The 253,942-nt window shown below is 48.3% G+C and overlaps 1 protein-coding gene across 2 annotated transcripts; it reads left to right on the top strand.

The window, feature by feature from the left end:
- The first annotated feature begins 3,462 nt into the window (after positions 1 to 3,462).
- On the top strand, positions 3,463 to 147,542 carry LOC146797279 (SRSF protein kinase 3-like). Of its 2 annotated transcripts, none has more exons than XM_085624248.1 (12): positions 3,463 to 4,069; positions 30,878 to 30,937; positions 31,072 to 31,180; positions 42,096 to 42,183; positions 67,229 to 67,315; positions 68,163 to 68,270; positions 72,743 to 72,905; positions 123,248 to 123,345; positions 129,829 to 129,936; positions 133,565 to 133,634; positions 133,755 to 133,847; positions 142,883 to 147,542. In XM_085624248.1, exons 2-12 carry the CDS (start codon positions 30,889 to 30,891, stop codon positions 143,065 to 143,067), a joined length of 1,158 nt encoding a protein of 385 aa, XP_085480374.1. In that variant the 5' UTR covers positions 3,463 to 4,069; positions 30,878 to 30,888; the 3' UTR covers positions 143,068 to 147,542. The 2 variants fall into 2 exon arrangements, with proteins under 2 accessions (XP_085480374.1, XP_085480375.1); XM_085624249.1 differs by having other exon boundaries at positions 30,881 to 30,937.
- Positions 147,543 to 253,942: the final 106,400 nt, after the last annotated feature.

A 253,942-nucleotide genomic window follows, 5' to 3' on the forward strand; every position in this document is an offset into this window, starting at 1 on the left:
TAAACCCCGATCCCGAGAAGGTGAAGGACATCAAAGAAGCAGCCGCTCCCACAAATATTACTGAAGTTCGAAGCTTCCTAGGAATGGTTAACTACTGTGGAAGATTCATCCAAGACTTGGCCAATTTGACAGTCCCCCTGCGAGAACTGACAAAAGAGTCCACTCCGTGGACGTGGGGCAGCGAGCAAGCCCGGGCTTTTGAAAAAATCAAGGAGGCGCTCTCCGAAGCAACGACACTCACATTCTTTGACCCTGCTAAGCTCACTTTGATTGCCGTGGATGCTGGTCCGGTAGGACTGGATGCTGTTCTCCTCCAACGGAAGACGCCTCAAGCTGAATGGGCTCCGGTGGCATTCGCAAGCCGGTCACTTACAGAGACGGAGCAACGGTACTCCCAGGTAGAGAAGGAGGCCATTGCAATTCACTGGGGTTGTCACCATTTTCATCGTGTATGGAAAACCGTTCGTGGTAACAACCGACCACAAGCCTTTGGTCTCACTATTCTCGGGGACCTCTACAAAACCACCACCAAGAATTGAGAAGTCGATACTTCAATTGCAAAATTACAATTGCAAGATAGAATACCAACCCGGGGCACAGAACCCGGCTGATTACCTCTCCCGCCATCCTCGGAAAGCTACTCCCCAAGAGATGGAAGAAGCCGCTGACACAGAAGAGTATGTGAGATGTGTCACTGCTCGATCATGTCCCATACCCATCTCCATGGCCAGCCTCCAACAAGCCACCAGCCAGGATGAGTGTCTGCAGAGGGCCAAGCAAGCCGTCCAGAACAACAACTGGAACAGAGCCAAGGAAGAATGGAGGAGCCTGACACCCATGGCACGACGGATAATGGACAGCTTATACCATGTAAGGGATGAGCTGACCGAGGACAACACGGGGTGCCTGCTGAGGGGACATAGACTTGTCATCCCGACGTCACTAACTCAGCGAATGGTAGACTTAGCCCATGTAGGCCATCAAGGCATGGTAAAGTCCAAATCGAGACTTCGTACAAAGGTCTGGTTCCCACTCATGGATGACCTCGTAGAAGCCACTGTTCGTGCTTGCCACCCATGTCAAGTTACTGGGGAAGCACCTCGGCCAAGAGTTCCATGGTCCCAAATAAGTGTGGACTTTGGCAGCCTGCCGGATGGGCGCCACACTCTAGTGGCAATTGACGATCACTCAAAATATCCTGAGGTTGAGATACTGTCGGCACTCAGCGCCAGTGAAGTAATCCCCAAGCTAAAAAAAATCATGGCCACACATGGACTAGTGAGAGAGATCAGGACGGACAATGGGTCCCCTTTCCAGAGCCAGGAGTTCGCCACGTACCTGCAAACTTTGGGCATACGTCACCGGAGAATCACGCCCCGCTGGCCGCAGGCGAACGGGGAAGCAGAAAGGTTCATGAGGACCCTTAATAAAGTAATCCGCATAGCTCACGACAAGAACCAGTCAGTAGAGCTGGCCATTTTCACTTTCCTTCGGAGTTACCGCCAGACGCCTCACTCCACCACTGGAGCCGCTCCGGCACACTTGCTGATGGGAAGAGTGGTCACGGACACGATACCACCCGGAGTGGCGACCTGAGGCCCCGGATGACAGTGCAATTGATACTCAACGCCAGAGGGCCCATGCGCATGCCGATACCCGACGGAGAGCGGTGGTACCGGACATTGCCCCAGGTGATGTTGTGCTCATAAAGAATAGAACACTCGGAAGCAAGTTCCGGCTGAGGTTTGAAAAAGAGCCCTGGACAGTGGAAGCCGTCAAAGGAACTTGTGTCACTGCCACTCGGAGGGGAGAGAGAATCACCCGGAACGTGTCATACTTCAAAAGGATCCCTTCCGCTGCAGCCCCAGCCTCCTTCAAAGTGGAGCCCTTCCCCCCGCTCAGTGCAGCCCTTCCCCACTGCAGTTCCCTTTTAGTGCAACCGCCATTACGCCTTCTCAGTGCAGCTCACAGGTAGCCTTCCAGTGCAGCCCCATCGCCTTTCCAGTGCAATTCTCAGTTCCCCTTCTCGTTGCAGCCGTTCCTCACTGCAGCCCCCAGCCCCTTCCAGTGCACCCCCTGATCTCCTTCTTTGTGCAGATCGTCCCTACTACAGCCCTCTTCCAGTGAAACTCTCGGATACCATTCTCTGTGCAGCTCAAAGAGAAGCTTCCGGTGCAACTCCCAGACCCCCCCCCCCCCCTCAGTGCAGCCCTTCCTCACTGCAGTCCCATTCTAGTGCAACCCCCTTTTCTCCTACTCAGTGCAGCTCACAGAGAGGCTTCCAGTTCAACCCCCAGATCTCCTTTTCAGTGCAGCTCTCCCCACTGCACCCCCTTCCAGTGAAACTCCCAGGGTCCCCTCTCAGTGCATCTCACATGGAGCCTTCCAGTGCAGCCCAGCCCCCTTTCCAGTGCAACCCCCAGATCCCCTTCTCATTGCAGCCGTTCCCCGATGCAGCCCCAGCCCCTTCCAGTGCACCCCAAGATCCCCTTCTTTGTGCAGCTCTTCCCCACTGCAGCCCTCTTCCAGTGAAACCCTCGGATACGGTTCTCTGTGCAGCTCACAGAGAGGCTTCCAGTGCAGCCTCCTTCCAGTGCAGCCCCCAGATTCCCTTCTCATTGCAGCCGTTCCCCACTGCAGCCCACAGCCCCTTCCAGTGCACCCCCAGATCCCCTTTGCAGTGCAGCTCTTCCCACTGCACCCCCTTCCAGTGAAACTCCCAGGGCCCCCCTCTCAGTGCATCTCATGTGGAGCCTTCCAGTGCAGCCCAACCCCCTTTCCAGTGCAGCCCCCAGATCCCATTCTCAGTGCGGCCCTTCTCCACTGCAGCACCCCTAACACCCACTGCAGCCCCCGTCCAGTGCAACGCCCAAAGCCCCCTCTCAGTACAGCTCACATGGAGCCTTCGGGCGCTACACCCTCCCCACCCCCCCTTTTCAGTCCCCTTCCAATGCAACCCCCAGAGCCCCCTCTCAGTGCAGCTCACAGGGGGGCTTCAAGTGCAGCCCCCAAATCCCCTTTTTACGGTAGGCCCAATCACCTTCCAGTGCAACCCCCAGAGCCCCCTCTCAGTGCAGCTCACTGGGAGGTTTTGGATGCAGCGCCAACTGCAGCCCCCCTCCAGTGCAACCCCCAAAGCCCCCTCTCAGTACATCTCACAGGGAGCCTTCGTGTGCATGCCCAGCCACCCTCCCCCCACCCACAGTAGTCCCCTTCAAGTGCAACCCCCAGAGCCCCCTCTCAGTACAGCTGAAAGGGCCTCTCTCTGTGCAGCCCTCTTCCAGTGCAACTCCTGCCCCCCCCCCCCCACACACACACACACCCCCCAGTACAGCAGAAAGAGCCCCTCCCGGTGAAGCTCCCAGGGCCCTCTCCATTGCAGCTTTAAGGCCCCTCCCACCTCCTCCCCAGGGCCCACCCTACTCCCCCAGACATCACCAGATGCCACCTCCCTTTCCACGGACACATTCCTGCTGAGGGCACTCCACTCCTCGCCCCCCACACCCACCCCCTATCCCCCATGGCAGCTGAGCGAGGTCACGTCTGCCAGGTTCACTTCCAGAGGCGTGTCTGCCGTGCAGCAGTGCCAGCCCGGCTCACCCCCAGAGGCGTGTGTGCCCTGCGGCAGTGCCAGCCCGGCCCGACTCACCTCCTGAGGCGTGTGTGCCCTACAACAGTGCCAGCCCGGCCCGGCTCACCCCAGAGGCGTGTATGCCCTGCAGCAGTGCCAGCCCGGTCCGGCTCACCCCCAGAGGCTTGTGTGCCCTGTGGCAGTGTCGGCCCGCTCACCCCTAGAGGCGTGTGTGCCCTGCAGCAGTGCCAGCCCGGCTCACCCCCGCTGGCTTGTGTGCCCTGCAGGAGTGCCAGCCCGGCCCGGATCACCTCCTGAGGCGTGTGTGCCCTGCGGCAGTGCCAGCCCGGCACGGCTCCCCCCCCTGTGGCGTGTGTGCCCTGCAGCAGTCCCAGCCCTGCCCGGCTCACCCCCTGAGGCGTGTGTGCCCTGCGGCAGTGCCCACCCGGTCCTGGTCTCCGTGCGGCAGAGAGAGCCCTGGCCTGGAGGTGTTGGGAGGTGAGAGCCGTATTATTAGAATGATTAATATGGTTATTACTAGTATGATTACCATCACTACCACTGTTGTTATTGTGATTATTAATGATAATTGTCATTCGTGGCACTTATGTACTATTATTACTGTAAAATATGACTATTGTTTTTAATAATCAGTAGTTTTATTATTTGTTGCCATGTGTCTGATCTGCACGTGTACAAATATGTTCCTCTCTTTCTGTGGCACATGACGTGGAAGTGTGCCTGGAGTATTGCAGCATTTATGTAGCGCTTGACAAGGCCCCTGTGTGTGTGTCTAAGTTTGTGACTGCGTGTGTGTGTGTTGGTGCCTATGTGTGCGGTTATGTATGTCTCTGAGCGATTGACCCTGTACATGTGTGTGTGCATGTAAGTGTGTGTGTCTGACCGGCTGTGTGTCTATGCGTCTCTCCGTATGTCTTAGTGGGTTTGAATGTTTCTGTCGGTGTTTCTATGTCTCAGTGTGTTGAACTGTGTGTGTCTCAGTGTTTTGTGTATTTGAGTGTGCGTCTGTATATCGCTGTGCGTTTGTGTCTGTGAGTACATATGTGTATGTGAGTTTGGCTGGATGTGTGTCTGTATGTGTATATATATATATATGTATGTGATTGTGTCCCTTTGTGTACGTATATAGATCATGTTTGTAAATGTAAATGTCAAGGTACTTATAGAGCGCACTGTCACCAGACAGACACCTTGCGGTGTCGCCTTTGCGGTTTCCTGGCGCTGATACTCATACCGCTGTGGAACCCCTCCTGGCTTTCCCTGTGAAGTGTCCACTCCTGGGCACCCCCAGGGTGAAGCCAGGCATCCTTAGCGCTGTTGGGGCCGGTGTGGAGGCTAAGCAAGCTATTGCCCAGAGTTGCAGCGTGGGGCCCCTGATTAGAATAGGCACCGAGGCGAGAATAGACAGGTCCGAGGAAATTGAGCCCGAGCCCGCCAAGGCGGGAATCAAACCCTGGTCCCTGGCCAGAACTCTGCTTCAGGGTCTGCCGCTCTAACCATTGAGTCACACTCCTCCTGTTTGCATAGCTGTGTGTATCAGTACATGTGTGTGTTTGTCTGGATGTGTGTATGCGTATGTATGTTTGTGGGTCTGTATATAGGTGTATGTATGTGTCTGTGTGTATGTATATAGGTGTGTGTGTCTGTATATAGGTGCATGCATGTATGTGTGTGTCCGTGTGTGTCCGTGTGTGTATGTATGTCTGTGTGTCTGCGTGTGTGCGTTTGTTAATCTTTTTTAATTCACTTCTCAGAGTGTTTTTTATGTCGCGATACCGGGTCCGAGAACTTCACGGAGGACAAGTCCTCGGCCATTAATGGGCTGGTGACTGGGTTCATAGAAGGACAATGCCATCTGTGTGAGCTGCTATATTCAGGCAGGGTGGGTTAATCCTGTGGGGGTCCACGTGTTCGCCACCCCCCCCCCCCCCCTCGCCCTACACTCCTCTTCTGCCCCCACTCTCCAGGACGCAGCCCCCAGGCCGCCAGACTTGTGTAAATGCAGAAAGTCTGTCCAAGTCAGGAGTGCGTCGCGCACGTGGCAGTCATTTACTGACACTGCCAGCAAGATAGTTCAGTGGGTTAGTGTGCCTGCGTACACGGTCTGGATCGCCAGAGGAAGCTTTCATCCTCCCCAGGTTGATACATTCCGAACTGCTGCGCTCGCTGTGTAATATTAACCCTGTCGTGACCAGAGATCATCAGAGACAATCCACCCGTGAAACAGCTCAGTAGGTTGAGGGACTGCTGCAGCCTGTGAGGACGTCATTGGCAATAATATAATTTTAATAACGTCACGTCTATGCCAATGCTGATTAAATATATAGCATTTCAATTCTTGGTGTAGAAACTAAGCGCTGTGATCGATCGGCGCTTGCATAACAGGTGCATTTATTAAGCAGTCAAATATTATTAACGTTGTACATTTCAAAAATGAGAGAGGTTGAACTAGTTCGGACCGGTTTGAACCCACAAACAAGCCCCGCCCACACATGCACATTCTACAATGAGCGTGTAACTCACTGAGCCCTCCTTCCTGCCTCAGTGAGCTTGATAACGCTTTGTGAGGGAGCACGACAATGCAGCCAGACGGCTGATAAAGGTAAGTAGGTCACACATGAGCATAGTGCCAGCTGAATGACCTCTAGGCGCTAGGGACGGCTTCGTAAGTGAATATGGAGCCCGTTGCAGATATCAGACCCAGAGCAGGGCTCTGCAGGACATCTAGTTTCCAGTCCGTGTGCACCAAGCACCTTTGCGGTACAAGATGTGGGGGAGTTCAGACGGTACCCATTCAGATCCTGGCCTCTCTGCTCCTTACGTGCTCCCTTGTGGGGTCCCTCAGGGTTTGTCGCTTAGCCCATCCCTGTTTAACATTTATGTGTCAGAGCCGGCTCTTTAATCCAACACTTCGGTTTCAATTTAACATCATATACCGAGGATACATTGTGATTGCGGCTCCTAAAAATCAAGCACCCCCGCAACGCAGTTTCAAAACTGCATGAGGGAAACCAGCAGCTGGGTGGGCAGGCACTGTCTCAAATTGAATGCGGACAAAACCGAAGAGGTGATCTTTGGTGATCTCCAACCTAGAGGGGACTGACTGTGGTGGCCGGTTGAGATCAGAGTTACCAAAACCTGCAGAAAAGGCAAAGAACCGCGGGGGCCTGATTGATAATAAACTCACCTTCTCCCAGCAAACCAATGCCACGGTCTGGACACCTTTTATCTGAGAAACTGAAGAAGGTTCTTCCCGACACCCCCCCCCCCTAATTCCAGGAGGACGTACACCCCCCCTGATTCCACGAGGACGGTACACCCCCCCTGATACCAGGAGGATGGGAGATCCCCCTGATTCCAGGAGGACGGTACACACACCCCCCCCCCCCCTGATTCCAGGAGGACGATACATCCCCTCTGATTCCAGGAGGACGGTTGTAACTACATTTGTACTATCTAAGTTAGACTACTGTAACAGCCTCTATTTTGAGATGCAGAAGCAACATCTGAAACAAGCATTGGCTTAGCCAATAGGTCTCGCCTTTGGGACCTTATAAGTGTTTAGCCATGCAACAGTTGCATAACTAAATACTTATAAGGTCCCAAAAGCGAGACCTATTGGCTATGCCAAGCGGCCGTGCAGCCGCGAAAATGAAAGTAATCACGGTAAAAGCGGCGCCCGCGCACATGCACTGTAGCACTAGGCTGGCCTGGAAGCACTTTTTGGAGCCCTCTCAATAAGTCTCGCCGGACCAGCGCATGCGCTGGGTCAGGCAAGACCTAAAAACTTCAGATGGTGCAAAACGCAGCCGCCAGGCTCTTATTGAACCTACCAAAGTATGAATCCGTTTCTAGAGACATCCGGAAACTTCACTGGCTTCCAGTGGCACAACGCATCATGTTCAAGGCACTCTGACTAGCCTATAATGCCTTGAATATCACAGGATCGGTATCTCTGAAAAGTATCTTCTCCTGGTACCACCCTGGCAGACAGCCAAGGTCCACCAATGCCAGGATGATGATGGTTCCAAGGATTCGAACCTCGAGCTGGGGAGGTCGAAGCATAGGCCATGGCACGGCTAAACTATGGAGTATGCTACCTATGGACATTACAGCTGCCAATTCTCTTACCTCATTCAGCAAAGACCTGAAAACTCGGTTATTCTTAAATTAATTCTTCTTCCCTTTCATTCCCCAGGGCTTACGGTCAGGTTTAGCACCAAGACACCTCCGGGTATTCATGCGCTTTAAAAGTTATATTAACACAACATAACATAGCGTCAGGACAGCCACATGTGTTCCAGGGATCGGCGGCTGTTCTAGAGCTGGAAACCTGTGCGGGCACTCTGACTCTTCTGAACTGTTTTGCACAATGTCAAATTGACAGCAGACTGGCACGCTGTCCAGCTCACAGGTGGCAGAAAATGGGCACGCTGTCCAGCTGACAGAGGTGCTAGCGAACTGGCACTCTGTCCAGCTCATAGAGGTGGCAACTGACTGACCCTCTGTCCAGCTCACAGGTGGCAGAAAACTGACACTCTGTCCAGCTCACAGGTGGCGGCAGACTGGCACGCTGTACAGCCCATGGCCCAAGGTTGTCAGTGTACTAGGAAGTGACAGCCATATTCGGGCCCACTTGTGAAATGTTTTAAATGCATCGCCTCATTTTGCGGCTGGATTCAGCACCTGTGAGTAAGAAGAGAGAGTGAACAGGGGGTGAGACATATTTGGATGCTGGTGAGAAAATACTCAGTCTTTTATTAGTGTGATTTCTCAAGAGGTTCCCAGAAAGGGGATTTTGGTTTTAAGAACTGCAGCTATTCTAGTTCTCAGAAAGTAGTGGCCCGAATCCAAGTAGTGGCCCGAATCCAGTTCTCAGAAAGTAGTAGCCCGAAATGGGATCAGGGGCACCCTTCTCATGAGTCCAGGTGGGCACCCGTCCACGATAGTCCAGCGCACCACCCTTCACAAGAGTCCAGGGGGTCATCCTTCTCAAGTGTTCATGAGCACCCTTCACAAGAGTCCGGGTGGGGCACCCTTCCCAAGATTCCATGGGACACCGATCTTCAGGAGTCCAGGGGGCACCCTCCACAAGAGTCCAGGAGGGCACCCTTCTCAAGAGTACAGGGGGGCACCCTTCTCAAGAGTCCAGGAGGGCACCCTTCTCAAGAGTCCGGATGACACCCTTCTCAAGAGTCTGGGGGTCACCCTTCTCAAGAGACTAGGGGGGACACCCTTCTCAAGAGTCCAGGGGGGCTCCCTTCTCAAGAGTCTAGGAGGGTACCCTTCTCAAGAGTGCAGGAGCACCTCTCACAAGAGTCCAGGAAGAGCCCTTCTCAAGAGTCCAGGCTGCACCCTTCTCAAGAGTCCAGGCTGCACCCTTCTCAAGAGTCCAGGCTGCACCCTTCTCAAGAGTGCAAGAGCACCCTTCACAAGAGTCCATGGGGCAGCCCTTCTCAAGAGTCCAGGGGGGCACCCTTCTCAAGAGTCCAGGGGGCACCCTTCTTGTTGGACAGGCCACACGAAGGGCTTGCTCCCTCCCCGCACGACAGGGCCCGAGCTCCGGCCCACCAGGCATAACCCACGAAAAGCACCTGTACCCCGTCTCCCGACGGATCTTCTGCCCTCGGACCTCTACTCATCACGGGGCCCAGCCCCACCGGCTCCCCCGGCCGGTTCAAGCCGCCATCTTGGGCCCTGCACCACGAGGCCGCGTGGCCTCGCCCCGACCCTAACCCCGGGCCTGAGCGGCCCCGACATCCCGGCACCACCATCCACCCGGGAGGTGAGCGGACCACTTGGCAGGTCAATGGGAGGACGAAGTGTCAAGAGCTCTTCCCCCGCCAGGTGCCGATCGCCTCCAGCTCCCCCAGGCGCTGGCTCCACCCCCTGCTGGGTGTCTGGACACCTTCATCCCGGGCCCTCCGACCTCCAAGTGCGAGGGTCCGGACATCAAAGAGCGCCTGCCCTATAACTGGGGCAACTCCGGAGCAGGAAGGCAGTTGTATCCTGGAGTCGAGAGACACCGAGAGAACTCAGCCTTGACGGACTACTGGCGCTGCCGTAGCCCGCTCTTGTGAACCATCGTCCTGCCTGCTGGCGCTGCCGCGGCCTTCTACATCATCCATCCTCGTCGGGACCTGCTGGCGCTGCCGCGGCCCGTTGTAACGACCATCCTCACCGGGACCTGCTGGCGCTGCCGCGGACCGTACATCGACCATCTTTCCGGGACCTGCTGGCGCTGCCGCGGCCCGTTGTAACGACCATCCTCACCGGGACCTGCTGGCGCTGCCGCGGACCGTACATCGACCATCTTTCCGGGACCTGCTGGCGCTGCCGCGGCCCGTACCAACTAAGCTCGAGGATTGTGAGCTAATCATCATCTCATCCAAACTACCTGACTGGTAGACAGACTGTCCCGCTACCCCTTACCCTGCTTTGAGAGACTTGAATCAAGGGGACCCCTGAGTCCAGACCTCCTTGTACCATTCAACCGTACCTTAAGAAGTGCTTATAAAGAACACTGAACCTTATCCGTGTGTGGTATCTGTCTGTGGGGGGGAAGTTACTTGTCTGTACGATCGCTGGAGACGGCTCTCCCCGGAGACCTCTCCTCCTGACCCCGGCCGACCCTCCCGGTCCGTCTACCCTTTCTAACATTGGTGGCCAGCGGCGCGATCCGAATCAACGCGTAATCGTACAGAGAGTAGCTCACCCCACGACAACAACACGATGTCAGCCAAAGATAGCAACTCCACCGAGAAATTCCAAATGGATAAATTAGAAGAATACAACCACCGCGAACTGAGACAATTCTGCATAGAACTTGGCATTGCTACCACCGGCCTGAGTACCAAAGATGATCTAAAGCACGCCCTAGAGTCGTGGACAGAAACTGGGGTCGCCGGACCCTCCGACCAAAGCAGCATCACACCAGAGGGGAACGCCACGGCTCCCGAGGAGCGGGGAACGGGCCTCTCGCAGGAGGAGATCCGAGAAAGAGAAAGAACCAGATTGCACAAGTTGGAAATGGCACGACTCAAGATGGATGGGGAACTCAAGTTAGCTGAACAGAAACTCAACCTCGAGCACATGCGGCTCCGAGATGAACGAGAAGAGAAGCAGAGACAGAGAGAGCTGGAGGAGAAAAAAATAACGCTCGAGCACGAGCGCAAACTGGCGGAAATAGAACTTCGGAAACAGAATAAAGAACTGGGGGTGCCTGAGCGACCACACACCCCGGGGCCAATCGAGAAAAAAGTCCACATCCCCAAGGATGTTGTCCGCGAGTATGTCCGAGAAGACGACATACAACAGTGGTTTAAAGCCTACGAGATCGCCATGACCTCCCACCGGATCGACCGGAGTGATTGGGGAGCCGGACTCTGGGGGAGGTTTATCAACGAGGGGCGCGATGCCCTACTGCAGCTCCCAGATCACCAAATGTCGTCCTACGACCACATGAAGGCTGCCCTCCTCACCCGCTACGGCCTCACACCCGAGATGTACCGCCAGAGGTTCAGAGATTGCACCCGGATCCCAGGTACAACTTGGGTAGAATACGTGAACTATTTCAGCCGTGCCTTCGAGGGTTGGATAAAGGGGAGCCAGGTCACCACCTACGAACAACTCTTTAACCTGATGGTATGGGAGCACCTGTCGAACAACTGCTTCGTCGAGCTCAGGCAGCACCTCCTCGACAGTAAGCTGACTGACCCCCGGCAGCTCGCCGCCGAAGCTGACCGATGGGAAAGCACCCGAGTGGGCCGGAGGGGGCCACACGAACAGAACAGAAACAACCAAGGCCAGCACCGTCCTCGGGGAGGCGGAGGGGGCCAGGGGCGAGGGAGAGACGCCTTGCCCGCAACACCCGTGGCCAGCACCCCGGCTCCGGCCGGTCGGGGCAACCCCCCGTGGCGTCCTGGGGTCTGAGCCAACGTCACGTGCCACCGATGCCAGCGAGTCGGCCACTACGCCAATGACCCGAGCTGCCCGCAGAACCAAACACCCAAGCCCCGCCAGGTAGCTGCCGCCGCCCTGGGGGAAGAGCGATCATTGGAGGAACCAGAGGAGTATGAGCCGGCCCAGCAAGAGTGGGAACCGGCCGCCATGGTCCTGGCGTGCTTAGGGGGAAGAGACATGGTCCCGCGGGCTCCCCTACCCGCTAACACCAGGAAATACGGTCAGTGGGTGACCATTAATGGACAGCGAGCCGAGGCCTTGCGTGACACAGGCGCCAGTGTGACGGCCGTCCGCTGTCACCTGGTGAAGCCCGAGCAGATCCTGCCGAACATTCTCTGCCCCGTCCGCTCGGCAGACAACTCTGAAAGTATGTGTCAAATGGCCTGCGTTCCATTCGAATGGGGAGGGGTCTCCGGCCTGTTGAAGGTGACGGTCCGGGACGATGCCCCCGTGGACTGCCTCCTGGGGAATGACCTTGAGAGTTCCCCGTGGGCCACCGTTGAGAGAAGAGAGCACCTGGGGATGCTGGGCCTCCCGGACTGGGCCTGCATAACCACCCGGTCCATGGCCGCCCGTGCCGTCCCTCGATCAGAAGAACCAGAATGGCCAGCACCTCCGCCCCCAGTCGCCCCAGTAGAAGACAACGACGAGGCCAGCCTCCCAGACCCGACGGCCGAAGGGGACGCGCAACCCCAGGACCTTCCTGACCTGGCTCAGTGGCGTCAAGAGGGGGGGCCCACCCAAGCACAGTTCCGCCAGGAACAAAAGACCTGTCCCTCCCTCGAGGGACTCCGCCAACAAGCCAGCGCCCAGAACGCAGGGGAATCCACCGGAACTCACTGGGTCTACTGGGATAACGACCTGCTATACAGCGAGCAAAGAATCGCCGAGCTGGGGGCCGGTCGAGTACTGGTGGTACCTCTCCGCTTCAGAGACTTTCTGCTCAACCTGGCCCACGATGTCCCCCTGGCTGGACACCTGGGCCAAGATAAAACGTACAGCCGCCTAGTGACCCACTTTTTCTGGCCGAAGATGAGGAACGACGTCCTGAACCACTGCCGATCTTGCCCCACATGCCAAGCCAGCGGGAAGAGTGGTCGGAAGCTGAAAGCCCCTCTACGACCCTTCCCTGTGGTCACCACCCCGTTCGAGAGGGTGGGGATAGACATCGTGGGGCCTCTGGACCCCCGCACGGCACAAGGACACAGGTTCATCTTAGTACTGGTGGACCATGCCACCCGCTACCCCGAGGCGGTGCCCCTACGGACCGTGACAGCTCCGGTGGTTGGCCGGGCCCTAATGGGGATCTTCTCCCGGGTAGGCTTCCCCCGAGAAGTCGTCAGCGACCGAGGCACGAACTTTATATCCAAATACATGAAGTCCCTCTGGCAACAATGCGGGGTCACCTACAGATTCACGACCCCCTATCACCCCCAAGGGAACGGACTAGTGGAGCGTTTTAACCGCACTCTCAAGGGGATGATTGGGGGATTGGAAGAGCCCCTCCGTCGCCAGTGGGATGTACTACTCCCGTGCCTCCTCTTCGCCTACCGAGAAGTTCCCCAGAAGTCCCTCGGTTTTAGCCCTTTCGAACTCCTGTACGGGCACCCTGTGCGAGGGCCCCTCAGCCTAGTAAAAGAAGGTTGGGAGATGGCCCCCCTAAAGACCCCTCCAGACGTCTTCAAATACCTCCTGGCCCTACGCAATCAGACCCGGCGCTTCAGAGAGATGGCCAAGGCGAACCTCGAGGCCAGCCAGGAGGACATGAAGAAGTGGTATGATCACAATGCCTCCTCCGTTGAGTTCGAGCCTGGACAACAAGTATGGGTGATGTCCCCCACCGAACCATGTGCCTTGCAAGATAAGTGGACGGGGCCCTTCAAAGTGGTCGAGCGCAAAAGCCCCGTCACTTACCTCATCGACCTGGGGACCTCCCGGAACCCCCTTCGGGTCCTCCACACCAACCGACTCAAACCACACTTTGTGCGCTCAGAACTCAGCCTCCTGATGGCTACGGACAGTGGGGCAGAGGAAGACTCCGAACCCCTACCGGATCTTCTGAAGACTCAGGAGAATGACGGCTCCGTGGACGGGGTCCGGCTCTCTAACGCCCTCACTTCGGAGCAACGCCAGGGATGCCGGAACCTCCTGCTGCAGTTCGCTACCCTGTTCTCCCTCACCCCCGGGGTCACCCCTTGGTGTTTGCACGACGTGGACACCGGGGACAGTCCCCCTGTCCGACACCGGGCCTACCGCGTACCAGATCGGGTACGGGCCTGCATACAGGAGGAAGTGGCCAAGATGCTCGCAATCGGGGTCATCGAGCCCTCGGACAGTCCCTGGGCCAGTCCGGTTGTACTGGTCCCCAAAGCCGCTGCCCCCGGCACCGCACCTGAACTGAGATTCTGCGTCGACTACCGGGGCTTGAACGCTGTCACCCGGACCGACGCTCATCCGATCCCCCGAGCAGACGAGCTGATCGACCGGCTGGGGGCCGCCCGCTACCTCAGTATCTTCGACCTAACAGCGGGCTACTGGCAGATCGGCCTCACACCCAGGGCTCAGGAACGGTCAGCCTTCTCTACCCCCGATGGCCACTACCAATTCAAGGTCATGCCCTTCGGCATGAAGAATGCCCCCGCCACGTTTCAACGCCTCGTGAACCAGGTCTTGGCGGGGCTCGAAGAGTTCAGCGCTGCCTACCTGGACGATATCGCTGTATACAGCCGCCACTGGCCCGACCACCTCCGTCACCTCCAAGAGGTCCTACAGGCCCTCCAGCGGGCCGGCCTCACAATTAAGGCCGGCAAGTGCCAAATTTGCCAAGGGTCTGTGACCTACCTTGGGCACCAAGTGGGAAGCGGGCTGGTGGCCCCACTACAACTTAAGATTGCTGCCATCCAGTCCTGGCAGCCCCCCGTCACCCAGACCGAGGTCCGAGCCTTCTTGGGGCTCACCGGCTACTACCGGCGGTTCGTGAAGGACTACGGCAGCATCGTGGGGCCCCTCACGGGTCTCACGTCCAAGAACCAACCAAAGCGGATTAACTGGACCCCCGATTGTCAAGCGGCCTTCGAGAAGCTGAAGGCCGCTCTATGCACCGCCCCTGTGCTCCAGGCCCCCGATTACAGTCGGGAATTCATGGTACAGACCGACGCCTCCGACCACGGCATCGGAGCCGTCCTTTCTCAGTTAAACCCCGAAGGTCATGACCAGCCGGTGGCCTTCATCAGTCGACGTCTCCTGGCCCGAGAACAGCGCTGGAGCACCATCGAGAGGGAGGCCTTCGCAGTGGTGTGGGCCCTCAAAAAACTCCGGCCCTATCTCTTCGGTACCCACTTCCGGGTACAAACCGACCATCGACCCCTGCAGTGGCTGATGCAGGTGCGGGGGGAGAACCCAAAACTCTTGCGCTGGTCCATTTCCCTGCAGGGAATGGACTTCACTGTGGAGCACCGACCAGGCCAAGACCACGCCAACGCGGATGGCCTGTCCCGCTTTTTCCGCCTCGACGAAGAGAGTCCCCAAGGAGATGGGTGACTCTCCCCGCCTTCAGCTGGGGGGGACGCATGTTGGACAGGCCACACGAAGGGCTTGCTCCCTCCCCGCACGACAGGGCCCGAGCTCCGGCCCACCAGGCATAACCCACGAAAAGCACCTGTACCCCGTCTCCCGACGGATCTTCTGCCCTCGGACCTCTACTCATCACGGGGCCCAGCCCCACCGGCTCCCCCGGCCGGTTCAAGCCGCCATCTTGGGCCCTGCACCACGAGGCCGCGTGGCCTCGCCCCGACCCTAACCCCGGGCCTGACCGGCCCCGACATCCCGGCACCACCATCCACCCGGGAGGTGAGCGGACCACTTGGCAGGTCAATGGGAGGACGAAGTGTCAAGAGCTCTTCCCCCGCCAGGTGCCGATCGCCTCCAGCTCCCCCAGGCGCTGGCTCCACCCCCTGCTGGGTGTCTGGACACCTTCATCCCGGGCCCTCCGACCTCCAAGTGCGAGGGTCCGGACATCAAAGAGCGCCTGCCCTATAACTGGGGCAACTCCGGAGCAGGAAGGCAGTTGTATCCTGGAGTCGAGAGACACCGAGAGAACTCAGCCTTGACGGACTACTGGCGCTGCCGTAGCCCGCTCTTGTGAACCATCGTCCTGCCTGCTGGCGCTGCCGCGGCCTTCTACATCATCCATCCTCGTCGGGACCTGCTGGCGCTGCCGCGGCCCGTTGTAACGACCATCCTCACCGGGACCTGCTGGCGCTGCCGCGGACCGTACATCGACCATCTTTCCGGGACCTGCTGGCGCTGCCGCGGCCCTTTGTAACGACCATCCTCACCGGGACCTGCTGGCGCTGCCGCGGACCGTACATCGACCATCTTTCCGGGACCTGCTGGCGCTGCCGCGGCCCGTACCAACTAAGCTCGAGGATTGTGAGCTAATCATCATCTCATCCAAACTACCTGACTGGTAGACAGACTGTCCCGCTACCCCTTACCCTGCTTTGAGAGACTTGAATCAAGGGGACCCCTGAGTCCAGACCTCCTTGTACCATTCAACCGTACCTTAAGAAGTGCTTATAAAGAACACTGAACCTTATCCGTGTGTGGTATCTGTCTGTGGGGGGGAAGTTACTTGTCTGTACGATCGCTGGAGACGGCTCTCCCCGGAGACCTCTCCTCCTGACCCCGGCCGACCCTCCCGGTCCGTCTACCCTTTCTAACACTTCTCAAGAGTCCAGAGGGCACCCTTCTCAAGAGTCCAGGGGGGCACCCTTCACAAGAGTCCCGGAGGGCACCCTTCTCAAGAGTCCAGGGGGCACCCTTCTCAAGAGACTAGGGGGGGCACCCGTCTCAAGAATGCTGGAGCACCTCTCACAAGAGTCCAGGAAGAACCCTTCTCAAGAGTGCGGGAGCACCCTTCCCAAGAGTCCAGGGGGGAACCCTTCCCAAGAGTCCAGGGGGGGCACCCTTCTCAAGAGTCAAGGGGGGCACCCTTCCCAAGAGTCCAGGGGGGCCCCCTTCTCAAGAGTACAGGGGGCACCCTTCTCAAGAGTCCAGGGGGGCAGCCATTCTCAAGAGTCCAGGGGGGCCCCCTTCTCAAGAGTACAGGGGGCACCCTTCTCAACAGTCCAGGGGGGCAGCCATTCAGAGTCCGGGGGGGCAGCCATTCTCAAGAGTCCAGGGGGGCACCCTTCTCAAGATTCCAGTGGGGCAGCCCTTCTCAAGAGTCCAGGGGGGCAGCCCTTCTCAAGAGTCCAGGGGGGCACCCTTCTCAAGAGTCCAGGGGGGAACCCTTCTCAAGAGTGCAGGAGCACCCTTCACAAGAGTCCAGGCTGCACCCTTCTCAAGAGTCCAGGGGGGCACCCTTCACAAGAGTCCCGGAGGGCACCCTTCTCAAGAGTCCAGGGGGCACCCTTCTCAAGAGACTAGGGGAGGCACCCTTCTCAAGAGTGCTGGAGCACCCTTCCCAAGAGTCCAGGGGGGCATCCTTCCCAAGAGTCCAGGGGGGCACCCTTCTCAAGAGTCCAGGCTGCACCCTTCTCAAGATTCCAGTGGGGCAGCCCTTCTCAAGAGTCCAGGGGGGCAGCCCTTCTCAAGAGTCCAGGGGGGCACCCTTCTCAAGAGTGCAGGAGCACCCTTCACAAGAGTCCAGGCTGCACCCTTCTCAAGAGTCCAGGGGGGCACCCTTCACAAGAGTCCCGGAGGGCACCCTTCTCAAGAGTCCAGGGGGCACCCTTCTCAAGAGACTAAGGGAGGCACCCTTCTCAAGAGTGCTGGAGCACCTCTCACAGGAGTCCAGGAAGAACCCTTCTCAAGAGTGCGGGAGCACCCTTCCCAAGAGTCCAGGGGGGCACCCTTCCCAAGAGTCCAGGGGGGCACCCTTCTCAAGAGTCCAGGGGGGCACCCTTCTCAAGAGTACAGGGGGGCACCCTTCTCAAGAGTCCAGGAGGGTACCCTTCTCAAGAGTCCAGGGGGCACCCTTCTCAAGAGTCCAGGGGGGGCCCCTTCTCAAGAGTCCAGGGGGCACCCTTCTCAAGAGTCCAGGGGGGCAGCCATTCAGAGTCCAGGGGGGCAGCCCTTCTCAAGAGTCCAGTGGGGCAGCCCTTCTCAAGAGTCAAGGGGGGCAGCCCTTCTCAAGAGTCCAGGGGGGCACCCTTCTCAAGAGTCCAGTGGGGCAGCCCTTCTCAAGAGTCCAGGGGGGCACCCTTCTCAAGAATCCAGGGGGGCACCCTTCTCAAGAGTGCAGGAGCACCCTTCTCAAGAGTCCAGGGGGCACCCTTCACAAGAGTCCCGGAGGGCACCCTTCTCAAGAGTCTGGGAGGGTACCCCTCTCAAGAGTGCAGGAGCACCCTTCTCAAGAGTCCAGGGGGGCAGCCATTCAGAGTCCAGGGGGGCAGCCATTCTCAAGAGCCCAGGGGGGCACCCTTCTCAAGAGTCTGGGAGGGTACCCTTCTCAAGATTGCAGGAGCACCCTTCTCGAGAGTCCAGGGGGCACCCTTCTCAAGAGTCCAGGGGGCACCCTTCTGAAGAGTCCAGGGGGCACCCTTCACAAGAGTCCCGGAGGGTACCCTTCTCAAGAGTCCAGGGGGCACCCTTCTCAAGAGTCCCGGAGGGTACCCTTCTCAAGAGTCCAGTGGGGCACCCTTCTCAAGAGCCCAGGGGGGCACCCTTCTCAAGAGTCTGGGAGGGTACCCTTCTCAAGAGTGCAGGAGCACCCTTCTCAAGAGTCCAGGGGGCACCCTTCCCAAGAGTCCAGGGGGCACCCTTCCCAAGAGTCCAGGGGGCACCCTTCACAAGAGTCCCGGAGGGCACCCTTCTCAAAAGTCTGGGAGGGTACCCTTCTCAAGAGTGCAGGAGCACCCTTCTCAAGAGTCCAGGGGGGCAGCCATTCTCAAGAGTCCAGTGGGGGACCCTTCTCAAGAGTCCAGGGGGACAGCCATTTAGAGTCCAGGGGGGCAGCCCTTCTCAAGAGTCCAGTGGGGCACCCTTCTCAAGAGCCCAGGGGGGCACCCTTCTCAAGAGTCTAGGAGTGTACCCTTCTCAAGAGTGCAGGAGCACCCTTCACAAGAGTCCAGTGGGGCACCCTTCTCAAGAGTCCAGGGGGGCAGCCATTCTCAAGAGTCCAGGCTGCACCCTTCTCAAGAGTCCAGTGGGGCAGCCTTCTCAAGAGCCCAGGGGGGCACCCTTCTCAAGAGTCCAGGGGGCACCCTTCTCAAGAGTCCGGGGGGCACCCTTCTCAAGAGTCCAGGCTGCACCCTTCTCAAGAGTCCAGGGGGCACCCTTCTCAAGAGTCCAGTGGGGCCGCCATTCTCAAGAGTCCAGGCTGCACCCTTCTCAAGAGTCCAGTGGGGCACCCTTCTCAAGAGCCCAGGGGGGCACCCTTCTCAAGAGTCCAGGGGGCACCCTTCTCAAGAGTCCAGGGGGGTACCCTTCTCAAGAGTGCAGGAGCACCCTTCTCAAGAGTCCAGGGGGGCACCCTTCTCAAGAGTCCAGTGGAGCACCCTTCTCAAGAGCCCAGAGGGGCACCCTTCTCAAGAGTCTGGGAGGGTACCCTTCTCAAGAGTGCAGGAGCACCCTTCACAAGAGTCCCGGAGGGCACCGTTCTCAAGAGTCCAGGGGGCACCCTTCTCAAGAGTCCAGGGGGGCACCCTTCTCAAGAGTTCAGGCTTCACCCTTCTCAAGAGTCCAGAGGGGCACCCTTCTCAAGAGTCCAGGGGAGCACCCTTCTCAAGAGTCCAGTGGGGCACCCTTCTCAAGAGTCCAGGGGGGCAGCCATTCTCAAGAGTCCAGGCTGTACCCTTCTCAAGAGTCCAGGGGAGCACCCTTCTCAAGAGTCCAGAGGGGCACCCTTCTCAAGAGTCCAGGGGGGCACCCTTCTCAAGAGTCTAGGAGGGTACCCTTTTCAGGAGTGCAGGAGCACCCTTCACAAGAGTCCAGGCTGCACCCTTCTCAAGAGTCCAGGGGAGCACCCTTCTCAAGAGTCCAGAGGGGCACCCTTCTCAAGAGTCCAGGGGGGCACCCTTCTCAAGAGTCTAGGAGGGTACCCTTCTCAGGAGTGCAGGAGCACCCTTCACAAGAGTCCAGGCTGCACCCTTCTCAAGAGTCCAGGGGGGCAGCCCTTCTCAAGAGTCCAGGGGGCACCCTTCTCAAGAGTCCAGGGGGCACCCTTCTCAAGAGTCCAGGGGGGGCACCCTTCTCAAGAGTCATGGGGGGCAGCCATTTTCAAGAGTCCAGGGGGCACCCATTTCATGAGTCCAGGGGGCACCCTTCTCAAGATTCCAGGGGGCACCCATCTCATGAGTCCAGGGGGCACCCTTCTCAAGAGTCCGGGGGTCACCCTTCTCAAGAGTCCAGAGCACCCTTCACAAGAGTACAAGGGGGTGTGGAGGGTGACCGTGATTGGGGTGTGAGAGGGACTGTGAGACTGTGTCAGGAACAAAGATTGTGACAGGTGTGTGGAGGGTGACGGTAATCTGGGGTGTGAGAGGGACAAGGAGTGTGACAAGAACATGGATTCTCAGGGAAGTGGAGGGTGTTGATGACATGGGGTGTAACAGGGACAAGAGGGTATGGGGGTGCCAAGGCTGGTAAGATGGAAGGACCTGGGAGGCAGATGGTGTATGGAAGGTGAGAGTGTCTGGGGGTGTGGCTGTTGTGGTTAGGGTGAAAGGATCTGGAAGTGACGAGACTGGGAGTGTGACAGGCACTGGGAGTGTAACAGGCACTGGGAGTGTAACAGGCGTGGCGTCAGTGATAGCAGAGCCTTATGGCAGGTGACATGCATGGAAAGGGCAGCGGGAGTTACGATGGTGGCAGAGATGTGACGGTGAATAAAGTAGTGAATGAACGAATAAATGAACGGGACTCCCAGGATTAGAGCCTGGGGGAGCTAAAAACCCAAGGAGCGACAGAAGTTGGAACAGTAACAGGGGCCTGGACGGTGAAAGGGATCTTGTAAAGTGACAGATTGGGGGAGTTTGGTATATATCCTCTCCCGGGAAACCCCACTAGATCGCCACAGCTGCTGAATGTCACGTTATCTCTTAGATGACTCACACGGGCCCCGCCCCCTGGGGAGAGGGGGTCGGTGCATGCAAAGCCTGGACCCTACCAAGCTACTTTCCACCACCACCCACTCCCAGGGGCGTAACACAGGCCCCCGCATCCCCCGCAGTACGGGCGGGTCCCCATGCTCCAGGGGGCCCCCTCAGCACTGCACTTCGGCTGGGGAGCTCCTGGAAGGGGGCTCCTCCACGTACCTTGCAGGGGGCCCCCCTCACTTATCGTTACGCCACTGCCCACCCCCACCCCTTGCCTCCGAATCCGCTAAAGATTGAGGCCAAGAGATTGATGACCAGAGAATGTCTGGAAAGGGACCATATATATGGATATATCTGTGAAGAAATTACCAGTTAGGTAATCGCAAATTAGCTAATGCAAAACCATTCGCACCTAGGGGCCTTCTGGCCTATAGGAATGAATCAAGTCATATTACCTACTAGTGATTCACTATTTACCGAATCGCTTTTAGGTAATAGTATAGAATTGCAAAATTCTTTGCGAAACCTACATACATAGCATTTTGCGATTCCCAAATAATGATTCGGTAAAAATCGCTATTTGAGAATCGCAAAATGCTCTTTTGATACATCTGCCCCGAGTCACTTACAAAGCACAGGGACGCGTCATATCCACATCGATATGACAGATCCCTGTGCTACACCTGCGCTGGCGCACAATTGGCCGCCATGCGCCGATGCAGGCACCCTTGCAAGGGTGCGTGTATTGCGGGAGGACTGTTATTGTGCAGGAAGGGACACCTTCATGCACAAAAAAAAGGTCACAAGAGGTGAATTCCTCTTTCTATGTGTGAATGAAGCATGCATAGAAAGATGAAAAAACTAATAGAAATAAAACATTTTTTTGTCCTCGTTGCGCCTCCTTACGTCTGCCCTGGTGAGGCGTAGCATTCTGACGCATTCCCAGGTTTACGATTTCTCGTGAACCTTGGAATGTGTCAAGCTCCATGGGTGGTGCGTGGGAACACCCACAGCAACACCCATGGAAAACCCCTTTCACTCAAAGTGCTGCGTGTAAAGGGGCCGTATTTACAAGGATACAAAAAACCACGCAGGGTGGCTTATCGTGCCCTTGTAAATATGGGGCAGCAAAATGCGCCCCTGGTGCATCACAAAAAATTATGTACCCCCAGTGCAAGGGGCTTGTAAATAAGCCCCAGGGTGTGCAGAGCTGCTGTCAGCCAGTCTGTTCACTTCTGCAGACCTGCTGAGAGTGCAGAAATGCAGCAAGGGAGGCTGCTCACCCCTACACACTCTCTGAGGACGCACTACTGCGGCAAGGGAGGTTGCTCACCCCTACACACTCTCTGAGGATGCACTACTGCGGCCAGGGAGGCAGCTCACCCCTACACACTCTCTGAGGGTGCACTACTGCGGCCAGGGAGGCTGCTCACCCCTACACACTCTCTGAGGACGCCCTACTGCGGCCAGGGAAGCTGCTCACCTCTACGCACGCTCTGAGGACGCCCTACTGCGGCCAGGGAAGCTGCTCACCTCTACACACGCTCTGAGGACGCCCTACTGCGGCCAGGGAGGCTGCTCACCCCTACACACTCTCTGAGGACGCACTACTGCGGCCAGGGAAGCTGCTCACCTCTACGCACGCTCTGAGGATGCACTACTGCGGCCAGGGAGGCAGCTCACCTCTACACGCACTCTGAGGATACTCTACTGCGGCCAGGGAGGCTGCTCACCCCTACACAGGCTCGGAGGACGCCCTACTGCGGCCAGGGAAGCTGCTCACCTCTACACACTCTCTGAGGACGCACTACTGTGGCCAGGGAGGCTGTTCACCTCTACCCGCGCTCTGAAGACGCACTACTGTGGCCAGGGAGGCTGCTCACCTCTACCCGCGCTCTGAGGACGCACTACTACAGCCAGGGAGGCTGCTCACCTCTACACACTCTCTGAGCACGCACATCTGCAGCCAGGGAGGCTGCTTATCTCTCCAACTCTCTGAGGACACACTACTGCAACCAGGGAGGCTGCTCACCTCTACACGCGCTCCGAGGACGCACTATTGCAGCCAGGGAGGCTGCTCACCTCTACACACTCTCTGAGGACGCCCTACTGCGGCCAGGGAGGCTGCTCACCTCTACATACGCTCTGAGGACTCCCTACTGCGGCCAGGGAGGCTGCCCACCTCTCCACACACTCTGAGGACGCACTACTGCGGCCAGGGAGGCTGCTCACCCCTACACATGCTCTGAGGGCACACTACCGCGGCCAGGGAGGCTGCTCACCTCTACACGTGCTCTGAGGACGCACTACTGCGGCCAGGGAGGCTGCTCACCTCTACACGCGCTCTGAGGGCACACTACTGCAGCCAGGGAGGCTTCTCCCCCCTACACACTCTCTGAGGGTGCACTACTGCAGCCAGGGAGGCTGCTCACCTCCACACGTGCTCTGAGGGCGCACTACTGCGGCCAGGGAGGCTGCTCACCCCTACACACTCTCTGAGGATGCCCTACTGCGGCCAGGGAGGCTGCTCACCTCTACACACTCTCTGAGGACGCCCTACTGCGGCCAGGGAGGCTGTCCACCTCTACACACACTCTGAGGACGCACTACTGCGGCCAGGGAGGCTGCTCACCCCTACACACTCTCTGAGGATGCCCTACTGCGGCCAGGGAGGCTGCTCACCCCTACACACTCTCTGAGGACGCCCTACTGCGGCCAGGGAGGCTTCTCACCTCCACACGTCATCTGAGGGCGCACTACTGCGGCCAGGGAGGCTGCTCACCTCTACACGGTCTGAGGACTCCCTACTGCAGCCAGGGAGGCTGCCCACCTCTACACACACTCTGAGGACGCACTGCTGCGGCCAGGGAGGCTGCTCACCTCCACACATGCTCTGAGGGCGCACTACTGCGGCCAGGGAGGCTGCTCACCCCTACACACTCTCTGAGGACGCCCTACTGCAGCCAGGGAGGCTGCTCACCCCTACACACTCTCTGAGGACGCCCTCCTGCGGCCAGGGAGGCTGCTCACCTCTACACACTCTCTGAGGACGCACTCCTGTGGCCAGGGAGGCTGCTCACCTCTACACACTCTCTGAGGACGCCCTACTGCGGCCAGGGAAGCTGCTCACCTCTACACGCGCTCCGAGGACGCACTATTGCAGCCAGGGAGGCAGCTCACCTCTACACACTCTCTGAGGATGCCCTACTGCGGCCAGGGAGGCAGCTCACCTCTACACACTCTCTGAGGATGCACTACTGCGGCCAGGGAGGCTGCTCACCTCTACACACTCTCCGAGGACGCACTATTGCAGCCAGGGAGGCAGCTCACCTCTACACACTCTCTGAGGATGCCCTACTGCGGCCAGGGAGGCAGCTCACCTCTACACACTCTCTGAGGATGCACTACTGCGGCCAGGGAGGCTGCTCACCTCTACACACTCTCTGAGGACGCCCTACTGCGGCCAGGGAGGCTGCTCACCTCTACACACTCTCTGAGGACGCACTCCTGTGGCCAGGGAGGCTGCTCACCTCTACACACTCTCTGAGGACGCCCTACTGCGGCCAGGGAAGCTGCTCACCTCTACACGCACTCCGAGGACGCACTATTGCAGCCAGGGCGGCAGCTCACCTCTACACACTCTCTGAGGATGCCCTACTGCGGCAAGGGAGGCAGCTCACCTCTACACACTCTCTGAGGACGCCCTACTGCGGCCAGGTAAGCTGCTCACCTCCACACGCGCTCCGAGGACGCACTATTGCAGCCAGGGAGGCTGCTCACCTCTACCCGCGCTCTGAAGACGCACTACTGCGGCCAGGGAGGCTGCTCACCTCTACACGTGCTCTGAGGACGCACTACCGCGGCCAGGGAGGCTGCTCACCTCTACACGTGCTCTGAGGACGCACTACTGCGGCCAGGGAGGCTGCTCACCTCCACACGTGCTCTGAGGGCGCACTACTACGGCCAGGGAGGCTGCTCACCCCTACACACTCTCTGAGGACGCCCTACTGCGGCCAGGGAGGCTGCTCACCTCTACACACTCTCTGAGGATGCACTACTGCGGCCAGGGAGGCTGCTCACCCCTACACACACTCTGAGGATGCCCTACTGCGGCCAGGGAGGCAGCTCACCTCTACACACTCTCTGAGGATGCACTACTGTGGCCAGGGAGGCTGCTCACCTCTACACACTCTCTGAGGACGCCCTACTGCGGCCAGGGAGGCTGCTCACCTCCACACGTGCTCTGAGGGCGCACTACTGCGGCCAGGGAGGCTGCTCATCTCTACACACTCTCTGAGGACACCCTACTGCGGCCAGGGAGGCTGCTCATCTCTACACACTCTCTGAGGACACCCTACTGTGGCCAGGGAGGCTGCTCACCCCTACACACTCCATGAGGGCGCCCTACTGCGGCCAGGGAGGCTGCTCACCTCCACACGTGCTCTGAGGGCGCACTACTGCGGCCAGGGAGGCCGCTCATCTCTACACACTCTCTGAGGATGCACTACTGCGGCCAGGGAGGCTGCTCGTCTCTACACGTGCTCTGAGGGCGCACTACTGCGGCCAGGGAGGCTGCTCACCTCCACACGTGCTCTGAGGGCGCACTACTACGGCCAGGGAGGCTGCTCACCCCTACACACTCTCTGAGGACACCCTACTGCGGCCAGGGAGGCTGCTCATCTCTACACACTCTCTGAGGACACCCTACTGCGGCCAGGGAGGCTGCTCACCCCTACACACTCCATGAGGGCGCCCTACTGCGGCCAGGGAGGCTGCTCACCTCCACACGTGCTCTGAGGGTGCACTACTGCGGCCAGGGAGGCTGCTCATCTCTACACACTCTCTGAGGATGCACTACTGCGGCCAGGGAGGCTGCTCATCTCTACACACTCTCTGAGGATGCACTACTGCGGCCAGGGAGGCTGCTGGTCTCTACATGTGCTCTGAGGATGCACTACTGCGGCCAGGGAGGCTGCTCGTCTCTACACGTGCTCTGAGGGCGCACTACTGCAGACAGGGAGGCTGCTCACCCCTAGATACACTCTGAGGATGCCCTACTGCGACCAGGGAGGCTGCTCACCCCTACACACTCTCTGAGGACGCCCTACTGCAGCCAGGGAGGCTGCTCACCCCTACACACGCTCTGAGGACGCCCTACTGCGGCCAGGGAGGCTGCTCGTCTCTACACGTGCTCTGAGGGCGCACCACTGCAGCCAGGGAGGCTGCTCACCTCTTCACGCGCTCTGAGGATGCCCTAATGCTCATCTTTGTTAATCTTTAGGACAGACCAGCAGCAGCTGCCAGGATAAGCCTCGTTCTAATACTAACATCACTTAACACGAGCAGCTGTTGTGGCTGCGGGGATTCTTTCCACCTGGCACTGGGCACAGAGTTCAGGAGGGCAGCCCGGAGCCAAGCACCTTACGTTACCACCTAGAGGCCCCATCTAAGACTGAAGGGGAGGCTGGACCTCGACTGGGACGTGGCACATTCTTGGCACAGGGCTGAAGAAGTCATAAGGGGCCCCGCTGAGCAGGTGTCAAGCACCGGATGTAAGAGGAGAGGTGGCACAGGAACCAGCTGGCATAAAGGAGGGAGAGGAGCAGAGAGAGGTAAGAGAAGAGGTGGCACAGGAACCAGCTGGCACAAGGAGTAAGAGGAGCAGAGTGTGGGATAAGAGGAGAGGTGGCACACGAACCAGCTGGCATAAAGGAGGGAGAGGAGCTGCGAGGGATAAGAGGAGAGGTGGCACAGGAACCAGCTGGCACAAGGAGAAAGAGGAGAAGAGAGAGGTCGTTGGCGAGGAGGGATCAGATCACATCTGGTAGGTAAAAGACAAGCCGCTGACAAATTCAGACAGGATTAAAAGCTACCCAAGGAAGTCGTTGCTCGACATGTAAAGAAAACTACGGCTCCCAGGAGTCACCGGGACTTTCTTGTGGCTTCCTCGCCTAGTACAGGCAAGCCTTCTTACAGCAGTACTTGTGTCTAGGTGTGTCTCATCACAGGCAGTCAGGAGGGAAGGAACTCTCTCCCCAGGGGTCCTTCCCTCCCTTCCATCTGTTGGGTACTGGGCGAGGGGAACCGGCAACTGGGAAGGGAGGGAAAAACAACGAGTGTGGAACCATAATCTCTCCGCGAATTCCGACATTAGTGCTGGTTGTGGTGGGGTCTTTGGTGCAGAGACGAGGGACTTGTGTTGCCTCCTTGGTCACCTGCTCCCTGAATGGCGACGTCTGAAAGGCTCTGTATGTGATATTCAGGCTGTGCCTTTCGGAAAGGACCATTCAGGCCTTGGGCTCCTGACGTGTGGCTCTCCCTTTCGAGGCTGTCAATCAGAATGGTTTTTTTTTGGAGCTACTGCGCTCTTACTATAAAGTAAAAACAGCAGTTGATGGACAGAATGCAGAACAATGTCATACATTCACCCCAGGACAGAGATCTGGGCCTAAATCCATCGTTTTTTTGCTCACCGTGCCATTCCAGTTTGGACCCAGCCTTATGCAAATCAGTCTTGACCCTGTGCCTCATGGGTACAGTCCAGCCCGATCTGCCAAGCCAGGTCCTCCCTGGACTGGAAACAAGCATCCTAGGACCGGTTTCGGGGTTTCACCCCTCTTCAGCCAGGATAGCTTGACTCCAGTGGCATGGAGAGCACGGGACCCACGTCTGAGCATACCCTTCCCACTCGGGGTGACAAATGCAAAAACAACAGTTGATGGACAGATTGCAGAACAATGTCATACATTCACCCCACCTTTGGTATCGCTTACTATAATGTAGTTATGTTTTTAAACTACTCTGGCTTTTCCCACGCGGGGGGGTTCTGGCCACTCTAACGAATCAATCTCCATTAAATCCTGTAGCACTTCACCTGCACTGGTGTCATATTGCATTGTGATGTAAACATTTATATATCGCTTACTACCCCCGTGGAAGGCGCTGAAGCACTTGCCTACATGAGTAGCACATTCCACCGTGTAGGGTGTTTGGATGGAAACATGTTGTCTGTTTTGATCCTATGTGGAAGTCTTTCTATGTCGTGAGTGATGACCGCCGAGGTGCGATGACCATGTTAGGGACGCCGTGTGTAGCAATGTGCTGTATGAAGACTGAGAGACACAGGCGCAGTTTATGGTTTTCCGAAGCTGGCGGATTTGAACCCGTCTGCAGGTCCCTTGATGGCGTTTCTTAGGATCATGGTCTGCTCAGCTGAATACTTCACCAAGGGCCGATTCACAAAGGTAAACTTAGACTCAAGTGTAAGTTTACTACCTGTTGGTGTTCACAAAGGTAAGTTACTACTAGTAACTTTACTACAATATGTTTTTCTTCTAAATGTTTTCTCTTCATTGCCATAACTGTTCAAAAGAAGCACATATGGTACAAATACATTTCCATAAAGACATCTTGATGTCAAGCTTTGTTGATTAAAGTTTCATCATAATTCACTTCCAAGTTACGCTTCTGCTCTGTTTCCTGTTCTCAGGAAAGGTGGAACATGACTTATGATTCCCAACTGTGCTGGTGACACTCCATGTTTTCATTCATGTAAGGGCTGGCCTACTGGAGAAGTTTTTGCATCTGGTCTAATGTTAAAGTGATATTCACTGAATCAAATTTTCGCTCGTGTATTTGTCAGTCGATCGTACGCAAATCCACATGGAGAGTGTATCGTGGAGATGACGTATCGCATAGTTTGCAGGTCACGCAAGGTTTGATTGACTGTTTAGCTTCTGTTAAGGTATGTTTGGTTTCACCAAAAATTTGCAGGTGACACAGAACTTAAAGTGGTAGTACCTTTCATCACTTGTGCCAATATTGGTTATTTCTATGTAGGTTTTGTTCTTTCTGCTTTCACTGGAAAATCTCTGAGGGGCTGATTCACAAAACTAATCTGAGATAAAATCCTAAACTTACTACTTTTGGTATTCACATAAGACATTTAGTAGTAGTAAAGTTAGGACTCCTAACTTTACTACTACTAAATGCCTTCTGTGAATACCAAAAGTATTAAGCTTAGGATCTTATCTCAGATTAGTTCTGTGAATCGGCCCCTGAAGTCTTTAATAGTTTTATGAAAAGTTTTCCTGTTTAATCATTCACTATTTTTCCCCATGAATGTTCAACATTTGTAGGATAATGGTGAATAAGAGGTAATAAAGTTACTTCTCTCTTTTGTCTTGTCTTTTGGTTGGTTGAAGTAAGGTTTCCAGAGACATAGTTTTGGCCTCAACCTTGGCCTGTGGAAAGGTTTTCATGTTGTTTTGTCTTGCTTGAAACATTTAGAGTAAATAGTCCTGTTTCATTTCCAGTTCATCGAAGTCTGAAATGACTTTTTTCAATCTTATCAAATGACGGCGCGGTACACTGCTGATGATGTTTCTGAATGAAAGATACTTAGGTGCGAAATAGATTCCTGTCTCATGATTGGCGATAGAGATTTGACCACATTTCCAATCTCTACACTTTATGTCTACATCCAATTACTGTGCAATTGGTTGTACTATATTGATTGTGAATGTTAATTTCAAATTGATTTAATTTAGTTCACTTTGGACAAGTTATTATTCATTCAGGGAGCCATTCCAGACTCCAAAATATTGTTAATATATTCCACCCAAAAATTTACCATTGTTTTACAAACAGGGGCTATTAAGTTTACAGTTCATAATCAAAAATATACCCAATTATTGGCACCGAAACATACTATAGTGTACACCACTGCAGGGCCTCTTTCATTTGCATCACAAGCTGCAGAGAAGCAAACACACAAGCCAACTGAATCCCCTAATGCACACCTTTTAACAAGTGCATGTGCCACACTACTAGTTCTGCGACGACCCTATACACTCAGTGCCCAATTCACAAAGGTAAAGTTAGACCAAAAGTCTAACTTATACTAAAGTTCTAACTTTACTTCTTTTCGGTATTCACAAAGGAAAGTTACCACTAGTAACTTTATTACCAGTTCTTTTACTAGTAGTAACTTTACTAGTAATACATTAACTAGTAGTAAAGTTACTAGTAGTAACTTACCTTTGTGAATACCAAAAAGCTGTAAACGTAAGTAGTAAAGTTAGACTTGATTCTAAGTTTACTACTTTTCAGTATTCACAAAGGTAAGTTACTACTAGCAACTTCACTACTAGTAACTGTACTAGTAATAACTTTACTACTAGTAAACTTACTAGTAGTAACTTACCTTGTAAATACCGAAAAAGTTGTACGTTAGATTTGTGGTCTAAATGTACCTTTGTGACTCAGGCCCTCGTGTTGACTGTGATCTACACATTGTCCAATGCAGCCACTGTCCTGTCCATTGCCCACCCCACCTCTTAGCTTTCTTGCTGAGCCGACCCTCTCACAGACTCCTCTGGTAATTGTTAGAGATCATACAAAAATGTGTAATTTTGTAAATAGTTCAGCCATCTTTGACTTTCCATTTGCACTGTTGTTGCTCCTGCTGGTACTGGGTGATTCCCAAGATCAAGTAAACGCAACCACCACCAGCGGCTCCTCCGCCATAGTGGAAGAGCGTTACACCGTCTGCCAGCTTCCTCAAAACAGCAGGAAAGGATAATAAATATACGTTTTATTATCATTTTATTTTACCTTTCCTGACGAATCTTTGAGGGCGGGGCCGGGGGGATGACAGGAGGAGTGGTGGGCATCACTGTTGTCAGTGCGCATGACGATTTGCCTGGGCATCTCAGTCCGGCCAAACCGTCATGCGCACTGACGCTCTCTCCAATCCGAGCTGCATTGTCGGATTGGAGACAGAAGGCACAGCAAGCACAGGATCCCAGTCTCACTGGGAGCGCAAATTTGCGGCACGCAGACCAATCGTGACGCTACTTTCATGCTGCCACTAGCAGCATGAGAGCAGCTTCAGGATTGGCCGCAGTGGAGTCTGGGAGCCTGTGACTGGAGGAGAGGAACAGAAGAGCGCGACACACTGGAACATCCAAAAAAGGGAATTACAAGACAGCATTAAAAAGTGGAAAAAGGGTTTACGTCTCCAAACCCATCAGCGAAGCAGCAGGCGAGACAAGAGACATTTCCAATGTCTTTTGTTGACTGACTGTCCCTGAAGATTAGAAAGTCGCCTCCTCTGTACAGGGTAACATTGTGAGGCTCTCTGCACACTTCTTGGTGTGCAACACTCAGACACTAGCAGTTAATGTTATGATGTGGGTTCATGCTAGGCCCATGGAGGAGGGGGAAGTCCCTTTCTCACACAGCTGTGTTTCAGGTATGTTTCTTCTCTGTTTCCACCCAGAAGAAGAGCTGATGGCTTCTATGGAGGGACAGGAGGAAAACCCAGCCGAATACTGCCCAGGTAGGACACTGACTGTCAGAAAGAAGTCTGTCCTAGTGTAGAGTGCCACCTGCCTGCCCATCATAAGAACATTATTTATTTCATGTTTTCAAGACTCGTTTACAAATGCTTTCTCCATGCTGCTTCCTTCCCAGGTGGGTACCATCCGGTGAAGAAGGGGGAAGTGTTCAATGGAAGATACCAAGTCATGCACAAAGTTGGGTGGGGATATTTTTCGACGGTCTGGCTGTGCCGCGACATACCGTAAGTATTACAAACCCAACAGTTTGTGTGTTTTAATAACATTACTTAAAAGGACCCTTAAAAACGTATTGCACACATACAAGAATAAACACAAGTCTCCTGTATCTGTCTGTTACCTCAAAACACACAGGGCCTCATTTACAAGGCCATTGCTCTGCCAGTGCGTCACTTTTCATGACGCACCGGTGGGCGCAGTGTGCCTGCCCATATTTACAAGGCCACAGTAAAGTCACTCTGCTTGACTTTTCATGGCCTTGTAAATTTAGGCCACTTTCACACATTACTCTTTGTGAAAGGGGCATTCCATGGGTGTTGTTGTGGGTGATCCCACATAACATCCATGGAACCTGATGCGCTCCCAGAGCTACAACATTTTGTAAACCTGGGAATGCGTCAGAATCCTACGCCTACCCAGGAGAGGCATTAAAGTGGCGCAATGAGGAGAAATACTTTTATTTCTCCTCATTTTTTCCTCTCTCTATGTGTGCTGCAGTCTGCAGCACACATAAAAGAGGAAAATGCCATCAATGATCTTTGTGCAGGAAGGTGTACCTTCCTGCACAAAAACAATCCTCCCCGCAACATAATCACCCTTGCAACATGACACAAGGGTGCCTGCACTGGCGCATGGCAGCCAATTTTGCCAACACAGGGGAACACACATGTGAGAAGGTGGCCTGATATATGCTGTCCACTAGTTATAGTGGGCACCTTGTATCAGTCCAAACAACCCCTTATGGTGAATGGTTAAAGACAACCTTTATTGAAAGCTATCCTAGTGGTAGCTATGGAGAGCAGCCTTCAGGCTAAGTCTTGAAGGAATGTAAAGCTGCTTGTTTTACCGGTCTATAATCTCTTGAATGATCAAATGAAAGGACAACCACACCAGGTATATATTCAAAATATATGTATTTAGGTTAAAACACGCCCCTCTAGTCTCTTTATGAGACTGGAGTTCGAAGTACTTAAATTACAAGTTAGCACTCAACAGTAATAGCACAAATACACGTTTGGGCCTTAGGGGCGTACCAATCCATATACCAAAAAGTGGTATAAGAACCACAACTGGGATGGACACAAGGCATAGAGCCTGTAGAATTGCTGGGACCTCAAGGAACCACCCAAGGTAGTGACACATGGGACCCACGGGGACTGTGTGCAGTGTGTGAACACAACCGCGGGTTCCCGATAGCTTCTATGGGCAATGTCGTGGTTGGAATTTTAAAGATTAGGGACACTTAGAATTGAGTCAGGACCAAACCCTTTTGGACTTAAGAAGTTCTAGGGCTAGCACCCACGAGAGCACCAGAGTACTCGAGTTACCTCACCCAGGGAAGCCGGGTGCATAGGTGTCTTTTGGTGTCGGGTCGGGTCGCGTCGTCGATTGCAATGGAAGCCTGCAAAGAACTGCTGCTGCCGTGAAGAGAGGTACAAAAGGGGGTGGTGATGGACGGAGCATCAGAACCAATCAAACACTCACACCCAGTCAACAGATCTGGGTTTGATCCATCACCGTTCTTTAGCCCACTCTGCCACCCCAGTTCAGACATGGCCATATGCAAATCAGTCTGACCCTGTGCCTCATGGGAACAGTCCAGCCCGAACTGCCAAGCCATGCCTTCCCTGGACCGGAAACAAGCTTCCTAGGACCGGTTTCTGGCATTTCAGCCGTCTTCAGCCAGGCTTGCTTGAATCCAGTGGCAAAGTGAGCAAGGGACTCACGTCTGAGCATACCCTGCCAACTTATGGCGGACAAAGAGGTACAAAAGGGGGTGGTGATGGACGGAGCATCAGAACCAATCAAACACTCACACCCAGTCAACAGATCTGGGTTTGATCCATCACCGTTCTTTAGCCCACTCTGCCACCCCAGTTCAGACATGGCCATATGCAAATCAGTCTGACCCTGTGCCTCATGGGAACAGTCCAGCCCGAACTGCCAAGCCATGCCTTCCCTGGACCGGAAACAAGCTTCCTAGGACCGGTTTCTGGCATTTCAGCCGTCTTCAGCCAGGCTTGCTTGAATCCAGTGGCAAAGTGAGCAAGGGACTCACGTCTGAGCATACCCTGCCAACTTATGGCCGTGAAGAGGAGAAGTGTCCGAAGAGATCCAAGCCTGGATCTAGGATGGAAGGAACATGAAAGCAGAGGGGACAGAGTCTGGGTCACTAGCCAGTGACCAAGGGCAGGATGGACCAATGCCCACAGATGTCGGGTGCTTCAGGTGAGTTGATGGGTGTCTTGACTCTTCAGCCACGAGGTCAAGGAGGTGTCGACGAAGTCCACGAGCCGGATTCGAGCTGTCCCATAAATTTTGTCGAGTGCTGCGGTGTCGGAGACCAGAATGGACCCAACAAGCCTTGGCAACGGCAAGTCACAGGAATTCAGAGAAAGGACTGCGGTGCAGACCAGCCAGGTCTGAGGGACTCACCCAGCAAAGGTAAGTCAGGGCACGTCTGGAGCAACCAGGGAAGCCCAAGTAGAAGAGGAGTTGCCTTCGTGGGGACCTGCTAGCCAACGGGCTAGTGATCGTGAAGGAGCCTCGAGCGGTCGCACTTGAAACTGGCCCACGGGTCACTCGTGGAGTGGAGGCCAACAATCTTCAGTGCAGGAGGTGCTCAAGGCTGGGGCTACTCAGAGCCCAAAGCACAACTTCGAGGAGGACCAGGAAGATAGTGTTGCTGCAAATATTTACGGTGTCCAGGGGTCACAGTTCCACGTCACCCACGATAGCCACAGGCCTCAGCTTTGCTGTGGACTCAGGGTAGCCTCAGGGAAGTCTGGAAATCTACCTCTGGTGATGCAAAGACTTCAGCGTCCGGCAGGAGCTTCAGTGATGTAGACCGGTCAGTTGCTTCTTTGGTGCCTGCCAAGCAGGGGAGTAACTCCTTGACCCCAAGGGAGATTTCTTCCATCTTCTAGTCGTGATAGAAAGTCGAAGGTCCAGGATATATGTTGCAGAGTTTCGTCCAGGGTAATCTAAACTCTCAAGGACTGGGTTCCCATACTTATACTAAGTTTGGGGGTTGGACATACTCTAGGGACCCACCTATGGGAGGGTTTGGACAGAGTGGTGGTTACACCCATTTCCTTTGTCCAGTTTCGCGCCAGAGCAGAGGCATGTAGCCCCTGCAACTGGTTTGAACTGGACTATGCACAGGGACACCAAGTGTGCCCCCAGTGCGGGACTTCAAAGCACCAGAGAGTGCTCCCGCCCAGCCCCAATACACATCTGCCTGTCTGGGGAGGTGGTTACACCTCCCTGGGACAGGAAACCTATTGTCCAGGCCTCCCCTGCCGGAGTTTTGGTCAGCAGCAGGAGGCCAGACCCGTGTCTGTGGCAGAGGCATCCATTTTGTGGTTTATATGTGTCTGTATGCTTAGGTGGATATAGGTAGCCTATACCACTGTAAGGGGTGCAAGCACACCCTTACCCAGGCTGCAGTAGCAGACCTGTGGTGCCATTTTCGAGTTCTTCCCAGGGGTGGCATAATACATGCTTCAGCCCCTGGTAGGCCTTTGAGGTACCTATGTCCTAGGTACAAAGTATACCATATACTAGGGGCTCATAAGGCACTCCAGAATTCAATTAGATATGTACCTAATATACATGCAAACCATTTTAGAGAGGAAGCAGCTAGGCTGGGGTCCGGATTATCAGGGCCACAGCCAGACCAAGGTCGAAAAACAGTGAAACACCAGCTAAAAGTGGGGGTACCCACGTGAAGCAGATCCTACTCTCCTACAACACACAGATGCGTTTTATTGTTGTTAATACTGCGCATCCCTGTGCATTTAAAATGACTCCGCTCGGCACAGGAAAATGGGGTTTTTTTTGTGTGTAAATGATGCACATACATTACTGGTTGTGAGAAGTATTTCACAGTTTCTCATCTTCCTTCTTGAAATACTTGAAGTGCTTTAAAACAATGAAAATTAGGGGCCTCATTTACTACAAAATGATGCAGGCAGCGCCGCAAGCCATTTTGCTGTGCAGGGCTGCGTCATTTTAAAAGCACAGGGATGCATCGTATTAACAACAATACAACGCATCCCTGTTGACTTGTGGTCAATGGTTGGTCGAACATCTGGTGGGCGATGACTGGTCGAACGACGGGTGGCCAATGACTGGTCAAACGACTTTTGGCCAATGGCTGGTCGAACGGGTGGTGGCCAATGGCTGGTCGAACGACTGGTGGCCAATGGCTGGTCGAACGACTAGTGGCCAATGGCTGGTCGAATGACTGGTGGCCAATGGCTGGTTGAACAACTGGTGACCAATGGCTGGTCGAACGAGTGGTGGCCAATGGCTGGTCGAACGTCTGGTGGCCAATGGCTGGTTGAACGACTGATGGCCAATAGCTGGTGGAACAACTAGTGGCCAATGGCTGGTGGAACAACTGGTGGCCTGTTGAACTGGGTCCGCTCCAATCCCAACTTCGGTGGCAACAAATCTCTGGGGTTTGGACAGAGTGGTGGTTACACCCATTTCCTTTGTCCAGTTTCGTGCCAGAGCAGAGGCATGTAGCCCCTGCAACTGGTTTGAACTGGACTATGCACAGGGACACCAAGTGTGCCCCCAGTGCGGGACTTCAAAGCACCAGAGAGTGCTCCCGCCCACTTTGTTTTTGCCCCTAGAGTCCTCGGTGGCGGGGATTTATTTTTCACTGATCCCAGTGCTAAAGAAAGCACTAGAATTTGTTCCTATGGGCGCATGCAAAACTGTTCTACATGCGTCCATTACCTCTGACTGGATTATGCAAATGCTCTGTATGTGGGTTTGCCTTCTTACCTGCTTGATAGACTGCAACTTGCTCAAAACACAGCAGCCAGACTGTTCCTTGGGGCTCCTAGATGTCAATATGTTAAATCACAATTGAAGGAACTTCACTGGCTTCCACTCAAAAAACATATTACTTTTAAAACTTTGGCCTTTGCCTTCCGTGCTTTCCACAAGCTTGCCCCAGGTATCTTCTCTATAAGATGCTATGCCACTTTATGCCAGGACGTCCTCTGAAATCAGGAGGAGGCCTTACTTTTTAAGTGCTCCAGGTATCCTTTAATGACCAGGGAAAGCTGTTCTTTTGCCTATCTTACCACCAGGGGCTGGAAGCTGTTTCCTCGGTCTCTTTGGCTAATTTCTAGTAAAAGTAAATTCAGGAAACAGCTGAAGACTTGGGCCTAGATTCTGAAAGCTGTCAGGCAATGCAGCGCAGCACCCTTAAAATGCTGTGCTGCATTGTGTTGCGTGACAGGGAGAGAGCAGGAGAGTGCCATATTCACAGAGATATGGCTCTCTCCTCCCCTCTCCCTGGCGCTGGCGCTGATTTCAGGTGCCTTGCATCGGGCACACACCTTAACGCCATTTTGCTAGGGTGCGTGCCTGAGTCTACCACAGGTTTTATACAGGATAGGTACCATTCCTGTACAAAATACTATGACTAAACAAGTTTAGAAGCTGTTCCTACTTTGCATGTGCTGTACAGTGCAGCACACGTGCAAAGTCGGAAAAGAAAGGAGAAAGGAAAACATTTCTCTGTTTACCACATGAAAAAATCTTTATTTAAAAGCAATCACGGATATGGTAGAGTACTGACCCCAGCAGGCCACAATCTCTCTCTTTTTTGGGATTCCCAACGGGTCGCAAACTAAGACCTACCTCATTAATATTCATGAGGCAGGTCTATTTGCAACCAACTAAAAATCGCAAAAAGTGTAAAAGACACTTTAGTATATTAGTGTTTGCGATTACCAAATACAGAATCACAAAAAATTGCTATTTGGCAATTACAAACAGTAATGCTAGTACATGTGGCCCTTTGACACTTAAGTGAGGGCAGTGAATACAGAGCTCCTTTAGAATTTCAATTCAGACAAGAAGCTGCTGACCCGTCGTCCTGAACACTGCCCCCTTGTGAAAGGGAGGGCTGAAGGGTGGCACTACAGGCTCTCGTTATCTGGGGCCCGCCCGTCTGTCCTTCCTGATTAGTCCTTCAGTTTGGCTGATGAGAGCCAGGTGCAGAGACCTCACACCTCTCTGTGCCTCGATTTTGGGTGTTCCCGGTTGGTGACTACCTTGCTGTGAGAAGCATCACTTTACACAAAGCCTGTGTCTGGAGAGCAGCCTGGAGAGCACACTTGAAAAGAAGAACCACCACAGAAAGGTTCTACCTTTGTAAACATTGGATATACATCACTGTCTGATTTCGGTGTATAAGTGTGTGACCCCCACTGCCCTACCACACTTGTGATTCCAGTTCCAAGTTCTCTCACCAACAAAGTTAGGGGCATATTATCAAGAAACGGCGTTAAAATTATCGCCGCTTTAGCGGCAGAAAACTGCCGCTAAATCGGCGATAATGGGCTTGATAATATGCCGCAGAGAATTCCAATAGAATCCCATGTTGACACCAGAACATGGGCTTCTATGGGAATTCTCTGCAGCATATTATCAAGCCCATTATCGCCGTTTTAGCTGCAGTTTTCTGCCGCTAGAGCGGCGATAATTTCAACGCAGTGCTTGATAATATGCCCCTTAGTACTTCGCAGTATACTCAGAGGAGCCGTTGTGCAACCAGGGCTGATGTCTGCCTGCCAGCTACTCTCCCAGAGGTGAAGCGACATCACAGGAGTTTCAATCGCTTGCTGGAAGGGCTGTGTACCTGTTCTGAAGCACCTAGACCTGCTTGCTGAGAGATGAAAGGACCCTGCCAAACAGAAAAAGTATCCATCCAGGAGGAGCAAGGTGTAGGGTGTCCCAGGTGTCTGTGGGGCACCCAGAAAAGAGGACTTGACAGGTGTTGTCAGGTCCGATTCAACGCCGGGACCTGCCAGCTCTGGCATGGGCCTCTCACTGAGATCCTGACTTCAGAGACACTTACCATAGGTCTGTCGGAAATGGCAACAAGCCAGAACTGCAGCTCCACTCTGCCAAGTGCTCTATCAAGTTCGGGCCCAGCTGATGAAACAAGAAACCTAGGAAACCTGCCAGCTGGCACGTAACCTCTCCTGCGAGAGGGTGTGAGAGTGCCTGATGGCCAGGCAGTATAGCTGATCTAACGGGACTGTTCCGTTGCTGAGTGATAAGACTGTGAACTGTGACTGTGAGAACTGAGCCATCTATTTTTAAGTAATATAGACTGCACCTGAGCTTTAATCACACCCCTATCTTATACCTCATGCGGGTGAGTCACAAAGACTTGGGAGAAAGGTGGATTGGGGTAGACTTGGGAAAGGCTAGAGAGCTTATAGTTAACTGGGAAAAGTTATGCCCGATTCCTTAGGTGTGATCTCATTACAATGAAAAGTTATGAATGGGAAGACATTCGCAATTTGCAATTACCAAATTGGCAATCGCAAATTGCGAATGCAATTTGTAGAGGGCCTTAAAGGCCACCCTGATGCACCCACATAAAAGGTAAGTGTGCACATGTGTCGCACATACATGCCCTAAGTGCAGGTGTGTGCGCCACATGGCACTTAGAAAAATGCAGAAATATTCATTTTTCTAGGGATTTGCAAATTACCACCAACTTGAAGTTGGTGGTAATTTGCGATTCCTTAAAGCAAGATCGCAATGTTTACCTGCTTCCTGCATTGCATTCAGGGAATCACAAATTGAGATTCCCTAAATGCATTCGCAAACGAGGTAATCGCGAAAATTGTGATTCCCTATTTTGCGAATGCCTTTTGGATGATACACCGCAAAAGGCTCTTTACCATTCGCAAACGGGCCGATTCATGCGACCGGTAAAAGGCTTGATACATCTGGCCCAAAAACTGCTGAATTTCTGTGGTTTTGTATGAGTGAAATCTGAGCATAACTTTAACGTCTCTGTAACCTTTGATTTTAACAGTGAATTTCTTAGTTTTTTTAAATTCTATTTCATAACTATAACATCCCTGTAACCTTTGGTTTTATATATATATATATATATATATATAATATATGCAGTACAAAATTAGTGCTTACTTCAATATTATAATGAGATGAAATAGTCTGAATAATTATTTTAGTTTAACAGGGTCATCAAAGGATCGTCAAGTGCCTTCATAGGTAATTTTGTATAGGCAAGGATGTAGAATGTCATAGTGAATGTTCAACTGTCTCATTTGAGGTCGAAAGGCAAATAATTATTTTCTTCAGTAATTTGTAGCATTAGAAAGGCCTTAAGAGATAAAGATATTGTGACCAGACCAGGTGACGTTTTTCTTTAGCTGCCTTCAAGACACGCCTCACAACCGTGAATTCCAAAAATAGCATTATGATACCTCTATGTCTAGTAGAATGAGGTTGAGGCCGACCTAGATGCTGCGCCCATTGAAGACTTAGAGGCGGAGTACTTTGAAGATCCAGAAGGTTGGGCAAGAATTTCTTCAAGAAAGCAAGAATATTAGGACCCTTGAGAGCCTCCGGTAATCCCCAAAAACAAATAATATTACATTTGTTTATGTTTTCAAGATCTTCAGTGTGTAATTTAAGTTTTTGTACTTCTTGCTCCGGCAAAGGAATCTTAGTGACAACATCTTGAAAATCGCTTACATGTTGTTCCATTTTAAAGATCTTGCCTTCCATAGCGATCCACCGATCTTCAACCTATTGATGCTTTTCATTAGTGGCACTCATGAAGGGTTTCAGACCCCACCCTCTATTTAATTACTATGAGAAACTGACCTTTCTGTGTCATTCCCTGTATATCTGTGGGATAATGTATGGCTTAAAGTATTTAAAACCTCTAAAGCTGCACGTATCACACAATCTCTGTTTTTTGTTTATAATGGAGCTGAATGAATGTTTCTCTAAATTTGCTCCAACTACTTCCCCATTTGGTTGATCTTCTTTTACCCCTGATGTAACTGTAACTCATTTACTCTACTATTGTCCTCATGTGTTTGATTTTTGGAAAGCTATATCGGCCAAATGTTTAAAGATCTTCCAATGATATATTCAATAATCAAATCAGAATGTTTTCTTTGGAGCTATCACCTGAGTTTGATCATGTTTCACCTAAACCTCTGTTGTTTGATCTTTTCATTGCTTTTGCTTTTATGGTTATACTGTCCTGTTGGAAAGATACTTCTAAATCATCTATGTGAACAAGATGGAATGTTATTTGCGATTAACTTAAAATAGCCAATGTTTCTTCATTATCGATACATCAGAATATTAAAGCAGATCCATAATTATTACCCTTTACTACATATTTATCGTCTCACTCACATGTAGTTTAGTTTTCATTTATCTAACTCTCTCTGTCTTTCTCTAGCCTTTCCTCTTTCTTCTTTCTTTCTCTTTCCATTTTTTTTCTATTGTTCTATTTTTTCCTCTCTCTACTTCCTTTTATATACAATAATATGACTGGTTTATACTCATACATTTATACTCATACATTTATACTCATACATTTATTTTATTGGTTTTAGCATCCTTAATAACTGTATTACTATATAAGTTCTACTGTCATTGTTCTACATTTATTATGAATTACTATTGCTCATCTATAACTCTTCAATGAAAAATATTTAACAAACAAAATATATACAAGGCAAGCCTATTGTCTTGGTCATGGGGTCACCACATCATTATATAAAGGCAAACCTCCTGGCTTAGTCCACATCTGTAATTGGCTCTCTTTCCCTGGGAATGACAGCATTATCTAGTCACATGTGTACATCCATCTGCGAGTGTACTGCGTGTCATGTTTGATTGGCCAGTCTTAATTTTCAAATGTGATGCTTCTCCTCTTTTTATCCTAATGTTTCTAAAGAGAATGCTAAATCTCTCTAGACAGAGCTAACAGGTCACTTGCTTGCGGCTCATTTCATCTGCATTGCGTAACATCCCACATGGCCACTTTCTCTAAACCAGTGATACTCAAAGTACGGCCCGGGGGTCGCATGCGGCCCTCCTGACCTTTACATGTGGCCCCCTGGGCAGCAGCATCACTGGGCTGCCGTTTACTCGACTCAGCACTTACATGAAACAAAAAGTTAAATATACAGCAAACACTCATTTAAAGGTTAATTGCGGTTAGGGAAAGGAAGTAACTAGGCTCTTAACTTTAGTAACACCTTCATTTGTAAAGACAGCCACTAGATATACATGCTTTGCCTCCCCTACACCCACTTTACACCCCCCGCTGGCATCAGTGCGGCCCTTGGTCACACCATAGACCCCCGGGAAAACGTTTGTGAGTTCCCATGCTCTAAACTAGAAGACCTTTATGGAATGCTTCTGTCCATAGAGCATCATTGTTTAAACATTCCCACACATCGGTTCAAACTGCGGTGGCCATGCTGGAACTTTAAACCAATGATAGACCATTTACAATACTTCTGCAAACCTGACACCCGCTGCTATGTTTAGTTTCATTATTGGACGCATATGCCCACCTTGTTTAAACAACAGCATGTTTTGTACTAGTATTCTTTTAATTTATCTTGCATATTTTGTTGAGATTGTGTGTGTTTTTTACGGTTGTGTCAGAGGGTGAATGCAGGAATCAGTGGATGGATGGATGGATGAATTAATGCAAAGATGAATGACAGAGTGCAAAGATATATGATCACTTATTGAGTGCCTAAACCCATCTGTGGCACAAAAGGCACTTTTATTCATGCGCCAGACCAATTGGCATTGACAATGCTTATTTAGGATTTGGAAGGGGGATGTTCATTGAGAGTTGCTTTTTAAATGTTGTTTTTAAATATTGGGGAGAATTGGGACATTGTATGGGATATGCTCACTGTAAGATGTCATTAAATGTTGTTCTTTAATGTCTCCTTGTAGTGTATGAATCGTTTTTTAGTGTTATGGGCTTGGTCCTGAAATAAACTTGATTGACTGACTGACACTCACAGTTCCTTTTCTAGACCATCTTGTTCTTATGTTTTTAATGTGTCTAATCTGTTCCAGAAAGAAGCGCTTCGTTGCTGTGAAAGTCGCGAAGAGCGGGCGAAAGTTCTCCGAAGCGGCTCTGGACGAGGTGGCTCTGCTCCGATGTGTAAGAGACGTCTTCACAGATCAGATGCCTATGTTTGTAGTTATGTTTATTAATGCTTTACAGTGAAGAGGAGGACCGGTTGAAGACACTATGGCAAGGGGAAGGCAGATGAAAATAAATGTTCTGGTAACCAAGGACATGTTAAGGATTTCGGGAGCCCTGGGCGAAACATAATTTGAGCCCCAGTGCTCGAACATCTCTGAATGAATTATCCATTTTCAGCTTATTCACATCCTCTACAGCTATGGTCTGATCACTGACAACCCACGTCATTGGCACATCCTCATCTGGGCCCAACCCTGAACAGAACAGTCTCTCTCTAGCTGAGCGGCTCCAGAGAAGCCGAAAAGGGAGTGACCTGAACACGCTCACCGCATGTTGTCGAGTGCACTGGTGCCTCATCTTCTGTGCCTGTCTATATGGACAGTGGTTTTTCGTTTACTGTGCCCCGTCCCTCCTCTGTGAGAAACAGGGATTCTTTGTCAGGTGGCTCTAGGCTGCGATCGCACCGGCCGAGCACCGACTCCACATGGACAGGGCAATCTGTAGGAAGCTTATAATGCCGCCCTGCGCTGCACATGGACAGGGCAATCATGAAGGAAACCTATAATGCCGCTCCGCACTGCACATGGACACGTGTCCTTCCATCAGGTCCTACCTCAGTGCACGCAGTCTCCAGCTGGACTGCACATGGACACGCGGCCTTCCATCAGGTCCTACCTCAGTGCACGCAGTCTCCAGCTGGACTACACCTGAAAAGCAGGAAGGCTATTGGTCCAACCAACCACTAAGACAAGCATTTGCAATGCAATAGGTCTCGCAGTTACACGAGTTAAAGCTATTGGCATTATAAATGACAATGCCAATAGGCATTGTTATTTGCAATGTCAATAGCTCAAACTCGCGTAAATGCGAGACCTAATGCATTGCAAATGCTTGTTACTAATTCCAGTTCCTTTTTCACCCTGTCGAGGTAAGCACGCGTCGTAAAAAAATAATCCTGCCACCCCCCCTCCCCCCACAAAAAAAAAGTACTGGCACATTCTGTCTGTCAATGCTCACATATTGCCGCTATTGCTGTTTAGCTTCGGCAAAAAAAGTTTAAAAAAAAGAAAAAAATTGCTTTCTGAGAATGCCGTACGGCTCATCCAAAAAATCAAACCAAGCAATGCTGCAAAGACACGCAGACGCCATTAAGCATGACCAACTTCTGCATCAAGAAGCAACAACAGCCGAGAGGCACCGCACATGCATATGTCAAGGAGGCAACAGTTGTTTGTTTTAATTTACATTATCAAGACGGAGGATGATCATCTTGGAGCAGTACATAAAAAAAATATTTAAAGTGCTCCACAGCATTTGTCTCTTTGGTAAATGAGAGGCTTGCAGGAAACTGCAGCTAACAGACCCACCAAAAAGGACATGGGGGCAACAGTAGAGTGGGGTGGCAACAGTGGAGTTGGAGAGAGGCTTAAAGAAAGTGCCTAGATGCAGCAGTGAGCAGCGAAGGTCAACAACAGTAAAGTGGAGGGATTAATGAGGGCTCAAAGGCAGGTCCAACTAGTGGCAGCAGCAACTATAGGGAGAGAAGCATGGAAGAAATAAGTGGAAGTTCCTGATTTGTTTTCAGACTTTGCGCAGAATGGTTTAAGGGCTACACTTCTCGCTGAGGTTTATGAAGGGGCAATCCATTTGCAGCTCCACATCTGAGTAATTCTTACGCCGTACCAAAGAAAATAATATAGTGCTGAGGTGCTATTCTGTGCTGTACTATGCAGAATATATTATGTACCTCCATTCAGGAACGGTGCTTTAAAAAAGGCAGTCTTTAAGCCCGACCTTTCCAGCTCCTGAAGAGACACAGAGGGGGAAGTGAGGGAGGTGGAGACATTCAGGCTGGCAAATGGTGATCATTTTGCAGCCGCTTTGATGTTCTCAGTGGCCGCGCGGCTCACTGAGAACATCAAAGCGGCCGCAAAATGATCACGCAGGCTGCCAAATGGTGCTCGCGCCCAACGCACATGCACTGTATTTGGAGGCCTGCAAGCACTAGTTTGCACTTCCAAATCCCCTTGTTTCCAAAAGCTCTCGTGAGAGCAGCGCTAAAGCGCTGGCTCAGGCGAGACCTAAAAAAGGGGAACCCCTGAATAAATGAAGGTAGAGCAGTAGGGGAAATTCAACAAATACTAGACAAGTAACACTCTGCTGTACCTATATATTTCAACTAAACGCAATTAAGTCAATTTATAAAAAAGCCACTCTTGCTAGACCATGTGCTCAAATATTTACATGAATCAGACTATTAACCTCTTCAATGCCTATGATGAGCTGGTCTCGTCATGGGCCGCGGTTGCGCTGTGCCCATGACGAGACCAGCTCATCATAAACCCCGCCCGCTAATGAAAGCGCCGGCACAGGGCGGGGAAAGGGGCGGGCACTGAAGGGGTTAAGTCAGTATTTTATTTTTATTTTCCAATTAATCAAAGCAAAAAACGAATGCATAAATCATGTATTTGCATAATAGTAAATTTACATAATTCACTGAGACCCAAAACACAATAATTACCATGGACAATCTTTCACGCAAGTCATTCATACATTTTCACACTCATATAGAACCATTCAAACCGTGAACACACTGGACATTCACCCCAAAATATAAAAAGTTATAATTCGTAGCCCCTAAGCATATGTTACATCAGACAAATGTTTTTCTCGTAAAAAAGTCAAATTACTGATATGCAGTTCAGAATTTGTGGCTAAATAAATCCAAAAGGTGAAGAGGAACTTTTGTTCAGATGTATAAATGACATAAACATTAGTACATCTACACAAATTAATCAGTGGAGTATAGGACTAGGGGACAAATAAGGTCAAGACGCCGACGCTCGTTTCGGTGTTAAACCCCCTTTGACGGGGTACCACCTTCTTCAGGGCGTGAGGGCTTATTCATATCCAGAGTCCATGGGACCTATTGAATAATGAAGAACATTAAAAACAATCTGATTCATTTTTGGAAAATATTACTATTTCACATTTTTCCTACAGAAACTACATATTTACACATGGTTAATATGCGCGATGGTCTCATTGCAAGAGTGGTGTAATAAAAAAGTATTTACAAACTGTCGACAATGGCTGCACACATATTAAAGATACATGAAATACATAAATGAAACAAAAGAGAAAGAACAAGATAAAAGAATAAACAAAAAAGGCTCATGGAAACCTGACATCCGTAATAACTATCGGTAGAACAATAGTTTTTCTAATGGACTGGAGGTAATGAGAAATCACCACATGATCTACCTACCAGACAGACGTAGATATAAATTTAAAGACGTCCGAGAATCGAGTGGAGACGATTAAGAAGATACACGGGCCTGTAAAAAAAGACAAGGATCACACCCCATGTCGAGCATACAACAATAACAAAGAGTCCCTAATAAGTAGATGCTAGAAATAACCGTTGTCAATTGCCTTACTCACCTCAATAATGGATATCGATGAGTTGTGCCAAAGGTTTTGATACTGTCCATAAGCAGTTCTAAGTGAAAACAAACAACACAATGTAAATAATGAAACAGGAAAGATAATGAAAAAACAAACAAAATATAAAATACAACAAAAATATGAGTGCAGCTGTCAGGATAAATCTAAGAATTAATCACAATAGCAAAACCCCACAGCAACAAGGCTGGGAAGGAACAACCACTAAGAAAAAGGGGAACCCCTGAATAAATGAAGGTAGAGCAGTAGGGGAAATTCAACAAATACTAGACAAGTAACCATCTGCTGTACCTATATATTTCAACTAAACGCATCAGTCGATATCAATTTCACGATCAGGTAGTCACCTTGTTTTCCTCGATTTTTGATAACCCTTTATGCAGGTTGGTTGTAAGTGCTAAGTAATCATGATCCCTTGTGCTTCATTTTTACCATGCAGACCACCCGGTTATCCTCTCATGAAACTTATCACTAAAGAAGCGCACGTTACACTGTGAATGGTGAACTCTCTTCCCAGGTAGACTTTAACTTTCATCTTTCGGAGACTGCCTTTGCAACTAGTGCCACCTGTGTTAACATTTCCTAATATCAACAATGTTCGTAACTTAGTACGATACATTTCCTTGTCCCTATTTTTAGGCCAACGACTCCCTCTGCTGGACGAGTGTTTCTCTATTAATTTGCTCGCTGCTAGTGACTGCAACATCCCTTTGGCACAACTCATCGATATCCATAGTAATATAGTAATATTTTCCAAAAATGAATCAGATTGTTTTTAATGTTCTTCATTATTCAATAGGTCCCATGGACTCTGGATATGAATAAGCCCTCACGCCCTGAAGAAGGTGGTACCCCGTCAAAGGGGGTTTAACACCGAAACGCGCATCGGCGTCTTGACCTTATTTGTCCCCTAGTCCTATACTCCACTGATTAATTTGTGTAGATGTACTAATGTTTATGCCATTTATACATCTGAACAAAAGTTCCTCTTCACCTTTTGGATTTATTTAGCCACAAATTCTGAACTGCATATCAATAATTTGACTTTTTTACGAGAAAAACATTTGTCTGATGTAACATATGCTTAGGGGCTACGAATTATAACTTTTTATATTTTGGGGTGAATGTCCAGTGTGGGTTCACGGTTTGAACGGATCCATATGAGTGTGGGAATGTATGAATGACTTGTGTGAAAGATTGTCCATAATTTAATTTAATTTAATTTAAAAAGCATTTATAAAGCGCAGCGTGCACCGAACGGTTTCTTGGCGCTAGTGGAAGGGATTGGCTACAGAGACAGAAGGGAGCCCGGGATTGGGCCGGAGAGGGGGTTTACACAGGGAATGCCTGATTAAAAAGAAACGTTTTTAGATCCTTACGGAAGGATAGATAGTGGGTAGACGCACGTAGGTGGTCTGGAAGGGAGTTCCAGAACGTGGGGGCCAAGGTGGAAAAGTTGGACCCACCCCACTTTTTGCGTCTGAAGCGTGGGATTTGGAGAAGGGACTTGGAAGAGGAACGAAGTTGTCTAGAGGGAACGTATTCTGTTATTAGTGAGGAGATGAAAGCAGGTGCGGTGCCTTGACGAGCCTGGAAAACCATGCAGGCGGTTTTGAACAGAGAACGTTCCTTTATCGGGAGCCAATGAAGCTCCCTGAGGAGGGGTGTGGAGTGGTGGTAGCGTGGGAGACCAAAAACCAGTCGGGCGGCTTGGTTTTGGACTACCTGTAGCCTCCTTAGGCTGTATGCTGGTATGCCGTTGTAGAGGGCGTTGGCGTAGTCCAGTCGTGATATGACTAGAGCGGCCATGATCATTTTGAGTGTCTGGGGGGAGAAGAAGCGGGCGACAGTGCGGATAGTTCGGAGAGTGAGGAAGCAGGAGGAGACTACGGAGCTGATTTGAGAGTGGAGGGTGAGCTGATTGTTCATTTTAACCCCCAGAGTTTTGACCGTGGTAGAAGGAGTGGGGGCAGGGCCAAGGGTAGGGGGCCAGAAAAGAGAATTCCAGGGACTGGAAGAACCTCCGGTAAGAACCAACTCGGTTTTATCCGGATTCAACTTGAGATGGTTATGGTTCATCCAGTCCCTGATGAATGTCATGGTGTACTGGAAGCTGGAAACAGAGAGGGGAGCAGAAGATAGATCAAAGATGAGCTGGAGGTCATCCGCGTAGTTAAACACGGTGACCTCCAGCTGTTGAAGAGCGAAAATGAGGGGGAAGATGTAGAGATTGAATAGTAGGGGGGACAAGGAAGAACCCTGGGGGACACCACACGTGACGGGGAGTGGGATGGTTGTAAAATCTCCGAGCCGGACCGCCTGAGTGCGGTCCCTCAGGAAGGAGGAAAGCCACACCAGGGCTGCTCCCTCAATTCCAGCCGCCCTGACACGGGACAGTAAGATGGTGTGGTCTACCGTGTCAAATGCGGCCGAGAGATCGAGGAGTACCAGGGCCTGGTGTTTGTTATGATCCATACCCTTCCTGAGGTTGTCCAGGACTGATACCACGACTGATTCAGTCGAGTGCCTAGGTCGAAAGCCAGCCTGGCGGGAAGCCAAACCCCCATTGGCCTCTACATGGGTGCTGAGTACCGTGGTGACATAACGTTCCAGCACCTTGCCCAAGTAGGGCAGCAGGGAGATGGGGCGGTAGTTGGCTGAGATGGATGGGTCAGCGCCAGGTTTTTTTAGAATGGGCACTATGGTGGCTGATTTGAGCGTAGGGGTCACTACTCCCTGCGCTAGGGAGCTGTTAAGAAAGGTAATGGGGGGTTCAGGACAAGAGGAGTAGATTCGTTGGAGAATTCGCGCCAGACAGATGTCTGCCGGAGAGCCTGATTTTACTTTGGGGAGTAAGTCTAGGAATACCTCTTCAGTGATGGGGGGGATGGAGGTGAGAAGGTTTTGAACAGTAGGAGGAGAGGGGTCGACATAGGCTGATGAGGGGGGGGGAATGTTGGCTTTGATGGTAGCGATTTTATCGAGGAAGTAAGTGTTAAGTTGATTGCAAAGGGGCTGGGATGGGGGGATTTTAGGTGAAGCCTTGTCGGAGTAAGCCAAGTCCTGCACTATGCTGAAGATCTCCCTAGGTTTATTTTCGGCAGACATTATTTTGGTTGAGAAATAGGAGGTTTTGGCGGAAATGATTGCGATCTTATAGTCGGCGAGTGATTTCAGATAAAGAGATTTGAGTGAGGGACAATAATTTTTCCTCCAGTGCCTTTCTGCCTGTCGAGCGGGCAGCTTTAGTTCTTTTAGGTGGTCATTAAACCACCTGTTAGACTCCTTTGGTCGCCGGACGGAAATGCGGCGCAGGGGAGCCACTGAGTCACAACCTCTAGCCAACCAGGTATTGATAGTGTTGGCTTGGGAGTCGAACGAGAGATCGGAGAGGGACGGGGTAGAGTTCTGAAGGTGAGACATAAGAGTGGAAAAGTCAACTCTATTCCAATTCCGCGCCCAGGTGTTTTTGGCGTGGAGGACTTTGGATATCGAGTTGAGAGAGACGGAGAAGGAGATAAGGGCATGGTCGGACCAGGGACAGGGGGAGACCGTCACCGGGGAAACTGGAAGATTAAGAGACCAAACCTGGTCAAGAGTGTGACCGTGAGAGTGAGTGGGAACAGAGATGTGTGGTATGAAATTTAAAGATGTGAGTCTCTGTGAATTCTTTCGAGGCTGTACACTCAGAAGGGTCCGAGGGCCAGTAGTTGAAATCCCCTAATACCAGGACCGAGGCATAATTGACCACCATGTTGGCCAAAAGGTCTTGAAGAGCCGGCAAGAATAGAGGCAAAGACTGGGGAGGACGGTACATTAGGAGACAGGTGATAGGAGGGGAGAGGGCGAGGGAACGAACAGTGAGGAATTCAGTGGAGGAGATAGGGGGGGGAGGGGATGGGTTGAAAATTAAGTTCCGACCGAACAATAATCGCCACTCCACCGCCAACCCTACCTGCTGGGCGGTCAGCGCGTAAGGCCACATAGGAGGGGGGGAGGGTAGCCAAGAGAACAGGCAGGGAAGAGTCACAGAACCAGGTTTCGGTCAAGAGCAGTAAGTCAGGCTTTTCAGAATCAAGCAAGACAAAGAGCTCATGATGGTGCTTGACCGCAGACCTGGTGTTAAGCAAGAGGATGGATAGTGACTGGGTGGGAGGGGAAGGGCCGGGTGGGAGAGGGCATTGCGGGAAACAGACGGGCGGAGAGAACGGCAGAGTAGGAGTGGGAGAGGGTGCGATCCCTAGGGAAGTAATATGCCTACGGACAGAGTCCGAGAGTGGCAAGTGGCCCTGGAGGGTGATAAGCTCCTCAGAGGAGTAGGAGATAGAATTGGCATGGAGTCGTGCCCCTGGCCCCGTCCGGCCGCGGACGGGCGCAGACGGGCTTGCCTTTGGCGCGCCTTCGGCGCACAAACGTCGCGCCCGCTGCGCTTCCTACCAAGACACATGCTTTATGCCGATGGGTCGGGGGGTTGGAGGGGGTGTGGCCAGCCGAGGGGGCGTGTCTCGCCTCGCCCTCGGGAATGGCGGCCGAAAGAAGGGAGTCGTTGCAGCGCGTAGCGCTGTTTCTGAGAAGCCAAATGTTCAGGTAGGTGGGGGTAACAGTTAAAATACACAGTATCACATCACAATGATTTAAAAGCAGTTAGTCCCCGCTCCCCGCTTTTCGCCTCAGGAGCCAATCGTGAATGGGAATTATTGTGTTTTGGGTCTCAGTGAATTATGTAAGTTTACTATTATGCAAATACATGATTTATGCATTCGTTTTTTTGCTTTGATTAATTGGAAAATAAAAATAAAATACTGACTTAACAGTCTGATTCATGTAAATATTTGAGCACATGGTCTAGCAAGAGTGGCTTTTTTATAAATTGACTTAATTGCGTTTAGTTGAAATATATAGGTACAGCAGAGTGTTACTTGTCTAGTATTGGTCCAACCAAGCCTTCTATCCACAGTGTGTGGTGTAGCTAGTCTGTCAGCACCATTCGGGCATACCGTGCTGAGGAGGGCTTCTGTCTATTTCACCGCCTGTGCTACATGGGACTGGTACCCGGAGTCTGACGGCAGTTCCACCAGGACGATGCAGTCACAGGGGGGGCAGGCAGTGCCAATCTCTTCTGCACAGTAAGAGGCACATGCTGCATAAAAAACAAAGGCCCATGCGGTTGGGCTCAGCCTATTCAGAAACTAAAGGCTACATACAGTGCTTGCTGAATCTAACTAGAATTTAAAAGGTATTTCTCTTTATTGGGTGGCGCTATCCTGGCTGGCCAGCCTGGCAAAAAACACACAGGTTATTTAGAAACTCTACGAAGCCTGGGACTGTCCTAAAAGCTTAATAATGGGACACATAGGTGTCTGGGTCAGAGCCCACCTTTTCCATGCCTTAAAACATCTCTTCTCCACTGCTTTGGTGACCTGGTTACCCAATAATGTAGTGGCAAGGTTACTGACTTTGAAACTAACCCTGCTTATACTCCCACCTTTGCATATGCGTGAAATTCTACCATTTTGGGCCAATCCTTTAGGTGCCCAGAGTTGTTTTCGTCATGCGCCATGATTGTGAGCGATTAGAAATGGAATAACCAGTGGTATAATATCCATAGAGTCGACCATCTTGCTCAGTCATAAAGCGCAGAGCGCAGTGAGTACAAATCGTGTTTATCACCCTATCCTAAAGTTTCCTGGTGTTACCCCGTCCGCCTCTGAAGTTCAGACTCTTTGTCATTCATTTTTATAAAGCACTCGATTGCCCGGGGACATCTTGGTGCTGCTTGTGTATGAAGATATTAACAGAAAGGGTCAGAGTTTATTGGCAGAATAGCCACGTCTTAAAAGATTTTCTGAAGGGAAGAAGACTTGAAGTTTCTTTCAGATATATGGGAAGAGAGTTCCACAGTTTGACCAGGCAGGGTATGAGGCTTCCGCCGCCCCACGATGACCGTCTGAACTTTGGAACAATGATATTCTTATCTGTAGAAGAGAGCAGCCTCCTGGAAGGGGTGGACGGTAGGAGTCCAAAACCGGCCCGACCATGGCGGCCCACCGGGGAAACACCCAGTGCCCGCTATGGCCAGTCCGGCTCTGGGTGTACAAGGTAAACCCGTGTTTAGGTAGTCGGTCCGGAATCATGCAGAGCTTTAAACGCAATCCAGACCCCTATAAACTTGGTTCGCTTCCTTCTAGGCAGCCAGTGTAGCTTGACCAGAGCCTGTGAGGCCGCCTGGTGCCTAGGAGTCCGCAGCGACAGGCGGCTGCTGCATTCTGCAGAATCTGAAGTTTATTGAGGAGTGTTTGCTGCATGTTCAGGAAAAGGCCATTGCAATAATCCAAATTGGATAAAACGGGAGCAGTGGCCAATGTTTTTTGAAGATCTGGGGGATGAAAGGAGGCCCTTCCTTCGTGATCTTCAAGGTGTAGAAAGATGATGAGGATCACGGCATTGGTTTGGCCTTCAAACGGCAATTTATTGTAAAAAAAGTATCCCCAAATTCCTGACTTTCCTAACCGGAGCCCAAGGTGCCTAATTCTTGAGGCCACCAAGAGGGGGCCCAAAAAGAGATATCAGGACGTCTGATTTTCCTGAATTCAACTTGAGGCGGTTATCTTTCATCCAGTTCCCTACTTGCAGCTATGAAATCCAGCGGCTGAATCCTCGGGTTTGCTGGACACTGAGGCAACAATTTGAGTGTCTTCAGCAAGTGATATTACTGAAAAACCAAAGGATTTGATAAGCTTGGCCAGAGGGTGACATAAAGATTAAATAGGTTGAGACTCAGGGATGACCCCCTGAGGCACCCCACAAGGTAGGCAGAAGCAGTTGGAGACAAATTCGTTCTAAGCAACAAATTGTTCCCGCTCGGACAGAAATGATTTTAGGAGAGCGAGAGCCACTTCCCTCATTCCAATATTGTAGTGACGATCAATCAACAGGTCATGATTGACCGTGTCGAATGCTGCCGAGAGATCTAATAGGATGTGAGCAGCCCTGCCTCCTGTATTAAGGGTGGCTCTCAGAGATTCGGAGGCAACAATTAGAGCTGATTCGGTTCTGTACTCACTCCTAAAACTGAATTGTGTGGGATCAAGTAGATTGTTAGAATTCATGAAAGAAGCCAGTACCAAATGAATGACCTTTACTACTATTTTAGCTGAAAAATGAAGGCGTGAGATGGGTCGATCGCTACTTGGTTCCTGCGGGTTAAGAATGGACTTTTTTATTGATGGAAGAATGGACGCTCTTTTCCATTCTTTGTGAGAGTCGTCAGAACTAAACATTTTGTTGAAGATGTTAAGATAAGAACATTTGTCTCAGGGGCTAACTGTATAGTTTTTTGGGGCAAGACATGATACCTGCTCGACAGTGAGTGGGGAGGCGGGGCACAGCGTCTCTGAGCTCTTGGGAGGAGGATTACCGTCTTGAGCCGCTAGGGCCGAATGATTATTAGCAGCAAAAATGCTATTGACATCCTCTACTTTGGCCTGAAAAAAGCCTGGCAGAGTGTTACAGAAGGCTTGGTTACAGTTGGTGTTATTTTTTTCAGGAAGTTTGGAAGATTTTTTAACTGTAGTGAGTAATTCTTTAGATGAGTTTTTAGATGTTTCAATCTTATGAGTGAAGTACAGGGTCTTTTCCTTTAAGATTTTGTAGTAACTAATGGTTTGTTTGTAAATGTCTCTTTTTAAGAATCAGAGGGTCATCTTATCAAGGGCAATATCGCCACTTTTGCGGCACTTTTTGCCGAAAAAGCGGCAATATTGTAATCGCCCTATTAACAAGTCTGCGCTAACAGGCGTTAGCGCAGGATTACAGGCGTTAGCTGACGTTTCTTTTCCACTTTGCATGTCAGCGATATATATCGCTAATGACATGCAAAGTAGGCATTCCTGACTAACACATCATGGAAACAATCACAGCCACACCTTCGCTCTATTATCCACACGGCCCCAGAACCGCAAAGCGATTAAAAAAGCCGCGCTAACCGCGGTTATCGCCGGTACTTAACGTCTGCAAAAATCCTGACTTGCCTATCTGTATCATGGGAGGTGGATTGCACGGCTAAGTCAACATCTCCCTATCAATAAGGATTACCCTATCGCTGGATTCCCAGCAATAATCCCGCATTTTGCCGGATTTTTAATCGCCTTGGAGATATGCGTTGATAATAACGCGATATCTCGGCGATTAAATCCAGCGATAGTCGGCGTTGGCCAAAATCACGCGAAGCGGGAAATTCGATATTTATCGGGTGTCCTTGATAATATGCCCCATAGTTCTTTCTCCATCTACTTTTCTGTTTGCGGCAAATTTGTTTCTGGGCTCTAATTTTGACAGAGAACCAAGGTTCTGACAGAGTATTTCTCCTATTAATGTGTGTTTTTTCAGGAACAAGCTGATTAATAACAGACCCTAGCCATATAGAGTGATCTGATATGGCCGAGTCTAGATCCTCGGAAGCATTGAGCTTTGAGCTGGAGAGAGCTAGAATAAATTGGGGAGTCTCAATTTTGTGCCAAGATCAATTCTGTGAGGCGGGGTTGGAGGTGTTGATTACAGGTGAATTAGATGGTAGACCAAGTTCAAACCTAACTGCTGTGTGGTCCAACCATGTCAGTGGCAATGATGCGGTGAACTTAAGAAAAGGGTCATTGGTAAAATGCCATCCAGCGTGCGGCCTGCCAGGTGTGTCGGGATGTCTGCTAGTTGAGAATGGCCCAAACTAGCCATAGTGTCAATTAGGGTTTTGGAGTCTCAGTATGCAAGAGCCTCTAGGTAAAAATTAAAGTCTCCAAAAAACAAAGGGGCAGATTTACAAGCCCCGTATGCCACTTTTGCGCCGCCATTGCGTCACTTGGTGCGTCATGTTGTAAAGCCCTGCGCCACATGAAACCTGCGTCAGGTTTCATGTGGGCGTTCCGGCGCAGGAACGCCTCGGAAAGTGGCTGAGTGAAATCTACAAGATTTCACTCAGCCACTTTTCCGACCCTGCTGCGTCCAAACCTTGCACCTGCTTGTAGCAGGCGTAAGGAGTGATGCAGCACAGCTAGTATAGGGCGTCCCCGAGCAGTGCTGGAGTTGCGTCGCGCTTGTGACACAACTCCAGCACTGCGTCACCTTCACGACATCAGATGCGTCACGCATCTGTCTATTCTTGCGCCATGGTGCGCCGCATTGTAAATGCGGCGCATCCATGGTGGCGCAAGAGGTGTTTGTCGTGGCGCAAAATAACTGGCGCATCCCTGCTGATATGCAGGGATGCGCCAGTTATTGTAAATCTGCCCCGAAGTCTGCAGAGTTTAACCAGTGGTTCCCAATCTGTGCACCGCGGCACCCCAGTGCCCGTTAAAAACTAGCCTGGGGCACCGTGCACCCACGGTTTCTTGTTTTCGATTTTCAGTGATAATCGCCGGTTGACATTATGTGAGTTTTTCAGTAAAAGCGTAAAACCTCGTTTTCCACTAGATGGCAGCAGAGCGTTCATTATTAAGAGTGCAGAAGTGAATGTTACTAGTCCCTCTTACCTGCTGCAGCGGTTCTTGCTCTGACCTGGATTTTCGCAAGGAGAGAGATGGGATCCTCGCTATGATGGCGAAGGAGCGTCGCCCCGCCTGCTGCAAGTGCAGCGGCGCACACGTTCATAAATACCATTTTATTGATGTGTCCAAGGCTCAGCGCGACGGCAGGGCTGATCAGTGCAATTGCACTAGTAATGCATCCCCCTGCCAGTGTGCGGGTCAGATTGGCCAGCTGCCTGCAGCCGACCAATCTCACATGCGTAGTTCGAAGCCTGCAATCCCAAACCTGAGAAACAGCCGAGGGATCGCAGCCGCAGTCCCCAGCCTCAAAATGAGCGCTGGGTTAGCCTGCTCCAACAAATCAGGTTTTGCGTTCTAGGGCGGAAGTCCTTCCCTTTCCGCCCGAGCGGAAGAGAGCGCCTGGAGGGAGGAGTCTACGGCAGTGAGGACACGGAAAAGATCGTCGGGCAGCAGGTAAGTTCTTTGTATTTGTTTTTATGTATATTGTTGTCTGTTCCTCCCCTTCCCTGTCATCCCAACCACCCCGCCACTCCGCCACCACACCAGCCGCTACTGGATGCTGAACTGCTGCAGCTTTGCTTGTGTGAGAAATGCGGGGGTAGGAGCGCGCGCCGGGCTCGGATAAGCATCTTGAAAGGTGCCCAGAGGCTTGTGCTGCCGCGTTTCTCCTTTAAGGCAAACAGTGACCGGCCAGCTGCTGGAGGAGTGATGGCTTCCTCAGAGTCAGGTGCACGTCTGTGGGGATAATGTCTGCTTCGGTATTGTTCTGAGAGGATCCAAGAATGCTAAAAAGTCCCTTCACACATGGAGAGGGCAAAGGCTGATCAGCCCTCATTGGATCCTCCATGTTGGGGTGCCCCCCTACTAGCTCCCTGATCTTGTATCCAGGATAGGTTTTTGTAATCTGACCTCGGTACTGTTGGTCGCAGCTGCCCCCTTTCCTTGGGGAGTCATAAGGCCTGCGGACCATCATCTAGATATGATTGTATACGTGGCTTTGGTCCAGGGGCTCCTTACATTTATACGAGATGTTTCAAAGCAAGAGTTAGCGCTCCCGATCCCTCTCCTTCAACCTTTCATCCTGGTTCCAGTACCAGAGAAGCGCCTGGTGTAGGACAGGGCCTTCCGGGCCTTCTGAGGTCTAATGACTGATGGACCTCCTAACATGGAGGCTTGCGATCAGCTGTTTCCACATCTGGAATTCCCTACCACAAACCCTGCTCAGGAACCAGCTGAAGACACACCCCTTTAAACAGCTCTACATCACAAAGCAGCAACCGCTCGCTTCTCCGAGAACCCCGGAGTCCCTCAAACCAGTCATTGACACACGTGGGGCTCTGCAGTGGACAGGATAGGATTACAGCTATGATTATAATACCTCTATCAGCTTCATCCCAATTATTTTCAGTGAGAAAAGTGAAAGTGCTCCCGAGGCGGGGCTTACTTCTATCCACCAGCAAAATAAATTCATATAATGGGGAGCCGCGGGCAACAGCCAACAAGCCAAGGGAGTCATGGCTTGAAAAAGTTTGGGAACCAGAGGTTTATTCAACTATAGGGCAGATGGCCTGAGTGTAGGTGGATATCAGTCCTTGGGGGGGTGATAGCGTAGCAGGCCATTGAATGTATCGTTTTTTAGTAAACTCGACTCGAGACGAGAGTGCTTCGCACTCAAGATTGGTGGATACAGCAGTACAGCAGGCGTAGAGGTGATCGCAGTAGATTATCCCCAGCCCGCCACCCCTCTCGACAGCTCTGTCCATTCTATAAACACAGTGCCCCATGGGGATTGCTGAAGCCGAATCAGGACCCAAGCAGAACCAGCCCAAGGTTTTGTTATAAATGCAACATCTGACTTGTGGTGGTCCCAAAGGTCAGCAAATTCATCCTTGTTTTTTTATCTAGTGATCAAGCATTTCATAAGTTACAGGAAAGGACACGCTGCCTAACCAGGTTGTTGATTTCGACTGGCCTACTTGGACTGTTGGAGCCAATTGTATGGTACGTAAGTGTGAGTCTGCACTCTCGGCACTTCACGGTGTCCAGAATGCAGTGTGGTTTGCAAATAGGAAAACAGGGGTTCTTACCTGAGGTGCTGAGTGCTAGAAGTTCATCCATGGAGTATCTTAGTAGGGGAGATGTGTGAGATGAAAACGGGCAGGGTGTCCGGCGTAGGGCGCAGACGGGCACGGGCGGGCACAGACAGGTTTACCTTTGGCATGTCTTTGGTGTGCCATCGACACACTTGCTGTGCGCGAACGCGCAGTGAGGCTTGCTATGAAGCCCGTCATCTAAGGGGGAGTGATGGAGCAGCGCGATTTGGCAACGGAGAGGAAAGTAAAAAATTTAAACTGCGTCCAGCACCCTCCTCTATCCTAACACAGGATTACCTGCAGAAAAATAGTTCTGGTAAATAAAGCACAAACTAAGATAAACAGGTGAAACTGCAAAATGCAAGCGGGCAAACAGCCTTTGCATATGGCACCAGAAACCAGGCACCTCCTGAAAAGCGGCACGCTAGTGGCTACTGTGAAATAAAGGACTAGGGGGCTGCCCCTTGCGCCACCTGTACGGCACTTTTCCCATGTTAAAAATGACGCAGAAGTGGCGCAAGTGGCTTGTAAATAAGCCCCTAGGTGTCTACCTTCAACCAGAAGCTGCGTGGATGCGCATTGAGGCTCGCTATGAAGCCCGTCATCCAGGGAGTTCTGTCAGGGGTTTAATGCAGGAGTTCCCTTTAAGAGCTGGACAGACTCATGGGAGTTGGAGGAATTTTACGATGTGCTGCGGCCTCTGAAGGACTGGCATCATAGTGGCATAAAACTGGCTCTGCCCCACGCAAGCAAGCTTTTCAGAAGTAGCAGCTTTTCAGAAATCTCCTGTAACCCAATAGGCTAGTCCGTCTCTGTTAAGATCTGCATTAAGACGCCATACTAGGAGTGTGTATTTTACCTTCAAGTAGAAAGGATGGTTCACTCTCGGCAGCACGCCAGCCACAGGTCTCACCAGCGATCCCAGAAGTGACCCCAAGAACAAGGTTGCGGAGTCGCGGTTCTGCTTCACTTTAAAGCTAGGACCAGAGCCAGCCCTACATCTCAGGAGTGACTGTTAACGAAGTGTATTTCGGAAGAGAAACCTGAGGACCATTGATGGAAACTTGCTATTTTAGGCCGGATTGAACTGGATTGAACTGGAATCCTGATGGTGGGAGCTCAGCTCTGGAATACCCTAAGCCCAGATCTAAAGAATCAACCGAACCGCACAGCCTAACTGGGCAACTTTACCAAAGAAACTAATAACAAGACACTTCAATGAGGCTTTACCAACCATTCATGAAAATAAGGGGACTCCGTCGCCCCTTCAAGAAGAGACAACCCCCCCCACACGCTGTTTGATCTTAGCCAATACTCTAATCTATCAGTCGTCTCAATCTGACATGCTGTCATCCTAGCTGAAGTGTTTTCTGAGGCAAGCAAACAATTCGACACGATTAGTCACCAACTCTCAGCGCTACGAAGTGGCAGTCCAGCACAAACCAGCACATTACACCACCACCCAGCATGTCAACCCTGCAGAAGCTTGAGGGAAGAAGGAGCCCCCTAGACTAGCCTCATTTTTAGGTCTCGCCTACGCAGCGCGCATGGATAGGAGGGCCTTTAGCCGTCGCTCTGCTAATTTTCAAGCACACACTCGTGCTTGTGGCGGCATCCATCTTGCGGGAGTGAGCAGTGGCACGCATGCTAATTGGCCACTGCTCGCTTCCGCAAGGCGGATGCCGCCACAAGCATGAGTGTGCTTGAAAACAGCTGCTGCCTGTTCCATTCTCAACTGATTGTCTTTCACGCGCACGCTTGTTTACATTCAGCGGCGCGCATCATCGCTCCTGGTTTAGTTTCTTTAGATGTGCTCTGGGCCAGCATCTTTTCGTACGCAGATCCGCTTCATTGCACTTCTGCTCCAGCGCTGGCCCGTCTCTACAGCAAGCAGTCCGCCTCTCCCGTTGCTGTGTCGCTAGACGGTGCCCATGGGCTCTCACTGCGTAGGCTTCTGCTTGTTTTTAATTGTATATAGCGTTAGCTCGACACAAAGGTATTGGAGCGCTTTAAAGGAGCTCCCGTGACGTTACACGAGGACATATTAATTTTCTCGTAGGCACTTGGAGATTAAGGGAAGTGCGCAGAATCACAGGATGCTAAGCCGAGGACAACATTGGAATCTGGGGCTCCCGGCCAAGAGACGGTGCACAGATGTTCCTTCTCTCCACCCTTTTAACTCTTTCCAACCCCTCGCTGCTTCCCAGGGAATGTATAAAGAACAATGGTTGAAACAATGCGTCTTGTAGTTAGCCGTAGTTACTTCAGCATAACATATAATACATTTCTGAAAGCAAAAAACATTTCTTGAACAAAAGGGGAAAGAGGAACAACAACACAGAGAAAGGATTTTCATTGATTTATGTATCAGAATTGATAACATTTGATAAACAGAAACACATTGCAGAATTTTATACTTCCAGATTCATACACTGATACAAAATAGTGAGATAGTGGTGCTCAGTGGTGATATAAATACATAGTGCAGTGAGGTGAGGGTGGGAGGATGTGGTTTGTTTTTGAAAGGCCAGATTCAAAATGCAGTAACAAGTAAGTTAAACAAATTAAACAGTTGGTAACAACTATGTCCTGCAATCTGTGCCACAATAGATCGTCTCAAATAGCTTCCCAGGGAACAGCATGTTAAATGTGAAATATACAATGCAAATAGTTCCATTGATGCAGCGGGCCTGCAGTTTGAGGATTTTTTTTTAAATTTTATATAGCGTTAGCTCGACACAAAGGTATTGGAGCGCTTTAAATGAGCTCCAGTGACGTTACATGAGGACATATTCATTTTCTCGTAGGCACTTGGTGATTAGGGGAAGTGCGCAGAATCACAGGATGTTAAGCCGAGGACAACATTGGAATCTGGGGCTCCCGGCCACGGACCTCAGATAGAGTGAATACTTTAGATGCACTTTATTTTACACTTTATTGAGAAGTTTTGGTCCGCATGCGCGGCTTATCTACCTCCATTTCTTTTCATAACATTGACTGAACTTTAACAATTCTCCCCGTGTGGTGCCCTCCCTCTCAACACCTAAATCTACACTCCTCTCACCCCTGTCTCCGGGTTAAGGAGACTGCTCTTTGTCATCGGCCGCCCGAGCTCTGCCTATGTACCTTAATGGATGGATTAAGGAATATAGCTGAATAAAGTACCTGTGTTTCAGCAATGTTAAATTAACATTACAAAAACCATTCCTTAAAAACACTCTCTCAAACATTCACATAGCCAATAAGTCTCGCCTTTACGACCGTACAAATGTTTTGCCATACAACAGTTCATAATATTGCACCAAGGATATTATACTGCATAACTAAATACTTATAAGGTCCCAAAAGCAAAACCTATTGCCATATACAATAAGACCTGATAAGTGTTTAGTTATGCAGCACAATATCCTTAGTGCAACAACATCAATTGTTGCATCGCTAAAAACGTATAAGGTCCCAAAGGCGAGACCTATTGGCTATGCCAATGCTTGTCATATCTGATTGGTCATTGAAGAGAATACGTCTCCCAAGCAAACAACTCATCATTTAAATGCCCAACTCAACATTCCCATTGAGCTCACACCCAGAGTGTGTCCCACAACATTGAAGTAACTCAACAATATACTAAAAGAGTTCACCCGCTCGATTCTCACTCCCCTCTTTATACCCTCAGCTCCTCAGTGCCTCCTCTGCAGCCTCTGATCACTCCACCTACCTCAGCATTAAAGATAACTCTTGGAGTGCCGAGAATCCAACCAGAGAGCACGCGGATCCTTTAAACACGCTCCTTTAATGACTTACCCTCCATGTCCAGCATCGATATAATGTCAGTGATCCGGCTATCCGATCACCAATGATAAACTTATCAAAAATTGAAATAATCTACTTTTCTGACACTAAGGCAACTGCCTCCCTTTTTTACCATATCCAACTTCCTTTAATATGCACCACAACCTAGAAAACTCAGAGTACAAGGCAACAATTCAATGAAAATGAATTATTCATGTCCAATGCATCCACAGAAGCCAGAATTCAGTTAGGAAACATTGAAACTTGTACTTAGCAGACATAGTTATTGCACAGTCCTCTGGAGGGTCCGCTCCAGCATCTTTCGGCTACTAGATAGGGTATGAAATTTAACCACTAGGTCTCCACTGCTACTTCCAGGAGCCAAGTGATCACATGATAAATGTATTCACTTGCTGCAGAATGAAAAAAAAACATGGAATTAAATTGACTTCCCCTTAATCCTCTTTTTCTTGCCAGGTGATGGGTCAACAGTGTCTGGATATGTAGTCCACTAGTTAACTAGTCCTGGCTTATATTTGGGTCACTCAAACGTAACTAAAGTCTCAGTGACATGTGTTGCTGCGCAGCGGGTGGAAGGCCCTATACAAAGGTTGTCGTCATCTTTCAGTTCTTTGTTAATGTATTTGGAGGTTAAACTGGTACTAGAGAGGTGAAACCCCGGCCAGATAGTCTTAGTGTGTGTAAAAATGACGCAGTTATGAAGAAATACTATAGCAAAGTGTGCCTTTCAGAAATACATTTTTATACACATGTAGCATTATCTTCCTATACATAAATACATAAAACATTCATTAACAAGGACTTTTAGAAATATTCTAAACGCTCCAATAAATGAATCAAACTCACATATTCAACCAGCACATATCCAACCAAAACAGCTACACATCAATGTCTAATACCTTCTCAAGGACAGAAATCTTGATAAAGTGTGCAAGACCCCATTAATACAAAATATCTCAGATTTTAAAAGTGCATCTGATTGGGCTACAAACTAATTTTTTAACTAAAGTGAATGCTAAAGTGCATTGTGCAAAACCAAGATCACATCAATGGAGCCAGCACATATACAACCTAAAACAAACATATCTCAATATATGATCCCTTCTCAAGCAAGGAATATATTAATGTGGACTTCTGGAACCCATTACTAAACAGATCAGAATTCAAAAGTGCCTACAAACTAAATTCAGTAGTTAAGTGAATTCTAAAGTGCGAGACCAACGTCACATTGGCCGACTAAAGGACCATCCACTATTATAATACCTTTTTAAGGCATATCTTAGGAAAATCTACAGCAGAGCCCTTTCGTGGACACACACATCATATTCGAATAGGATTCATGAGCCCTTTTGAGACATAAGCTGCATACGTTTCTGTAATAGCCAGAGTAAAGAGCATTGTGCATGGTCAAAGATTAAAAAAAAAAAAAAAAAGCCTAAAACTATTGGGCCGCAGTAGAGCTCTGTTCATCAGCATCAAGGGCCGTTTCCATTCCAGAGCACTTTCCTACGTATATCTACATGTTACCGGATAATTCCAAAATCATCCCTGTGTCACAGGACAGGGCATAAGGGGCTATTCTAGGGCAACTTGGAAGGAGAAAACCTGGCTTAAGCAGATACAATTTTATGCAGATAGTGACCGACGGCAATGGCTACATCTTGATACCTCAAACCACACACCAGATTTATACCCATTTCTCTCGACCATGTCCCTTATTTGTTTTTTTATTGGTCACAGGTAGGGGTGGGCGGAATTTGCGTAGTGGCGCTACGCAAAGCTCTGCCAAACGGTAAAAAATCTCCGTGAGCACGCAGAAATTCTGCGAACACGTGGAATTGCTTGTTCGCGATGCTTTTTTCCTGTTCGCGAACGCTGTTTGCGTGCTCGGGGGGAAATATCTCGCGAACACGCATTTTGAGAACGCGAACAAGCAAAAAATTCAGCGAAGCCGCGAAACGCAGAATTTTGGGCTATTCCGCGGAACACGAAATTACCCGAATTCCGCAAATTCTGCGAGCAGAACGGAATTTACCGCCCAGGCCTAGTCACAGGATCTTTTTCGTTTCCTGTAGGAAAAATACACAATCTACCGATAGGGGGCTCACTGACTACATTCTGCCCCCCGTACATGGGCACTGCCCGAAGTTCACAAACATCTGTGCTTTCAGACCTGGCATCCGCCGCCCTGGATCAATTCCCACCCTGAGATGCAAGATTTCATTTCTCAAGGTCCAGTCTGGGATTCTGTATAAATATGGGAAGAGGTCAGGGCCTCCTGAGTTAATAAAAATGGCCCAGTAGATCTCCTGTTACTCAAGTTCTGAAGAGCCTCGTCCTACTAGTTTCCTCAATACAATGTCTAAGAGTATTCTTTTCTTGACTGATTTGTGTCTTTTCGCCCCCTTTAAAGAACATATTTGGGTCGCCCACACGTTCTATCATGACTTTCACTGCATTCCTCTTACCAGGGTAAATTGCAATTACTTCAAAGAGAATTTGTACAGATAGTTCATCACAGAGAAATTCATTTTTTTATCGAAAAGTAAAATCTTACTAAGTTTTTGCTCCAAGAAATACATTGGGAAATGGTGGCCACCGAGAAGGTCACAGTAGCCGCTATCTCAACAACACACCAGTAGAGTTGGAGTAAGGGAACGACTCACATAGGCAGTTAGATTCGTCTTTCCAGTTTTCTTCCTCTGAGCCAGGACTGCTCCCTGGCCCCCATCACTCGCTCCGTGGAGCATCTTGGGATAAGCAGGCAGTGACCGCATCACCTTGAGTCACCCGTGGAAATCTCAGAACATCGAAGACTCTGGCAAATCCAGCCTCGCGGATCACCGAGGAGCATAACAGGAAATGGTGGTAGTCCCTCCTCTTTCTTCATAACAAAGTCGAAAAAATACTGATAAATGAACACTCAGTCGCCTGGAGGAGTAGGGACAGGTTAAAAGACCCCTTCGAGAGCTGTGGCATTGAGACATTTAAACGCTGACCTACCACGAATTGCGAAGAACTACCTAACTAAAAATTTAATTTGAAGCTTCCAAATAGACATTAGCCTGAAAGAATTATTAAATATATAGAAAAACAAAGTAAATTGATACTCAGCTAAGATACTTAACCTTTCTTTTAGTAGTAGGTGGGATTCAGTTAACTTTAAGAGCATCATCGCGCAGCCATTCTTAAAAACTCTTGGCTTGCTGCTAATAATCCAGCCAATTTTAGGCCAATTTCCTGACTCCTATACGGCAAACCATTTGGAGAAAACTGTCACCCTACAACTTCAAAGCTGCATTGGCCTGGGATTGGCACTGAATCTGCAGTGACAGACATGTGTCACAGACGATCTTCAAATAGTAGTAGATGGTCGCAGTGGTGGCACCGCAATCGTTGATGATCGTACCACCACTCACGACACCTTCGACCAGAAGATTCGCACTGAAAGCAGTGGCGTAACATTAGCCCCTGCAGCCCCGGCAGTGCGGGAGGGGCTCCAAGGGACCCCCTCCAGCACTGTGCATGTGTGGCATGACCCTGGCTTGAGAGCTCCTGACTGGGTCTGAAGATTGAGGGGCTTCCTCCATGTACTGAGCAACTGAGCAGTTCGAGGAACAGCCGTCCAATGGGTGAGGTCCTTCTCTTCTGGAAGAACTCCCGACTGTACCACATTGGTTATTTCAAAATCTACATAAACCACTGGTTGAGTAGCCCCACCATGACATCTCATCCCCCCATGCTTGTTAACCTAGATATGCAACCTCGAACTTGTTTGCTACATGGATATAATATAAATGTGTGAATGTATAAAGCAAAGATTATTTTTATTTTAAAGAAACTTACTTTTCACACCTGTGCTAGACTCTTCAATCAACTCGTCCATGAAAGGAAAGAAGTTCATAAAAGCTTATTCTGTTTTAAGTGGAGACTATGCTCGCCAAGAATAATTTGACATTATATAAAACATATGCACCTGTAAAGCACAGGGGGGCATATCAGCAACCACCGACGATAATTATCGCTAAGCGCACTTAGCGCTAGGATAATTATCGCCGGCTATCGCTTGTTTTTATCGCGGAGATAGTGCGCTATCAGCGACGCTTATCTCCAGAGCGATAAAAACAACCGAGTTAGCTGCCAAATGTGCAATTATCGCTGGGATTCCAGCGATAATCGCACAACGTTTGGCGCTACGTTGCTGATAGGGCTACACATACTTAGCCATGATATCCACCTTCCATAGGATATCATGGCTAAGTCAGTTTAAAAGCAGGCATAAGGAGAGTAGCGCTAACTGAGGTTAGCGCTACTTTTCTTATCGCTCTGTAGGTTAGGGTGAGGCTTGATAATAGGAGAAATGTCGCTTAGCGACATTTCTCTCATTATTCTGGGGAGGAACGCCCACTTTGCATCTCATTAGAGATGCAAAGGTCGGCGTAGGGAAAAATATTTGCATGTTAGCACCCTCTTGCTGATAGGGCGATGGTTTTATCTCTGCTTTTCTGGCTTTTAAAGCCAAAAAAACGGAGATAAATCCCTTGCTGATATGCCCCAGGGTGCCTTTCGGCATCTTGGGGCTGAGCTAACCCACTAGGACTTGAACCTGTGACTATGAGATCAAATACAGATTCCTGAAGTGGGGGCTTTAACCCCTGAGCCATCAGTCCCAGCAATTATTAAATGGTGTGGTAATGTATGACTCATCTCCCTGGGTCCAGCACTGCACCAAGAGAGGTGGTAAGAGACCTGGGCATGGTGCCAGCTTCTGCGCTTTCACTTAATCAAAAATCAGGTGCCCCTCGAAAGCCTTTTTTAATATTCTTGAAATCCATTTCTTTCTCTTCCAGGATTCCTACACCAATGCTTGTGTATAATGTAGGATCGACTTCGGAAGCTACCGAAGCAGTGCAGCCGGCGACTTCAACATGTTGAAACGTGTCGGTGAGGATTCTTCTGAGACTGGAGACGTTTGACCAGATACATGGCCACCTTCATCATCGTCACTGGCTTCCAGTGCTCTAAAGAATCCTCTTCAAACCCACTTGACTGAGGCAGCAATATTCTACTGTCGTGCCCCCCCAAACCCCACCACCCATGTTCTAACATTTAAATCTGTCTCGGATAAGGCTCGCCTCTCAGCCACATTTGGGGTGCCCAACTTTAGACCACTTTTATGGGGCGATCAAGCTTTCTGAGTCCTAAGAGCAGAGGGGTGGAAGTGCCCCCCACCTTGGCCTCGTGCAGAATCAACCATCTCAAACGTCACAATAACTTTAAAACTTTCCTACAGAAATGCCTTTCGTCTCAGTGGACGGAACCATCTGGGCTTCTCTTTCTTTAGCAGCAAAAGACTGCTCGAGTGAATGATGCCGCTAAACACTGGCAAAAAAGAAACGAGATAAACGATGATGCTAACAGTAATTTTAATTATTATTATTGCTATTAATGATAATAAGAACAACTATAGCAATCAGTCGCGGCTGGTGATGGGGCAAAGTGGTGAGACAGACGAAGGAGGGGACCAAACAAATTTTTTAAAAGTTACCTGAATTCTGCTGCATCGCGGCCCTTCTAGCTCCACTGCAGGCACAAGCTGCCAGGCTGCCCTGCGGCCAATCCTGAGAGCATGAGAGCAGCGTCGGGATTGGCCGCAGCTCCCTTGGTTTGTGCTCCCAGTGAGACTGGGAGCTCGTGCCTGCTGTCTCCAACCCGGCAACGCAGCTCGAGTGCGAGAGATCTTTAGTTCGCCTGATGGGTTGGCTTACCTGAGACGGCCGGCCAAACCGACATGCGCACTGATGACAGTGCCCACCACTCCCCCTCAGTGGCTGTCATCCGCTGGCCCCGCCCCCAAGACTCCACAGTAGGAGAAAAATAAAGCGATGATAAACATGGTTTATTATCGTTTTATTTTTCAAGTTTTGCAGCTGCTGGCGGGGGGGGCCATGCTCCTCCGCCACAGCGCAGGAGCCGCCACTGATGATAATAATAATAATATGTTTTTGATTTTTTATTATGTACTATTGCATTTCAAGCGTTTTAATGAATCGCTGCTCATTAAACCCATATGTCGATGATTGTCTATCGCAGGTGAGCGGCGCGAGGAAGAAGGAGTGCCGCGGGGACCATATCATTCATTTGATGGACGACTTCAAGTTAATCGGCGAGAACGGCCTTCATATCCTTCCGCCACGACAAGAGTTGGGATGAACTATGGGAGCCAGGGCTGGGGTGTAACCGATCCAGGAGGGGAGAAAAGAGATCTGTAGCGCCCCGGGGCGAGCTCAAGTGTGGCAGAGGGAGGGGGTAAAACAGGGCAGAGCCCAATCTCCCTAATAAATGGGCCAGCCAGTGAATGATGTCACAATAGTCTCAAAACGCGAACATTCTAGAATGTCTATGACTTGCGACTGGTAGCAGCGCAGCACTGGGCAAACAGAACAGTTCTTTTCTTAACACTGGGTGGCCCCTTTAAGGCCTGACGCAAAGTGTGGTACAAGCGATATCTGTTGTCAGTTATGACAGCCTGGTGCAGCGGCACAACTGGCACACTGCCCCACCAGCCGCGACATGATGGGGACCCATGATGCTCTATTTACCCTCATTTTCATTTCTTTCATGGCTGAAGTAAAACAGAACAAAATGCTAGAAACCAGTTCTGGCATTTGAGCTGATGGCGCCCAATGGGACGTTCTTTATTGGTGCCCCCCCCCCCCCCAGACCTCCTTCTCCACAGATTTGCTCACTACCACCCTCCAACCGTGCCCCTCACCTCTCCATACCTCCTCTCTCACATGCATTTAGTTTGTTTTATAGCGCTACTCATAGCAGTGTGGGGTGTCACAACACTTTACATCACACACATTATACAGAGACAATGAATCATACGTGTGTAAATCAGTCTGCAGGTGACCCAGCCCACCATCTTCCTGGTGTCATTCTAAACTGGCCCCTAGCTCCACGGGACTGTCAGACGTGGCTTAAATACTGCTATTCCACAGTTATGATTTCCATAACAGGGCCACATGTGTGCCTGGTCTTTGAGCTGCTGGGGCCACCTCTCCTGCACCTGATGCGGAACCATGGACCGCGAGGACTGCCCATGCCCTGCGTCAAAAGGATCCTGCAGCAGGTGAGCATGGCATGCCCCCTGGGGCTGCATTCAGGTGGGCACCAGGACATGTGGAAACTGAACACTGTGCAGTCTCAGCATAAGAGCGGCGGGGTGTGGTGCACTTGGCATGCTGTTGGATGGTGAGTGGGGCTGTCACAATATCTGATGCTTGGGCTGTTGGGTTGAGTGAGGTTCCAGGAGCTTGGCAGTGAGTTACAATTGGAGTGAGGGTGGAGTCCTGATTATATCGAGGCACAATACGCTGTACTTAGGGGGAATAACTTGTGCAGAGGAAGCGGAAGGGACTTAATCCTGACACTGTGGAGTCTGTCTCTGTCTGCCCGGAGGCCTTTTTAGGTTTTGCCCGCACAGCACCTCCAAATTCCCTTACAAAAAAAATCTTAAAAAGGGAATTAGAGCTCGCTCATTATTTACCTTACTTACCATTGGCTGGTTCCCATGTCACTCGTGTTGTCTTGCTTCCTATCTCTCAGGCCTCCTCCTCGCCTCCTCGCAGCCAGCTTCCTCTGGGTTTTGAGTCTTCCTCTTGGAGTATGGACCAAGTACAGCTTCCTGTGACCAATGTCCTTCCACTGCCCGCAGGCACTCTTTTGCTCCACCCCCTGTGGTGTCACCCCCGCCATTCTATGACTTTCCCTATTGACAATCTCCGAACTTTTTAACCCTCCAGCGTAGTTCTCTTTAATCCACCTGCAGCCCATCGCCTACTACACACTCTAAAAACATGGTTCTAAGTAAAGAAAAACAAAGTGCAGTGGTAAGGGACCATGTCATGTGGGCTTTGCTGCACTTACTTTAAGCCATGCTGCACACCACCCGCACTACTGTGCAACACTTTTAAAAAACATAAACAAAGTCAAACAGCTCGTGCAAACCCACAGGGCAGCACCTCCTCTAGCCACCTGTGCCTTTACTACTGTGCTCTTTGGTATTGAGGGCCTCATTTACAAAACATTGGCGTAGGGCAGCACCAAAGTTGTTTTGTTCTGCTGCTCTACGCCAATTTGAAGGGTAGGCATGCACCATATTTACGAGAGACAGCATGTTCCTTTCCTTTCTGCCTATGCACAATTTGGTGCCTAGCGCCAACACAGGCACCCTTACATCATGGTGCAAGAGCGTGTGCGTTATTTCCAGGATTATTATTGTGCATGAAAGGGCACCTTCCTGCACACAAACAATCCATTGAGGCGTTTTCCTTGTTCTATGTGTGCTGCAGGATGCAGCACATATGGAAAGAGGAAAAAACGAGGAGAAATGAAAACATTTCCCCTGGTAACGCCTGCTCTGGGGTAATGTAAGGTTTAGGCACTGCCCCAGGTTTACGTGAATTTGTAAATCTGGAGAAGCATCAAAATCCATGGGTGTTGCATGGGAACACCCACCGCTACGCCCATGGAACACCTTCTTGATGCAGAGTAAGGCAGCGCAGCTCTTTGCGTTGCCTTGCCCTACTCCATATCTATAAGGCCATGCAACGCTAAGCAGGGTGGCTTTGCATCACGTCATAGATAGGTTTGAGAGGCCTGCGCCACCAGAGCGGGAAAATAAAGTGATGCTCCGGCACCTCAGGCCTCTTGTAAATAGGCCCCTAAGAGTGTGGCGTTGTTGTGGGTCTCCTCATCTCTCGTCAGCTTTTATACTCTTATACCGACAACAGACAGCTGGCTCTGTGCTTTTGTTCTGCTTAAACAGTCAGGTTCTTGCATTTGCTATTATTTGGCTGCCATCCATCACTTGATGGGAAATACCATTCTCAAGCTAATCTGGACCAAAACTGAGTAAATGTTAAAAATCGAGGGCCTCGGTTACAATATTTTGCCGTACGGAAGCACCGCAGGCCTTCCTGCTGCGCTGCCGTGCGTCAAAAGAAAAGGGGAGGAGTGTGCTGTATGTATAAGATACGGTGCACTCCTGTACTTCCCCCCTGCGCTGGCGCACAATGGGCTTCTATGCGCCAATGCAGGCACCCGTGCACACATAAAAAAAGGAAACATAAGGAGAAATAAAGGTATTTCTCCTAGTTGCGCATCCTTACACCTCCCCTGGGGAGGCATAGGAGTCTGACGCATGTCCAGGTTTACGAAACCTTGTAAATCTGGGAATGCATCAGGTTCTATGGATGTTGTGTGGGAACCCCCACACAACACCCATGGAACACCCCTTTCATGCAGAGTAAAGCCTGAAAGGGGGGCATATTATTCAGTCATTAAAAGCCACGCAGGGTGGCTGAACTTGCTTTGTAAAGATGGCCAGGCATACTGCACAGCCGGTGTGTCCACAAAAGTGACGCACCGGCAGTGCAACTGGCTTATAAATCAGCCCCATTATCTTAATTTTTGGCAGGATCTTTCTACAGTCATATTCTGCCACCTCATGCTGATTGCACCAGTTATCTCTTTTGTAAGATTGCCCCCTCCAATCTTCCTGACCAGAAAGCTTTGATCGTTGTCTCTCTTTTATCCTTCACGTGAGACGGGGATTCTTGTCTGCCACATCTTTCCTGGTAAGTGTTGCTATTTCAGGATATGGGTGTTTGACGAAGGGACACAAATGTTTGACTAAATCTTCGAAGCCAGGAAAGTCCTATAACTACTTCTGACCTCTCATCTTTTGAGACACTTCGCCTCGTCCACCAGGCCTTCCATTGGACTGGAACCACGTTTATTATGCCCAAGCCCCTGCCCCGTCGTCCTACCAGCTCACCTTGGTCTCGTGGCAGGTGCTCCTCTAAGAACCATGCTTCAGTTGCTTAGGTTCAGTGGTGCCCATTCTTCTCGGTGTTGGTCGCCTGCCTTTGAATCATTTTGTGTTACACCTGCCCTAGATCTGGAATCAGTGGGGGCCAAATGTATCAATCCGTTGCATCACCCTAACACCACGCAACGGGGTACAATGATGACACAACTCATAAGTTAGATTCATCAAGATCTCTCAAGCCAGACAAACCCCCTTGTGTGGCCCTGCATGTCTTGATAAATCTGGAATAACGCAAGGCAGCGCGAGTTGCTGCGTTATGTTACTCTGCCCCAAGGAGGCGTTCCATGGCTGGAGCGTGGCTGTCCCACACAACATCCATGAATTTTGGCACTTTACCAGATTTACTACCACTAGAAACCTGGGAATGTGTCAAAATGCTACACCTCCCCTGGTGAGGCGTAACAAGGAGAAATATGTTTATTTCTCCCCGCTGTTTCCTCTTTCTACATGTGCTGCGTTCTGCAGCACACATACAAAGAGGAAAATGCCTCTCAGGATAGTTTTTGTGCAGGAAGGTGCCCCTTTCTGCACAAAACAATCCTGCCTACAATGCAGGCACCCTTGAACCATGGTGCCCGGGTGCCTGCATTGGCACTAGGTAGCACATCGTGCGCCATCGCAGAGGAAAAGACAGGAATGCACCGTATTATGTTAAATACGGCGCATCCCTGCCGTTTCCCTGTCATGCAGCGCAGTACAGCAAGGTGGCTCGCTGTGCTGCGCGACTTTATGGTGCTTATGCCCCTAAGTCTTTCTTGAGATTTTAAGACTTCTCTTCTAGACACTGATCTTTTAAATAATGATATCCTTTGCTTCATTGTCCTAGCGCCATGAAGCCCGTGCTTTACAGCTTCCACTGCATTTCACTGCACCCGTCAATGCTTGGATGTGGACATCTTCGCGGTATCTCAGACATTATTTTGTGTTGTGCATACTGCTATCCTAGATCTCCTGCGGCCAGTGGCCGACACTCGATGCAGGCCGGTGCCATGCTAGACCACTCACTTCCTGAGCGCCCAAATTAATTACTGCAATCACCATTTATTTTTTTCATAAGCTGAAATATTTTTAAATCATTTCTATAACAACTCATATACAGTTGGCCTAAATACATAAAAAAGATACCAACAAACGTCATGCAAATCAATATGCCACAAAACATTACACATAAATCATGATTTATACATGTGAAAGACCATCAACAGCTTGTCAACACCTATATGTAAACACATAAAACTACAACCGTCCCCATGTGCGGCGTTCACTACAATCACAGATGCATTCCTCATGATAATCCCCAGTGATATATTTCACTGTTTCATCTCAAATCTTTTGTGTCCTAACGTGCCTAATGTTTATCTTTGTCTCACGCCTCAGACTGAGCAAATATGTATTTCTTCTGTAGAAACGTGTGCTAATTTCCAGCAAAATGCTAAAATCTTAAAATGTTTATTCAACATTTAATACATGATAAATCTAATGGGCAGCAAAGCTATTGGCCTACATCTCATTTTAACAGAATCTGGAATTCTGCCCCAGTGGTAACTGCTGTAGAATAAAGTGACGCTACAAATGCATAATCCTCGCCTCCGCTCCTGACATTGAGTTTGCCTCGAATGATAAAATGAACTTAAAAGGTTGACGGTGACATTGCTTCTGTGAAACATGTGTCTTGGGAGCTCGATCACAGCCTTGCTCTGTTGACCCAGGTGCTCCAGGGCCTGACCTTCCTGCACAAGAAGTGTCGGATCATCCACGCGGATATCAAGCCGGAGAACATCCTGGTGTGTGTGAAGGAGGAGAATCTCCACCAGCTCCTGGTCGATGCGCACACGTGGAGCCGGAGCAGACATCAGGAGGCGCGTGCGCAAGGTACGAAATGTTATAAGCAACGTGTTAGAGCATGTGTGCAGCGCACACCCAAAACATACAAAGAGAGCTGTTTAACATAACCCTACATTATACAACATTATCGATCAATCGACACAGCCTCAGGTAGGTGTAGACCATTGGAAATGAAAACAAAGCAGCTCGCCGTGGACCATACCCCCTCTCTGCACTCGCCTTTCACTACCACAGAACAGAGGAAGCAGGAGTGTGGCTGAAGTAGAGACTGAGGGCACTGTATTAACAAATCATGCAGCACAGCATGCAACTTAGCAACACTGTGCTGTGTGACAGGGAAAGTTATTTAACAATGGGGTAACCTGAAAGACCACTGGACCCGGGTAAATTACAGTACAAGAAAAAAGGTTGCCTTGGTACAAAATTCAATATACAAAATGTAACATCACCCGAAAACAAATCTTAGAATGCATCATATTTCAACATATGCTGATTTATTCCGTTAAACAGCATGAATAGTATGTACGTTTGTGTATAAAATGCAGGTGCTCCAGAGGAGGTGAGAAGAAAGTGCTCGAAAGGAAGTGTGCACTCGTGAGGGTTGTAGAGAAGGAGACGCAATGTGCAAATAATTACATTGGTGACTGATAGAGACCTATCCAGCCACATAAAGGCAATATTTACATAGTGTGATTAAACAAAGAAGACTAGCTTAAGTTGACCAAAGTGATGCAGTACTCAAAGTAGTTCTGTCACAGACACCTTGTAGGTGTATTCATGAAGCCCTCACCCACCAACCTAGTTGGTGGCATGCTTCATCATCGGGCCCACCCAGTGACACCTAGTATGTCCCGGGTGTGCTACGACGCCTGATTACAGTGGAGCTGGTATATTGCTGAGAGTGCAGTGAGGTTGGGTGAATTGTGATTTAAAACGGCTTGGTGGTGGTCCCAGTACCCAAGGGTAAATTAAATTTTAATAACTGGGCCGACACCAGCGGTTAAAAGTAAGGCTACAGGACGTGTAAGGGTGGAGAGTTACTGCCCCCTGCGTCCTTCAGATTGTCGACATGTTTCAGCCAGTGCCTTAGAGTATTCTGGCTTTCCTCAGGACCGTTTTTAAAAGGGTGTGGTGAAAATAAAACAGACTTAGTGTTGTGGTACAGACTATGTGATACACTCACTAAGGCGTTTTTCTATGTGTGAGAGGGGGATTCCCTTCTCATGCATACCTGTACAAACAAACATTAAAAACAAGGACAAAACATTTGTAGAGAGAGTCAGTAGTCAATTTAGACATCCGGTCAACAATGCTTAGGTGGCCGGCACTATAGTGCATGGTGAGAAGACTATAGTCGGCTAGGTGTGATGGTACTGGTGGTGCCATCAGAGTGAAAGTACGCAACTAATTAAGAGCGTGGTGTGGCTAAAACACAGAAATCACACTGAAGGCAGGTGACTTAGTGTAGCAGGGCGCAAGGAAAATGTTCTTACGCTTTGGGTTATTAGCCAAGGCTTCCTGGAGGGAAGCGGTAAGGGGATGACCCTATGAGAGAAAAAGAGATAGGCTGTGGGAGTTAGGGACCTGTGAGGGAAAAAGCGCTTACCCAGTTTGTTGTTTGGAGGCTTGTCAGGATTGTCATACTCACAGTGTTTCTGGTCAGTGCCTGCCTTGTACCTGTTGTCCCGCCGTCGTCCTCCGGTAGAAAGAGCCTCTCGGTGTGCGGGCTTTTTATACTGAGGTTAACGAGGTAGCACCGCCCCTAGATGTAGTTGCTGCTCATGCTCGTAGTTTGCACACTAGTCTCTCGTGCATGCTCAGTGTATCAGCGGGTTGTTGCTCATGCTCATGAATTGCACACTAGTTCCTCGCACATGCTCAGTGTGAGTGCTTGATTTACAATGTAGGAGAATTGCACACTAGTCTCTCATGCATGCTCAGTGTATCAGCGGGTTGTTGCTCATGCTCATGAATTGCACACTAGTTTCTCGCACATGCTCAGTGTGAGTGCATGATTTACAATGTAGGAGATTTGTACTCCTGCCTTTGGCATACGCTCAGTTTGATAGCGCGATTGTGTGAAGGTATATGTAAAAACTAGATTATGAAAAAACTACAATTTGCCGCCAATGATACGGGGTAGGGGGCAACACCAGTGTTAGGTGTGGCGTGGTCTTATATGCGCAGGCGCTAAGGGTTCAGTGTTGGTTATGTGTGCGTTAATGCTGGGAAAACATGCTGCGGGACGCGCCGCCTCCCAGAGTGGTTCGGCCCATGAATTACTGTTAAGTGCGCGCAGCGCGCTAAGGTTGACATGGCAGAGTGGGTGGGGTTGAAGCATGTGCCCAAGATGTTGGCAGTTTGGTGGTACACACAAGGGGGAGCATGATCAATAATTGTGTCCAGGGGGACTATAGCACGGGGGGCAACTGCGCACAGGCCAGGTGATGTGTGGGTCTAGGGTGTGACTGAGTTCCACGGTATGGCATCGTTGAGGCCATTGGTTTGGGTGGAAAGACGATATATCCAACGTTGTTCCTTGCTGAGTAATTTCTTCTCATTATCCACTGCCAGTTCCGGTAGTTGTTCAATGATGGTCCAGGTCAGGTCATTGGGAGTGTGTCCCTGGGTGATGAAATGACTGGTCAGTTTGCTAATGTTCTTCTTGCACCTGATTGTGCTCCTGTGTTCTGTTATTCTAGTTCTTATTTTTCGGGCGGTCATCCCAATGTATCGGAGGCCGCAGCTGCATGTAAGTAGGTAGATCACGTTACGTGAATTGCAGTTTGTGTGGCTGCATTGAGTCCACACTTTGTCTGGTTCTAATATCAGTGTTTTCGTATGGCTGGTGAGATGGCACACGCTACAATCATTGCATGGGTAGTGTCCAGAGATCTTAGGTAGGCCCCACGCATTCAGGATAGTATTGGGTTCTCTGTTGGTCAGGGGTCTGGGGCGGGTGCTCACAAGTTGGTCTTTCAGGTTGTTGCACCTTTTGTAGGCAAACCTGGGGGTTTCCCATTGTCGTTGTCCAGAGTTTAGAATTTTCCAGTTTTTGCGTATGAGTTTCGCCACCTCATTGGAAGCTGTGTTGAATGTGGTGACACACGTGATGGGTTGGTCACTTTTGTCCTTGGGTACCGTTTCCAGGAGAGCCTCCCTATTTTGGTTCCTGGCTCTTTTCTTGGTTTTGTTGATAATGGCACGGGGGTAGCCTCTTTCCTCCAGTTTCTTAGACAAGTCTGCCGACTGATTTTTGTAGTCAGTTACTTGAGTGCAATTTCTGCGTATACGCAGGAATTGCCCAAATGGTAGGTTTTCCCTTAGAGGGCGGGGATGGAAACTTGTGTAATGAAGGAGTGAGTTCCTTGAGGTAGGCTAGTAATAGGTCGTAGTGATCAGTTGGCCATCTTTGGCCCATATGTTCAGATCAAGGAATGCCAGGTGGCTTGCACTCGAGGTGCTTGTGAATTTCAGGTATGGGTCTCTTTCATTGAGCCAAGTGAGAAAAAGTTGTAGAGTTGTTTCTGATCCCTGCCAGATCATAAGGATGTCGTCTATATATCGACGCCAGGTGAGAATATTCCTGGTATAGGGATTGGTATTGGGAGTGATGTGGGTCTGCTCAAAGAGGTGGACATAGAGTCCTGCTACGCTAGGAGCGAAAACGCTGCCCATAGATGTTCCGTTGGTTTGGAGGTACAGGCTTCCCTCATACTCGAAATAGTTTTCCTTTAGTGCTATTGTGGCACATTGGAGGATGAAGTCTCTAGGTGTGCGGTGCGGCCATGGGGACTCCATAAGTACCTGTCTCAGGACTTGGATGGTGGCGTCCTGGGGGATACTGGTGTAAAGACTTTCGATGTCCAGGCCCACCAGGAGTTGGGTTTCAGGGTTGAATTCGATGTTGTTGATGACTTGTAGTAAGTGTTTTGTGTCCTGGATGTAACTAGGTGTTTGCTGGACCAGTGGGTTAAGAAAGAAATCGCAGTAGCGAGAGAGAGGTTCCAAAAGGGAGTTGATGCCAGACACTATAGGTCTGCCCAAGGGGGAAGAATGCCTTTGTGTATTTTTGGTACAGTGTAAAAGTATGGTACTTTTATCTTTTGAGGGCAGAGGTACTCTGCTTCTTGTTTGGAGATATGTTCCGCCTGGTGGGCGGTATTCACTAGGGCCTGAATAGTGCTTTGTAGTGAGTTGGTTGGGTCATGTTCCAGTTTCTTGTAGTTTCTTTGGTCGCTCAGTAGTCGGCGGCATTCGGTGTCATAGTCCTGCTTGTCTAAGAGCACAATGCCTCCTCCCTTGTCGGCAGGTTTTATTATGATAGAGGGATTGTTTTTGAGTTCCTGGATGGTTTCTCTGTCTTCCTTCGACAGGTTGTTGAAATGGTTGGTTGGTTCTAGATTCTCGACATCATTGTAAACAGCCAATTCAAAAGTGGTGATCTCTGGGGGCACTGTGGAGGGTGGCGGGGTGAAGGTGGATTTGGTCCTCAGGCCTGTGATGTTAGGGTTTTTCGTGGGGATTGAGTCATCCCTCGAGGATTTCTCGAAGAAGGCCTTGAGTTTTAGTTTCCTCATGAACTCCGCCAGTTCCACGTGCAGTTTAAATTTGTCCAATCTAGTCGTGGGTACGAAGGATAGTCCCTTTTCTAGTACTGAGACCTGTTTAGGTGTCAGTGAGATGCTTGAAAGGTTAAACACCATGGACTCATGGGTTGCTTGATTCATGGTTTGCTGGTTCCCGGTTGGCTGGGTGCCTTCTGGCGAGTGTTCGCGCTCACTGGGTTTCCGTCTTCGGCCCAGTGTACTTGTGGTTGCGGGTTGTGTCTTCTCCTTCCGCGTGTTCTTCTGCCCTGTCCTAAAAAAGGAGGCCTGTGGGGTCCATGGTTTCCTGGGAATAGGGGCATGGGGCCAGGTGTATACGCTTGTTGGTATCCGAAGTAGGGGTTTTGCATTGGGCCAAAGTTAGTTGGAGGCCCGAAGTAATATCCAGGTGGTCCTCCCTGCCAGTTGTTTTGCCAGCGTTGTCCGCGGCGGCCTCTGCCACCCCGTTTGTGTGAGCTATTGCTAGAGTCACTAGATGCGGAACTGTCATCTGCTGAGGAGTCTGAGGCACTGGAATTATTGGCTGGTGGGGTGAAGTCTTCTTCAGAGTATGGAAAGACTTTGGCATAACTGAATTTTTTGAGGTCTTTCTCAAATTTCTTGATTTTAGCTTGAGTCAGGTACTCCTTGTACTCGTTAATTTCTTTATTTTGATCGTCTAATTTCTTTTTGTAAGCTGTCAGGGTTGTTTTGAAGTGGCTTTCTGATAGTTGGATTTCAATTACAATAGCTTCTGAAAGACGTTTGGCAGTTTTTATAATTAGTATCATCCAGTCCCTGGTGCAATGCCAGGCGATCTGGGCCCAATCCTTCCTGAAGGTGGGGTCATCTAAGAAGATCCTGGGTGCGTTGGTGACGATCAGACCTCTTGGGGCCGTGTTGGTTTTGACATATTGGGCTAGGATCACTCCATGGAGGATGGTGCGGATCCTGTTTCTCTTTTTCTCAGTGAGGGTCTCCCAGTCAGTTGTTTGGGCTATGAAATTAGCGATGTTGAAATCAACTTGAAAAGAGGGGTCTGCGAGAATGTCGTTGACCTCCTCCTCCGTAAAGGTAAGGCCATGGTTCTTGTAATGTTCTAAGTAACTCCACAGGAACACGCGTTTAGGTTTCAGTAGAGGTTTATTCATAACACCCCATCCATCAGCTCCATAAGGGTAACTGACCAACAGGTACAAGCTGAGTTCTAGGTTCTATGTTCTATAGAACCCAGAACTCTTGGGACAGGAGAAGGACATCACACATCTCCCATCCAATAACAAGATAAATACTAAATGTATTGAGAAATACAGACATAGTATAATCACTTAAAATCAAGAAACATCATGACTATTAAGTAACATAGTCTTTCATGTGAACAGGTACTGAGGTCTTTCGACCACTACGTCTCAGATCATTTTTCAACAACTCATCTGTACCATTGGACAATTTTTTACATGACTTATCCAACTCAGAATTATGCTTTATAATTACAACTCGATTTAGATTCCAAATTTTCCCATTTTCAAGTTTAACATCATTTCTTAAACACATTACCACCCTCATGGGAGCAGTAAACTTGGACCAAGATAATGTACCGATTGGAGCCTTCACACGTACCCAATCTCCTACCTTTACCTTTACTTCTTTAACTCTTTTTCTCATATCAAAGTGAATTTTATTTTTTAGCTGTAGCTTCTCCTCTCTTTTCCTCCAAAGACCAATGCTATTGTCTTTCACACCTTTACCCCACGACATCCAACTAGGACACAATCTCGTGTTTGTAGTCCTGCCTTTAAATAATTCAAAAGGCGATTTACCCGTAGAGGTATGAGGAGTGAAACGATGAGCCAAAATACATTTTTGTAATTCAACTTTCCAATTCAAACAATTACTTCTAGAAAGTTGTATATTTTCCTTTATAACTCTATTAAATCTTTCTACTGTCCCATTTCCTTCTGGATGATATACCGAACATTTCTTATGAATGATACCACATGATGAAAGATAATCATTCATTTCTCCTGAACAAAACTGGGGACCATTATCTGATAATAGAGTTTTCGGGAAACCCTCTCTCATAAACACATCTTGTAAAAATGAAATGACACAAGTTGAGGTGATCTCTGAAACACATATAACCTCAACCCATCTAGAATAAAGATCAACCAAAACAATTAAATATGGAGTACGATGTTCTCCATTAAGAGGACCAACAATATCAATGGCAATGTCCTCCCAAGGACCATTGGGAAGTCTTCTACAAATCATGGGCACAGTGTGGGAGATAAGAACCTTATCACTAACTTTGCATTGTAGACATTCTCTGACCTCACGCTCAACTTCAAAATCCATAGCAGGCCACCAAAAACTAATTCTCAACCTTTCCTTAGTTTTGACTATACCTAAATGTCCTTGATGTGCCTCTTCCATCAATCGTTTTCTTAAAGAAGAAGGAGGAACCAATTTATTCCCTCTCAACAATATATCTTTATCTATCGATAACTCATCTGCCACCAAACGCCAAGTTTTTGATAAGGAATTATCATGTGAACCTTTAGTTTGAATCATGTTCATAACTCTGACCAATTCGCTATCTTTTCTTAATTCCTCTTTCCACTCATTTTCTTTTACAACACCTGAGGTAATTTCACACACACTGACATCCTCTTCAACAAAATCATCATCAATCCATTCCTCTCCTACTTCACCAACCAAACGAGACAGACAATCAGCTGAAACATTATCAACACCAGGAAGATGTTCTACACTGAAATTAAACTCTTGTAAACCTACAACCCAACGTCTTATACGAGATGAAATTGAATCAAGTCCCTTTTTCATGAATATTTCCTTTAGTGGTTTGTGGTCTGAACATACCTTGAAACACGTTCCCCATATAAAATTTCTAAACTTATTGAGAGCCCAGAATATAGCCAAAGCTTCTTTTTCAATTACAGAATAATTTAATTCTGGTCCACGTAAACTCCTTGATGCGCATGCAATTAGCTGTTCTTTACCATCTCTTCTTTGTTTTAAAATGGCTCCCAACCCTTTTGAACTTGCATCGGTCACTACAGTGGTCTCTCCTCCTGGAATGAATGCCTGCAAACTCGGTGCATTTTTTAAATTTTCTTTCAATTCTAAAAATTCTCTTTGACACTCTTCCGACCAAATAAATTCTTTGTTCTTCCCAAGCAATTGTCTCATGTTACTTGATTTACTTGCAAGATTTTTAACAAATTTCCCATAATACTCAATCATGCCCAAAAATGAAACAACTTCTTCTTTCGTCACAGGAGTTGCTAAATTTATAATTGTTCCTACCAACTCTTTCTTAGGAATTATACCAGACGCTGTAATGCAATGACCTAAATAATTCACCTGTTGTACTGAAAATTTGCATTTTTCAAATTTTAATGTCAGACCTGCTTTCTCAAGTTTTCCAAGTACCATTCTCACAGAGATATCATGTTCTTGTTGATTTGAACCAAATATCAAAAGATCATCCTGATAACATTTCACATTTTTCACACCCTTCAATACAGACGCCATGACCCTTTGAAACACCGACGCAGCGGATACAAGACCAAACGGCATTCTCTTATATTTAAAAGCTCCCATAGGAGTGATAAATGCCGTCAAGTCCTGTGAGTCTTGCGTCAGCTCTATTTGATGATATGCCTGCGTTAGATCTAAGGTAGTAAAAAACTTTGCTCCACCCAAAGTAGACATTATTTCATCTATATTAGGCAACGGAAACTTGTCAACCACTACTTCCTTGTTAAGAGACCTCAAGTCCACACAAAGCCTGATATCGCCATTAGGTTTGTTCACGATAACAACCGGAGCCAACCACTCCGAAGCTTCTACAGGAGAGATTATTCCTTGTTTAAGCAACTTATCTATTTCTTGTTCCACCTTCTCCTGTAGAGCCAATGGAATTCTTCTAACCTTTGCCACAGATGGTACAGCTCCATTCTTAAGTTTAATGCAATGCTTGTAACCTTTCAAACAACCTAAAATATCTCTAAACAAATGCGGAAATTCTTGCACAAAGTGATTAACTGTACCTTCAACCTTTTGTATCTGAACTTGTGGTTCTGCATTAGGATTCAAAGTAACTCCCAATAACCGTTGATGTGGCCAGCCAAGTAAACTATCCCCTACCTTTGAAACATAAATCTTACCTACAATAATTCTCTTCTCCATCTCTATGCAAGCATCAAAATATCCCAACATATTAATGGGTTGACCTCCATACCCTCCTGGATTTACATCCATTCTTTTTAACTTGTTCTTAAATTGAAACCATTTGCAGAAAACATCTTTCGAAATTATAGTCAAATGTGAGCACGAGTCAAATTTCATTTTCATATCAATACCATTAATTTTAACACTTCCAATAGGATGTTTGTTGTCCTCATTACCACTAATCTGACAAATAATTTCTTTTATCTCTTTACTTTGTAATTTCTTCTGTTTTGTTCTGCAAAATTTTATAAAATGTCCTTTCTTGCCACATCCATGACATACAAAATTCAAAGCTGGACAGGATTTAGAATTAGCTTTGTGTCCAGACTTCCCACAACGAAAACATTCACATGTTTCTTTTGTACATTCCTCTTTAGTTATCTCTTTTGAATTCGATTTTACATTTTTAATAAGATTTACACTTTCCTGTACTTCTTCTACTACAGATGTAATTTTATTTTTCTCAACTTTTAATTCATTTACACATTTTAACATGTGTTCAACCCTTTTTGCTATAATCACCACTTCTTCTAAAGGTGGCTCATCTTTGAGCCATAACTCTTCCCTTATTTTTTCTTCCCTACACTTCAACACAAATTGGTCTCTTATTCTCTCCTCATTTGCCACTCCAAACTTGCAAGTTGAGGCTAACTTCCTTAACCCAGTTAAAAAATCCTCTATTGTTTCTTCTTTCTTTTGTTCTCGTAAACCAAAATGATATCTTTCCATAATGGTGCTGACTCTGGGCAAATAATGTTTATCTAACTGAAGTATACATATCTCATACTCATTCAATCCTCTTTGCTCTTCTGTAGATAATTCCGGCAAATTCTCTAATACCTCCTGACCTTCACCACCCAAACAGTGTAAAAGTAATGAATTTTTCCTCTCCGCACTTAAATTTGTGCCACAAACACGTGCATAGTGCGCAAAAAATTTTTTCCACTTGCTCCATTTAACAGGAGGCTCCCCTGGTGAGGTCAAAAAAAATGGTGGTGCAGTTACATTCTGCATGACTTATTTTCTAATATTTAATAAGAATCTCCAACAATATTCTTGTAAATTACCACCTTAAACTAGATGAAGAAAGAAAAAAAAAAAAAAAATACATACACATATATATATATTAATATATATATATACGCATATGTTATACCTTAATCTTCTCTTCTTTTTTTTTTTATAATTATTCCTCTTTTTTTTATTTATGCTTCAAAACAAATATGACAGCTGAAATAAATTTCACTTAAAGGAACAGTACTATTTCATTCCTCCAACAATAACACACACAGCGTTATTATTATTATTATAACAAGTAAAACAATATTACATGCACCCAAGCTTTGTCAAAGTGCTTCAAACACAGACTTTGCAGTTCTCCAATCCAGATCCACGACGTCAGTCAGACAGAAGAACACATGACTGATGACTCATACAGATTGCCAATCCTCTCTGCAGAGTTCTAATACGTCACCAGTCCAGGCTGACAATCAACGTGAACAGAGCTCCTGTTTCCACTTATCCCTCACGTTGCTCTCGACGTTTTCTTTGAAGTAAAAATCACGCACTGACAACAGGATTAGAAGAACCTTGAATCAACAACAGACATCGCAGCCGATCCCCTCTCCACCTCCATTAACCAGTGAGTCAGCCGCAGGAGAAGCGTAATTAATCTTCTCTTCTTTTTTTTCAAACCGCCGCTGGAGGGGAACCAAGCTTGACTGTATTTCAGCAGAGTGTAATGACAAGGCTAAGATAATAAACAGACTTCGCAGCCGATCCCCTCTCAACATCCATTAAACCATGAGTCAGCCGCAGGAGAAGTGTGATTATTCTTCTCTTTTTTTAACTGCCGCTGGAGGGGAAACGAACTTGCCTGCTTTTAGTAAAGTTTAACTCTTATACCACTCAGCACCTTTCACAATATTTTCCCGTTGATTTAATCTTCCTCGCACTGTCCAGTAAAGCGCGCTTTCCTTCAATCAAATACATTCAACGTGATGCTTTTATGAGGCTGCTTCCTTTCTTCCTCAAAACACACGCCGTTAATAAAATGACATTTACAGTACCTTAACAGTCTGACAGATCACTTTCTTCTCCTACAAACTTCCGTGTTTTTCCCACTTTAAAATGCGACTAATCCTTGTCACAAAATCATCCCTGCTTGATGTTGAGGTGTTTATTATGTTATTTCTTCTTTCTTTTTCTCCGCAATCGTCGCCAGTGTAATGTTCTAAGTAACTCCACAGGAACACGCGTTTAGGTTTCAGTAGAGGTTTATTCATAACACCCCATCCATCAGCTCCATAAGGGTAACTGACCAACAGGTACAAGCTGAGTTCTAGGTTCTATGTTCTATAGAACCCAGAACTCTTGGGACAGGAGAAGGACATCACAGTTCTCAGCCATGGTGATGTGGTTAAACTCTCGCAGCTGTGCGCTGCCTATATATGCGTGTAACAAGAGGGAGAGTGAGGACTAGAAAGCTAGTCCATGTCCCGAGGGATTTATATGTGATTAAACAAAGAAGACTAGCTTAAGTTGACCAAAGTGATGCAGTACTCAAAGTAGTTCTGTCACAGACACCTTGTAGGTGTATTCATGAAGCCCTCACCCACCAACCTAGTTGGTGGCATGCTTCATCATCGGGCCCACCCAGTGACACCTAGTATGTCCCGGGTGTGCTACGACGCCTGATTACAGCGGAGCTGGTATATTGCTGAGAGTGCAGTGAGGTTGGGTGAATTGTGATTTAAAACGGCTCGAGTGCAAGCCACCTGGCATTCCTTGATCTGAACATATGGGCCAAAGATGGCCAACTGATTACTATGACCTATTACAAGCCTACCTCAAGGAACTCACTCCTTCATTACACAAGTTTCCATCCCCGCCCTCTAAGGGAAAACCTACCATTTGGGCAATTCCTGCGTATACGCAGAAATTGCACTCAAGTAACTGACTACAAAAATCAGTCGGCAGACTTGTCTAAGAAACACAGCTTCCAATGAGGTGGCAAAACTCATACGCAAAAACTGGAAAATTCTAAACTCTGGACAACGACAATGGGAAACCCCCAGGTTTGCCTACAAAAGGTGCAACAACCTGAAAGACCAACTTGTGAGCACCCGCCCCAGACCCCTGACCAACTGAGAACCCAATACTATCCTGAATGCGTGGGGCCTACCTAAGATCTCTGGACACTACCCATGCAATGATTGTAGCGTGTGCCATCTCACCAGCCATACGAAAACACTGATATTAGAACCAGACAAAGTGTGGACTCAACGCAGCCACACAAACTGCAATTCACGTAACGTGATCTACCTACTTACATGCAGCTGCGGCCTCCGATACATTGGGATGACCGCCCGAAAAATAAGAACTAGAATAAAAGAACACAGGAGCACAATCAGGTGCAAGAAGAACATTAGCAAACTGACCAGTCATTTCATCACCCAGGGACACACTCCCAATGACCTGACCTGAACCATCATTGAACAACTACCGGAACTGGCAGTGGATAATGAGAAGAAATTACTCAGCAAGGAACAACGTTGGATATATCGTCTTTCCACCCAAACCAATGGCCTCAACGATGCCATACCGTGGAACTCAGTCACACCCTAGACCCACACATCACCTGGCCTGTGCGCAGTTGCCCCCCGTGCTATAGTCCCCCTGGACACAATTATTGATCATGCTCCCCCTTGTGTGTACCACCAAACTGCCAACATCTTGGGCACATGCTTCAACCCCACCCACTCTGCCATGTCAACCTTAGCGCGCTGCGCGCACTTAACAGTAATTCATGGGCCGAACCACTCTGGGAGGCGGCGCGTCCCGCAGGCATGTTTTCCCAGCATTAACGCACACATAACCAACACTGAACCCTTAGCGCCTGCGCATATAAGACCACGCCACACCTAACACTGGTGTTGCCCCCTACCCCGTATCATTGGCGGTATATTGTAGTTTTTTCATAATCTAGTTTTTACATATACCTTCACACAATCGCGCTATCAAACTGAGCGTATGCCAAAGGCAGGAGTACAAATCTCCTACATTGTAAATCATGCACTCACACTGAGCATGTGCGAGAAACTAGTGTGCAATTCATGAGCATGAGCAACAACCCGCTGATACACTGAGCATGTATGAGAGACTAGTGTGCAATTCTCCTACATTGTAAATCAAGCACTCACACTGAGCATGTGCGAGGAACTAGTGTGCAATTCATGAGCATGAGCAACAACCCGCTGATACACTGAGCATGCACGAGAGACTAGTGTGCAAACTACGAGCATGAGCAGCAACTACATCTAGGGGCGGTGCTACCTCGTTAACCTCAGTATAAAAAGCCCGCACACCGAGAGGCTCTTTCTACCGGAGGACGACGGCGGGACAACAGGTACAAGGCAGGCACTGACCAGAAAGACTGAGTATGACAATCCTGACAAGCCTCCAAACAACAAACTGGGTAAGCGCTTTTTCCCTCACAGGTCCCTAACTCCCACAGCCTATCTCTTTTTCTCTCATAGGGTCATCCCCTTACCGCTTCCCTCCAGGAAGCCTTGGCTAATAACCCAAAGCGTAAGAACATTTTCCTTGCGCCCTGCTACACTAAGTCACCTGCCTTCAGTGTGATTTCCGTGTTTTAGCCACACCACGCTCTTAATTAGTTGCGTACTTTCACTCTGATGGCACCACCAGTACCATCACACCTAGCCGACTATAGTCTTCTCACAATGCACTATAGTGCCGGCCACCTAAGCATTGTTGACCGGATGTCTAAATTGACTACTGACTCTCTCTACAAATGTTTTGTCCTTGTTTTTAATGTTTGTTTGTACAGGTATGCATGAGAAGGGAATCCCCCTCTCACACATAGAAAAACGCCTTAGTGAGTGTATCACATAGTCTGTACCACAACACTAAGTCTGTTTTATTTTCACCACACCCTTTTAAAAACGGTCCTGAGGAAAGCCAGAATACTCTAAGGCACTGGCTGAAACATGTCGACCCTCTGAAGGACGCAGGGGGCAGTAACTCTCCACCCTTACACGTCCTGTAGACTTACTTTTAACCGCTGGTGTCGGCCCAGTTATTAAAATTTAATTTACCCTTGGGTACTGGGACCACCACCAAGCCGTTTTAAATCACAATTCACCCAACCTCACTGCACTCTCAGCAATATACCAGCTCCGCTGTAATCAGGCGTCGTAGCACACCCGGGACATACTAGGTGTCACTGGGTGGGCCCGATGATGAAGCATGCCACCAACTAGGTTGGTGGGTGAGGGCTTCATGAATACACCTACAAGGTGTCTGTGACAGAACTACTTTGAGTACTGCATCACTTTGGTCAACTTAAGCTAGTCCTCTTTGTTTAATCACATATAAATCCCTCGGGGACATGGACTAGCTTTCTAGTCATCTCTCTCCCTCTTGTTACACGCAAATATTTACATAGTGACATTTGACATAGATAATCAATTTCTATTGTCTGTACTCGTCCACTCTGACAGGGACCGTCGACGTTTCAACCCTCTGACTCGTGTACGTTGGTTAATCCTTACATTGGGGTCTTCATCAGGATCAAAAGGGGAGAGGAGACACCATTCACAACCGGCTTGAAGAATCAGGCCGCCGTTTCCAAAAGGAACGGGCCCGTAGGCTTCAAAGTCAAAGAGGCGAAAAAGACAAGGGACTCGTGAATCAATGATTCTAGTAGCAATCAATGGGTAAAAAAGTCCCATGGTCCAGCATCAAATGTTCTGGTCATCTAGGGCAAAGATAGTAATGGCAAAAATGTGAAACGCCACGTGAAGGTCTATACCATTCGAAACGCACTGGCTCGGTTGGATTTACTCATCGACGGTGACAAGGCTATAAGAAATTACCAAAATTCACGGGGCGTGTTGGAACTTTGATTACCACCGTGCCAGTGCATTTCGGATGGTATAGACCGAAACATCAACAGTCCTTGTCAGAGTGGACATGTACAAACAATAGAAATTGATTATCTAAGTCAAATGTCACTATGTCCATATGTAAATATTGCCTTTATGTGGCTGGATAGGTCTCTATCAGTCCGCCGATGTAATTATTTGCACATTGCCTCTCCTTCTCTACATCCCTCACAAGTGCATACTTCCTTTCAAGCACTTTCTTCTCACCTCCTCTGGAGCACCTGCATTTTACACACAAACGTACATACTATTCATACTGTTTCACGGAATAAATCAGCGTATGTTGAAATGTGATACATTGTAAGATTTGTTTTCGGTGAAGTTACATTTTGTCTATTGAATTTTGTACCGCTGTGACCTTTTTTCTTGTAGTGTGACAGGGAAAGGGCAGCAATGTGCCGTACTTAACCTGATAAGGTGCATTCCTATCGTCTCCCAGCTCTGGCACACAATGCAGATGATACACAGCGGGATATCTCTCTCGAGCAAGATTTGGAGGATGTTAATCGGTGATTTACCTCCTGCATGAGTAAAATTGCCAACTGGATGTCCTCTAACTGTTTACAATTAAATGGGGACTAGTCCTTGGCACAGCTCATCTTCACTGGACTGAGGACTGCTGCTTATGGAGCTTGGCCCCGCCCCCTCTCCTAGAAGCACGTGAGGAACTTGGGTACCCTCTTCGATAATAAGCTATCGATGAAGGGCCTTGTGACATCCACATGTGGCATGTGTTTCGAGACAATGCGCCTTCTGAAGAGGATTTTCCAGTGGCTGCCACAGGCCTCTCGGAAGACCCTCATCCAGGTCCTGATTATCAGCTGCCTGGACTGCGGAAACACGCTCGTGGTAACATCAAATGCACCTCTTCATGCCAAGAGGCAGGTAGTACAAATCACGGCAACCCCACGGGTTAATAAACAGCCACCGGGCACCTCTTCAGCCCCCTGCTTAGAGCCTTGCATTGGCTTCCCATAAAGAAGAGGGCAATTTTCAAACTCCTGTGCCTGCGTATAAAGCTCTGGCAGGTACGGGGCCCAAATACCTACAGGCCAAATTGGGATCTTATCGCCTGGATAGAAACATTAAATCAAGAAATGGGCTCCTTCTCTGCCCTCAACGCATCCACACATCTAAATACGGTGGGCGGGCCTTCCCAAATCTGGCCCCACACCTCTGGAACAAACTCCCCTTGGTCATTAGGGCTTGCACTGACTTCGAAAGCTTTAAAAAACAGCTTAAAACCTGGCTGTTCTTAATGGCCGCTCTTAACTTTTCTTTTACCTTAGCGCTGAGATGCTTCTTCGGGGACGAGTCGTGCGCTATACCAAATACCCATTAACATGTGCTGCATAGAGTCAGCACAGGCACCCTTGCACCATGGTGTAAGGGTGCTTGTGCTGTAAAAAGGATTGTTTTGTGCAGGAAGGGAAACTTCCTGACAAAAACACGCCAAAGAGGCATTTTCCTCTTTCTACGTGTGCTGCAATGCAGCCCACGTAGAAAGAAGAAACCTCGAGGAGAAATAAAGATATTTCTACTCGATGCACCTTGGGTAGGGAGGTGTACAATTCTAAGGCATTCCCAGGTCTACCACTCCTGGTAAATCTTGGATTTCATCAGAATACAAGGGTGGATGCCTGGGAACACCCACTCTCCACCCATGTAAGGCCTTCACCACGCACTGTAACGTAAGGTGGCGATTTGCACTGCCTCGTGTTATACTACATTTACCAAGCCACCCTTGCACGGCTTGATAAATCGCATTGCAGTTTTTGCACTGTCCTGCATCACCTTGCGTGCCGCAGGCCGATGCACACCCTATAATAAATATGTCCCTGTGTGAGTAAAGTGCAGGCAGGGCAAGGACAGACTGGGTCCGACTGGCCGCAAACATCCTGCAACAAGGACTCGGAGTACACCGAGGGGTGGTTCACTAGTAACTCACTGACGTGCCGCAGCTAGACTGGCCTAGATTTACTCTTGGTTGTTTTCTGATTAATTCCAAACAGAACTAAAATCCAAGTATGGTTCACAGATTCAGGAATGCTGCAGTTTCACTCTTGCAAATGGTGTTTTCGAATAAGGACATTTTGCCAGATTGGTCAAATTCCTACAATCATACATTTAAAATGTTGGTGGTATTTTCTTACCACCTTATCATATTTATTCTTGTTAACAGCAGGAGAAGCTGAATTTCACAGGGAGGAAATGGGGAAAGGACACTCCCATAGTTCATGGGGATGGGGCGAATTGGATACTCCGCGGAGTGACTTCTTTTCCCTGCGGAAACAAACAAAACGTTAATATTGAAATGCGCATTTGGGTTCTATTCACAGGTGCAGCTATCCGCTTGTGTAACTTTACAGACGTAAGTGCTCATTGAAACCTACGACAGCGTCTACATTCCTTGGATATTGTCAGCATTTCTTTGTAGGCAGGAGAGCTTTGACAAGTCTTGTCTCATCAGAGTCCGTCTTTATTTTTTTAAACAAATGTTATTGTAGTTTCATAGAACGCATACCTCAGTAGGCGGGGCACGGGCTGGGCCATCTTACATAGTTAATACACAGTGCCTCGAAGCTCATGCAGTAGAAATAACAGCACATCAAAATGGGGAACAACATTTACAACGCAACTTTTACAACGCACTACACTTACAACGCATTTTTTACAACGCAACATCCATTACAACGCATTCCATTACATAGCATGACACTACAACGCATTTTTAAAAACTACCTTTACAACGCATTCCATTACATCGCATACTACCTTTACAACGCATACCATTACAACGCATAATATTACACTACACTATCCAACACTTACCCTACTGTTGCACCCCCTGGAGTTAGAATAGTAATTTTTACCCCTATACTATCCAACACTTTCCCTACTGTTGCACCCCCTGGAGTTAGAATAGTAATTTTTAACCTATACTATCCAACACTTACCCTACTGTTGCACCCCCTGGAGTTAGAATAGTAATTTTTACCCCTATACTATCCAACACTTTCCCTACTGTTGCACCCCCTGGAGTTAGAATAGTAATTTTTACCCCTATACTATCCAACACTTACCCTACTGTTGCACCCCCTGGAGTTAGAATAGTAATTTTTACCCCTATACTATCCAACACTTACCCTACTGTTGCACCCCCTGGAGTTAGAATAGTAATTTTTACCCCTATACTATCCAACACTTACCCTACTGTTGCACCCCCTGGAGTTAGAATAGTAATTTTTACCCCTATACTATCCAACACTTACCCTACTGTTGCACCCCCTGGAGTTAGAATAGTATTTTTTACCCCTATACTATCCAACACTTTCCCTACTGTTGCACCCCCTGGAGTTAGAATAGTAATTTTTACCCCTATACTATCCAACACTTACCCTACTGTTGCACCCCCTGGAGTTAGAATAGTAATTTTTACCCCTATACTATCCAACACTTACCCTACTGTTGCACCCCCTGGAGTTAGAATAGTAATTTTTACCCCTATACTATCCAACACTTACCCTACTGTTGCACCCCCTGGAGTTAGAATAGTAATTTTTACCCCTATACTATCCAACACTTTCCCTACTGTTGCACCCCCTGGAGTTAGAATAGTAATTTTTACCCCTATACTATCCAACACTTACCCTACTGTTGCACCCCCTGGAGTTAGAATAGTATTTTTTACCCCTATACTATCCAACACTTTCCCTACTGTTGCACCCCCTGGAGTTAGAATAGTAATTTTTACCCCTATACTATCCAACACTTACCCTACTGTTGCACCCCCTGGAGTTAGAATAGTAATTTTTACCCCTATACTATCCAACACTTACCCTACTGTTGCACCCCCTGGAGTTAGAATAGTAATTTTTACCCCTATACTATCCAACACTTACCCTACTGTTGCACCCCCTGGAGTTAGAATAGTAATTTTTACCCCTATACTATCCAACACTTTCCCTACTGTTGCACCCCCTGGAGTTAGAATAGTAATTTTTACCCCTATACTATCCAACACTTACCCTACTGTTGCACCCCCTGGAGTTAGAAAAGTAATTTTTACCCCTATACTATCTAATACTTACCTTAAATGCAATTTAATATTATGCGTTGTAATGGTATGCGTTGTAAAGGTAGTATGCGATGTAATGGAATGCGTTGTAAAGGTAGTTTTTAAAAATGCGTTGTAGTGTCATGCTATGTAATGGAATGCGTTGTAATGGATGTTGCGTTGTAAAAAATGCGCTGTAAGTGCATGCGTTGTAAAAGTGTGCGTTGTAACGACATACATCCCATCAAAATATTCATATGCAATACTTAGGTGTTGGGTCACAATATTCCGTCTCCCTACTAACGATGCTGCCCCCAGCTCCTCTTTCTCTCTCATCGTCGTTCCATACCAACATAGTAACACCCCCCTCAAATCCCCCCCCTTTGGAAGTGGTTCCATGTAGTCCAACGTGCCTTTTCATGTTCCTATGGAGTCCCGCCCCTCCATGTCTCCTGTCTGCGATCCCCATGGGGAACTCCAGCCCTTAATGTAGGGACTGTTGCTAGGGGGTAGTCAACATCTCTGCGGGAAGAAGGGTCTCGGTTCTGCAATGCATGTACTCAGGGGCGCAACTAGGTCTTAACTTTGGGGGAGCTAACATGGCGAACAAAGGGGCATGGCTAATATGTTAATCAATGGGGGCGGGGCTAAAATGGCAGACAATCAGGATCGGATAATGCTCAGGCCAAGCTGAGAAAAAGGAGTGACAAATTCTGCATTCAAAATTAGACAACAATTAGTTTTATAATAATTAAATTAGAGAACAGAAGGTAATGTCAACCATTTATATAATAACAGACATAAGGAATTTGTTCATCTTGCAATAAAGTGTCACTCAAATGCATTATATTGTCACACAACGTTATTATGTAAATGGTTAAAATTACACCTTTTTTTCTAATGAAATGCTCATGAAACTGGTTCAAAAGAGCTCAGAACAACATGCTATTCTCTGAAAAACCAAGACCTGGTCAAAGATAGAATTCACACAGAAAGGTGACTCTGGACACGTGCAATGTACTTGTCCACCCCCCCCCCCCCACCCCAAGAAAGGTGACTCTGGACACGTGCAATGTACTTGTCCACCCCCCCCCCCCCCCCACCCCAAGAAAGGTGACTCTGGACACGTGCAATGTACTTGTCCACCCCCCCCCCCCCACCCCAAGAAAGGTGACTCTGGACACGTGCAATGTACTTGTCCACCCCCCCCCCCACCCCAAGAAAGGGGACTCTGGACACGTGACATGTACTTGTCCACCCCCCAAAGACACAGAAGGAATTTCAGATTTTGCAATGTGCCTATTTGCAGTGTTGTTACAAACTATAGCACTAACAAACATTAATTTATTGGGAGTGAAGTCATTAAAGCATGGTTCTTTAATGTGTAGGCTGTGGAAATAGGGGTGGGGATGGTGAGCAGCAGCACCCCCAAAATAACCATGCTGGAATTTAGAGGGTGCGTGAGAAATAATAAAGCATTTACATTTTGATAATATCGCGTTACATTTGCTGTTCTTCAAAAGACAGGTCAAATACCAGGCAACGCATACTTCGAAAAACACAGAACTTGGTCATTATATCCCTGCCACAAAGTTCCAATCCGCACCTCTTCAGCTGGTGCAGCTCCAAATGTAATTGCATTTATAAAGTGCTTACTACCCAATACAAGGCGTCGGAGCGCATTTTTGGTGAGTAGCACGCTACTCTGGAACCCATAGAGAATTAGTGGTGAATTAGTATAGCGAAATATGAAATTAATTTGAGGGGGGGATATGTTCATTTGTTATTTGGATTGAGAAGGATAGTTGAGGGATAGAAGAAGGAAAAGGTTTGCATTTATATAGCGCTTGTTACCCCTGATGAGGTGTTGAAGCACTTGTTGGCGGCAGCACGCTACTCAGGAACCCAAACAGGATTAGTGGGGAATTAGTATAGGAAAATATGAAAGTAATTTGAGAGGTGGAGATTTTAGTCTGTTATTTGTATTGTATTAAGGAATAGTGGCGGGATAGAAGAAGGAAGGGTCTAGAATTTCTTTTTTTGGAGGGGTTCATAGCAGTAGGAGGGATTTGGGATGAGTAAAGGGGAAGTGGAGTGGGAAGAGCCAGAGGAAAGGGTTTAGAAAGGCTTGTGTGGGAGATCTAAATAGTAAAAGAGGTATGAGATTATGCAAGGTTAGATTTGATTTGATTTGATTTGAGAATTTATTTGTAAAGCGCAACTATCACTCCGTGAGGAGTATCTTGGCGCTAGCGTCACGAGGTGAGGAAAAAAAGGTAACCAGACCATGAAATTAAATCAGAGCAAAACAACATTCATCAGTGATGCCGTAAATCCATGTTTTTAGGGCTTTCCTGAATAAAAGTTTGGTGTTACATGATTTCATCTGTGCAGGGAGCTTGTTCCAGGCTCTGGCACCCAAATAAGCCAGAGTTTTAGCACCTTTTAGTTTGTATCTGAAATTAGGCAGTTTAAGGAGATTCGCTGAAGAGGACCTAAGCAGTCTAGTGGTTGTATATGGAGCAAATCGTACCGACAAGAATTTTGGACCCGTATTCATTTTTGCTCTAAAAGTGATCAGGAGAATCTTAAAAAGAATTCTCTTGTGAACCGGGCGCCAATGAAGGCTGTTCAGAGCTGCAGAGGCAGAGGATCTTCTAGGGAGTTTGAGCACCAAACGTGCTGCTGCATGTTGTACCACCTGCAGCTTCTTTAAAACAGCCTTGTTGACTCCAGCCAGGAGGCCATTGCAATAATCAATGCGTGAGAGTATTAAGGCCACCGCCACGGATTTTCTTGCTGGCAGATGGAGAAACTTGAACATTTTTTAAAAGTTTTCATTAAGCTAAAACACATGCCCGCCACCGCTTTAGTGTGCGGTAGGAAGGAGAGGGAATTATCAAATTGTACTCCCAGATTTCTAGCGACCTTCGCTACCTCCGGCGACCTTCACTACCTCCGGCGACCTTCACTACCTCCGGCGGTGGAATTGCTCCATCAGGCCACCATTTGGACGGTTGGAAAAGGACGTCGGGCCCTATCGGGAGAATCTCTGTTTTATCCGTGTTGCATTTTAACTGGTTGATCATCATCCATTGAAGAACCGCGGTCAAGCAATGTTTGAAGTTAGTTTCAGCCTCCACGGAGTCATTCTCTATGGAGAGAATCATTTGAGTGTCATCTGCATATGACATAACCTCTATCCCGAATGATCTAATCAAAGCGATAAGAGGGGCCATATATACATTAAACAACAACGGACTTAAAGAAGATCCCTGTGGGACTCCTGCCGTAATGGAGCGTTCTGGGGACAAGAACGCACCTAAAGTGACTGCCTGTCTCCGATTGGCAAGGAAAGATTTGATCCACTTTAGCACCATACCAGTAATGCCGCTGCACTCGAGACGTTTCAAAAGGATGTCATGACAAATAGTGTTGAATGCAGCCGACAAGTCTAGAAGAATCAAAACCGCTTTCTTGCCCCTATCGGCAATCATTTTAAGGGAGTCAGAAATTTCAAGGAGGGCCGACTCCGTAGAATGTTTAGGCCGAAATCCAGATTGAAGCGGGTGAAGGATTTGTTGATCTTCCAGAAAGTTAGTTAGCTCTTTATGGACAAAAGTCTCCGTTATTTTGCCTAGCAGAGGGAAAAGCGAAATTGGACGGAGATTTGAAAGAACGGCCGAGTCAATATTTTGTTTCTTGTTCAATGGTTTAACCAACGCAAGCTTCCACTCAGCTGGAACATTACCCGTCCTGAGGGAGGAGTTGACTATATGATTAATGATGGGATTCACTACCTCAAGCATTTATTGAAGAATCGACGGAGGGCAGGCCTCCAGCGGCGAGCCTGATTTGCACCTTTCAATAGCCATAAGTGTCCTATCTAATGGGACAGGTTCAAAAGTGGAAATGGAGACCGAGCTTTCCACCAAGAGAGAATCGGAAACAAAGTCAAGATTACACACTGGAAAATCTCTTGAATTTTATGAATTTTCTCCTCAAAATACAGGGAGATGTTATCACACAGTGTTTGTGAAGGCGGAAGTTCCCTCTGTTCCGCCATGGGTTTTGTGAACGACTTCACAATCAGAAAAATCGTTTTCTGATCATTCTTAGCTGTGTTTATTTTATTAATAAAAAATTCTTTTTTTGCCAGTTTAATCTGGAGAAAATAAACTTTCCTACCTTCTTTAACCACTGCTTTTTGTTCTTCGTTGTATCCCTTTCTCCACTGTCGCTCAAGTTGCTTGCAATGCAAACGCGCTTGGGCCAGTTGGGGCGTGAACCAAGGAGTATTTACGGTCTTAAGTTTTTTTGGCTTGTTCCCCTTCTCCAAAGGAGAAAGAGTCTTGCAAACGTTAGATAGCCAGGACTGAAATAAACGTGAATCTGTCTCTGTATTGCCTGTCAACGCTGGGGTGAGAGCTTTCGCCACAATCGATAGATTAGAATTTTTTCCAATCTGTGCCCATGAAGCCCCCTGATGAGGTTCTTTAAGAGATTTTGCCGCATGACCCTTCAGGGGAATCCTAATCCTAAGGGGGATGAAGGAGTGGTCGGACCAGATTAGAGGAGAAGGGATATCTGCGGAGAGCCAGGGCAGGTTAGAACAAACCCCATTGAGAGTATGATCTGCCAGGTGGGTAGGTCCCTTCACTATTTGTTGAAGTGAGAATAAATCTAAGACTTGGAGGAAGTTAAATGTGCCAGGGTCAGAATTGCCCTCTAAATGAAGATTAAAATCACCCAATAGTGTGAAGTTAGCATATTTAAGAAGAAGATAGCTCAAAGAATCACTAAGTGAGTCAATAAACTTAGTGCTTTGACCAGGGGGCCGATAAATAAGGGCACCTGAAAAACATGAAGTAGTATTTAGGGAAAGGCAAAAACCTAGGCTTTCTGCTTCTGTAATTGTATCGAGTTCAAAAAAGTACAGGCAAGAGAATCGCGTAGAATAATAGCCAACCCTCCACCCCTACCTAGCAATCGATCCTTCTTATGTATCAGGTAGCCAGGTGGGACAGAGTCCGCAACATCCGGACTGCTCCAATCTTTTAACCAGGTCTCTGTAACAAATAGTAGGTCCAGTTGATATTCCAATATGAGATCTCTAATATCTTGGCTATGTTTGCCCATAGAGGAGCAAGAGTATGGGGCTTGAGATGAATGAAAGCGTGGAGGCAGAGGATATATTGATAGAGGTATAGGGTTAGAAATAGGGTAGTGCATTGGAGAGAGTAGCAGAGTGAGGTTTGAGATGAGTCAGAGGGGAGGTAAAAGATATATTACGAGAGATATAGAGTGAGCGCTAGGGTAGTGCATTGGATATGCTGAATTAGATGCAAAGTAATAAATATAAAGATACTTAAGTATAGGAAAGGTATATATACATGAAGACCGCGTAAAACAACGCAAGCAATTTCAATTCCAGAGGGATAAACTCGATTTTGAAGAAGGACGCATCTTCACTTTCTCTAGGAAATATGAACAACAAAGAAGCAAGGAACAACTAGAAGCAGCCAGTATACAATCTTCCAGTTTTGAATCTCTGGCAAGTACAGATTTAAGTGAAAATGAAAGCGTCAATGCCCCCCAACCAACCCCAGCAACAAGTACCAAAATTCCTTTTTTAACCGAAATGCGCCTGGCCCTGCAACAACAAAATTGGGAAAAGACAAGACCACCAGGCCGTGGGAGAGGAAGAGGAAGGGGCAGAGGACAGGGAAGAGGAGGAAGAGGAAAACAAGGCGAGGCAAAAGAGGGCAAGGGAGGCAACGATGCTTCAATGGAAACCCGGGGCAGGACAAAACAGACCTAGTAACATCCACACAACAAGAAGAAATAGATCACAGCAGTGATTCTCAGGAGTTGAATGTCATCAACCTCTCTAACCGCCATCTAACGAATTCAGAGGAAGAACTTCTAAAGAAAGGTCTCAATTTTTGCCCTAAAATACACATTGACATTGCTCAAACACACATCGATCTCTACAAATACATCCGCAAAATCAAACTGGTCAAAATATTTGCGGAAAAAACCAGACCCACCAAGGAGAAAATTGCCACGCCTTTCAGCAGCGAGCTACTAGTTGAAGGCGAACAAGCTCTGGTCACCCTCATAACCATGGGTGAAGAAGAACCAGTAGACCCGAGTGAAAATCTGGGAGAGATACTTCCACCTTTAGGAGCCGGAATAAGCATCAAGAAACCGAAATCCTACTTCTATCCCACTTTACCACCTGGCAATAAGATTGATTTGTTTCATGAAACAATCATACATGATCTATATAATCTTAATCAACGCAAAGTAAAGGACAATCTTTTGCCTTCAGAAAGACAAGCGCTAAAAAATCTACAACAGGATTCAACAATTGAAATCAAACCCGCGGATAAAGGCGGTAACGTTGTTATCCAAAAAAAAGTAGATTACATATGGGAAGCTAACCAGCAATTGCAAGATGAATCATGCTACAAAGAACTTAATACCAATCCAACTAAAGAAATTGAAAATAATATCAATAAACATCTTAATGATTGGTTTAACGAGGGTCTGATAGATGAGGAGGAGAGAAAATATTTAACAGTGTCAAATCCTGTTGAAGCTACAATTTACTTCTTACCTAAAGTGCATAAACGCTTAATCAGACCACCCGGCAGACCTATTATCTCTGCCAATGGTTCAATCATGGAACCTATCTCTAACTATATTGATTACTTTTTAGCTCCCATTGTAAAAGATCTCACTAGCTACCTCAGAGACACAACTGATCTCCTTCAGAAACTTGAAGGAATACCTTGGAACCAGCAATATAAACTTGTGTCAATGGACGTAGTCTCTCTATACACAAGCATAGAACATGACATAGGCCTAAAAGCATGCAGCTTCCTTTTCGGCAAAAGAAATATTCAATATAAACAGCACAACACCATGTTGCTACAAATGATTACTCTGTGTTTGCAAAATAACATCTTCACCTTCAACAAAAAACATTACCAACAAATGAAGGGTACAGCCATGGGCTTTTCCTTTTCTCCAAATTTTGCAAATCTTGTAATGGGATGGTTCGAACAGAAAATCGCATGGAACTGTGAAAACGACAAACATGTGCAAAACATTATCGCATGGTGGCGTTTCATCGACGATTTGTTTATAATATGGGATGGCACCAATGAAGAATTTGCAACATATTTTCAAATTTTGAACAACAATGAAACTCACCTGCAATTCACTTATGAGATAAGTCCAAATAAAATCTCATTTCTTGACATTGAAATACATGTGCAAAACAACACTATACAAACCACCCTCTTTAGAAAACAAACAGCCACAAACTCAGTCCTTCATGCGGACAGTTTCCATCCCATAAATCAAAAATGGAACATACCTTATGGTGAATTTTTCAGACTGCGCAGGAACTGCTCCGCAGATAACGAATTTAAAAACCACAGCAGAGCAATGAAAGTTAGATTTGAAAAAAGAAAATACCCTGGCAGGATAATTCAAACATGTCTAAAAAAGGCAAAACAAAGAAATCGGACAGAGATACTTAAAAACAAACAAAAGACGAACCAGGAAGACTTCACAAAAATACGCCTTATAACAACTTATTCCACTGAAACCAGTGATCTGGTTCACATCTTGAAAAAACATTGGGGCATCCTAAAACTAGACACCACCATCGCAGACCTCATAGGGGATCATCCCAACGTCACATACAGGAGAGCACCTAATCTAAGTGACAAACTGACTCGCAGTCACTTCAAATCCAAACCACAGAAACCATGGACTAACATCGAGGGATTTTGGCCATGTAAGAATTGCAAAGCATGCAAAATTGGCATCCCGAAAAAAGAGGTTGCGGGCAGAAAAGGCGAAAAATGGAAAATTCAACAACACATCTCCTGTAAGAGCAAATATGTGGTGTATGTGGTGGAATGTCCATGCAAGTTGAAGTATATAGGCAGTACAATCTGTGAAATCAAAAAAAGAATCCTGGAACACATTAGAGCCACTGTGAACTTAGATCGCTCTAATGCAATCGCTAAGCACATGGAAAGTATGCATGAAAGCAAATGGGAACTGCTTCGTTACTATGCCATTGAACAAGTGCCATATCTGGAACGCGGCGGCAATCGAGAAAAACTTCTCCGTCAAAAGGAGTCTAAGCACATTGTCTCATTCAGAACTTTGACTCCTTATGGTTTAAATCAGGATGAGGAACTTTTTGTACATTTGTGAACTCATTTGATGGGTATAAACCATCTCCAGAATTACCGTAATACAACAAGTTTTTCTGCAGGTTTTTTGCAGTTGTAATTCATGCATGGCATAGTAGTACAAGGCTTCAATAGTATTTAGCTATTATATTAATTTTGTACACATGGGTCCAATCAGCCAATTTCTGCATATGTAAAGTGCACAATGCTTTAACACCCACTAGAGGGATGTGATTCCATGGTTATGTATAGAACCCTGTGTTCATTCTCGGACTTGAGGGTCAATGCAGCCTTAAAATACTGTGTGTATGCCATGCCTTTGATATACCCACTAGAGGGTATTTATAACCCAGAACTGCAGGTTTAATGCTATTTTGAAATCAAAAGCTGAGTTCCCAAATCATCACAATAATTGGACATTGTCAATTGTGAAAGTGCGTTGTTAAGAATTGTATTAATGACAAACTCATCCCCTATATTTTTCTCTTTTCTCCATATGTTATTTTACAAATTTGGTATTTTTTGTAATTCACCAGCATAATGTGCAATTCAAATGCACTACAATGACCAGAATGCTTTGCTAATTTTGCAACAGGAAGTCAAGGCAAAATAGAAATAAATGATGTCTGGTTATTTTGTAGGTAACCCGTGATCAAGGTTCGAGTTAGAACCGAAACGCGTTGGGCCAGTGTTGTTTGGCTTGTTTTGCTGATGAATTTCATTTTGAATTAAAACGAACTGCAACTAAATGAGTGGATTCCGTTTGAGTGCGTGTTCTCCTGACCTCTGGGCTCAGAGGTCTCTTGTTGCTCATTTGTACCGGTTGCCCTACCGGGCGTACTACGCACCGCCCCGACCTAAGAGCGCTGACCCTCAACCAAGGGTATCACAGGATTTATACATATATATATATATATATATATATATATATATATATATATATATATATATATATATATATATATATATATATATGCATAAGGAAGGTAATATATGTAGAATGAAGTTGCATTTAATAAACTCAGACCACTATCCCACCTGAAATAACGGAAAAAGCTAAAAACTTGTATTTTCACACTGTAATTCCTTCCACCAAGCTTAATCTGCTATCAGTTTCATATCTATAGCGCCAAGAGGCTACCAGCGAGTGAACGTCCATGTTTAACAAATAGTCAAATAATACTATAGAATGAAGAAAATAACGAAATGAGACCACACGCGAGCCAATGTGCATAGTAAACAAATAATGAAGTGAAACTAAGAAGAAGTAGCTACCTTAAGCGAGCCCCATGGCCTGGGAACAGGCCTGGTGTTATACATCACTTAGCACATTGGGGCCTGGCTTCAGATGGTTACTTGCAAGAGGCATCTTAAAATGCGTATTATGATGGTGTAACAAATGAATTACAGCCCAGTGAATGTTTAAGATTGGCAGGTTTTATCGGCCTTTATTGAGATAGATGATGAATCGAAGAAAAACATGTAAGTAAACTAAAAATCCAGAAATAAACGTAGGAAACTGTCTGTAATACCCCTACCTCCGATCCAGACTTAGGACGCGGTAGACATATTCGGCCGTCATCTGTTGTCACCGTCCTGCAGACCAATTTAGAAAGATCAACCTACCCGTTGACTGGATGTATTAAAAATGGGCCCCATATTCTTCAATCGAAATCACAGGCGGGGACCCCCGCATCCCCACCTGTGGCACCACTGGGCGGGGACACTCAGCAGATAAGGGGGGCTTGTTCGCTTTCACATCTCTTGCAAAGGCATGCCGGGGGCGCCACTGCCTCAAGGCCACGTGCTGGAAATGAGGCCACATTCTTCTTTGTAACAGCATCACTTGGAAATGCCACCTGTCCATGGCACCACTGTCCACTCAGCAGACACGGGGGCAGATACCCGTGGCACCACTGTCCGGCCCACTCAGCTGACACGGGGGCAGATACCCGTGGCACCACTGTCCCGGCCCACTCAGCAGACACAGGGGCAGATACCCGGGGCACCACTGTCCCGGCCCACTCAGCAGACACAGGGGCAGACACCCGTGGCATCACTGCCCCAAGCCCACTCAGCTGACACGGGGGCAGATACCCGTGGCACCACTGTCCCGGCCCACTCAGCAGACACGGGGGCAGATACCCGTGGCACCACTGTCCCGGCCCACTCAGCAGACACGGGGGCAGATACCCGTGGCATCACTGCCCCAAGCCCACTCAGCTGACTGGGGCAGATACCCGTGGCATCACTGCCCCAAGCCCACTCAGCAGACACGGGGCAGATCCCCGTGGCATCACTGCCCCAAGCCCACTCAGCGGACACGGGGGCAGACACCCGTGGCATCACTGCCCCAAGCCCACTCAGCTGGCACGGGGGCAGATACCCGTGGCATCACTGCCCCAAGCCCACTCAGTAGACACGGGGGCAGATACCCGTGGCATCACTGCCCCAAGCTCACTCAGCAGACATGGGGGCAGATACCCGTGGCATCACTGCCCCAAGCCCACTCAGCTGACTGGGGCCTAGCACGCGTCCCTGACCACCACCTCCATCACACTTGTGGTATAAGGTCAGGACACACCAGGTGACGCACAACTTCACAGCCATCATCCTCAACACAGGATCTCTGCTCTCGCTTCACCACATGACCCTAGAGCACGGGAGTGCAGAAACTGAATCGAAACACCTGCATCCATTGATGCGGAAGGATCGTGGGGTACCACTGCCGAACGTGTTATTTCCAACCAAGTAAGGCCGTTCAGTGGCAAGTTTGTTAAAAACGATAAAAACGGATTGATCATAGAAAGGACTAATCGGGCATTAAATTAAAGAGCTGCTTTACGCACGGCTGCTAGCGCCTTCCTATTAGAAGTTTGGCCACTTTAGCCTGCTTCTGGTGACAGCGCCACTCCAGGCACCAACTGTAGGTGCTTCCATGCTCCCTACCTCAATGTGCCACTTTCCTAGCCAGCACGAGCACTGTCACCAGTGCCAAAACCCCCTAGGCGCTATATTCGTGCTTACGCACATTCATTGCGCCTCTCCACCCCAATAACCACTTCCAATCAATGAAGGGGCCATAGGACGCAATGAGCAGCACTCATTCGCGCGCCCCCATTCACCGTGTTCAGGTAGGAACTGATCATGCGTGTAAACCTGAGATGTACTGTGCGCATAGCAGCAGGTCACACTCCGCATCATAAGCTTCATTCCCTGCGCAGCCACTCGTCCTTTTGTCCTCCCAACAACAAAATTCGGGGCACCAAATCTAATGACGCTCCAAAGTGCAGACTGGATACAAGTAAGGACGGCTCCTGGGAAAAATTCGGTTGAGGTGTCCCGCGAGAAGCTGTGTCCAAAATGCCCAGGGCAGGCAGGGCCTCACTTGAAAGGTGAGTCACGAAACCCAAGCTCACACTACAGGACTCTTGGTGCTGGGAGTGGGGAGATGTGCACAGCAGGGGGAAAGGGATGGCCAGTGCAGGTGACGCTTTTCTTTTGTAAAGGAAATCCTGCAGGCGTCATATCCCCCTGCTGGGCACATCCTCCCACTCCCAGCCCATGCTGTACAGCACATCAAAATTGCTTTGGTGAAATCCCTGCCTTCAGGGAAGGGTAGCACCTCCGTGGCAGTCCATTTCCAAGAAAACAAAGTGGGGGGCAGGGCGGTTTGCTGAACCTTTGTAGAAGATGGCTGGATCAGGCTGGACCTGGGCCTCTCGGAACTGGTAATTAAAATCGAATTCTCGGATGCGATGCTAAAGCTTCCGATAATAAAAAAGCTACGACGTGCAGCCTTAAAAAAATTAAACTGGGGAAGAACAGTTTGCTTACTTTCGGTATTGTAGTGCATGTAAATCAGCAGCCCGGGCTGAAGATGACGACGGGGGCGGCGAGCCCATTTAGCCCAATGGGCGTTGCGCGCCTGCATCTACTAATGTCTTCCAAGTCCTGACTACTTTGAGCGAGCCATGGCCTTGCTTGGCCTCATGGAGCCTCACTATACACTCACATCCCACCCATCTTACTATTTGCCTTTTCCACACCGTCACCCGGGGACCCCTCGAGTCCTTCCAAGTTCTGGCCAGTAGTGACTTCTACTGGACGGGAGTGGTGAGGCTGGGATAGGGGGTAGTGTGGAGGGCCGACTGACTGCCGCCTCTCCTACGTTCTTTTCTTCCTGTCTCCGCCAGCAGCAGGAAGCACCTGGGCTCCATGGCTCCCCATAGCCAATCACAACGCTGCAATCCAGTGTTGTGATTGGTCTGAGCATTGTGGTTCGGCGTTCAGATGGGAACTGTGAGGGTTTGCATGTTCCTGACCAGGCTGTGTAAAGCAAGCCTGGTTTGGGAAGATGCAAAGTGTGCAGGACTGTTCGGGTGGCCCGAGAGTGCCGGTAAAGCAGTCATGCACACTTAAGGAGTGCAAATCACTCCACTCCCTGTTCTGGCCAGCCCCGCCCCACCCCACCCCCAGAACCACTCTTTTCAATCCGAAAACTAAAATGACAATAACGAATCGTTATTATCATTTTATTTTTCCTTTTGAGCAGTGGGGCGATGCTCCTTCGCCTTAGCGGAGGAGCTGCCACTGGTTCTCTTTGCAATGATTAAAGCTAAATCTTGGAACTTGCTCTCAGCCTTAGTTTTGGCAGTGTGCGGGAAGCAGCTCAAGAGACAGTGTCCGGGGCTGCACGAGACCTCGCTGTCGGATCCACGGGACCTCCCTCTCGGCTACACGGGACCTCCCTCTCGGATGCACGGGACCACGGGACCTCCCTCTCGGATGCACGGGACCTCCCTCTCGGATGCACGGGACCTCCCTCTCGGATGCACGGGACCACGGGACCTCCCTCTCGGATGCACGGGACCTCCCTCTCGGCTGCACGGGACCACGGGACCTCCCTCTCGGCTACACGGGACCTCCCTCTCGGCTGCACGGGACCTCCCTCTCGGCTGCACGGGACCTCCCTCTCGGATGCACGGGACCTCCCTGTGGGTGACCTCAGCTTGCCCCGGACCTCAGGTCCTTGGCTTCCTCCACTACAAAGCACCTGTTGATCCTTCCAGGGGTGAGGCATACTCTGGCACTGCATATAGATAGTGAGTTTAAAGAGGGCCTTTCTAGATACCTGGGTTATTCACTCTAATACGGTCCCTCAGTCCCCCTCAGAGATGGGAAGCCCCAAGTCATCCTCCCAGCGGGCACTAAGGGTGCCCACGGGTAACATCGTGCCTTCTCGTATCCTTTTATACAGACAAGTGACAGCTTTAATGGTTCTCGAGAGCAGAGTCCGTCTTGTTGATGGGAAGAGGGGCAGATGTCCAGACAGCAGGTCTTTCTGAAGGAGCTATAGGGCTGGGGGTGAGTCAGCCCCTGTCTTTTATATTTTCACTGCAGGTCACTCACCGTCATCATGGGCACTCTTTATGTTTGTTCAATTTGCAATGTAAAGAATTTGCAACAGTTTACGTCCATACCCAGTCTGGCCACGTGGTGGCAGTGTTGCACTAGACAAAGTGTAGATTATTTAAAAATATACATTCCTCGTCACAATTGACGTCCCTACCAACCCTTAATCACAGAAACACCAAGCACGTGTATGCGTGATACTGTTAGTCAGATAAAAGATCACGAGAACATGTATGAATCATACACATGTTCATCAGTCACTGACTGGCCATTGTACTTGAGTTCCATGAATTGTCTGGTATCATACAAGCTTCAGAGCAATGACATGTCGGGGGCTCTCAGTGTCATGGCGAGGCAAACAATTTCTAATGGGTGGACAGATGGTTGGTGGATGTATTCGCTGAAATGATAAATAAAGGTGGAGTTGATGGTTATGGATGATGGATGGATGGATAATGGATGGATGGATGGATGGATAGATGGCAGATTGGATGGCAGAATGGATGGATGGATGGATGGATGGATGGATGGATCAGCAGGTGGGTGAGATGGATGGCATGTTTTTCTCTTGTGCCTTCCCTAGCTCATCTGTATTCTCAAGGCCTATGACAAATGTATGTGTGTGTATAAGATATGTATATTTAAGTTTAAAGCAATAAATATACTCGTTTGCTTAAAGTTTTGTGATATGTAAACTTTTAAAACCAATTAAAAACAAGACAACACCCTGCAAAATCGTTGATTTTTTGTATTCATATTAAAAAGTATCCACTAGCTATGAACTTTTCTTCTTCTGCGTTCGAAGGTTTGGGACCTTAGGAGATTTATGGGCATATTCACAATCAAGTGACGAAGTGCGGCGTTAGTCTTCCTGGCTTAACGCAGTGCTCCGCCACTTCTGAAACGCAGGACTGCACCGTATTTTCACCAATACGGTGCAGCCCTGCGTTTCTCCCTGTGCCGGTGCTAATTGCAGCTGCCTAGCGCCAACGCAGGCACCGTTGCACCATAGTGCAAGGGTGTAGGAGAGTAGGATCTGCTATCCTATGGTCACCCCAAATTTTTGCTTTTTGCTTCACTGGTTTTTGACATATTGAGGCTGTGGGCCTGCTAATCAGACCCCCAGCCTGCTGTTCTCTCTAACTAAATTGACACTATGCACTATAGGTGCACAACCAATTGGAAGTGGATCACCCTGTGAGCCCCTGTACCAGTGTACACTAGGTACCCAGGGCATTGGTGTATCTAAGGCCTACCAGGGGCTGAAGCATGTATTGTGCCACCCCAGGCTTGGCCTAACAATTTGACACAACTGGCTGATCACTCAGCTGGGGTAAGTTGGTGTAACGACCTCTTACTTAGGTGTAGTATACCTATACCTAACCTTAAATGGGACACATGGTAACCTATAAGTCACTCCTATGGCAGGCCTTAACAATCCTGAAGGCAGAGTGCTTGGTTCCATGTGAGATGGTGCTCTGGCATGAGCTGAGCCAGTCTGCAGTGGTCGGAACACCTTCCTTCTACCGTTTCCAGATATAGCCATACCATATACTCTTAAGTGCATTATGAACCTCGCGGTTAAATGCTATCTTTGGTTTGGCTTTATCAAAACATGTCGAGTAAGGTGTCATACGAATTGGAATACTAACCCCTCGCCAATTCTGGCGACGAGGTTAGCATTCCACCCTTCTAGAGGGACACGACATGTACAGTACCTGAAACCCGGGTAAAATCAGACATAGCCTCAGCTCCACAAAATGGATGCTGCCACCCCAGACACAAGTCTGCCCTCCTGCTGCTGGGAGTCCTTCCAGCTTGGGAGACGTGGACAAAGGGTTTCCTGCCAGGGGAGGTGCGAGCACCACCCCAGACAGGATTTTGTGTATTGGTCAGGTAGGGCTTGAAAGAAACCAGACATGCCTGAGGCTCACAAGGAGCCTCGGTGCATATGCCAGTTCAATCCGGTCCTGGGGCACACCAGCCCCGGACCTGGGGTGAGCTAGACAAAGGATTGGGGGTGTAACCACCCCCCTTCCTGGTCCCACCCTTAGGGAGGGACCTAGCAGGTAGTCCGGCCCCTAGAATCCGCTTAAAGGTAGGAGCTGTGTCCTAAGACTTCAGACATCCTGGAATCAACTTACTACAAAGAAGAAGACGGGAAATTCGACGCTCTGCTGCACAGAGGACTGAAGGAAATCTCCCCTATGGTCAGGGAGTGACCATCTTGCTAACGCAAGCACCAACCAGCTATTCAACATCTGCTTTGCCGCCGCCTCCAGTCGGAGCCCGAGCCCAGAGCCCAACAAGACCTGGACCTCCAGACCTCTCACAGCCCGATCCACCGTCCCTGCAAAGAAGGAACCCGTGGAGGCACCGAGACACGTGGAGCCAGCCATCTTGGAAGACCGACGACAAGCTGCAAGCGCAACGACAGAGGCTCCCTCCAAGTTGTGCTTTGAGTCCTGAGAAGCCCAACCACCGAGCAGCATCTGCACCAAAGGTGAGCCCTCCAGCATCTCCACGATCTGCGTGGGGCCCCTCTGCACTTTGCATCTCGATGCGCCTGCCCGGTCCCTGGCCCGTTGGCTAGTGGCCATTTTGGCAACCTATTTTGAAATCAACGAGGCTGGTCTGGTTGCTCCAGACTGGCCCTAGCTGCTCTCCAAAAGAGCAGCCCCTCTGACCTTGCTGGTCAGAACAATCCGCTTTCCTCTCTTTCCACGACTCCTGCCTTTGCCAAGGCTTGTTTGCTTCTTTCGAGTCGCTGACACCGCCAACAGCGAGAGCCTGCGTGGGACAGCTCGTGACTCGACTCCTGGACGTCGTCGACCTTCAGGGACCACGTGGCTGCGGAGACAAGCTACACCTAACCACCTGTTTGCACCCGACATCGCCTGGTACCTACCTGGTGCCACGCCGGTCACTGGCTAGTGACTGTGAACACTGTCCCCTCTGCTTTCAGGTCTTCTACAACTCCGATCCACTCTTGGATCCACTGCATCTCTTCTGGACCGACCGCCTGCAGCATCTTTGTCATCAGGCTCCATTGAATCGATAGAAGAAACCCGACGCACTTCGAGACCTATGCACCCGCTTTCTGTGGGTGAGGTAAAGCTGGCACTCCGGTGCCCAAGTGTAGAGAAACATCTCTAGTGTCTGTGTTTTAAGTCTTAAGTTCGTAGTCCATCCAGAAGACCCTTTCTGCAGTAACTTTTAAACTTTTACGCACCCATTGAAAACCTATGGGAGCCCGCGTGTAACTTTCCTCACTGCACACGCGACCCGTGGACCTCCTGGTCACTAACTGAAGTTAGCTCCTTGTAGGCCCAGCGATTCTAGAGGCCCTAGGCCTTTTCCCTTTCCTGTTCGTGGTACTTATACCACTATTTTAGTATATGGTTTGAGTGGCCACCAGGGCCCATCCATATAAAGTGCAACTTCTGTACATTGTAACGTTGTCTTGTTTAATGATTTGTGCTCCTGTGCTCATAAAGAGACTAGGGGTTACTTTGAGAAATAAATACATATATATTTTGAATATATATCTGTGTGGTGTCCTTTCATTGGTATAAAGGGGGGTTGCATTTGGTAAAACAGCCTGCTTAACACGCTTTAACGAGTTTAGCCTCAAAGACTGCTTAGCCTACGCTACCACTAGGGCAGCTAGTCCGAAAAGGTTGACTTACAACCACACCATAAGGGTTGCTTGGCATGGTACAAGGTGGTCACTTTAACTAGTGAACATCATATACCAGGCCAACTTCTCACAACCTGGACCTCCAGACCTCTCACCGCCCGATCCACAGTCCCTGAAAAGAAGGAACCCGTGGAGGCACCGAGACACGTGGAGCCAGCCATCTTGAAAAGACCACGATAAGCTGCAAGCGCAACAACCGAGGCTCCCTCCAAGTTGTGCTTTGGGTCCTGAGAAGCCCAACCACCGAGCAGCATCTGCACCAAAGGTGAGCCCTCCAGCATCTCCACGATCTGCGTGGGGCCCCTCTGCACTTTGCATCTCGACGCGCCTGCCCGGTCCCTGGCCCGTTGGCTAGTGGCCATTTTGGCAACCTATTTTGAAATCAACGAGGCTGGTCTGGTTGCTCCAGACTGGCCCTAGCTGCTCTCCAAAAGAGCAGCCCCTCTGACCTTGCTGGTCAGAACAATCCGCTTTCCTCTCTTTCCACGACTCCTGCCTTTGCCAAGGCTTGTTTGCTTCTTTCGAGTCGCTGACACCGCCAACAGCGAGAGCCTGCGTGGGACAGCTCGTGACTCGACTCCTGGACGTCGTCGACCTTCAGGGACCACGTGGCTGCGGAGACAAGCTACACCTAACCACCTGTTTGCACCCAACATCGCCTGGTACCTACCTGGTGCCACGCCGGTCACTGGCTAGTGACTGTGAACACTGTCCCCTCTGCTTTCAGGTCTTCTACAACTCCGATCCACTCTTGGATCCACCGCATCTCTCCCGGACCGACCGCCTGCAGCATCTTTGTCTTCAGGCTCCATTGAACAGATAGAAGAAACCCGACGCACTTCGAGACCTATGCACCCGCTTCCTGTGGGTGAGGTAAAGCTGGCACTCCGGTGCCCAAGTGTAGAGAAACATCTCTAGTGTCTGTGTTTTAAGTCTTAAGTTCGTAGTCCATCCAGAAGACCCTTTCTGCAGTAACTTTTACACTTTTACGCACCCATTGAAAACCTATGGGAGCCCGCGTGTACCTTTCCTCACTGCACACGCGACCCGTGGACCTCCTGGTCACTAACCGAAGTTAGCTCCTTGTAGGCCCAGCGATTCTAGAGGCCCTAGGCCTTTTCCCTTTCCTGTTCGTGGTACTTATACCACTATTTTAGTATATGGTTTGAGCGGCCACCAGGGCCTATCCATATAAAGTGCAACTTCTGTGTATTCTAACGTATTCTTGTTTGACGATTTGTGCTCCTGTGCTCATAAAGAGTCTAGGGGATACTTTGAGAAATAAATACATATATATTTTGAATATATATCTGTGTGGTGTCCTTTCATTGGTATAAAGGGGGGTTACATATGGTAAAACAGCTTGCTTTACATGCCAAAACGAGTTTAGCCTCAAAGACTGCTTAGCCTACGCTACCACTAGGGCAGCTAGTCCGAAAAGGTTGACTTACAACCACACCATAAGGGTTGCTTGGCATGGTACAAGGTGGTCACTTTAACTAGTGAACATCATATACCAGGCCAACTTCTCACAAAGGGTGTATGGGTTGTGGGAAAAATAAAGCATTTCTCCTCATTGTGCCAGGTTAAGATCAGGTTTGTTTTGGTGTTAATATTGGCGTTGCCCCGTATTTACGCTGCCCTTGTAAATATGGGGCAGCATCAAAATCAATGGGTGTTGAGGTGGAACACCCACCGCAACAACCACTGCCGTCCCATTTCACGCTAAGTATAGCGTGAAAGGGTGGCTCATTTACAACGCAGCGTTAAGCCACGTTAAGTGGCTTAACTCTGCCTTGTAAATAAGGCGAAGCCCGTATCGCCACCACAGCGTCATTAAAAGTGACGTTCTGGTGGCGATAGGGGCTTGTAAATATGCCCCTTAGAGTTAGATGAACAGGTTCTCTACACTTTTGCAGAAGATCATAACGTGCAGTCCCAGTGGTTGGCCAGGCGTGGTGCTGGACGTACTTTAGTTCTGGGCTGGTGTATTTTAATGCCATTCTGGGTCCCTTTGTGGATGGAGTAACAGTAGAAGGGCAGTTTGTGAATATCAATGTGCTTACTCTTTTATGGGGGGGCACAATCACTCTCTAAAGCCCTTCCTAACCCCTCCTTACACCTCCCTAAACGCCCCAGTAGAGGCTGCTACCGGACAGGGGACAGCTGCCTAATCTTAATAAATATTTTTTTCAACATTTTCAGAGGAGGAGGGGTCCCTTGTGGACCCCTTTTCGTTTTCGAATGGCTCATCTTGTCCTTTAAGGAGGTGGTAAAATATTAAATATTTGCGATCGGAACGTGGTAGCTAAACATTTATACATAGCACTGTGATTTTGTATTTGGAAGGGGCGCCCTAAACTCACCCTTCGGAATACAGAATCTGTAGTGGGTCGCAAACTTAAATTGTAATTCAGAACTTGCCGCTGAATCTCAATTTGTGTATTGTACATAAGAAAAGGCATTTTTGCGATCGCAAACGGCCCAATTCTGAAAATAGGCCTGCTTACGACCCAAAAATGCTTCATACATCTGGCCCAGAGCGAACTTAATTAATGTATGTGATGAATAAAAGGTGATTTAAGAACCCACATTTTTTGTTTTGCAACAAAATTCAACAATTGTACTGCAAGATGCAGAGGAGTGGAATGGAATGTGATTCGATTTGTAGAAGTAAAAACAAGGCATAAACAACTGAAGCCACCTTTACGCAGGCACCATTGCATGATTTACAATTGAACAAGCAAGACAAGGGGTGCCAGAGAAGGTTTCATCAAGAAAAAAAGAGACAGGTGAGAATCGAGTCCGGCGGGCTACAAATTAATGACCAAAAGACGGCTTCTAGAATGAGACGTAGGGCCTACAGAACATTCAAAGGAAAACCATGGTGAAATGAGGTACAGAGTTAATATGGGGAGAGGAGTTGGCCTAACGGCTAGGGCGGTCGACCTCTAATCTGGGAAACTGGGCTCGTGTCTCGGCAATGACGCTGAACATCCTGTGATTCTGGGCAAATCACTTAGGGGCATATTATCGCTGGCCGTTCATAGCGATAGAAAAATGATCGCCAGCTATCGCTGAATATTATCGCCATGATAACGCTATATTTACAACGCATAGCGCTATGGCGATAATATTTCAGCGATAGCGGTGTTTTCAATGGAACATCGCTGGTTTTCCAGCGATGTTCCATTGAAAACAGCGATAACATTGCTGATAGGACCCTGTGGTCCTATCAGCATAATCCATATCCCATTAAAAGTATGCCTTAGTCAGGAATTTAACAGGTGTTAAATTCCTGAGTTAAGGCAGGTTTTTTATCGCTGCACCTCCTTGTTAATATCGCGAAGCTGCCTCTGACCCTCTGGGCCGGTCACACCACCACACACCGCGCACACTCCCCGTGGGTGTGCCCAGGCTGCCCCGATCCCGCCGCTGCGCTCCTGACCACTGGTGTGGTCTCAGCCTCCGTAGCGCAGCGCCGCTTTCTCCTGCTGACTGTTTGTTTTCCCTCCTGTTGCCTGTTTCGTGACCTGTCTCCTGTGATTTGCGGTTTGTTTCCCCTCTGATTGTTGCTGTATCCTCTGTTGCCCTTTCTGTGCCCAGCCTTTGTCCTCTTATTTGTTGCCCGCTGTTTTCCCTTGCTGTGCCCCCGCCGCGTTTCCCGCCACCTCCCCGCTCCCCGCCGCTGCTCCCCTGCGGCCCCGCCCCCTTCCACCTAGGACCCTTCCCATTCGCCGCCCCGCTCCTGCCTCCCAGCTGCTCCTCCCTCGCTCCGCCCCCCCCCCACTCTCCTCATATGGCAGAGTGGCAAACGCGCAGCGTTGACGCGCAACGGGCGCGCCCTAAGCGCGCCGAAGGTGCGCCAAAGGTAAGCCCGTCTGCGCCCGTCCGCGCCTGGACCGCGCCCAGCGCCCGAACCCCTGGCCCCCGCAGACACCAGACCCCCCGCCGGACATACAACACCACCGAACTCAACGCACTCAACACCGGCCGAACCCCGGGATGCTACCGAGCCACCCCAAGACGAACCCACGGACCCTTCAGCTGCCACTCCTGCAAGTTCACCTGCATCCGGACCTGCACCGCACCCGCCAAGCCGAGCACCAGCAGCAACCACCTGAAGTGCATCCTGCTCAACACTCGCTCCGTCCACAGACACGCCGTCGAACTCTGGAACCTCCTCGACACCACATCCCCAGACGTCGCATTCCTCACGGAAACCTGGATGAACGCCTCCTCAGCACCCGACATCGCCATCGCCATCCCGGACGGATACAAGATCACCCGGAGGGATTGCGGCAACCAAACTGGAGGAGGCATCGCCATCGTCCACAGGAACACCATCCGCATCACGACCAACACCAACGACACCCTGACAACCGCTGAACACCTGCACTTCCAGATCCACACCAACCCGAAGACCACCCTCAGAGGCACCCTCATCTACAGACCCCCGGGACCCCGCACACAATTCAGCGAAGACATCGCCGACTTCATCACCCCGCACGCCCTCCCCTCCGCTGACTACATCCTCCTCGGGGACCTCAACTTCCACCTGGAGAACAACAACGACCGCAACACCACCACCCTGCTGGACAACCTCGCCAACCTCGGTCTCAAGCAGCTGGTGACCACCCCCACCCACTACGCCGGACACACACTCGACCCCGTCTTCTCATCCAGCAAGGACATCGTCTTCAGCCACGCCACCGGACTCCACTGGACAGACCACAGCTGCATCCACTTCAGCTTCAAAAGAACAACGGTCCACCACCACCAGCAACAGGTTGCACGCAGAACCTGGAACAAGATCACAGCCGACCAGCTCACCGCATCCCTAAGCCAGCACCCCCCCACCAGCTCAGCGAACCCCAGCCAGGCCGCCGACAACCTCACGAAGTGGATCAGCAGCTGCGCAGACGACCTCGCCCCATTGAGGACCCCACCTAGCAGACCCGGCAGCAAGAAAGCACCCTGGTTCACCGACGAACTCAAGAGCTCCAAGAAGAACTGCCGAGCCCTCAAGAGAACCTGGCGCAGAGACCCTACACCAGACAACATGACCACCCTCAAGCTCGCCACCCGAAAACACCATCAACTGATCCACGCCACCAAGAAAACTGCATTCAAGGAACGACTGGACAACAACGCACACAACAGCAAGGAACTCTTCAACATCGTTAAAGAGCTCTCCAACCCCAACGCCGGAAACAACGACATCACCCCATCTCAAGACCTCTGCAACTCCCTCGCCTCCTACTTCCACAACAAGATCGCTGACATTCACAACAGCTTCAGCACACAACCAACGCTCCCCACGACCGCACCTACGCTCCCCACCACCACCCTACGCGCCTGGACCCCGATCAGCACCGAAGACACCATCCGCACGATGAACACCATCCACTCTGGATCTCCAACCGACCCCTGCCCCCACCACGTCTTCAACAAGGCCGACGCTGTCATCGCACCCCACCTGCGGGACATCATCAACACCTCCTTCGACACCGCTACCTTCCCTGAGAGCTGGAAGCTCACCAAACTCAGCGCTCTACTCAAGAAACCGTCAGCGGACCCCACCGAACTCCAAAACTACCCCCCCATCTCGCTCCTCCCGTTTCCGGCCAAAGTCATCGAGAAGAACGTCAACAAGCAGCTGGCCGCCTTCCTCGAGACGAATGGATCCCTCGACCTCTCGCAGTCTGGCTTCCGGGCCAACCACAGCACCGAGACCGCCCTCATCGCTGCCACCGATGACATCCGAGCCCTGCTCGACAACGGAGAAACAGCGGCCCTCCTCCTCCTGGACCTCTCCGCGGCATTCGACACTGTCTGCCACCGCACCCTAGTGCAGCGCCTCAGCAACGTCGGAATCCAGGAGAAGGCACTGGAGTGGATCATCTCCTTCCTCGCCGGAAGGACACAGAGAGTCCGCCTTCCACCGTTCAGATCAGAAGCCACCGAAGTCATCTGCGGCGTCCCTCAGGGCTCCTCGCTCAGCCCCACCCTCTTCAATGTCTACATGAGCCCCCTTGCGGCCATCGCACGCCAACACAACCTCAACATCATCTCCTACGCTGACGACACTCAGCTGATCCTCTCCCTCACCAACGACCCCGCCACCGCCAGAGCCAGCCTACACGAAGGGATGAAAGACGTAGCCGAGTGGATGACGACCAGCCGCCTGAAACTGAACACAGACAAGATGGAAGTTCTCATCCTGGGCTCCTCTCCCTCCACCTGGGACGACTCCTGGTGGCCCCCCGCCCTGGGCAGCGCACCCAAACCGACAGACCACGCACGCAACCTGGGCTTCATCTTGGATTCCTCCCTCTCCATGAACAGACAAGTCAACGCCGTCTCCTCGTCTTGCTTCAATATACTGCGCATGCTACGCAAGATCTTCCGGTGGATCCCCACCGAGACCAGGAAGACGGTCACCCAGGCCCTCGTCACCAGCCGACTGGACTACGGCAACGCCCTCTACGCCGGAACCACCGCCAAGCTCCAGAAGAGACTCCAGCGGATCCAGAACGCCTCAGCAAGACTCATCCTCGACATCCCCCGACACAGCCACATCTCCGGACACCTGAGAGACCTGCACTGGCTCCCGGTCAACAAGAGAATCACCTTCCGTCTCCTCACCCACGCTCACAAAGCCCTACACAACCAAGGCCCAAGATACCTCAACAGCCGCCTCAACTTCTACACTCCCACCCGCCAGCTTCGATCGACCAGCCACGCCCTCGCCGCCGTCCCCCGCATCCGAAGAGCCACAACAGGAGGAAGGTCCTTCTCCTACCTGGCCGCCAAGACTTGGAACTCCCTCCCGACCCACCTCCGCCTGACCCAAGACCACTTCGCCTTCAGGAAGCAGCTCAAGACCTGGCTGTTCGAGCAGTAGCGGACCCCCCCTCCCCAGCGCCTTGAGACCCTCCGGGTGAGTAGTGCGCTATATAAATGCTCGATTGATTGATTCATTCATGATATTAACATGTGTTGTTTTCACAGCCACGCCTCTTTTGCATCTCATTAGCGATGCGAGGCGAGGCTGTGAAAAAATGGGCTCTACATCAAGGAAACACGCGCTAGCGTGTCCTTGATGATATTGCGATATAATTATCGCCGCTTTTCGCCCAAAAACGGACGCTAAAGCGGCAATAATTATATCGCCAGCCCTTGCTAATATGCTACTTGATCTCCCCATGCCTAACAAAAAATGAATGTGTCCTAATGTAATGCAACTGGTGCTATGTAAAGCAATCTGATACCCGATTCGGGTCAAGTTTGCGCTATATAAAACTCCATAAGAAAAAAATCTTTTAAAAAAAACACAACATTAAATGTAATTTCACACCTGTGCAGTGCTCTGGACAGGTCTGAACACACTGAGTAATGGCCTCCTTCAGTCCTCGCCACTTCCCTGGGCATATTAAGGAATGTTAGAATGGGACCGTTAGAACGGGCCCCCCCGGCAGTGCAAGTCTGGCACTTCCAGAAGCAAGACATTTACCGACCAGGAAAGAGACTGTTTATAGGCGACTTCAGGAGAATGTCCTACAATCCACTGTTGTGGGAGAAGCTGCTCCTTGGACGGTACCTTAGCAGCTGGACACAATTCAATTCAGGCCATTCAATTAGTCCACAAACTATCAATGCTGTCCTGGGCAAAGCACCCACAAAAAGAGACAGAATTCAATTCTGCATTTCTCGCAAGACCAACCCTTTTTAAGCGGCCTGTCCTCATACAACACCACAGAATAGGCTAATAGTTTTGCCCATGTTTCTTCCACTTGGAATGATCCCACCTGTGAAGGACTGTAACATTTGAGGAATGATTATCTGTGAGTTTAATACTACTATTCATGGCACACTCTCCTTGGTGGTGTCACCAGTGGTGTTGGAATAAGGCCATATGAGCAGGGAGCTGCATCTGCTCTGGTCTCAGGGAACTGCATCTGCTCTGGACTCAGGGATGAAATTAATGGGCGATTTCCAGGAAGTTTTCTTGATAGTCCTGAGTTATGGTCATTGAGAAGGCACAGCTCTGGCAGTGTGCCACCGGCTGGAAGCAGTTCCCCTTCAGCGTAAACAAAGGGAATTTCAAAAAGAATTTTAGAAATGACCACCTCTATGGGCCGTGGTACCTTAGGTTTGTGGGCTCTTGAATCGCATCTCAAAGCTAAAAATTAGAATGATGGGTCCAACAAGAAAAAAATTACACAGGAGACAAAAAAGAACAAAAAAGTAAAACAAAAGACCAAAGGCCAAATGTACGACCATTGGTACCTGCGAGTCGCAATTACCAATGTACAACAGTGTCTGAGACACTGTTTGCGATTCCCAATGGGGTCGCAAAATGCGTGCCTCATGCATATTAATGAGGCTGTCGCAATTTGCGACCCCATTAGGAATGGCTAGCACTCCGAGGGATGGTGGTCTGCTGGGGTCAACAGACCACCATGTCAGGGACTGCTTTTAAATAAAGCAGTTTTTTTTTTAATGCAGCTGTTTTCCTTAAAGGAAAACGGGATGCATTTGAAAAATAAAAATGAAACTTCTCAGTTTCATTTTTTAAGGGCAGGCAGTGGTCCCTGGGACCACTGCCTGCTCTTAAAAAATATTTGCGCCCCCATTTACACAGGGAAAGGGGTCCCTTCCTGTTTGTGAGTGCTTTACCACCCTTCTGAGAAGGGTGGTAAACTGGGAGTGTTTTGCAGCCGCAATTGCGGTCGCAAAACATTCTTACATAGGTGTGGAGTTGCTATTAGGAAGGGACGCCCTTGGCACGCCCCTTCCTAATAGTGAGTCGCTAACCCTATATTGCGAGTAAGTAATAGATTAACGACTCGCAAAATAGTGTTAGTACATTGGCCTGACAGTTTTTTGCAGTCGCAAAGTCGCTGATATCCCCTTTGCGACCACAAACTTTGGTTGTGCATCTAGCCCCAAGACTGGATCCCCCCTGAAGTAGAAGTCCAACAGGGGTCGACATAATTTCAGGGATTGTGATAAAATTAAAAAGCCTGATGGGTATCAGTATCTTCATAGCTGTTCTTCCCATTCTTTTCAGAACTCTGGAGAGAATAAAAGGGCAAATGAAGTAGACAGACTGAGTACTACAGAAAGGACAAATACATTAAGCAGAAAATTAAGTCATCAAGTTAAACTAAGGGTATTGTATAGTAAGTGGAGAAATAATTGAACTCAAAAACTCACTTTAAAAAGATGAGAGTGGCAGGAATAGCAAAGACACATGGCCTGCACACTACAGATACGTCTGTGGAATGGGACTTGGGTGGTAGCACTTATAGACAGTACAGAAGAAGTGATGATATATCAGAGATGCTCAAGGATCAGCAGGTGTGACTTCACTTGAAGCATACATATCAGCTGAGAGGCCAGATGGATATAAACACCCTCCAGACAGGGTTCATAATGTAGAAATACTGATTGAGGGGGGCATGCTGCACAGAATCAAAGCGATATTCTGGCATTATTTGACAGATACTTATACCATTGTTCTTGCGGAGGATGATTGTCCTTTTATTAGGGATGCACCTCGCTGGGAGGAGGTAATAAGGCCAGAATTTTCCTCCTTGGTACCGGTAGAACTCAGGGAAAAATACGAAGATGAGTGGGCTTTGAAAGAAACCTCTGCATTGTATAGAAATCACGTCGGGTGGAACAAAGAATGAGTTCCACATGTGATTCCGTCGATGAGTGAACCTCAAGAACCCTTTGAAGCCAGAGGCTTAATGTGATATAAAAGCTATATTAGATCAGCTCTAGTTACAGTATCAGGTATCCTCTTTTTATAGTATAAAAGCCTGATACCTCATACAGAAGACTATTAGACTATAGAAATTTAAATACGTATACACACACATGGCGCATAAAACTCATACCAAGATTGATGCAGATATTTTGGTAGCAATTCAAGCGACGTTGAAAGAAGAAAAGCCTCCTGATGGCTTTCCTTCCGAATACGTCTACAAACTCACAGAAGATAATGTACACACAGTCTGCATACCTGGAGTCAGAGATGAACATATTCCTCATGAGCAGACTAGTTTAGAACTAATAAGGGCTGCTCTGTGCACACTGCCATAGGTGCCACTGTATCAATGCTCCAGTAATGACACTGGTGGCCATATTTATCAAGACTCTCAAAGAAATATGTGCACCAGTCCACTACTTGCCAACAGGTACAGAGCATTCTACTGTTGCAATACCAGCACTGACTCCCGCTACCATTTCTGACATCTATTCCTCAAACATGTCGCTCAAATCCTGACAGTAAACTGTTACAAATATATACTGGTTGCTGTTGACTCCTGCTCTCGATTCCTTTGGATTTGGCCATAAAAGACTGCCACTGCTCTAGCGGTCATAAAAGCCTGGCAGTGCCTCGTAGCAATTGGAGCAGTTCATACCTTTCATTCAGACAACAGTTCTGTGTTTCCCGCCAAGGCATTCAGGGATGCTATGTCTGCTCTGGTAGAATGACTGCTATATTTGCATACTTTCCGCCCAGAAAGTAAAGGAATTATAGACTGCACCAATGGTACGACATACATTGTCCACCGGGGTATTGGCTGTTTGGTTGAATTGGTTACCAATCCTGTATGGTGTTCGGAGAGCAATAAATACCTAGAGGAGTATTAAGTGGCCACGCTGCTTATGAGAGGCACGTTTGAGCATCTGACACTGGTGAAGATAAGATTCTAAAGCTACTGACACGTGGCTCCACAAAGTGGGAGAGTTAGTTAAAGGAAAAACTCATGACAAACAACTCTTCAGCCCAGGCTACAGACCGCACGCTCCAGTTCTTGTGGGTAGAATGCACATGAACAGTAATGCTAGTGCCCTGGCCAGGCTCAAAGGAAGGTGTCAATAGATCACATTAAAAGCACTGTGTTACTGATTCTGTTCAGCAGACACCATCTGACACAAAGGTGCATCTGGAGTAGATCGGCATGTCCTCTCCCTGCTCTGCGAGAGCTATCCCAAGAAGAGTGCCACCAAGAAGTCCTAAGTCCCATTTTGGGACTTAAGACCCTGCTGTGTCTCCAACCTTACACCAAGTGCCAGTTTCTATGGATTCATCTGACGCTGTGATTCCAACAATTTGAACTGTGGATACTACTGGCATGGTTTATATGGACCACCAACAGACCCTACAACATGTGAAATATTTCCATTGTAAGACATTCTACTGCACAAAAAGAATCCAAATGTCGATTTCAAAAGAGAAGAAATCAAAACCTCGCCTCCAGTTCATCACTTGCTTCAGATGGGCTCTCGCATGCTGTCAGTTTCGCACAGATACTGTCTTCCACCGTGGTCATATCTCTGTATTGCTACTGGAGTTCTTTTCTTTATAATGTGAATTAAATTGCTAATTGTAATTTTGTTTTTAATACATGGGGATTATATTCATGATAAGACAGTGTCATTTCCTGTGCTTCAGAAATTTTAACCTCATTCTTCTTCCCTCAGAACACATCTGGATTATCGTGCTCTGCTTGATGGTGTTGTTCCTTATCAAATAATGCGTCCAACAGATATTATTCAGTTTCTGTATCGTTTAAAGGTCTCTGTAGATGATGTTATAATTCCACGCCCCTTTGCAAATATATTTAAGGCATAAATGCTGTTAAACAATTGATCTCTGAATTGTCTGCATACGTTACCTTAGATAAAGATCCATATTTAAATGCTGAGAATCACCAAGAATGATTCTGTTTTCATCATTATGGACATCACTAGATTCGTAGAGCCAGTAGTCCCCAAGAAATATTTAATTATACATAATGGGAGCACTGTGGGACTCCGCCCATAAATAGTCCTCAGAATTTCCCAAAAGCGTCCCTGTAACATATCCTATAATTGATCGTTAACTAGAACATAACTCACTCGGATATTGCTCAGTGGGTTCTGTAATGGCTGCAGTTCAACTGTTTTTTTGACGCAGGTTGGCACATTGACTAAGGGTCTGATTCGGAGTTCGGCGGTCCGACCACTGGACTGCCATTGCAGCAGTTGGGATAACATCAGACAAGCCGGTGTCATCCAGACCGGCGTATTACGACAACGCCGCTGGGCTGGCAGTGTTGTGTTGGCTGTGCAGTGGCTGTGGCATGCTTCGCTCATAGAGAGCCTGAAGCATATGCTGCCACCATGGCACACAGTGCACACACAACCGTGCAATTAGAGGGGGCACAACATGTGCCCTCATGCACACACCACTCAGGCTAAAATGCCCTGGGGTCCTGTTTGGGGCTGCTTTCCCTGCCTTTCCGCTGACCGGTTCATGGCAGGGTCCTCACCATCAATGGCTCTTTGGAAAGGCAGGTCGTAATCTGCAAGGCGGTGTGGGCATCGGCACCATTGCCACAGACCACCTCTTACCCCATTGCTGCCCCATCAGGATCCAGGATCCTGGCTGTAATAGCAGTCTTCTGTCGGGCTAGCGGCGGTCGGACTGCCAAACTTGTAATCGGGCGGTCCAACCGGCAATATTGCGGCGGTCAGACCGCCTTCGGGTACGGCGGTCTCGGTATTGCTGTACTCGTAATCAGGCCCTAAGTCCTTAGGCCCAGTGGATGTAGAAAACCTACCTGTGTGTCTCTAAAAAAAACTAGAGAACATATCAAAAGGTCTTTGGATTCTTTGTGCTCACTCAGCGCAAATCAGACTATTTCTGCAGACGTGGCAATCTTTGTACTAGCACTGCGGATTCACCTCTGCCGTACACTGTTGACACACAGCTGTTCATGCTCTTTCTGATGACTTACAGCTGTGGAACTTTTCCACTTGACTCAAACATGTACTCACGAAAATGTCTCTTTACTACGAATGTGCTTTTCACGCATTCCATTACAATGCGGTCGTGACAACGACCGCGTTGTTTCAACGCAAACCATTACATCACAAGTCGTTACAATGACTTGCTGTAGGGTGCGCGCTGGACTTAGGAATAGTATTATTTTCTATTCGTACTCCAGTATGTGCAACAGCAGGGAAGGTGTTGGATTGTAAATCCAACACCAGCGCGCCCCCTACAGCAAGTCGTTGAAACGACTTGCGATGTAATGGTTCGCGTTGAAACAACGAGGTCGTTGTAACGACTGCGTTGTAATGGAATGCGTTGTAGCGCATTCGTAGTAAATGATGTCTTACGTACTTACACATTTAGATGCTGCACCGATATTCAAACTATTTCTGCTAATGTAAACCTGTTCAGCAGACTCACTACTGTTTGTACTATTTCTCCAGACTCACACTTGTTCATAGTCTTTCTGCTAACTCATAATTTTTGACCTTTTTTTGATTACTAAAATCTTTGAGTCAAGTATATACCTGAACACACCTGTTGCTCCTCTCCGGATTCGTTCCTGCTCAAGTTCATTCTGCACTTTCTCTGCTACTGGTTTTCTTTGTGCTGTCTCACAGCTGTTGACTTTGTGCAGACACAAATCGTTGTATTCCCATTCAGCTGAATTCCATCTGTTCAACCCTTTCTGCTGACTCACTCTTGTTTATACTATATTGACCCAAAACTGTGCATCCTCTACTGCTGACTCACAGCTGCTTACATTCTCTACTGATTCTATGCTGCTTAGAATCTTTCTGCTTATTTTCTGCTTTTCATATTGTTCTTGCTGATTCACTCCTCCTACCGTAATGACTCAGTGCTGTTCAGACTCTTTCTGCTGACTCACAGCTGCTTACATTCTTGCTGCTGGTTCTCTGTTGCTTATAGTCTTTCTGCTGATTTAATGCTTTTCATATTGTTCTTGCTGATTCACTCCTCCTACCGTAATGACTCAGTGCTGTTCAGACTCTTTCTGCTGACTCACAGCTGCTTACATTCTTGCTGCTGGTTCTCTGCTGCTTATAGTCTTTCTGCTGATTTACTGCTTTTCATATTGTTCTTGCTGATTCACTCCTCATACCGAAATGACTCAGTGCTGTTTAGACTCTTTCCGCTGACTCACAGCTTCTTACATTCTTGCTGCTGGTTCTCTGCTGCTTATAGGCTTTCTGCTGATTTACTGCTTTTCATATTCTTCTTGCTGATTCACTCCTCATACCGTAATGACTCAGTGCTGTTCAGACTCTTTCTGCTGACTCACAGATCTTCCTCTTTTCTTGCTGTAGAGGGCGCTGAGCTCAGTTTCCTAACTCACCTCTTTGAATCTGGGAACGCGGCAAAGCTTGGGGTTAAAATTGCAGACTTGGGAAGTGCTTGTTGGACGGTAAGCCCGCCTCTACTGAATACTGAATACTGAATACTGAAATATTTATAAAGCGCTCGAATGCCGAGGCGTCTTGGCGCCTCTCCGTTTCCTACCTACTGAACCCCAGCATCTCATTCCAACATGCTTGTACCGCTCATTCACAATGAACGCCAGTACCTCATCCCACCTGCCGCTCACCGTCCTTACTCACCATCTCACCCACAGCGTCTCACTCCAACAAACTTGTATCGCTCATTCACAATGAACGCCAGTACCTCATCCCATCTGCCGCTCACCGTCCCTACTCACCATCTCACCCACAGCATCTCACTCCAACATACTTGTATCTCTCATTCACAATGAACGCCAGTACCTCATCCCACCTGCCGCTCACCGTCCTTACTCACCATCTCACCCACAGCGTCTCACTCCAACATACTTGTATCTCTCATTCACAATGAACGCCAGTACCTCATCCCACCTGCCGCTCACCGTCCTTACTCACCATCTCACCCACAGCGTCTCACTCCAACATACTTGTATCTCTCATTCACAATGAACGCCAGTACCTCATCCCACCTGCCGCTCACCGTCCTTACTCACCATCTCACCCACAGAGTCTCACTCCAACATACTTGTATCGCTCATTCACAATGAACGCCAGTACTACATCCCACCTGCCGCTCACCGTCCTTACTCCTAACCAGACCATCTCACTCACAGCATCTCTCTCTCCTTCCCTCAGTCCTGCAGAAAGAGGAGCTGAAAAGAAAGACTAGAGATATTCCCATGATTTTAGGGAATGAAGAAGAAACACTAAGAACATTGAAACGATGAACGCCATTTGTGGTTATTTTCAAAAATTGCAAAATGACAATAAAAAAGGGGTACATGGTTAATTCATGGCTAGGGTAAGTGTTGTTGAGATGTTTCGGTTTATGGTTAGTCTAAGAAAGGAACCTGATAGTTTTGGGGTACAGGTTGTTAAGGTTAGTGGTATGGGTTAGAATAAGGGTTAGCATTAGAATTAGGGTAAAGGCTGGCCTTAGAGTAAGGCTTAGGGCTGGGGTCTGTGTAGGGATTAGTGTTAGGGTAAGGGTTAATGTTAATGCTTGGGCAAGTGTTAGTGTTTCTGTATGTCTATGAGTTAGTGCACGGGTAAGGGTTAATGTTAGTGTTCGACTAAGGGATATTTTCCTGGTAAGCATTAGTGTCAGTGTTTGTGTAAGAGTCGGGTGTTAGGGTAAGTGTCAGTGTTTGGTTAAGCCTTAGTGTTCAGGTAAGCGTTAGTGTCAGTGTCAGTGTTTGTGTTTGTGTAAATGTTAGTTGTTAGGGCTAGTGTCAGTGTTTGTGTAAAGGATAGCTGTTAGGGCTAGTGTCAGTGTTTTTCTGAGGATTAGTTGTTAGGGTTAGTGTCAGTGGTTGTGTAAGGGTTAGTTGTTAGGGTTGGTGTTGGTGTTCGGTTTAGGGTTATTGTTCGGGTAAGTTAGTATTGGTGTTTGAGATGGGGTTAGTTCTAGTGTTAGGGTAAGGGTTAGTGTTAGGGTAAGGGTTAGTGTTAGTAATCAGTTAAGGGTTATTGTTCAGGTAAGCATTGGTGGCAGTGTTTATGTAAGAGTTAGTTGTTAGGGTTAGTGTTCATTTTAGGTTTAGTGTTTGGTAACGGTGTTCAGGTAAGGATTAGTGTTCGCATAAGGTTAATTATTAGGATCAAAGTCGTGTTGGTGTTTGAGTAGGGGTTAGCTGTAGTGTTAGGGTAAGGGTTAGTGTTAGTAATCGGTTAAGGGTTATTGTTCGGGTAAGAGTTAGTGTCATTGTTTGTGTAAGGGTTAGTTGTTAGGTCAGTGTTCGTGTTCAGTTTAGGGTTAGAGTTTCGTAAAGCATTAGTGTTAGTGTTTGTGTAAGGGTTAGTTATTAGGTTAGTGCTGGTGTTCAGTTTAGGGTTAGAGTTTGGGTAAGCGTTAGTGTTAGTGTTTGTGTAAGGGTTAGTTGTTAGGTTAGTGTTAGTAATTGGTTAAGGGTTATTGTTCGGGTAAACATTAGTGTCATTGTTTGTGTAAGGGTTAGTTGTTAGGTCAGTGTTCGTGTTCAGTTTAGGGTTATTGTTCGGGTAAGCATTAGTGTTAGTGCTTGTGTAAGGGTTAGTTGTTAGTTTAGTGTTAGCAATTGGTTAAGGGTTATTGACCGGGTAAGAGTTGGTGTCATTGTTTGTGTAAAGGTTAGTTGTTAGCTCAGTGTTCGTGTTCAGTTTAGGGTTAGAGTTTGGGTAAGCGTTAGTATTAGAGTTTGTGTAAGGGTTAGCTGTTAGGTTAGTGTTGGTGTTCAGTTTAGGCTTATTGTTTGGGTAAGCATTAGTGTTAGTGTTTGTGTAAGGGTTAGTTGTTAGGTTAGTGTTAGTAATCGGTTAAGGGTTATTGTTCAGGTAAGCGTTAGTGTCAGTGTTTGTGTAAGGGTTAGTTGTTAGGTTAGTGTTGGTGTTCAGTTTAGGGTTAGAGTTTGGGTAAGCATTAGTGTTAAAGTTTGTGTAAGGGTTAGCTGTTAGGTTAGTGTAGGTGTTCAGTTTAGGCTTATTGTTTGGGTAAGCATTAGTGTTAGTGTTTGTGTAAGGGTTAGTTGTTAGTTTAGTGTTAGTAATTGGCTAAGGGTTATTGTTCGGGTAAGCGTTAGTGTCACTGTTTGTGTAAGGGTTAGTTGTTAGGTCAGTGTTCATGTTCAGTTTAGGGTTAGAGTTCAGGTAAGTGTTAGTGTTTGTGTAAGGGTTAGTTGTTAGGTTAGTGTTGGTGCTCAGTTTAGGGTTAGAGTTCGGGTAAGCGTTGGTGTTAGTGTTTACTAACAGTGTTCAAGTAAGGGTCAACATTTGGGTGAGGTTTATTGCTAGGATAAAAGCTAGTTCTTGGGTAATAGTTAGTGTTCAGGTAACCGTTAGTGTTCAGTTAAGGGTTGATGTTCGGTTGAGAGTTAGTATTCGGGTAAGGGTTAATGTTCGGCCGCTTATAAGGGATAGTTTTTAGGTCAGGATTCAATTAGGGTTAGGTTAGAGGTAGAAGGAGGCTTAGGTTAAAGATTAAAGAAATGTTAGAGACCTTATGGCTAGAGTTAGGTTCCTTTTTGGGGTAGGGTTATGGCTACAGGTGGTATTAGGGTCTCATCGGGGTTTGGAAGAATGAGAACCCCCCCCCAATAAATGAGCAAAGCTCCCGCATTGACAAAACCTTCAGTTTCTCAATGTCATTTAATGGTAGGGGAACTACCAAGTTTCTTATGTTCACTTTTCTGCCCAGACCTACAATTAACAACGATGTCTACACAAGCAGGGATATTTCTTTTTTGTTTCACCAAACAAAGTCTTGCTTCCTGGGTTTGCTTCTGTAAAACAAAAGAGGCCAAGTTGGCTACAACGAAATGGAGCCACAGAGAGTGTTTTCATTTTGCTTAAAGTGTGCCCGCTATGTCTACTGAAGCACTTTCATCATACATGCTCCACCAGAGTGGCAGGTTACAGAAACATGGCTAGGACCATCCTGGTAGGCGGGCAGATCGCCTGCTGGGGCCATAATGGGTGTACAAGCAGCTTTAAGGTTAAGGTTGGCACAAGGGTCATGATTAGGGTAGGATCACAGCAAGGATTGGGGTAAGGACTAGTGTTAGGGGAAGTGTGAGAGGAATGGATTAGTATTTGGTTTAGGGTTAGATTTCAGGCTATGATTAAGTTCCTAGTAGGGATTGCATATAGGTTAAGTAGGTTTAAGGGACAGTGTTAGTGGTGAGGCTAGGGTAGGGTAAGGGTTGAAGTAAATGTAAAACATAATGGAAAGCAGAGGGTTATGGCTCGACAGTGAATAGAAAATGTAAAACCAAATATGTGCAGGGGACAAACCTTTTTCTGTAGTAGCCCGTGGCCGGTGCTGTCGAATGCGGTGGTTGCCAATTACCAAGGCTAGCTGGTCTTGCTTAGGAATGGGCATAACTTTCGTATTTCTGTGGAGCGTAATCACATGGCAATACCTAAAAATCCTGCACGATTACACTTGAATTATGCGAAAAGAGTAATTGTGCGAGCAGGAGTAACTGCATCATTATTGGTAATTCCGTGTCAAACAGTAACGTAGAATTACTAAAATGACTCCAATTCATTAGGTGTAATCGAAATTCTGCCCAGGCCTAGTCTTGATTCCACCTCATGCCTTTTTCTTCCACCACCCAACTATTCCTGGCTTTTTATCTCAATCTTGCAGGCTCTTTTTCATCCCTGTTCGGATTTCTCCCCTTGTCACTGTTTTCCTTTCTGCCTGTCTGTTTCTTGCTCTGGACCTAAGTCTGATGATGAAAATTAATGCCCGGTCCCCAAATATGAGCGCCTGTGTCCACGATCTGCAAGCACCGGCAGAAATTAAGCATATGGTTAGGTTATTCTAAGTAGCAGTGTTCAGGTTAAGGTTAGAGTAAGGTGAGGGTTGGGGTACAGTAAATACAAAGGGACAATGTTAGCATTAGGGTAAGTGTAGAGTTAATTCACATACTGCTAAGAGATTAGTATGTGAGCTGGAATGTCCAGACAGAACTTAGATTGCTTAATTCCCAGTGTTCTGGGTCGGCTGCATTACTGTGGTGGCAGCGTCATGTAAGGAGCTGCTTTGCTGAGGACGTCGATATGAAATAAACTCATCTAGATTACACATACGAAGTTGTGTAATTACTACAGTAAGTTTAGGGTTACAGTTATGCTACGGCTAGTAGTAGGGTTGGTTACGGTCAGAGAAAGCGTAAGGGCGAGTGGTTTGTTAAGTGTGACAGTTATGGCTGATGCTATGTTTTTAACATTATGGAATTCTATATTATGAGTTCTTCATTATTGGTAATCTAATTTAAAATGAAGCATTAGCTAGCACGTATTCTTTATTGTATTTTATCATCTTCCACCTTCTTCCCTCCCTCAATCACCTTCTGCCTAGCTCCTGCACTTCACCACTTTATGTCTCCTGCTCATCTACCAACTGTACTGTGGCATTATGCGATCATCCACCTCTAAGACTCCTTCCCTTAGAACCACAGTATCTCGCCATGATCCACCTCTAAGACTCCTTCCCTTAGAACCACAGTATCTCGCCATGATCCACCTCTCAGACTCCTTCCCTTAGAACCACAGTATCTCGCCATGATCCACCTCTCAGACTCCTTCCCTTAGAACCACAGTATCTCGCCATGATCCACCTCTCAGACTCCTTCCCTTAGAACCACAGTATCTCGCCATGATCCACCTCTAAGACTCCTTCCCTTAGAACCACAGTATCTCGCCATGATCCACCTCTAAGACTCCTTCCCTTAGAACCACAGCCTCTCGCCATGATCCACCTCTCAGACTCCTTCCCTTAGAACCACAGTATCTCGCCATGATCCACCTCTCAGACTCCTTCCCTTAGAACCACAGCATCTCGCCATGATCCACCTCTCAGACTCCTTCCCTTAGAACCACAGCCTCTCGCCATGAACCACCTCTAAGACTCCTTCCCTTAGAACCACAGCAGCTTGCCATGATCCACCTCTAAGACTCCTTCCCTTAGAACCACAGCATCTCACCATGATCCGCCTCTCAAACTCTTTCCATATAATCCAGTGTCTCACCATGATATCCCTCTCAGACTCCTTCCCCCATAACCTCAAGATCTAATCATGATTTGCCTCTGAAACTCCTTCCTCCAGATCCCGTCATCTGTCCTCAATCTGCCTCTCAAACTCCTCCACTGAACCCAGTGTCTCAACTCAATCTGCTTCTCAAACTCCTTCCTCAGAACATTGGCGCCTCACCAAGATCTGCCTCTCAGACTCCTTCGCCAGAACCTCAGCATCTCACCACGATCTCCCTCTCAAACTCCTTCCACATGATCTTGGTGTCTCATCACAATTTGCCTCCTTCCACAGAACCTCCACACATCACCATGATCTACATCTCAAACTCGTTCCCCAGAACCTTGGCGTCTGACCAAGACCAGTTTCTCAGACTCCTTTACCAGCACACTAGCATCTCACTATGGTCTACCTCCTCGACTCACTCCCCAGAACCCCCCTTATCTCACCACGATCTGCCTCTCAAAACCCTCCCCCCAGGATTGGAACTTTTTACCACGATCTGCCTCTCAGACTCATTCCATCAGAACCCCTGTGTCTCACCACTATCTGCCTCTCAAATCCTTCCACAAGAACCTCGGCATCTCACCACAAACAGTCTCCCAAACTCCTTCACTTAGAATCCCAGATCCTGACCACCATCTGCCTTGCACTCACCTTCCTTTAGACAATCTGCATCTCAGTCCTTTTTGTATCTCATTCTTTTTTCTAATGAACCTCAGTATCTTCTTAGTTGCTCTTTCTTGTTCATTTACTCATTCCTGGTACTCTCTAGGATTATTCACTAGTTGCGGATATTGTTCTAAACTCACACTGGGGGTATTCTTTGGACCGGGACTACTGTGGTTATGCCTTAACCAGTGTATTTTGTTTCAGTACAAACCTTTCTCGGAGGAGATCCAAACACAGCAGTACCGGGCTCTAGAAGTTCTACTGGGATCAGGATACAGCACTCCAGCAGATATATGGAGCACTGCATGCATGGTAAGGACCACCATCCGGTGTACTGCGTGCATGGTAAGGACCACCATTTGGTACACTGAATGCATGGTAAGGGAGCACAATCCGGTGTACTGCATGCATGGTAAGGACCATGGCCCGGTGCACTGCGTGCATGGTAAGGACCACCATCCGGTGTACTGCGTGCATGGTAAGGACCACCATCCTGTGCACTGCATGCATGGTAAGGACCACCATCCGGTGCACTGCGTGCATGGTAAGGACCACCATCCGGTGTTCTGCGTGCATGGTAAGGACCACCATTTGGTACACTGAATGCATGGTAAGGAGCACAATCCGGTGTACTGCATGCATGATAAGGACCATGGCCCGGTGCACTGCATGCATGGTAAGGACCACCATCTGGTGCACTGCGTGCATGGTAAGGACCATGGCCCGGTGCACTGCTTGCATGGTAAGGACCACCATTTGGTACACTGCACGCATGGTAAGGAGCACAATCCGGTGTACTGCATGCATGATAAGGACCATGGCCCGGTGCACTGCATGCATGGTAAGGACCACCATCTGGTGCACTGCGTGCATGGTAAGGACCACCATCCGGTGCACTGCATGCATGGTAAGGACCACAATCCAGTGTACCTGGTGCATGGTAAGGACCACCATTCGGGGCACTGCATGCATGGTAAGGACCACCATTCGGAGTACTGCGTGCATGGTAAGGACCACCATTCGGTGTACTGCGTGCATGGTAAGGACCACCATCCGGTGTACCTGGTGCATGGTAAGGACCACCTTTCGGGGCACTGCATGCATGGTAAGGACCACCATTCGGGGCACTGCATGCATGGTAAGGACCACCATTCGGTGCACTGCATGCATGGTAAGGACCATGACTCGGTGCACTGTGTGCATGGTAATGACCACCATCCGTTGTGTACTACATTCATGGTAAGAACCTCCATTTGATGTACTACATGCATGGTAAAGACCACCATCTGGTGTACTGTGTGCATGGTAAAGACCACCATCCAGTGTACTTCACACAGGGTAAGGACCACCATCCAGTGTACTGCGTGCATGGTAAGGACCATGAACCGGTGAAATGTGTACATGGTAAAGACGACCATCCGGTGTACTGTGTGCATGGTAAGGCCCACCATCCAGTGTACTGCGTGCATGGTAAGGACCATGAACCGGTGAAATGTGTACATGGTAAAGACCACCATCCGGTGTACTGCGTGCATGGTAAGGCCCACCATCCAGTGTACAGCGTGCATGGTAAGGACCATGAACCGGTGAAATGTGTACATGGTAAAGACCACCATCCAGTGTACTGCGTGCATGGTAAGGCCCACCATCCAGTGTACAGCGTGCATGGTAAGGACCATGAACCGGTGAAATGTGTACATGGTAAAGACCACCATCCAGTGTACTGCGTGCATGGTAAGGCCCACCATCCAGTGTACTGCGTGCATAGTAAGAACCACAACCTGGTGTACTGCAGGCATGGTACGGACAATCAGTTGGTAGACTCTGTGCATGGGAAGGACCACCATATTGTGCACTGCATGCACAGTAAGTACCACGACCCACTGCACCGCATGCATGGTATGGACCTACCACCGGTAAGTTCCCAATAAACACTGTGTTTTACCTCTTCTAGAATTCAAGTTCCCATTACCCAGTACCATTTCTTTTTCTCTGCATCACAACAATTTATCTTTGGGTTTTTAATGATCAGATTTAATTTGTTTGTTTTAAAAAAAAAAATTCATTCCATTTAACCTATGTTGCAATTCAATATAGCCTTATAGCCCGCCGTAGCGGGCTATACCGTCTATTAAAGGCCCGCTGCATCGTTGAAGGCCCGGGCCGAAGGCGAGGGACTTTAACAAAGCAGCTGCACTTTAATGACCGGTATAGCCCGCTACGAAGGGCTATAAGGCTATTAGAACATTCTGCCACTAGAGGGCAGAATGTTCTAACAAATAAAACAAAGCCTTCAGGGAGCGCAAGGGGATTCAAATCCCCTCAGGCTCCCTGAAGCCTTTTTTCAAAGCCAGAGCTGTGAACAAAGAAACATTGGAATGTTGGAGCTCCGGGCTCATACAAGTCATTATAAGCCCGGAGCACTCCATTGGTTTCAAAGGAGCTTCCAGCATTACAATGTTCTAATTAGAGTTAAATCAAGTCACACACAGTTGACCGCGTTAAACAGGAGACCAAGCACTGCGTTTCCAGTCTTTAGCGATATGACTTAGAATTCACCAGATGGGTTACTCCATCCCAAACAGGGTTGAACTGGCCTGTAGCGCGATCCCGGTAGGCTGGTCTGACAGATCGGAGTGTGAGTCGGTTTTTTAGCAGTTTTTGGGCCTGTTTTATGAGGTTGTTGGGCTTGTTTTTACTGTTGATTTCCCTGATATTACCACAAACATTACCTGCAGCAAAGAAAAATGCATTCAGTCTGACCTACCTTGCAAAATACACATACAGCGTGCAATTACGAGAAAAAACTGGCCTCATTTATAAACGTGGGCCACTTTTATAGCTATCTGGTTCGCTAATCGAGGCCATTTTTATTTTGGTGTCCGTCCCTTGTTTTCTGTCCTGTCCGACCCTGATCGCAAACATGATGGCTTTCCCGTCTGCCAGATTACAAGTGCATTACATCCAATGGAACTTCTAAACTGTCTGCAAAGTCTAAATTAAGCCCAACGTCAGCTTAGTATAAATGAAATCAGAGAGGTAGGAAGATACACCTTTAATTCACTCGCTTATGAATGTTTAAATACTTATTTCTATTTTTGTCAACTTTAACCTTAAATTACAAACCATTATGTAAAAAATTGATTCATTTCTGTTTCATGGTCCCAGAGCAGAGTGCAAGTTGTATTTTTAGTGCACGCGGAGGGTGGTGCAGGCTCCTTCTACAAGTCTCTGCTGAGTCTGACATCTGACACTCCATAAACCACATCATCTCTCCAGCATGTGTATGAAGGGCTGCCAGGCCCCTCTCCAGCTGGGCTTTAAAAATGGGGACCCTCCTTACAACATGAGTATGTGGTAGGCTTCTTCTCCCCATTGTGATTTATACGTATTTGGAGGCTACCCAGACTATTGCCGCAAAATCCACAGTTGTTCGAGGGTCCAGAATTGAAAAGTAGTTAATGCCTGCCAGAGAGAAAACTAACGCCTCAAGGTGTTGAAATGGTGTAGGAGGGATCTACAATGGCTGACGCAGGAGGGTCCATGAACAGCTCATCGCCCAATAGACCCCAAGTGCCATGCTTTGGGTGTTGGGTAGGGTACAACAGAGGGCCCACCACAGAGTACTGCTTCTGTTTCGCTTGATTTCATCTTGTACATGTTGCTCCACATCCAATGGTCGTTCATCATCATGCGACTCCGAAAGCCGCAGAAGTAGAGGTAATCTGGTTGTTGGACTAGAGGGATCTGAGCATCACTGTGAACTTATGCAGGGTACCCGAATGATTTCCAATAAGGTGAAATGTAAAGTACAGCATGCGTAGTATCTCCTGCAGAAGGCAAGAACTTCAATGTTATAAAAGTGAAATATTGGTTCTTTGAGGGGAGGTGGAACGAGGTCGTCAGATGAGAAAGGTTTAGTAACATCTTACCGTTCCAGGCATTTGAAATGGCCACTGCTTCATACCTGTTTGAACCTCAAGCGGGGAAGGCGTTCTCCAGAAATGATGGTATGACTTCTTTTTAACTCTGAACTTTGCTCAAATATGCTTATGTGCAAAAATATTATTTTCCCTGTACCTTTTAGACATGCATGTCATGTTCTCCTTTCCTTTCTTTTGCCCTTTCAGATCACTTAGCTTGCATCATAGAACTTCTTGGACGGATCCCACCCAAAATTGCTTTGTCTGGGACAAATTCACCAACATTTTTCAACAGACAAGGTATGAGGAATCTGTCAATTCCCTGGCTTTAGGTGAGGCCCGGACAGAAGAGTGTCACTCTGCGGAGTTCCATAGAGTTACGCAAGCGTTGGCGTTGCGCTACGTCAAGCTGCACACACTGATTTCTACCATCAGCGCAACCGACATCGCGCAGCGTGCCAGAGGTCGCGGCTTCTTCCTGCCGCTTGGGTAGATTTTCTATTCGAGCTGCAGCTTTCTCAATCCGAGCGGTAGCGATGCTGTGACTGCCTGCATTGAGAAATCTCACCGGGAGGTGGTCTAGCCCTTGATTTTATCGCTCGTACTCACCAACGTACCTTTGGTGAGCCGCAAAATATGAAAAAACCACGCAACACAGCAGTTGGTGACGTTTTTCCACAACTCTCCGCTCTAAGCGGAGCGTAGAGTGGGCAAACTTTGCCAGAGGAGCGGAGTTTACCTTCCACCACTACTTTAAGTGTATTTGTAAAGGGAAGACGTGTTTAAATGTAATATTTGAAGCAGACGTTGGGTGTTTTCAGGTTTAGTGCTTCTAAGCTCATATCGTGAAATCCTACAATTTGCCTTCCACGGGTCTGGGCCATCGACATACAGTTTTGTGACTTCTTAATGTTTTGAATGTAGACAGGTTTTGTATCTGGACGTGTGGGTGGTGTGCATTGCTTAAAATAAAACGTAGGATGCACAGGGCGACATCAATGTAAAACAAATACTGACTCACAAAGTGTATTTTCACAAACTTATAATTTGCAAATGTGCGCAAACATACAGGAAAAGGTTCAGTTTTGGCATCAAAAATCTTCAGCCACTTTCCCCTCATTCAGTACTGAGTTTTCCTCTGAGTATTAGAAAGCTGTACTACCTCAGAAGGCACATATCCATTGAATTTAAAGGCCACCTGAAGCAAGCGCAACCCAAGCCACTGGGCAGCTCATGAAATGGTTGCGCATTCGCATGTAAACGCTGCCAACTGAGGTTCCTCCACAATCTCTACTGCTTGGCAGCTCCACGGTGGTGGCCCAGGTGACCGGCGGTCGCGCCATGAGGCTCCTTCATTTCCCGAGTAGAGCTGGGCGGCCTCTCTCAGGTGGGAGAAAATTTGTGGCTGTAGAAAGACTCAGGAGCTGGGAGCACACACTCCTGTGGCACATGCCACAGCTGGGGACCTCTGGTCAGGAGAGCCAGGAAGTAGAAGATACCACCAGAGGGAGCGGCGGAAACCCGTGCAGGAGGGGGACAATCCACACAGGAGTCTGGAAATGTTCCAGTCAAGCAGAGAAGGGAGCCTTTGGGGACAAAAGGAAGGAAATCCTGTTCTAACCCACTTGTTCTTACACAGCCAGAAGGTCCCACTGGTCAAGGGTGTCCAAGGCTGTCTCTTTCTCATCTTAGATCTCCAAAATGTTACTGTAAATATCTGGCAAGGCTGCCTCCCTCCACATCCAAATCTGTCAAATCCGGTTTGAAATTCCTAGTGTGTCATGAGATTCATAAGATTGCGACATTTAGAGGGATCACTGACATAATATCGACTACAAAAATATAGACTTACAAAAATATCGATGCCAACATATAGAATACCAAAATATCGACTCCCTATCTCCAAACAGGAAAGTACAAAAATATAGAATCCAAAATATCGTTGTAAATAATATAGTTAGTCAAAATATCAAATTTTGTAAATGTTTTAAAAGTAATGTAAAATTAATGAAATAATACATATAATTAACTGACACATACTTAAAAATACTTAAATAACATTAAAATTAATAAATAATTAATGTAAGTAAAAAAAATAATTAATACATATATATTAACGTAATATTTATTAAAAATATTCAATATTTTCTGCGTAGGATAGCGGGCGGGTAAAATTTACTATTACCACTCCAGTAAGTGCAATAGTAGGGAAAGCGTTGGATAGCGGGAGGGTAAAAATTACTATTCCCACTCCAGAGAGTGCAACAGTAGGGAAAGCGTTGGATAGCGGGAGGGTAAAATTTACTATTCCCACTCCAGTGAGTGCAACAGTAGGGAAAGCGTTGGATAGCGTAGGGGTAAAAATTACTATTTCCACTCCAGAGAGTGCAACAGTAGGGAAAGCATTGGATAGCGTAGGGATAAAAATTACTATTCCCACTCCAGAGAGTGCAACAGTAGGGAAAGCGTTGGATAGCGGGAGTGTCAAATTTACTATTCCCACTCCAGTGAGTGCAACAGTAGGGAAAGCGTTGGATAGCGGTAGGGTAAAAATTTACTATTCCCACTCCAGAGAATGCAACAGTAGGGAAAGCGTTGGATAGCGGGAGGGTAAAAATTACTATTCCCACTCCAGAGAATGCAACAGTAGGGAAAGCGTTGGATAGCGTAGGGGTAAAAATTACTATTCCCACTCCAGAGAGTGCAACAGTAGGGAAAGCGTTGGATAGCGTAGGGATAAAAATTACTATTCCCACTCCAGAGAGTGCAACAGTAGGGAAAGCGTTGGATAGCGGGAGTTCAAAATTTACTATTCCCACTCCAGTGATTACAACAGTAGAGAAAACGTCTAATGGCGTAGGGGTAAAAATTACTATTCCCACTCCAAAGAGTACAACAGTAGGGAAAGCGTTGGATAGCGTAGGGATAAAAATTACTATTCCCACTCCAGAGAGTGCAACAGTAGGGAAAGCGTTGGATAGCGGGAGGGTAAAATTTACTTTTCCCACTCCAGTGAGTGCAACAGTAGGGAAAGCGTTGGATAGCGTAGGGGTAAAAATTACTATTCCCACTCCAGAGAGTGCAACAGTAGGGAAAGCGTTGGATAGCTTAGGGATAAAAATTACTATTCCCACTCCAGAGAGTGCAACAGTAGGGAAAGCGTTGGATAGCGGGAGTTCAAAATTTACTATTCCCACTCCAGTGATTACAACAGTAGAGAAAACGTCTAATGGCGTAGGGGTAAAAATTACTATTCCCACTCCAAAGAGTACAACAGTAGGGAAAGCGTTGGATAGCGTAGGGATAAAAATTACTATTCCCACTCCAGAGAGTGCAACAGTAGGGAAAGCGTTGGATAGCGGGAGGGTAAAATTTACTTTTCCCACTCCAGTGAGTGCAACAGTAGGGAAAGCGTTGGATAGCGTAGGGGTAAAAATTACTATTCCCACTCCAGAGAGTGCAACAGTAGGGAAAGCATTGGATAGCGTAGGGATAAAAATTACTATTCCCACTCCAGAGAGTGCAACAGTAGGGAAAGCATTGGATAGCGGTAGGGTAAAAATTACTATTCCCACTCCAGAGAGTGCAACAGTAGGGAAACCGTTGGATAGCGGTAGGGTAAAAATTACTATTCCCACTCCAGAGAGTACAATAATAGGGAAAGCATAGGATAGCGTAGGGGTAAAAATTACTATTCCCACTCCAGTGAGTGCAACAGTAGGGAAAGCGTTGGATAGCGTAGGGGTAAAAATTACTATTCCCACTCCAGAGAGTGCAACAGTAGGGAAAGCATTGGATAGCGGGAGTTCAAAATTTACTATTCCCACTCCAGTGATTACAACAGTAGAGAAAACGTCTAATGGCGTAGGGGTAAAAATTACTATTCCCACTCCAAAGAGTACAACAGTAGGGAAAGCGTTGGATAGCGTAGGGATAAAAATTACTATTCCCACTCCAGAGAGTGCAACAGTAGGGAAAGCGTTGGATAGCGGGAGGGTAAAATTTACTTTTCCCACTCCAGTGAGTGCAACAGTAGGGAAAGCGTTGGATAGCGTAGGGGTAAAAATTACTATTCCCACTCCAGAGAGTGCAACAGTAGGGAAAGCATTGGATAGCGTAGGGATAAAAATTACTATTCCCACTCCAGAGAGTGCAACAGTAGGGAAAGCATTGGATAGCGGTAGGGTAAAAATTACTATTCCCACTCCAGAGAGTGCAACAGTAGGGAAAGCGTTGGATAGCGGGAGGGTAAAATTTACTATTCCCACTCCAGTGAGTGCAACAGTAGGGAAAGCGTTGGATAGCGTAGGGATAAAAATTACTATTCCCACTCCAGTGAGTGCAACAGTAGGGAAAGCGTTGGATAGCGTAGGGGTAAAAATTACTATTCCCACTCCAGTGAGTGCAACAGTAGGGAAAGCGTTGGATAGCGTAGGGGTAAAAATTACTATTCCCACTCCAGAGAGTGCAACAGTAGGGAAAGCATTGGATAGCGTAGGGATAAAAATTACTATTCCCACTCCAGAGAGTGCAACAGTAGGGAAAGCATTGGATAGCGGTAGGGTAAAAATTACTATTCCCACTCCAGAGAGTGCAACAGTAGGGAAACCGTTGGATAGCGGTAGGGTAAAAATTACTATTCCCACTCCAGAGAGTACAATAATAGGGAAAGCATAGGATAGCGTAGGGGTAAAAATTACTATTCCCACTCAAGTAAGTGCAAAAGTAGGGAAAATAATAAACTAATATTTTGTTAAAAATTAATTAATTCAAGTCAAGTCAAGAAAAACTTTATTTCGGAGAATCTCCATAAAAGTGCATAAGATGAATAAAAAACATTTAAGAACAATAAAATAAGAATGGGTACAACTTATTAATACAGCCGCAAGGCTGGATTCCCAGCGAATACATACAGACATGTGCTTAAATAGCAGAGAACAAGTCAAATCATGTTGCCAAATTTAGGAACCGCTTCCGTTTGTGCCATAAAGCCCCCAGAAATTTTGCCACAGAAAACACAATGTGTGCAGTCATTTCACATTTAAGAACTCTAAAGGCTTCGTGGCATCTGGTAAAACCCAGGTTTCTGCAAATGGGGATGATCCATTTTCTGCGTGCCTCAGTATAGCCCGGACAAAAGAATATTAAATGCAGCTCAGTTTCATCGTTTGCACTGCATGCCGGGCAAATACTGGATGTCGACGCAGACCAGCGGCTAGTAAAAGCACGAATTGGTAAGGATCCATGCCTCCATTGCAAAAAGAGCTTCCTTATTATTGCAGGGTAAACATTATCAAGGGCTGGTTCAAAACTATATGTGGTCTTCATGTCAAGGAATTGATATGTTAACGACCCAAACAATTTTGAGGGTCGAAGTAAGGGAGCCTTGGAATCATAATACAATTTAATAAGAGCTTTTTTAGGAAGCTCAGAACATGCATTCCCAGGGTCATTCCAATGTGCGTCAAGGCCCAAGCTCACCAAACTATTCCTTATAAACTTAAGCCAAGGAATGTTTCCCGCATTTGGGAGGCTAAGAACTTCCTGGAGACCCAGTCTATAGTGAAGCAATTCAGGCACCGTCCATAATCTGCGCCAATAGATCACGGGACGGAGCGCCAACTCTTCCTCCAAAGGTCTAATGCCCAGGTCAAGTCTTAGAGGCACAAGGGGTGTACTCGGAGGGAGAGCTGTTAAGCGCCTGAGAAATCTGTTCTCCTCCCTACCCATACTAACCAAGACTTTATGACCCCATAGTTCGCTGCCATATGTGACTGCTCCCCTGGCTTGTACTCTATAAATATGGAGGGGTGGGCCTATGGGTTTGAGGGTCGACCTGTTCCTCCCTATCATCCTTAATATTCCACTGGTATGTTGCACTAATTTCATCCTGGCTTTCTCCTGGTGTGGACCCCACCCCAGTTCCTCGTTAAGGGTAACACCAAGATATTCAAAGGTGTTTACTCGTTCAAGTATGTTATTCCCTATACGTGGAATGCGGCAAAACCTGGGTGGCGGATTAAAGGCCATAAATTTAGTCTTTAACGTGTTGATCTCGAGTCCATGCTCCCTACAGAAGTCCCCAAATCCATCCAACACACGCTGGATTCCCATCGGTGACTTGGAGAGAAGGAGGGTATCATCCGCAAACATAATTGCCGGGACCCTCCTTCCCGCCAGCTTCGGGACATCCGAATTGGGGACCCCGTTTAGGTGATCAATGACACCGTTGACAAAGAGGCAGAACAGGGTTGGTGCAAGTACGCACCCCTGTCTTACCCCTCTGTCAACGGGGAACCTATTTGACAATGCTCCGTATCTGCCACACCTCACACGAGCATAGCTATTTGTATGGAGGCGGATGATCATGGTCAAGAGATCATCTGGCACCCCAACTTTCGCCAACACTTCCCAGAGCTTACCGCGTGGGACCAGGTCGAAGGCTGCCCTTAGGTCCACAAATACAGTATAGAGACTGCCACCCTCCAGCTGTATTGTTTTCCAGTGTATGAGGGACAGCCTAAAGACCTGATCTATGGTGGAAGTCTTCTGGCGAAAGCCAGCCTGAAGGGGGCTTAAGATGTCCCTTTCTTCGATCCAATCTAATAATCGGTTCAACAGAAGCCTCGCAAAAAGCTTCTGTGGGACGTCAATCAGACTGATCGGTCTATAATTGGCAGGGAGCAGAGGTGAACCCCTTTTAAAAATGGGCACAATCTCCGCCCCGAGCCAAGTTGGAGGGACCGCCATCCCATGGATGATAGCATTAAACAATACCAGTAGGTATGGTGCCCAAATTTTTACCTCATGCTTTAAGAGGTCACCTGGGAGCTTGTCAAGGCCTGGCGCTTTTCCTGTAGAAAGGTGAGTAATTGCCGTTTCCAATTCTTCCAGATTGAAATCTTCAATCTCGGGGGAATTGTCCATGATTGTGGCAACTAGGGTTAATTAATTATTAATACCAAAACAAGTATTACAATTAATTACCAATCACACAAGATTTAATAATTGATTATTTATAAATACCAATATATTTTTGTTTAATTAATTACCTATTAATAATTAATTAACAACCAATTGTTTTTCAATAACAAACATTAATAAATGCTAATAATACCAATTAATCATTAATTGATAATATATTGATTAACGATATACACAAATTATTTAAATAATTAATTTTTTACAATTATATTACTTCCCACCATATTCCCCTATAAACACACTACCCGCTACAAATATTAAATGAATACAATTAACATAATTATCAATTAAACAATTAATACAAATTAATTACCAATTAATACAAATTATTTACCAATTAGTAATTAATCAACAACCAATTAATTTTCAATACCAATTAATAATTAACTAATAACAATTAAATTACTTCCCACCCTATTCCCCTATAAACCCACAACCCGCTACAGAAGTAAAACGCAAAATTAAATTTAAAATATTTAATAATTCCTATAAATAATTATTTAATGTACTATAATTAAATTACTTCCCACCCTACTCCCCTATAAACCCAAAACCCGCTACGGAATTAAATTACACAAAAATAAAATAACATAAAATTCATTACTTTATAAATATACTAACATACATTACAATATTAATACATACTTTTAACACATACTAACACTTAAAACACTATAAAAAATTCGATATTTTTAACAACTATATTATGACTCTCGATATTACTTACTTCTATATTATTGCAATCGATATTTCTTACCTGTTTTTCGATATTCTTCACCACTATATTTTAGCAATTCGATATTCTGTCCATTCTATATTTAAAACTCGATATTCTGTCCACTCGATATTTTTTTTTCGATATTATGTCTATTTACCATTTAGAGATATCCATCCTTTCAAAGACTGTTTCTATCCAGTAGGAATCATTTGAGATTGTTCGACAGATCAAAACAATTAGGAATCAATGGTGCACTTTGCACACGCTGTCTCAATGGGCAGAGCCGTAGCCGTGCTCAGAAAAACCGTGCACAGACTCAGTCACACCGTGATCACAATTACCAGCACGGTTCATGTCCTCAACCCTGTCTGCACACTGTCAGCAATGCACACACTCAGTCATTCCTGCACCATCAGCAGACCTGCCCGCTGTCAGTCACTCCTGTATCCTCAGCCAGAGCTGGCTGCTATCAGTCACTCCTGTATCCTCAGCCAGAGCTGGCTGCTATCAGTCACTCCTGTATCCTCAGCCAGAGCTGGCTGCTTTCAGTCACTTCTGGATCCTCAGCCAGGGCTGCACACTTTCTATCACTCCTGCATCCTCAGCAGCACCTGCATGCTATCAGTCACCTTGCACCATCAGACAGACCAGCATACTGTCAGTCACTCCTCCACCCTCAGGAGACCCGCATACTATGCTGTCAGTCACTTCTGCATCCTTAGCCAGTGCTGCACATTTTCTGTCACTCCTGCACCCTCAGCTGCAGCTGCAAGATGGCAGTCACTCCTGCACGCTCAGCCAGACTTGCACACTGTCAGTCACTCCTGCACAGTCAGCCAGACCTTCCTGCTGTCAGTCACTGCTGCACCCTCAGCCAGACCTGCACCCAGTCAGTCCCTCCTGCACCAACAGACAGACCTGCACGCTCAGTCACTCCTGCACCATCAGCAGACCTGCACACTGTCAGTCACCCCTGCACCATCCACAGACCTGCATGCTGTCAGTCACTCCTGCACCATCCACAGACCTGCATGCTGTCAGTCACTCCTGCACCATCCACAGTCCTGCACGCTGTCAGTCACTCCTGCACCCTCAGCCCATCCTGCCCACTGGCACCTTGTCCTGCATGCTCAGCCGGGCCTGCATGCCTATCAGCAGCTTTTTCCTCACAAAGTCCTGCGCTCCCTTCGCCACTGTGTCAATGCTGTGACAAGAGCTGCAGTGGTGAGACACCTGCTGGCCATTTGACTGAATGTGCATGGATAGGTCTTTGGGAAGTGCAAGGTGGGTCCACGCGCAGGCGCAGTCCTCCAGAGGAGAGCTGGAGTTCCCTGTGGCAGACTCCCTATGATGACTTAGGTCAACAGAAACATGTGGATGGTTCACCAAATTTGGTTTCCTCCCAGGACATACTCTGAGCAAAGGCCAGGCTCTGCCTACAAATATAAATGGAGGGGGGGGGGCTGTGAGGGTCAGTTTAAGTCTGGCACCACAACATCTCTATGAACAGTACATTCTGAGGGCTGCTGCAGAAATGCTTTAAGACACTGAAACCTCTCGCTTGCACAGCAGACATATTTCTCAATTGTTTGCCTTCATGGACAGTTTAACAATGTCAGCTTGTTTTTCACAGGTGACCTGCTCCGGATCCCTTCCCTCTACCCATGTGGCCTGTATGACACCTTGGTGGGAAGGTTCAAGTGGCCGTCGACCGAGGCTGATCCGTTCTCCGGTTTCCTGCAGCCCATGCTGGCGTACGCGCCAGAGAAAAGGGCCACCGCTGAAAAATGCCTCCAGCACCCCTGGATCAACTCGTGAAAAAATGTCTTCCGGCCGAACTGGTTTGCAAAATATCAGTGAAAAAACATGAAACTGGTTTAGCAGGATAGTAATAGGCATTTGAAATAGATTTACAAAAAAGGTGCTACAAATTCAGATTTTAGGGATTGTTTCAAACTGAGGAAGATTTGTTTTTTATTCTTTTGCCTGAGATGATCACACTCTCTTTGTTATGAATGTTATGGGGCTGATTTTGCAACCCGCACTTTATGAAAAGAATACAGTAGACACCAAGTGGGTCCCAGGTCTGCCCTCAGCTCCTCGTCCACAGCAAGTTACCTGGATATCGGTGTGAGATAAATTTACATGCGATGGATCTACCTGAAATTCTAAACCTAGATCGTAGTAATGCTTGAAGCCTGGCATGATTCCGGCCCTCCAGGGCTGCAGTTGGTCACCCCTGCTCTACACGTTTGATTCCCATTTGGAAATGTATCGCCATAGCTCATCTCCTTGTCTCCAGGTTACTTCTCTTCCACTCACTCCCAGACAAAGACAAAACTAGAATTCCACCCATCCTGATCTGCAGTCACTCGGAAACAGGACCAATGTGGAGAACCCATCAAAGGCACTTACTCGGCTCTGCATACGGGGGCCTTGTCATGCTACCACAAGGAGAAGCTCAAAGGGTTGTGGGATGACCAGCTTGGTTGAAACACTTGCAGCACATATCTGGGTCTAACCTAAACGTGTAATCCAGGTTCATCAACCTAGATTTTCACCCTTCCTATCTCTGGAAAATAAGAATGATTGAGTTAGGGAAATTTAACTCCTCTAACTAGTCCCTACAGAAATGTCAGTCTATTGTGGTTGCTTTATTATTGGTTACAACAATGTTCGCAATGGTTGGACAATGGAAGCACAAGAGCTGGAAAGGAGAATGAAGTAATAGAAAATATATAGTTTTAATCTTATATGTGATCTTGCGAAGGATGAAGGATCAGCAAAATACTGACTTTAGGGCCAGATGCATCAAGCATTTTTTGCCTTCGCAAACGGCCGATTCTACGAAACGGCCGTTTGCGAACGCAAAAAAATGCTTTTCTGATGCAGCAAACCCTATTTTGCCATTCAGTAACCTGTTATCGAAACACAAAATGGGCCTGCGATTCGCTATTTGGAAGGGGCGTGTTTAGGGCGTCCCTTCCTAATACCGAATCGCATCGGTATTCATGAATGTTTTGCGACCGAAATAGTTTTAATTTTCTCTTTTGTAAAGCATCCCGTTTTCCTTTAAGGAAAACGGGCTGCTTTACAAAAAAAAAAGATGGCTTTATTTAAAAGCATTATAAAAAGTACAATGGTTCTGTCGGGTATGACCACAAAATTGCTTTGCATTACAATTAAATTTATACGAAAACAGGTTATATCAATCCACAGAGAAATGATCAAAAGAAAATTATTTGAACGGAACATAAGAAACAGCAAAGGTATACAAACCACAGTGAAATCAAGTTCGTTGGGTGGCAAGGTATTTTTATATAAATTGCATCATTTATATTCTCACTCATATAATTCTTTATAGCAAACAAGGCTGCCAAAACTGTGAAAGTTTAAAGTGAATTGTGGATAAGTGACATAGTGAAATAAGTGACACGATCAGTGCGTAGTATATACAAAGTGATTGAAAAGATATGTACACAATTATAAAAAGGCCAGTATGAGAAACAACAATGACACTGCTGCTAGAAATAATTCAAGTTTTTTTGTAAGCGAAGTCTTAAACTGGGCCGAGATGCTGTCGACGTTTCAACCCTATGTATGCGATCTTAAATCGTAATGCGTGTCTTCATCAGGACTAGAGTATGAGATGGCAACCTAGCAATTAGTATAGGAAGGCCTGAGTCGGCACAATGTGATGCAAAAACACCCATCCAGTGGAGTTCTGGGTATTGAATAACCGTCAGGATCGATTGGAATGGTGGCCGGGCGAAGGTCCTTATACGTACGCCTTGGTAATGGAGGCTGGAGTGAATCGCAGTGAACGCGTGCGAGCAGTGTTTAGTCCTGCCGCTGAACCGCCTTCCGTCGCTATGGAGAACCGCCTTTTTTTAAAAGCAATCACGGACATGGTGGTCTTCTGATCCCAGCGGGCCACCATCCTCGTGATTTTTGAGATTCCTAGGGGGTCGCAAATTGCGACCTACATCATTAATATTTATGAGGTAGGTCATTTGTGAATTTTTTACATCTACAACGTGAAGTGTCAAATCTTTTACATCTACAATGCAAAGTGTCAAATCTTTTACATCTACAACGTGAAGTGTCAAATCTTTTACATCTACAACGTGAAGTGTCAAATCTATTGGGACAAAATTAAGCTTTTGTGGAAAAGGAAAGGGAAAATCTCATACCACCAAGGGAATGAAAAAATAAATACCTTTTAAATACCACCTTTTCCATTTACAAGAATGCATACATTTCACAGCAAGCATATCTTACAACCCGGTTGATTTTTATGACAGGTTTATAGCTAGAAAGGAAAGAAATACTATCTTGAACTTCAAATGAGCATAGCTTTAATTTTAGACTTGGAAAATTAAAAGTCGAGTCCCCTCAAGAGCAGGATATAAGGAAGGGAATCCAGATTCAATTATCCTTGCACAAGACAAGTATCTGCCTCGTTGGTTGGTGTTTTGTAAATGAGGGTGTTACAATTATTCAATAATGCCACAAAATGTCACCTGGAATATGGGGTGCTTTAGGTCTGGGAGAATCAATCGGCATTTTGTTTGCATTGACATGGAGGTATGATGTCCACATAGGCGAGTGGGTATGTACAGACATTTGCAAAAATCATCTTACTGAACTTCAGACATTCTTGGGGGTTGCACTTAAGTCTCGGTGCTAAATTTATGGCAAGATTGAATCTTCCAGAAATATTACTTTTAGCTGAGAAGGTTTTGAACACAATAACATAGATTATGGATATTTGATATGTCCCATTTTGGTTTTGAGTAGGAAAGAAGGGTGGAATTTAGAAGAGTCACTGCGCGAGGTGGTTGGGCAGGTCATTAGATTGCACTCCCTGCTTGGACTCAGCCAAAGTTTACATTGACAATTAGTACCACAGACAAAGTATTGTCAGGAACAGAGAATCAACCATCGCTCCAGGCATTGCTATAACTTGGTCTTCACCAATCGACATTCCATTTTCTCACACCCTTGTCAATGTGTGCAGGCTGGGATTGCTTCTTCAGGTCCACCATTCTCCATCCGGGGACAAGACGGTGCTGTGATCTCTTCCCTGTGATGACAGAGTGAACAGTCTGTGGCTGTAAATGAAGCGTTCGGGATGTTAGCCGTTCTGAGGAACTGAAATGAGACATCCAGGACAGGTGCTCACTTTATCATTGTCCCCAAGGGATCCTTGTAGAGTTTGACAGAGCGGGAGTGTTGCTGTCAATCGACAGGGCTCCCGCCCAGTAAAGTCCCAGTTCACCAGTCTCACTTAGAGGCCGGCGAAGCACCAATTTCCAGTTCTAGAATCTTACCTGGCGTTTTAACCCTTAGACCAATGGCCCATCCACCACAGGCCCAGGGAATGTACAGCAGAAGGCCACCCAATTTAAGGCGGGACTGCACATTACGTTTTCCTCTGCGAAACTGCCAGGAAAAGCAGTCCCCCACAGAAGACAACAGAAATACACTTGAGTACTAGGAGAGAACCTGATACGGCCATTTGTGTGTGTTTTCCCCTAGAAATAACATCTCCGCTCCCCCTCTCCCATTAGGAGCCTTGTTTCTGGAAATCAAAAAGAGTTTGCCAAGTCGGGTCCAAGTCTATGGGCCCGATTCACAAAAGTAATCTGAGACAAAATCCTAACTGTACGGCTTTCGGTATTCACAGAAGACATTTAGGAGTACTAAAGTTAGGATTTTGTGTCAGTTAAATTTAAGTTTTGGTCTTAAGTTAAACTTAAGTCAAACTTAAGTTCAACTGAGACAAAATCCTAGTCGTAAAGTTAGGATTTTGTCTCAGATTACTTTTGTGAATCGGGCCGTTTGCCTCTGTGGAACTGCGGCACCAAAGTATGCTCATAAGGCCATAAGATCCTCTGCAGCCCAGAAGGAACGTCATGATAGGACAGATGGACTTTACCTGGGGAGGGGAGGCGTGGCCTGCTGACCGGGCAGGCCGTGGGCACCCACCACAGTATAAGTGACCCTTCGTGTGTTAAAATAGGGGCATTTAATTAAGCATATAGACAAAAACAAGAGCAACCTTTCAAAGGTTTTTTAAATCCCATCCCTACATAGTAAGTTCATGTTTTAATAAGGTAATCATGATGTCTATGTATTACATTAACACAGGTACAAAGATGCCGTCAGCTTTTTTGAAGAAATCATGATGTGAAGTCTAAGAATTCTTAAACTCGACCTCAGTGTCTATGTTATTTTGTACCTTATGAAAATGATTGTATGTGTTCTTAAATAAAACAATACAAAACATTTGGCTTGAGTCAGAATACCGTGAGAAGTTGAGAAGCTCAGATGTTGTTGACTTGTGACATCTTCACTAATATCCCATCGAAGAAATAACGGCTGCTAACAAATGCTGATTTCCATAAAATGCCTCCACTTCTTATTTAAATTGAAGTTCTTGTTTCCAGTGCCCTCGAGAAATGTTTTACCAACCAGATATTTTAGTCCAGTGTTTTCACCTAGTTATGGTTCATGGATCTGTTTCATAATAAGGAATACCTTTACTAAGACATCACTGCAGAGAAAATTCGATAAAGAGAAACACCTTCACAAAGAAACTACTGCAGAGAAACCACTGTAGAGAAAAATTGTTACAGAAAACACCTTCACAGAGAAACCACTGCAGAAGAAACTGTTAGAGAAAAACACCTTTGCAGAGAAACCACTGCTGGGAAAAGTTGTTATAGAAAAACACCTTCACAGAGAAACCACTGCAGAAAAAACTGTTACAGAAAAACACATATGCAGAGAAACCACTGCTGAGAAAAGTTGTTATAGAAAAACACCTTCACAGAGAAACCACTGCAGAAAAAACTGTTACAGAAAAACACATATGCAGAGAAACCACTGCTGAGAAAAGTTGTTATAGAAAAACACCTTCACAGAGAAACCACTGCAGAAAAAACTGTTACAGAAAACACCTTCACACAGAAACCACTGTAGAGAAATGTTGTTATAGAAAAACACCTTCACAGAGAAACCACTGCAGAAAAAACTGTTACAGAAAAACACCTTCACAGAGAAACCACTGCAGAAAAAACTGTTACAGAAAAACACCTTCACAGAGAAACCACTGTAGAGAAATGTTGTTATAGAAAAACACCTTCACAGAGAAACCGCTGCAGAAAAAACTGTTACAGAAAAACACCTTTGCAGAGAAACCACTGCTGAGAAAAGTTGTTATAGAAAAACACCTTCACAGAGAAACCACTGCAGAAAAAACTGTTACAGAAAACACCTTTGCAGAGAAACCACTGCTGAGAAACATTGTTATAGAAAAACACCTTCACAGAGAAACCACTGCCAAAAAAACTGTTACAGAAAAACACCTTCACAGAGAAACCACTGTAGAGAAAAATTGTTATAGAAAAACACCTTCACAGAGAAACCACTGTAGAGAAAAAGTGTTATAGAAAAACACCTTTGCAGAGAAACCACTGCTGAGAAAAGTTGTTACAAAGAAACATTCCAACAGAAAAATTACTACAGAGAAAATGTACTGCAAAGAAACACCTTTACAAAGAAACTAAGGCAGTGAACGTGTTACGCGCATTAACGGAGAAAGCACTGTAGAAAAACTTAGGGGCATATTAAAAACGGCCAGCGATAATTATCGCTGGCCGTGCTTAGTGATAATTTTATTATCGCAGGCTATCTCTGGCATTTATCGCCCTGGTAGCGCGTTAATAACAGCGCGTTACTCCAGGGCGATAAAAATTCCAGAGATAGCGAGGTTATTGCCGTTTTGCAGGGAACATCGCTGGTTTCCAGCGATGTTCCCTGCAAAAGGGCGATAACCTTGCTGATACGTCCCACAGGGTCGTATCAGCATAATCCACCCCCTATGTCAGGATTTTAGCAGACGTTAGATTTTGGCAAAAACTGCAGTTTTCGCCAAAATCTAATGTGTGCTAAAATCATGTGGGCTGCCTTGTAAATATTGCAATGTAAACATCAGCGATATTTACAAGGTAGTGCATCTGGGGTACGCCCAGTGACGCCCACTTTGCATCTCCTTAGGGATGCAAAGGGAGGCGTTGGGAAAAGGGGTGCTAACATGCGATTATGCATGTTAGCAACCTCTTGTAAATAGGGTGCTGGTTTTATCTCCGCTTTTTTGGCTTTTTAAGCCAAGAAAGCGGAGATAAAGCCCTTATAAATATGCCCCCTTAGTTACAAAAAAACACCCTGACAGTGAAACCGCTACAGATAAACCTCAACAACATTAAACTATTTAACAGTAGAACTTCTAAAATTAAGTGCTACAACAAATTTCCATATAACACAACTGCATATCAATCGCTCTTTCTTCTAACCCCCACCTTAATTTCATCCCTGACCCTTAACCCAGTACGTAATATGTAAAAGAATAATTTCCGGAGCCCAAGCTTTTGCTCAGATGCCTGCGGCCGCTGCCATTGAGTGTTGGGGGTGCCGAAACCAAAGCCATACAGTCTTGATTCCAATGTATACCTCTTTTATCAACTAACAGACACTCTCTGCCCCTGTATCTTACTCTTGCAGGTTCTTTTTCACCCCTGTTTCCTCCCCTTTGCACTGTTTTTCCGTCTTTCCTTCCTCCGTCTTTCCTCCTCGCCTGCTTCTCTCTCTCTTACTCTGGGTCAAAATCTGATCAGGCAAATAAGTGCCAGTCCCCAAATCACAAGTGCCAGTAGGCCCACCTATAAGCACCAGCACAAATTAAGCACAGCTTAAGCCTATCTCTGAACGGAACCCTATTATGTGCCGTTTCTATTACTCAAAGCCTAACCCCTACTCTCCTAAAGCATAACATTATCCCTTCTACCTCCCCCAGCCTTCTATAGCATCGTTAACCCCTGTATTATAAAGTCTGTTTTTAACTAATCTCATAATAAGGACTGTTCTAAAGGGTTTCGATTTAAAGTGTGACTTCAATGAGACTTAAATGAATAGTTATAATACATCCAACAACTTGCCACTGTTAGATTTGTTATTACTGTTACAGAAAATAAGTGATTGAACTTTCTTTTCTACAAGCCAAACATCCCGTCTTCTAGCTGCCCTCTCCACGTTGTCCAGCCTCTGCCAGGCTGTGCCAAGCTGTCTTAATGAGGTGAGAAGTGGCCTGGTAGAGAGACAAAGGATTTCCTGTGGGTGGAGGAATGCAGCTGCAGAAGCAAAAGGCAGAATAGGGGTGGAGTAGCCAGACTGGTCTTCAAAGAGAGAATGACACTTTAGGACAGCACAGGCTCACCCCTACATCCTGCACCCCAGCCACACAGGAGCCCCTGTAATTAGATTAGTGAAGGGGCTGGAAGGGGTGTGCTAGAGAATCGTAGCCACGCCAGAGGGTTGGATTAGCCAGATCTAACCTTCAATGAGAAAGTGTCTCCATTTTGGATTTTAGCAGATTAGTGATTTCTGGGAAAAGAATATGCCACACTTTGGAGGAAGTAGTCATACATAATGGTGGCACCCTGCATCCCATTGGTCAGGGGTGACCCCCTGCTTGACACTCAGGAACACTGAATAAATATGGAAGAGTGCCAAGCAACTCCGATCTACTGCCTGAAACAACAAGGAGAAGAAAGACTGCCCTGCTGGAACCCTGATCTGCACCCAAAGGACTGCATCTGCAGCACAATCTGGTACTACAGCCCTAAGGAGGTTGCCTGGCTTCACAAGGATTAAGAAGTGCACTACCTGAAAGCTACAGGTCAACAGAGCACACGTGCATCATCTCCATTGTTCAGTAGACTTTTAAGGATTTGACGGGTGCATTGTGGGAATTGTAATCCCAACATCCCAAGGACCATCTCAGAGATTCTAGACCCTTGGATTGGTGTTTTGCACACTTGAACCCCCAAAGGGAACTTCAATAAGTAGTTCCAGAAGTTTGGAGAAGTTTGGAGTAACTTTTGGAAAAAGCTCCATAAGGTGACCGAACCGACATTGAGAGCCAAGCCGACTACGTCAAACCACAACCCGGCCTGGATTTCACGTTCGTCCCACTGAAGGCTCCGGATCTCCAGCCATCAACAAGACTTTCAGGAGTTGACTGGGACCTCATGCAGAATCAAGCCGACTACGTCAATGCGGATCTGGCTTGAAGAAGAGTCTCACCTGACGTCGAGAGAAGATCCTACAGAAAGGTTTCTAAGTGTGAAGGTAAAATTTTGACTGAGTCGCCCGCTTACTCTATCCAACCAGGGTCCATCACAGTTGGTCTCAAACTTTGACTTTGTCTCTGTCAAGCGCGACCAGATGTCCCAAGGTGGCGCTATTGGTTTTTAAGCACTAAAAATTGTTTATTCTTTAAAGATTTAGATCTCAGGTTCTCTACATTGGATTATTGTCGTTTTGCTGTCTATTTGTTTATAAAAATATAAGCTATTTTTTATAAACCGCTGTCAGATTTTTATTGTGTATTGTGTCTTACTTATTAAATGTATTGGTGTTTTTAAATGCTTTAAACACCTGTCTCCCAAGCTAAGCTTGCCTGCTCGCAGCCAGCTACCAAGGGTTAAGCAAAGGAATCATTTATTGAGACCTTGATTAAACTTTTCATTTTGTATGTGGCCTTATTACTAGTGATAGGTCCCTAATTATCATTACTAATAAACCACTTTCCAACATGTCTTTTTTCAACTAATCTCATAATAAGGACTGTTCTAAAGAGACTCTCTTTTCCGTGGTAGCAACTTCAGAAATGTGTTTTCCGTAACGACGTTTCTATGGAATAGTTTGTCTGCAGGTACATTTCTCTGCTCAGGCTTCTCTTTACTTCCATGCGCATGTCTACAGCGGAAAACATTATGAAACACTTTCACTAGTGCCATTTCAGAACACTGAAACACTTGGACCATGACCCTAGCCGTCCATTTGCTGTCTTATTTAAGGGTCCACTCATTATTAAATAATTGAATATGTTTTGCTTCTAGCCTTGACCAAGCTGTAGGTCCATTTAAAGCCCCAGAGCATGGGCTGGCCAGACCTCACCTGGTATGGTTGTAAGTAACCTCCAGATACATGTATCAGAGATGAGTTTTTGGATGGATTTGGGTACGATTATTGAACACGCCGCGGCACAATACACCTGGATGCCCCAAACTCATTGATCTGAATTGACTGGAACTTGGATCAAAGCTGTAAACACAATAACCTGAAATAATAGAGCAGGATTAAAAGAACCGATGGATTACGATATAAAACACAAGGAAGAGGCGCATTGGAAGCATTATCTTAGAATAATACCAATCATCGCAAATGATGCATTGCAGGAACGGATACACGGTATAAACTGCATCTGCAAGGTCATGTCGTCCAGTATCCCCTGGGGTGGAGGCACACACCAGTGGAGGCCATGATCTGTACCAGAAGGATGTATGCAGGAAACAACAGCACTATAGAAGGAGCCTTGAACCCCCAGATGCAGCATACGCTATACATCCTCTTTGGCCCATAAGGATGTATGCAGGAAACAACAGCACTATAGAAGGAGCCTTAAACCCCCAGATGCAGCATACGCTATACATCCTGATTGACCCAGCAAACTATCATGAGATGCCTAGGGGACACGAACAATGACACGTATGTGCCTCGCCATTAATAAGTATGAAAAGCAGTGAGCCCCTTGAACTGCATAATCATCGTTCAGCTGCACGTTCACCTCAACGCAAGTGTACCCTAGATTACTACTGAGTACTGTGTGGTACATCTTCACTGTAGCCAATGTCATCTACCTCCAAAAACACAAACAATTGAAAAACTATGAACCCAACTTACAAACTATCTAACTTAAGATAAACCAACAATGCCTCACACTACTGATACTTCATCCTTTGCAATGTTCCTAAAGAGGACGGCCCATGGTAGGTGGCGGCACCAGTGACGCGCAGTGTGTGAGTGGCGGGACGGTGAAATGCGGGGCAGTTGGTAAGGTGGGATCTCATCATGAGATGTGATGAACATCTGAACCGCAGCTAATATCAGGTCTCTCGGACACCAATGAGGGTGGCCGTCTCGGTTCGATGATGACTACCTGGTGGGTGCGAATCTAGGCTGCATCTGATGACGAGCAGCGAAGCAAGGTTCTGAAATGCCTTTGATAAAGGGAAACACCCTATCTATACATTTTGCAATAGATTTAAATATATATTTTGTGTTGGAGAGAAAAGAAATTCTCTTGGATTGAACTCTGCGTTGACCAGTAGCCCAGCCATCCTATGGAAAAAGGCCAAAGTCAGCAGATATGTGAGAGCCCACCTCTCTCTTGAATGCCTTTCAGTCTTTGTTTACTGCAGATCACCCCAAGCATGTAATTATGAAACCAGAACGCCATTACAACATTTTTTATTAGGGTTGAGCAAAGTTTTTATAAAGCAAGCAAACTTTTGCATATTTCTCAAATATTCGCCTTCACAAAGTTCACCCAGTTTCTTGCTTTCCTTTAAGTGCAAACAATGTCATATTTTCTCTAACAAGTGTTAGTTGACCCTGAAACTAGATATCTTTTTCTTACAAGTACTGTGCAACCATGTTCTGCCCAGAGCAGTGGCGGCTGGTGATCCCTGAAAGTGGTGAGGTGTAATACTTGCCTCATTGTTTTCAAAATTTGCCCTGGGTGACCTCACACACAAATGTACCCATATACTAACATTAACTGGTGCTCACTCACAAGTGCACATGTGCACACTCACACTTTCACAATCAGTGACCCTCAATCACAACTGCTGGTGAACAGGGGCTCTGATTTGAATTCCTGATCTGTGCTAATGGTACAGCAGTTGCAAGCGCATATGTGCCATGGTGCAACTGCATCTGCTGCACCATTAAAAGAGACACCCGTGACTCATTCCTCCTCCCCATCACTCACTCATTCTAACTCATTCACACTGCTTTACCATTCCCTCGCTTTCACTTATTCATACTTATTTCCACTCATTTATTGATTCTCACTTTTTCATTCTTTTTGATAAGTATCAAATATTCTTTTAAATTATGATTTGGAACTCAAAAGAGGTCCCCCTAAATAGAAGCAAAATTATGCAAGGAGCAATACAGAGACACACACAATAAAAGTATACAAATTTAAAAAGTACAACAGAAAGCCATTAGGCTTAGTACCATGCTCTACTTCAAAAAACCCAAAGACAGATGAAGTGCAAATGCACAAAGAGATCAGTTAGGCGTTACAGTGCAATTCTTGGAAAATTCAAAATATTATGCATTCTTAATACAGTACAGCAGATAAATCATGCAAAGTGGCAAACAAAAAATAAGCAAATAAAAAAGGAATGCATTCAACGTTACAAGGCAATACAAATACAACCCTTATGTTATGGAATTCGTAATCTTTAAAGAAATCTATGATACCCTATTCAAACACAAAGCCAAATACTATTAACATTACAATTACAGTATACAAACATATTAAAATATATTTAAGAAGTGTTTAAAAAATGTATAAAAATGTGTGCAACCTGTTTATGCTAGAGGGGCGAAGAGATATTGTCGTGCTTCCGCTGCCAAAGTTAAATTGTTCTTTATGAACAATGGTCTTAACAATTGACGTCGCAATTAATGTAGGAAAGGACAAACAATTGTCACATGATTTAAATATTGAACATAGTTCAAGCAAAGGTCACAAGGCCTCTCATCCCTAGGCATGACTTCCCAAGAACCCGTAATAAGGTCGTAGAGGAAGCAAGTTCAGCCTTAGTAACAAGCTGGTTCTGCACGCCCCATGGGGAAGACTCCATAAAACATACAGTTGAGATTTTTTACAAATGCTGCTGTCAACTATAATTTCATTAGTGTGAGAAAGTGCCATCTTTCTTGGATATGCCCCCACTTTTTGCTGAATTGCTGAATGTACTTTGACTGAGTGTGCCCTGGACTCCTGCCAATCAGGTGCCCAGGGCCTATGTTCCTTCCCTAAACCAAAACCTCCAACCCAAATTGGCAAACCCTGGCCACATGTCAGCCCCTGATAAATGGTTCCCTAGGTACCCAGGGCCTTGTGACCAGGGAAGGCCTCTAAGGGATGCAGCACTCATTGTGCCACCCTTAGAAGCCCTGTACCCTTACACACACACACTGCCCTTGCAGGCTGAGTGTTTGGGTACAGGACAAAACAGAGAGTCGACATGGCACACATCCCTGTGTGCCATGCCTACCACCTACACTGCCCTGTCATACATCAGCCACCCCTCTAGCTGGGTGCCCTATGCCAGTGGTGTGGGCACAGGAGCATGAGCCCTGTGCCCCTACAGTACCCAGGTCCATTCCTGGGCCCAGTAAGTGCAGTGCTGCCATTTAAGAGTACATGGTGCTGAGAGCTTGTCAAACACGAACTCCCCAGCACCATAATGGCAACACTGAAGACTGAGAAGTTTGGTATCAAACTTCTCAGCACATTAAACCCACACTGATGCCAGTGTGGGATTTAATGTACCAAGCACCACAGAGGGCATCTTAGAGAGGCCCCCTGAAACCTAACCTACAATCCATGTCTGGTCTGAGAGGCTGCCTAGGCTGCCACACAGCAGACATGTTGCTGGACCCCTGGTTAGGAGAGCCCCTGCTCTCCTGGGTCTGCAACATTGCACATCCTGGGCGAGGTGCTAGATCTCCTCCCCCAGGATGGGCAGGGGGAAGCTTCAAAGGCATGCCACCTCTGTGAGCTTCCCCAGGCCACTAGCAACCCCCACTCTGGTGGGAAGCTTGGCCCGGAAACCCCAAATAAGGACAGGGGATGTGCCAGCCTGCCAACCCCACCACTCAGGTGGGGGAGGCGAGGTGAAGCACATCTCTGTGCGCTCGCCATCTTGAAGATGGGAGGCCCTACCCAATCAGGACTAGGCTACTCTCCCCCTCCCACAGGAGAGTGGCAGAATAGGGGGTGTACCCACCCCAGGACAGGGACCCATTGGTCCCTGCCCGTCACCTACCTGTAACGCCCCTAAATCTAGTATTTAGGGGCACCCTGAACCTTCCTTCCCCAGATTCCAGATTCCGAAATGCAATGAAGAGCAAGAAGAAAGAAGACCTGCCCTGCAGCTGCTAAGAAGAGGAAGACACCAACTGCTTTGGCCCCAGCCCTACCGGCCTGTCAACCCTCGAACCTGCTCCTGCTACAACCCTGCACCTCTTGTGGCCAGCAACCTCACAAACCCCGGAGGACCTGGCTACCTTTTGGCTCTAAGCACCTGGGACTCCCATGAGTAAACGCTCTACTCGAAATCAGCTTCTAATCCCTGGCATCAGCCCGGAACCGCGAACCCTGCACACTCTGCACCCGCCAAGCCTGGCCTGTGCCGGAGTGAACAAAGACCACGAGGACGACCCCCCTGGTGACTGTGACCCCGAGTCCGGCACCCAAGGACTTTCTTCGACGCTCCTGACGACGCCTGCAGCCTCAGAACCTGGTACCCCCCCCAACCGCGATCAACAGAGGGTAAGATTTCCCGACACCAAAAGAAACCTCTGCACCCGGCACCCTGTGGCCCCCTGTGCCCAACTCCTGGGTACCTACCTATCCTCCAACTACCCAACTTACCTCTCGAAGTAGTGGTGGCACCTGAAGAATCTTCGTCCCCGAGCTTGCAGTCTTTTTCCAAACCGGAGCTTTCCCATTGAAATCAAGTGAGCGCCCGAAGGCTCAAAAGCACCCTGCACCCAGCTGCCCGAGTGGCCCTGGCAGTGTAACCTCTACACCTATCTACTTCCCCATTTGCCCTGAGCAAGTGACCAGGAACCCAGCTCCCACAGCCACGTGGCCTGCTAGTCAGCAGCCACCAACCAAGGCCCCCCTGCCTCCCATAGGATAACACTGGGCCTAACTCACTCTGCACCCGGCTACCCCTGTGCTGCTGAGGGTGTAAAAACTGCACCTACCTGACCCTGGGAGACCCCTGAGTCTGTGCCCAGAACCTTAACTTTGCCAGTCGAGTACTTACCTTAAAGCCGATAACTCAATTTTCTCCATAGGGTAACATTGACTGGTTTCTTCTGAAATTTCTTGTGTGGAGTTTTCAAAACTTAAAATATTCACCAAAAATCAGCCGAGTAACGAAAACGAAAATACTCACCTGCTATTAGATGAGCTCCCAGTGTTGGATCTTGGTCCCCAGCACTGACCCTGAAAAATATTCACAACCGTACTTACCAGTAACCCAATTTTCCTCCATAGGAAATCATTGACTGTTTTTCTGTGAAATTCCTTCTAAGTGTCGATTTCTGCAAACTTTAAATATTCTTTAAACATCGTATAAATTGTGAAAACTTAATTACTTACTTGTTTTTGGCACCCAGTACTGGTTTACAAAAGTAACGAGAACATACTATACCTGCAACTTGAATTTTCTTCCATAGGGAATCATTGACTGTTTTCTATGAAATATTTTCTAAGTGTCAACTTTTAAAACAGCAAAATATTGTCTAAAAATCATCACAATAATTAAGTCGACTTTTATCACTTGATTCTAAGTACTGTCCCAGGACTGAATCTAGGATCCAGTCCTGGAATCCCAAAAGTAATCCTAAAAGTAATCTATTGCAAATAACTTGAAACTTCCATTGAACTCAATGCATTATTGTGTTTAAAATAGTGTTGCCTATTGCAACCACTTGTAACTGTTTACAAAAGTCAATTGCATATTGCAAAAGTATTTATATAAAGCATCTCATTCTGAGAAAGTATATTTTAATTCCAATTGTTGGTTCTAAAATAAAACAAGCATATATTTTTTATATATAAACCATTGGCTTAGAGTTCAGTTCTTGAGTGTGTGAGACCATTTGCTGACTGAGTGTGTACAACAAATGCTTTACACTGTCCTCTGATACTGCCTTACTGCTCGACCAAGCTACCACTTTAGAGAGTAAGGTTATATCTAACTTTAGCCTCTGCCAAACCTCTGGGGACTGTGGACTCTGTGCACACTGTACCTCACTTTGGTGCAGTATATACAGAGCCACTTTCTCACAGCATGCTGAGCACAAAGTAATATACCCCTTTTCTGGCTCACTACATCAATAGATTATTTTATCAGGGTTTTAAAAATAAGCTTGGGGAGAGGAACCACATCATTCTGACCAATTTCGAAGATATGAAATGAAATGAAAAAGAGATTTAAAAAGCGCTCTTAACCCGAGGGTATCAAGGCGAAACCAACCCAATGAGAAAAGGCAGGATGATACAAAAGCTGCAAAAACTAAAAAGAACAAAGAATACAAATAGAACATGAAACTCGGTAAAAAAGCCCTAGGCTGTAAAGAGGCAACTTTTCAAATGTTGTCGAAAAGAAACGAAAGACTCAGTCTCAGAAATATAACTTAGCAGGGTATTCCATAACTTGGCAGCGGCCACAGAAAAGGAGCGTGTGCCCCATCTTGCCTTTCTAAATTTGGGAACTATACCTTTCTTTCTGGGATCTTATGTGCCTGGGCGGCCTATACAGATGTAAGGCAGACCTGATGGCCCATGATGCTTTGCCATGAAGAGCTAGTTATGCTATACTAAGCAACTTAAAGATCACACGCTTCCTGGCTGGCAGCCAGTGCAAGCTTTGGAGGCCTTCTTTCACCAAAAGATATTTCAGAGTGTTAAGAATAAGACGTGCAGCTGCATCTTGCACCATCTGCAGCTTGGTAAGCGAGTAATTATTGATTTTAAGGTGCATATCATTGCAGTAATCTAACAGCGAGATGACCAACGTGATTACCACTGATTTTGTTGCAGGGATTCTGCTTATACACAGAACTATGCGTAGAACCCCAGGACCTCAGTGAGTTGTGGTGTACCAGAAACTCACCTCAGAACCCAGAACCCAGTATCCGGCTAGCATAAGTGTCCCATTCGTTATCCGAGATTTGGCTCGGCGATCCCAATGAAAAGACAACCCAGAACAAGCGACTCAGTATACTCTCAGGAATGGTGGGAATCGGAAATACCTGTTCATATATTATTCTCACATTAGTCCACAACAAGAATAAACGGAGACACGGTGAAAATAAAAAGAGTTTATTTTTATAGACCACGTGTCCTCAGATGCAGTACTTTGGCTAATACAAGCAGACAAATGATTATAATTAAAACCATCAGCATCGTTACAATACCATAGAATATAAAAGGAGTGATCATGTTATAAATGACAATGGATACTACCACCTTCCCTTTACTAAGAAGCTAATATTATTATTATGCTAATAGAAGGTCTCTTAGGCTTGAAGGGGGGACCCCATACCTCAAAGATCAGCTTAGTGAAATCACATCACAGGAGCATCAGGATTCTTCTCGCAGGAAGGCTCGTCTTCGGTCTGAATACTAAACATGATGTCTGCAATATTAAAAGCACCAACTTTCAGGTATTCGCAGCTGGCTGTATGTTATGGCTAAATAGTGAGTCGATCAACCCAGAGTGGAAAACATGCATTGTCCAACGACCCAGACTGTTCTTGTTACACCGTGTACAGACCAAGGTCGCTGCGTAGAGCTCGGGATGGTAACAACAGATTGCTCTCGTGTGAGGCAAAGCGCGAGCCAGCAGTTTGCTTAAACAATAACATGTAGATGCAGTGTCGTGCGCAAAAGCAGCAAGATGGCTTTCTAACATCTAACGTGGTTATGCTAACTTAACAATGTATGTACGTATTAAGGGATTCCTTACTACATGCCCCCTTGATCGAAGCACTAACTAGTATGCAAGAAAAGAGAGAATGCAGAGTTCAGTTGCGACAGAGCAGAACAAGGCGTATTCAATTTAAAAAACAAGTTTCAGTCCAGGCAAAGTCCGAGAATGAAAAACGAAAAAAGGAGAGAAAAAATAAAACCTCAAACGTGCAGCGGGAAAAAAAAATGAAAAAACGCTGCGCCGGGCAGCAGTGTAGAGGCACAGGTAACGTTCAAGACATGTGGGTAAAAACATAGTGGACGACAGTTCACTCAATCCATGAACGTATATGCAGCATACGTGGCAACTGCTTCCAGCAGAAAATCGTTGGCACGGCCACTAAAGGTTTCCGCCATCCAGTTAATCAAAGAAAAGGAACATACATGTTCTTCAATTAGCGGAGCCTCTAGCACCATCAGAGGGCAACCAGCGTGTACTTCCAAATAACTCATATCCAAGAAGTCATATGCCGCCCTTGCGATGTCCCAATTACCCAGGATTCCATGCGCCGCACCACAGGCCATAATCCGAACACCAGAACAGGCGAACTCGTGAGACACTAAGGGCCTCATCAGTCGATCATAATCCGGGTCCGGAGACACCGTGTTGGTTAGGCACAAATCCAGAGGCCATTCAAAGGGACAATCTAGGCAATGAAAGACAGGTTGCACGCAGGTGAAGTAGGAATACCGGAATGATAATCCATATGCCAGGCTCAAAGTCGCCAATGGCAGGACGCCATAATATTCAAGCATCCTGTCACGAAGAAACTGCAGACGGGACAGGTCGTCGTGAGGCACAGAAAGAGCAGCCATTCCGTAGTATGAAAAGTAAAAGTAGCACACCTGCCACCAGCGCCAGAATCAGCGAGACACCTCCAAAGACGCCCGAAAAAATAGAATGAAAAAATGCCGGAATCACACCAAAAATAGTTTGGAAGGAGGTCACGAGGCCTGAGCCCACAAGTTTAAAAAAATGAGCCAGGCCGGTTGTGGACGAGGCATTGAAAATTGTTTGGATCAAAGCTCCAAAATGCAGGGGGAGGTCAGTATTCGAAAGCGCCTGTACCTCACTGCGCGTATTTGCTACGTGAAGGACAAATGTTTCTCGGGAGGAAGTTAATGGCACCTCCTTTTGGGACAATAGAGCTCTTATCCTGCTCATCTTGTTGAACTCTGCTTTCAAGGTCGGAATCGAAGGCCAGATGGAAACATCCAGCCGCCCATGCGGGGGAGGAAATAGAACATTATTGCAGCAGACTACTCTCTGCTATACAGTTACTATGTATGGGATCCCCACTAACATCCCGCAGCAAGCTTCATTATTCAAAATCAAATAACTACCGTTTGCAAGCAGCGTGAAAGATGGCGTAATCACGGGAACTGGGATACCTTTGAGGACGCAGGCCAAATTCGGGGCGTGTACATTGCAAGCACCGTGCAACTGAATGTGCCTACATACTACAGAACGATCAGGTGTCGTGGTACATTCCTCACCTTTCAGATAAACCTCAGTACCGTCCCTTGTACATCTATACGTAAAAGGGAGGGACCAAACCTCATGTATGAAAGCGGTACCCAGCTGTTCATATCTACCCAGAGCATAGTGTTTCATACAGGACGTAAACTTAAAAAGTGCAAACGGGAGAGTGATCAACCCATGTACTAACCACACGGCTGAATTCAATTCCGCCACAGAGAAAGGTAACGGCTCTAACTTTTCAATGTGTAACAATGAATATGTAGCATCTTTCATGGACATGAACTGTTGCTTTACAGTAAGGTTAAAGGGAAGGAATAATGATGTCGTATTCAGATAGTCCCAGGGGACCTTTCCTGCCTTTAACGTTTGTAAAGTCCACGCAAACTGCATAACAGAACGCAACTGGTTTTGACCATGGTACAATACAGACATATCATCATGTACAATATCAACAATTGAAGAAACAATATTGTCTAATGTATAAATTCTAGAAGAAAGAGTGTTAATGCTGTTATCAATAACTGCCAATACCTTTTCCATATTGGCTTGATCAATAGCCCTCAATCTGGAAGCCGCCTCAATTTGCGACAATTTCCATACTTCGTTGTAAATAGCATACGCCCACCTTTTTGTTCTGCTACCCACAGGACCTTTAACAAAATCATTCAAATCTATTTTGTCATGTAATCTTGATAAATGAACTTTGACAGATGCCAAGGTGGAATGTCGCAGCCAGGACTGACATAATTTCCCTACAGAGTAGGTAGTTACTGTATGAGATGACTCAAACCGAGGGTCTACGCGTTGTTGAGTATACCCCGGTTTCAGACCTAGAAAACGACGTTGGCAGGCATCGGTACTGCTTTGCCAAAGCAACCATCCTTCACTACTAAATTTCGAAATATTGAAGGATGTATTAGAAACCAATGACTGCAAAGCAGGAAGGGACAGATCAGTGTGGTTATCCCAATTGGGGTAAGCGCCCAGATCCGGCACAGAAGGGGAATTTAGTTTTTTAGAAGTGGCCAATCCGAAACAGGTGGTTTGGAAGATGGTTGAATTCAAAAACAACATATGATTTGGTACGAGACAGGCACGATGTAAAGCTTCAGTTCCCTGAACCTGCCACGGTTTGGAACCCCAAACCGACTTAAGATCAATAGTAGCCTTCCATAGATCATAACCTTTGATTGACAACTCATCCATAAAGGACTTAGAATAAAGTAATTTGGTGTGTGTCAGTCTAACCTTCGAGGCAGACTCAGGCATAACTTTAAAATAAAAGTATGCCGGGTCGGAAACACCGAAATCAGTAAAATAAGTGTACATATCAACTAATGTAGGCGAACTGCCGAAAGAGGGGGTGGGACAATGTTCCCATTCGGTAAAATTGACAAAATTACGAAAAGTGTTTGCTTTATGCAGGAAGTGATTGCCATAATGCTGAAAACAATACTGTTCAGCATAGTTAGCCGCATTCTCATATAAATCTTCTGCATCAAAAGCGGCATAATATTTCAAATCAGAAAACAGTGCTTCAATGGCATGAACATCCCAATCATTAGAACGAATGTTCTGCTTAACCACATCACCCATAGAAACACGAAATACATTAGGTACATTGATGACCTCCGTAGGACCATGAATCTGGAATTTAACAGCATCCCACGCAATTCCATCCAAAACGGGCCAGGCAGTTATATTCACAAAAGTCTGGTCCCTTCGCATGATGTGGGACGATGAGTGGGGGGCCAAAGTTCCATTGATAAGTCTAATTGTAGATCTTTCTTTAAGATAGTGGCCATCCACCAGACGGAAAAACACTATCACAAATCCAATGGACATAAACAAAAAAATACTGAAAAGCAACAGCCAGATGTATGTCCAAGGGGTAATCAAAAAATGTCTTTTAAACCAACTGGCAAAAACAGCAATGTTCGAAGGGGGAGTGGAGGGCAATGAGTTAGTGTCAAAGGAGAAACGTGACTGGCCAACCGCCGTAGATTGTAATACAGGCGAGTGACCATTTGTAGGATAAGCATACTCAGTCTCTTCGGGCAGACCACCAGCCGGCGGTATTAACAAGGGATCAGTAACTGACTGCATCTCAATGGCAACATCAGACAAGGTGTTAGAAGCAGGAACCAACATTGAATTTCTTTGCATCGTCTGGCATGAAACTGCTGGAGTCAGACTAAGAAGTATCGGCCACTCGCTGAAGTTTGACATTGTCAATAGAGATGTACCTGTTTTCTTTTCGACCAGGAAGTGGAGGTAAAATGACTGTTCTTGTACCCTGCACTCCAAGCACTGGAACCGGTGCACGATAAGAGGGGCCGAACTCCTTCTTGTTCTCCACCTTCTCACGGACCAGGTCTCCAACTCGGGGTAGCCAGCCGACTACCGGAATCTGAACCTCAGCTTCAGATGTGGAGGGCAAGTGTTCCTTCGAAAGAGTGTCTCTGGCTTCTTGTAGAGTCTGTAATACAGCACAGTGATCATCTACGTCAAAAGGTGCGGTCGACGCCGCCATGTCTAGACCATCAAGGTCTGGAACAAACATTCTGATTCCGAAGAGCTTCATGTACGGGGTCCGCCCACCCAGAGACCTTCTAGGGAGATTATTAAGTGCACGTTGGACGTTATACAAATGGGCTAGCCAGTTCCGGCCTGTGCCTAAAACACGTGCTGTCAAAGATTGCTTTAAGTCACGGTTCATTCGCTCCACCACACTATTACCCTCAGGTCGGTAGGGGGACGAACATTTGACTAGGACCCCCAAATTTCTCATAGCCTCCTTGTAAGCCTTAGAGGCGAACGCAGGGCCCTGATCAGAATGGAAGGTACCACACGCAAAAGTTCCCACAAAGACACGCAAATCCCTGATGACAGTCCGCGAGTCAGCACTCCTTTGTGGCCATACCCAGAGAAAACGTGTGCACGAATCCACCGCAACCAAGATATACTTGTACGCAGTATCAGAAGAAAAAGGACCGCAGTGATCTAAATAAACACAACCAAATGGCTTATTTGATATGTACAACTGTGTTTGTGGTGGGCGCGCAACAGTGGAAGGTTTAATCTGTTGGCAAATGTCACAATCAAGAACATAAGCGCGCGCTTGTTTATATAAACCAAACCACCAGTAACGCTGTTGTAACAGAGATATAGTAGCGGACACGCCGGCGTGGGCTGACGCCAACCCCTCGTGCGCTGCTAGTATCAGAGCTGGTCTGCAGTCCGCGTTGGGAATAATTCTGTCACCAACGTCGTTAATCCTCACTAATGGGACGTTATCAGGACTTAAGTGATAAAAATAACGAGAAGGAAAACCCTCTGGGTAATCACTTCCCTTCTCTGTAGCAGCAATAGCTGCCAAGATGTCATCATCAATCTTACTTTTGGATCTTGTAACTGCTGCCACTAAGTATGTAGCCACTGCAGTTTTTGCTGCCTCGTCAGCCAAGCTGTTACCGACAGCATGGACACCAAGTCTTTGATGACCAAAAGTGTGAATAACATTCACAAGAGGGAGACGGTCTTTAAAGTCTGCCACTCGAACCCAAAGCAGTTTATGCTTAATTGTGCTACCTTTGGTATCTCGATAATCATTTTGAGACCAGAAGTGTAAGTTGTCATTGTAGGACTGGACACAATAAAAGGAGTCACTTACTATCAGAGTCGTGACTCGGGGATCAGCAAACTCCAGCGCAAGCACCAGAGCCCGAAGCTCCGCCAATTGCGCGGTACAATCACCCAATGACTGCGTATGCGCTGCATCAGATTGGAATTCACCATTTACGAATGTACCTACTACAATTGCGCAAGCCGCAGAATAGGCGTGCTTTGATCCAATCGCGGGCTGCGCCGAGCCGTCAGTGTATATGACACAATGGTATTCTTCGAGCGGGCGCAAAGACAGAGGAGCTGGATGAACGAATTCATACTGCAAGTACTCCTGAGTCTGTAATGAGGCGTCAAAGATATAAGTGACATCTGGAGATGTCAGAGTTGTGGCCCATTGTATCCACCGTGGATGCAAAGCTTTAGAATTTGGCACACTTGCTTTAGTCACTGCCTCTAGGGCAGGATACGGTGTTTATAGGAACCTGGGGTCACCAGGCCCTATAGGCGGTAGCGTGGCGCGAGCCGGTCGGGCAACCAGAGGGCTATGTGTTAAGCAACCATACACCACACGCTTCTCATGGACTAGAGTCACACACAATAAGGGACGCCACACCGTTTAAATTATGCAAATACTTCAAGTTTATCCAAGTATAGCTGGTCAGATGCAGTTCAGGAAATAACAAGGTAATACATGAATCATAATACCATTGTGACATTACATTCGACACTCTGGGTGATATCTATGCAGTGCCTAACCTTGTTCTAGCGCCGTGCGCGTTTACGTAAAGTCTTTCCCTGAACCGGCCGTCTAACTAAGCGTAATACTTGAAAGGGGACACATTGGGTTCACTAACATGGCGCCTGTAGAACTGAGCGCTCCTCGTGATCAAGGGCCCCTAGTACTGTGAAGCAAGGCATATAAACATAGCGCTACGCGCAATCAGTTGCATGTGGATACGTTTGCGTAGAACATTTAATACATCGCGTGACTCGTAATCAGTCGTATGTCATTACCTTTGAGCAGAGCATATAACACAGTGCGCTACTCGCATTCCTGGGCATGTAACTACTTTCGAGCAGAGCATATAACACAATGCGCTACTCGCATTCCTTGGCATGTAATTACTTTCGAGCAGAGCATATAACACAATGCGCTACTCGCATTCCTTGGCATATAGTTACTTTCGAGCAGAACATGTAACACAGTGCGCTACTCGCATTCCTTGGCATGTAATTACTTTCGAGCAGAGCATATAACACAATGCGCTACTCGCATTTCTTGGCATATAGTTACTTTCGAGCAGTGCATATAACGCATGGGGTTACTCGCCGTCCCGGTCTCTCCGGCTGAGGAAGCAGAGTCGGTGGCGTGAAGCGCCACACGGGAGTAATGTTAGTCAGTACTTTGAACGGCTTCCAGCGGGGAAGATTACTGGACTTGAGGAGCGAGTCCCTATGCTCCGGTGCAGTTCACAGAGCACCGCGCTCAGTAACACAGGAGGGGGGACACGGACAGGATCCCTCGGCGGGGTCTCTCCGTCGCGCAGGCAGGGGAGGGGATTCCCACGGAGGGGACAACCCGGGCCAAGTGCGGTGTGGTTTCCAGACCAGCAGGGGGCGCACCAGGGGGGATCTCGGCCTCTGGGCTTACCTCCCTCTCGGCGTCAGCAGGCGTCCGTCCTCACGACGTTGGGGGAACTCGGCCCCGACCTTGCGCTTCTCCTCACACGGCTGCGACGGCAGCGACGGGGCCCCGGACTTCGCCTGGGCCTCGCGACACAGCAGGGCACTCCTCCAGGCCTCCAGGCCGCGGCGGTGAGCGCGCTGGCTTCGTCGTCGCAGGGGGGGCTCAAATTAAGGATGGGGATATGGTGCTGTTCTGCTCGATTTTCCCGGCCTTCTTGTGAGGAACAATGATGGAATGTGACTTCAGTCTCTTATCATTCAAGTCTAAGGGTTAGAGTAGTGAATGGAGCCTATTTACTAGGCACTTCGACATGATCCTGTGCTCTTCCCCATAGATCAGGGCTTGCACACATAGCCTAGGGGATAGATTCGTTAGTATTAGGGATAACCTGTCCTGTAGTGAGGGTGTTTCATGGAGCCGTGCTGAATTTAGGCCTGGTAGGCCTCAAACGGGAGAGACTCCATCTTTCTTTCTGCTCCGGCAGCTTGGGATGCTTCTAGGTCAAATGTAATGTTTTAGTTATGAGGTGTTATTCGCTTGGAGAGAACCGGTTCAGGCCGGCCCTTATCGAAGGATTGTATTTTTCTTCATGCCGAAGACACTACATCAGGCCGGCCGGCTGGGAACGTGTCCTTGGTACGGGGAGGTACAAGAATTTGGTGGGCGGCAGGTTACGGGCCGGAATTTTCCATGAGGAAACGCACCTCTATATTAGTGAAAGTCTGAGGCAGTTACATGTTCAGTCCGTAGGCGGCATCTAGCCGTTAGCAGTAAAGCTACTACTTATTCCAGGGAAGACAGACGCCATCTTGAAGGCGGAGAAGAACCGAGAGACAGATACTCTCCTAGCAGAATAGCCAGAGAGGAGAGAGTAGCCGATAAGGAAGAGGTCCCAGTGACTCGGAGAAGGGTGAAGAGAACAGCGCATAGTGGTGCAGACATGTATCCGTGACTGCGGAGGCGTGACTTCCAGGCGAGCCGAGGCACAGGCGAGAAGGGAACCTAGATGACCACTGAGTGCAGGCTACACACTATTAAGGTGATGTCGACCCTTTCTTATTAGAGTGTACAACTTAATCTTTCACTTTTCTTTGCAGGTTATGTGTTATATTGTAATGTTATGTGATTGCGTATGTAATGAGTAATAAAGTACCCAGTTTGTAGTGAACCAACATGTGCTGCGTGTTCTTGTATGAGAGGGTAGCCTATTCTTCTAGTCAGCTGCGGCTACATGAACAGATGTTAACCCTGATCAGGTAAGTGGTAACTGAATAAGGGAAAGAGGAGCCCCTCGAACCGGAGAACAGGCTATGCTCGAACTGGCAGTCCTTGTGTGATCTGATGAATAGTGAGACTGATTATGTTATGGTGATCATAGGATGAACCGTCGTGTGATACTGCCGTCTGGGTAGAGAGGTCTGGATTCGTATGGGATCGCGAGGCCGCCGATTGTGCTGAGACTGCCGTCTGGGTAGAGAGGTCTGGATTCGTATGGGATCGCGAGGCCGCCACTTGTGATACTGTCGTATGGGCAGAGAGGTCTGGATTCGTATGGGATCGCGAGGCCGCCGATTGTGCTGAGACTGCCGTCTGGGTAGAGAGGTCTGGATTCGTATGGGATCGCGAGGCCGCCACTTGTGATACTGCCGTCTGGGTAGAGAGGTCTGGATTCGTATGGGATCGCGAGGCCGCCACTTGTGATACTGTCGTATGGGCAGAGAGGTCTGGATTCGTATGGGATCGCGAGGCTGCCACTTGTGATACTGTGGTATGGGCAGAGAGGTCTGGATTCGTATGGGATCGCGAGGCCGCCGATTGTGCTGAGACTGCCGTCTGGGTAGAGAGGTCTGGATTCGTATGGGATCGCGAGGCCGCCACTTGTGATACTGTCGTATGGGCAGAGAGGTCTGGATTCGTATGGGATCGCGAGGCCGCCGATTGTGCTGAGACTGCCGTCTGGGTAGAGAGGTCTGGATTCGTATGGGATCGCGAGGCCGCCACTTGTGATACTGTCGTATGGGCAGAGAGGTCTGGATTCGTATGGGATCGCGAGGCCGCCGATTGTGCTGAGACTGCCGCCTGGGTAGAGAGGTCTGGATTCGTATGGGATCGCGAGGCCGTCACTTGTGATACTGTCGTATGGGCAGAGAGGTCTGGATCCGTATGGGATCGCGAGGCCGCCGATTGTAAGAGGTCTTGGTATGTATAGTAGGAATTCCCTGTCCTTAGGTGGTAAGATATATGTGGTTACCTATTGTAGATAGGCCCTAGGGAGAGGGAGGGGGAAACGTTCTGGCTGGGTTAGTGAGGCTCTGATGAGCGGGTTCTATCTGATCCGAAAACCCAAGCAGAACATTTGGCGTCACGAACCGTTTACGAAACCTGTGTGCGTTGTGGTTGTATCGTGTTTGCTTTCGGCGCATGCGTGGTTTCGTTTGTATATTATTTGTATATAATTGTGTGTGTAGTTTTTTTTCCTTTTCTTTCTTCTTTCTCTTTTTTCTCTTTTTCTTTCTTTTCCGAGATGTTTTCTAGAAAGTCGAAATCTACTTTTAAGTTGCCCGTTGATATTCCCGGCTGGGATTCAACGCCTTATGAAGCCTTAGCCCGTGAGTGGGCTGATTCTACTGGTTTGAGTGAGAATTGGAATTCTTTTTTGGAGCTGGCGGAGCCGGCTAATGTGATTACTTGTTTACAGAAGGCGCCGGTATCTAAGGGTGATGAGCTTCCCGTTTTGGGGCGCAGAGGTTGGATTGTTCTGTCTGCGTACAGGATTCTGCATGAGAGGTTGTTGAAGTTACAGAAATCGCATAAGGATGTGGAAGCGAACTTTGTTGAGATTCAGAATGCTCATACTTTGTTGCGGTGTCAAAATAAGTTGCTTGCTGACAAACTTGAGACGTACCAAACTATTGCCGAGAGGGCGGCTGTGCGAATTGCTCGTTATAAATACAAGAATCGGCGTGGTCGGGTTTCGACGCGAAAGGTGCGTCTGGTCGTGGCGAAAGCCGGACTGGATTGGAATCCTGATGAATGGGATGGTAATATCTGTAACTCGAGTGATTCTCCTTCCTCGGGTGAGGAGTCTGCCAAGCGCGAGTCCTCTCGCTCAGGCCGTGATTGTAAGTCTGCTTCTTGCGCCTCTGATGGTGCACCCCGTGATTGCGCTCGTCCTTCGAGTGGGGTCGATGCTTCTTACACTGATTGTTCCTCTACGTGTACTGGTCGAGCTCCTTGTGATGCTCGTCCCGCGGTCTCGGTGCATCCAGTTTTTCGGCGGAAGTTGCAGCAGGCTCCCGGTGCTCCGAATGGTATTGCTTTGGACTCTTTGGAGGATTTTACTCAACAAGAAATTAGTGATATTTTGCAGCGATTTCGGCAGCGAGCTGGTGAGAGCTTACTCACATGGATGGTGCGCCTTTATGAACTGGGCGCTGCTGGCATTATGTTGGATGCTGGCGATTGTTTGAAGTTTTGTTCCTTGAGTTCGGATTCTACTGTACAGGATCATTTTCGTAACTTTAATGTTGGTGGTCAAATTTCTTTGCTTCAATTGGCGACTGAGGGTTGTAATCAAAAATATCCTACTGAGTCTGACTGGCCTGTGAATGACAAACCGTGGTATACTTTGCGCGATGCTGCACAACGTCTCAAAGAGGAGGTGATGAAAACGGCAATTTTTCTGAATACTGCTGACAGGTTGCTTGATGGTTTGTTGACATCTTCTGTGCGGAATCGTATTATTCGTTCTTCCCCTGTTGCTTATAAGCAGGTCATGATGACTTTATTGATTAATCAGACTGGTAACATATTGTCTATGGTGCTGGAATCGGTACGCCAACTCGGTGAGTTGGGTGAGTGGTTTAAACCTGAACGGCAATCCCGGCCTGACACTCGTACTCCTGGTGACAATAAACTTACTAGACGTGATATGTTTTTTGGTCTTATGGCCGATGGTGTGCGGAAGGAGGATATTGATGGTGAGACTACTTCTCGTTTGTGGGAAATGTTTCGCAAACGTGGCTTGGATCGAAAGGAGGGTGCCCGGCGTGTTCGAACAACTGAGTGTGATCGTGGTTTTTCTGACGGTAGCGGTGATGACGACCGCCGTGGGCGCTCTGATCGTCGTGATGATCGACGTTATGTACGTGATTTGTCCCCCCGTCGTGAGAGAGACAGGGACAGAGAGGGGGAAAGAGAGAGGGGGAGAGATGATTATGTTAACAGCAGACGTAGAGATGATAGGGATCAATCCCCTGAGTTGAGAAGGAGAGAGGATCGACACAGATTGGCCGATCGAAACCCGCAGTACAATGCAGAGGACAGGAATCCATTTCGTAATGGAGATGGATATGAACAGGAGGTATCGATACCTGGGAAACGTGAGAGTCTTTATCCTGATTTATCCTGGTACACAGAACGCAGTAAAAATGACTAGGAAATAGGTCAAGCTCCAGTACACAGATGGGCTCACAGAGATAATAGACCCTATGTAGATATTGATATTTATTGGAGACATCGTAATATCCAAAGGGCCCGAGCATTGGTAGATACAGGAGCGGAGGCCACTCTTATTCATGGAAAATCAAAGAAGTTTAAAGGTCAGCCTTTTACAATTACCGGATTAGGTGGAAAGGAAACTCCCGCAGTTCAAACTTTACTTGAAATGAGAATAGGTAGAATTCCTAGAAAAGAATACTCTGTATTAGTGGTACCACTCTTAGAATTCATAATTGGAATTGATATTTTGAAAGGAATGACTTTGCACTTAGATGATGGATGTTACCAATTTGGAACTAAACATTATATATCGTCCAGGCCTGTACGGGTTGGTCGTTTAAGAATGCCCCCCATAAAAGTTCCCCAGGCGACAAAAGTGGTTCGTCAGAAGCAGTATCGTATTCCAGGTGGTCATGAAGAGATTAGTACCACTATTCAGGAGTTGGTGGATGCAGGAGTTATAACCCCAGTTACTTCTGCTTGGAATAATCCTGTTTGGCCTGTACGTAAGAGTGATAATTCTTGGCGCATGACTGTTGATTATCGAGAATTGAATAGACACACACCCTCTTTGACTGTTGCAGTACCGGATGTTATTACCCTAATTGAAAGAATACAAAAACATCCAGGTACATGGTATGCGTCCATTGATATTGCTAATGCTTTCTTTTCGATTCCGATTGCCCCTGAGTGTCAGGAACAATTCAGTTTTACGTGGAACGGGCGTCAGATGACGTTTAGAAGTCTTCCCCAGGGCTATGTCCATAGTCCTACGATATGTCACCGGCTGGTGGCAGAGCATTTGGCTGAGGTACCGGTTCATCCGCAAATTCAGATATGTCACTATATTGATGATATTTTGATCCAAGGCGAAACACAAGAGGAAGTTCAGACCCAATTGGACAGAGTCATTGAGTGCCTGCGTGAGAAAGGTTGGGAAATAAACCCGTATAAGTTACAAGGTCCGTCCCAGGCTGTGAAATTTTTGGGTATTAATTGGCATGAGGGGCACCGAGAAGTGATCCCTCAGGTTAAACAGAAAATTCTTGATTTTGCAGTTCCGAGGAATAGGAAAGAAGCCCAAAGCTTCATTGGTTTGTTTGGTTTTTGGCGCCAGCATATTCCTCATTTGAGTCAAATATTGGCCCCTTTGTACCAGGTCACTCGTAAAAAGAATGCATTTGAATGGGATAAACCACAGCAAGATGCGTTCAGTCTGGCAAAAGAAGCAATTCAGCATGCTCTGGATTTATGGCCTGTATGTGATGGTGATGTGGATTTGAATGTGTCTGTACAAGGCCTTTATGCGAATTGGAGTTTGTGGCAGAAACAAGGCAAGAGTAGAGTACCGTTAGGTTTCTGGACCAAAAAGTTACCTGATGCTGGTGAGCGTTATACACCTTTTGAGAAACAGTTACTTGCATGTTATTGGGCTCTGGTGGATACCGAGCAATTGACTTTGGGACATGATATAGTTTTGCGACCTGAAATTCCTATCATGCAGTGGGTTATGAGTTCGCCGAAAACTCACCGAATTGGACACGCTCAAGAGGCGAGTGTGATTAAATGGAAATGGTATATACAAGACAGGGCACGTGTGGGACAAAAAGGAGTTGCATCTTTGCATGAGCAGGTGGCGCGGGCGCCATCGACTGAGACTGAGAGTGAATGTTCCGTACCTTTAGTACAGGAGTCTCCTGTTAAGTGGGGTAGACCTTTTGATGATTTGTCGGCGGAGGACAGAAACCATGTCTGGTTTACGGATGGTTCAGCAAGGTTCATAGGGACGAAACGGCATTGGAAGGCGGTGTCCTATAATCCGATCACACAAAAATTGCTGAGCACAACTGGTGAGGGTAAGAGCAGTCAATTTGCTGAACTTTATGCTGTTTATCAAGTTCTGAAACAAGTTACCTGGCACATGTCATATTTTCACCGATTCTTGGTCTACTGCCAATGGACTGGCAGTTTGATTACCGACTTGGCATTCCCATAGTTGGAAAATCCATTCAAAAGAACTGTTGGGAAAAGAATTATGGCAGGAGATTTGGGAAATGCTCCCACAGAGTACTGTTACAATCTTCCATGTGGATGCTCATACCCCGATAGACTCTCTTGACAAATTCTTTCATAATATTGCAGATGAGAAATCTAAAATTGCTGAGGCAGTGGTGGACAGGCAAGATTCTGATATTGCTGGATTGGCGAAATGGGCCCACCAGAAAGCAGGACACTTTGGAGAGAAAGCCACTAGCAGGTGGGCTGCTGATCGAGGAATTTATATTCTCCTAGATTTAATCAAAAATGTTATTCTACATTGTCCCATTTGTCAGCATATCAGGCAGCGCAAAGTACCCCAAACTGTTAAAGGTCATTAACATCGCGGGAAATTGCCCGCTCAAATTTGGCAGATTGATTACATCGGTCCACTTCCTATGAGTAGGAATTGTCAATATGTTTGCACTATTGTTGATACATACAGTGGCCTGTTGGTGGCCCTTCCCTGTAAGCAAGCTACCCAATTGAATACTATTAAAACATTGGAATTGATTATGATGTATTATGGTGTGCCATTCCAAATTCAATCTGATAATGCATCCCATTTTCGTGGAAGATTGGTACAGGAATTCTGTGTGGAAAACAATATTGAATGGGTGTTTCATATACCATATTATCCACAGGCCTCGGGTCTTGTGGAGAGGTTGAATGGACTGCTGAAAGATCAGTTACGTAAATTAACAGATGACAAGTATAAGAATTGGCGAGACTTTTTGCCTCAAGCGCTATTGATTTTGAATAACCGTCCTTTTCTAAATGCTGAATCCCCACTTATGCGTTTGTTTCCTCCGAATGTTGATGCTAAGCCCAATGAAATCAGAGAGACTGTGATGTACTGGGAGATTACTCCCGGAGCTTTGGCTCCATGTAGAGCGACCCCAGGGTCGGCAGGTTTAGACTTGCATGCCATGGATAACACCGTTATAAAAAGTAAGGATCGAGTCATCATTGAAACTGGTGTTGGTGTTCATATACCAACTGGGAATTTCGGATTAATTGCCCCTAGATCGGGGCTGGCTGTAAAAGGCGTTCAGGTGCTTGGAGGAATCATTGACAGTGATTATCAGGGAGAGATTAAGGTGCTCCTGCTGAATAGCAGTGAGGTTAACTTACTGATACATCAAACTGACCGAGTGGCTCAATTGCTAATAATGCCTGTTTTCAGTGGTGAGATCACAAAAGGCACTGCCCCAACGTTGCTAACTGTACGAGGCCAGAAAGGTTTTGGCTCCACAGATAATCCTGGGGCCAGAGTTTGGGTGCAGTCGCCTAAGAATCCCCCTGAACAAGCAGAAGTCATTGCAACCGGTCAAGACAACACCATTTTAGTTATGAGACCAGGGAAAGATAGCTGGGAAGCAGTCCCGGCTGACAAATGTTACTTACGAGAATGAATAATGCCTGTATTTGATTTTCTTTCAGATCATTCTTTGGACTGTTGCTGCAGGATGTGTCGGCGTTGGACTCCTTTTGGGCTGGTACGACGAGAGAGGAGGGATCCCATCAACCCGGGCTGAGTTGAGAACCCGAGTGTCGCGTTCCTTCGCTGCGTGGGATTCGTCGTCGAACTTTTGGACTACGTTAGCAAAACGAGTGACTAAAGCCCCTCATTTCTGCTTGACACCGATGAGATCGGTGACTGACATTCTAGCGACTTGTTTAGTTGCTGTCCCTGCTTCATTGGAGACTTTGACTCATATTTTCAATTTATCGAATGCTCGCCCCAATGTTCTTCTGGGCGATTTTGCCACCCATGAGTATTGCCCCTTGTGTACTGTACTGTCAGACCCGATACCCCCCATCCAGTCCCAAATAGTTACCTATAATATCACACAGGGTGATTTGTGTTTTTTCCTTACTTGTGATCCTAGTGCGATTTCTGAATGTATGCGTTTAAGATTGAAAGGTGCCACTTCATTCACCGCTCATGAACGAACTTTGTGCCTTCAAAGGACACCGAAAACATGTACTTCTGTTCAGAATGACATGACTTGCAAGAGTATGGTAGTTACCCCCAGTCATTATCGCACGATGTTACTACCTGCCGGATGGCTTTTCTCATGTGGTAATACTTCCTGGCCATATATTCCCGCAAATATTTCTGGAGGCCCTTGTGCCATTACTAGACTGAGCTTGTTAATGTTTTCATCACATCCGAATGCCAACTCTCGTGTGATTCGAGATACAGTGAGGTTACAGGAGGATTGTGACTCATCTTTGCATTTATATTCCAAGTCTGAATACCTTAGCCTGGCTGTTTCAATTGTTGGTGTTCCTGCTTTGGCAGTTTATAATGCCAAATCTATTGGGAAAATGGCCTGCTGGATGGTAAAATCCATCAATCATACTTCTACAGTCCTGTCTGACATGCAATTAGACGCCCAGGGTGAACGTAGGGCTATCTTGCAAAATCGAGCGGCCATTGATTATCTTTTGCTTAAACATGGACACGATTGTTCTGATTTTGAGGGTCTTTGTTGTTTTAACTTGTCGGATCATACAAAATCCATTCAAGCTCACATTGATAAACTACATGACTTGACAGAAGAAGTTAGAAAACACATTGACCAGGGCTGGTTTGACTGGCTCTTTAATTGGTTACCTGATTTGCATATGTTACGTCAGATATTAGGAGGTATTCTGATTACTATCGGCATTTTGATTTCTATCTGTTGCTTTATTCAGTGTATTCCTTCACTACTTCAATTCTGCACACCTGGTACTAGACATAGATCAGTTAGTCTTGTTTCATATTATTCTTCCACAGATATTAGTTCTGTTTAATGAATGTATAATAGACTGAAGTCAAGGGTGAAATGTTCTGCTCGATTTTCCCGGCCTTCTTGTGAGAAACAATGATGGAATGTGACTTCAGTCTCTTATCATTCAAGTCTAAGGGTTAGAGTAGTGAATGGAGCCTATTTACTAGGCACTTCGACATGATCCTGTGCTCTTCCCCATAGATCAGGGCTTGCACACATAGCCTAGGGGATAGATTCGTTAGTATTAGGGATAACCTGTCCTGTAGTGAGGGTGTTTCATGGAGCCGTGCTGAATTTAGGCCTGGTAGGCCTCAAACGGGAGAGACTCCATCTTTCTTTCTGCTCCGGCAGCTTGGGATGCTTCTAGGTCAAATGTAATGTTTTAGTTATGAGGTGTTATTCGCTTGGAGAGAACCGGTTCAGGCCGGCCCTTATCGAAGGATTGTATTTTTCTTCATGCCGAAGACACTACATCAGGCCGGCCGGCTGGGAACGTGTCCTTGGTACGGGGAGGTACAAGAATTTGGTGGGCGGCAGGTTACGGGCCGGAATTTTCCATGAGGAAACGCACCTCTATATTAGTGAAAGTCTGAGGCAGTTACATGTTCAGTCCGTAGGCGGCATCTAGCCGTTAGCAGTAAAGCTACTACTTATTCCAGGGAAGACAGACGCCATCTTGAAGGCGGAGAAGAACCGAGAGACAGATACTCTCCTAGCAGAATAGCCAGAGAGGAGAGAGTAGCCGATAAGGAAGAGGTCCCAGTGACTCGGAGAAGGGTGAAGAGAACAGCGCATAGTGGTGCAGACATGTATCCGTGACTGCGGAGGCGTGACTTCCAGGCGAGCCGAGGCACAGGCGAGAAGGGAACCTAGATGACCACTGAGTGCAGGCTACACACTATTAAGGTGATGTCGACCCTTTCTTATTAGAGTGTACAACTTAATCTTTCACTTTTCTTTGCAGGTTATGTGTTATATTGTAATGTTATGTGATTGCGTATGTAATGAGTAATAAAGTACCCAGTTTGTAGTGAACCAACATGTGCTGCGTGTTCTTGTATGAGAGGGTAGCCTATTCTTCTAGTCAGCTGCGGCTACATGAACAGATGTTAACCCTGATCAGGTAAGTGGTAACTGAATAAGGGAAAGAGGAGCCCCTCGAACCGGAGAACAGGCTATGCTCGAACTGGCAGTCCTTGTGTGATCTGATGAATAGTGAGACTGATTATGTTATGGTGATCATAGGATGAACCGTCGTGTGATACTGCCGTCTGGGTAGAGAGGTCTGGATTCGTATGGGATCGCGAGGCCGCCGATTGTGCTGAGACTGCCGTCTGGGTAGAGAGGTCTGGATTCGTATGGGATCGCGAGGCCGCCACTTGTGATACTGTTGTATGGGCAGAGAGGTCTGGATTCGTATGGGATCGCGAGGCCGCCGATTGTGCTGAGACTGCCGTCTGGGTAGAGAGGTCTGGATTCGTATGGGATCGCGAGGCCGCCACTTGTGATACTGCCGTCTGGGTAGAGAGGTCTGGATTCGTATGGGATCGCGAGGCCGCCACTTGTGATACTGTCGTATGGGCAGAGAGGTCTGGATTCGTATGGGATCGCGAGGCCGCCACTTGTGATACTGTCGTATGGGCAGAGAGGTCTGGATTCGTATGGGATCGCGAGGCCGCCGATTGAGCTGAGACTGCCGTCTGGGTAGAGAGGTCTGGATTCGTATGGGATCGCGAGGCCGCCACTTGTGATACTGTCGTATGGGCAGAGAGGTCTGGATTCGTATGGGATCGCGAGGCCACCGATTGTGCTGAGACTGCCGTCTGGGTAGAGAGGTCTGGATTCGTATGGGATCGCGAGGCCGCCACTTGTGATACTGTCGTATGGGCAGAGAGGTCTGGATCCGTATGGGATCGCGAGGCCGCCGATTGTAAGAGGTCTTGGTATGTATAGTAGGAATTCCCTGTCCTTAGGTGGTAAGATATATGTGGTTACCTATTGTAGATAGGCCCTAGGGAGAGGGAGGGGGAAACGTTCTGGCTGGGTTAGTGAGGCTCTGATGAGCGGGTTCTATCTGATCTGAAAACCCAAGCAGAACAGGTGCTCAGCGGAGCACGCTGCCGGGGGTCCCAGACCAGGGCAGGGAGCGCGGGGGTCACAGCGCTAGTACCTGGTCGATCCCCGGTGGCTTGGCAATCGGCTTAGTATTTTGTTCACTAGGGTAGCTTGGACGCGCAGTCTCAGCTCTGGCATTCAAGGCTTACAGCTCGCTCTTGTCATGCAGTCTCAGTTCTTAAAGTTAGGTTTCAGTTCTCAGTTGACAGATGAAGTCTTTTGGCGCAGATGTATCTGGCGCCCTTAAGGGGTTCTGTTACAGGGGTAGGGATGGAGAGGGCGACTAGGTCCTTCCTAGTCAGGCTGGCAGAGAGTCTCTGGGTCCTCCTACTACTGGGCAAGATCAGTGGGATTCACAGGGCACCTCACTCACTTAAGAGGCAGTACCTAAATCCTGTCACTCTCAGAGGCATAAGTCCCTGGCTAGGCCCTACCGCCTACACTCCTGGTGGATTCTTCCAGCTCTGCTTCACCCCAATGGCCAACTCACCACAAAAGCTTCCCTCCCACTCTTAAGTAGCCCTAGGTCAGGTGACCTCTAGCCAAGGCGGCAAAAGTAAAACCCTACCTCCCTTCTAGAAGGTTCCAGCTTCTTCCAGGAGCTTCCCCACTCTAACTATGGGACAAAAAGGCGGGCTGGTATCGCAACATTGTTGTGGGTCCCAGCCAGCTCCTGGCAGCTAGGGTGCTACTATGAAAAACGACCACCCTGCAGTAGCAGGGGTCTGTGGCAGCCATCTTGGGAGAAGGGAGCACCTGCACCTTAACACTGCCTGGCAATGAAAAGGCGCCCGGAGACCTAGTCCAACATAAAAATGAGGGTGGAAAAAATGAGGCACGATACAAAAATAGAAGGGGAGACCACCCTAGGGCTGACAGGTCCAACATGCGTCCCCCCCAGCCGAAAGAGGGGAGAGCTACCCAACCTCTAGGGAGTTCTCTTCACTAAGGCGGAAAAACCTGGAGAGACCGTCAGCATTGGCGTGGTGAACTCCGGGCCGATGTTCCACCCGAAAGTCAATCCCCTGTAGGGAAATGGACCACCTCAACAACTTGGGGTTTTCGCCTCTCATCTGCATGAGCCAGCGAAGGGGGCGGTGGTCGGTCTGGATAAGGAAGTGAGTGCCAAAGAGGTATGGCCTCAACTTCTTCAGAGCCCATACCACCGCGAAGGCTTCTCTCTCAATGGTGCTCCATCGCCGTTCCCGAGGGAGGAGTCTTCGAGATAGGAAGGCCACAGGTTGGTCTTGGCCCTCGGTGTTGAGTTGCGAGAGCACCGCACCTATGCCGTGCTCTGAGGCGTCGGTCTGTACAATAAATTCCTTGCTGAAATCGGGTGTTGCTAGTACTGGAGCTGTACACATCGCATTTTTCAGCGTATTAAAGGCTTCTTGGCATGCAGGTGTCCATATGACCTTGCGAGGTTGTTTCTTTGAGGTCAACTCCGTCAAGGGGGTCACGATGGTACCATATCCCTTGACGAACCGGCGGTAATACCCAGTGAGGCCGAGGAAAGCTCGGACCTCTGTTTGGGTCTTGGGGGGCTCCCAAGCCAAGATGGTTTCAATTTTGGCCTGGAGGGGTTGCACCTTACCTCCGCCCACCAGGTGTCCCAGGTACACGACAGATCCCTGTCCAATCTGGCACTTGCTGGCTTTAATAGTTAAGCCAGCGCGTTGCAGCGCCTGCAATACCTCCTGGAGGTGTTGCAGATGGTCCTCCCAGCTGCTACTGAAGACAGCTATGTCATCCAAGTAGGCTGCTGAGAAGGACTCCAGGCCAGATAGTACCTGATTCACTAACCGCTGGAATGTGGCCGGAGCATTTTTGAGCCCAAAGGGCATCACTCGAAATTGGTAGTGGCCCTCTGGGGTGGAGAACGCTGTCTTCTCCCGTGCTCCGTCGGCCATGGCAATCTGCCAATATCCGGATGTCAGGTCAATGGTGCTGAGGTACCGGGCTGCTCCCAGCCGGTCCACCAGCTCATCTGCACGTGGGATGGGTTGAGCATCTGTCTTCGTGACAGAGTTCAACCCCCGGTAGTCCACACAGAACCGAAGTTCTGGCGTCGTACCCGGTGGGGCCGCTTTCGGCACCAACACCACTGGACTAGCCCACGGGCTGCTGGAAGGTTCTATCACCCCCAGCTCCAGCATCTTTGCCACCTCACGCTGGATGCTATCCTTCACTCGGTCAGAGAGCCGGTAAGACTTGTTCTTCACCGGGGGGCTATCCCCTGTGTCCACATCATGGGTACACCAATGAGTGATTCCAGGCGTGAGGGAGAACAACGAAGCGAACTGTCCCAGGACATGGCGACAGTCCCTCTGCTGCTCTGGGGTCAAGGATGGGGAGAGGACTACACCTTCCACCGAACCATCCTTCTCTTGTGCCGCAAGAAGGTCAGGAAGAGCTTCACTCTCTTCCTCTTCGCTCCCATCCGTCACCATAAGGAGAGCAAGCTCCGATCGCTCATGGTGCGGCTTCAGGCGGTTGACGTGGAGCACCCTGAGGGGCTGACGGGGGGTTTTTACATCCACAATGTATGTGGTCTGGCCTCGCCGCTCCACAATGTCGAACGGGCCAGTCCACCGGTCCTGGAGGGCACACAGCTCCCCAGGTTCCATAACCCACACCTTCTGTCCAACGTCCAACTCGACCGTCCGAGCGTTGCGGCCATACCACTCCTTCATCACGGTCTGGCTAGCCTCCAGGTTCTCTGTGGCTGCCTTCCACAGCTTGGCCATCTGGCTGCGGAACGCCAGCATGTAGCTGACAATGTCACGGGGAAGCTTCTGTGAAGTCTTCTCCCACCCCTCTTTCACTAAACTGAGGGGACCCCTAACGGGATGGCCATAGAGCAATTCAAACGGGCTGAACCCGACTCCCTTCTGCGGTACCTCCCGATAGGAGAATAACAAGCAGGGGAGGAGGACGTCCCATTTACGCCTCAAGCCTTCGGGAAGGCTTCGGATCATCCCCTTCAATGTCTTATTGAAGCGCCCTACAAGTCCGTTAGTCTGGGGGTGGTAAGGGGTGGAGAACCGGTAGGTCACTCCACACTCCTTCCACATGGCCTGCATGTAGGCCGACATGAAATTGGTGCCCCTGTCCGACACCACGACCTTCGGGAATCCCACTCGGGTAAAAATTCCCAACAGTGCCCGCGCCACCACCGGTGCAGTGATGGTCCTCAGAGGAATAGCCTCTGGGTACCTTGTGGCGTAGTCCACCAAAACCAAGATGAACCGGTGTCCCGCTGCGGTCGGAGGGTCCAATGGCCCAACAATATCGATACCGACCCTCTCAAAAGGGGTCCCGACCACGGGGAGCGGTTCCAACGGGACTTTCAACTTTGTCCCAGTCTTGCCACTCGCCTGACAAGACTTGCAGGTCTTGCAAAAGGCGTCTGAGGCAATCCTCATCCTGGGCCAATAAAAATGGGGGACTAACCGTGCAAAGGTTTTGTCCTGGCCCAGGTGTCCAGCTAAGGGGATCTTGTGCGCTAACTCCAGCAGGAAGGCCCGGTAACACTAGGGGACCACTATGGCCCTCGAAGATCCATGTACCGGCACCCTGGGCTCACTGTATAGGAGACCATCCTCCCAATACACATGATAACCTCCCAGTTCCTGACTAGCCACTTGAGCTTCGGCCTGCCGCCGCATACCCTCAACAGTGGGGCACGTCCTTTGTGCTTGACAAAATTCCTCCCGGGTAGGCCCTCCTTCCACTTGCCAGTCAGCAAGGGTCGGCAAGTCCTCCACAGGAACGACATCTCCCTCCGCGGACTCCGGGGGCAACTCTGCGGCCTCCCCATCCGACTCACGGGGCATGTCCTCTACCACCTTCTTCTTCCCACGTTTGGGTTTGGGTTGGGCCATGATTCCAGGCTCCAACTCCGGGTGAGTTCCATGCCGGGCAGCCATGGACCGCGTGCTCACGCAAGTCCACCCTGGTAATCCCAGCATCTCAGTGTGAGCGTGAAACTCGACGTCCTTCCATTTGGTGTGCTCCAGGTCGTTCCCTAGCAAACACCCCACAGGCAAGGCAGGGCTCACAGCAACTCGCAGTAGGCCTTTGACTCCTCCCCACTCGAATGGAACACGAGCCACTGGATAGTGACTCAAACTGCCGTCAGCCAATACGGCCGGATGGAACTCCTCGGGGACTACTTGGTCTGGGGACACCAGCCGCCGCACGACAGTGGTCATGCTGGCCCCTGTGTCCCTCAGAGCTTCCACCTCCTCCCCATTAATTCTCACCCTCTGCTGATATTTAGCAGTGTTCGGGGGCAGGGACACTACGGGGACCACCTCTCTATCCCCGAGTGAAACCAGTGTCAGGCCTGTCCACTCCCCTTCCCTATCTAAGGGCAGCTCCACCCCAAGCGCTATACTACTCACCCCGGGACTCTTCACGCCCGATGGGGCTGGTGGTCGCTTGCGACACTTGGGATCTCCTCTGTAGTGTCCAATCTCCCCACACTCGTAGCACCGCACAATCCTTGGCTGCTGACTCCTGTCAGGGTAAGTGGGTCTTGTGGAATTGGACGGGGGTGGGGTTCCTACTCCCTTCCCAAACTTATTTTGGGGACCTTTCGAGAACTCCACCTTTTTATCTCCCCCCTCTTTCTTCTGGGGGAAACCCTGTCCGCCTTTCGAGCCATCTCCCCCGGGGCCCTTGTGAGACACCCGGGTACTCACCCAAATATCTGCCTCCTCCGCAAGCTCTCGAGGATCCTTCAGCTTGCGGTCCACCAGATGTTGGTGCAGCTCCGGAAAGCTCTTATCCAAGAGGTGCTCCCTTAAAAAAAGATCGTACAACCCTTGGTAGTCCTGTACCTCGCTGCCACGCACCCAACCATCTAGTGCCTTCCTCGCATAATCAAAAAAATCTACCCATGTCTGGGTGGACAGCTTATGGCTGCCACGAAACTTCTGCCTATACTTCTCGGGGTTCAGGCCAAACTTCTTTAACAAGGCCTCTTTCATGGGGGCGTACTTAACCTGATCCGCCTTGGCCAAATATAACAGGGTGTCCCTAACAGTGGGAGGTATATACCGGTAAAGACCACCTCCCCAGTTACTCTCGGGTACCCCATGGGCCGTTAAGGCTACCTCGTATGCCTCCAACCACTTCATGATGTCATCCCCTAATGTATAATTGGCTATGACTTCTTTGGGTAGGTAGAATTTTGGTTCTTGAGGTTCCCTGGGTATGCTGCCACCATTGTCTTTGTTAGATGCGTTCAATTGGAGGGCGCGTAACTCCAGCTCTTTTAACTGAAGCTCGTGCGCCAGCTTCTTCTCCTCCATTGCCCATTTCTTATTCTCTCTTTCTTGTTCCAATCTGGCCCTTTCCCTTTCTTTCTCCTGCTCTAATTTGGCCAGCTCCCATTTTAATTGCCTCTCTTCCCTCCTGTCCTCGTACTCTTGTGGAGACGCGCTCCTCCTGGACCCTGTCCTACTACTGGGCCCAGAACGTCTTCCTGGGGGCACATTCTCAGACATGTCTACATTCAAGATGTCTAGGACTTCCTGGGCGCTCTCCCCCTGAGGTGCCTCTGGCGCTTCCTGTCCCTCATCCCCTCTCCCGTCTGGGTGGGCCTCTACCCATGCCCTAATGGCGGTACGGAGTTCCGGCCCTTTGGCCCTCCGCATCCCAGGCACCCCCAACTCCTGCGCGAACTCCCTTAGTTGCTTCGCTGTGTACCCCTCGAGGTCAGCTAACCGGGATTCCATTCCGGCAGATGGGGACCTAGACACTAAGGAGAAAATTCCTAGGGTGTAGGCAACAGTCAATAGCTAACCAGGCTTCTTGCACTCTCTACCTGGACAGTGGAACTAATGATCCAGCAACAATGGTTTCTGAGCTGTGGAACAAAAAAAAATGTAGGATAGGCGTTTAATTGTGGCGCCCTTCGCCTCATGGAAGGGTGCTGTATGGTCACAAGTCCCAAGGATCCCACCGCTGCCACCAATGTAGGAACCTGGGGTCACCAGGCCCTATAGGCGGTAGCGTGGCGCGAGCCGGTCGGGCAACCAGAGGGCTATGTGTTAAGCAACCATACACCACACGCTTCTCATGGACTAGAGTCACACACAATAAGGGACGCCACACCGTTTAAATTATGCAAATACTTCAAGTTTATCCAAGTATAGCTGGTCAGATGCAGTTCAGGAAATAACAAGGTAATACATGAATCATAATACCATTGTGACATTACATTCGACACTCTGGGTGATATCTATGCAGTGCCTAACCTTGTTCTAGCGCCGTGCGCGTTTACGTAAAGTCTTTCCCTGAACCGGCCGTCTAACTAAGCGTAATACTTGAAAGGGGACACATTGGGTTCACTAACATGGCGCCTGTAGAACTGAGCGCTCCTCGTGATCAAGGGCCCCTAGTACTGTGAAGCAAGGCATATAAACATAGCGCTACACGCAATCAGTTGCATGTGGATACGTTTGCGTAGAACATTTAATACATCGCGTGACTCGTAATCAGTCGTATGTCATTACCTTTGAGCAGAGCATATAACACAGTGCGCTACTCGCATTCCTGGGCATGTAACTACTTTCGAGCAGAGCATATAACACAATGCGCTACTCGCATTCCTTGGCATGTAATTACTTTCGAGCAGAGCATATAACACAATGCGCTACTCGCATTCCTTGGCATATAGTTACTTTCGAGCAGAACATGTAACACAGTGCGCTACTCGCATTCCTTGGCATGTAATTACTTTCGAGCAGAGCATATAACACAATGCGCTACTCGCATTCCTTGGCATATAGTTACTTTCGAGCAGTGCATATAACGCATGGGGTTACTCGCCGTCCCGGTCTCTCCGGCTGAGCAAGCAGAGTCGGTGGCGTGAAGCGCCACACGGGAGTAATGTTAGTCAGTACTTTGAACGGCTTCCAGCGGGGAAGATTACTGGACTTGAGGAGCGAGTCCCTATGCTCCGGTGCAGTTCACAGAGCACCGCGCTCAGTAACACAGGAGGGGGGACATGGACAGGATCCCTCGGCGGGGTCTCTCCGTCGCGCAGGCAGGGGAGGGGATTCCCACGGAGGGGACAACCCGGGCCAAGTGCGGTGTGGTTTCCAGACCAGCAGGGGGCGCACCAGGGGGGATCTCGGCCTCCGGGCTTACCTCCGTCTCGGCGTCAGCAGGCGTCCGTCCTCACGACGTTGGGGGAACTCGGCCCCGACCTTGCGCTTCTCCTCACACGGCTGCGACGGCAGCGACGGGGCCCCGGACTTCGCCTGGGCCTCGCGACACAGCAGGGCACTCCTCCAGGCCTCCAGGCCGCGGCGGTGAGCGCGCTGGCTTTGTCGTCGCAGCGGGGGCTCAAATTAAGGATGGGGATATGGTGCTCAGCGGAGCACGCTGCCGGGGGTCCCAGACCAGGGCAGGGAGCGCGGGGGTCACAGCGCTAGTACCTGGTCGATCCCCGGTGGCTTGGCAATCGGCTTAGTATTTTGTTCACTAGGGTAGCTTGGACACGCAGTCTCAGCTCTGGCATTCAAGGCTTACAGCTCGCTCTTGTCATGCAGTCTCAGTTCTTAAAGTTAGGTTTCAGTTCTCAGTTGACAGATGAAGTCTTTTGGCGCAGATGTATCTGGCGCCCTTAAGGGGTTCTGTTACAGGGGTAGGGATGGAGAGGGCGACTAGGTCCTTCCTAGTCAGGCTGGCAGAGAGTCTCTGGGTACTCCTACTACTGGGCAAGATCAGTGGGATTCACAGGGTCCCTCACTCACTTAAGAGGCAGTACCTAAATCCTGTCACTCTCAGAGGCATAAGTCCCTGGCTAGGCCCTACCGCCTACACTCCTGGTGGATTCTTCCAGCTCTGCTTCACCCCAATGGCCAACTCACCACAAAAGCTTCCCTCCCACTCTTAAGTAGCCCTAGGTCAGGTGACCTCTAGCCAAGGCGGCAAAAGTAAAACCCCACCTCCCTTCTAGAAGGTTCCAGCTTCTTCCAGGAGCTTCCCCACTCTAACTATGGGACAAAAAGGCGGGCTGGTATCGCAACATAGTTGTGGGTCCCAGCCAGCTCCTGGCAGCTAGGGTGCTACTATGAAAAACGACCACCCTGCAGTAGCAGGGGTCTGTGGCAGCCATCTTGGGAGAAGGGAGCACCTGCACCTTAACACTGCCTGGCAATGAAAAGGCGCCCGGAGACCTAGTCCAACATAAAAATGAGGGTGGAAAAAATGAGGCACGATACAAAAATAGAAGGGGAGACCACCCTAGGGCTGACAGGTCCAACAGTGTTACAACCAGAATCTGTTTCCCATGTGACAGTGCGCGTTCTTTAAGGATTGCCATCTGTACAGCCGTCAGAACTTTCTCGACTGTGGAAAAACGTAATTCAGCAGAGGTGTACAAGTGTGATTTATACGCAATGGGGACCGTATCGCCCTCATTAAACGTCAAATACGTGAAACCCACGGCGCCTGGTACTATTCTTATTACCAGGTTAGTGCGGTTATCACGCGTCAGCAAGTATTGTGAAGCAAGAAGATCAGCCTGTAAAGACTGTAGAATAGCAGAGTGTTCTAGCTGCCAGCTAGACTTCGAAAAGGAAGGTTGTACCAAGGCATAAAGCGGCTTGATACGCTGGGCATAATCAGGAATATACGTACGTCCGAAATTCAGAAAGCCCAGCAAAGATTGTAAATTATTTTTTTTCAGCGTTGTAGGAGCGCGCAAGCATGCGCACTTCTCCAGAAAGTGAGTAGCTAATCCCGTACCCTCATTGTTGAGCTCGTAGCCCAAAAACAACACTGTATATTCCGCGATGTGTGACTTCGCACAATTGAATTTGTAGCCATAGTCAGCAAAACTCACTATAATATTGTCGACTCGAGACAGATGAGGCATCAGCTCATCATCCGTGAGATAGATATCGTCAACATAGGAGTATGCGTCGGGGTCTATTCTCTCCAAGAGAGAAACCACGCGAGCAGAAAAGACGCCAGGGCTGTTTTTGTAGCCCATGGCTAATCTCGTAAACTGTTTTTGTTTGCCGCCCGAAGTAAACGCCGTCCACTGGCTACTCAGTGTGGATAGGTTGCGGCTAAAAAAGCCGTTGGAAATGTCAAGTGTCGATTTAAATCTTTTACGCACGAGACTGTCGACAAGAGCCGAGCTGTGAGTATTTTGTACCGCGCAGGTCCGGCAATGGGAATTTAGGTGCCGGTAATCCAAAACTAAACGGTACGAGCCGTCAGGCTTTGTTACAGTGAATAAAGGGTTATTCATAGGGGACACACAGGTTTCAATAACACCCTGATACTCCAATTGTTCAAGGATCGCCGCGACGTGCGGTCTAGCTTCACGACGCATGGGATATTGGGGTTGAGGCTGGGGCATAGACCGCAATGGAATCTCATGGCAGGGGGACAACCGGTCCCATCCCACCTGAGTACGATACACCGCCGGCGCAAGCGCCAGCGCCCACTCCTCAGCGTACACTTCAGCCTGGTCCTTAGGCACCATGTGCGCAAAGGACGGGAGGATTACCTCCTCCCCTCTAGGAGCTTCTAAAATGAAAGCTGGGGGCCAATCTGCCTCCGCTAGGAGGATATCATAGGTGGTAGTCAGATTATCCCAAAAAATCCCCTTTATTGTACGTTGTATGTCACCCTCAATCAGTAAGACTATTTCATAAAGTCTGTCAGGGGGAGCCACTCTGGTGTCAGCTGTTTCAACAGTAACCAATATATCAGTTGCTGTCGCCGCCAGAAATGGACGCAGAGCTTGACGGACTATGGTAATTTCCGCCGCGCTGTCCAGTAGCGTCAGCGCCCATGTCCGGTTCCGAAGCTGTGTCCGCACTATCTGAGGCATACCTTGCCGTCAGAGCAGCCACTTTCTTCTTCTGAAACGGGGGTCTTTGTTGTGCAAATTCGTCCTGCTTGCCTTTACCCTCAGTCTGTCGGGGCTGGTCACGTGTTTGTGGAGCACCCCGACCTTTTCCACCATCTCCGCCACCGGACTGTGAAGCTGATGTTTCCTGTGAAGAATGAGGAGAACGTTGTTCAGAAACCTGAAATCTATCAGGAGACTTAATAGTAGCACGATCACGCAGATCATAAGTGCGTTCACTACCTGATTGAACGGGAGAGGCAGGCCGAGAGCCCTGTTTCTGCTGCTGCTTTCCCTGTTGTTTCGACCGCCAATTCTGTTTCTGAAAGTTTGGACGGTCATCCTTACCAGAGGCTTCCGCCTTACCCTGCTGCTTACTATCGGGAGTTTTGATCACAGGCTTAACTCCTAAAGAGCTACGACCCAAATCTCTGTACGCAGACGAGATTATTTTCGCAAATTCCCGCGGCTTATCCTCATCAGCCACTTTCTTCAGTTCATTACGAACTTGGAACTGCATAGCATCACCTTTAAGGTTACCCATTATCATGGTAGCCACCAGGTCAAACTGTTCGAGGAGCCGCATTCCTAATTCTATCGCAGACTCCGCACCGTGGTTATCTTGAACACGTTTAATAACGGAGGGCAGCATCAACATAGACAGAGTGCCAAAGCACTGCGAGTACGTTGCTGCAAAGACCTTCCCCCAGTTTACACAATCATCAATGTCGGGGACCAAGTCTTTAGGCAAACTAATGGTAAGGATCCTGTGTTTCTCCACAGGAGATGTATTCGGGTATACCGCTTCTATTTGGTCAAATTTTTCAGCAAGCCAAAAGGGGAAATCATCCCTAGTTTGGGGGCGCTTGCCCATAACAGAATTAACCATAACAGGACTAATGACTACCGCGTGGTGGTCAGTAGGTTGACCCGCAACAGCAGGTGCCCCCGCCTGCATATTGCGCGAAACGTACTGCACCAACGCCCTATATACTGTCATAAGGGCAGTGTGCAGTACACGCAACTCAGCCACCGTCACCGTGAGGTAACGGGGATGAGGCGTAAATCCGGCTAGTACCGGCCAAGTGGCCCCTGCAATCGATAAAGGGCCCATTCTCGGCGGTATAACCACATGGGGAAGGGTGCCATTAAACCAAATAAGATGCTGCCAAGGAGATATTGGTATTTCCTGTGTCCTATACGCTGTATAGTTCGCTGGCACGGCAGCGGCAGTGTAAGAATGAAAGGTATTATCGTCCTCACTCACTGCCGGAATCGTCACCCAAGAGTAGAACAACTCATAGGGATGAGCCGCATCGGCTCCTACCACAAAGATGACGTTCATACCAGTGTCCGGCACCCATACTGCGTCAAATGACGTTTCAGAGCTGCACGGCTATGCGCCGCAATATCTACTGCCATAAGGACAAGCTACACTCGAAGCAATCAGTAGCACAAGGGTTCAATAACCTTTTTAATGATCAAGCTTGAAGAAACCTATATCAACAGAAATAGGTAGGTTTAAATCCGTCAGACTTGTTATCCAGAAACAAGAATGAGGGCGTTGTGGACTAATATAAGCACTACTAAGGCGTTTCAACTCATAGACCAAACGTTAGGTGCGCCATGTTGCAGGGATTCTGCTTATACACAGAACTATGCGTAGAACCCCAGGACCTCAGTGAATTGTGGTGTACCAGAAACTCACCTCAGAACCCAGAACCCAGTATCCGGCTAGCATAAGTGTCCCATTCGTTATCCGAGATTTGGCTCGGCGATCCCAATGAAAAGACAACCCAGAACAAGCGACTCAGTATACTCTCAGGAATGGTGGGAATCGGAAATACCTGTTCGTATATTATTCTCACATTAGTCCACAACAAGAATAAACGGAGACACGGTGAAAATAAAAAGAGTTTATTTTTATAGACCACGTGTCCTCAGATGCAGTACTTTGGCTAATACAAGCAGACAAATGATTATAATTAAAACCATCAGCATCGTTACAATACCATAGAATATAAAAGGAGTGATCATGTTATAAATGACAGTGGATACTACCACCTTCCCTTTACTAAGAAGCTAATATTATTATTATGCTAATAGAAGGTCTCTTAGGCTTGAAGGGGGGACCCCATACCTCAAAGATCAGCTTAGTGAAATCACATCACAGGAGCATCAGGATTCTTCTCGCAGGAAGGCTCGTCTTCGGTCTGAATACTAAACATGATGTCTGCAATATTAAAAGCACCAACTTTCAGGTATTCGCAGCTGGCTGTATGTTATGGCTAAATAGTGAGTCGATCAACCCAGAGTGGAAAACATGCATTGTCCAACGACCCAGACTGTTCTTGTTACACCGTGTACAGACCAAGGTCGCTGCGTAGAGCTCGGGATGGTAACAACAGATTGCTCTCGTGTGAGGCAAAGCGCGAGCCAGCAGTTTGCTTAAACAATAACATGTAGATGCAGTGTCGTGCGCAAAAGCAGCAAGATGGCTTTCTAACATCTAACGTGGTTATGCTAACTTAACAATGTATGTACGTATTAAGGGATTCCTTACTACAATTTAAGAAGTTCCTCAGGAATAAAAGGAAAAATATTCCTTTGGGTGCGGATGATGAAAAACAACTGCTTGTTGTGTGATTTACTCGTAGATTGAAATTGAGAGAGGTGTCCATTAGTATTCTAAGATTCTTAACTGATTCCACAGGGGTAGGGAGGGCCCACAGGATTCCGGCCACCATAGCTCTGACTAGACCGACTAATGAGTTCCAAAGACCATAACTTCTGTCTCTCAACATTTAACTTAAGGAAGTTGTTCTTCATCCAGGGGCTCATATCACTCATGCAGAGTTTAAATTTCCCTGCCGTTTCAGAGAGAATATCAGGGAAAGACACAATAATTTGTGAGTCGTCGACATAAGACAACACCTGGAAACCAAAAGATATCACCCAGGTTGCCCAAAGCGAAACATACAGATTAAAAAGTGTGGGACTCAGCGTGGAGCCCTGTGGCACTCCACATGGGAGACTAAAAGCCTTGGCCCTGAACTGACCGCAGTTTACAATCTGACGTCTCCCAACCAGAAAGGAATGAAGCAATTCCAGCTCCTTCGCACCCACCCCTACGTGGTGAAGCCGTTAACCATATGTGTGGGAGAAACAGTATCAAATGCTGCCAGGGAGGACCTGGCCTAGCAGTTCAGGCTGCACTGTTCCCATGAGGAACAGGGTCAAGACGGATTTGCATATGGCTGAGATTGAACTGGGGTGGCATAGTGAGAAAAAGAACGAAGGATTAAACCCAGATCTCTTGACTGGGGGCGAGTGGTTAAAAAGTTTCAGCACTCCGTCCATCATCTTGTTGTGTTTGCTATGTTCACCCTAAGTGGCCAAGGGTATGCCCAGACGTGGGTCCCCTTGCTCGCTTGCCACTGGATTCACGCTAGCCTGGATGTTATGGGGTGTTACCCAAAATCCGGTCCCAGGATGCTTGTTTCTGGTGCAGGGAGGACCTGGCCTGGCAGTTCAGGCTGAACTGTTACCATGGGGCACAGATTCAGACTGATTTGCATATGGCTAGTTTTGAACTGGGGTGGCATAGTGAGCAAAAGAATGATGGATTAAACCCAGATCTGTGACTGGGGGTGAGTGGTGGAAATGTTTCAGCGCTCCGTCCATCATCTAGTTGTGTTTTCTAGTAAGTAGAGTTAGCCTGAGAAATCACTACCTTATTTTTTTTTAAACAGAATTTAATTGCAATTTCATACATTATTCCCTCACTCCACCATCCTTACAGGGATACAATTTGCAATCTGAGTCTGTCTCGTTACACATTCCTTGCATATGGCGAGTGCATTTGCATAGATGCTGTTCCTGACTATAGCCAGTTCACTGATCGTTACATTCGTGAGTTCTATTCATTGTTCTATATTCCCCCAAACATTCCCCCTTAAACTTAAACCCAACTACCCCCCACCCATTCCCCGCACTGCTGTCTCCTGGTATCACAAGTCAAGCCTTATCAATCGCTTTCGCTGCCCCTTGTTGAGCAGTTCTGCTGTACTCTATCGCTTCCTGTCGGTTCTATCCCCCTTCGGGGTGTAGGCTTCTAAGGGTTCTTATCTCCTGATACCTGCCCTGTGGTCCCCTCCTGATTCTGCCTCTGTGGGCTCCCCTGTCGTGATGGTCCCTCAGGGGTGGTGGCTTCAGACCCAGGGTCTTCGTTCCTCCTTTCTTCCATCAGCACCTCCCATGCCTGAGCCCTCTCCACCCTACCAAGGCCCCTTCTCGTGTTTCTGAGCAATATTCTGCCTTCGCACCCCGCCCATTTCACTAACTCTTGTTTCCATCTATGCATGCTGAAGCCGTTCGGCGCTTTCCATCTGCTAGTAATTTCCCACTTTTCTAGGATGAAGGCGAGGTCCTGGACCTTATCAGTGACCTTAGTCTTGGCTGTGTGTGGGAACAGGGTAAGCAGTGTGTGTGCTTGTGTACATGGGACTACCCTTTCTGTTATCCTAGCCGTCTCCCTTGTTACCTCCTGCCAGTATTGTGTCAGGGACGGGCAGTTCCACATCATATGGATAAAATCCACCCCTCGTTCTTTACACCTGGGGCATTCGGCATCCTCTCTGTGGAAGAACCTGTTAATGTGTTCTAGTGTTATGTACGCTCGGTGCAACATATAGAAGTTGATTAGGATGAAATGTGCATTCCTAGATACCTTAGTCGTCCACAATAATATGTTCTCCCAGTCTTTGGCTTCCAGCGGTCTGCCTATGTCTTCTACTCACCGGCGCCTCAACCGGTCTACATGCAAACATGTGACCGCTTTTATGGTCCCCCCTGCCAGGCCTATATATTCGCAGGTTGGCATGTCGTGGTGGCTCAGTCGTGCCCTTGCCCCCATGACTGCTCCATATAGGAGGAAGTGTCCGGGTGGTATGCCCCAATCTATACTGAACTCTTCAAAGGGGAGTAGTTCCCCATCCTGGTACAGGTCTCCCACTTTCGTGGCTCCGGCTTGTTTCCAGTACTCTGTCCCTCTCTATTGCCCCCCATGTGGGAGTACCTCCAGAAGCAGCAGTGGCAGTTCCGGTGAGTATGGGCGTTGTATCTAAGTTTTCTGCAGACACCTGCCCCGGCGTATTGTTTTGTGCTCGTTGCTTTGGACCTGCTGCGGAAATCACCGCCTTATAAGTAGCAGGTAGGATTTTATGCTTATCCCTTTCCTTAGTCTCTAAATTTATTTACCACTTCCTCTCTTGGCCACAGCAATGCTTTTTTTTTTTATACATTTTTTATTGAAGTTCTTGTATCATAATTTCAATGTGACAATAACATAAATTGGCAGCCAAAAATAAAAGTACATAAGAAAAATTATTCACAGAATACAAGAGTCCAACATTACTCAAAGTAAGAACTCCAAATTTTGTCAAACTTCTTCGTCCCACCAATTCGCTGTGCATATCGCAGTTCACTCTTTCTAACATTCCTCATTTTTTTAAGCCAGACATTAAACAAAGGAACTTGAATTGACTTCCAGTTCTGGAGCACCAGAGACCTTGCCACTGCCATTGCAATAAATAATAGTTTAACCATCTGTTCTATCAAACCGAGATCAGAGTCATATCCATACAGTATTAATTTAACGTTATAAGTAATCTGGATCCCACAGTACTTCTGCAAATATTCGAAAATCTCATTCCAAAAAGGCACAATTTTAAAACAGTGAGCTATAATATGAGATCAGTTAGCAGGAGTATATTGCTGACATCTAAAACAGGTGGCACTAGTATTAGCGTACATTTTAGCGATGGCAGCAGGAGTGCGATACAGGAGCCATTTACTAAAGAATAACATTCTTCTCCAATTAGATCCTCGAAGAAAACTAAAATCAGCGTATTTAAGGTTTTCCAGGTATTAATAGTAAGTACGTGATTCTCCTGTTCTTGCCATTTTTTAATGGCTTTCTGACTCAGATCTGCCTCATTATGTTGGGCTAAGCAACGTTTCCATGCCCCTGGCTTCCTCATCCGAGGAATCAAAAACAGATCGTCCCATAACTGACTAGAGGAATCAATAAGTCTTGGCTCCACTTATCTGGCCACAGCAATGCTGTCTCAGGTCTTTAACTTCACTTATGTGGGTGTCCTATGCACAATCGCCTAAAACGTATTTTAAAAAAAAGATAGCACTTAGAATGTGCTGTGTTATCCCCTCAATCCCTATGTTTTTGGCCCTTCCCAGTTGCAGGCCCTTTGCCCACCCACAGAAGTGAGGTATCATTTTACTTGGGAGACTGATGGGAACACTGAGTGGTAGGACATTGGTTCAGGCAATGTGATTTTCAGCTAAACTTGAAGTTTGCAGGGAAAATGTTGGAGGGTCCATGCAAGCCATACCTCCCTAGACTCCACCGGGTGTCTAGTTTTCAGAAATGTCTGGGTTTGGTAGGTTTCCCTAGATGGCCGCTGAGCCCGGGGGCAAAAACCCAGGTGACCCCCCTTGCAAAACCAGGACATTTTGTCTTAGGTAATTTTGATGTCTCCACAGTACGTTTTGGGGTGTTTTCTGTCACGGGCACTAGGTCTACCCACTCAAGTGAGGTACCATTTTTATCAGGAAACATGGGGGATCACTAGGTGGCAGGAAATTTGTGGGGGCCCGGTGAGCACACAACTTTCCCACACAGAAAAGTGAAGAAAATGTGATTTTATTTGCTAAACTTGAGGTTTGCAGGGGATTCTGGATGGAAGATGTTGGGAGATCCACGCAAGCCGCACCACCCTGGACTCCCCTGGGTGTCTAGTTTTCAGAAATGTTTGGTAGGTCTCCCTAGATGGCCGCTGAGAACGGTACCAAAAACACAATTGACCCCCTTTAAAAACCAGGTCGTTTTGTGATAGATATGTGGACACCTGCATTTTTGGTCCCGGGCTTGCAAACATCTGGGGCAACCTAAAAAAACCAGACATTTCTGAAAACTGGACACCCGTGGGAGTCAATCAATGTTAGAATCCAGATTCTCTGATTGGCACAGGTAGGTACCTGGGACAGGCAGAGGGTCCTTCTTCTAGTCAGGGTAGGGGGTACACTCTAGAAATAACCCCTGCTCACCCTCTAGGTAGCTTGGCGCGAGCAGACAAGGCGTTTAGGCTAAGCATTTATGAATACCCACACAGTAATACAGTGACCCTCCACAGATGGACTCCACACTGGGTATATATCAAAAATACTTTATATAAATTTATCAGGCTTAGCACAAGACCAAAATAATGTTTTAAAGGGCCCACAATACTTATTGGCAAGAGTTCTTGGTTTCAGCGTAATTTTTCAGTTCTGTGCGCGTCGTCCCTCTCCGTACGGGTCGTACGCGGTAGACACAGGCTTTGGGACGGGTCGTACATGCACTGCAGGCGCTTCAGATGAAGTGTACACCCTAAGGTGCGAACGGGCACAGTACCTGGATTCTTGGTGAGTTCGTCACGGACACTTCCTTGGCAGCAGGCGCACAGTACAGTGCGAAGTCCTCCGAGCGGCGCGTACTATGGTACGGGAGACCTTGGGCGTGCGAGGCTCAGGGGACGGGGCGAGAGTACGCCTCGTACTGCCAGACGTTCGGGTACGCGACGTACCGGGATCGCTGGGCTTCACTTTGGCAGCTGAGACCGGCGAACAGTACGCTCCGGACAGGAGACGTACGCGACCACCACACGTACCACGGCCTTTCCCAAAGCAGGGGAGAGGCGCGTACATTGATAGTATGGTCCGTAGGGGGGTGCAAGCTGGTACGGTGATGTCCTTCAGTTACGGTGCGAGCTACGGCTCGTAGGGGTGATAAATCGCGTTGCTCAGGCTGGCAGTACCTTCCTTTGCGGTGCGAGGTGCGGCTCGTAGAGGGGCCACAGACGCGTTGTTCATGCCGGACAACGGGGAATCAGCTTACGGGGAGTACGCTGCGATCAGCGAGACGTACACAGCAGTTCGAAGCGAAGATGCGAGGGAAACGGTCTGTTTTCCCAGGCGATTCCACGGCGGTGAAGTCCACTAGTCCTGGGACTTCGTTAAGGGGGCAAGCTCACTCACAAGCCCTTGGAGATCTTCAGCACAAGTCAAATAAAAGTCTTTGGGGTCTTTTCTTCCTCTTCTTCAGCAGCAAGGCAACCACTGCAGGCCAATCCCCCAGGTCAGGGACAGTACTCCTCCATGCAGCTTTTCCAGTTCCTTCAGGTCGGACAGAGGTTTCTTCTTGGCAAGACAGGATCTAATTTCTTGGGAGCAGGGCTCCTACATTTATACAGCAATTCTTTTGTTCTGCCAGGCCAGGGGGGCCCTTGCCTAGTCCAGTCCGGTTTCTGAGCACTTTGTTTACGCGATGCAGGCTGCTTCTTTCAGGGTGCAGGGCAGAGTCATCAGACGCTCCACAGGGGCAGAGCACAACCCTATTCAGAGTCCAGGTGTACTCCTCCCACCCATCTATATGTCAATCTTCCTATTCACCACCAGGCTACCTAGCCCTGCCCATCTGGGTTTCCCCAGCCCTGTCACTCACACAAGCCAGACAGCAGATTCACATCACACAGAGGCGGGCTGAAATGGTTAGGCAAGCAAAGGCCAACTTTCTAAAAGTGGCATTTGCAAGCGCAGAATATTAAAATAAACCTTACTAAAAGATGTACCTTATTATTCTGAGTTCAGGCATACTAAACTCGATTTTCTACCATGTTCCCTGGGCCTGCTAGGATCATAGGGTGTAACAATCTTAACAGCCCATTCTGGCCTATGAGAACAGGTAGCCTTACAATAGTGAAAAACGAAAATGGCTGTAATTCACTATTAGGACATGCCACACACATCAGGGCTTGTCCTACCTTATGCTACAATGCACCCTGCCCTTGGGCCTACCATAGGGGTGACTAATATGAAGTTAAGGGAAGGTTTAGGGACTGGCAAGTGTGTGCACTTGCGCAGTCAGCATGACAGTACCAGACTGCACGCAGGTTCTGCAATGGCAGACCTTAGACATATTTTACCAGGCCGCTTCTGTGGGTGGCACAACCAGTGCTGCGAGCCCACCAGCGGCATTTGTATTTACACGCCCTGGCACTCCTGGTGCACTTTACTGGGGTCTGATAGTAAGCCAATCATGGAATCCAACCAACATATACATTTTACAGAGGGAGCACTTGCACGGTGGCACTGGTTGGCAGTGGCACAGTGCTTTGAGCAGCCAACACCATAAAAACACATGAGGCACAGTGACAAAAAGTGGAAGGGAGACTCACGCGAAGGTGCCAGGTCTAACAATCAATTAATCATCTTTATTCGATTCACAAAGTGTATCATAAAAGTATACATAAAAACAACAATTCATTAAAAGTCAGAGATAATATTAACAAACAGGAATAATAAAATGCAAACACAATTTAGCATACAGCAGGTAGTGACTTTCTTCTAGTTAATGCAGCCCTCAAAAGTCTTGGTAGTACCACGCATGTATACAGATTTAGAAGTAATTGCGGATATAAAAACGCTGGCCTACATTGTTCAAAATGTAAAGATTTCATTAAAGTTACAATAAAAGAACTCCTCAGATCTGTATACATTTACAAGAGAAAAGTAAGTGCATAGTTGATTGTTTAGACAGGCTATCACAAGGGCAATACATTAGATCAATTGACCAGTTGTTGACATTTGGGAAACTCGTCAGATGGTAAAATATATCCATCCTAAAACGCGTAAGAACAAACCTATGCTGAGCATTAAGAACGTTAAATAGGTATGGTTGCATTGAAAAGGTAGTCAAAACCATTTGATTATGTTCAACAGTTGGTTTGACCAATTCCAAAGACAGTCTCAAATCCTCCAATATGTTTAAACACTCTGGGGTATATTCACAAGAACGTGTGATAACTACCGCAAGAGTAGCTTAATGCAACTCTCAACATCACAGCCCATCGTGGAAAAATAACCCCGTGTCAACGTGGAATTCACAACAAGGCGGTACCATGCGATAGTCTGCCGAAACCGCGGACATTGTCCGCGTTACAACCACCTCGATGGAGATAAAAACACAAACCACAACACAAAAAAACCTGCGATGGGCCAAAGCGCGATGAGGAAATCAGTGATAAGCAGCGCCAGGCCTGCAACACACACCTGGCAGGCGGGAAAAATCACCATAAAAGTAGAAAAAAACACCCAACCACAAACTGACCAACACCCAAGCACCATAGAGGTAACCGGAGCAGGCGCAGAGGACAAGCGCAACCCCACAAGCACCCCGGACGACCAGCCCGGGACATCGGGGACAGGAAAGGGCAAGGACAAGAAGAGGAAGACGAAGTTCAGTCCGCAGGCGAACAGGATCATAGTCACGAAGGTGATGGAACACCATCAACAACTGTTCGTCACCTCCAACGTGTCATTGGGCACAAAAACTGGAATATGGCGGGACATCGTGGACAAGGTGAATGCCGTCGGAGAGCACAAGAGGACAATGGACGAGGTCAAGAGGCGATGGAATGACGTCAAGCGAAAGACCAAGGAGAAACTCTCAGCCAACCAGAAGGCAGCAATGCAGACTGGAGGTGGGGGCCCAGAGCCACAGCTCGTGCTGGATGACATGGAGGAGCTGATGTCGACAGTCATCAGTGTCGATACTGTGGCCGGAGTTGGGGGACCGGACACCGCTCGACAGGACACACAACCGCAACAGGGTGAGTGACCACCAGGTACTGGGGGGACGGGTGGAGATGGCCATGATGGCACACATACACAATCAAGCAAAGCACAGTGCACACCCTCAATGACTCTGGGTCATCGCCCAGATCCACACAATGACACAATGTATAATGCCATGCTGTCTGAATGTCAACATGTACCATGCGGCTAGATACATGTCGACACATTGCAATACATCATCTCCCCTTCACATTGCAGAGCCACCGTCAACACCCCCTACAGAGCAGTCCCAGTCACTCTTCACTGATGACGAGGAGGACAACCCCAGCATCGATGCACAAGCCCTCCTGGACATCATTGACATAATCCGTGACTCACCTCCAGAATCAGGGCTGACCAGCTGCATCGAGGAGACCCCACCCACCACCCAAACCACCCAGCAGGAGCCAACCACGGCTCCGGCAGTCTCCCAAGACCTCCAGGAACAACACACGGCCTTCCAACGCCGTGTGCTGGAGGCCCAGAGGGAGATGGCTGTGCAGGTGCGGGTGGGGTTTGACCTCATGGCCACCAAACTGGACGCCATCCATGGCTGTCTAGGCCCCCTCCATGGTCTCCAACGAGCCCTGACTGACATTGCTGGAGTCCTGACGCGGAAAGAAGAACACCTGTCCGCTCAGAGGGGCACCAGCGATAGCAGCCGTGAGCTGGCACACATGCGGAGGCTCATGGAGGGCATGGTGCGGATGGAGGCAGAAAGGATGAAAGCCACCGCTGCACATCAGCGAAATGTAGCTGGGATCTACCATGCCCTACAGACCATCATCATGGCACTGCTGCTACAAGGAGTGGCGCTGATTAATGCTGCTGCCCCCACACCATCCACATCTCCGCCCCCTGGTGTGTCAGTGCCTCATAGTGTGACAGGCGTATCCACTCCGGCACCTGATGTACCACTGCCACACAGTGCGGCCGACAACCCTCCACCGGCCCCTGATGTGTCAGTGGCACACACTGCCCCAGACGGTACTGCAACACCCACAGGTGGGGCAGAGCACACATCTGGGGACGAGGACGTGGATGGGTTTGTGATCAGGAGGCACTAGCATTCATTTCCGCTACCTGGCCTGTTTCTGTTTGGTGCCGCACATGGCCTCATGACCTTCCACTGACCCCCAATACACTCCGATGCACTCACCTTGGACAGCGACATGGACTGCCATATCCTGTTTGATGAACAATGACACGGCGACCAGACTGCGGACTGTACCCTTCCTCTCTCACAGTAATTGTCATCCCCAGATGGACTTTGGCTGGCTCTCCACGGGCCCATATTGTGTAGTGTGCTCGGCATTGCCCTGTACCGCTCCAGCTGCAGAACTGCACTGGATGTGCAATAAAAATCCAGTGATGCACTGCTGTGTCATGTCTTCATCATTTATGTATGAATGTGTGGATGAATGTAAGGACAGTGATTTCCCTTGCGTCAATGATGCTCATTCTGTGGGATGCCAGTCAGAGGGTACTACATTGCATATTGTGTACCGGGTCCCGTGAACACTACAACAGGGACACACGCATCAGTCACTTCCATGTCCGGACATGGACTGAACCACGCCCAGAGCCCACGAGTCATTTTTGCGAGCCCTGCGCTGATCCAGCGTACGTCAGGCCAGACCACTCCACTAACGCTCCGAGGCCGGCACAGGCACTCTGCCACGGGATGGTAGCTTTGGGTGCACTGAGTCAGTGGCACCTTTAGCTGCTGAGCGGGTGTGCAGCCTGCGATGATCCCCCTTCCCGGCGGTCTGGACAGCTCAGGTTTTGTGTTCCCTGCTGGACCGCAGTGTAGGCCAGAGCCAGCGGGCAGCGCGGGCCTACCGCCACGTGGCGTCGCTTCCGGGATCCCAGAGTTAGTGACACCCATTGGGCTGAGCGGGTGTGCAACCTGCGATGATGCCGGGTGCACTGGTATGTCCTATGCCATGGAGTAATCAAGACCCAGCACCAAACGTGAGACCTGGTGGCCTGCGGAGCATGGCTGTATGGGGTGGAGGGTGCCATGTCTGCCGGCCCCGGGCTTGTGGCTTGCAGCAGCATGCGGTGGGACCTCCTGTCTACACGCCAGTGGAGGAAGGTGAGCAGTGACGCCTGGGTGTGCATTGGCGGGCATGCTCCGATGGGCGGCGGGAGGGGCTGGGGTGCCTCTGCCTGGTTGCACAGGGGCGGGAAGGTGATGTTGTCTTGGGCAAGTGTGTGTACTGTGCCAATCATGTTTCTGGACTCTGTCTCAGATGACGGCTCTGTCTCAGATGTGTGACCTGGTGTACTGCTATACGTACCGGCAAGTGGTTGGAGACACACCGGTGGCAGCAGGTGAGCCGTGTGGCCTGGGTGCGCAGGGGTGGCGCACTCTCTCTCTCCCCCTCTCTTCTTCTCTCTCTCTCTCTTTCCCCCCTCTCTTATTCTCTCTCTCTCTCTCTCTCTCCCCTCTCTTATTCTCCCTCTCTTCTTCCCTCTCTCTCTCTCTCTCCCCCTCTCTTATTCTCTATCTCTCTCTCTCTCCCCTCTCTTATTCTCTCTCTCCTCCCTCTCTTATTCACTCTCTCTCTCTCCCCCTCTCTTATTCTCTCTCTCTCTCTCTCGCTCTCTCTCTCTCTCTCGCTCTCTCTCTCTCTCACTCCCCCTCTCTTCTTCTCTCTCTCACTCCCCCTCTCTTCTTCTCTCTCTCTCTCCCCCTCTTATTATCTCTCTCTCTCTCCCTCTCTTATTCTCTCTCTCTCTCTCTCCCCCTCTTCTTCCCTCTCTCTCTCTCTCACCCTCTCTTCTTCTCTCTCTCTCTCCCTCTCTTATTCTCTCTCTCTCTCTCCACCTCTCTTATTCTCTCTCTCTCTCTCTCTCTCTCTCTCTCCCTCTCTTATTCTCTCTCTCTCTCACCCCCTTTCTCATTCTCTCTCTCTCTCTCCCCTCTCTTTTCTCTCTCTCTCTATCTCTCACCTCTCTTATTCTCTCTTTCTCTCCCACTCTCTTATTCTCTCTCTCTCTCCCTCTCTTATTCTCTCTCTCTCTCTCTCCCCTCTCTTATTCTCCCTCTCTCTTATTCTCTCTCTCTCTCTCTCTCTCTCTCTCTCTCCCCCTCTCTTCTTCTCTCTCTCTCTCTCTCTCTCCCCCTCTCTCTTCTTATCTGTCTCTCTCCCTCTCTCTCTCTTTCTGTTCTTTGCAGGGACGTAAGACAGGCCCCCGCATCCCCCGCGGTGGGTGGGGCCCCAAGCTTCAGGGGGCCCCCTCAGCACAATGCTCCATCACGGGAGCTCCTGATTGAGCCCCGAGGGGGCCCCTCCACATACCTTGCAGGGGGGCCCCCTCAAGTTTTGTTACGCCACTGGTCCTTTGATGTGCGCAGGATACACCTTCTCATCATGATTTTTTTCTTGCAGGTTGTGACCTACGGATTGTCCCGAGGGGAGCCGCCATGTGTCTTTATTTCATTTCAGTGTTAATTTTAATAAAGTTTCATTTGTTGCTTCGAAAGTGAATGTGTGATGCTCATTTCTATGATGACACATGCATGTCAACAGTTGTGATTGTGCGACATCAAACCGATTATATTGTACATGTTTAGGTGTAGCTGATGTGGCATGTCTTTGGTCGGAGGGTGCCGGGGAGGGGGGTCCTGGTGGTGGTGGTGGAGGGTGATGTTGCCCGTTCGCCCCTCTGGGCTGCATGTTCAGTCACCCGGGTGCATCTATTGTTCTTCAGGTGTGGTTGTGGGCTGTGCTCCCTTTTGTGGCGCAGGCTGTGGTCCGACTTTGCACCAGTTCAGAGCAGGTGTTATTTTCCTGCTGCTAACGCTCCTTATCGCCTGTTATGTGGTCTTATCGCAGTTCTGTCTGGTCGTTGTGAATGTTGTGGAGTGATGTTGTCGCGGCTTTTGGCACGTGAACGCCTACTCTGCATCTCATTAGCGATAGTTGCGGGGGTCTTCTGTGGCGTTTTTTTTTGCGGCTGCTATCTCTGATAAACTGGTGCTGTGGGCTGTTAACACCAACTTGTGAATGAGAAGATACATTTATCGCAACTTTGGCTGCGATAAAGTGCGGTTAACTCCGCGATAGCTCCTTGAGAATAAGCCCCTCTATCTTTAATGATTTCCTCGTGATGTTACTCAGAGTTTCAGGTTGATCGTAATATTCCGGATGACTAATATCAGACATAAAGTTCTTAATAAACTTTAACCATGGGATTTTTAGGGCAAACTCTGAGTCACAGCAGTCCTTTACAATGGCATGGTTAAATTCCACATAATCTGATGTCTAGATCTTGTGCCAAAGAAGGACTGGCTGGATCTTTATCAAATCTGTTAGATAAGTAGCACCCAGTTCAGAGTGGCATACGAAAGTTGAACAGCTAGAAGGGAACACCAGAAGTTTTTCAAAAAAGGCATTTTCCACCATCTGTAGTAAATCAACATTTGCATACCCCCACAGCTCAGGGTCATACATCGCAATAGTTCTACATTTAGGGGAATATTCTCAAGAACGTGTGATAACCATCGCAAAAGTTACTTAACGCAACTCCCAACATCGCAGTCGATCGCGGGAAATTTACGCCGTGTTAACCAAGTATTCACAACACAGCGGTACCATGCAATAGTCACCAGATAACGCACCAAATGGCCACGTTAAAATTAACGCCACGCCGCAAAAATGCGAAACACGAACGCCTAAAAAGCTGCGATGAGGCCAAGCGCGAAACAAAAAGCTGCGAAAACCAACCACAGGCCTGAAATCCCACGCGTCTGGCGGGAAAATGCACTATAAAAGCAGATCAAGAAAAACACACCAGAAAAAATCCAAAATGCGCAGCACCATGGATGCACCCTGACCAAGCGCAGAGGCCAACGCAAACCCCACAACCACCACAGAGCACCAGCAAGGAACAAGGGGGACAGCCGAGGAGAAGAGTGAGAGGAAGACTGGGAGCAGTCCGCAGCAAAACCAGATCAGCGTCACAGAGGTGACAGAACACAACCATAAACTGTCACACAAGTAGACCACCTGGAATGCAGTCGGAGTGCCGAGGAGGCGCTAGAGGAAACCTAGGCCACAGTCATCAGTGTGGAGAAGGTGCAAAGAGTAGGGAGTATGGACACAGCTCGAGGGGACAGGACACAACATCAATTAAGGTGAGTAACGACCAGGGACTGGGGAACGGGGGGACATGGGCACAATGGCACACATGCACAACGAGGTGTCGCACACTGCACACCCACAATGACCCAGAATCATGTCCCTCATCCCCGTGGCACACAGCTGTACACATACATAGCAATAAGAGCACGTCCAAATTTACAACAATGTGGCACAATGTGCAACCCCGACACTGCAGAACAGAGGACACAACTGGCTCCGCACATGCGCAGAAACAGGCCTACTACATCTGACAGAGCTGGAAACTGTGAAATGGAAATGTACGCGTACAACCTCACATCCATCATGTAATCCAAATGTACACTGTCCCTCATCTAAATCCTGCACCACCAAAATAGTCACAATGTACATTGTCACACAGTCTGCATGTAACCAAGAAAAACGCCCCAACATACATGACAACACGATGTCAACATGCATCTCCCCTTCACATAGCAGAGGGACACACAACACCTCCAGCAGAGCTCAGAAGACCACACATCAGTGATGACGGAGAGGACCACCACACCTTCGACACCCTAAAACAGCCCATGGACATCCCACGCAACCAACCACCAGGACCAGGGCAGCCAATCTACTTAGAAGAGAACCCAGCCCCTGCAACAGACCACACAGCATGAAGCACCCGCAAGCAAGGCTGGATCACAACACCCCAACGACCCACACATGGCACCCCAATGCCAGGTGTCAGAACGCCAAAAAGAGGTGGCCCAACAGGTGCGGGTGTGGTCTGAATGCATGGAGGGTGAGCTAGGCCACATACATGGGTGTCTATCACCCGTCAGGGACAACCTACACCCAACAAAGGTGACCCCCACTGCCAGAGAGACACATGCAGATGCACATTCCCAGTACAGGACCACGCCCAGGGGCACACACATATCAGTCACACACCCACTTTGGCTCTGCGTACGACGGCCCAGTCCACTCCCCTTTCGAATTGTGTGGGTGATGACAAAGCTACATGTCCAAGCTCCAACCCGCTGCTTGCGGTGACATGTCCACGTCCGCTGTACACAGCACAATGTAATGTCGTAGGGCCCAGGGCCCTCATGCATACATCAAGACCACAGGGACACATGCAGATACCATGTTGAACTGGCTACGGGCGCGTGCGCCCTGCCCCTTTATTGGCAGGGCCACGTGTACAGTGACGCCTGTGCTGGATGTGTGTGGGGTGAGTATAAGCCAGCCCGCACGGAGAGCTTGATGCTGGCAACAACTTGAACAGTGGACACCAGTGCAATGGAAACTGAAAACACCTGCATTACAGAGTCAACTGCTGAGCAACATGGGGGGAGCCGGAGCAAGGACAGATGTCACCCAATATTCAGTCAGGAGGTTCCGTGAGTTGCAGTGCACTGAGGTAGGGGCATCAGGGCTGAGAGTGCTCATGTGAGATATTGTCTTGGATTGTGTCCCTTCAGGATATCCCTGCTGCAGCTGCAGTAGGGTGTGTTACACCTGCCACATCTCACCCATCATCGTCCCAGGTCCTCCACACTGCCTGAGGGGACAGTTGCATCCGTAGTCCACAGAGCAATACCCAGTAATAGACCTGGGTGTGTAGCTTGACTACCACCTCCAGTCTGCATTCCTGCCTTCGGGTTGTTGCCTCCTGCCCTCCCATTGTCTGTGCCTTTTCCCGTCCGCACACTTGACACATCTTCCTCATCATAGTCCCAGGTCTTCCCTACTGCATGATGTAACATTGTTGTGTGCGCTGTCCACAGCACAGAACTCAATCAGAACAGGTCCATGAGTTGTGGTGCACAGAGTTAGTGGCCCCGGATGCAGTGCGGCCGGCAAAGGCACACCACCACGGGACGGTGATTTACGGTGCAGTGAGATAGGGACACCAGTGCTGAGCGGGTCCTCATCGATGTCCAACGTGAATGACGCGGAGTGTTTCAGGGAACAGTGGAAGGTGTTCTTCCAGGGCCTGATGCAGATGGAAGAACCAAGCAGACACAGGAAATATGTAGGAGATGAATACTACAAATACATACTTGACAGCAAATCAGTATCTGCTACATGATGATGATGACAACACCCAGGTCATAGTCTCACACGCCAGCAAAGCTCAACCAGGGAGTGTACATGGATTACGGGGCACAGAATAAGTGGCACCATTGCTGAAAGGGGATGCAGTCTGCGACGATGCTTGTACAATGGCATCGAATCTGCCATAAATAAATCATGTCTCAGTTCCACATGTGTGACCTACTTGTCCACAGTGCAGTCCGGAGCCAGGGCTCAGCAGGGGCCCACAGCCACGTGTCGTTGGCTTGCTATGCACAGAGTAAGTGGCACAAGAGCAGTTGTTGGTAGTGTTCGATCACCTCCGTAACGATGATCCTTTCTTCCTCCGGACTGAACCGCGTCTTTCTCTCACTCCTCTCCTTGCGTACAATTGTACACACTCTGAAATAAATAAATCAAGACTCAGTTCCAAATGTGTGACCCACTTGTCCACTGTGTATGCCGGTGGAGTATGTCAATGAGAAAGGAGGACTGAGGGCCTTGCTCGAGGATGCCGTGATGGTTCGAGCAGGCTGCCAAGGGCGCGAGCCTCAGGCTTGGAGGTTGCCTCAGCACGTGGTGGGCCCTCTTTGACACACGCCAGTGTCGATAGGTGAGCAGTGTGGCCTGTCTGCGCCGGGGTGGGCAAGACGGGTTCGGGGACCAGCGTCCCGGGTACAGCAGGCGCACAGTATCTCAGGAAACTCTGCTCAGGACGACGGCGTAGGCCTCGTGGAGGGGTGGGAGGCGCCGCCTTGGCAGAGACTTTGGACATTCCGGAAGAGGACCACGCCCAGGAGTTTGTGCTTTTTATTCACACCCTTACGCTGGCCTGGCGTATGCAAGGCCAGCCCACTCCGCTCACGCTTACAGGGGGGGACGTAACAGGCTACATTTCCGCGATCTTCCCCCCTGGCTGGGGTGACATGGTTGCGTCCACTGTCCACTGTCCACTACACTCAAAACACCAGCGGTGTGTGTCGACATGGATATGTGTGTGGTCTGCATACTCCAGTCGGTCCAGCACATCCATGCCACACTTGGCATTGTGTACATTCTCATTCATGGGTCACTTGACTCCTTCGCACATGCCTGGTGCCCACCTCTTAACACTATCTGCTATGGTGTGGCCGAGGTGCCATGCCGTTGATGGCTAATGTACATGGCTGGCCCAGGTTCTCACAGTGACTTGTGCTGTCGTGTCAGGTGGGTGTGCATATTCTATGTGAACTTGTGACGTGTGCATTTCCTGTGCCGTGTGTTGCATGATTGTGGAGTTGAGGTGTGTGGTGTGTGCATTTGGTATCGGCCAACGAGCAGTGCATTTCCGTAGGTGCCATCCTGGTGGCGCAGGTTGATGATGGGCTGTCGGAAGGTGTGGGAATCATGCACACTGCCTGGGTGGTTTGCGGCGGCGTTGGCGGGGATTTCCAGGTGGTCCACTATTGCCTGGACATTGGTGGGATACGTGGGCTTTCTGTTGCGCTTATTGTGTGCAGTGTTGCCAGGGGCAACTAGTGGGACATGTGTGCAGTCAATTGCCCCCTGACACATGCGGGCAGCCAGCTGTGGCGTACACGCCTTGCTTGGTCCCAGGCTGTTCCTGCACAGTGTGTGCGAAGTATAGATGGTGGGATAACAAGCTGATGGTGTCATCCATGACCGTTGTGAGGGACTTGTATTGGCCTGGCTGTGTGACTCCTCCATCTCAGGTGGATGTTGGTTGGAGGGTACCAGAAGCAAAGCCATCAGCTTGGTCTGAGGGGGGATGTTTGTTTTCCGCTGTGTTGGTACCGTCAGCCTGTGGGCAATGGTGGTGAGGATGCGGAGGAGGGTTGTCCCTTTGAGCATGTAGTGGGCAATGACATTCTCTGTTGTTGGGTCTGTGAGGTTGGTGCATTTTTGGAGGGTCGCTGTCTTTGTCTGCGCTGCCTCAGTGTTGGTCAGGGGGGAGGGCGGTGGGTGTTTGGGGGATGGGGGTGGTAATGGGGGTGTTGTGGCCCTCTTGGGTGTCCGATATGCATGATTGTTGGCTCCATGGCATCTGTTGTTCTTCAGGTGTGGCTGTGGGCTGGGCTCCCTTTTGTGGTGCAGGCTGCACCAGGTCAGAGCAGGTGTTATTTTCCTGCAGCTAACGAGCCTTATTGCATGTTTTGTGGTCTTTTCGCAGATCTGTCTGGTGGTTGAGAATGTTGCGGATTGGTTTTTTTTGCAGCTTTTTGCTCGGGAATGCCTACTCTGCATCTCATTAGTGATAGTTGCCGTGGTCATCTGTGGCAATGTTTTTTGAGGATGCAATCGCCGGAAAACTGGTGATTTGGGCTGTTTTCACCAGCTTGTGAATGGGGCGATTAATTTATCGTGACTTTGGAAGCGATAAAGTGCCGATAACTCGGCGATAGCTCCTTGAGAATATGGCCCTGAGTGTTATAGTAAGCCTTTCTTTTGGCTGTTTACAGCCCAATTACCTTGCAAAGGTGCACAGGGCTGTGATAGATCTAACAAATTGCAGCCTTCTTGAATTTATGGTGCGTTTCCAGTTCCCCTCACAGTCAAATAAAATACCCAGGTACAAAAAGGAAGATATTACTGGTGGGATCGTTTTTTCCTATAAAGATGTTACGCCACTTGTTTGTACTCCAGCCTACTTTCATGATTAAGCTTTTGCTTAAATTAATTTGTAACCCAAGATTCTCCATATAGTTAACAAAACTCTCAAGGAGACGCTGCAGACCCAAATGGGTATGGGCCATAAGTACAGCATCGTCCGCATAAAGCAGAACCGGTATTTGCTGATGCTCAATTTGTGGCAAATCCGTACACGTGCTGGCAAGAGTGTTACCAAAGTTATTAATGTACAGGTTAAACAGAAAAGGGGCAAGTAAACACCCTTGAAGAACCCCTTTTTCAACACTAAAGGATCGTGTACGTTCACCCTTCATGCCAAAACAAATCCTAGCGCAGCTAGTTGAATATAGATATCTTAAAAAGTTAACAATGGTGCAGTCTATACCCATAGAAGTCATAAGGGACCAAAGTTTATCATGGATTACACAATCAAAAGCGGAAGAGAAATCAACAAAAAGCATAAACAAATGACCTCTTTTGATATGTGCATATTTGTCCAATAACAGATTGAAGTTGATGGCTTGCTCCGTGGTCCCAATTCCCTGTCGAAATCCATATTGTAAATCCAAAATGATGTTGTTACAGTCCGCCTCCCTTTATAATTTGCATAAAAGTATGCAATCCACCACCTTGACTAGAGAATCTAGCAAGAAGATGGGTCTGTAATGCGTGGGGAAGTTACGGTCACCTTTTTTAAATATTGGTACAATGTGCTACTTGGACCATGAAATTGGGAACCCAACACTCTGGCAAGTCTAAAAACAAGAGTCAAGAGGGAGCACCAAAGATTAATATTGGCCTTAAACAGGTCAATCAGGAACCGCGTCTGGGCCTGGTGCTTTACCTCCCTTGCTCGAACTTAGAGCCAGGTTGGCCTCTTCCAGGGAGAAATTAAGATCAGACCAATCAAAGGAGAAAGTAGACATAGAAAGATCCGGCAAAGATGCTGGTGTAGAGTTAGAAACTGCATATAGATTAGAGAAGTGAGCTACCCAGTTATCTTCAGTCACTGCAACCTCTAGTTTTGGCTTGTTGTCCTCACTAAAGTAGGGTGAATTTATAACGCACCAGAACGCGGTAGTGTCGTTGTTACGACTTGCCTCGTACAGTTTTTCCCAGACCTCCTCTTTCAGACCTTTTTTGCGTTTTTTTAGAGTAAGCCTGTAGCATCTCCAATACTGTACCTCCAAAATGTTCCTAGGTTTACTTTTTAAAGCTCTTTTCAGGTTTTTATGGGCCTCCGTGCATGCATGATCAAACCAGCCCTTCCTCTTTATCACTCCTCTCCTTTGATTGGGAGTTAGCCCCACTTTGATTGCCTCAATAATTCGGCCGAATGACTCCATAATCACAGAGGCTTCAGCCGAATAATCCAAACAAACATCAATGGCCCTCCTTTGTTGGTGGATTAGTTGCTCTAGGAAACTGGTCCGATCAATCATAGACCCACGTTCGGGAAAGCCATTCAAACGCGAGAGAGCTATATTCTCCACAGTTAAAGTATGATGTCAAGCCCCCTGTTCTTTTACAGATCCAGAGTTCAACACTAAACTCTGAGGGTAGTGGTCACTCATTGCAAAGTCATGTATTGTAAAGTTCATAACTAAGGCCGAGTAACGATTGGGGAAAAGCAGACAATCAATGACGCTTTTACCCATACTACCATCAAATGTACAGGATACCTCAACTGGTCTATCTCCAAATTCATTGCTGAACCCTAGATCATGTTTAAAAACAAGCTCATTGAGTTTCTCACCATATTCTGAATGTAAAAAATGGGTGGCATCGTCATTTGTGGGTGAAGTCATAGCACAGATATTGTTAGATGGCAATTTGCAAGATTGGATATTACAATCCGCCCCCCATACCAGCATTTTGTCTCCATTCCCCTTAGTAATTAGAGAGTCTAGATCAGTATCAAGTTACGGCCCGCAACCATTCACTTATTCCCCAGAGTGCTCTCAGGTGCTATAACATCACTTGTCAGTTATTCTCACCTCACCTTGGAGGTCCTTCTCACCGTCCCACAGATATAGCCCCTCCCTGTTCCTCTTCTCTGATCCGATCCTTCCTAACACAACCGACTCCTGTCAGTCTCAACCCCATGCCACTCCCCCGGTGATGCTACCTAACTATCCAGCGGCAGGTGAGCCGGGACCCAGATCCGGACGAAGCCGCCAACGTAAGAGGCAGAGGTCTTCACAGGTCGGCTCCCACCCTCTGAGGAACAAAGAACACGCCGGTCTGTGTCGCAGTGTCTGGGTCCCTTCGCTGAAGCATGTGGAGATCCACGCCCTCAGTTGGTGTTGTGCTGCGCCTGGAGGGAGACTACCGCTCCCATACTGCCCTGCCCTGAGCTGCCGCTGACACTGCCGCCATCTCAACGCGCCCGGAGGCGCTTAAATCCAAGCGCGGCTCCCGCTTCGCGGAAACCACTACCAGTTGGTGTTGTGCTGCGCCTGGCGGACGTGCGCCGGGCGAAGCCCGGACCAAGGGCGGGCCCGTCTGCGCTCGTCAGGGTCCAACAGGGGCCGGGCTGGGCCTGCCTTCTAACCCTCACAACACGAGTGTCTAAGTGGACGATGTGGTGATTGGACAACGGACTAGGACCCTTATCCGTAGAAGTAAGCTTGTTGAAAGCACGTGCTTCTTTTGTATCTGTATTGCTGTTCTGCCATCTTCAAATATTTAAACATGCCAAAAAGGAAGATGAATCATGCAGTAACTACTGCAAATGCAGAGGCCAAGACAGTGGGTCAGACATCATTATTGTCATATCTCACAGCGGCTATGGGGGCTATTGAGGAGCAAATCAGTACGGTGGAGGAAACATTATCGAAGGGAATGAGGGGCTCAGTAAGGGAGGAGGGAGGCCCCAACTCTAATATCCCCTCAGTACAATGTGAAAACGATCTTGTCCTGGGCCGCCAAAATGGCTCCATACAGAATACCTCGGCGCACACAACTCAGAGGGACCTGAGCGACCTGGTAGAGGACATCCAACCACCACTGAAACGTTGTAAAAATCCTGGCAGCCTAGAGAGTAAGGTCACACAAAAATCAAAATGGCAAGGCCCAGGGAGGTGTAAAAAGAGCTCCCAAGGCAAGAAAAGGGCAACCCAGAGTAAAGTGCCATCCCAAACACCATTTATAGGTAATAATATAGGGGGCTCAAGAAAACCTACTACGCATGCCCAGCTAACGAGCCAATCTTTGGCACTAGAAAAAATATCAAAAAGCATAGACGATCTGCACAGGTACATAGAGAGCGCACTGGGGAAATTAATTGAGAGAGTGGCAAACCTGGAGGGGATCTCAATGGGCAAGTTCTGTATAAAAAACCAGGGGAATCCAACACATGCCCAGGAAAAGACTTCCTCAACTGGGCTGACAAGCATGATTAATATGGCCATCCCTAACACAGTGACTAGAGGCAGAATCTCTGGATCCCCCATCCCTGGAAATAACGCTGACATGGGTGTCCAAAATGCTACCACTGAGATAAACAAATTGGCGGGGGAGGAGAAAAGATATAAAAGTAGGCTAGGGCATAATGACAGGGACTCGAGGCCATCCCAGGAACTCCAAGCACATACTTGCCTTGAATTGGCACCGGAAGCTACACCATATGTGATAATCCTGGACAACGTCCCAGTATTAAGGTCACCGGAACCAGAAACATGGCTAGAACTCCGCAATAAATCCCTCCATTGGTTAGGAAGGCACACCGGCCTCACGGACGTGCTATTTAAGCATTTTAAAATGACAAGACGGGTTGCGTGGGTGGGCAAAGAAAGAAAACAGCTACAGGGTGAGTGTGTCGTCCTGACGTTTAGTGACCTGAGATTAGTGCACGCAATATTAAATAGGCTAGAAAATGCTTTCTTTATTAACAATGCAATTAAGGTGTTCCCATTAGGAGTTTTTTACCCACCATTCCCAGGCCCACATAGGTTAAACGGTTAACATTCTGATGTGGGCCCCGATGTCAGAAGACCCATAGGGGACCCCTACAAGGGACACCTGGGAGGTGCGGGTATCCCACTCTACAATCGTTTTGAACCCCTAACAGGAATGGAAGAATTAGACTGACCCCTTGCCATGCCAGAGAGGGAAGAGAATCAAGGGAAAATGGATATGACTGTGAAAAGGGGAGATGTGTATTTAATAAGGGACTCAAAACTAATTGTACGAATGTATTGGATCAATTCCCGCCTAAAAATACAAGTAATGTGGAGGATAGAGGCATAGCGCCTGCAAAATGCCCAAGTATAAATGGCCAAATCGATTTTACCATAACAGTCACCCAAAGGACAAATGAAGGAGAAGTGAGCAGTCGAAAACCTGGAAAAACTTGTAAAATATTAACTTGGAATATCGCTGGCCTAGCGACTAAAGTAAAAGATCCCCAGTGGCTAACCTACATTAATGACTACGCCATAGTTTGCCTACAGGAAGCATGGGCAATAGAGGAGATGCACATAATTGGCTTTCAAACATTTAACACCTCAGCGTGCATTAGCAAACAAGGACGTAACAAAGGAGGACTATGTACCTATGTTTCCAACTCGGCCGGGGCCTCCCACGTGAAGGTTAGAGAGGTCAGCGTCTATTATCAGATCTTGTCTTTGAAGTTCTGTGGGCAAAGGGATGTAGTTCTAATAAATCTATATAACAACATTCCCAAAGCGCAGCAAATGAACGTTTTATCGAACTTAGCTACATCCCTAAAAAATCTTGAAGAAAAATTGAAGGGAGACATGTATACCATTTGGATGGGTGATTTTAATTGCTCGTTGTGCCAATTTAGTGAACAAGGTATCTGTGGGCTGGGCAAGGATAATGAAGACATACCCTCACATTTGTCTCATTCCTTTTTGGGAGACCTGTTGAATGATATCGCTTTCCAATTTGATCTTGGCTATGCAAATGAATCATGTTTGTCTCCCACTTTGTTTCAACCAACTTACAATGGAAGGGGATGTAACCCGATCATTGATTTTGTCCTAATATCCAACAGGTACTCCCGTAATGTACTTTCCTGTAAGACTCTCGATCTCCTTATGAGTGATCGTTATCCTATTTGTTTAGACCTTGCCCTAAATGGGCAGGTGAAAAAACATGATAGGAATTCACAATACAACAGCGATATTTATCTTGCCAGCACGAACGGATATACGCTAAACTGGACAAAAGTGGATCCCGGGGCATTCCTCCTAGGCCTGATCAATAATAGTAGAGAGGATATAGTGACATGCCTTTCACAGGACAGGGAGGATAAAGATATAATTAAGGCTTTCCTTAACATCTCAGATGAGGCCAGGAAGCTGCTAACAAGAACAAAACGACATGGCCAGCAAACTCCCCAGGGCTGGTTTGACAAAGAATGTACGAAGGCTTATACCCATTTAAAAAAGGCCTTACATAATGTACTGAGGTGCAGGGATCAAATAAGGCAGGCAAGATCTTTGTACCAGTCGGCGCAAAAAAATCACAGGGCAATATTAAAAAAGGAAGCATGGGCAGCCTTACATGAGGCCTGTATAAACAAAGATAATGCCAGCTTCTGGAGAGCGGTTACTGCCCCTTTCTTCAATAACAGAGAGACAGACATTATAGATATGGCCATTAGTGGCGATATGTGGGTAGACCTCTTCTCAGGGCTTTATAGGGACGAGTCCATAGATGGTAATATGACAGATATAGTCCCACTGAGAGTGGATGAAAATATTGATCGTTTGCCGTTCCCCCTAAAGATTAATATTACCCTTGAGGAAGTCATTAAGGCTATAACTGATAGCGCTTCGAGGAAAGCACCAGGGCCGGATGGCATCCCGTTGGATGCCTATAAATCTAATATAGGTTTATGGGCTCCTCTTTTAACGAATGTATTAATTAGCTGTACCCGTCATGGGTTAATCCCTACCTGGGCAGATGCCACTGTGATACCCATATTCAAGAAAGGGAATAGAAATGAGCCGAAGTGTTATCGCCCAATATCTTTATTGGATGCTTTGATGAAAATAGCAGGTAGGGTCATTTTAAACAAGTTGGATATCTGGGTCCAAGAGACAGGTGTGTTATCAGCATTTCAATATGGTTTTTGACCAGGTCTAGGGACTATCGAACAGGGACTTAATTTGTCCCTGATAATCGATAAATATACAAAAGCGAAGAAGGGTAAACTTTTCCTCACCTTCGTGGACTTAAGCTCCGCTTTTGATTGCGTTAAACGTGTCATGCTGTGGGACACTCTCAAAGGCCTAGAGTTGGATCCTTCTTTGCTGTTATTCATAAAGGAACTATATAGGGGGGCAGGCGCGAGGGTACGGTTTGGGAAACAGGGAGAATGCTCAACTACGTTCCCCATAAAAAGAGGGGTAAGGCAGGGGTGTATTCTTGCCCCATTACTCTTCTCCCTCTACATAAATAACCTGGGGCTGTATTTGAGCGAGTTCCAGCATGACTATCCAACCATTAAGGGCACTCCTGTTCCTATCCTATTATACGCAGGCGATGCGGTTATAATGTCACGGACACAGCTGGGTTTGCAAAAGTCAGTCTCAAACTTTGTTGCTTATATGTCCGAGCGGGATTTAAAAGTTAATATCGCCAAAACATTCACCATGAGCTGTGGGACAAAATCGAGAAAGACATGTGATATTTTCATTGATGATAAAAAAATTGCAAGCACGGATAAATTTTCATACCTAGGTCTAATCATGGATAGGAGGGGCTCTTGGGTAGCAGCAACAAACAATAGAAAGCTGACCAGGATGAGAGCCATAGGAGCTGTCAGTAATTTTGCAAAAAAACTAGGTGGAAGACCTGTCCCAGAGCTGTTGGCCATCTACAAATCTAAATGTATTTCAATAGGCACATATGGGGCAGGCATATGGGGTACTGAACGTTCGGACCATATACAACGCTGTGACAACTCTTTTATGCGCTATTTACTGGCGGTCCCTAGTTCGACACCCACTTATTGTTGTCACAAGGAACTTGGCCTAGTATATATTTCTGACACTATAAAGATTACCCCTCTCCTTTTATGGCACAAGATATGGGTATCGGTCGAGACGGGCTTCAATAAGGACGTAATTATGGATTGTCTTAAACTGGACGGGGTGGCAAATTTATCTTGGATTAGTTACATAAAGAACATGACACAGGACTTAGGCCACCCTGAATATTTTTATAATCCCAGTAGCTTGGAATCCGTGTCCAGAAAATCCCTTAAGACACACTGCCTGAAATATCTAGAGAACAAACGCTGGCTTATTGAGAGAAAAAAAAAGAAATCGGTCATGGCTAATCATTTGCTGTCCACTTGCACAGGCCTACAACGCTACCTAATAGTGGTACAAAGTAGCTTTTCTCGTATGCTTTAGGCCCGTTTCCGCAGTGGGTCTTTTTTTAGGATGGTTACATTTCCTGATATTAATGATTGGACTAAATACCTATATGCCCCTGTGATGACATTTCTAGATTGACTACAATGCATTGCACTTTATTTTGTAAATATTATGCTGTACCGAGGAATATATTTTTATTGCCAATACTTAGAAGATGGAAGCTAAAACAATGTAGAATAGCTTTCTTAAGATTACAGATGCTAGAAAATGAATTTATTATGGTGGCTATCTCTTCCTTTTGAAAAGTTGTTATAAGGTCTCGGAACACCATGTGAAGAAATCGTGAATATCTGGTGTTTCTGTACCCTCTTGTGTATATATATGGAGTATATTATGCATTCTTGTTTTTATATAATTGTATTTTTATCATCGTGTTCAGTGTATTTGAACTTGGAGAACTGTATTTGTGTCTAATGTGCTTTTATTACTGTGCTTTTATGATATTATGATATAGAATCGAATAAAGTTATTTTGATTGATTGATTGACAGTATCAAGTTGGCCTAAAGTAGCCAGTATATCTGAATGACAAGCATTATTGTAAAAATTGACTAAAATCAATTGGGAGGATGATGAGAGCTCGACAAAGAGGTTTGGTAAGAAATGTTAGGAAACTTTACATTTACAATAGAGAAGTATAATTTGTTTGTCACATAAATACAAAGATCACCCTTTGATCTACCATGTCTCGATGAAATCACTGGAGAGTTAAATGTTTTAAAACCATGCAGATGAATTGGTTCAACGACCCATGTTTCCTGTAGGAAAATAATATTAAAACCTGTCGTGAAATCTAACCATTATGGTAAGGTGTGTTTACTACGAAGCCCTGCTACATTCCAGCATAAAACTGTGGAAGTACTTAGATCTGGGGTTGTAGAGTCCATGTTTATCTAATTTCTCAACGGGGACTGCTACATAGTTAGTTGGACATTTGGTAGGTTCTCCTCTGTCTGTGTATTATTGACAGGGGTTAAGGATATGGGGATAGATTTATACAAAGTAGTTCCAACCAATCATTCAGCCTTCAGTAAAACTAGAAAGACAATCAAACCTATTGGACGTTGAAATAGGATACATGAGGGGACATGCATAGTTTGGATTTGGAACTGGTGTTTGATATGTTGAATGTGATTGAAGGAATTGTTGTATCGCAACATTCAGCTGACTAGGCAATTGTGGGGGTGGGGGTTTATAAATAAAAACAAGCGGCAAAACTGAAATTTGATTTTGATTTAGAAGCACTGAGCTTGCTCTTCCCAGTAGCACATTGACTAGTGCTGGGTTTTAAAAGAAAGCACCACACAGTCACCCTGAAACACTTTGGTGCCCCTGCCAACCCACCCAACCCGCATAGCCATCTTAAAATCTGCAAAAAAGCTCTCCCCCATCCCAACTTTAAGGTTTAACCAGTTAAGAGATTTATTTCTCAATGAGTCCCATGTTTCTTGGAGAGGAGCACCTAGGGTCCGGAATTGGCAAAAATGACCACATACGGGGTAGCCACAGGGGGAAGATCTAATCGATCCATGACAGATGAAGTGTGTGTAAGAGCAGTTCTCCCAGAGCAAGTATTGGACAGGGAAACTGGTGGTGCCCCTTTATTTTGAAACCTGCCGACATCCATGACTGGTACTTGATGTGACCGAGGCACTGGATTTAACACTAGTCGATTGGGTAACTCAGGATTCCCTGGAGCAGGTTGTTGTAGTGGGGGAGTTACAGAGGCTCTAGAGGTTAAACCATCAATATTAAAATAATCATTTGGCCATTCCCTATCGGTCCCAGGGTAGGAGTTAACCGAGCCCAATCGTTCTACACAGGTTAGCACAGCACATTCAATGGCTTTAAGTCAGTCCGTGAGGCTACAAACAGAGGTCTTAATACGTTCTGCCAGGGCTTGTACAGATGACACCAATAGACTGCAGGGCAATGATTTGTTGATAGCTCTGGGGGTTTTAGGAGTCTCTGCCTGCTTTTGAAAAGTACCCTTGGGGATGGGAATTCGTACCGGTGAGGTGAGATTATGAATAGTCTCATCCTTATCTTTATTCGCTGAATCTATTCTCGAAATCTGCAGTTCGTCGCTTGTTCTGCATTTAAGGAAATTGTACACAAATTTGATGGTTCAAGGCCACTCTCAGTACATATGGTTAAAGTTTTCTCCACACTTAAAATTTGCTTCTCAATAACCCCCATTGCCCCGGTTATATAATTTCTAATGGACTGCCGTGATTTTGGTGGGGACTCTGCTAGCGCAGAACTCGGATGTTTCCTTTTTCCCATTTCATAAAGTGCACAACTACTTTGATCTGAAGAATACGTGAAAAGACGATTGGACAACGTAAATACTGCTAAACAGACTAGTCATCATTGGGGGACAAGAAGACGGGAGGTTACTTGCCAGGATGCAAAGCCAAGGGGGGGGGGCCAGCCCTGCCTCCTCCTGCTGCTGACAGGCTTGGCCCAGGGCACACCCACGCACCTCCCGCGCTATAGGAGCCTGGGCTGCCTTTATGCGCCTCCTGGTGCGAGCCGAACGCTTTGGCGGCTCCTGCCGCTTTGCCCTGTAGGAAGTGAAGTCCTCCCCCGGTAGAATGCCAGTAAAGGGAGGATGTGCAAAAAGGAGAGGCTCCCCCGTGGGAGTCAAGGAAGTTGTGGCTTGCGTTGATCCCTCAACAAATTCCTTCCCAGAATCCACTGCAAATCTAAAATTTAGCTGAAAAGTCACATTTTCCTCTAATATCTGTGAGGGAAAGTTGTGGGATCACTGCACAGCACACATTTTCTACCACTCAGAATTCCCCTCAGTCCCCTTACTTGTGTGGATGGGTCAAGTGCCTAGGACAAGAAAGCGCCAAAAACATGTAGAGATTGAGGGGGGCCCAAGGCAGGTCGAAAAGGGCAGTTTTTAGGTTGAAGCTACTTTGGGCACCCACACAAGTGAGGTATCATTTTTCTTGGGAGACCAAGGGGAACGTTGGGTGATCCTACAACTTACCCACACAGAAATGTGAGGCAAATGTGACTTTGCAAATAAATTAGAGGTTTGCAGGGGATTCTTGGTAAGAAAACGCTGTGCAAACCCACACACACCACCAACATAATGCCAGCCACGGGTCAGTACATGCAGACCGTCAGCCAAACTCCAGTTGACACACACAAATTCTCCCTGGTTTCTAGTGGTTTTCGGGTCCCCGCTCGGGGGTAGATGAGACAAAATATATCACTGAAACAGCTAAAATGTATGTCTAAAAAAAGGGGAGTGACACATGAATATGGGGCTTCTCCCTGACATGCCTATAAAAATATCCCTGGTTCCTAATGAGCTTTCTGCCCCCCCCCCCCAGAGGGGCAGATAAGGGGCTATTGCCCTGATCTGCCTTACGGGGGGCAGAAATACGTTTTTGGGTGTGGGGGCAGTAGCATGCCCACTCTGGGCACATAATCCCTGGTGCCTAGTGCGCTTTCTGCACCCCCCCCCCCCCCCCGGGGCAGGCAGGGACTATGGCCCCCACCTGCCTCCTGTGGGTGCAGAAATACTGTGAAATTTTTTGGGGCTAGTAGGGGCATTGTAATGCCCATTCTGGGCAGCCCCCACCCCCATATACATAAAAAAGAAATCCCTGGTGCCTAGTGTGCTTTCTGTCCCCAGCCTCCCCCGGGATGACAGATCAGTGGCTATTGCCCCCGGCTGCCTCCCAGCGGGGCAGAAAGACTATGGAATGGGGGGGTCATTTTGGGCAGCCCCCACCCCCATATACATGAAAAAAAAAATCCCTCAAGCCTAGTGTGCTTTCTGCACGCCCCCCGAAGAGCAGATCCCGGGTCAGGGGAGGCATTGGAAACGATCCCCAAGCAGGGATCCACTAGAGAGGGATACCATTGGAAGGGGGAGATTCTCCCCTTTCCAATGATACCTCTCCTGTGTGCCTTGGTGATCAGGGGGCTGAGAAAGGCCCCTGAGCACCGAGGCAGTGAAACTGAAACTGAGTGTCAGTTTCTCCGAAATGACGCCAGCGCAACCTGCACCCGATTGGCAATTTAGAGACATTTTCAGAACTCCCTTAGGAGCTGGGAAAGCTCTTTCCCAGCTCCCTTAGGGTGTTTTGAAAGAAAGGAAATCTCTCTGGTGCCCGCATCAGAGGGAATTCTTGTGCCATGTGCACGGACGTCCGGGAGCCGTCCGACGCACATGAGCACTGGTGCGTCGGACGGCTCCCGGCTGTCCGACGCACTGAAGGGGTTAAGGATTTGTCTATGTTGCAGGAGCAAGCATCTGATGCTGAAAAAAAACTGATGTAGAATGAGATGTCTTAGCGCAAATGACCTGCAGCCATAGGGGTTGAGCTGAGCGCAAAAGTGGGCTTTGAATGCCACCACTGCTGCATCATAATCATCTTGTACGCTGGTGTTTGGAAGGTTCTCAATGAGCTTGAACATCTCTTTGCCAGTGTAGTGTAACAGTGGGCACCTCTTCATGCTTCCGTCAACCTCTTTCATTGCCTTGAAAAAACTGGCGAACTTCGAAGCCAGGTCTTCCACCATGTAGAACAATCACAGGAGTAATACCCGTAGACCCAACTGAAATTGGGTAAATACTGTGTAAATTCGACAATATCTCAGCAGGATATATTGGAATTATTTAAAATGGTATGTACAAGACATTACAAAAAACAAAGACAAAAGAGAGGAGACTTTAGGGTTGTTTTTTCAAAGCGCCAATAGGCGTCATATATTTAGAAGATCAAAAGAATTTCAAGTAGTAGTAGTAAGAGCACAACAGGGTATGAATACTCAGGCAACCCTAGTGGAGAAGGTGTACAAAGTGCTCGTGCTAGTGAAACAACGGCGCAAGTGACAACGTGAAAGAAACCACAGCAAGCGGCGCAGAAGAAGCAATATATACAATAAAAAGGTTCATTTAACAATTTACTCAATGGTATAATTGGTATTTTTCATTATTTCAATGAACCAAGTTTGTATGCGCCAAAGACGTTTGGGCTGGTGGATAGTGGTCGACGGCGTTTCGATCCTGTCAATTTAGGATCATCATCAGGACCTGGGTCGCCTAATTTGGGAGTGCTCTTGCGCACGAAGAGAAGGCGCTGGCGAGAGAACGGGGAATTCAGCTGTGAGTGGATTACACAGTGACGTGCGAAGGGAGGGAATTCTCGCCCTCGGGGTTCCGTGTAAATTGAAATGACGAAACTTCACAGGGAGGGCAACCGGTACAGGGGTCCGGAGAGGGGGAGGAACGGTAAACAGCCCGATAATTAATGGAGCAGGAGTAAGGCTGCGGTCGCGATGTCAATGGGAGATCAGCAGCGGGTCAGAGAATAAATCCAGAGCGGAACAAATCCAGCGGGGACGAGAGGAGCCACGGACGTGTGCAACCTTACTCCTGCTCCATTAATTATCGGGCTGTTTACCGTTCCTCCCCTTCTCCGGACCCCTGTACCGGCTGCCCTCCCTGTGAAGTTTCGTCATTTCAATTTACACGGAAACCCGAGGGCGAGAATTCCCTCCCTTCGCACGTCACTGTGTAATCCACTCACAGCTGAATTCCCCGTTCTCTCGCCAGCGCCTTCTCTTCGTGCGCAAGAGCACTCCCAAATTAGGCGACCCAGGTCCTGATGATGATCCTAAATTGACAGGATCGAAACGCCGTCGACCACTATCCACCAGCCCAAACGTCTTTGGCGCATACAAACTTGGTTCATTGAAATAATGAAAAATACCAATTATACCATTGAGTAAATTGTTATATGAACCTTTTTATTGTATATATTGCTTCTTCTGCGCCGCTTGCTGTGGTTTCTTTCACGTTGTCACTTGCGCCGTTGTTTCACTAGCACGAGCACTTTGTACACCTTCTCCACTAGGGTTGCCTGAGTATTCATACCCTGTTGTGCTCTTACTACTACTACTTGAAATTCTTTTGATCTTCTAAATATATGACGCCTATTGGCGCTTTGAAAAAACAACCCTAAAGTCTCCTCTCTTTTGTCTTTGTTTTTTGTAATGTCTTGTACATACCATTTTAAATAATTCCAATATATCCTGCTGAGATATTGTCGAATTTACACAGGTCTTCCACCATGGCGCAGTGGGGGAGTGGTTGGCCAATTTGATAAAGGGCGGAAAGTGGGTGGCTGATGGAGACACCAACCTGGCAAAAAGCTACTCATTGTGATTGGGCTGTGGCTGGCTGAACTGTCTGAAGACCCAATTGGAGGACATGGCGCTCCGCCATCCATATGCTCAGCTGTGCTCCCCGCTGGCCCGTGCTCTGCGTCACTCATTATGGTAGGTAGGAGAGGCCCACTATACAGCTTCTGTGTCAGTTGGCTTCCTAGTACTACTGGTCTGCCTAATCAGTAGCCATGGTGGAGGTCCTGTGAGTTCCCAATAGGTGTGCTACTACTGTCCCTCTCTGCTAGAGAACCCCCCCCCCCACTTCATGGGCATCTGCAGTGGTACATGGATCTCTGATATAGAGCTCTTACTTCAGTGTGATTAGGCGGTTCTCTCATCTCCCTGCAAGAAGGAATATAGGGTCTGAGGACCAGGGCCAGCGTAGTGTGGTAGGTGGTGTGTAAAAGAGCCTACTGTGCCAGTGCATGATGCTCGGTTGGGTCCTGACCTTGAGTTTGTCCAGTCACTTCTTCATTTGACAGCAGAGGGTGGCAGCAGCGCCGTGGGCCTGAGGCTGAAAGGGAACTCCTTAATAACAATGCAAGCAGGACCTGCAGCTCTGCCAAGCCCGCTGCCACGTGGACTTCTGGGTGCCCTGGCATGAGCTGGGCCACGATTCCTCAGTGAGAGATGACAGGTGCAGTTGGGAGTGGAGCAAGCCCTTTGGCCATGGTGCGTGGAGGGTCTCATCGCCAGTGTAGTAGTGCATGCATTAGCCTTGTCAGGCCTTACAGGTGGTAACAGCGCACAAAGAGACACCCCATGCTGCTAGGTATAGTCCCGATTGCAAGCATGAGCCTGGTCAGTTGCTTTTTTTACTCTGTTGTCCAGAGTGCCTGCGTACGAGTGTGTTTAATCTCCGGGGAGAACAACGTGGAAGAAGATCGCTTAAGCAGAGTGTTTTCTTCTTCTCAGGATCTAAACCTTTCAAAAAGAATTATCCAGAAGCTCTGCAGTTGGTTCAGTACCACATACTTTGACTCTAGCAAAAACTATGGGGCAGATTTATGTTCCCTGGCGCATCCCTGCAAATCAGCATGGATGCGCCAGGGAAGATGCGTCACGCAAGTTTGCCCTTGCGACACCGCAGATGCGCCGCATTTACAATGCGGTGCATCGTGGCACAAGGACAAGCAGATACGTGACACATCTGCCGGCGTAAGGTTGGCGCAGTGCTGAAGTATGTCGCAAGCGCGACGCAACTCCAGCACTGTTCCAACCTACCCTATCCCTAACATAGTGCGTCAAGCCTTATGCCTGCTTCAAGCAGGCGCAGGGTTTTGACGCATCAGCGTTGGGAAAGTGACTCAGTGAAATCTTATAGATTTCACTGAGTCACTTTTCAGGGGCGTTCCTGCGACGGAACGTCCCCCCTGAGTAGAAACGCCCACATGAAACCTGACGGAGGTTTCATGTGGCGCAGGGCTTTACACCGTGACGCATCTCCATAGATGCGTCACGATGTAAATGGGGCGCAACATGGCGCAGGGTTTACGCCGCCGCTGCGTCACAAAAGTGACACAACGGCGGCGTAAAAGTGGCGCAAGTCTGATATAAATCTGCCCCCTATCTATTTCCAAGGTTCTGCTCCAAGTTTCTGTAAAAGGGGAACATGGGGAATGGATTCCCTTTTTACTTCAGTGGCCTAGCAAACTTATTTATGCTTCTCCTCAATTTCCCCGGATTCCAAAGCAAATGTTAAAAATCCTGAAAGAGAGAGTAAATGTGATCCTGGTGGTTCCCTTCTGGCCACGCAGAACATGGTTTCCTCTCTTGAAGAGGAAGACCCTGCATCCTCCTTGAATCCTTCCACTGTTTCCTTCTCCATTGAGGTGGTGGACACTGTAGGCCAATTGAAAGTCACCTTTTTTGTCTGGAGGTTGAAAGACTGAAGCTTTTACAGACAGGCTGTTCCTCAAAGGTTGTTGATGTTGTGTAAAGTTCGAGAAGACCTTCAACTTTAAAATCATATACTAGACATTGGTCGAACTTTAATTCTTGTTGTCTATCTCACAATATTGCTGCCAGGTCTTGGGAACTTTCTTACGTTATAGGGGGCTTTCAAAAAGGGATCTCTTAAGTCACAGTAGTTCTCAATTAAGGCTTCTCTGGGTGATGGCCTTTCCTTTCCTTTCCAGGTTTTGATTCTCTTGCATCCAAACTTTTCAGATGTTTCTCTATTTCAGAGCCTTTATCACAGAATATGGCTCCTTCTTGTGATCTTCTGAAATGTTTGCAGCACAATACTTTTGAGCCTTCAGACACAGTAGATTTAAAAAAATTCTCTCATGAGGAGTTTTTTCTTGTGGCTATCACATCCGCATGTTCTTTGCCTGAGCTTACGACTCTTCTGTGTTGGCCACCTTTTTTTTTTTTTGTTTGCTGTAAACATGTTTGGTATTATTGGCGTTGCTCTTTCTTTTTTTTTTATTTCTTTTTATTAACAGTAACTAATTCAACATTATGGTTGGAAACTGTGGGTTACTGAGACAACAACATTTTGATAACAGCACATTACAAAGTACTTTCCGATGAGACGTGATATCTTACAGTATTTACGGTGTTAGAGGTTCGTCAAGGGGGGGGGAGAGCCGGGGAGCACAAATATTTCCCCTATATGCATTCCATTTGTCCCATATAGCATTCCATTTTTTAGGGCAGCCACGTGCAACATACACCATCTTCTCTCTTATCATGCACCAGTCCATATCCGCTTTCCAGGCATCAAGCTTTGGCGACACCTCTGCCCCCCACAGCTGTGCAATATTTCTTTTGGCCACCATTAAACCCAGAGTGACCCACAATTTATCTGTACTGGTCAAGTCGGTAGGTTCCCACACATTTAACTGACATCATTTCACCTCTAGCCCAATCACAGTGTCTAACACCTCTCTCAAACAGTCATGAATTTTCTTCCAATAGTTCTGCACACTCCTACATTCCCATAGTATTTGAATAAAGGTGCCCATCAAGCCATATTGTCTCCTGCCCTTTCCGTCAGCCACCCTCCCCATTTGTACAAGCCTGGGCCCTGAGACATAGAGTCTGTGCAGGATTTTGAGTTGGACTAGGCGCAATTTGGAAGAGATCGCTACATGCCTTGGGGAGGCAACCGCCTCCTGCCACTCCTCGTCATCTAGCTATAGTCCGTCCTTTTCCCAGTGCTCTTGTGTCGTTCCAAGGGGATCAGCCGTGTTATTAGCTTTTTGTAGGTCAGGGATATTGCTTTTTCTGGGAGATAGCCGTCAAGTAGCCTGTCTTCTAGTGGAGAGTATTCCGGGTGGTGGTGCCCCCCCGGAAGGTTTGACTTTAGTGCATGACGTACCTGGAGGTACCTGAAATACTCAGTGCCGGCTAGCTCGTTTTCACGCTGGAGCGAGTCAAACGACACCACCTCACCCTTAGCCCATAGGTCCCTGATCTTAGAGATCCCAATGAGGTCCCATTTCTCCATTTGTCGAACCCTCTTCAACTCCCCAAGTTTCCCAACTGTTCCGAATCCCATAAGGGAGTGGCTAACGTAAGTTTCTGGTCCCACCCCAAACTCCGGTTCGCTGTGTGCCAGACCTGAACTGAGCGATTAGTTGATCCTGTTAAGGGATACCGTTGGGGTCTGGAGTAAGTCATCCCTGCCTCGATTTGTGCAGGGATTTATAGCTGCCAGGTGAGCAGCCCAATAGTACTTTTTAATGTCCGGAAGCCCAATCCCCCCGTCATACCAACTGAGTACAAGTTGGTGCAATGCTATTCGGAGTCGGCCGTGCCACAGCAGCTCCCTCTGTAAGCCCTCTATCTCCTTGAAATATATCGCCGGGACTAGGTCTGGGGAATTCTGCAAGGCACAGAGGAAGCGCGGAAGTGCCATCATATTAAAAAGTGCCGCCCGTCCCAGCAATGAAAGGAGCAGCGCCTTCCAGCTTGCAACATCACGCTGCAATCTCTGCAATGGGGGAAGGAGGTTGCATTCATAACGGAGTTTACGGTCTGAGGGGATGAAGACACCCAGGTATGGGAATCCCACCTTTGTTACTTGTATCGGACAGCCCCGGGAAGGAGGATCTCTGTGTAAAACATATAGTAGGGACTTTTTCTAGGTAATGGTGTACCCTGAGTTCTTCCCAAAGTTTGTAAAAATGTTAAGTACTACGTGGAGCGACGTTCTGGGGTAGGCGAGGTATAGCAGAATGCCGTCCGCATATAACGAGATACGGTCTTCCCATCCCTCCGTCCATTTTAGCCCTCTTATCATTGGATCTCTTTGGATCCATGCCTCTAACGGCTCCAGTGAGAGGGAAAAGAGTAAGGGCGAGAGCGGACAGCCCTGTCGGGTCCCGCGGCCCAACTCAAATATTTCCGATTTCTTATTATTGACCACTACTTGTGCCAGCAGGGCTGAATAAAGTAGCCTCACCCATCCAATGAAGCCGGGTCCAAAGCCCATCTTGGCCAAGACTGTGAAGAGGTATGGCCATTCGATGGTGCCTAACGCCGCGCATTTTCCTGGATCGTGTCTAGTCTGCCCAACAAGCCAAGCAGCCTTCGCAAATTTAGTGCAGTGTTACGATGGGGCATGAAGCCCGACTGGTTGGGATGTACCAGCTTGGTTATGACCTGTGCCAGGCCGTTCGCCAACAATTTTGCCAATATTTTGGGTTCTGCATTTAGTAGGGGGATGGGCCTGTAGGCTATGCACTTACCCCTCGGCTTACCCTCTTTGTGTATAGTGAGCAACGTTGCAACCCTCTAGTCCTGTGGGAGTTGACCTAGTTCCATACTCTCTTGAAACATGGCCAGCAGTCCTGGGGCTATTGTATCTGGTTTTAATTTATAGATCTCTATAGGCAGGCCGTTCGGTCCCAAGGCTTTACCAGGTTGGAGGCGCATTATCACCTGTGCTATTTCGTCATTAGTGAGGGCACTGTCTAGCGTGCGCCGTTCCTCATCAGACAGCGTGGGCAGGCTGATATCCAACAAGAGGGCTTGTGAGTCTTCTTCTGGCAAATCTGAACTTCTTTGGTATACCCCCCTTATAGTGGTCTGCGAATTCGTTGGCTATGGCTTGTGGATCTGTTATTTTCCCACCCGAGTCACTCATCAGTTTGGGCACTAGCCTACTCGCCCTCTCCTTCCTGTCCAGCCAGGCTATCAGTTTCCCGGCCATGTCTCCCTGCTCGTCAGTCCAGGTGTGTTGTATTGAGAGCGGGAAGGAATGCGTAAGCAGGATACCAATCCCTCTAGAGCCCGTGGTGACGCCAGAGTGAGCCACTAGTGTGTAGCCCCATCTATTAAGTGCTTTACAGGTGTTTCCAACCAGGTGGGACTACTGGAGTAAAACGACATCTGGGGAGTGTCGCCTAATGTGCTGTAGGACTATGGAACATTTTACCTTGTCCCCCAAACCGCTGACGTTCCAACTCAGGAGCTTAAGACTCTTGTCCCAATGTGTACTCACTGTAGATAACGTGGTCTGTGTGCGGGTATCGTCGTCTCCAGAAAAGCAATGTTGATTGAACTTGTGAGTGTAGTAACCACCCATCCCCTACCCAACTACCCCCCTCCCTGATCCCCTGCACTCTGGGCTTAGAACTGCCCATTGAGCAACTATGCAGAGTGACTGTCGCCTAACCTGGAACTAAAAGTAGACTTGTGTGGGGTGAGCTACTCCATCACTCCGCTCCCCCCCCTGTGGAGACTTATAGCTAATCCCCCCTGGGGCGTGGACCATCCTTTACCTTGGCAGACAGTAGGATAAACTTAATGTTAAATAAAGCAAATCTCTAATGTTACGGAACAGACGTCAATAGTATACCACCAGTTGCAGGATATGACCTGCCGAAATATCAATGCCAATTGGGAGCACCTTACTTTCTCAGCACAGCCGCCACCTTCATTGGAATAGGTTTGTCCTTCAGCAAGCGTTATGCTCTTCTGCGCCCCTCCAGCCAGTACGCAGCCTCTTCAGGTTGGCTGAAAAAACAGGCTTTACCATCGGCCTCCACCCGGAGATGGGCTGGAAACAGCATTGAGTAATTGATTCCTTCGTCTCTCAATTATTTCTTTACTGTGAGGAATGAACGTCTTTGCCTCTGTACCTGAAGGGTGAAGTCCGGGAAAAAAGTGATTTCTGCATTGTCGTATTTAAGAGGTGGGGCCACTCTGACATGCTGCAATATGGCGTCTCAAAAATTCAGGAGCTTCGCCAGGATGGGACCCGGAGGGGCGCCCGGCTTGGGATGCCCCCCTGGTACTCTGTGGGCCCTCTCGACCACAAAGAATTTGGACAAGCTCTTCGGTTGTAGGTGCTTAAGTATGAGGTCATCAACTAACAGATCAGTTGCCTGCCCCTCCGCCCTCTCAGGCACACTAATAAAACGCACACTGTTTCGTCTAGTGCGGCCCTCATAGACATCGTGCTTCTCCACTTCGAATTTCCGGAAGTCCTGCAGCTCTTTGATGTCACGTTGCATTTCTGATGCATCGTCAAGTAGGCATGAGGTAGTGATTTCCATCTGCTTGACCTTCTCGCTGATTTTGGTTAGGTCTGCCCTGATAAGCATCACCTCTGACATTATTGCATCTATCCTTTGTTCCAAGGACGAGGGGACCCCTGAGATTGCCTCCATGACACCCTTTAAGGTGAGCTCAGGTGGGTCTCTCTGCTGCGGCCGCCTTTTTGTCCTTGGATGGCTGTTCTGGTGTGGTCGACTTAGGTTGGGTGTACCTGTCTAGTTTGCTCTGTTGAGTCACCTTGGGGCCCCTTGAACACGACATTGCCTCAGGTCAGACTGTGACCTCCTTTCCTTCTTAGTGGGGCCGTAAACTCGACGTTGAGAGTGCTTTAGCCTCCTCACTTGCCCTTTCAGGGTGGCAATCCTGTGTGAGTCTTAAGACGCTGGAAGCACTATGGGCGATTGTTAAATGGTAGCGGCAATTTCAGTCGATAACCCTTCAAGTATTGCCCGGCGGTAATCGCCTCTCATACCACTCGATCATTTACCAATGAAAGAGGCAGGCGCCGGAGACTGGAAGGCAGGAAACAAAGTTTTATTCCGTCGGAGCAGAACACATCAGATCAGACAGCAAGGTATCGTCACGAGGTGCTCTAACTGCATCTCTGAGACCTGGTCTCTTATACACAGGTTTATTACTTTATTACATATGGTACATTCTTGTTGAGACTTTGATGTACGGAAAGACATTCCTTGGAACCCCCACTTCAAGCTCGTTCCCACACATATCTACAGTAGAAGTCCCCACCCCACCCACAGTAGGAGATGGCTATCACGCAGCTGGATATTCCGCCAATTCCCGGGGGTGTGTGCAACCGGCCGGGTCTCAGGGGGTAGGGGCTTTGATCCACCGTAATCCCTTTGATGTGGGGTGTTTCCCTTACAGTAGGGGCAATAAACTGCATCCGCAGGGCTAGGTGATGGCCTGGGATCGGTTCGGACAATGGGGCGCAGAGGAAGGGGGTTTATCAAAGAGGGGCATGACCATGTATGGGATGTCGGTCAGGTGTGGGATGTGGTTCCATGGCAGGGTCGCGCTGAATGAGAGGGTTTATGGCCCGTGTATGAGAGAGCGGGGGTGGCCGGTGCGCGGGGGATGCTTGCAGCGCCAGGGGAACGTGCTGGCGATTGACAATGAGCGGGGGAGAGAGTGGGGTGCCTAAAATGGCTGTCGTGTACTCGCTGTGCGTGGCGCTGAGGAGAGGCAAGATGGCGCAGATAATGTTCAGTTTGCAGGCTAAATTTCCACAGTCCTCCCTTTTAACATATCTCGCCAGCTTGCCTGGCCAACATTTACCTTCGTTAACCTTCAGCTATAATATCGTTAATGTCTTTCGTACATTCCTTAAAGATACAGAGTTTTTAGGGCAGGCAGGAGTAATCTGACACATTTGCTCATAGTTACATACAGGTGATAAAGTAGGCGAGGAGGTAGTACATACAAAGTTACATCAGCTGTGCCGCATGTCAGGCCCAGGGACAGGAGGAGGGGAGTTTGTTTGAGCACAAATAGGATACTGTAAAGCAAACAGGATGTTTCTGGCAAAACAAGGGATATTTCATACATTACTTAAGGCCCAGACTTCGTGTGGATCGAAAATAGTCAGTATAGTCGTGTACATGGCTGGTGTTGTATGAATGTCACTATACAAAGTTACATTTTTCTTAACTTCTCAGTGTACAGTCGGAAGCGATTGATGCAACATCATGAAAACTTGATAGGAAGATAGTTAATATAAAAAGGTGGTTGGGAGATGATTTTCAACTTGACATGGGTTCTTCTTTCCAGTGTCCCTTTTTATAAAGAGCCATCACTGGTAAGCTCTTATTGTTGTTCTTCTTTCGTTGGCACTGTTGAGCACCGGCGGCGGAGCTAAGGTCCAGCTCAAATCCAATTTCTCACGTGGCAGGGTGTGACCATTCACTGTTCTCCGATCACAGCCCTGTTCCTTAACACAGTTCACCATAGGTACTTTGAGACAGGGTACCTGCTTTTTGTTCTTCTGTAGGTAAGTCAGATTCATAATCCATATAAAAGAGGGAGAGAGAGAGAAGGGTGTGACGTGCTTCGGGATGCCGAGGGAAGAGGGGGTGGAGTGGGATCGGATCAAAAATGCAGACCAAGGGGAGCAGAATCTTCCAGCACTGGGCCCATCAATCGGGCCCGACGGGTTGAGACTTCAGGCACGCTGGTCAGTGAGCAGGGGCCTCGATGTAGCCCTTCGCGCTTATCATCCTGATAATGGTGTCTCGTCTCACGCCCTTTTTGCTTCGTAGCTTCCCCCTTGGTCGATGTCATAGATGTTCCATGGTCTGCAGCCAGGCTGTGCGTCACGTCCGACCCCTCCCTTCCGATGGCAGCACGTTTATCTTTAAATGAGTACAAGAAACAAAAATCTTAGAGAGTTGGCAGGGAAGACATTTACATACTTCATCCTCTCTCCCAACCACCGAGTAGTTGCGGACATGCTTTTATCGGTTGCTGTATGATTGGTGTCTATTAACTCTGATGTTAGTGTGTGCGTTACTAATTTATTAATCATTGCTGTGGTGCAAGTTTCTGTGGGTGTCCCTGTCCATCGTCTGGCCCTCTAGGTGCCGATTCCTGCGCCCGATACTGGTTGCAGGAAGCCTGACATCTGTCAACCTTCTAGTCTATTAAAAATTCGAACCGGCTTCTCTGGCAGAGACTCGTTCGTCTCAACACAAGTTTTGTTAATACATATTTCCTTCCGAGGACTGCTAAGTTTATGAAAAGAAAGTGCGAGGTGCTACTGTCACGGGTTCACGAGTATCCATTTCGGGGAGGAACATAAGCTAAGCATTATTTTTGCTGGCGACAATAGGTAACCCTTTATCAGTTTTAGGCGATGTATTATTAGTGAATAAGGTCATCAGCTGTTTCGTTCGAAATACTCTGAGGCGGCTAGTATAGGGCTGGGGTTATTTTGGGAGAACGGGGTGCTTTAGACATTCTATTTCGGGGTAATTGGGCGGGGGTAATTCTGGGCGGTGGAGATGGTGTTGTTAAAGCTCTGGAAAAACGGAAACCACTGACATATAGTCCCCGTGATGAGGGCCAGATTGGGAGACATCAGTCGTCTTACCTGTCCTTTCTTTTCTCAGCCAATTAAGCTCAATATTTGTAGAAAGGAGAGGTAGTAACGTGGCAAAGTACGGTCGTTTTGTTTCAGTACATTTGTTCGAACACCACCGTGCTCCAGGCCAATTATACACTTACCGAGGAGGTATGTGTCATTAATTTATTCAAAAAGAAAGAGGGTAAGAAGGCTTTTTAGTGAGGGAGGGAGTGAGAGAGAGAGAGAGAGAGAGAGAGAGAGAGAAGAGAGAGATGTGCATCAAGTAGGCTATTTGGCATACATACGACACAAAACGAGAGAGACATGGGTAAGATAATAGGCCACTTGGTGCACACACAACATGGAGTAGCATGGGTCTGTTCCATGTAAGAAAACACAAGCGGGGAAAAGACATAAATTTGGTGATCACGTACACACAAATGCCGGATAGGGTGTGACAGTACATGCATCAAGCGCAGAAACTTAAGACGGAGACTCAGGGCTACGTTGAGTATGGGGACCTCTCCTTTCCTGTCCTCTTTTCCTATGCATGCTGCGTACTTTCAATATTTTGTAGTTTATCCTAGGGGGTGTCGGACCCTTTATTCTCCTCCCTTTGATCGGTGGGCGAGCACTTCAATCATACAGTGACGCTCTCTTCAAGTGACCTAAGCATGAGAAGCACACACATTCATACCGTATAATCATAGCACACACGCACAATCATGCCATACAGTTTCTCATGTTCTCAATGGTGGTCTGCACTTCACGCACTATCTCACAACGTTTGTCTATGTTTTCCCTGATATTGAACTCGGTGCCGTCCATGTCCACTTCATTCTTCAGTCGGAGCTTCGTCGTGACCTATAGAGGGGAAAAAAGAGGGGAGGGGATGTGCAGTATTCAAAAGTACCCTAGCGCGCGCAGACACGAAAAAGTTCTACTTACCACGTACCAGGCTAGTCGCAGGAATGGGTAATACCACAGACCTATTATTCTTTTGTCCGAGACAAAGATGCTCTAATTTATTCATTTCCTAAATTCGGGTTCCCTTGTCATACATGCATTTCTCAATCGGTCGTGTATTAAGGTGCAAGATACCATACCTTGCGTTCGGCATATACCCTGAGCTATGGTTGACCATTGTTTAACAACTCTTGGAAAAAGATAGGTGTGATGGGTACAAATTCCGTTAATCAAAAAGATTCAGGCAAATGGGGACTGCATTATCTGTTTTCTATTGCTTGGGAGTAACAATCATTTATTCAAAAGAATAAATCTTTATCAACCTATGTGATTAGTCATGACACTGATTCCGTAATTCTTTCAAGAGGCCCTTTATTTAAAACAATGTCAGTATACAAGATACGGGCCTACAACCGTTCAGGCCGGCCACGGTGTGAGAGGCGTCGAGTGTCATGAGCAACGCTACTACGGCATAAAATCGGTTCCCTCCCCGCCCCTCCCCGACCATCATGTGTGGAAGCATCGCATATATATATATATATATATATATATATATATATATCTCTTTTTAACACAAATGTCACGTGACTGGAACGCCACAAGGGTTTGTAGGCCTCTCCTACATCGGCGCCATCTTGGGGCGAGGTCGGCCAGAGTACAGTCTAAGTCTTTCCATGAATTAGCTGTTGGACCAGAATTACTTTCGGTAGTTCGAGAACTTTCGTTAGCGTCAACTTTGCGTCAGCATGGCGTCACTGCGACCCCGTAGAAATGCCATGGTTCGTTCTTGGGGCGGGGCAGCAGGCGGGTTCTTCCGCCGACGCTTCGAACCAGTCTTTCTCACTGCACCAAGCGGAGGCAAGGTGGCTGCCGTCCGGGGCAAAGAGCAATGGCGGCGGTTTGTCCTTACCGGAAGTCCGTGGGAGTCGAGTGTCAAATGACTCCAGCCGATTCTGCAAAGCTGAGGGGAGCATTTTGTCAAGGGTGGGGCCCACGCCCAAGCAGACAAGCTTTCGAGTCCAGAATTGTCTCACGGTGGGCTTAGGCCTGGATCCGGAGGAGCCGACCGCCGGAGTCAAAAGGCAGCAGCAGTAGCAGCTCTTCGGTACAGCCACCGGATGGGTCCAGTAGCAGCGACAGCAGAAGTTCGGATGGTATCGCCACCGGGATGATTCCAGTAGCAGCAACGACAGCAGTTTGGATGGTATCGCCACCGGGGTGGGTCCCCGATTACTTGGCTGCGGGGGCCCACTCCTCGCGTCGGGCGCTAGTGGCGATCCTGGTGAACCCGTGCTTGGGCGGTTGTCTGGTGGTCGCGTGCAGCGGCTGGGTGCAGCTCAGCTGGCCGGTGAGTCAAAGACGGTTGGGTGCAGCTTAGCTGGCCGGCGAGTCAAAGACGGTTGGGGTGCCCTCATCTGCTGGCGAGCCTCCACCTGGGGAGGTGGGGGAGGCCTGTCTGCGGCGCTTCCCCCGGCCAGGGCACCCCTCCGTTATAGAAGAAAGAAGAAAAGAATGGGAAGATCCACACGACGTGGCAGGGTGCGACTCAGCAGACCGATGAAAAAGACGGCTGGGGTGTCCTCATCTCCTGGCGAGCCTCCACCTGGGGAGGCGGGGGAGGCCCGTCCGCGTCGCTTCCCCCCTGCCAGGGCACCCTAGCCGTTATTGAAGAAAGAAGAAGAGAATAGGAAGATCCGCCTAGCGTGGCAGACTCCGCCTTGGCGCTGTCAGAGTTTTGGCGCTTCGTGTAGCCTCCGGCCTATTCGCACAACCGTCCGCCACTGCAGTCGATGGATTTTGCATGGTTTTTATAGCCCAGAGCTGACTAAAAGGACCGCCCAAAACAGGCCAATGTTGCAATTTCGAGGAAGGAGAGGCGAGGACGGTGTCACGTGGACGTTAAGGCTTTGGGATGGAGGTTGCAGCAGACTGTCATGTAAATAGTTGTTTTAAAACGTGTTTTAACCTGTTTACCCTGTTGGTGTGTTTGTTATATCTATAAGTTATTAAAATGTTATAACTATACTACTTCGTTGGAGCGTTTGTACATATTTGCAATCTGGCGACGAGCACAAGGATGTTACTGCGTAATCGGAAAAATAACATAGCCTAATTGTGCGCGATCTAGCCCTAGTTTGGTGACGTCGATGGTGGGTGTCAGCAGGCTTCCGTTTGCGCAGGATTTTGTCTTGCTTATTGGGCGGGGTGGGCAGTGAGGCAGACATGTTTAGGTAGCGAGAGTAATGGAGTCGGGCTACCTCGTGGCCGTCTCGACCGTGAGCTTGGCTCCTTCCCTTGGTTTCATATTTCCCACAAAGGGCTATCTCCTAGCGTTACTTTAGTTTTTGTAAGGTCAAAAAGGACCCCACCAGTGCCTTTACTATTTTGTCGATTCCTGTTCGTTCATCCTTCGTTAGTCGATTCATTCTGGTGGACTCTTTCTTTCTCATCTCAGGGTCATCCAACGTTATTGCCGACGTTGTGTTCAGTACAGGAGGCTCGGCCGGCGCGGAGGCCGTGAGGACCGAGGCCCCTGTACTGCTTTCGCTCGTGTTTGGGGGTTGTGGGTGTCGCACTATTGATTGGGAGGGTGCGTATGGAGGGGGCATGTAAATGATCGGGGGACCTAATAGTAATTTATCATTCGTTCGCTGCTTAGAGGACAACTCAGGGTAGAGCAAAGAAGGGGTCCTAACAGCGTACTGGCCTGATGTTTCGGGCTCCTGTCTTAGTTTAGTTTCCCTTCTCTCCTTTATTTCTTCTTCTAACTTTCTAGCGGCAAGGTGAGCTGCTTTTCGTGATTCCTTTTCTGCTTTTACTTCTTCCCTCTTTTTCCGTTGCGTTGCTTCTTTGCGCCACATGCCGATACTGTCAAGCATAGTAGGCGTCGTCTTATTGCTACGCAGAGCTATTTCTAGCACTTCTATCTTATGGTCGTCGAAGGATCCCATCAGTGGCCACTGACTCTCGGGGTCCTTCTTTGTATATTTATGCCATAGCTTGGTATAAGCTACGGCGACTAGTCCATATTTAGTGAACATGTCCTTATTAGGGGTGCCTTCCAGTGGGGCCGGATGGTCCACCTCTAATAAGCGGTCCGGGCAGAACCAACTACCAATCAGTGGGGAGAATATAGGCATGACGGGTTTCAATGGGGACAAAAGTCAGCACTACCTATCTTTTCACTGCTTGCAAAGACTAGACAGAATATCTCTATTCCTCGTTATTTGTAAGCAGAGAATACCTCCAAAAGAACCAATATCGAACAACTAGTGTTCGGACAATCAATCAATCAATCAATGGGGAGATAAAGATAGGCACGACGGGTTACAACGGGGACAAAAGTCTGCGTTACCTACCCTTCACTATTTGCAAAGACTAGACAGAATATTTCTATTCTACGTTATTTGCAAACAGAGAATATCTCAAAGAGCACTATTCTTCAAAACAATCAATGTTCGGACAATCAATCAGTGGGGAGATAACGATAGGCACGACGGGTTTCAACGGGGACAAAAGTCTGCGTTACCTACCCTTCACTATCTGCAAAGGGAGAGAGAGAGAGAGTATTTCTACTCCTCCCCGTTTGTAGACAGCGAATATCTCAGAGAACAATCAATGAGCACAATCAATGAGCAATACTAGTATTCCAAAGCTTCAAACAATCAATCAATTATTTCGCAATTTGTCGTGTATCACGACCTTACCCGGACCGCGTGGACAGTTTCTCGTCTTCCGCCTCCAGCGCCCGATCGTCCTCTACTCTCCGTATTTGCCGCGGCACTCCTGATGGTTCCCAGTCAGGACCGTAGATCACTCGAGAGAGGTCTGCTCGGAACCAGTGAAGTTCGGATGATCGGCTGCCAGACGAGGGTCTATTGGGCAGGAGCTCTCCCGATCGTTGCAGTCGTTCACTCTGTCGTCGGGACCTCTCCCACTGGATCCACGTGTCGCTGATGGGCCCCACGCTTGGGACGCCAATTGTTAAATGGTAGCGGCAATTTCAGTCGATAACCCTTCAAGTATTGCCCGGCGGTAATCGCCTCTCATACCACTCGATAATTTACCAATGAAAGAGGCAGGCGCCGGAGACTGGAAGGCAGGAAACAAAGTTTTATTCCGTCGGAGCAGAACACATCAGATCAGACAGCAAGGTATCGTCACGAGGTGCTCTAACTGCATCTCTGAGACCTGGTCTCTTATACACAGGTTTATTACTTTATTACATATGGTACATTCTTGTTGAGACTTTGATGTACGGAAAGACATTCCTTGGAACCCCCACTTCAAGCTCGTTCCCACACATATCTACAGTAGAAGTCCCCACCCCACCCACAGTAGGAGATGGCTATCACGCAGCTGGATATTCCGCCAATTCCCGGGGGTGTGTGCAACCGGCCGGGTCTCAGGGGGTAGGGGCTTTGATCCACCGTAATCCCTTTGATGTGGGGTGTTTCCCTTACAGTAGGGGCAATAAACTGCATCCGCAGGGCTAGGTGAAGGCCTGGGATCGGTTCGGACAATGGGGCGCAGAGGAAGGGGGTTTATCAAAGAGGGGCATGACCATGTATGGGATGTCGGTCAGGTGTGGGATGTGGTTCCATGGCAGGGTCGCGCTGAATGAGAGGGTTTATGGCCCGTGTATGAGAGAGCGGGGGTGGCCGGTGCGCGGGGGATGCTTGCAGCGCCAGGGGAACGTGCTGGCGATTGACAATGAGCGGGGGAGAGAGTGGGGTGCCTAAAATGGCTGTCGTGTACTCGCTGTGCGTGGCGCTGAGGAGAGGCAAGATGGCGCAGATAATGTTCAGTTTGCAGGCTAAATTTCCACACGGGGAGAGGCAGCGGTGGGGAAAAGGATGCAACCCCCACTCCGGCGCTGTGTCTATTCTGCAAACCTGCGGTGGCAGGCCGATCCAATCTCAGGCCCCCCTTCGCTCAAACCCACAGCCCACTCCGCAGTGACCACGTGGCGAGGCCCCAGCTGTTGGTCAGGAGCTACCCCAATGCAGCCAAGCCAGTTGCAGAAACGGGGTCATCCCCCTATGCGGTGTGTCTGTTTTGTGCCTCAAGCCATTCACCGGAGGCAGTCGGGCGCAAGGGCACTCCCACTTTTTATTTGCCGACGCAGCTCTCAACACAGGTCAGTGTTCCTATGATGTCCTCCGCCACCTGTGACCTCCCACTTGAAGGTGTAGGTCGCTTGGGGAGACACCGTACCCCGTGGGTCTGGGACAGCGCCGCACTGCAGTTGAATGGCGGTCAGGTGATGGGCTTACGAGAGCTGCTGCTGTGACCCGCTACCGGAACTGGGAGGCCCGTGGCTTCACCGTTACCTTCTGTGCCACCCTACTTGGGCCGGGCTGACAGGAAAGAAGATGGAGGAGGGCGGGTCCCCGGTAATATCCCGAACACCTGCTGGGCTTCAGCCGTTACTGCAGCTGTTTGCTCCGCTCACCAGCGGGGTCGTCGCTCCGCAGACTCCACCACTGTTCCAGTCGAGGACGTGAGTCGCGGTCGTGGTCCAGCGCAAGCTGGTCGTCTACTTCGGCCTCGGATTGTCACTGGAGGCCCCGTCTCCAAGGCCAAATCAGGCCGCAATTTCCAGCTTCCGAAGCACCGTCGTTTCGGGCCCGGGTGCAGCGGTTTTTGGATCTTTGGTTCCCTGAGAGGTTCCGATGGTCTACCCACACTTGGGGGGGTCGGATTGCAGTGTCAGATTTTAGGAAGGGAGCTGAGGTTAATTCAAGGTTTCAGTTCTCTCAAGACATGATTCTTCTTTCCCTCTTCCCACTAATGTTTTCTGAAGATGAACGACTGCTACATTTACCAGATATTAAACATGCCTTGTCTGTTTACACTGACAGATCCAGTAACAACAGAAAATTGGACAATCTGTTTATCACTTTTGGCTTACCTGATCAAGGTAAGAGAGCCTCAAAGATAACTCTGAGCCAAAGGATCAAAGAGGCAATTTGTTTGGCTTATTCAAGTCAAAATCTTCAGTGCCCCAGGGACATTCAGGGTCGCTCTACCAAAGAAATAGCAGCCTTTTGGGCAGAGTTTCAGGGTGTTCTGCTTGAGGAAATATGCAGAGCGGAAACATTGGCTTGTCGACACAAGCTTATCAGACACTACCAGTTACAGAACATTAGCCCTGAAATAAAAAGATTGGTATTGGAGTTTTTCAGTCAGCAAAGCATAAATTAATAATTGGATTATATGATTAGTTTTCATTGGTTTCATAAATTGCATTAAATCCACTGGGTGTCCATCATATCACTATGTTTTTTTTTATTTTGTCTTTAGCGATGTATGTTGGCTACACAAAATATTAAACAAAACAAAAAAGAATGGGAAAGTATAGTCAGAGAGGTTTTTGATGTCAAAGGCCTTGTTGACTCTGTTATACCTCATCAAGCGACGACTGGGGCGAGGGCCATAGAGGTCCTAACCTGATTACTGACCAGTTATATTCATTACACTTTTTCCAACTTATCCCAGTCATCACATACCCACTCATCCTCCATGTGTCAGGCCTTTGACGTGGCTTAGTATTACATGGAATGCTGATGGAATGCTTTTCTGTGAGGACCAGATGCTCTGATTCTGCTTCTCTTCCTTTACGGCAAATTTATAGTGGCCAATAAAAAACATTTTAACGTCAAACTACATTTGCCATGAGTCTTCACACCATATCTCTGCCAATCACGGTCAACCTGTCCCCTGAAATACGGCGAGCACCATTTTGACTGCCTCTTTCTTTGCGAATCATCAGTCCATAAGAAAATTTTCAGTCGTAACTGAAACTTCTGTTAGGCCATCTCCTTGATGTCTCTCTGGCAACAACCTGATGAACTGGAACTTAACCAAGGTCAACTGCATGAAGTGCCACTTCTAAGAAACTGCGAACCCTTTCATCCATACTCCTGTTTCGGATTCAAAACCTGTAACAAAACAAAGCCATTTAATTACTACAATCCCCATATGGACAAGTAGGGGAGGCTGTTTGTTAAGATTGCATTCTCATAGCAAGTGCATTCTAAAAACAATGCACATTGTAAATATCATCGTAACAAGATATAAATCATTGCAGAACAATTGAAAACCATAAAGTACACAAGATAAAAGGTGGGATAATCCTCGCCTCTGTATCCTTAATACAGTTGAAAATTCTTGGAGCAAATGTTAGCAGATTTTTCATTCTATGTCTGGACTGGAGGCTCAGATTATGCTAGTTCAAAGCTGATTCACCACGACCGAAGCAACTTCACCAATCTGCTTATGGTAGATATGGTGGAGAATGTTGGGCAATGTAGTTTGATTTGAAAATGTTCTTTATTGGCTGCTGAAGAGAAGCATAATCCTCGCCTCCGTGTCCTTGAGCGAATGCTAGCAAATGTTTCACTTTTTTATAGCTAGGGGTGAGTGTGGTTGACTAGCAGTCCTGCACTTGTGGACAAACTCATTAAGTGATGACTGGTGTAAGGGTCAGGGCCCTAGGCCCCCATGCAGTAACAAAGACTACGCAGACACAGTGGTATAGTATCTAGAACTGGCCCACGGCACATGCTCCCAGCGCCTTTTATTGACAAGGCCATATGACCTGTGACACCTGTGATGGATGAGTGTGGGGGGATGGTGGAAGTCAGATATCAGGGGGTGGAAGCCAGCCGTCAGGGAGTGGCTGGTAAATACACAAGAACAGTGACCAGCTGGTCACTACAACTGGGACGAGCTTATATAAAGCAGCTCATAAAGCGCGACAGCTACCCCAAACAGGGGCGTCCCGGCGCTAACATCAGGCAATAGCACAGGCAAAAGAAAGGTCGACAGCCCCAGCCCCCCCCCCCCTGTTATATTAGTCTGACTTAAACAGCCAGGTCTTCAGGGCTTTCCGGAAACCAAGTTCTGTTTTAGCCAGGCGAAGGTGACCTGGCAGGGAGTTCCACAAAGTGGCTGCTCTGACCGAGAAGGATCTACCACCCAGACGGGCTTTCCTAAAGTGGAAAGAGTGGAGCAGGTTTTGGGCGTTAGAACGCAGTACGCGGGACTGTTTGTAGGGGCGTAGTCTGTCTTCCAAATAGCTCGGACACTTGCCACTTAAAGCCCTGTATGTCAGGGTCATAGCCTTAAAAATGATTCTCTTCTCTACTGGCAGCCAGTGGAGTTTCAGAAGATGCGGTGAGACATGGTCTCGAAAAGGCAAACGGCAGACCAGTCTCGCAGCCGCATTCTGTACTATCTGGAGTCGATGAATCTCATATTTAGGAAGGCCAAGGTACAGGGCATTTGCATAGTCTAGCCTCGAGGTGACTGTTGCATGAACTACCGTTTTACGGCAGTCTTCAGGTAAGCAGTGCAAAATTTTCCTTAGATTTTTTTATTTGCTAAAACACGTTGCAGAGACTTGCTGGATTTGAGCTGAGAGGGAGAGATCTGTCTCCCATCTCACCCCTAAGTTCCGGATGCATTTAGCGGGGGGAGGACTAACAACAATGCCTGTTGGTTTGCCCAACCGTTCCCGAAGGGAGGGGTGTGGCTGGACTGGGGGCCTTAGTGGAGGCCAACCCCTGGGAGCAGAACCCGGGCTGTAATGGGCAGGGTAAGGGGAGCGAAGGTAAGGAAGTTACTGGGCAGCAGATTAGGACACTGGGCCCAGCCCAGCCATAGATTTAAGCATAGATATTTGGCTGGGGGTGGACATAAATGTTAATAGGATATTTATTTTTCATTCTAGGTGATAAACATGTAGAGTGTCCAGTCATGTGGCGAAGGGGGAATTGTACAGCAGCTCGGTAGAGCAATGACTGGGAGCACAGTAAAAGGGCATAGCAGAGAAGGCAATAGCAGTTGGAACAAGATAACGGTACCGGCATTGCGTAGAGACTTGCGAACATTACAGCTAAAGTTTCGATTTTAGCATACAATTTTGAGGAGTTGGTGGGGCAAGTCAAACACTTTGTGGTGTGGGCCAAGGTTGTAAGTAAATATAGGCCCTGCATCTCAAAGCATCTGGCAGCAGTATCATACAATGTAAAGCTAAATGGTATAATACCCAAATGATAAGATTTGTTCTCCAGGAAGCCTTAAAGGATGGGCCACATGTGAAACTAAGACCAACAATTTTGGCTTTCCGGATTATTGTGCTGGATGTAACAGCCAAAGGTTACAAAAGCAACAGGCCCCCTTTTGTATGGATAGCTAATTCAGACGGCACTGCATATCCTTACCAGTTATAGCAATATAAAACTAATCAAATCAGTAGGTAACATCACTGTATATAGCATGTCCCGTTAGGCTCCTGGTGAGGTACCTAAATAACAGGCAGGAGTCGATCACTAGGATGCCTCCTCACCCACAAATCGGGGATGCCAGAAGTTAAGGGGGGACTTTATATGGACATCGTCGCAAAAAGGCATGCAAAAATGTAACGCTTAAGCAGTATAATAAAGTCATTACTAAGATCTTATTGTTCACCTTGCGGTGTTTGTGTCTACTTCACACAGTGCAGAGCGGTGAGGGTGATTGGACATTGTTACTTTTCGAGGGCTTCAGACACAGCTGGCAGCAATGAGGGAGAAATCAGCATTCCTCTTTCAATGTACAGCGGTGCACTGCTTTAAATATTCAAGCGTGCCGCACCCGGTCAAGAAACTGTAAGATTTGGATCATCCACTTAGGGAGAAAGCAACTTTCCAGCTATAGGAAGGGGCGACTTGTGTCACATTGTTAAGAAGGACCTCACTAACTTGGCTAGGAGCATATATAACACAGAAGTGGGATACTCTGAGATTATTCCCGGGAGGTCCCTGGCAGGGGCTCAATCACAAGGCGAAGTATAGTTGTCAGATACAACAATAAACATCATAACTTGCGTCAACAACAATATTACAGTCTGGATGAGGTGCACCTGTCGGACATTGGTATGGATGTACTTCTACGGAACATATGGGCAACACTCAATGCCAAGGGTTGTTGGTGTATGTTAGACCTGTCAGCCCTTTGGGTGGTCCCTCCTCATCATTATTTATTTTGTCCCACTTTTGCCTCATCCCTGTTATAATTTTTCCTTTTTGGGAACCACCAGACTTTTTAGGGTTGATGCAGGGTCAGGGAGCCATTTTCCCTACCCCTGGAACTTCTGTCTGAGGGCCTGAGACACAAAATGGTGGCCACCCATTGTCACCTGTGACATCATCAGAACCCACTGGAGATTTCTAGAACCTTCCGTAACATTCTGGAACCCTGTGACAGTGAGAGGCAGTTTAGAATGTTGGGAGGCCATCTCAGGGTGGCAGTTGGCATCTGACTAGAGAGGAGAGAGGACCAGTTCAGAAGGAGGTCGGAGTAAGGCAGCAGGGGTGGAAACCAGTGCTTGGAGTGGGGTCCAGAAACCCACCCTTGATGCTAGTCCCTACTGACCAAGCCCAGCCTAGAGCCCTGTGTGGGATCAAGATCAGAAAAACCATCTTAAGGACCTAAATATTGTGAAGAGGCCTTAAAGAAGAAGACCAGCAAGCTCCTGACCTGGTTAGCGGTGTCCTTTTGGAGTCCTGACGTCGAGAAGCCTGGAGACCTGAGGCCTGAGGTGGAGAAGCGGCGCTGACAGAAAGCAGACGTCGTACCCGGAGCCGTCAGAGGTCGAGAGAGGGCGCCGACGGAGGTCGTGGAGAGGCACCGGAGGTCGAGTAAGGAGTCACCTGAGGTCGAGGTGAAGCGCGCCGGAGGTCGGGAGTGGAGATCGCACTCCGGAGTCGCCGGAGATCGAGGTGAAGCGCGCCGGAGGTCGGGAGTGGAGATCGCACTCCGGAGACGCCGGAATCTGAGGTGAAGCGCGCCGGAGGTCGGGAGTGGAGGTCGCACTCCGGAGACACCCGGAAGCGGGGAGACCGTGACCCTGCGACGCCGGAAGGCGACATCGAGCCGGAGCAGCCCAGCGACATCGAGCCGAAGCCGCCCAGCGACACCGAGCCGAGGCCGCCCAGCGACATCGATCCGGAACCGCCAGCGACATCGATCCGAAGCCGCCCAGCGACACCGAACCGGAGCCGCCCAGCGACATCGAGCCGGAGCCGCCTCACGACATCGACACGGTGCCGAGCGGAGCCGAACATCGTGAAAAGGGCAGTAAGTGGTAGAAAGGGCATCTGAGGCCCTGTGGAGGCCTAAAAGACCATTCTAGGGGCTAGAGGGGTGTTAGAACCAGCCTGGGAGTGCCAGGGGTGAACTGAGACAGGTGCAGTGACCTCTGTGAGGGGTGGTGTATTTTGGGAGAGCCAGATCCTTAGGTTACCCTTATTCTACCTCAGTTCAGGCCCAGCCTTGACCAATCTAGGTGGGACACCCCCCATGGCATCCAAATGACCACAAGCTGTACTTGGGCATAGTAAAACCAAACTACCTCAGGAAAGTGATGTGAACTGTAATTGTCATTAATTGTGTTATTTAAGTTATTGAAGGTGCTTTATTTATTGACTGTATTTATTGTCTGACTGTATTTATTCCTGCATTGTATTTATTATCTGACAGTATTTATTAGCCATTTGTATTTATTGCACCCCTATTTATTCCGTGTTTATTTATGACCTGATCCTATTTATTGAAACCCCACTGTGGTATTATTTATTTGACCTGCCCTTTTAAAGGAGAATCCTATGGTACTGTATTTATTTTATGAACCCTGCAACTAAGAGAAAATAAGATAAAGACAAACTACTTTCTTTCATAATTTTTACGGTGTAGTGTTGTTTTTGGAACGGATGAACGCATGGTTATTGTGAGGGTGTGACGTACGCTTAACACGGTGCCTGACCCCCAACCGCTCGAGCCAAGCTACCATTGTGCTGGGAACCTGGTGACTGCTAACCCGGTTGCCCGGTTTCCAACATAAAATTGGTGTTCAGCGGTGGGATAGAGCTGTGCTTGCGTCCACTTGACAATAACTTTGGGTAGTCCATAGGCCTACACCGGGAGTTTTCTCCAAGCGGACTTCCTAATTTTGAGTTTTGTTTTTTTCAAATTTACTTCTGGTGGTGGGAGGAGGTATTACAAAAGGTACCCCCTGCATAGCTTCTGTAAGCAACTGTCTTCTATCCTGAGTGGGCAAAATGGAGTTTGTATTGGAAGATATGGAAACTTACACTGTAGCCCAACTCAGAGAGTTTTGTGAGCGAGAGGGGGTGTTTTGTCCCCAAGGTGCAAAGAAGGGTGAGCTCCAGACCAGCTTAAGGGCTTGGGGGGAGGCACGACGAGAAAGTAAGGTTGAGAAGGAGGACAGGGATGGGGAGCCTGACAGCGAGGAGGCTGGTTTGTACCAACCTGAGGTGGGGAACCTAGTAGCGGGGCCCGGAACACTTTCAAGGAAGGGCAGCAGTGTCTCTAGCAACGGCTTATTAGAAGCAGAATTCACTGACCGGAGGGAGAAAAGACAGCTCACATGGGATTTGGCGAAGCTGGAGAAAGAAAAGGAGGAACGGAGGATGGCTCACGAGTTGAGTCTCAGGGAGATAGATCTCCAGATCCTACGGGTCGGGGCACACCCTGTTCCTAATGGTGGCAGCGAAGAAAGAGAAATCACCAGGGAATCCAAACCCTATCTGTCGAAAGACATAGTAGCTAGCTATAGTGCGGGTGATGATATCGCCAGGTGGCTAGCAGCCTATGAGGTCTCTTTAAGAGTCCATGGGGTTCCAGAGAAATATTGGGGAGGGGGATTGTATAGATACATGCCTCCAGCTGGTAGGGATACATTATTGGCCCTGGAGCAGGATGAGCAGACCCACTACCCCACCATGAAAGTGGCGCTCGTGAGGAAGTTTGGACTAACACCCGAGAAGTACAGACAGAAGTTCCGGGGTAGCCACAAACTGGGCACACAGAATTGGGTGGATTTCCTGGACTATGCAAATAAGGCATTGGAGGGTTGGATACAAGGCAGCGAGGTGAGGGACTACGAGGGGTTGTTTGATTTGATGTTGAAGGAACACCTGCTCGAAAAATGTTTCCCTGAACTGCGTCAACACCTGGTGGATAGCAAGCTGACCAATCCCCGGAAGCTTGCTGAGGAGGCGGACATTTGGGCTAGTACCCGGGTGTCCACAAGGGGGACTGGAGGGGACTCTCAAAAGACCGGACAGGGCGCCCCCCAGAAGAAAGAGGGAGGGGAAAAGAAAACAGAGTTCTCTAAAGGCCCCCAAAATAGTTTCCAAGGGAAGGGAACAGGATTCACCCCTAGGGCTAACCCCCCCAGAAACCCTAATCCTGGCCAGAGTCAGCAGCCAAGGGTTGTCCATTGCTACGAGTGCGGTGGTGTCGGACACTATAAGGGAGATGTGAAGTGCCCGAAAAGACCACCCCCTCCCATCGGAGGAAAGGCCCCCGGAGTAGCTAGTGTAGTGCTCGGGGAGGAGATGCCCTTAGATAAGGGAAGGGAGTGGGCGGGTGTCACTTTAGTGTCCCTGGGAGAACGGGAGATGGTTCCTAAGATCCAGGTGCCCGCAAATACCACAAAGTATGGGCAGTGGGTCACCATCAACGGCCAACGAGGGGAGGCTCTGAGAGACACAGGAGCCAGTATGACTATGGTACGTAGCCAACTGGTGTCTCCAGAACAGGTGATTCCCCATGTACTCCACCCTACCGCGATGGCTGACGGCAGAATGGGCCACTATCCGGTGGCCGAGGTTCCATTTGAATGGGAAGGGGTTGCAGGATCACTTCGAGTTGCCGTAAGCCCTGCCGTGCCAGTCGATTGTCTGCTGGGGAATGACATGGAGCATAATGCTTGGAAAGAGGTGGACTACCGGACTCATGCTGAGATGCTGGGTACACCTGACTGGGCCTGTGTCAGCACAAGGCCTGCGACTACCCGGAGGGGGAGTTCGTTTAGGCGGGAGCCTGGAATAAAGGCACCGCCGGCTGCCGACCAAGGGAAGAACCGAGGGCAGGAGGAGCCTGCCTCGGCATCTGCGCCCCGTGTGACGGATAGGCCACCGGAGGTGGTGGACCAGGAGTCCGCGGAGGGGGATGTTACCGAACTGGAGAACCTACCCATCCCGGCCGAGTGGCACGTGGAGGGAGGGCCGACCAGGGAGGAATTCTGCAAGGGCCAGAAGGAGTGTCCTACCCTTGAGGGACTGAGGCGACAGGCTGAAGCCCAGGCAGCAGGGAACGTTGAGGGGAACTACAACATTTACTGGGAGGATGGCCTCCTCTACAGTGAACCCAAGGCACCCATGCACGGATCGTCACGGGCCTTGGTTGTCCCTCAACGTTACCGAGCCTTCCTTCTGGAATTGGCTCATGAAATCCCCTTGGCAGGACACCTGGGGCAAGACAAAACCTTTGCCCGGCTTGTCCCACACTTTTATTGGCCTCAGATGAAAGTGTCGTCCGACACCTACTGCCGGACGTGTGTGTCTTGTCAAGCCAGTGGGAAAACAGGGGTGAAGCTGAAAGCTCCCCTGGAACCACTTCCTGTCGTTAGCACCCCCTTTGAAAGGGTGGGCATCGACATTGTGGGTCCGTTAGATCCGCCTACTACAGCTGGTCACAGGTTTATCCTGGTTCTGGTGGATCATGCCACACGGTACCCAGAGGCTATACCTCTGAGGACCATTACTGCACCTGTTGTGGCTAGGGCCCTGATGGGAATCTTTACCCGAGTGGGTTTTCCCAAGGAAGTTGTGTCCGACAGGGGGACCAACTTCATGTCAGCATACATGCGGGCGATGTGGAAGGAGTGTGGAGTGACCTACCGGTTCACCACTCCTTACCACCCCCAGACCAATGGTCTGGTGGAGAGGTTCAATAAGACCTTGAAAGGCATGATCAGAAGTCTGCCTGAAAGCCAGCGGAGGAAATGGGACGTCCTCCTAACCTGTCTATTGTTGTCTTACAGGGAAGTGCCACAGAAGGAAGTGGGCTTCAGCCCCTTCGAGCTTTTGTATGGGCACCCTGTGCGTGGACCTCTCAGCCTGGTGAGAGACGGATGGGAAAGAACTCCCAGAAAGCTTCCCCAGGACGTGGTGAGCTACATGCTGGCCTTCCGGAGCCAAATGGCTAAGTTGTGGAAGCAAGCTTCTGACAACTTGGAAGCCAGCCAAGCAGTGATGAAGGCGTGGTACGACCACAATGCTCACCCGGTGGAGTTGGAGCCTGGCCAGAAGGTGTGGGTGATCGAACCGGGAGAGCTTAGCGCCCTCCAGGATCGCTGGTCAGGACCCTTTGAGGTGTTGGAGAAGAAGGGTAAGGCTACCTACTTGGTGGATCTGAAGACCCCTCGTCAGCCCCTACGGGTGCTGCATGCCAACCGCCTCAAACCCCACCATGAGAGGCCCGAAGTCATATTGTTAATGGTGACTGACGGAGCAGAGGACGTGGAAAGCGAGCCTCTCCCCGACTTATTTGCGTCTCAAGAGAAGGATGGGTTGGTGGAGGGAGTGATTCTCTCCCCGTCCCTAACTCCTGAACAGCAGGAGGACTGCCGCCAGGTCCTGGGGCAGTACTCTTCGTTGTTCTCCCTTGTTCCGGGTAGGACTCACCTGTGCGTCCATGACGTGGACACAGGAGACAGCCCACCTGTGAAGTCAAAGATCTACCGGATGACAGACAAGGTGAAGGCCAGCATTCACAGTGAAGTCACTAAGATGCTGGAGCTAGGAGTGATTGAACCTTCCAGCAGCCCCTGGTCCAGTCCGGTGGTACTAGTACCAAAAGCTGTACCACCGGGTGCCCAACCGGAACTGAGGTTCTGTGTGGACTACCGGGGACTGAATTCAGTAACCAAGACTGATGCTCATCCGATCCCGAGAGCGGATGAACTGATTGACCGGCTGGGAGCTGCCCAATATCTGAGTACCTTTGACCTTACTTCCGGGTACTGGCAGATCTCTCTGACTGATGGAGCTAAGGAAAGGTCAGCCTTCTCCACGCCCAAGGGCCACTACCAGTTCTGCGTGATGCCCTTTGGGCTCAAGAACGCACCTGCCACGTTTCAGCGTCTGGTGAACCAGATCCTCACCGGAATGGAGAGTTTCTCTGCTGCTTATCTGGACGACATTGCCGTCTTCAGTAACAGCTGGGAGGATCACTTGCGTCACCTGCAAACTGTTCTCCAGGCCCTGAAACAAGCTGGGTTAACGATCAAGGCCAGTAAATGCCAGATCGGGCAGGGGTCGGTAGTGTACCTTGGACACTTGGTGGGTAGGGGAGCGGTACAGCCCCTCCAGGCGAAAATCGTGGCTATCATGGCCTGGGAACCCCCCAAGACTCAGACTGAGGTCCGAGCTTTTCTGGGCCTCACCGGATATTACCGCCGCTTCGTGAAGGGGTATGGGACCATTGTGGCCCCCCTCACGGAGCTGACGTCCATGAAGCAACCTCGACGGGTAGTCTGGACGGAGGCTTGTCAGCAGGCCTTTGTGAAACTGAAGCAAGCCATGTGCGAGGCCCCGGTCTTAAGGGCCCCAGACTTTTCCAAGGAGTTCATTGTCCAGACGGATGCATCGGAACATGGCATCGGGGCAGTGTTATCGCAACTCAATGAAGAGGGTCTGGATCAACCCGTGGTCTTCCTATCCCGGAGACTACTTCCCAGGGAACAGAAGTGGAGTGCAATAGAGCGTGAAGCCTTTGCAGTGGTATGGGCTCTGAAGAAGTTGCGGCCATACCTGTTTGGCTCGCACTTCCTAGTTCAGACCGACCACAGACCCCTTCGTTGGCTGATGCAGATGAGGGGGGAGAATCCCAAGTTGCTGAGGTGGTCTATCTCCCTACAGGGAATGGACTTTCAGGTGGAACATCGGCCTGGAGTGGACCACGCCAATGCAGACGGTCTCTCAAGGTATTTCCGCCTTAGTGATGAGAACTCCCAAGGGGTTGGGTAGCTCTCCCTACTTTCAGCTGGGGGGGACGCGTGTTAGACCTGTCAGCCCTTTGGGTGGTCCCTCCTCATCATTATTTATTTTGTCCCACTTTTGCCTCATCCCTGTTATAATTTTTCCTTTTTGGGAACCACCAGACTTTTTAGTGTTGATGCAGGGTCAGGGAGCCATTTTCCCTACCCCTGGAACTTCTGTCTGAGGGCCTGAGACACAAAATGGTGTCCACCCATTGTCACCTGTGACATCATCAGAACCCACTGGAGATTTCTAGAACCTTCCGTAACATTCTGGAACCCTGTGACAGTGAGAGGCAGTTTAGAATGTTGGGAGGCCATCTCAGGGTGGCAGTTGGCATCTGACTAGAGAGGAGAGAGGATCAGTTCAGAAGGAGGTCGGAGTAAGGCAGCAGGGGTGGAAACCAGTGGGGTCCAGAAACCCACCCTTGATGCTAGTCCCTACTGACCAAGCCCAGCCTAGAGCCCTGTGTGGGATCAAGATCAGAAAAACCATCTTAAGGACCTAAATATTGTGAAGAGGCCTTAAAGAAGAAGACCAGCAATCTCCTGACCTGGTTAGCTGTGTCCTTTTGGAGTACTGACGTCGAGAAGCCTGGAGACCTGAGGCCTGAGGTGGAGAAGCGGCGCTGACAGAAAGCAGACGTCGTACCCGGAGCCGTCAGAGGTCGAGAGAGGGCGCCGACGGAGGTCGTGGAGAGGTCGAGTAAGGAGTCACCTGAGGTCGAGGTGAAGCGCGCCGGAGGTCGGGAGTGGAGATCGCACTCCGGAGTCGCCGGAGATCGAGGTGAAGCGCGCCGGAGGTCGGGAGTGGAGATCGCACTCCAGAGACGCCGGAATCTGAGGTGAAGCGCGCCGGAGGTCGGGAGTGGAGGTCGCACTCCGGAGACACCCAGAAGCGGGGAGACCGTGACCCTGCGACGCCGGAAGGCGACATCGAGCCGGAGCAGCCCAGCGACATCGAGCCGAAGCCGCCCAGCGACACCGAGCCGAGGCCGCCCAGCGACATCGATCCGGAACCGCCAGCGACATCGATCCGAAGCCGCCCAGCGACACCGAACCGGAGCCGCCCAGCGACATCGAGCCGGAGCCGCCTCACGACATCGACACGGTGCCGAGCGGAGCCGAACATCGTGAAAAGGGCAGTAAGTGGTAGAAAGCGCATCTGAGGCCCTGTGGAGCCCTAAAAGACCATTCTAGGGGCTAGAGGCGTGTTAGAACCAGCCTGGGAGTGCCAGGGGTGAACTGAGACTGGTGCAGTGACCTCTGTGAGGGGTGGTGTATTTTGGGAGAGCCAGATCCTTAGGTTACCCTTATTCTACCTCAGTTCAGGCCCAGCCTTGACCAATCTAGGTGGGACACCCCCCATGTCATCCAAATGACCACAAGCTGTACTTGGGCATAGTAAAACCAAACTACCTCAGGAAAGTGATGTGAACTGTAATTGTCATTAATTGTGTTATTTAAGTTATTGAAGGTGCTTTATTTATTGACTGTATTTATTGTCTGACTGTATTTATTCCTGCATTGTATTTATTGTCTGACAGTATTTATTAGCCATTTGTATTTATTGCACCCCTATTTATTCCGTGTTTATTTATGACCTGATCCTATTTATTGAAACCCCACTGTGGTATTATTTATTTGACCTGCCCTTTTAAAGGAGAATCCTATGGTACTGTATTTATTTTATGAACCCTGCAACTAAGAGAAAATAAGATAAAGACAAACTACTTTCTTTCATAATTTTTACGGTGTAGTGTGGTTTTTGGAACGGATGAACGCATGGTTATTGTGAGGGTGTGACGTACGCTTAACACGGTGCCTGACCCCCAACCGCTCGAGCCAAGCTACCATTGTGCTGGGAACCTGGTGACTGCTAACCCGGTTTCCCGGTTTCCAACAGTGTATTAGATGAATTGAGGTGCAGCTATGGCAAGGGGGAGGGGGCCTTCCTGGCAGCAAAAGCTCCCAGCAAGGCTTGGCGGTATTTAGAAAGCAATCCTACATAAACATAGCATTTGCCGAAGGGGAACAGGCCACAAACAGGTGACAGGTCACAGAGGGTACTGGCAGGCTACCGCAATGGCCTTGGGGGTTGAACCGGAAGAAAAAAGTCAAGGGCAGAGCCTGTGGCCCGGAAGAAATTGTGAGGTGTGTTGGCACTGGAAGTGTAAGGTCACCAGGTCGGGTTGGGAGCAGACGCTTACCCAGAAGGAAAGGCATGGTGGTACCGGAAGTGAAAGGTCACTCAGTCGGGTTGGAAGCAGAGGCTTACCCGGTATGAAAGGTGTGGTTGCACCGGGAGTGAAAGGTCACCTGGTCGAGTTGCAAGCAAACGCTTACCTGGAATGGAATGTGTGGTTGCACCAAATATGAAAGGTCACCTGGTCAGTTTAGAAGCAGACACTTGCCCGGAACGAAAAGGTGTGGTTGCATCGGAAGTGAAAGGTCACCCGGTTTGGGCTAGAAGCAGACTCTTGCCCAGAATAGAAGTGAATGACGTTGGCACTGAATGTAGGGCACAGTGCTTCTTGCTATGGTACGGAGGTCCCAGGCTTGCCGAACAAATAAAGTAATGGGTGTTGAAGGATCACGTGTAAGTTTAAAACTGCCTAATAAACTGTAGCCTCAATTATGCCAAAACGTAACATTGGTGATGTCTGAGTTTTTTGAGGCTCTGGGGGCGGGGCGACCAGGTGACAGGACACAGGGTGTACTGGCAGGCTACCGCAATGGCCTTGGGGGTTGAACCGGAAGAAAAAAGTCAAGGGCAGCGCCAGTGGCCCGGAAGAAGTTGTGAGGTGTGTTGGCACCAGAAGTGTAAGGTCACCAGGTCGGGTTGGGAGCAGACGCTTACCCAGAAGGAAAGGCATGGTGGTACCGGAACTGAAAGCTCACTCGGTCGGGTTGGAAGCAGACGCTTACCCGGAATGAAAGGTGTGGTTGCACCGGGAGTGAAAGGTCACCTGGTCGAGTTGCAAGCAAACGCTTACCCGGAATGGAATGTGTGGTTGCACCAAAATTGAAAGGTCACCTGGTCGGTTTGGAAGCAGACACTTACCCGAAACGAAAAGGTGTGGTTGCATCGGAAGTGAAAGGTCACCCAGTTTGGGCTGGAAGCAGACTCTTGCCCAGAATAGAAGTGAATGACGTCGGCACTGAATGTAGGGCACAGTGCTTCTTGCTATGGTACGGAGGTCACAGGCTTGCCGAAAAAATAAAGTAATGGGTGTTGAAGAATCATGTGTAAGTTTAAAACTGCCTAATAAACTGTAGCCTCATTTATGCCAAAACATAACATTGGTGATGTCTGAGTTTTTTGAGGCTCTGGGGGGGTGGGGACGACCAGGTGACAGGACACAGAGTGTACTGGCAGGATACCGCAATGGCCTTGGGGGTTAAACCGGAAGAAAAAAGTCAAGGGCAGCGCCAGTGGCCCGGAAGAAGTTGTGAGGTGTGTTGGCACCGGAAGTGTAAGGTCACCAGGTCGGGTTGGGAGCAGAGGCTTACCCAGAAGGAAAGGCATGGTGGTACCGGAAGTGAAAGGTCACTCGGTCGGGTTGGAAGCAGACGCTTACCCGGAATGAAAGGTGTAGTTGCACCGGGAGTGAAAGGTCACCTGGTCGAGTTGCAAGCAAACGCTTACCCGGAACGAAAAGGTGTGGTTGCATCGGAAGTGAAAGGTCACCCGGTTGGGGCTGAAAGCAGACTCTTGCCCAGAATAGAAGTGAATGATGTCGGCACAGTGCTTCTTGCTATAGTACGGAGATCACAGGCTTGCCGAACAAATAAAATAATGGGTGTTGGAGGATCACGTGTAAGTTTAAAACTGCCTTATAAACTGTAGCCTCAATTCTGCCAAAACGTAACATTGTGTGGTCTGAGTTTTTTGAGGCTCTGGGGGGGTGGGCGACCAGGAGCAGGAGGGGGTTGCCCCCCCCATGAAGATTACTGGCAAGTAACAGGCCATGTAAGAGTAAGGCAAAACAGTAACCTGCAATACTCCAGAGTAGCGCTCATAAAGAATGGCTGTGCTGGGAGCATCAGCCTTCGCCCCCAGAAAGCCTACGCCAATGCTTATTGCTTTTCCCACAGATCCACCAGGGTACAGAGCAGGCGCGCAACACCCACTGGACTCACAGGGCTTCAGCCCCCCGCCCGTCGCGTGTGGCAGCCCGGGATGAGACAGCCCCGCGGCGCACACACAGCCGCACCAGAGCACTTCACAGGTCTTTAACCCCTTCAGCGCGGCGGGAATT

The sequence above is a fragment of the Triturus cristatus genome, chromosome 9 (genome assembly GCF_964204655.1).
Source record: "Triturus cristatus chromosome 9, aTriCri1.1, whole genome shotgun sequence".
Lineage (NCBI taxonomy): Eukaryota > Metazoa > Chordata > Amphibia > Caudata > Salamandridae > Triturus > Triturus cristatus.

Bases quoted from the DNA above. Each gene is read 5' to 3' on its own strand.
- LOC146797279 (XM_085624248.1), top strand. From the start codon at position 30,889: ATGGCTTCTATGGAGGGACAGGAGGAAAACCCAGCCGAATACTGCCCA. The intron at 42,184-67,228 runs GTAAGAGACGTC...TGTCTATCGCAG, and splicing joins AGGTGGCTCTGCTCCGATGT to GTGAGCGGCGCGAGGAAGAA. The intron at 72,906-123,247 runs GTACGAAATGTT...TTCTTGCTGTAG, and splicing joins TCAGGAGGCGCGTGCGCAAG to AGGGCGCTGAGCTCAGTTTC.